This window comes from Microtus pennsylvanicus, chromosome 6 (assembly GCF_037038515.1).
Source record: "Microtus pennsylvanicus isolate mMicPen1 chromosome 6, mMicPen1.hap1, whole genome shotgun sequence".
NCBI lineage: Eukaryota > Metazoa > Chordata > Mammalia > Rodentia > Cricetidae > Microtus > Microtus pennsylvanicus.
The window spans coordinates 43,346,879-43,635,236 of NC_134584.1; the positions used below are offsets into that span (position 1 = coordinate 43,346,879).

General features: G+C 43.5%; 1 protein-coding gene across 2 annotated transcripts; it reads left to right on the forward strand.

Annotated features, from left to right (window-relative positions):
• Positions 1-38,611: 38,611 nt before the first annotated feature.
• Positions 38,612-210,009, forward strand: Zswim6 (zinc finger SWIM-type containing 6). Of its 2 annotated transcripts, none has more exons than XM_075976099.1 (14): positions 38,612-39,262; positions 141,780-142,136; positions 159,888-160,036; positions 164,121-164,271; positions 186,684-186,863; positions 191,030-191,206; positions 191,475-191,663; positions 194,396-194,542; positions 196,211-196,471; positions 200,673-200,808; positions 203,637-203,794; positions 204,423-204,586; positions 206,343-206,424; positions 207,717-210,009. In XM_075976099.1, exons 1-14 carry the CDS (start codon positions 38,626-38,628, stop codon positions 208,577-208,579), a joined length of 3,651 nt encoding a protein of 1,216 aa, XP_075832214.1. In that variant the 5' UTR covers positions 38,612-38,625; the 3' UTR covers positions 208,580-210,009. The 2 variants fall into 2 exon arrangements, with proteins under 2 accessions (XP_075832214.1, XP_075832215.1); XM_075976100.1 differs by having other exon boundaries at positions 191,475-191,621.
• The last annotated feature ends 78,349 nt before the right edge of the window (positions 210,010-288,358 follow it).

Sequence of the window (288,358 nt, forward strand, 5' to 3'; positions counted from 1 at the left end):
CGTCTTGGGTAAAGAGACGATACTCTGGGTTTCTTTGTTGATAAGGAGGGTTTGGTTGCATCCTCCCAAGAGCCTAACTACATACATGGATAGTCTTCATGTTCTCCAATCACACTCAGGGATGTGAGTTCTTCTTAAACCCTGGGACCACAAAATGAACATAGGTGGTAGAGTTAAGGAAAGCAAAGGTCTCGGTTTCTTCCTTTTCTCCGTCTTCCTTTTCTTTCCATTAGCTGGTCTGGATTCGTTTTCCAACAATAAACAAGGGAGACACACTGTCGATGGAGACCTGAGCCCAGCCTAGACTAATGCTATTCCCTCTTAGTTGGGTTTCTAGCACTGTGGTAAAACACCATGACCAAAAACAGCTGGGAAGGACAGGACAGGGGTCATTCCCACTTGCACTCCCATTTCTCAGTCAGGCCATGAACCAAAGGCAGGAACTTGGAGGCAGAAAATGAAGCAGAGACCAGGAAGGAACGCTGCATACTGGCTTGCTCTCCATGGCTTGCTCAAGTTACATTTTTAGACACCCCACGACCACAGCCCAGGGACACCACCACCCACAGTGGGTTAGACCCTGCCCATCAATCGTTAATCAAGACAATATCACCACAGACTTGCCCACTGGTCAGTCTTACCAAAACATTTTCTCACTTATGACTCCCCACTCCCAGATGTGTCTAGGTTTGTGTCAAGTTGGCAAAAAAGCCCATACATGTACATGATCTCATTTAAGAAGCAAATTATGAATATGATGTGATTTGTAAAGACCACACAAAACTTTCAAGGACGTCACAACTGTTCTTCAAACTCAAGACAGAAACTGTGATGGAGAAACCGGCTGCGTGGATCCACCCCGTTCCCGTTCTCCCATTGGACGTGTGGGTTAGGCCTCCCCATGACTTGGCTTTCAGGTGAAGAGAAGGCAGAGAAGAGAGCTTGCGAAGACAGACCCAGGGCAGGACGGTCATGATCAGGATTCAAGAAACAGCCAAAAAGCAGAGAGCAAGAGGATTAAGCCTTGTAGCTGTGGGGACCACCAGCTCGTGTGTGCACTCCGGCAAGCACCATTCTAAACACAGAGAAAGACCACTTTTGGAGATAGAAGTCTCCTCTGGGCTGGGAGCTATACTAAGTGACTGGATATTTATTAACTGCTTTCATCTCTGAGGCACCAACAGAGAGGTCTCATCTTTACTCTCTCACTTGTAAACAAAGTTATCCATGCAAAGAGGGGGCTCAGTGTTGTGGTCTAAATCAGCCACAAATGGCACATATAAGATGAACCCCAAAGGTCAAAGTTTTGGAACCTAATACAGGTCTCTTAACAATGCCAAGAAGTAAGGATTCTTCTATGTCCCTGCTTTACTTACGTGAGATTTCGATGAGGCTAGGGAACATTCTCAGGGCTCTTGAGTTGGTAAATATCAGAGCAGAGCAATTTCCCCTAGCCACCTGGCTCCCAAAGCAATGTGTTAACTCATTTCAACATGCAGGCCTTCGTGTTTTGTGGGTCTCACCTCCAGTCTGTTTGCTGATGTAAGCGTGGCAGAGAGGCTGGAGGCCTGGAGAGAGAGATCAGGACAAAGTGATTGCTGGGGAAATGGAGATCTGAGCCTGGGTTCCCAGCAGCCACGGAAAATGCCAGAAGTTGGCCCTGAACACCTGCAACCCCAGTACAGGGAGGAAAAGACAGGAGAATCCCCAGAGCTTGCTGGTCAGTCAGTTTAGCTGATATGGCAAGCTGTAGGTTCAGTGAAGAGAGCCTGCCCCCCTCAAAAATGTGGAATGCAGTTGAAGAAGTCGTCCTGATACCGACCTCTGAACCAGAATATATGCATGAGCACATATCCCTGTAAGCATGTGTATACCCACATAAACATGTTCTTGTGCGTAACACACACACACACACACACACACACACACACACACACACCGAGAGGGAGAGAAGAAATGACATGTGTGAGGCTGGGTGTGGAGCAAGAGGAGGCATTCGAAGAGATAAAGCGGGGTTCGGCTCTCAACTCTGCTTTATGGAGCCGACGGTTACAGCTTTCCGAGACACAAGAAGAGAGAACAGATCAGGAATTAGCTAAGGCAAAAAGACAGGATGTAAGCATGGTGTGTGCTAAAAGGAGAAAGAAGAGCAAGTGAGGAAGCTGTTCAAGTCAGCCCCAAGCCTCCAGCTGGAAGGCCAGTGATGGGTGGTGGGTGACACACAGCTCATGGCATGCCCGAGACTGCCTGCTGGTGCTGCAGACGATCCCGGGCCCCAGCACCAGGCAGGTCCTTTCTCCACTCGGGTGACACAACACACATGTGAGGATTGTAAGATGAGGCCCTTAGGGCTCTGTTCACAATGAAAACATTGTTCGAGCCCTTTACACATGACTCAGGGTGCATTGTACGTCTCGCTGAAAAAAAAAAAAAGATGAGCTTCACCTACAAGCACTAACGTGTTGGCCAAGTTGAAAGCGGTGCACGGTTACATAAGAACTACAAATACCTGGGGAGCAAGTACCTTGTATGGGACAGGCTGAACTCCTGGAGGCAAAGTGCCAGCATCTCCGTTGCCAACTGAGAATCATTGTGGTTGGACTGGGTGTTTCATTTTGTTTTGACCCTAGATTTTTGGCAGTAAGTACTGAATGCCAAGTGGGGCCCCTGTATCCTGCCTGACGCTGGCTGGCCTGTATTTTATATCAGTATTTCTGCTTTACTCTGTTTGAAAAAGCCTGGATGACAAAACCAGGGGTAAAGGAAAGAGTAACTGAAACGTGTTCGGTGCAAAACACTTATGTGTCAAGCCTGAATGAGGTCAAGTGCAAAAAACCTGTATCTAAATATAGTTCTAGTTGCTAGGTGGTGGTGGTGCACGCTTTTAATCCCAATACTTGGGAGGCAGAGGCAGGTGGATTTCTGTGAGTTTGAGGCCAGCCTGGTCTACAGAGTAAGTTCCAGGGCAGGCTTCAAAGCTACAGTGAAACACTGTCTTGAAAAAACAAGATATATATATATATATCTTGGCTTGGCTCCACCGTATCTTAGTTGTGAGTTCCCTGATAGTGGCTCAGTGTTCCCAAGCCTCAGTTTTTTCAGCTGTAAAATAGGCACAGCAACACTACCAACCCCCAAGAGTTCAAGTCCGAACATGTGAGATATTCACAAGAAATAGCTTGGCTTCATACCTGGTGCTCCAGAGCCTAGCAGATGTCAGCAAAGGTTATCCATATAATAAGGGGGATGGCCTCACCCAATTCCCTCCAGGGATGCTAAGACTGAAATAAAACATCAGCAAAGTAGCTCTTCTGAACAGTGCTAATTCCCTCCTGTGTGCAGTGTGGTACACAGAGAACAATGGGGGACATGGAGTTGAAAGACTTAGACTTTAGACGCCCGCCCTCTTACCAATTAATTCTCAAGGGAAGTTACATGCCATTCACTGTGCCTTCCTTCCAGCCCCAATGCTTCCCGGATTCCATGTCCTGTCTGCAACAAGACTGTTGTGGAAGCAGCTCTCCTTTTCCAACTGACTAACTTAGCTGTTGATCCAACAGACTAACTTAGCAAGTGAAAGAGAGATTGTGATACACTGCTGTCTCCTGTTAGCCCACACTTGGGAGCTGAAGCAGGTGGGTCAAGAGTTCAAAGCTAGCTTTGGCTGCATTGTAAGTCTCAGCCTCAAAAGAAAAAAAATATGAAGAAGAGAAAAGGAAGAAAAACAAAGGAAGGAGAATATGCCCAAGACATATTAGAGGAAAAAGGAGCGACTTCCTATAGTGTTTGCCCCAAATACTATGGGCATAATATTTTTTTAATATTGAAAATAATTAGAATAAAAAATAAGTGTTGAAATTGTGAACAATTTTGGGAAAAATAAATAAAAAACTCATTCATCAATCCTTACCTATAAGTATTGCTAGTAGCATTTTAATGTACATTTTTCCTGTTTTTTTTTCTGGACATGCACATCAAGTAAAAAATATGTATTCTGTATTTACAAAATACAACCAAACATGCATGCTATGTTATAACTTTCCTCACTTGACAATCTCTTGTTTATATTTTTCCACATCATTAAAGTTTCCTCCGTAATCTCCAGCTTGATATTAATGACTGCTTGTTTTCCTACACTGTACAGAGCCAACCTTCTATGGCTGCACATTTTGGCTCCTCCTGGTCCCCCTATTGTAAGTATTGACAGGCTTTTGGAGAATAACAAGGGTGAACTGTTTGGCTTGGTTTCACCAGTTGGGGAGAGTCGGCTGCTCGCTCTTTTCTTCTTCCTCTTTGTATCCTTTAGCTTTTGGGTGGAGGCCCAGAGAGCTCCACAAGGGGTAGAGTGTGTTTTAAGAAACTCAGCTAAAGAAACAAAGTGATTACAAAGAGCTCTGAACTTGGAGGGCTGGGAAACTGCTGAACACTGCAATTGGCCTAAAGCTGCTCCCGGTGAGAGATGCCATCTCCCTTGGCCTCCAAAATCCTGGCCCTGGATTGTAACTTTGTGCATCCAGCTGATGCCAGATAAGTCTTCATTACTTCAACAGTTAGGTGCAACCCCCGGGGTATTTCCTCAAACCTTTCAATCATTCTTTGGATATACTCACCAGGCCATCCTGGGAGATAAAAGGCCTAGCAGGATGACGCCAGCAAAACAGGACTGTAGGCTTTAGGTTTCACGTAAAACGACGGCCTCTTGGAAGAGGCTGCAACGTCCTCTCTGAGCCAGGCTGCGGGTCAGTGTTGACTCAGGAAGGAATGCCACTGATGAGCCACGGGCATGCCAGAGAATTGCGCAGTGCATGCCAACGAGTAACCTCATACGATAACCAAGCACGAGCCAATCTGTGGACGCTTTGCGTAACAGCATATTTGGATTTGGGGCTTAGCTTTCAGGGCTTGAGTTTCACGTTTGCCTGAGCACACTCCCAGCCTCCCGGGGGCCCCTCCTGGGTGCCCTGTCTCTGCTTGCAAACGGAGAGAGTGGCTCCTCTCAGAGCTAGGACTTGGCTCTGCCCAGCAGGTAACACGTAGCTCTGCCAGGGTTCAGCTGTCTCTCTGGCTCAGCCTCTTTCCGGCCTGTGCTCCTTCTCCACACATCCTGATTCTTGCGTGAAGGGTCAGCGATGGGGCCTGTTGCAATTCTTAATAGACGGCCTTGGCATTGCCCTGACCTTGGATGCACCTTAACAATGAGATTTGTTGACTGGCAGCTGCTACTATAACAAATTCTGTGCAGTCACGGCTTTAATAACTGGCAAAGCATCACTGAAGCAACAAGTATGTGGGCTGCCAAGAGCTTCTGAAAGGACAGAGAGGTTTATACTTATTAAGGCCCCTTACTCCTCGACTGGACCCTGCAAGCCCTGGTTCGGTGAGTCGATGGAGACGTGTTACTGCAAATCATCCCTGCAGAATGAGGGCCATGCTCTGGGTTCCCTTTGAGTGTGAAGTCAAAGACCCGGGTAGACCACTCACCTCACCGGTGGTGCTGTCTCCGAATTATGGGTATCGTGTACTCGAGATAACAATAAACAAGAGGGTTCAACAGCAATAACTTTAGTGTCAACAATGGCGGGCTAATGACGACGGAAGAGTCTTCCAGTGAAAGAACTATTTATTTGCATTCAAACCCTAAGTGAAAAGCAAGTGTTCCCTGAAGGTAGGGCCCAGCACTGCGCAGGGACTCTGCTCTTCAGCAAGAGAATGGGGTTGAAAACACAGAGAGCTCGCCTAGAGAGATCAAGAGCTAGAACATCACTCAGCGGTAGTGGTATCCATACTAGAGGGCCACTAAGTCTCAGTGCCTATAGGTGCTGGCTGCCAAGCTGACGACCTGAGCTGTGCCCTCAGGACTCACATGGTAGAAGGAGAGACTTGTCTTCTGCAAGTTGTTCTCTGACTTCTACACATGAGCCATGGTGAATACATACATGCGCGCGTGCACACACACACACACACACGCACACATACACGCATGCACACATACACGCATGCACACATACACACATGCACAAACACGTAAATATTAAAACCTCTTTAAGAACCTGGAAAACTAGTGCAGTTAACGGTAAGACCTCATAGATTTTCTGCAAGTTCTCCAGAGCAGATGCAAAGAAGAACTAGAAGTCTCTCACTCCCATCTGTTAAAGGTTATCTACCGCTAGATCAAGAAGAACTTAGGGTTGATATTTGAAAACCTTATAGAATGTGCTAACAAAAATAAAACTTCTTTCTCCAGAATTAAAAAATTTTCTTGAAGACTCTTTAAAAACAGATAATCCAGGCTGGATAGACTCCTTAACTATGGCTCTAATGCTAGCCAGGGATGAGAGAAGATGCCCAATCTAAGGGGCTATCAATACTCTCTGGCCACTGCGTGGAGGTGAAGGCCAAAGCTGTTACTGAGGTGAAAACTCTCTCATAGTAGAATATAAGCTACTCGTATCTTGTGAGAGAAAAAGTAAAGTACAATTTTTTTCTCAGCATTTTATTCATGGTTTTAGTCCTCCAAAAACCTCAGCAAGTTGCTCCTGTACCACCTGCGTAGGAAGACATAAACTGAGACCTCTGGTGATAATAAGGAAAGCAGAAGTGTGACAAGCTCTCTGCGCAGTTCATTCTAGAGATCAGTCACCCCAAAGGTCCCAAATTACAATTTGGGAGCGTCTAAGAGGTTTGCTTTTAAGAATTATTTCTGTTGGTCGGGCGGTAGTGGCACACGCCTTTAATCCCAACACTTGGGAGGCAAAGACAGGCAGATCCCTGTGAGTTCGAGGCTAGCCTGGTCTACAAAGTAAGTTCAAGGATAACCAGGGCTGTTAAACAGAGAAACCCTGCCTTAATTAAATTATTTCTTCTATGTAATAAAGAAAAAAACAGGTTTGAAGACATGCTATCTGTAAATTTGTGATCATCAGGAAGGTTGCAGAGCTTGGCACCGGAGCCAGTGTTCTCCCTGCTGCTACTTGCGCATGGCACAGAGTCAGTCCCAGAACCCAGAAGAACAGGAGAACATGGCAGCAGGGTGGGGCTGGTTGGCAGTTTGCTTCAGCTCCTGAACACTGGCTGCTCAGCTTGGTCATCCCTGCCTCCCTTACACAAGAAACTTCAGCACCAGCTGGGCTTGTGTGAAAGAGATGTGGGTGTCCAGGTCACCTCCCAGTCATGTGTCTTTGCTTTCCTTGAGGACTGCTGTGTGGGTGGGTGGGTGGGCGGGTGGGGGTTATCAAGCAATCTCATTTCCCATGTCGTCCCACTCCATTTAACCCTACACCTGTGTGCTGAACTCTTATCAAACATGGTACCGCTTTGCCTCTTGCTTCACTGTTTATCTAGTGGTTGTTTTCCCTGAATCGAATTCTGATGATTGGAACATCACCCTAGCTCTAGAGAGCCAGTCCTTATCACATTCTCCCCGTGTAAAGAGTAATAGAGTCTCTCTTCCAGAGAGCATCAGGATGACCTTTCTCGACTCAGCCTCCCCAAGGAAAAGAAGACGTTGACTTATTCACACACACGTGACTTACATGCAAGCTTGCACACACATACAGAGAGCCGCACCCCACAAACAAGAAGGCCCTGCTCCATAATGGTGTGAACAGTGACGGGGTGACTGCTTGGATCAACCTCTGGCGAGTCAGTTGTATGGGAGAAAGCACTCCAGCGTGCAAATTATAATAAACCAGTGGTTCTCAGCCTTCCTAATAATGCGATCCTTTAATATACTTCCTTACCATGTGGTGACCCCCAACTACAAAATTAGTTTCGTTGCTACTTCATAACTATAATTTTGCTACCATTGTGAGTTGTAATGGAAATATTGGATATGCAGGATATATGTTATGCAATCGGAAGGGGTCGTGACCCACAGATTGAGAACCACTGTAATAGTGGGCTTCCCAGTTACTTTAGAAGACTGGTTGGTTCACCTTGATACTTTCAGATGGTGTCCACAGCATCATGCTGCTGACCTTGCTTGTAAACTCTTCTATGTACGGGGACTCACATATGACCAGAACATTGCTTCTTCCTTCTGCAATGTCGCTTCGTTCCCAACCCCCAGGATTTCTTTACTTGTCTACATTAAGCCTTTCACAAGGGAGAATAAAATCATGGGCGAATGAAAAAAGGGGACAAAGGAAGGTGAGTTTAATGATTTAATTGTCAACAATTCTTCTCTAGAGTTGGCTGCCTTCTGTCTGAGTGACTTGGATATTCTCTGGGCTTCCACATTTTATTTATACAGTTGGAGAGAGGAACAGGGTTAAGCCCTGGAAATGGGGGGCAGTAATAAGGTTATTACTCGCTGTATGTGCAAAGCACTGTGTGGCTCTCGGTCAGTCTTCCCTTAGTGCTCTCCTCCTCCTCCTTTATTAATGGACATGGATATTTTGTGCCATATCCCGCATCCGGGCGGCAACATCAGCCAAGTTCCCACACATATTCGTCTGTGCTTGGAGGGAGCGTGAGGATTAAGAAATGCCAGGTAGGGCTGGAGAGATGGCTCAGTGTTTAAGAGCACTGGCTGCTCTTCCAGAAGTCCTGAGTTCAATTCCCAGCAACCACATGGTGGCTCACAACCATCTGTACTGAGATCTGGCACCCTCCTCTGGCATGTGGGCATACATCGAGGCAGAATGTTGTATATATAATAAATAAATAAATCTTTAAAAAAAAAGAAATGCCAGGTAGAAAAGACAGGGACACAGGATAAAGTTGGGAGGGCATCCAGTAAGCCCTGAATCTGCCTCATGTTTATTTCTCACAGGCTTTATATACCCCAGTTCCAAGAGGAGGGGCAAGGCAAGAGGCTTCTTTACCACGACACAAGGAACAAAGTTATCACCTCAAAACCCAAAGCATCAAGTATCCACACCCTAGGTCAAAACATCCTGTTAGTAGCCACACCCTGGGTCAAACCTCCTGTCATATAACCTTGAAGGAACAAGAATAGGCCTGAACTCTGACGTTTAATCAAGGTGGAACAAATCCAAATTCGTGGGCTCCCACAATTTTGCCTATATGTGTGTTGGTGCACCACATACATCCTTGGTGCCATATGAAGGCAGAAGAAGGCTAGTCTTAGCATAGAGAAGGATTCTTCATATTTATGCTGTTACCCATAAAAAAGGTTGTGTGGGCCACACAATAGAGCCAGCCCTGAAGTTGTTAGCATGGGAGAGCTGTCGCTATTATCCATTTGTCACGTGGTGGCATGGGTGGGAAAGAAGAGATGCTCCTCCCTATCCATGACCCACTGAGGCCTGTGGGAGAACTGGCCCTGATGTCTTATGAGCCACAGAGCCAGTCCTGACCCTCAGCATTGCCTGATCAGCAAAGTAGAGCTGACCCTGAAGGGGTACGTGTGAGAGATCCAACCCTAGGACTTAAAAGCAGGAGAACGCCCCCCCACCCCCCTTGTCCATTTCTGTAAGAGGTGAACTCCCAAGAACAATTCAGGAGAGCTCACACTGGTGGTGAGGACAAGGGAGAGCTGGCAGGCTGACCAACCCTGCATCTACCCAGGCCCACACCAACAACCATCTAATCTGGGGTCTGCTGGAGCCTGGGAAGGGACCAGTCCTTGAAGACCTGAAACTGTGGAAGTTCCCACAGCATTCGGCCACAGCAGGAGAGCCGAGAGGAGTTCCAGTGAGGGCCCAGCATCAATAACATAGCAAAACACAGAGGCCTCGAACCAGACCAGCGAGTCTTTGCAATGAACTGGCTCTTTGCAACATGGATGGAAGGTTTTACTGCCAGACTCACTACAGCTTCCATGACGAGGCTGATTTCTCTCTCTCTCTCTTTTAAATTTAAAAAAAAATTTTTTTTTCTTAAATTGTTTTGTTTCTTAAATTGGTAGGGAGGTTGCAAGGGCAGGGGGTGGATTCAAAGGGATGGGGGAAATGAATGGGGTGGGGATGCATATGATGTGAAAGACACAAAGAATAACTACAAAGGAGGAAAGAAGAAAGTAAGGTTGTGGTGTGAATGGGACAAACCAGAAGCCCTCTCCCTCTGCTTCCCAATGGCAGCTCCTCCCTCCCTCCAAGGCTGGCTATCTCCCTCTATCTCCCCTGAGCCACAGACAGCTTATCATCTTACTGCTCCCTGAGGCATTTGTATTTAAACAAGGATCAAAGCTGTGATCCAAAGTGTCACTTTTTTTGAAATTTCTGTAGGTGGGGGTGGAAGGCTGTTTTCTAGACCCCCCCCCCCCCCGTAAATCACGCCCTATATATGATTGTTTTCCTAACATATCAATGACACAGTCTGGCAGGGAGTCCCTTGCACTGTCACAGACTGAAATCCTGTCGTCGCGAATCTCGCAATCGGAAAGAGAACACTTTGATTTAACACGATAGCAAAACGAACAGGGAAAGTCCAGCCGTGGGAGTTGGCCAACTCCCCTGCCCCAGGTACCAGAAGGAAGGTGCTCTGCGCCTTTAAGTGGGACAGATCTTAGTCTTCAGGAACTCCACAGTTTAATGGAAGTGAGGGAACACACCAGATGGTGATAAGAAATGTGTGTGAAAGGAAGACAAAAGACGTCCTGAGGAGGCTGAAGAACAGGGACCTTGCTCAAGGACTTGAAAGTCTTGGTTTTAAAAGGGCTGATTGTCTAGTGCGTTGGGGCTTAGGTACGTGCTTGAGAAAGCTCCGCTGAATGAGGACCCCAAGACTGAAGCACAGGGAACCTCACAAGTTAGAAATAGGAACCTGAGTGTCAGGAATTTATTCACATCCCCTTGACATCATCTTTGAGTTTTCATTGAACTTTTCCCTTCCCCATTGACACCTCAGTCCTTGGGTGGTCTGTTTTGCTACTTCCTGCTCCTTTAATCTCCATGGAGGACTAGGACTCCTAGATCTGATTTCAAAAGGAAAGGATGAAATTGAAACCAGAAAGGCTTAGTGATAGACTTTCAGAGTCTATCACTGTGTGTACATCTCTGTCTGTCGGTCTACATCTGTCTATCTCTCTGTCTCTCTCTCTTATCTCTCTGCTCTCCCTGACTCTCTCTGTCTCTTTGTCTCTGTCTTTCTCTCATAGTAGTAGTTGCAGTACAGCTTCCCCCAGTTTGGGATTTCTAGCCTGGCGCTTGTTTGTTGGTAGTGGCGGTGATAATAATGCCTATGATAACAATGACGGTGTGTGTGTACATGTGGTGTGCACATATCTATTAACCACCCGAAGTGGAAGCCTTTCCATAATTCAGTGTAGTGATGCAAACACAGCCCACGGACGTTAACAAATAGAGACCAGATGCAAAAAAGCTTACTCGAATACAACATGGAATAACTTCTCACCACCCTATGACATCATAAGAATTCCTTCCATGTGGAAATAGGCAATAGGAAGGGAGCCGGGCTGGCACTGTTAAGATGTTTCAAGCAGTCATAAATGACAGCAGTAGTAGCATTGCTTGGGTTACACGAAGATTGCCTTGGAAACAGCTGAAGTGACTTCATAGTATCGTGAAATCAGATGCGAATCCCCAGCAAACGTTAGGTACCTCCAACCTCAGGAATGTGCACAACGGGTGAAAATTAATTACAGCAGAATATGATGCCACATGGAAGCCGAGGAGCCTGTGACTCATAACCTGATCCTCCCAAGAAAACTTGGTTCTTCACGACTTGTTGAATTGGGTGTCAAGGAAGATGGCGATGCTTGATGCTGTTCCCTGGGGCACTGGGTGTTAACTGTTGGGCACAGACACTCCGGCAGTTGTTGAGTGAGGTGTGGTGGTGACTCCTAGGGTGGCAGCAGAGTGGCCTCTCTCTCTGGAATAGGAAGTAACAGTGAAGTCAAAGGAAACAGACACGAATTAGCTCATAGAAGTCTCCAAACCTCATAGGCATCTTCCCTTGCTGTCCTTTCCCAGAATGCTGTTGCCTTGTGAAGGGCTAATCGAGAGGCTGAAGAAGTCTTCACTTGGGTAGTGGATCAGACTTTCTGCTGCTAGAATAATTCACAATTTTCAAAGCTCCCCTCCTCTCACACTGTACAGACTCAGGACTGTGAGTCTCATGAACCTTCATAGGAAGCTGAACTAGAAAACAGGTCACCCCTAGAAAGTGTGCTGCCAATGGTGGAGGAATGTATGCGAGGCCCCCTCTGTGAGGTTCTCCAGTGTGTCCCCATTAGTAACAGGAAGTTCTTCCTAAAGCTAACCCAAATCCCTTCTCCAGCAGCTCTGGCCTGTCCTCTGACTTCCTGTTCTGAAACTGGCAGGAATATAATATTGCTATTCTTACCTCTCTATTACATTTGGACCTATTAAGCCTACCCTCAATCTTCTATGTTGTGGACTATACAACCCCCAATTTTGTGAGGTATTTCTTTTTTTAAAAAAAGCAATTCACAAACATTTCTTTAGAATCATAGACTTTTAGGAATCACTTACATATTGCCATGTAGATGGAGCCATGCTGAGATAAATACTGTGCTTGGCTCATAAAGCCACTGCTCCATTCGGAAATTCCTGTGTCCTGAACAGCCCTTGGCAGCGTGGTAAGTTTCTCTCTTTTCTCTGGAGTCTGGAAGGAGGTGGTAGCTCAGGAGGCAGACTCATAAGATGTGCCCTTAGACTGATTAAATGTCCATTTTCTCGATGAAATGGCCGACAAGAGCAGGCTAAAGCTGCGAGGACGCATGAAGCAATTTCACAAACCTCTCTCTACCACTGAGCTCCGTTTGTGTGCTTGGAGCTATTATTAGCAAAACAATGCCTGGGAAATGTACCTGGAGAAAATTAAAAATAAATGCCAGACTATGTTTTGTTTTGTTTTTTTTAGACTGTCCTTTTGGGCTGCACAGTGATGGCGAATACCTTTAATCCCAGCACTCGGGAAGCAGAGGTAGGCAGATCTCTGTGAGTTCAAGCCCAGCATGGTCTACAAAAGCTAGTTCCAGGATAGGCTCCAAAGCTACCGAGAAACCCTGTCTTGGGCAGCAAGAAGCTCCATGCCCTGGGCACCTAAGGTAGCAAAGTCAGCAGAGAGAGGGAGCCTCAAAGACCTACTTGCCAGTCGGCTTCTGTGTCAATGATAATGGCGGCATTGGTCAGGGGTCTCTACAGAGCATAACTGACAGAATTCATTCATTCTATCACACACACACGCACATGTGTGCACACACACTCACATGATATATAATTTATTGTTTTGGTTTTTTTTTTTCTGGTTTTTCAAGACAGGACTTCTCTGTGTATCTTTGACCATCCTGGAACTAGCCCTGTAGACCAGGCTGGCCTCGAACTCACAGAGATCCAACTGCCTCTGCCTCCCGAGTGCTGGGATTAAAGGCATGTGCCATGTGGCTCGGTACCTTATTTAGCGAGGCAGTCACATCTTGCTTCTTCTGTGGCTGGGTCACCACTGCAGATTCCTCTTCCTAGAATTCTGTTCTCATAGCCCTGCCTCTACTTCTTGCCTGGTTGTCTTGCCTATACATCCTGCCTGGCTACTGGTCAATCAGCATTCTATTAAAATACAATTGACAGGGTACAAACCATTGTCCAACAGCAATTCCCCCCCTTTTTTTAAAAAAAAATAAAACCAAGAACTCTGAATCTAATATCCTTTGTTTAGCTTTTTTCCAAAGTAACATACCTTTTGACTTTGATTTTGAAGTCAAGGTATTTTCAAAATACCTATCTTAAATTAATTCAACAGCATTTATAAACAAATACCTTTTAGCTTCTACAGTCAACAAGGGCTGTCTTGGAATGGAATGGCTGAGAATTTGGTATTTGTTCAGTCCATGAGGCTAGATGTCTCAACAATCCCAGTCTGGTGCTGTAGTCCCTGAGAATTCCTGGAGTCTACTTTGGAATGTGAAGAAGCAGATTCTAATACCAGCAAAGGAATGCCTCAACAACAGAATAGGTGAATTGCCAATGAGAGTGAGGGGAAGCAGGCAGAAGGAGAAAGAGTCCTTCTCCCATGTCCTATATGTGGGCTGTCTTTCAAAGGTGTGTAGCCCAGACCATCAAATTAAGAAAATCTATTCTATAGGGCGGTGATGTCAGAAGCCTTTAATCCCAACACTCAGGAGGCAGAGGCAGGGGGATCTCTGTGAGTTCAAGGCCAGCCTGGTCTACAAAGCAAGTTCCAGGACAGCCAGGACTGTTTCACAGAGGAACTCTGTCTCAAAAAACAAGGGAAAAAAGAAAGAAAAGAAAATTTACTCAGATATGCCCAGCAACTTAGACTTTAGCTTATTCCAGATGCAGTCAAGTTGACAACCAAGATGAGTCATTACAATGATCAAGGCAGACAATAGGCTTAGAGCCCTCTGCAGGGGACAAGGGTACTTAGCAAATCATCAGAGTGGTCAGGCTTTGGATCCCTAAGTCACCCACCAATACTGGTGTAAGTTGGTGCCTAGGAAGATGGAAAGGTACCCAGGAGTATAATGGTGCTTGGGGAAAGTTGTTTTCCTGCCTCAGCTTCCATGGTTCCGTGATTAGAGGTGCAAGCATTACACCTGGCTCCTCCCTGTCATCCGTCTCCATCCAGATTTCTCTCTTCTTTCCAATTCAGTTTTCAACTGGGCCTTATGGCACAGGCCTAAAATCCCAAGTGCTTGGAAGACAGAGGGTGGAGGAGAGCAAGGTCAAGTCCCCTTAGGCTACAGAGTGGGGTCAAGTGTAGCCTCTTTAACTCAGTAATACCTTGTCTCAAAATAAAGACTTTTTATTGTTGTTGTTGTTGTTTTTAAAGGGAGCTAAAAACATAGCGGTAGAGCACTTACTTAGTGTGTGCGAGGCCTTAGGTTCAATACCTAGGGCTGGAAAAATAAAAATAAAAAGTTATCCCCCTTTGCTTACCAAAACCTAGCCTTTCAAAGGACTTAGCTCGGTAGATGCTAAGCTAGGATGAAGGACTAGCAGAAAAAAAACACTGGGTGTGACGGTATGTGTCTGTAATCCTACCACCATGGAAGCAGAGGCAGGAGGATTGCCACAAGTTTGAGGCTAATGTGGTCTACAGAGCGAGTTCCAGGCCAGCAGCGTTACACAGTCTCACAAAAACACAAGCAAGCTAAACCAAACAAAAATGTCAAGCAACGGAAACGACTCTGGCTAGGGTTATGCTAGCCAGTATAGTAGCTATGAGTCACGTGTGGTCCCTGAACTCTTGAAACATAGTTGGCTTGAAATACACTGACCTTCAAAAAACTTAATTTTAAAAAAGTGAAACATCGTTAATCATTTCTTTATTTTGACTACGTGGAACAATAATATTTTGGATAGATTGGGCTAAATAAAATAGCTTTATTGTAGTTCATGCAAGAACACGAATAAACTTTGAAAACATTGTCTTAAGTGAAGAAAACCAGACGCAGAAGGCCACACCTTTATGATTCTATTTATATGAAGCAGCCAATGGGAAAATTCAGAGACAGAAGGCAGATTAGTGGTGAGGGCGTTTTAGAAGAAAATCAGAAGTAAGCACTAATAATCAGGTTCTTTTATTTTCTCCCCTCTCTTCTTTCTTTCTTTCTTTCTTTCTTTCTTTCTTTCTTTCTTTCTTTCTTTCTTTCTCTCCCCCTTTTAATAATGGGTCATGTATCCCATACTGTCTGTCCTTCATCTCAGTATAATATATATATGTGTGTGTGTGTGTATATATATATATATCTTTATAAACTAAATTATACATTTTAATTGGTGAATTATGTAGTATGATAATTCTTTTTCCATAAACAGATAAAGGTATAAATGTAGACACAAAACACTAATTTTACTTGTTTAAAAGCGTCTCCCTTAGAAAAATTTAAATTATGTAAGTGGCTCTCATTATGAGTCTACCAGACCTGCCTGGTTAAACAGCACCAAGGATGGAGAAGGCACGGGGGAAGTCCAGCCAAGGAGCCCAAACCGAAGACGAGGGCAGATGAACTGCTGGGCTTGTTTGCCTTCTGTTCTGATCAAAAGGCATGGAGCACAGAGGATTCTGAACACAAATGACCAACTGTCAGCAAGAACACTGATGACAGACAGGAATGTACGCCCCCAAGCAAATAAGGGGGTGCTGTCTTCAATCATTCTCAGGAAGGACTCTAACCAGTTCAACTAGCGAGAGGTGGGGCAGAGAGGCCTGCCTTCCACAGATGGCTGCCTCAGGGCCCCAGGCCCTCGCAGAGGCCTCTGGAGCTGAGGGCACCCAGATCTTGATCCCCTTGTGGCATTTGCATACCTGTAACCCAGCCTTGGTGAGCTGCTCCCCGTAAACCAGGAAGCTTGCCCCTGTCCTCGGGGATGGAAACTTCCTCAAGAATTACTGGCTACTGGAGCTTGTCTGGCCTACTTATGACGTGCTGTAATCAGACTGCAGCGTTAGTCAGGGCTCCAGGCAAGAGGGAAGCCTTGGTTCCTTCTTGGCATCGTTTCTGCTTTTTTTTTTTTCCAGCTGTGGTCTTGATCTGTAGCCCAGGCTGGCCTGAAACTTACTATGTAACCAGATTGGTCTAGAACTTGAAACCTCAGGGTCCACGGTTCTGTGATTACAGGTGTGAGCCACTACACCTGGCTCCTACTTATCATCTTTCTCTTTACCCCAATTTCTTCCCAATTCAGTTTTCAGATAGGCCTTACAGCACAGGCCTGAAGTCTCAAGAGCTTGGAATTGGAAGGCTGAGGAAGGAGGATAGCAAGTTCATGTCCCACGTAAGCTACAGAGTGGAATGAGCCTATACAACTTGGCAACACCTTGTCTCAAAATAAAGTTTGTTTTAGAAAGGAACTAAGCACATAGCTCAGGGGTAGAGTGCTTACTTAGAATGTGTGAGGCCATGGGTTCAATCCCCAGGGCTGGAGAAATAGCAATTAAAAAGTTGTCCCCTTTATCCCCCAAAACCTAGTCTTTCAAGGGACTTAATTCAGTGGCTACAGAATAAGGGAAGCCTTGCTTAGGGTCCTCCAAAGAAATGGCATGTCTCTGGAGATCAGGAGGATGATTGGACTGGAGGGATGGTTGAGAGAATCAGTCACATGAACTGTGAGCCCTGGCCTAGGAAGAGGAGGGGGCAGCAGCCTACAAAGAAGAAAAGAAAATCAAACACAGTGTACTTGCCAGTTCTGGCTTAAGTTTCAGAAACACAAAGTGAGCGTTTGACATTTTACCCAAGTTGTATCCTGGGACGCTTTCCCAGTGTAGTAAAACATGGGTTTTTCTCTTGACTGACCATGTACCAGATGCCAACAGACAGGGTACATGGCAGAAGCCCAGGAAATGAGGTAGGCAGAGTTCACGAACCACAGGGTAGGGTCTGAGGCCAGTTTCTATCCCCTTCTCTCTTGCCCTAGTGCAGGCTGAGAAGAAAGCTACCTGTGATCAGGCCAGGGGTGGGGACGTGGATGAAAGCACCTTTGGTATAACCTCTGAAGGGCAGAGGTCGCAGAGACTTACCTCTTTGTCCTTACCTAGGCGATGTTTGCAACGTGAATGGAAAGAAAGGATGGATGGCTGTGGGATGCTGGTAGATTTTTTTTTTTTTTACCATTTATGTCATTCAGTGATTTAAGGTTTTAAGTGATGGTTGATGAAGAGGATCTTAACAAATTTCATTTTTGTAATAGGAAAATAATCTGGGTAGGGTGAACCCCCAAATGGGATAACAGGGCATTGTACACTTGGTCTTCACACACACACACACACACACACACACACACACACACACACACCTCTTTTAAAGCAAACAATTTTTAAATAGCTATGCTGAATAGTAGTGAAGGTGGAAAAGGAAGTAGCTTTATATGCTCATTGAGTCTCTTGATGGTGGATCTTATAAAAGGCAAACCGCTTAGGGGTAGATGGGTGACTTCATGACAATGTTGTCAGGACCCTCTGAATAAATATTGCATTTTCCAGTCCTACTCGTGGTCCCATTGGCATCTGGTCAGGAGGCTGAGCTCTCTCCATTCTGCCTTTCAGAGTCAGGTAGCTCAAGATGATGACAAGCTCACTCCAAAAACTGCTTGGCTATTATGACTTGGCTGCCCAGCCGCACCCACGCTGGTCTCTGGAAGCTGAAACCCTAATAACTCATAAGAAGGACAGAAAATGGACTGAATTCTTCTAAAGTCACTCTTCCTCTCTGCTGTAGTTTAGATCTGGAATGTCCCTCAAAGACCCATACACTAAAGGTTTTATCTTCAGTTCGGTGCTATTGGGAGGTGATGGAAATGTCAAGAGGTAGGGCCTAGTGGGAGGTCTCCCATTCATTGGAGAACATTCTTTGGAGGGGAAGTGTTGTGGCCCCAGTTTTGTTCTGCTGCTGCTGCTGTTGTTGTTGTTCTGCTCATGAACTGAGTATATTCTGCCATGTTGCACCACCACCCACGTGCTCCCTTGTCATACTCTCAGAGACAGGGAGGCCAATGGCCATGCACCGAAACGATAATCACGAGCCAAAGCAAATCTTTTTACTCTACCATCTGATTATCTCAAGCATGTGTTGCAATAACAGAAAGCTAACATAGCCATTTAAGGCAAGCCTGCAGCGTGGTTTGCAAACCAAAATGGTAGCCTCTTGACTGAGTCTCTTTTCCTTTGCCAAACACTATTGGTGGGACTCTTAATTGCGCAGAAGCAAGGAACTTTAGTATTAACTTCAGCTCTCCAGTTCGAGCTCCCGAAACAGCCTAGGAGATCAAAGAAATACTCTGTGCAGCAAGGCTTTAAAAGTGATTGAAAACCATTGATTGTGGGCAGCAGTAGGGCAGGAGTGTGGAGCAGAATAGAGAGCAAATCAGTTCTTTGCAGACAAGAACCCTGTTGAAGAATGAACTGCCCTTTTGTGTTTAGCAGTTAGCAACCCATATTTTTTTTTAAGTCATGTAAATGTCTGGACAGAGAGGGCAAAAAAGAGTTTCTATCTCCACATAATTCTAAAATAGAGTCGACAGGGCTCATTTGAAATATTAGAGGGGGGGGGAGTTCAAAGACAGCAAAGACATGCTATTTTCAGGTCTAATTGGGAGCGCTGAAATGTCTGTGTAATTCCCTTATGTGGCTGGCTGTGTGGCACACCAGCGAATGAGGTGGACATGCTGCCAGCAGCATGAAGAAGCACAGCTCTTCGCAGGAAATAACTCTTGATGACATCATGGCTTGTGGGGGTGACCAGGTGCAGCTGGGTGGAAACCCTTGGCACCAGGGTCCCTGTCTTGGGTCCACGTCCCCAGTGTCCTCACTCACCAACCCAAGTCACTCTTGCTCATGGCACCAGGATGCTGACTCAAGTCTCTGACCAGCTGAGAGGAAATGAGGACATGGTGACCACATCCAACGTCTAGTTAAATGCTGGAAACAGAAAAGAAAATCCATTAAAACATACCGTCGTTCTTATAACGACTATGCGAGATTTTAAAAGTATGTTTAGCATTCCAAGTATTTTCCCTTCTGTGTCTTCAGAGATTGGCTCCGTGAGTGATCTTTTGTTTATTTAACATTTAATCAAAAGAGATTTGGACCCTGCTCTCTTCGAAGCAACAGACTCAGTACCACCAAGCCTTTGTGTTTAGTCTGAAGAGGAAAAACTTCAACCATACGGGGAGGCTGATGTCTGTAATATGTTCTGATCAGCTGGCCTAACTTTATGGGACTCATAAAAGGGGAGAATTTTCCTGTGCCCAGGTCTTTTATGAATTATAAATAACCATTCACTTTGGAAGATAGCACATCATAAAAATGTTTTCCACAAATATGCACAGATCCATTTTAAGATCCAAGGAAAAAGATGTTCAGAAGTCTCAGACGTACTCAGTTTTGATTTCATGGGGAAACACGTTCTTCTGCCATATGGATGTTTTTAAGGGGGCTTTCAGCTGGGGCTCAATAATAACACCCCAGTGGCTAAATAAGGGATTTCTTTCCCTCTCACATTATTTCTCTGTTATTAAAGGTGGAAAAACCTTCCACAAATAGCATACTATTAGAATGCTTTAGGGGGTACCCTGGGAACCAAGGTTATGTGTCTGCTCCAGAAGTACTGTCTGTAATTATCATTCCTCAGTGGCTCTGAGGATACAGTCTTGAGGTTTTCATTAATTTCTCGATTCTGCAAAGTCTGGAGTGAGTGCCCGCTCTTGAGATGCAATATTCTATAGTAGGAGTTTTGTGTTGTTGTTTGTGAGGTCACAGGTCCTTTCTTCTATCTTCCCTCCTTTCATAGTAACCATTTCTGCCTTCTTTTGTCCACGCAGATAAAAAGACTAGGTTTGAAAGAAAAGAAGTCAGATAGGAGAGTCTCCCAATCCCAGGCTTTGTCTCCTCTATAATCTGCTAACAATATAGCATTAAGAACTGGAGCATTCAGATCTAACAAACGACTGGAGAGGGTCTACAGGTCACAAAAGGACATCGATTTTCCGCCGAAGCACTTTATTGTGAGGGTTTTCAAATATGCACCAACTTGAGAGAATTTTACAATGAACAACCGTATTCTTGTAGATGCTCCCAATAAAAGTTTACTGTTCTTGGAGCTGGAGAGATGACTCGGTGGTTAATAGCATCAGTTGCTCTTTCAGAAGACCCAAGTTCAATTCCCAGCATCCACGTTATGGCTCACAATGGCCTACAACTTTCTGGGCTCTGGGGGCACACACACACATACATGCAGGCAAAACATTCATACACATAAAAAAAAAGGTACTGTTCTTACTTTATCACACACACACACACAAACACATGTACAAACACATGCACACATACAAACACATATGCACATATGCACAGACGAGTGAGCACTCACACACACACATGCACACATTCATGATCTCACACACACGAATCCACACATGCAGACATACACAGGCTTACCTTCATTAGTTCACCTTATATTTCCATTCGATTAAAAGTAAATGTAGTTTGGTGGTATAATACTTGCCTTGTACGCGTGAGGCCCTGAGTTTGAATCACAGCATTCTTCTGAGAACCCTGGAGCTGAGTGTGCTGTGATAGGCCCTGGGTTCGGTCCTCAACACCGAGAAGAAGAAAGCGTTATACACACCTTTCTATCTCCACCTCAGACATCACTTCAACATTTATGCTTTTTTTGGATTTGGGACAATATTTGCGTAGCAAACCATCATTAAGATACAGAACGTTTCCATCACCCTAAAAAGCTCCACATGCCCCTCCTGTCGGTCCTTATCATTGTTCCCCTTCTGGAGCCCCGGGGACATGGTTCTTTTGAAAATTTTCCCCATAGATCTGTTTTATTTGTTCTAGAATTTCATATGACTAGGCCATGCTGTCCAGACTCCTTTGTGCATCGTTTAACTTAATGTTTCAGAATTTGTTTGTGCCATCGCGTGTAAGAGTGGTTCACTCATTTGCACTGCGGAGTACTTCTCCACCACAAGACTGTCTCCTCCTGACAGACACACAGGATTTCTCCAGTCCTGTTTATCGGGACTAAAGCTGCTATGTCTTCTGTCAATCTTTGGGGGGGGGACAGGGGGGACGGTACCTACCTCTAATTACTGGATCACAGCTGGTATATGCTTCATATTTGAAAGAAACTAAAATTCTTTTCAAAGTGAATATACTATTTTATATCCCAAATAATGACAAAAAAGAGCTCCAGTGTCATTGTGTGGTGTCCTTAGTGTTTTCCTTTTAAGCCATCCGGGTGGCACATAGTGACACTGGGGTTTCACTGGGGGTTTGTGTTTTTCTTATAGCTGAGGGTACTGGGCACACCCTGGTCTTAATGTGTCATTCATCGTCTTCTTAAAATAAATTTATATCTTCTTCTTTTACAATCCATATGTAACTGTTATTTTCTTTTTAACATTTATGTATTTTATGGGTGAGTCTGTCTGTGTGTGTATGTGTGCACACATGTGTGCATGCTTGCAAACTATGGTTAGAGTGTGGGGGTGAGAGCATAATACAAGGGAGTTGATTCTCTCTTTTCTATGTGACTTGATCTTTGTTTGTCAGGCTTGGTGGCCTTTACCTGCTGAGCCAGGTGGTCATTTGTCATAGATATCCTGTGTGAAACACTTGTTTAGTTCTATTCAGGACTTCTTGTCTTTATTAGGAAGTGTGAGGGATTTTTGTTTGTTTTGTTGCCTGGCCTTGAATCTGCAGTGTTCTTCCTGCCTCTGCCTCCTGAGTGCTGGGATCACACACATGTGCCGCCACCCCTGAGACTACAAGTTTTTTCCTGATCCTACACATCGTTCTTCTGTCCAGTAATTCTTTTCTTCCTGTCCATGACTTGTCTATTCATTTTTAAACGATTCCCTTCCCTGAGAGGTTTCAGTGTTTTTTTAAAACTATTTATTATATATAAAATGTTCTGTCTGTGTGTATGTCTGCAGGCCAGAAGAGGACACCAGACCTCATTACAGATGGTTGTGAGCCACCATGTGGTTGCCGGGAATTGAACTCAGGACCTTTGGAAGAGCAGGCAATGCTCTTAACCACTGAGCTATCTCTCCAGCCCCAGTTTCAGTGTTTTTAAAAGAAGTCTGACATAGCTAATTTTTCTTGGGTGCTTGTTTTCAGTGAGCCAATGGAATCACTTGGATTTTATTAAGTGTCATCTCTATGATCAATTTGTAGGCTCCAGAAAATTCAAAGCTGTACTGGGTCTGTTGGTCTGTTGTGATAACTTGTTTTGCCCAAAAAGAAGCATCCATTTTTGGAAATGGGGACTCTAGAAATCTCTCAGGAGTATCTTGGCGAATGAAGCCAACTCTAGGCCTTCCTTTTGGTCTGGTTATAAGCCTCTGTCTGATGGCTAGAAAGAGTCACCAGTGCCAAACCATGTTGTCATGGAATCAAACCAGCTTTAAGCTTAGGGAACTACTAGAATAAATTCAAAGAGAGAAGCAGGTGTGTGATGAAGTGGATGATGCAGGTGGCGATGGTGTGGGTCTGCACATAGGAACAGTCCTCCATGAGAGAAACAGGACTTGGACCGGCCGAAGCTAGCTGCTGGGATGTAGCAATCCTTTTGGCCTGTTCTTAGGTTGCATACCAAAACCTTTTCCAAGATTTTACTGCTCTGTTTGTCCACGAAGTTGATTTCTCCCTGCTTTGTTTGGACTAGAGGGACACTCAATACATGATATTTTGAAAACTAAATCGCATCTCTTTACCCGATGTCCTTGTTGCTTGACCTACTTTCCCGTCCGTGCTCTCTGAGGGTGCAAGCTGACCGTGGACTTTCATCACTCATACACAGTCATTGGAGTAGCTTTCCCTGTTGTTCTGCCTTTTCTTGGCCACCTCCCTGTGCTGCTTCCGTTATGGGTTAACCTGGGCCATTGACCCCTGCATTTCTGTACTTTTAAACCACTATCGGGTCTCCCTCGTTATTAGAAGTTGTGGTTTAGGAATGGAAACCATTATATGAATACATTTTACTGTTTGGTTGAAGGTGAAATTTGCAATTATGTTTTCATTTTTCATTGACCTCGTAGACTTATAGATCGATGGATAATTTTCACTGGGAATTATCTTGAGATACGAAACATGGAGAAAAGATCAATTCAAAAAGCTCTGGGTAGCTCTAGCTCTAAAGAATCCTACGCAGTGACTCTGGGTGCCAGGTTACGAAGGATGTAAGATAATGGCGACTTTAACAACCTGCCTTCTAAGTTTAGCCGTTTCTGATGGGGGTGAGATGTGAGTGGGACATTTTCTAGCTCTGTCTCTGGAGAGAAAAGGTAGGTCAGGGTGATTCTGTGTTACAAATATCAAATATGAGCCTGGCATGGGTGCACACATTCTTCTTCTTCTTGTTGTTCTTCTTCTTTAAAATTTTTATTTACTTATTTTTATTTTTATCTCATGTGCACCGGTGTTTTGCCTGCATGTATGTCCAAGAATGTCAGATCCCCTAAAACTAGAGTTTAAGACAGTTGTGAGCCTGCCATGTGGGGGATGGGAACTGAACCCGGGTTCTCTGGAAGAGAAGTCAGTTCTCTTAACCTCTGGGCCACCTTGCCAGCCTGTGGTACACATTCTTAATAACAGCATTTAGAAGGTAGAGGCAGGAGACTCCGAGGTTCTAAATCGTCCTTGGCTACATTAAGGCCAACCTGGACTCTATGAGTGCCTGTCTCGAAACCAACCACACCTAAGTAGAATAAAACAAAACCGATTTTCAAACGAGATGCCATGCCTTCTGAAATGAAGGTAATGGTTTAAAAAACTAATAGGCTAACACAATGGAAGCAATCACAGATGCCAGATAATGGTATTGATAGCTGCAGAACAAGTGATGTTCAAGAAGGCCATGCTACTCCCTAAGTCATGGCCTTTACCAGTGATTCTATTGTTGTGAACAAATACCACGGCCAAGGCAGCCAAGGGTGGGTTCATTTGGGCTGACAGTTCCTGAGGGATAAGAGTCCATCACCATCCCAGCAGCAGGCAGACATGTTGGCAGGAGCAGTTGAGAGCTCATGTCTCAAACAGCAAGAAACAAGTAGAGAGAGGGAACAGCATATGGCGTTTGAAACCTCAAAGCTCCCAGACTTGACATACTTCCTCCAGCAAGGCCACACTGCCTAATCTTACCCAAATGGCGCCACAACTGGGGATGGAGTATTCAAATGCCTGAGACTTTGGAAGGACATCTATCATGCAAGGCACCACGTGACTAAGGCATATCTATCTGCTTTTAACATCACACTCAACCAAAGAATAACAAAATGCTGTTTCTTCCCCCTTCAGAATAGGGATTCCTGTTATTAATAGTGCTTTCCCTAAGACCCTGAAGGCGAACAGTAAAGCCCGATCAAGATGTGTGCCACCTACAACGGAGGCCTCAAGTGGGCACCATGGCTTTGCTGTCTGTTGATCTCCTCAGGTTGGTCTGCTTCCGCCCTCCCTCCAAAGTTGTGTTCTGCCTGTGGACTCTCTTTGGAGCCGCTCCTAAACGTATCTGAAGCAACAGTGCAGAACTCTGAGAAATCCTTTCCGCCTAAAGCTAAGCTCAAACCCGCCAGCCAGTGTCAGCTGGACCATGGGGCCTGCTGGGAGAAGAAGAGACGGTGCAGGCCAGGGCAGTGGATGATAGTGTGGGACCACGACAGAAAACAAACTCTTGTGAGCTACCCCACCCCCGACTTCCTCCTTCCCGCCGCTGTCCTTCTTGAGTGGTGACTCCAACATTCTGAGGCACGGGTCTGACAGCCAAGCGAGAAGCTTGGCACAGAAGACTTAACCTTTTCTCAGGACTGAATAAAAACTGACCGCAAAAATGTTGCAGCTTGGTGATTATATTGATAACTGAACGAGAAATCTGCATGCGAAGAAGCTTGATGTACTTTGTAGTTCAGCTAGCTCTGGTTCTGACACAGCCTGAGTTCAGTGGGAACATCTGTTATGAGAGCCAGGCTTTGTGCAGGAAGGCTCAGTCATCGCTGTGGTCCAGGGCTCTCTTACTTCCTTCTTAGTTCGACCCAGTCTGTCTGAATCCTCCACTATGGAAAATCGGTCCAAATCCAGATTTCCTTTCAAGCCAGTTATCTGTCTCCCGTTAATTTCATAATTGCCAAGCGGTTTCAACACACGGCCAGAGGCACAATGGTTCCAGCTTGGTGGTGACACTTCTCACCGTCCTCAAATGAATTCCCAAGACTTGTGTGATTTCTCGGCTCGACTTTTTGTGGTGCGAGGCCTGTGAACGTTTGGTCGACAATACAAGTGTGCCTCTCTCGTTTCCTGTTTTTCAGCGCTGTGCTTAATTCATTTGAGAGGGTGGAATATTTGAAATCACAATTCAGCAGTTTTACTAAGGAAGGCTGTAAAACACAATGAGCAAGGAGTTTTGCTTCCTCCTTACAACCGCGACTCCCCTCTTTTGAAATCTTGATAGCCTCCAATCAGTAGGAATGACTTTTAACTCCTACAGTAACACTTTGAGAAGCTTCCAGCCTATGGCTGGAGCTGAGCAGAGTATAGTTTTCCTGCATGCTATAATTCCAGACACCTTATTAGTACACGGAATGCGTCTGCCTGTGCTGATATTGTTCTATCTTGTTAAACTCCCCTTCCCCCCGGGCACAGCATGCGGATTGGCTAAGGTATACAGTTGCTTGGCCAATCAACGGAAACCTTCCTCCTGCAACCCTAGCAACACCTGACAATGGTCATTGACAAATGTTAAGAGGAAATCCCTGACAAAGCTTAACAGCCCTTGGAAATGGCCCCTGCCAAGGGCAAACGAGGTTAGTACTACCTACAGAGCATTTTATGTGGCCAGAGGAGTTAGTGGTTTGTGCCTGGTCTGCTCCCACACTAACCAAATCTCCACACCCACCAGGGTATTTTCAGTGGTTGGAGAAAGAGTTCTTGTAAGATTGTAATGCTCTGGTCATGCTCTGTCCCTGATGCTAATTTGTTCCTAAGGGCAAGGCAAGAGGTTCCTTCTCTGAGGGTGCTAGAACACCTGGCTGTAACCCTGATGGCACCTTTCCCAACCTTCTAGCTCCATAGCTATTGCTTCCCAGCTTTATTCTGAACTCCGATAGTGTGCTGTTGACTGGTAGCCTCACCTGCAGGGAGATTGGGGCGGCTCCTCTCAGGGTGCTAGAGACCTGGCTGGATGACTTGGTGACTGAGGGATCAGAAGGCAGACCCAGCAGAAGTTGGGTGGAGTGTTGAAAGGCGAATAAGAAAGGGAACCTGCCAGAAACACGCACAGACAGCTAGCTCACAGGCAGGCACATGCTCCCTCAAAAGGCAGAAAGGCTGGGTCTATATGACACCTTCCCAGCGCCCCTTAAATGGTCACTCCAGTGCTCTAGGCACATTGAAAGCGTATTTCAACCCCTAGTTGAGAGTTCATTGTTCATCCATCAGTTGCTAATGAAGCTGAGAATCCTAAACCATTCAACACATAATCAAATAATTTTGATGATTGCCAGTGCTACACATTGGTATTCTAACAAAGACAGACCAGAGAATACAAATGCAGACATTTTATACACAGAGATCTAAAGCACACTCAACACAGCCCTTACAGAGACAAACCTAGACAAGAGGAACATAGCTGGAGAGAGAGAGAGAGAGGAGAGAGAGAGAGAGAGAGAGAGAAAGAGAGCACATTGGGGTGGGGAAACCTTCAAGGGGCACCAGGGAATTGAAGAGTGTGAAAGCCAAGGTGGTAGCAGCTTTTATTGTCGTCTTCCTCCCATCAGCACCACCCTCCGGTGTCTGCCCTGACGCTAGTTTTCCACGGAGGGTTGGCACTATGTCAGCTTAAGGAATCCCTTGTGAGTATAAACTGATAATGACTTCCAGCCTAAGCCCTTCAAGGGATATTGGAATTTTTCAATGGGGATTTACAAAAGTGAGAAGAATCAAATCGCTAGTGGGTGGATTGTCAATGAGGAAATGTCTTTAATCTGAGAACTTGGCTCTGCTCAAACATACTTTTTTTAAAGGTAGAGGTCTCTTGTGGGTATTCTTTTAAAAATATTCATTTATTTACTTTCTGTGTATATACATCTGGGGGTATCTGATACATCAGATTCCATGGGACTGGAATATAGGAAGTTGGGAGGTGCCTGTGAGTGCTGGGAACTGAGCATGGGCTGTCTGCAAGAGCACATAAGCGCTCTTAACCACTCAGCTATCCATCCTCTTTGAGGGTATTCTTAAGGCTAGAATTACGACAAGAGGAAGTATTTGGGGTAAAGGGTTTGCGATGAAGAACAATTAATTAGGTGGGTGCCCCAACACAGAAGGAAAAGCCAGCAGACTAAATTTTCATGCAGAAACTAAAGTTTTAGAATCTTCAAAATCTGATTTTTAGAAAACTTTTAAACTTTCTGGTGCATAAAACTAAGATTCTTTTAAGCTGGGCAGTGGTGGCACATGCCTTTAATCCCAGCACTTGGGAGGCAGGGGCAGGCAGATTTCTGTGAGTTCGAGGCCCCAAAGCAACACAGAGAAACCCTGTCTTGAAAAAAAAAAAGAAAAAGAAAAGAAAAAAATTAACTTGACAGTGTGTCTAGTGTGGTTTCTTTCTTTATAATCCAAGTTCCCAGGATGACAAGAGGGCCCATGAGCTATGTGAAGGGCCACAAATGTGTCTCGAAAGACAGGGAAAGGTTTTCACTCAGTGCTCACAGTCCACAGGCAGTATCTGGGAGAGTAAAGCCATAATTTACTTATTTGTTTGTTTGTTTTAGAGAAAGGGTTTCTCTGTTTCCAGCCCTGGCTGTCCTGGAACTAGTTCTTGTAGACCAGGCTGGCCTTAAACTCACAGAGATCCTCCTGCCTCTGCCTCCCAAGTGTTGGGGTTAAAGGCGTGCACCACCACCACCTGGCTGAGTATGACAATCTTTGTTTGTTTGTTTCTCAAGACAGGGTTTCTCTGTGTAGCCTTGGCTGTTCTGGAACTGTCTCTGTAGTCCAGACTGACCTCGAACTCACAGAGATCCACCTGCCTCCACCTCAGAAGAGCTGGGATTGAAAGTGTGCAGCCACCACCACCCAGCAAGTATGACGAACTTAATAGAGCAGTTTGGAGATGGAGGTCCCGGCCAGAACAATGCCCAGCACATAGTAGGCACAGAAATATTTGACAAAGAAGCACTGCCTCCAAGTCATTCTCTCAGAATCCAAAGTGGCAAGCTCTAGAACCCTGACAGGGTGGCTAGTTCCCCTTTCCCCAACGCAGAAACTGTTTTCTATTTCTATGGTAACAAGACTTAAAATTGCCCAAACTTGAGAGACACTTGAGACGAAAGCCAGGGGGAAATGAACAAAAGACAAATGCTACAGGCAGCACGGGGTGACAGCGTGGTGAAGTTTCCGACGTGTGTTTGGGGAGCTTGTCTTCGCTTTTCTTTGCCGGGAAAGGATGTGATGATTTCCAGAATGCAGCAGTAATGGCTTCCCACCATGCTGCTGAACGTTCACTGAGTCGGTTCGATTCTTTTCTTGAAAGGGGAGGAAAAGAACGACCCGTGAGCCTTGGCAGCAAAGGAGTGTCTGGAAGCCCTTGGAAACGGCTTTCCTGGCACACACCTTCCTGTTAACTGCGGAAAGGAGGTTAGCCTGGCCGAAGGGCCTGTGCTTCCTCCCTGCTTTAGGGTGAGCCAATATTTATTGAGCATCTACTATTTTTTCCTCCCACATAATCTGCCCTATATACGATGAAAGAAGAAATCGTAACTCAGATAGAGACTCCTGGTACATGAAACTGCTGGAGGGTGTAATGGGCAGAACTGACCTAGCCGAGTGGCCAGGCTGCGGAAGTGTGATTAAGCTGAGTCTAGCATAACAAGTCATGGCTTCAGGGCTCAGGGAAGGAGAACTTCCAGGCAGTGGGAACTCTTGGGCAAAGACCCCCCTGGAGGAAATGAGTGTTCAAGGAACCGAAAGCAGGCCTGAGCAGCCTGCCTTGGCAGAGGCCCAGAGAGGGAAAGGAATGAACTTGGGGCAAGGCCAGTTGGAGAGGTGGGCAGGGCCAGGTCAATCCTGATGCACAGCTGGGAGTTTTGCAGTGAGGGATTTGGTCTCCCGCCCTCGGCATATTCTGAGGAGCTCAGGGTGTTACAGGAATGCACTGTGTGCAGTCTAGCAAGGGCAGCTTCTGGACCACCTAAAACCCGTCAGAGCATGGCTATAGATCCCAGAAGAGAACCATTAAAATCCAGCACTATAGTCTCATGAAATACATTAAAACTAAATCAAGTTCATTGTCTATTGTTTTATGCATGACAATTTAGTAGACACCTCAGTCATCATGACTTTCACATATTAACTCCTGAGAAGTCATGGTTTGGTCATTCAATAACCTCCCTTCTATGTAGGAACAAACTGGAATCCAGAAAGTCTTTAAGAGGTCAAAACAGCTGGGCGGTGGTGGCGTTTGCCTTTAACACCAGCACTTGGGAGGTAGAGGCAGGCGGATCTCAGCGAGTTTGAGGCCAGCTTGGCCTCCAAAGCTACACAGAATGCCAGTCTCGAAAAAGAAACAAAAACAAAACGAAAAACAAACCAACAAAAAAACCAAAGAAGTCAAAATAAATGCGACCAAGGGAACTTGATTTTTATTTTATACCAAATTGTGTCATGCAGGCATTGTGTTTTGTAAGAGAAGAGCAGAGTGGGAGCAATGATTTAGGAAGAGAAGGGCTATAATGAGTAGGTGCAAGAAAATAATTAACGGTAACAGGAACAACACTACTGAAAAGATAGACAAAAATAAGCCTTAAAAAAAAGGACCTAAATTTGGGGGCTGAAGCAATGGCTCAGAGAGGTAAAAAATTAATCTTGCAAATGACCCAGACTTAGGTCCCAGCATCTATATGGTGGCTAAGAACTCTACTTCTAGGGCATCCAACAGTCTTCCAACCTCCTTGGACACTAGGCATGCAAATGATGTACAAACATACATGCAGGCAAAACACAGTTGCCTGCATGTCCTCTGAGATTGAAACATTCCATCCTGTGGGGAAACTCCTTATACCAGGAGGTAAAAAAGCCAGGGCAGCTTCAGGGAGTTCCTGAAACTGACCAGATTCACTAGGCCCCAGTTAACAATAAAAGCTGAGCTTCACAAGCTTCCAAGAAGACTCAGACAAGCCACGCTGCAGAAAAGACTCTGAGACCAGACCCCAGGCAGAAATCGGCTGAATTGCCTCGAAGAGGTTTAGAACAATGGAGTCATTTGCAAAGGACACTCTTCAACCTGTTGAGCTGCCAGTAGGCTGTGCAGAGTGCTTCAGGCTCCCAGCTTTTGTGAGCTGTCACCTGTGCTGGTGTGGGCTTTGGTGATACGGCTGTCTTTGAATCATTAATGCTCCTGTAAGTAACCCCTTACCTATGTTCCTGTAAATAACCCCAATAAAACTTATTGGTTCACCAAACTGGACTTTGGTGGTATCTGAACTTTGGTTTGTAGTAGGCTCCCTATTTGGAGTGAGTAGACATGTGTGTTGTGTCTCCACAGGAAAACTTTTGTCCCACAACACACTCATACACATAAAATAAAATCTTAAAAAAAAAGTAGGGAGAAATGCAGCAAGAATACCTTACTAGAGCTTAAATCGTTTTATTGTGCTTAGAAGTCCTTAGAATAGACTTATGAAGTCAAGGTAGTGTGTCATTGTTTAGAAAGATTTCTAGTCAGTGGAGTTGAACATCCTAAGAGTTTCAGTGCTAAACTAGATCTCACATTCTACCGCGTGTCTATCCACAATGGCTCTCTTGAAGCTTTCGTATAATCTGTGGTCTGAGTTGCCAACCAGGGTGGATTAGTATTTTTAAAAAACCTCAAATTGTGTTTTTCTGAAACTTCTTCTCTTCAGGTTACCTGATTCTGGGGTTGAACAGTTATGGGAGGGGATGCTTTTCATATCTGAATTGTCACGATGCTATTCATGCCGAGAAGTAACTTTCCAAATACTGAAAATATTGTAGGTGATAACATGCTCTTAACAAATCCATTTTAAAGTTTGGTTTAGACATTTTAAACTTTGATTTTTATGTCTTTCTTAAATAGAAATACTCTTTTATCTAATCATAAGATACCCTTAAGAAATACCCAGTTGTCTAAATTCTAAATCTTTATATCCTACAGATAGAACTGAAAACTAACAGAATTTTATTTGATCACTTTAGAAAACACTTGTGCTATGTGATTTCAATATGACTTTTGGCATATCATTATATATTTATTATTATTACTAGTCTATGTAGCCCTGGCTTAGAACTCACTATGTATACTAGGCTGGTCTCGAACTCACAGAGATCTGCCGCTGACTCCCGACTTCTGCAATTAAAGGCATGCACCAACATGTCCTACACTTTTTTTCCCTTTCTGAGACAGGATCTCACTGTATACTCCAAACTGGCTTGAAGCTTGCTATGTAGACCAGGCTGGTCTTGAACGAACACACACACACACACACACACACACACACACACACACACACACACTTCCCTGTGCTTCTGCTTCAGTGCTGGGATTAAAGGCGTGTGCCACTATTCCTGGCACAAGTTTTGGAATGACACTTTTCTTAACTGCTTTCTTCATTTGTATATGGGAGTCTTGCTTGCATACATGGCTGTGCAGCCCCTGCTTACAGTGCTCTCGGGAGTCACTGGAGTCACAGACGATTGTAAGCCACCAGGTGGGTTCTGGGAAGAAAACCCAGGTATTCTGGAATAGCAGCCAGTCAGTGACCTTAACTGCTGAGACATCCCACTAGCCACACAGAATGACAGTTTCTGCAACTATATCCTTCATACACACACGAACTTTTGGCTCCATACCATAGTACTTAAAATGTCCTAAACATATTTTCTGTGCATCATATCACATACCAGAGATGTAAAAGAGTATACAGAAATTGGAGCCTTGATCCTCCCCCCACACAGACAGGGTTTCTCTGTGTAGCTTTGGAGCCTGTGCTGGCACTAGCTCTGTAGACTCAAACTCACAGAGATAAACCCACCTCTGCCTCCCAAGTGCAGGATTAAAGGAGTGTGCCACCAACGCCTGACTAAGCCATTAATTCTTTAAACTGTGATTTTTTTTTTCTTTTCGAGACAGGGTTTCTTGCTGTCCAAGCTGTTCTGGAGCTAACTCTTGTAGACCAGGCTGGCCTCAAACTCACAGAGATCCTCCTGCTTCTGCCTCTCGTGTGCTGGGATTAAAGACGTGCGCCACCACCATCCATTTTAAACTATGATTAGTCTTTAAAAGTGGGAGCTCTGATTTCCTGGTGATACGGGTGAAAACAGAAGTACATATCTTTATCCACTGAAACAGTGTTGTAACTGATGATGATCTTAATAAAAGTCCTCACGGAAAGTAAGTTTTAAAAGGCAAAAGACCGCAGGCCGTAACTGTATATGGCATTTCCTTCTTATCTTTGGCTTTGAGCCCACTGTAAGCTCTCACAAATGGTTCAGTTTCTGTGGTGTTTCTTCACACAAGAGCTTCACCACTGCGCTCTGGATTGGAAAGAAGAGTAATGTGCTAACAGTTTGGCCCCCTTTCTCAAGACTAAGATTGTGTGCACGCACGCACACACACAAACACACACACACACACTATATTCACACTAAGTTTTCAACGTAATCGGTCTGAGTAGATTACCCACTAAAGAAAGCAAATGGAGCACCTCTGTGGAGTTGCTTGAGTTTACTGTCAGAATTTCAAGAGAGGAAGGCAACTTGGAAGCAAATTGCTGACCTGAGTCTTTGGTGTCTGTTGAACGGAGATGATCTACTTCTCAGAATTCCAGACTGTCCCCAGAGTTTCCCACTCTAACAGAACACACTTTCCTAGGATTGAAAATGGGTGATCAGCGGTTGACAGACTGAAGGAAGAGCCACCTTCAGGGATGTAATGACATAGGTGAGTGAGTGACAAGGTGATGTCTATTTCCAGATTTTTTCCTGTTCTGAAGAATTCATGGCACTGGGTAAAAGGATCAGCCCAGCTTTGCTGAATATGAAACTCTAGAGTAGGGCTGAGAGAAATCTGTATTCCTATTTTTTCTTTATTCTTTCCTTCCTCCCCCCCCCCCATTTTTTTTTGAGACAGGGTCTCTCTGTATAGCCCTGGCTGTCCTGGAACTCACTCTATAGATCACGCTGGGCCTCAAGCTCAGAGATCTGTCTGCCTTTGTCTCCTGAGTACCAGAATTAAAGGTGTGCGCCACCACTGCCTGGTCTAAGTTTGTATTTCTAAAAACTGTTTAGGGTGATTCTTATGTCAAGTTGCTGGGGTATCCACTGGGTCACCTGTAAAGATCCGAGCACTGTGTTTATAATCACTCTCAAGAACACAGCATGATATTAGTGACTTGATTCCTCAGGATTTAACAAAGAGAAGAGAATTTCCAAACTTCTCCCCTCTTCGAAGATGTAAAGATTGTGCTAAGCCGGCTGGTTCCCCGTCACTTCATGTCCACTTCTACTGCCCCAGAGTTTCTTTGGTAGTAATGAGTAGCCTGGAAGACCCTTGGGCATTTCTCCCTGTTACAGGTATTTCTTTTTAATTGATGAAGTGTCTATCATCTCGAAGACCCCAGTCTTCATCCCTTTTATTCACACACCATGGAAGTATGTCATTCCATTGGAAGGGAGAGTAATGCTTGGTTCAGAGGTCAACTATGCTATCTGCGTCTTTTATATTCCCTTATAAACAATTGAATCGTATTCCATGGAACATTACTGGCTTTGGTTAATATAAAAAACATATCCCAGTATGAAAATAGCATGGAAATGAGGATAGCTTTGTGTCTGTCTTCAAATGTCTCGAAGTTCCTCAGATCTAATCCAATTTCCATGTCTTAGAACCTTCCTACTAATGGCAAATTATTGTCTCAATCAGCGGAGATGACTAGTAACGATGAGGCAAGTGGTTTTCTTTTCCTGTAGCCCTAAGTACTGGGACCGTGTGAAGGGCTCACTACCAGAGGGTAACTTCCGAGACGCATGTGGGGAGCTTGTCACATCTTAACTTCTGATTCCCCTGTCCGTTATGTGTGCATTCTGGGCTGCAGTGAAAATTAGTGCTCTGGGAATTTGATAACCTGTTCCTGAATTCAATTTAAAAAAATTGGTTTCGTTTCTTTGAAAGAAATTCATGCTGACTAGCCCAAGCCTGGCCTTGCAGGCCTCATCCTCCTGCCTCTGCTTCCTGTGTGATACACAGGCATTTTTTTTTAAGCTTAAAGACGTAAAAGGAATGACAGATCTCAGGCCAGTCTCCGCTTCCGTAGAGACCTGTGTCTTCCTTCCTGCCTGCTCTCCATCCATGCACCCAGTGCCATGGGCCAGGTGTTGCTTGTGGTGAATGGGTGGGGTTGGTTTCTTCCTTGAGTTCATCAGTATAGGTACTGGAAGAACTACTCACAAAGTCGATGGGGATCTTAGCTCCTGACCACACTGCTGTATGACATCATGAGTCAGAGCACATGCGAAGCTGTCACCTTCCAGCACTCTGGTTTCCTGCTGCTGCTGGATGGTAAACACGGGAGATGGCTCTAACCCTGGTCGGGTCCCTGGGGTAGAAGCCTGGTAGGAAAGGGAAATTGTCAATAATTTAATAAGGATTTATACAAACAACGGAAAATAACTACCATATTGAGAAGCAGCACAAGCCCCACCGGAAGGTGGCATGCCATCTCTGGGCTTCTGGGCGGAGCTAACTATAGGCAGAAGGCTTGGTGTGGGGGAGGGGGGTGGGGGAGAGGCTCCAGAAAAGGGGACATAATCCCAACCCCTCAGAGAATGTCTAACCTGGCAAGGAAAAGACAATAGTTCAGAAGTGGGGTGCTTGGCAAGATGGTACAAATGTCACAAGACAAATTCAGAGTATTAAGGCTCTCAGAGGTCACGCACCAAGGTGGGTTTTTCCAGAGGAAGTGGCATTTAAGCAAGCCCTTGAAGGAAGGGTAGGAATGTAACGAATTCTAAGAGAAGAGAGAGGTTTCAGGCCTCAGGAATGTCTTGGGCAAATGTGTGGGGCAGGAGAGTCCTGTTGGGACAGAACAGCATTCCTGTTGGGGAAATGGGGAAAATTTCGTTTGGGTTTTATTTGGTAGAAGACAAGACTGGAAAGTTGGGTTTGGTCAAGAGAGATCAGAGTCTGGACCTGTTCCAGTAGGCAGCCCAGAGCCATTTAAAGGGAGGGTGATACCAACAGAAATGTACTTTGAGAGCTGGGCAGCTGGGTGGGGGAGGACTCGGAGGAGGAAGGGCTACACAGACATGCCAGGCCAGCAACAAGCCTCTTGCAGAGTGAAGAGGAAGAAACACTGGCTGAGCAGTGAGAAAGTCTGGGCTAGTCAGTACTGCAAGTGAAACTGGGGGAGCAGACTAGAAGACACTGTTAAGGAGGACAGCAGTTTAGGGGTGCTCTTTATAGGCTACTGCTGGGAGAAAAAAAATCCGAAGTGGACAACCTATATTCTGGGGGTTTGCAGTACTTTTGAGTTTGGAATAGGCATTCTGACAATGACTGCAGTGAGCTGGACGTAGGGAAAAGATGAGCCGAGGTTTGCATTGATGCTGACTCCAAGAGGTGTCATCAAAAGACCATCGTGATAGACAATAGGATGAGGGTACATTAAAGTCTGAGGAAGAGAAACAAAAAATGAGGGAAAAGAAGATGACCTGAAGACTTAGAAGGGACAGCAGGGGGCCAGAGAAACCCAAGAATGAGGAGAACTGTTCAAAAGGAAGAGTGGAGGGAGTAGCAGAGACCCCCTAGGGAGATCAAGTTGGGTTAGCCAGGCCCTGTGCGCTGAGCTTTTCTTTGAATTAGAAAACGAAGCTGGATTGCCCCAGGGCTAGGGGTATAGTTCAGCCCTAGAACACTCAGGCTCGAGGGCCTGGTTTCCATCCCCAGTAAAAACTAAACATAAAATGACTAGATCCCTCCAGGGAAGGTCCATGCCTCAGATTCAGTTTCTTTAGTTCATTACACTATCAAATTCTTTAAATGTTAGACCCCTTTAAAGGTGTGTTATTTTCCAGTAATGGAAATTAATCCATTCCGCTAACACCACATCTGACCCCGAATGAGTCATTTATTCTGAGGACACCCAATTTTTGTCATCGTTAACTTTCCAATTCAGCGGCCCGTGTAAACGTGTGAGAATGCTTGGCGATCTATTCTGCACAAACCCTGTCATGACTTTTGGGGGACAGACTAGAGCTCACCCTACTTTCTGCGCCAATAGTCTAAGTTTTAAAGTCTCTCAAAACTTATTTTTAAGAGATCTAGATATTAAACAACCAAAGGACAGAGACTTCCTCTTCCACTTACCCATAAAGATTTCCCAGTTTGCTGCCCAGCTTTTTCCTAGGCACCGAGGAGGTGCCTAGAAAAATACTGGATGAATATACAAAAACATGTCACCAAAATTTTCCTAACAAGCAGCTATGGAAAGTCTGCCAGCGTTCTGTCTCCAGGGACCTCTAGCCTGGGGCTCCTGATGCCCGACATGGATCACGTCCAATGTCTCGGGCGGCCTTCGCTTTGAGTGGGCAATTTTCTTTACAACGCCGACGCGCTTAGTCGTTTAAATTCAGACCAGGCAGTGGGGGAGTAGCCTAAGCGCGAAAGTGTCGGAGGAGCTAAGGCTTATCTCCAACAATAGGACAGTATCTCTAACACTGTTTACAGTAAAAACAGAAGGTGGAGCAAGAAGTCAGGGTGTCTAACGCGGTCATTAAGCCTGCGTCTTGGCTGAGATCTAACCCAGCTCTGCAGAGCGCAAAGAACAATGTCCGCAGGGTTCCCGGTTCAGACGGGGACTCTCTTCACCGCCTCCGCTGGCGCCCGGGCACCGGCGCCCAGCGCTATTCGCTCGCCCTGCTGGCCTGCTGCGGGAGAACCAGCCGATCGGGCGCCGCTAGTGCTGCAGGGGAGCGGGGCGCGCGTCCTGAGCGTCAGGACTCCGGGACTCAGCCCGGCCGCTGTCCGCCACCGGGCGGCGGTGAGCGAGCAACCGTTTCGCCACCGAGAGTTGGCGCGACCCACTGCCCGTGTGTGCGCTCTAACCGGAGCAGACCGATCCCTGGGGCTGCACCAGGTCGCCGCAGAGGGCGATTGGGGTTCCGGCTTGCACCCGGGCGGGCCGGCTTCTTGGCCCGAAGGGCTGGAGGAGTGCGAAGGTGGGGCGGGGCGCGCGGTTGGCTCGGGACGCGCGTCCAGCGGCTGCGGAGCAGCTTCGGTGCGCTCTGCGTGTCCGGGCACTCGGTCGGCTCGACTTCCTTGCCCGTGACCGGGCCGGAGCGAACCCGGGACTCAGGGCTGGGCGAGCTGCGGCTCCGCGGGGCATCGCGCCCCTTCCCCACCTGGGTCGGCGAAAAGTGAAGTGGAAAACAGTGGCTGAGCTCAGCCCTCCTCCCCCTTCCCCGGCGCCGCAGCCTTGGCCAAAGGTGGGGGGAAGTTCGCTCGGCCGGGTTGGAAGGAAAGCAGGCGGCCTGGGCCGTGCCTCCCCCGCCTTCCTCTCGGCCGCGTCCCCCGGGCTTCACGCAGCATTTCTTTGTTTTGAAAGCGCCTCCTCCGCCCAGAGGCTTTTCCCCGCGGGGCCGGCTGACGGGGGGGTGGGGCATCGAGCCGTCGGCCCGCCCTCCATTTAGTCCGGACCCCTCCTCCCCTCCCCGCCCCGCGGAGACCCACGAGGCGCGTCTTCACTTGGCGGACATCAAAAGGAGGCTGGGCGCTGGAGGGCTAAGTTGAGTAGAAGGGGGCGCAGAGACCGACCCACCCTCCCCTTGGCCGGCGGCCCGCCCCCTCCCGCGGGAACCCCGCCTGAGCCCCGCCCCCCGCGTCACAGCAGCCTGACATTCTCACAGCCCACCGGGCACCCAACCCGAGCGCCCCCGCCACCCCCGTGTCCACGGAGCGCTCTATTTATGTTTCAGCCCAGTGATTTGCATAGACTCCGCCCCCGGCCCTAGGTTCTCCCTATCGGCGCTCCTCCTCGGCGACGTCGTCACAGACTAGGCCACACCTCCCGTGCCCCTACAAGGAGCGGCGGGCCCTAGATGGCAGCGTGGCGTCGCCACGGCGTGTGCGTGTCGCGCTTCCTTGTGCCGTTTATAGGGTCCCGGCACTTCCGCTGTCGGGTTAGAAGCGGCGCGGTCATGGCGGAGCGCGGACAGCAGCCTCCTCCCGCGAAACGGCTCTGCTGCCGGCCGGGCGGCGGCGGCGGCGGCGGCGGGGGCAGCAGCGGCGGCGGCGGCGCGGGTGGCGGCTACAGCTCTGCCTGTCGGCCCGGCCCGCGGGCGGGCGGTGCGGCGGCGGCGGCGGCGTGCGGGGGCGGCGCGGCACTGGGGCTGCTGCCGCCGGGCAAGACCCAGAGCCCCGAGTCTCTGCTGGACATCGCAGCGCGCAGGGTGGCGGAGAAGTGGCCGTTCCAGCGCGTGGAGGAGCGCTTCGAGCGCATCCCGGAGCCGGTGCAGCGCCGCATCGTCTACTGGTCCTTTCCCCGCAGTGAGCGGGAGATCTGCATGTACTCGTCCTTCAACACCGGTGGCGGCTCCACGGGCGGCCCCGGCGACGACAGCGGCGGCCCCGGCGGCACGGGCGGCGGCGCGGGCGGCGGCGGCTCCTCATCCTCGCCGGCTGCCACCTCAGCTGCCGCCACCGCCGCCGCGGGCACCGGGACCCCGTCGGTGGGGGCGGCCAGCGCTGCGGACGGCGGCGACGAGACGCGGCTGCCCTTCCGCCGGGGTATCGCGCTGCTGGAGAGTGGCTGCGTAGACAACGTCCTGCAAGTCGGTGAGTCACGGGGTCGCCGCGGGCCGTCGGTCCTTCAGTCTGTCTTTCTGTCCCTTGGGGGTGTGGGAAGGGAAGGGTCCCCTGCGCTCCACTGACCGCCCCGGGCTGAGCGCACGGTGCAGCGGGCCGCTCGGACGGTCCCCGGAGCGGAGCGCCCATTTCCTCTCGCTGGTCCCCGCCCCCGTCTCCCCGGACGGGCTAGCGCGAGTGGGAAATGAATCAGCAGGACGCGCCCCTCGGCGGCGGGGCGGTGGGTGTCGGCGTCCCCGTCGTCTGTCCCGCAGGCTGCGCGCCGGTGTGCGGGACGGGCGTGGACAAAGGCGCGGGCGGCCGCGGCTCTCGGGCTGGGGCGTGCGGCGCGGGGGAGGGGGCGCGGGCCGCAGACAATGCCGGCCGGGGTGCTCGCACGGCGCTGCCCGGCTCGCGTCCTTTCTTCTGGCGCCGCTCCGCGCCCCGCGGTCCAAGGAGGGGGGCGAGTCCCCCCAACACCGCCCGGTCACCGCTCTGCTCGGGGCTCCGACGGTTGGTCGGTACCGTGGCCCCCCCGCTCCCTAAGGCACTCGAGACGAGGTCCGCGGCGCCCGGGTGCCCGGGCCACCCCCGCCGGGAGCGACGGCTGGCCGAGCCGCTGAGGGGCGCCGCTCGTGCTTCTGGGTTCCGTGAGCCCCCCCACCCCCCACCCCGCCGCCCGACTTCGGCCTGCGCCCGGGGTCGGGGCGCGGTGCGGAGGGAGCTGGGCAGCACCGCCCGACGCCCTGACCCGCGGCCGGCGTCCGCACCGAGGGGCCCTGCGGCCCCTGTGCCGCTGCCCGCCCCGCACCACCCGGCACTTTGTTCTCCTTTCAGGTTTATTTGTGCCCCTTTCAATTTTCTGTCACCCTCCGAAAAGGGGAAAGCAAACAAAAGAGCCTCTTTATTTCTTTTCAGGGCTTGTAAAGTAGAAGATATTTGACAAAGGCGAGAGAAGGACTTGTGATTTAAAGCTGCACAGCCTTCCTTTCTCTGACAGACCCGGAGAGTTTTCTCAAATCCCTCTCCCTCCACAGTGCTCTTTCTTTTTCTTCTGTTTAGATATCTTTTCCAGTCCTAGCTATGGGAATGTTGGAACTGGACTGGAGTGAACAATGCTGCAGAGAAACTCCCCTGTCCGCATTTCCCCCCTCTTGATTGCTGAGGGCACATTTTATAACCAGATCTCTGTCTGGTTGAAATGGAAGGGATGAACCCCGAACCAAATGAATGGGGATGGATAGATGTGAAAGACCGTGTGTGTGTGTCTGTCTCTCTCATTTTTAACTTGCTCTCCTCTGTAGTCCGATCCTTTTATCCTTCTCATTGGGAGTGGAATGGGGGTCTGGATAGTGGCCCCGACACAAGAGATTTGTTTTAATCCTGTTTGGTTAATTTGAATTCTAATGTAATCTGAAAACGTGATTTTCTGCATGGTCATTTATTTCCAAAGACAGCCCTCAGTGTGGCTCCGCACCCTTTCCTTCTGTCTAAAGGGGGGTTGATTTTCGAGGCTATCCGTCCTTTTTTCCCTTTCTTTCCTTTAACATCTAATTATCATTCTTTCAAGTTACATCTCTCTCTTTTCTCCCCTCTTCTGCCGGTTAGAAACCGATTGAAGCACATCTATGGTTTCCGAGTATAACTAACTAGAGTCTGCGAATTTTTATGGCTTGGCTGGCAACGTTGAGCCGTGTCCCCCCACCCACCCCGCCCCCCTTTCCCCTTGCTGTGTTTGACTCCACTTGCAAGCAATGAGGAATGACAGGAGAGCACATAGGGAGGGTTTCTTGGCTGATTGCATTTAAGCCAGGAATTCACTGTGAAAATAAAGCCAAGGGGCGATAAATAAAAGATGCAATCTTCTCTAGGAGACAGACACACAGCGTGGGCTTTGCCTGCTTTCATCAGTGGAAGAGGCCAGGGTGAACAGTTAGTTGTAAAAGAAAATAGTAACTTTTTCAATAGTCCCCAGAAGGGGAAGGTGGCCACTTGAATGGAATTGGCCCCTGGTCGATGTGAAGTGGTATGCCTCTAGTTTGAAGATTTGACCCCCTCTTTGGAAATACTTACATATGTGCCAGTTTCTTTATCATCCAAGTTGTCTTACTGTTGCCAGTCAGCGGAGGGATGGAAGGGCTGTTAAATAAATGCCTGGCCCCTGGCACTGTGAGCTAGAAAACTGAGAACCAGGTTCGTCCACCCTTGATGAGGAGTGGGAGGCCGGCTAGATTAAGTGTCTAATTTACTGGTAAGTGGTGGTTTGAATCAGTGTGTAAGGTGCTTATAATTGTGATTTTCTGTAGGAACCCCCCAATAAAAAACCCCAAAAGAAGAAAATACTGTGTTGATCTCACTATAAGCAGTTTTCTGCTATGGACTACTCAGGTTTATACAGGAAATGTTAATGAGTGCTATTCATAAGAGGGGAAATCTCGTTTTTGGACTTTATCTTACATTTGTTACTTTTGAGGCTTGTCCAGAGCTGGAAGAATAGGGAATTGGATTGGTCCCAAGTGAAGCTTGCTGGGTAGATTTTAAACAATACATTAAACCTTTGGTACTGGTGATAATTTTATTATTAGATACAAATAATTATATTTAACAATTGCTTGTGAGTGGCTATGGGAAAGTTTTATAGAATTGTGTTTACTTATTTTTGTTCAGTAAGGATACTGTCTGTTGGTATATAGTCTTGATCAATGATTTCAGAGATACTGCACAAGTAACTTCTCCCAGAGTTTTGTCTGAACCTCTTGTATATGACCTAATCTCAAAGGTTAAGTCAGATATATTTAATTGGAAAAAAAATCTAAAAAATTTCTGTTGGGCTGAAAACACCATAAGCCAAGTAACACCTCTTACTGGAGCAAATGTTTATGGTGTGCTTGACCAAAGATAGAGAGACAGATAACCCAGTAGGAAGTGTAGGCCTCACAGTCCAGAGGCAGAGAGTGCAATCAGTTACTAAGCATGACTTCTGTCTTCTTACACAAAGCACAGATGAGCTGCAGTTTTCAGCTACCACATTGCTAAAGTCCAGAAACGTGAAGTAGAGAGCATAGTGCCCAAACCTGGTTACCACGTGTGGGCAAGCATGCTGTCCAGCCCTCTGCATGGTGCAATCTTTTGTGTCATTTCTGGGAATGTATCCTATAGATGATAATGATATTAGCTCATGGAGGTATTCAGTATGGGAATACTCATTGCATGTAGTATGAAATAGTTAAAAGCTGGAGTCTTCCAAATTTCTGCCAGAATTTGGTAAGCAGTACTAAGTGGAATACTATGCAGCTATGAAAAAGTTGATTTATAGTTTAGCAAAGAAAGGTGACCTTCTAAAATACATACCTTAGGCCAAGCATGGTGGCGCCTCAACACTCAAGGCAGGGGATTAAATTGAGGAGCAGGTAAAGCAAATGCCCACTGCTGAGCCCCACCCTCATCTCTGTGAGTTCCAAGCCAGCCAGGGCTGCACACCACAAAACAAATTTCTAGCTTCACAGAGAAGGGTCACTTCCTGTTTAAACAACAGTGAAAGACTTGGGTGTAAAGAAAGGTCCCATAATTTCAGCCATGGAAGAAACTGTAGGTGTCTGTGGAGAAGGGAGTTCAGTGAACCAGCAAGATTTTAGAGAATTTATCTCTGTCTTAAAGCAACACATATGTTTTCAGAATTAAAGATGGTTAATACTTTTTGGTGTGTTTTCATGTGTGTGTGGAAATAACTGTTCTTTCTGAGGGGCTGGGATGAATGCATGTGGTTATTTTTTTAAAGCTTATTTTAATTAAAATTATTAATTTGGAAGCAAGGCACATTTAAACACAACCAGAGTCTTTTGTGTGAGAAGGAAGGAGTTAAGTTTTAGAAGCACTTGGTCATTTCTTTCTTGAGTACTTGCTTCTGAGAGAGAAAACTCTGCTCAAATGTTATTTACAAGTTGGCTCAGAAATCCCTTCCCTTTTTCTTTTTCCACTGGGGGGGGGGAGGGTCAAGCCTGTAAAGTACAAGGGGGATCTACATTACAATTAAAATGAATAAACATTTTTAATCACAGTAATTTTAATTTGTTGACCTTTTGTTGAGTATACTTATTTTCTTTATTGACCAAGGATGACTATAAAGATGAGACTAAATTCACCTTTATATTTGGGTGTATCGTAGGTTGGCTAGAATATGTTTACCGCATGCAGTTGTAAGTAGAATAATAGGGAACCGTTTTGTATAGGACCATATACTAATTTGTTTTTGCTTTGCAGGGGGATTGAATGCAGGGGCAGGTAAGGCCGCAGCTGAGCTCCACCCCCCCCCCCCCCCGCTCTGTGTATTCCTTTTGATTAATGACAAGTTAAGTGCAGAAAAGAAGAAATTTTGGAATTACATGTTTTCGTGTGGCTTGAGTTGCTTGCTTCCTGATTTTCAGCACTTGAGAGGTTAGGCATGCTTGGCGTTTAGTGATACTTCATTCCATGACAGCTGGTATTGGTCCAGTGAGGAAATCTACTGTCCAGCGAGTACAACATTGTTTTGTGGCTCAGACACTGATCCGACAAAGGGAAGGAGGCAATGGCTCAGTCCAGTGCCTGCTGAACAGGCATGAGGGCATGTGTCTAAGTACCTCTTAAGGAGTGTGCATCTATAACCCCAGCATTGAGAGGGCCAAGACAGGTGGGTCCCTGGAGCTCATGGAATCCAACCTCGCTGAATTGATGGGTCCCAGGTCCAGTAATAAACCTTATTTGAAAGAAAGAATGTAACTGAGGCACATACTCACTGTTGGCCTCTGGCCTCCTCACACAGGTGCACACACATGCACATGCATTCACACGAACAGGATATATACACCACACGGACATGCATATGCGCAAATATTCCGACGACAATGGAAGATAGACTTGCAGATTTGTGCTAAGCAGTCATTCCTAGTCTTGCTTCAGTCTTGCAGTTTTGGTCGTTGTTTTTCTTGTTAGGGGTCGAACTGAGCATCTTTGATCTAGGCAAGTACTCTACCATAGCGCCATATCTGCAGCCCGCGTCTTGTAATTCCTTGCCGAATAGTTGTGTAATGAGTACACTCTTGGAGTGAAACTGCTGTCTCTTTTTTCCCTTTTGTGTTAAATTTCATTCCTTTGGAAATGCTAGACTTTGATGCTTTTCTTTTGGAAACATCAGGATGCCTGTGAGCCATGGCCTTTAATGGAAGAGAATTACTGCAATTAATCAGACACTGGAAGTTCTCATTCTCTTAAGTATGTCCTTGCTGATTTTTAAGATGCCCATTTTGTCTTTGCTAGTCACTTGCTGTCTCCCTCCTAGCTCTGTATGTTTCATAAGGAAAAATGCAGGCCAGCGTCTCTCTTCTCCTCACACCCGTGTTTAGCATTTAGTTAAGAGTGTGTGATTTCTGGTAGTAAGATGTTCAGAGAGAAGGATGGCTTTAAAGGAAGCAATCCCTTTTAAAAGTTGCATGATTGGATATTTACTATTTCTGTTTGTGTATTAGACTGTAAATTTTCTTTTAGTCAATAAAAATGAATTTGGTACCTAAAACCTACTTACTTACACATATGTGAAGAGACAGACTCACTTAGTCTTAGGGAATATCATGGAATCATTAAACTCCAACTGCTACTGACTTAGAAGTGTTGGGTTGAAAAGGACACATAGCCTAGAAAAGGAAATAAAATTACTACTAAATGTGAATGTCTTAGAAATAAAGCAAATGACGGGCCAGCGTTTTAAAGGGCACAAAATCATTTGTGGTTTTTAAATTACCATTGTATAAATTTAAAATTTACTCAGTAAAAAGTCTAATTTATATCTACCTTGTTTTATTCAGTTTTTGACTTTATATGTGTGCAGACTGTTATATGTTTGGACACATGAGTTCCTCTATCCTTTGAAGTAAACAGAATGACTCTCCTGAGGAATTAATATCATGATAATTTGCAGAAAAATGTTATATCATCTTGTTTCATGAAAAATAAAACACATTTGTTCTTATAAAGTGACGGTTAGATTTTTTTTTTTTTGAAAAACCTGGGAGTGTCTTTAGTTTTTACTCAGTGTCCTGTTTACTGTTGAGAGTATGTGTGTACATGGCTTTCATTTCTTTAAAAACAGGTCTCTGTAGTAAATAGTAGCCTGCTAGTTGTTAAGGCTCTGGCAGCTTTCTGTTTCTGAAATGCTCTGCCTTCCCCCTCCCTTCCAGCAGCATTCCACGTGGTGGCCTTGATCTCAAGATCGCCCTGCCTAAGCCTTCCAGATGCTGGAATTACAGGTGTGCAGTCCCATGCCTGGCCTGTTTCTGTGGGTCACTGGCATGAGAGTTCTGAGATACTCACGAGTCAGCAGGAAAGGAGACAGGCCTGGACATTGCCACCTCAAGATCCTAGTGACTCTGTGCTGTGAGCGGGTGCATTCCTCCATCCAGAGAGCTATTTTTAGAAATGAAACACATTATAATCTCTGTCATTGTGGGTGCTTTTAGAGATGGGATTACACTATTAATTTCAACTCTCGATTTTTATTTAATTTATATATTTTCGAAACAGGTCTTATTCTGTAGCTCAGGCTGGACAGGTACTCAGGATGTATGCACTTGACTGCCTGGAGCTCACAGCCATACTGCCTCAGCCTCTCAGGTGATGGGGTTATCGTTGTGAGCCACCATGCCTGGTTTTTCTTCCTCACCTGATAAAAAGATGAGGCTCAGACACTTTGGGAAGTTGTCCAGAGTAAGTCATTAAGTGGCAGAGAAAAACCACTGGCCTTCTGGTGTCCACTGCCTGTGCTCCTGGCTTACTGAGATGTTTGGTAATCTCAGAAATGACAGCATGCATTTCTTGAAGGAGAACCAATGCGAATGTTGGTGAGGTTACTCGGTTGAACATCGTGCAAGTGTTTCCAGACTGCATTCTGGTTTCAGGCAAAATTCTAAGGGCTTCAGTTCAGTGGTCGTTCTAGCATGCAGAATAGGTGCTATTTATGGTTAACGTTAGTAGATTGGAATTAAGTAATGCTATGATATAAAAGTCCATGAAAAGTTGTGCCTGCTGCGGTAGAAAACTATTACAGCTGTGCATAGCTGTGTGTAGCTCATGCAGACACCCGTGTAATAAGGAATTTACTAAAAGTGTACTGCGCTTATATAAGTGCAGACATCCATGCCAGAAAGAAGTTTGGTGTGAACTTATTGCTTACAATAGTTGTGTGCATATTTGAGGAAACGTTTGTGCGTACCTCACATCTCTCGCCAGCAGGCTGCCTCCTCTTCAGTAAAGCATGTGTTCAAAGCTCTTCAGGATACGACCATATACTTTTAATTTTTCCAAATGCAGTCAAGTGCTGAACTTTGAACTTTTTTTTTTAAAAGATTTATTTATTTATTATGTATACAGTGTTCTGTCTGCATGTATACCTGCAGGCCAGAAGAGGGCACCATATCTCATTACAGATGGTTTTGAGCCACCATGTGGTTGCTGGGAATTGAACTCATGACGTCTGGAAGAGCAGTCAGTGCTCTCAACCGCTGAGCCATCTCTCCAGCCCCTGAACTTTGAACTTTTAAAAAGATTTTTTGTTTTCAGGGTTTGGGGCATTTCCTTGTTGAGTCAGCTTGATAGGATTTCTTGTGATATGCTGTTAACATTTACTGGTCATAAGAATAGTAAAAGCGAAATTTATAAAGCCATTAGCATTGTCCTCGATGTCTTCCTCCTTATGCACTTTTTGCCTCTTTGCAACAAGGCTAGGTAGGCACTATCATTGTTAGTTGCAGGTGAGCAACTGACACGAAGCGTCAGAGAAAAGGCCAAGTGCTCTCTGAGCCTAAGCGGGCTGCCTGTGGTGCATCCACTTGCCTTGTTCCTGATTCTGCATTACCTCAAGCGCATAGTCACTGCCGCTTTATAGAGTGGCCTTCTCAGTGACCTGAAGGTCAAATGGTGACTCTAACTTGGATTGTAAGGTTCGTCCTAGCTAGTCACTCCTCTTTCCCACACACTCACTGTCTCCTGCCTACCACCAAGCTACATCAGCTGTTAAATATGTGTTTTATTCTTTAGATAGAATTTTAGCTTTGGAGGACGGTTATACTGGGGGACTGATCAACTTCCACAAGAAGTAGGATTTTTGAAAGGAATAACTTGAAGATTGAGTTGGTCATATGTGCGCTGCATAGATGCTCTTGAAGAATATTTAAGGAACAACATTTCTCATTTTAAGGCCCTTTAAAAATACTGTGCTACTTCTTCGAATGCTTTGTGCAGAGCAGTCAACTTTCTTTGAATGAGACGATTTTACAGCTTTGTGCAGTTGTGCCCAGATGTTAATTGGTAGGACACAGTAAGAGCTTTCAGTACATTTAAACTCTTAAAACCCAATAAGTTGATCAGATAAATTGGAAGCTCATTAAGTGAATTAATGTGCTTAAAACTCAGGTGACTGGCAGCCTGGTCTTGCCTTATTTAACAGTCTACTTGAAGTGTTTTCATTGTTAATTAATATTGGGCCTTTACAATGAGAAGATGTATAGGAAATATCCCTAAGAAGATAATGTAAAAATGAAATGTTAGAATTGGGATTTAAACTCCTTTCTTATAAGACTTTAAGTATTTATTCTATGTGTTTTTGTCTGTATTCATGGGCACCTCATGCCCACAGAAGCCTTTGGAGGTCAGAAGAAAGCATTGGATTCCCTGGAAGTGGAGTTACAGGGGGGTGTGAACTGCCACTTGGATGCTGGGAAATGAATGAGGTCCTCTGCAAGAGCAGTAAACACTGTTTAAAAAGAACTTTTTAAAAAAGTTTATTTAATTCTATGTGTATGAGTGCTTTGCTTGCTTGTGTGTATATGTAACATCACGTGCCCACAGAGGCCAGAGAGGGCATTTCACCCCTGCACAGGCATTACAGGCTGTTGCAAGCCATAGTCCAGCTGCTGGGAATCAATCCCTGGGCCTTGGGGAGAGCAGCAAGTCCTCTCAACGACTGGCCTTTCTCTCCAGCCCTACAGCAAGCGCTCTTACCTCATGAGCCGTCTCGTTAGCCTCTTCAGGTTTGATTCTTCATCAGCACACTGTACATTTCTGTGCCTAGTTTTACCTGTTAAATATTTGCCGATGGCAGCCAGCAGCCAAGGGGCAATTTTGTATGTGAAGGACAGGTGTTTCATAATTTAGTTACAAAGGACAAGTCCTGGCCTTTCTTAGTGAAGTTGGACGGGTTGAAGGCTGCACTATTTTTAGAGACCTTTGTACTCATTTCATTAACTGGTTTCTAAAAAGAAATGCTCATGGCTTTCTTTTTTTTTTTTTTCTAAATATTTATTTATTTATTATGTATACAATATTCTGTCTGTGTGTATGCCTGCAGGCCAGAAGAGGGCACCAGACCCCATTACAGATGGTTGTGAGGCACCATGTGGTTGCTGGGAATTGAACTCAGGACCTTTGGAAGAGCAGGCAATGCTCTTAACCTCTGAGCCATCTCTCCAGCCCCATGCTCATGGCTTTCTAAATACTTGTAAAATAAATCCTAAACCTCAGATATTAAGAACTTGTAGTCTGTTACGTATAAGTAAACTTGTAAAGTTTGTTTGCCTGTTCCTGAGGATTTCTTTTTTAATAGCATCCTTCAGTCTTATTTGTGTTTCTGATAAACCTCACAGTTCTCCCCACTTTCATTCCCCCAGATGAGTTGTGTACCTTTTCCCTTAACAGATCTTCAGCCCAGAGACTCAGCTAGTCTACAGAGATGTGGCTGGGGCCAGGTAGTGGTGCAGCTATGCCCTGGTCTGACCAGTGGATGCATTGGGATAATGGAGCTGCAAGGGGGACCTGGGGCCTACAGCTTCTGAGCCCGGCTTGCCTCAGTATCCATCCTTCCTTCCTTCCTTCCTTCCTTCCTTCCTTCCTTCCTTCCTTCCTTCCTTCCTCTCTCTACCTTTCCCCTTCATCCCCTTCTGCCCTTCCCCCTCCTTTCCTCCCTTGGGGTAAGGTGTGTGAAATGATTTTTTGGGGGTATATCAAAGAAGACCAGAAGAAAGGTAAGAATACTATGGGGAGTTTCTCTTCGGTGCCTGCACTTGGCCCCCCACCGTCTCCCTTGGTTTAGAGAAATTAACTGAGGTCAGAAGGACCTATATGTTCGAGCTGCTGCTTAGCTGCTATTTTTAACCTGGCCCCACATCAGGCTGGCACTAGGCCATGATGGCACAGGGCCAGTACTTTGCGGGACTGGTGGCCAATGGTGGAGACTTAAGTTTTCATCAATCTAAGTTTGAGACATAACCCTGATCTACAACACTGTGTTAACTTGTTCTTTTAAAAAATACAATGTGAATTTTCTTAAGAAATGGCTTCTTAAAAATAGTCTTCATAAATAATAAATCTTGAAACATGTGCTGTAGAGATTATTTTAGAGAGGAGAAAGATTCAAAAACTGTCTTATCAGGTCAGACATATATTTAGCTCAGTAATTTGGGCTTTGTGGTGGCATCAAGAGGTGCAAAGTTTACGTGGTTCATTAATATGCCTCAGCATCTTTAAAATTGCCACTGCTGTTGAGGTTATGGAGTCAGAGTTGAATTATATAATTATAGGTGTCATTCGACTGAAAAGAAAAAAAAAGAAAGGAAAAGAACAAACCCAGCACTTCTTTCTGTTTCTTTTCTGATCCTTGTGTGTTTAGGTTTGGTAAACGGTCAGGTCTTCCTGTTCTTTATGGAGTGGCAAAGTTTAACCTGATGGACTGAGATATGGTTCTGGATGCTGCATACTCTTTAGCCGGTATTCAGGAGCTCACACTTGCAATCTGAGCCCTAAGCTTTAGGCTGCTTCTGTGATTTGAGAAACTTGACGGTCTGCTGCACTGAAAATGGAAATTAGGGTTTGTTTGTGAATGATTTGGGGAAGAAGTAAAAAGTGTCACAGTGTGAAATGGAAGTGACATCAGTAAGGAGGTTAGTACTTACTTAGCTGGTACATAGAAAGCTGAGCGTGTTAGGGCTGGTTTTGTGGTGCGCTTGAGATGACGCTGTGGCTGCCGGGAGAAACCGTGATGGGTAGTCCCATAATCTCTAGGAGGTAAGTGTAAGGCCAGTGTTAGTGCGCTGACCTAACTCACCTTCCTGAGGCAGCAAAGCAAGGATCTAAAGTCAGAATGAGCTCTTCTTTATTTTTCAGGGAGTCAAGGATGAATTCTAGTGCATTCACTTTTGTGGAAAGAAGAGAGTTCAAGTGGAATGACTCAGTGGGGAGTGCATTGCTGGGGGCTTGCGGAATTATAGTACATTTATTGAGTTTCAGTTTTCCTTTCCTCTTCTTGAGGCAGGCTTGCTATGTTGCTCAGGTTGGCCTCGAACTTGTGGCCTCATGTCTTTGCCTGTACACTGTGGCGTGACAGGCATGCATTGCCAGTTAGGATGGTTTCTGAAGATGGAAGGTTATCTTGAGTGTGGCTTTGCGAGTGAACAGTTATCGAATCAAGGGTTGTTTGCAGAGGGTTATTTTTTTTAAAATGAAGTTTAATATGATTTACAGAAAATTATAACCTATTGCATGGTAGTTGATAAGTGACTATTGTTTGGATTCTTAATTTAATTCAGATTTATTAGGGGCGTCATGTAGTGTCAGCCCTGCCTTCAGAAGCCTGGTGAAGTTAGAGCAGTGGCCCTCCATCCTTGGGGCAGAACGTTCAATGCTATTCCTCCTTGAAACTTGTCAGAGCAGTTTCCCTGCGGTTTCTGTGGATCGTTCTTAGCAGTGCGTTCAAGAGGCGTTCTGTTTAAGCTGCTTCATAAATAGCAGGGAATGCCAAAAGCCTGGGTAATATTACAGTTTTGTTTTCAGTAAGGGTGTTTTCAATGCAAGAAAAAAATAAACCTATTCATTTAACAATAAAAAATTTTTTCAGGTGGTTTTAAAAACTATTGTATCAGGTTTTAGTTTCATTGAAGGTTTTCATGTTCTTCATAAAGTACTTCTCCTTTTCAGTGGTAAAGATTAACCCCAAAGCCTTGCATCTGTGAGGCTAGGCTAGTTCTCTTCCATTGGCCTCTTCATTCGCTTTACTATAAACACTTTTCATAGTTCATCATTTTAGGTGCTTTAGGAAGTTGGTGACAGAGCTAGTGACGAGTGAGTGTCTTTACATTTTAGTGCTAATTAGGTCTGGGTTTGTGTTAGTAACTCATAGCTTAGCAGTGGCTTGTCTTTGATTTGGAAGTCATGAAACTGTGGGGTTTTATGCCTATCTAAAGAAATCTATTTTAAAGTTTTCGCTTTCTCTCAGATTTTTTTATTTTACATGTATGGGTGTTTTGCATGCACAGTGTCTGTACCATGTGCGTAGCTGCTGTCCATGGAGGCCAGAAGAGAGCACTGCATCCCCCTGGGACTGCAGTACTAAACAGCTGTGAGCTGCCCTTTGAGTTCTGGGAAGTGAACCCAGGTCTTTTACAGGAGCAGCCAGTGCTGTTAACTGCTGAGCTATCATTCCAGACCACTGAAGTTTATATATGTTTGGCACAAACATATGATTTGTATTTTCTAACCCACTTCCTGTGTGTGTGTGTGTACGTGTCTCTGTGTCAGCTTGGGGGGGCTAGGTGGTAGTGATGGGTAAGTTCAGATAAGCATAAAACAGTCAAACAACTCTGGTCAGTTATGGAGGGTCATCTCCTGCTTCCAGGCATTTCTGCTTTATTGGACTGGTTTTTAGTGTTTTTATATATACTTTTTTTTTTTTTGAGTTGTGAATGATGGCTCATACTTGTAACCCCAGCATTCAGGAACCCAAGGGAGGCAGATTTTGGTGAGTTCTATCCCGGCCCTCCTGGGCTTATAGAGTGAGATTCTGTCTCAAACAATGACACACAGACAGAACCCAAGAACCTGAAGGTAGTTTTCATTTTTGCAGCCCCTTCAGGTTCCTTGCCCACAGCAGGGAACACCACCTCAGTCAGACTGTGTGCATGAGAGCTCCACGTGCCGCAGTCTTAGTGGCTGTGTGACAGTCTGTCTACGGCTGCTCTAGCAGTACTTGCTGCATGTCTACAGGCTCATTGCATAAGTTGCTGTTTGCCCTTTCTTTCTTCCTTCCCCCACCCCCTTTTCTTTGTACAGAAAGAGTTTCTCTGCTTAACATCTCTGGTTGGCCTGGAACTTGTGTTGTAGACCAGGCTGGCCTTGAACTTACAGGTACCTGCCTGCCTCTTCCTCCGAGTGCTGGATTCAGGGTGTGTGCCACCACTGCCCAGCTATGGCTCGGCCTGTTTGCAATTTGCCTTTTAATCCCTTACAGTTGTGGAACAGGCCCTTGCAGCTTGCCCTTTTAACAGTTGAGATTTGAGTTTTGAACCCAACTCTTTCAAGAAGCAGTACTGAGCACCTCTATAACACTTTAAAGACTCTAAAACAGCTTTAAAGAGTTGTTGAAAATATGCTTCACTCTGTAGTCCAGGCTGGCCTCAAACTCAGTTTTCTTGCCTCGGCCTCCTGAGTGCTAGGATTACAGGTCTGTCCCCAGCTCCTCTGTCTGGCAATCATTCTGTACTCTAGTGTAAACCTTTGCTGCCTTTTAGAAATCCCAGTAGTACGTAATCTCGTAGGTTATGTAGGTACAGTAGGTTTCTACTTAGATTGAAGAATAATCTCTCTGTCTAGTGAAGGTAAGCAGACCCATAGATTATACAATTCCACAGTTATTGAAGAGATCAGCTAAACTTGAGACCTCGGTGTTGGAGTTCATTTTTAATGTGGAAGCGGCAGGAGATGAGTGACAGTTTCTTATGAGAAATCAGTGCGCCTCATCTTATCTCAGATTGCAGATTCCTCTGCATCTCTGATGAGGGGAGCACTGGTTAGCTCATCAAATGGACTGGAGGGCAGGGCACTAGCACATGTAACAGTATTCTGCCGCATGTGGTTCCGAGGCCGTTTGAGTTTGCCATTGTACAAGAGATGAAAGCTGAATTGGGAAAAAGTACTGGTGAACTTTGAATCCAGGACAGGCAGCTGTTGTTAGTGTCAGTCAGAATGTATGCAGTAGATGCTGGAATGGCGATTGAATGAGTAGCAGACCACGTGCCAGTCCTGTAGTGTGCGTGAAACCTTCCTTGTTGGGGAAAAAACCCTCCAGATTTTTTTGTCTGTTCAGTTTTCTGAGTGTGTTGCCGTGACTTAGTCATTTACTATATTTTCAGTAAGAATCTGAATATTGGATAGATGGTTATGTTTTAGTACTGGGCTGTTGTATAAAGTTTCTCTTTTGTGTGCTTGGAGAGGCCTTTTCTTTTAGCACCTGACCTAAAAGCTATTTTGAAAGCAATTCATGTATTGGATGGTTATAATGTCAAGTAGGAAACCTGGCACATTCCCATGAAGAACAGCATTTGTGGGTTGCCCAGGAAAATTCTTAGTATTATAAAAACCTTTGTGGGACTAAGATATTTCACTTTTTAAAAAAACGTGGCCACGGGGCTGGAGAGATGGCTCAGCGGTTAAGAGCATTGCCTGCTCTTCCAAAGGTCCTGAGTTCAATTCCCAGCAACCACATGGTGGCTCACAACCATCTGTAATGAGATCTGGTGCCCTCTTCTAGCCTGCAGGCATATATGCAGACAGAATATTGTATACTTAATAAATAAATATTTTTTTTTTAAAAAAAGTGGCCAGTACCCAGGAAGGATGAAGCAGAAGAGCTGAGTTTTAGGACAGCCACCTAGCACAACCAGGTTCCCCTCACCCCTCAAAGAAAACCCAAACAGAATTTGGAAAACTAAAGCTAATTTTCAACAACCCCCTCACGGATGACTTGCAAAAGTACACCTGACTTCAAAGCATCCATGAGATCTTGTCTATTTTGGAAATTAATGTTAATAGTTAATAGGAATAGCTTCTTAAACTCCTACAAAATACTAACGACTTTCCTATGAGACCTTTTTGTTTTAAAGACTTACTTTTGCAGAAAAATAGGACTCACCAAAGGAGTTTTTTGAGCAAGAATTTAACAGGATGGATGTATTCCCAGTGCTTGGCTCATAAAACGGTTGGGTATCCAGAAATGGAGTGATCACCAATTCCATTTGCCCAGTCTTGGTTGTACCCCTTTTCTGGACTGTTTTTGCTTTAACAAGTGTTTTTTTCAGTTCTATTGGGTGTTTTCATATGTCCTTGCCTTGGAAAGCTGTGGTAATAGAACTGTATAATGTTAATGCATTATCCCCTTGTATGATCTGCTAATGGCTTTTCTGAACTATTTTATACCACAAAGCTCTTTAAACCTAGAGTTACTGGGTATTTGTGTGTATACATGATTTTGTAAGTGCAGACCTCATTATATGCATGAGTGTGTCAGTCAGTTATACTCTAAACAGGTGGAGATCAGCTATTAGATTCTGGATGTATCGTAGCCAATAGGATGCTGTCTGTTCCCACCCTTTTTGGAATCTTCAGTGGCTTCCCTTTGCTCATAGGACCAAACTCATTCACAGCTATACAAGTTGCTCTCTTACCAGGCCCACTCCTGACCCTCAGCTGCCTCCTGCATAAATGTTTCCCTGTCCTTCAGCGTGCTTAAGCTGCTCCGCCACCTAGAATGCCCTTCTTTGCATAGTTTATGTCTTGTTTGAAATCTGGCAAAAACAGTTTGTTTCCTTTGTAACCTTAATCACTGTTGTTTGTGGTCCCTTCCCTCCCCATTTCCTCGGTTAAATCATAAGATCTGTGCATGCAGAAAACTGTGTATGTTATGTTTGGGAGTATGTGTGTGTTTCTATCCCTGTCTTCTAGGACAACTGCACATATTTGGATCTCAGTAAAAGTCTGTTGGTTCAATGAAAGAAAGTGTTTTGTTCTAGAACTATTTTTCTAGCTCTCCAGAAGGAGGCACTGCTCCGTCTGTCCTTAACACACACCTGTCACATAAAGAAATGACAGTGGAAAAATATTTCCTTGTTTTCTGTTTCTTGTCACTTGGAGCTACTCCGAAATTCCCCAGAAGGTATATTTGCATTCCCCGCTGTTAGACTTTTTTAGAGTATGAGATCTCCATACTCCGTGCATATAGTAAGTACCTTATCAAGGCTAGGTGCCTTGAAATGTGGGTTTGTATTATATGGGCTGAGAAGTTGGCACATTTGGAAAAAGAGGAGGTATGTTGGAAGGGCAGGGATCTTTCTTTTACCCAACCTCTGCAGGGGCCACTTTTTCTTTCCCTGACTCTCTTGATGAGTAATTACTGCTCGGTTAGAGTAGACACTGGCTTCCGGTAGTGGCAGTGCAGGCCAGTTCAAGTCTGCACGGAGCAGTGTTTCCCATTGTCCTCCGCCTTCTTGCCTAGACTTGAGTTTTCCCTTTTCAGTCCCCCAATCATTTTGATCTTTCCTCCCTCATTAATCAAACAGAGAAGTAGCAGGCTAGAGTGATAGATGTAAGAAACACTAGCCAAATATGCTTTGTATAAAGTCCTTCTGGCGTATTAGAAGTAGTCTTGGAGAAAATTAACTTTTTCCCAGAGTCATATTGAGGGTCAGGATTTGGGATTTGAGGTTCGTATTGATTTATTCACCTTTGGAGTGCCAGTGCTGTGTTATAAGCATGGTTTCTATTTTTGGCATTTTATTCTGTTTGAGATGCCCAGTTCCTTATATCCAGCAGCACCCAGCAAGTCTGCGGTGGGCATGGATTCCCAGGAGTCCTGAGTGTCAGGTGGAATTGACTCCAAGTGTTGTGAAGTTGATCATCTTCCAGGTTCTTGAATAGTGTTCTGGATTTGCTGTGATAGCTGTCTTTACACAGAGCAGTGGTTATATGACCCATCCAGGTTGTAGTACCTTCTTGCTTCTTGGAGCTAATACTGTGGTTTTTTTTTTTTTTTTTTTTGCTAGACTCACACACACAAAAAAGTAGTTTCAGTTACATTGATGACATTATGAATTTGGCTTGAAAAAAAGTCTTATTTCTGCATTCACCAGAGCCTTATTTTCAGGAGGAAACATAGCAGCAGGGTCTGGAGGAGTTGCTTCAGCCATCCTAATATAGCAGAAGCCTTGGTACTCATTGGTGTTACCAGAAAGTGGCTCTGGCACAGTAGGTTGTGAGCAGCTCTGACGATGGAGGTGTGGAGCTGCGGTCACTCTCTGGCGATCAGATTACAGCCTAAAGGTCTGCCAAACTCGCAAAACAGGCCTAGTATTTCCGTCTCCCTTGTTTTTAGCAAACATCTTTGTTGTCAGGGGAGGAAAGATTAGATGGGTCTTTCTAGGTAACATCCCAGGTCTCGGCTTCTGGGTGTCCACCATTATCTTCTCATTAGTGAATTGCTATGCCTTCAGCCTTCTGCTCCACAGGCAGGTTTATTTGTGGCATTTGCAGCTTTCAGTGTGGTCTGGTTGCAAGTCAAAAGCTTAGGAAGTCTATATAACTTGCCATAATTTTAACACTTTTTACTGTTTTGATGATCTGATTTACACAAGTACCATATAAAAATCCACCTCTGCTCTACTGCTGCTGGAACATTGACTGAGCTTTGCTTTTTATGACCAAGTTATGGGATGAGTAATTACTCTCTAGAGTGAGTGGCTCAGAATGAACTAACTGTATGCTCAAGGTGTGATGTGACACCAGATGTATTTAGGCCTCAGAGGTATGTAATTATCTCACTGTACTCACAATACACACAAGCACATTGATGCTCATGGCAAGAGTTTTATTTGCAGAAGAAAACCCGCTTTCTTATGAGTGAAAGAACAGTCCATTATTTTTGAGGGATTCAGAAATGGTTTTGTTTTACAGGCACCATCTCAATCCCCCTGCATTTCTTTAGGGCATAATTTAAAGCATCCATTACTGGATTCTGAGCAAACAGGTGTACTCTGGATTTTAGATAGTAAGGGTAGTTTAGGAATTTCCTCCAAACACCGTGCCTCCCATTTTCTCAGCTGCTTTTTACCCTAACTTTTATGTGCGCCATTCTTAGACTCTGCTTTGATGATCAGTTCTGCTTATTAAAGGTAATGCCTGTGTTTTGGCTTTCACCTGCAAGTAAAATCTTCTGTTAGACTGCTTAGATTTTAGCCTGTATGTATCCTGTCTGGTCTCATAGATTATGAAGAGTTAAAGATAGCAGTACTTGAAGCTTATTTGTTCCTCCTCCTTTTAATTCACTATTAGGGTAATACTTGAATCACATGAAAAATATCTTCCTTTTTTTTTAAAGTAAAAATTTCTGTTGGCTCCTTAGGTGAGTTCACTGTGTTGCTATTAGATGCTGTAACTTGCTCATGGGGCCAACTTCCCTGCCAGAGGACCAGATACTTGTCTTGGAGATTTAGGTTGGTGGTTAGGACCTAACTAGCTCCCTGTTCACAAGCCCAGGAGATGAGAATTCCTTATCTAGGGAGCCTAGAGACCTGTGGCGGCTGCTCACTCCTCCCCTGGGCTAGAAAAGCAAGCTGAGGTGGAGTTTGGCTTTGGGACTTGAAGAGAAGTAGCAGTGATGGTGGCTTACTTGTTTACAGTATGATCCTCCAGAGAGGGTGAGGTGACACTGATTTGGGCGTTATTTATTTATTTATTTATTTATTTATTTATTTATTTAACAGTCTGGAAACATAATCAGGTGTTCTTAAAACTGTAACTCACAAATATATGTAGGAAAAGTAGTAAGTTGTTACCACTGTATCAGAGCATTCAAGAAAGAGGCATGAATTTCTGTGCTATCTATAGCAACTAGCCATGTGCCACTGTTTGAGCATTGACATGTATAGTCACTAGCCATGTGCCACTATAGAACATTGGCATGGGGCAGGCTCCATTTCAGATAGTACATGTAAGTATTTGATTTTGGAGACTTAATACAACAAAAAGAATTAAATATATTATGACTAATGAATTGAAATAATATTTTGTATTTCACGTTTTACACTAAGATACGGATAGCTAATAGAAAGTTAGAATTACATATGTAGGTCATGTTTTATATTTATGTGGGCTTTTTTTTGTCTGATAAACATTTGTCGTGATTTACTTACGTATTTGATGTTGACTTTTTAACAACTAAATACCTTATAAGTGATTCTTTAAACTTGGGTTTAAGACACTGAGTCTTTATTTTACTTGCTTTCAAGTTGAGACAATTTTTTCAATCTTAAATTTCTAAGATAGATGAACTCTGTGAAGGGTGATCACTTTTATTGACTAAGTGTTTTCTAGTAATATAGGTTTAATTACTATCTATTTTCATAAAGCGTTCAGTGAGTTGTTATCTAAAGGTGAGATTTTTATTTCTCAGTAGAATACACAATAGATGCTAAAATTATATTTAAAACCCATTCCTTCAAAACATACTGGAATTTATGGTAATTAAAGGAAGCTGTCTTTAAGCCATCCTGCCTGCTTCCTTCCTTTGCCTCTGTCCCCTTCCTTTTTCCCCTCCCTCTTCACCTTCCCCCCTCTTTCTCTTTGTTTGGAAACAGATAGGTAGATTTTCCCTGAATTTAAAAGTGTGTCTTGGCATCCGATTAAACACAGAGGGAGACAGAGCAGCAGGTGATTTCTTCTGTAGTAGTTCTCATTGTGGTCCCGGATCAGTAGGTTCTTCATCACCTGGGATAAGCACGGACTGGGAAGGTGGGGCCTCCCGGAGGATCTAGCACCTCTGGATTTTAATGTCTTCCAGGTAATTTGAGTGCTAACACCACCATTGGCTCAGTCCACACAGAGAAAAAGAACCTGAATCTTTTATGCATATTTTAAAACCGGGAATTTAGTGAATTCAATTGATCATACAAATGTTGGAGGAACTGAGAAGGCAAAGTAGAATAGCCAACCTCCTAAAGAGTCACAGCAGGTGATGACGTGACCTAAGAGGTAGCATTGTGGGAGTTTAAGAGCTGAGGAGATCGGAGCATCCTGGTATGGACTGGTAAAGGCTGGAGACTTTTCTGGAAACCCTGCCTGAAGTAGAGAAAGAAAAAAAAAACATCCTGACGACTCTCCTTTTTCTTCAACTTTCCACCAGTGCCTCTTATAAACTGAACGGGGAAGGGCCAGGTGACCCAAGAGTCGGAGGACTGGTGTGTGTACTTCGGTAGTGATCAGCAGTCTTGAGATGCAGGGTCACAGAGACCAAGCTCTGTGGGTAAACAGGTTTAGAAGTGGCACACCTAGTTATTATACGTTAAAATGAAGCAATAGTTTAATTAAAAAATTTAGGAGGTGTTTTAATATAAAAAATCTTGGAATATAATAGCTTTGATGGAACACATGCATTTTTATGAAATCAAAATGTCTTCTTGAAATAATTGTATTGCAGTCAGGGAACTCTTTTCAGGGACTTGTGACTATCGGAGGAGTCATCTTATGTTTTTGAAGGACTTGATCCTTCCTCCAGGTGAGGGGTTACCAAACGCCCCTGACTGTTAGTACCATCCTGCAGCCAGTTCAGGAAGCACTGCAGTGGCTCGTTAACATCTTTCTGTCATCTTTTCACTTTAGGAGTTTGCAGAGTAAGACCTGTTAGTGTTTACAGCGCACTTTCCAGGTGCCAGCCAGTAATCAGAAGTACTTCTGAGGTACATTTTAGTATAATCGTCTCCAAAGATGTGTTAGTGGTGTCCAGCCTACACATAAAAGAAGAGCCTAGTGTTTTGAGCAGAAAGGGATTTAATGTAAATAATTGGTTATAGTGTATTTGCAGGGACTTGGGGGTGGAAAAAGAGATGAGAGATTAATGTCGGATCAGCAAATAGATTTAAAGTGTGTTGATGTGTATGAGCACGTTTTTTTTTTTTTTTTTTTTTTTTTTTTTTGTTTAGATAGGGCTTCTCTGTATAGTCCTGGTGTCCTGGAACTCACCCTGTAGGCCTGGCTGGTCTCTGCCTCCTTAATGCTGGGACTAGAGGAGTACCACTGCCTGGTGCATAGGTGATTCTTGAGCACAAGAGGAGGAGATGTTACCAATATCCTGCACTATGGATTTGATGGAAGTCTCAGCTCCAGCTGCTCAGAAACCATCACAGATGATGCTGGATGATGTTGGGGCCATCTTCAGTACTTTCTACAGTGGTTGTGGGTACCACTTAAAACAGGAATTTAAGGTGTGTGTCGTTCCCTCAGTTTCTTGTCACTGTAGCCATGTACAGAACCAAACTGGTAGACCCAATTGTCCGGAGAGTTTGGGATGTGCAGTTGATAGAGTTTCAGCCCAAGTACCACTTTTATCAATATACACGTGGAAACTGAGGCCTGGAGAGAAGTCATGCAGTTCTAAAGTCAGGCAGAATTGGAATGTGGGTTCAGAGTCTTCACCCTTAGCTTCTTATTGTGCATCTAGATCTGCTAATTGGATTTCTTTTTAATTGCTGAGCACGTAAATGAGTGACTGTTTCTAGTGATTTTTGCCTACTTAACACTTAATTTTTTTTTTTTTTTTGATTTCTCTGGCACAGTTCTCTTCAGGGCATCACTGATTTTGTAGCCAATACACGGTGTTTTAGCTTCTGTCTCTCCTCGCTCATTTCCTGGCTTTTAAGGCTTTCCAGCCTGACCACTGCAGCCCTGCACTTGCCCATCTTCCTCTTCTTGCGGAGACCCTTGCTTTTCCTTTTTCTTCTTTCATCACAGTACTGCTGTCTCTTGGATTGAATTGTAATTTAGATGTCATGCTTTTTAATATTTGGTTTTTATTAAACACTAAAAAAAGCACCAAGTATACATTCTTGTGCCCTTTTCCTATCATATAGATGGTATAGTCTCTGAGGAATCAATGGGTTCTCCTTGAGCAAGGAGGGAAAGAGCAAAGGAACTAAAGGGGCGGGACTTCCTTTCTAACACCTACCATCTATCTGCCAGCTCTGAACTACATGTTTTAAGTGCATCAGATACTCTAGGTGTGACATTGGTGGTTGCCCTTATTTTAATAATAAAAAACTCTGTGATGAATAAGTCATGGCATTGGGCTTGAACTCCCATCTGACTGACAGCCAGGTCTGTCTTTGGACCCCTGGGGGCAAGTGTCCATTTCACACAGTTAAAGTGAGGGAAGTTGCCAAGATCATCTTAAGAATGCTCCAGCTTGGGGGGCTGGAGAGATGGCTCAGTGGTTAAGAGCATTGCCTGCTCTTCCAAAGGTCCTGAGTTCAATTCCCAGCAACCACATGGTGGCTCACAACCATCTGTAATGAGGTCTGATGCCCTCCTCTTCTGGCCTGCAGGCATACACACAGACAGAACATTGTATACATAATAAATAAATATTAAAAAAAAGAATGTTCCAACTTTATGTTTAAAAACTCACTTATGAGTGAGTACATATGATAATTGTCTTTCTGGGTCTGGGTTACCTCACGCAATATGATGTTTTCTAGCTCCATCCATTTGCCTGCAAATTTCAAGATCACATTTTTTTTTCTGCTGTGTAGTACTCCTTTGTGTAAATGTACCACATTTTCCTTATCCATTCTTTGGTCGAGGGGCATTTAGGTTGTTTCCAAGTTCTGGCTATGACAAACAGTGCTGCTGTGAACATAGTTGAGCACATGTCCTTGTGGCACATTGGAGCATCCCTAAAAGTGGTTTTTAAACATAAAGCCAAGAAAACCAGCCTACAGATCACATCCCAGAGAACCTAGACAACATTGAGAACCCTAAGAGAGCGACATATGTAGACCTAATCTACAGAGGAACTAGAAAAAGACAAGGTCTCCTGAGTAAATTGGGAGCATGGGGACCATGGGAGAGGGTTGAAGGGGAGGGGAGAGACAGAGAGGGGAGCAGAGAAAAATGTATTGCTCAATAAAATCAATAAAAAAAGACTGTTCCAGCTTTAACTTTCTTGCTTCCCCGTTCTCAGTAACTTCCATACTGACAAAGGAAGTTGCCACCCTGCTTTAAGGAATGTTCTGCTTTATTAAGGCCAAGAATACAAAAATAATTGTAAGAAATCATGAACTAGGGCCAAAGACCTTTGAGGTAGTCATGATGATAGATCTTAGAAGTTTCAGGAACACCTTATTACCTTAACACGAGGCTGACCTTTTATTGACTAGCTCAGGATAATAACTTTGAAACAAATCCAGTCTAAACAGAGGGTGACCCATTATCCATTACAGCTTCTGCTGAGAGCATTTGCCTCCACATCATTAAGGATACTCCCTTCATCACACGAAATTCAGTGGGAGGTTTGCAAGACGGTAGTGAAGAACATAATAAAAATACAATCTCCGGTGAGATTTTGGTGCTTTTAGAAAACAAATGGCCCTGAAATACGTTGCCATCATGGGATTTTTTGGTGTAGTATCTTCACACATGCAGTTAGGTGGTGTAAGTGGCTATCAAAACCCTTTCTTGGTATACAGTATCGATCATAAAATATCAAGCAGGTACTTCTAGTTGTGTGTCAGCGGAATGAATAAATTTCCTGGCTCTGTAGGAAGCTTTTTACCCTCATTTCCTAGTAAGGGTTCTCCAGTCCTTTACTCCCTCACACCTAACCTCATAAAAATGTGAGGTTGAGTGGATACACTGACTTTTACCTTTGACAGTTTTTAGTTTTTGTTTGGCTCTGCTTTTCTTGCACTAGAGGAAGTTGGAAAAGAGAGTGTCAGCTCCTTGATTTCTGTTTCCTTTCTGTGCCTCCCCCCCCTTTTGTGGTTAATGTCAACCCTTCTGAGTTTTCTATGTCCCTCTGCCAGACTCAGCTTTGAGTTGCTGTAAAGAGGGTTCCTGGAGACAATTATGGTGAAGACAGGTTAATTTTATCCTGCAACTTTGGAGGTTTCAATATAAGGTTGGCCATATCTACTGCTTTGGCTGTTTGGTGGGCCTACTAGATGGCAATGGTGAGACTCCCATTGTTGGGTACACAGCGTATGTCATGGCCCAAAAGACTTAGTTTTAAAAGCTCCAACTTATGTTCAACTTGCCCCATGACTTTGGTCTTGTGCAGGAATGTGTGGAAGAGGTCATCAAAGGTCAGATTTTAAAAAAAGAGCAAGATGATCAAAAAAGGACAGGGTCCCACAATCCTCAAGAACATCCTGATACGACCTGAGGACTCAGCAGTGGCCTCTAGCTCGTAAAGGTTCTTCTGCTCAGGTGTGCCACCCTAGGAAGCAGACTCTAACATGCAGATCTGTGGGGCACTTACTGAAGCAATAGCAGCTTCTGAGGGATGCTCTCTTCTCATGCTGCACTTCAAGTCTGACTGCCTTCCTGATTGCTCATCTTTCTTTAAGTCTGCTTAGGTCTGGCAGTCGTTTCAGGCCATTTTTAAACAGTCTTCCTTCAAAGAAGGGATCTACATCACAACAGAGTACCCACACACATTACTATAAATAAAAAAGCTTCATAAGAAGAGGCTTAATCCGTAAAGCATGCCTTGCTTGCTGATATTCTTAATAATACTTGCTCAGTTCCATTACAGAATGCTTTCTGTGACTGGCAGCATTGAATTTTTTTTTTTGACCCACGAATGAATCATGACTGAATCACTATTTACAAACACTGCTCTTAAGGCCAGTGTGTAGTTTTATAGATACCTTAGGTAATGGGGAGCTGCCTGCCCACTTGTTCAGAGAGCATAAATATTTGAGGCAAACAAATAATTGCAATGTAAAAGAAGGAATGAAACGATCTTTGCTTCTCCCTGCATTAGGAAGTCAGACTTTCCTTGGATTGCATTCTTTGTCTAGGTCACTGTTAGTCTAGGTGCTATCTGGATGACCCTCTTGCAAGTTATGTTTTTACCTTTGTGTGTGTGTGTGTGTGTGTGTGTGTGTGTGTGAGAGAGAGAGAGAGAGAGAGAGAGAGAGAGAGATCTGTACAAATGGAATTCCTAATAATTTTAAAAGATTATTCAGTGAAATTAGTGTTCTTGGGTGCCAAGTAAATACATTTTCCGTATATATTCCCCCTCAGCAGCTCTATTCCAGTGAAGCTTCAGGAAATACTATTTATCTTGCTATAGATATTTATAACTGAACCGAATAATTTAATGGTTAATTGGCTTGTAGAAGTTTGGAAGGACACATAGATATCAAGATAGACCCAAAAATACTCTGGGCCAGGCATGATGGTTGCACACCTGTAGCCACAAGAATTGCCAGGCAATTGAGGCACGTGATCATGAGTTACAAGCCATCCTGGAATACATAGCGCCTGCCATAGAAAACCAGACAAGGGAAAGCAGAAGAAAAGAAAACAAAACAACTACACTAATAATATGACTGGTGCTAGTAATTTAAGCCATTCCTGAGGGATTCTAAAACATGTTTAAATAGTATTAAAAAGGCAAAGATTCCTTTAAGATTTTACTATTAACTGTAGTGACTAGGACTTTGGAATAGCCTGTATGGCATAGTTTCTGTTTCTGAAAATACAAAGGCAAGTGTCCCCTTTAGATTAGGAGGTAATGTAATTATCACAGTTGCAGTTGGCATCTTACGCATTTCCATTTTTTAGTTTCAGTTTGTATGAGTCAGGAATTTTAAAATTTGTAGTGTGAGGGTCAAATCTGGCCCACTGTTAGTTTTTTTGTGTAGCCTGAAAGCTAGGACTGGCTCTTACTGTGTTTTTAAAAGTGGCTGGAAAAATGATTGCAAAATACTACTATTTTGTGATGTGTGAAACGCCTAAGAAATGCAAAGTTTGAAGCCATTAGTAAGGTGTGTTAGAACATACCCTGTTCATTGGTTTACTAAAACACTGAATGGCTTTTGAACAGTAGAACTTTCTGTTTTTCCATCTGGGAGGCCAGGAAGGACTTCCTTGGAAGTTTCAGGGTCAGTATATCTGCAGGTTTGGATCCTGGTGGGGGTGGGACGTTTCTAGCAGATGGTGTTTCCTTGTGAACTCACATAGGTGCAGATGTGGTGAGGGATATTTCTTGATAAAGGGTGCTAACCCTACTTGTGTGGAACTGTACTCTGGAAGCCCTCAATCTCCTGACCCCATCACCGTGGTGACTAGGTTTAAACATGAATTTGGGGGTCACATAGAATTCAGACCACAGCAGTTTACAAATAATGTGTGACTGCTTTCTCGTCAGTGTAGCTGAGTCATTGCCTGTAAAATCTTAAATACTTACTTTTGTACCCTACACAGAAAACTTTGCCAACCCTTCGCCTATACAGTTTTTAACTATGTATAAAAGTTTTAATGTAAAATGTCATGGTTACAAAGCTAGATTGTTGGGTTTTTTTTTTAATCTTAATCTTTGGGGCTCAACACCCAGTTTCCAAGTAAATACATGGAGTCTTATTCTTACTTATAAATGCCCGGCCTTAGTTTGGCTTGCTTCTAGCCAGCTTTTCTTAATTTACATTATCTCTATTATCTTTTGCCTCGGGGATTTTACCTTTTTCTATTTCTGTTTATCTTTTCTTTACTTCTTATTCCGTGTCTGGCTGTGTGGTTTATCCCTGATGTCCTCTCCTCCTTTTCTTGCTTTTTGATCTTTTCTTCTCAGATTTCTCCTTAATAATTCTCTCTGCCTGCCAGCCCGCCTATCCTTTCTCCTGCCCAGCTATTGGCTGTTCAACTCTTTATTAGACGAAGTAGGTTCTTTAAATAGGCAAAGTAGCATAGCTTCACAGAGTGAAACAAATGCAACATAAAAGAATGCAGCACATCTTTGCATCATTTAAACAAATGTTCCACAGCATAAGCAAATGTAAGACATCATTAATTAATATCCTATATGCTAGATAATAAATATAATTTTGAAGTTAAAAACATGAAATTTGCTTCTGTTTTTTATAGTTTGTTGCCCAGCTTCTTAGATGAAGAGTGGGTAACTTACTGAATTTTGAAAAATGTTTAGGAATGGTATAGTTTCTGTAATGAGTAGACATTCTAAGAATTTTTCAGACTTGACAGTTTTTCTTATTTTTCTATGTAGTTTGTCTCCACATTGTGTGCTTTTATTTTAATCTATCTAGTGAATACTTGCTTTCATGGGAAACAGTGTGATCATGTCCTCTTCTACTTGGTGGGAAACAGTGTGATCATGTCCTCTTCTACTTGGTGGGAAACAGTGTGATCAAGTCCTCTTCTACTACTTAGGGGTTTGCAGTCCCTGCATTTGTCTGCTGGGCTCATGGCTGAAAGGCTGGAGTTGGCTCCTTTTGGTGATTTGCCGGAGTATATGCAGCTAGCGTGGGGATGGATGGCATCCAGAAGTGTTCTGTCACATCTCCACATAGTAAGCTTAGCTATTGTGTCTACCCAGTATCTTAGTTCCTCTTCCATACAGTACCCCGGCCCTCAAACCTGTCTTGTTTCATTAGTCCCTTCCTCCCACCCTCCCCTCCCTCCCATCCATCTATCCATCATCTTATCTTTGGTGTTCTTTAAATTTTATAAAGAAACCAAAATAAGCAGAGAATTTAGAAAATTAAAAATTGGACATGTGGTATGCACATGTTGAAGGTTTTCTTTTAATTACCGTGGAGGACTCAGAATCATCTCTGACAACCTACTATGTTATTTGTAGAAGTCAGAAAGTCCGGCTATGTGCTTTTCCAGTTTATAGCGCATTTTAAAGCATAGTAAAGGTAAAGGAGAAGGAACCAGTGGCTGAGTGGGGCTTGATTAAGTGACAGCCTGAGAATGGAAAACATTAAAAAATGAGGAAAAAATTAAGGCCCATTAAGAGCTATTTGAGGCCACTTGGTATGGGGCCAGAGCCCCAAATATGTCACTGTCCCCTGAGGAGTCACTGCTGCTGCTGACTGTGATCACTGAACTCTGTGGAAATCACTCAGTCGCTGCTTTCTAAGAATCCTGTTTGCTCTTCACAGCCATTCCATGACAACAGAGGAAATGTGCTGGTATTTATTTACTTAATTTATGTCCTCAGTGTTTTATGGCACTGGTGTGAGGGCTTTAGAAATGCCCTACCAAAGGGCCGAATCCCCTACCTTTGAAGCAGGGTCTTATTAGGTGGTCCAGTTTGGCCTTAGACTGCTGGGATGACAGGCATGCACATAGTGCTTGGCACGGGAATGTCTTTTGGTGTTGTTGAGAAAAATAAGACCTATATTTTCCCAAGAGCCGTGAGTTAGGTTTGAGTCCCGAGAAATTCTAGTCTGTATTATTTATTTATTTGGTATCTCAAGCCTGCTCAAAAGAACAGGTGGAGTACAGAAACCATGTAGTGTAGTTGGTGGGCTTTCTAGATTCAGGTCCCAGTGAGAGATTTTGTCCCCACACTGATAACATGTGAAGCTGTTTGTACCAACACCACAGGCCTGTTGTGAAGTCAGTGAGATACTGTATGTAAATCTCTTTGTGTCTAGCTGCTCATGAGAAGAGCTGTGCTCAGTTTTATCCGAACTATAAAGCTGAGTCACTCATAGCAGACATACCGACGATTTTCCATATTTTAAGAAAATAATCAGTTGCAGAAATTGAACTCGGGTTTGCAGAGCAAGCACCTTTACCTACCAAGACACCTAGCCAGTGTGGAGTTTTCAGTCTTAGGATCTAATGCCATTAAATAAAGAATCGTTGCTGATTTCAGTCTCAGTGTCTGCCTTACTCTCCTGACGGCGTGGTGTTTAGTTTTCATCACTTGTATTGGAAGAGGTATAGAATGGGACAGCTAAAGTCCCATCAGTGACAGTAATTGCAGACTGTCACTCGAGTAAACATGTACAGGGGTGTTCAACTTCAAAGATACCTTTGTAAGACACTTACAGTGTTCTGAGAGCCTCTCTAAGTAATAGAAAAACTCCAAACTTATACTCAAGTCATCTAAACCCAAGTCACTGAATATTCAAGTCTGGCCAATTGATACAGAATACATTTATTTATTGTAAAGTAAATCAATCTTTAGTCACAGAAAATGGTGGCTGACACATGGTGCCCACCTCCTGGAACATACAAGGGTCTATTTGACTCTGACCCAGTGTTCAAATTAGCTAATTCTGCAATAATAACTTCCACTCACCAGTGCTCAAAGATAAGTTTGGTTGAACTAAATCCTAGCAGGTAAGTTCTCCCAGAGAATGAGGTACTTAGCTCACCAGGATACACCTTTGTTATTAAAGTTACTGGTCTTCATGTCTGAGAAGGAGAGGCAGAAATACATAATATATATGCAATACCGATGAGGTGACGACATATCATTAAAAACTCCAATGAGTATGTGCTGAAATATGTCTTCAAAGGCATCACAGATACGATGCTGTTTATTGAACAACATACATGTAGACCTTTCACTGTTGTGTAAAGCCCTGCTTCTTTGCACACGTGTATCACTTCACATTCAGCCAGCCTAGTAGGTGTCATACTGCCATCACAGTAGGGACAAGCTAGGCTTAAGTTAATTAGCAAAATTCACACAGCCCCTTAGGGCCAGAGCAGAAATACACTTGAAGACATACTCGTTGGCTTCTCCCTGTTGCCGGGTCTCCAGCCGCAGCATGATCCAAAGGGGGCCATGTGATGACGTTCCGGACTGGAGGCCTTCCTTGATAGAGCAGGTCATCCATACCTTGCTACACAAGATAAACTGAGTTTCTGCAGTACTCCTGCTGAACCAAAGCCTAGTCTTTTAAAAAAGAATTTGTTTATACATGGAGGAGCAAACATAGAAGAGAACCAAAGAATAGAACTGAGTCCTGCACATTGTCCTCTGAGACGGACACCCCCTCTACTCCCCATGGCTGATGCCCGCATCCACAGCCATAATAAATACAATAAAAGTCAAATTTCTTAGTTAAGACTGACAGACACTCCTCCCCTAAGTAAGTATTGGAAAATGGAAGCTGTAGACGAGTGGTTCTCAAGCCTTCTAATGCTGGGACCCTTGAATACAGTTCCTCATGTGCTCACTCCTGTGTGCTACTGTATAACTGTAATTTGCTACTGTTATGGAAAGGGTTGCTTGATCTCTAAAGGGGTCAAGACCCACAGGTTGAGAAACCACTGGCATAGATAAACCAGATAAGGAAACCCCAACTTAAAACTGAAGTGAATTCTGGGATAACTTAAGGCCCAAGGTGAGCTCCCATCATGTGCATATATTTTCCAGGTCTCCGCTGTGGGGCCTGGGCTGTATGGAGCATCTTGTCTGAGATGGCCTTGTAGTTGCAGTGGAACTGCATTCTTGTGGAAGGTTTCAGAGGACATGCAACTTTCTGTTCTTCTCTATGGCTGAAACATGTCCAGTCCAGTACTTGTGAACTCCTCCTGTTTCTGAAAGTTTCATTAAACTATTAGAAGTAAAGAAATCATATTATAGACATACTAATACACCATTATCTAAGCGTAGATGACGGTGGTGGTTTTTCTGGTTTTATTTTCCTGTGTTTTAAAGGGTTTCATTATCTGTTCATTTTTGTCTTGTTGTTGATTTAGAACTATTCACATTTTTCATATGTCATACATGCTACAATGATTTAATGACTAATAAACTGCTGGTTTATTGGATTTTATTTGACCGTTGTCTTGCTTTGTCCCTTTAGCTGGCTTCCAAGTTTCTTCTTTCCTTGCAGTGTTCAGGACCCTCCTTCACCATCCCTGGCTTGTCATGTTTGCTCTTAGGTTTCTGGGGGGAACTGGGGCTGAAGGGCATGTTGGATGAATTTATGGCACCCTGCTGCCTGCTTCTGTACTATCACACTGGATAGTTTCATAATTTTGCCACATTAATAGCAAAATAAGTTATTTTATTGGGAGAATATAGAGGGTATTCAGAAACTAGAACATTTTCCCATCTGTTTGCATATTTTTCATGTTTTGTTTTGTGGATTTTGTTCTTATTCTCCTTCCCACTGGTGGGTAAAGGTTTGTAGTGGGTCTCGGTGGTGCCGAGGGCCACAGTGTGCTGAGGGGCACAGTGAGGGCCTCGGTGCTGTTGCAGGTCACAGTGAGTCATTGTTGATGAGGGTCACGGTGGTGGTGGTGCTGAGGGCCACGGTGCTGCTGAGCAAGAGCTCTACAGACATGGTTGGCCGGAGTCTCCACATCTGCTCCGCCCCTAGGGGTGAGTGTGAAATGTGCCCAGATGCTATCACCTTGCTGGATTTTAGGACACTGGGAAGATTTTACTTTTGATTAGTTGTTTTTTTTCTTTTTTAATTTCTAGATTTTATTATTTATAATTTCCCCTGCCTTTCCCGGATTTTATTTTTTCCCTTAGTTTTTTGAGACGGGATCTTAACAAAGATTGGCCTGATCTCCTGGGTCTTCTTGCCCTAGTCTTCCTGCCTCCTCTCAGGTGCTGAGGTCATGGGTGTGAGCACTCACACCTGGCTCCTGGAGTTCATCACTCAGTTCCGTATTTCTTCTAGTTTATAAAGTTCTCTTCTCTTTCAGTTTACTTACATGTTTTGTATTTTAAACTCTTAAAATTGATGTCCTTAGCCTTCTGTGTTTATTTTTATTTTTTTAAATATTTATTATGTATACAGTATTCTGTCTGTGTGTATGCCTGCAGGCCAGAAGAGGGCACCAGACCCCATTACAGATGGTTGTGAGCCACCATGTGGTTGCTGGGAATTGAACTCAGGACCTTTGGAAGAGCAGGCAATGCTCTTAACCTCTGAGCCATCTCTCCAGCCCCGCCTTCTGTGTTTATTATAAAGGTATAAAAATATTTCTCAGAAATAAAAATTCCACTTTTGAATGTTAAAGTTGATACCATGTGTAGCACAACCAAAAGTTTCAAAGTTTGTTACACGATGGTGTTTAAATAATTGTTAACACTTTGACCTGCGGCTTTTATTTTAGACAAAAGCATACAGTTCTGAATTATTAGGTATATTAGTCGCTACTTGGTATGATGCTTGTTAGCTTTGGGTAAGTATCAGAAATTATGTCTGTTCAGAAAAGTTGTTGAGATATTTATTTTTTTCTTCTAGGTGACTTTTCCATAGGAATCTGTACCTCAGGATCACACGGTGTTATTGAGTGTCCAGGGAACAGTTATGGGGGCAGTCTGTTAAATCTTTTCCTCAAGATAAGACCATTAGGTGTGCTGTGTATGATCCTCAAGGGGTGTAAATAACCAGGCTGTAGTCAGCATTTTTTATTTTTTATTTCGAAATTTATGTCTGAAACCTTTGCTTCGTAGACAGATCACAGGAAGCTTACCTACTGGAAGCACACGTTTGTCACCTGATTATGTTGAGAAAATATATTTCAGACTTTACAGGTTAGTGGGTGAACATTGGCCACATGAACTTTAAATTCTCATTCTCTTTTGAATAGAATAGTGTCCTAAAAATTCCCTTGTGGCTTAAATGTAAGCAGATCTTCTGTGTGAATTCCCCTGTGTCTGCTGAAGAGTTGGTCTTGTTGGTTTATGAATTCACTGAAGGAGGATAGCTCATTCTTAGTACTACCTTAAGACTGTCCTTAGAACTGAGTGGTGTTCTGTTTGCTTCTGTATTCTAGGGCATTGAAAGAATGAGTGTTTCCCCTTTCTGTTGTAGTGCATAGAGAGCACTTTGAATGTCAGTCTTTTAGACTAGGCAGTCTTCTTTTGGGTTAGGGGTACATAGCTCAAGGCTATGTTCTTAACACATGAGGTTCAAGTTTCACTATGAACTTTTTTGTTTGTTTGTCTTTTAAAAACCCTTGTTTGATTCCAAATCTTTCCATTCCATTGTTTTCCTTCAATATCCTGTTTCTTTTTTATTTTTGGATTTAAGTTACTGAATTAATATATTCAGTTTATACCTTCTTCCATTTTGCTCGTCTGTCTCTTCTGTGTTCCCCTACTCCACTGAACCTGTGGAAGTGCCGTCGTTGCTGAAGGTAGCGAGGCCTTCTCATTCATCTTGCTGTTAGAAGCTGACATCTCTCAGCAAGACTCCTGTGTAACAAGACCACTCTTGTAACAAATCTTTACTTGAATTTCATAAATCCAAGCTTTTCTGGTTTTCAACGTATTTCCTGGCAATCCCAGCCTTCTCAGTAAGGCTCTCTCCACTTGGATACACTTTCCTGGGCCCTTTTCAATTTTCATCTACTCTCAAGAAACCATGTGCCAGCTTCAAATGTTTACTTTCTTGAGCAGCAGACTCCCGGGGTCCAAAACTGTTCACTGTATATCTTTACTTATCACATTTGTGATTCTCGCTTAACTATTTTTCTTCCAAATCTGTCTTTGCCTGCTCTTCCCCCAGTTCTGTAAATGCCACCACTACCCACTGAGTTGTTCAAGCCAGAAAGTTACCGCTGTCTTACCATTTCTGATTCCTCCACCCACAATATCTTTTTGGTGAATTTTCTCCACCCGTCTTGCTACTGTCCCTGAGTCCAAGACTGGCTGGGTCTTTGCAGAGCCTTATGATTGCTCTGTCCTTGCTTCTGTGCAGTTGATTGTCCTCTGTGCTGGCCCAGTCATCTTAAAATCATTGGTTATCATTTCCTTTTTCTGTTTAGGCTCTCTTACCTATCTTTGAGGTCAAACTCTAAAATTCTTACTGCTGACTTTCATTTGCTGGCCCTGTCTACTTGGTTTATCTTACTTCATGCTGCCCTTCACCTTCTACAGGCCATGTTTCTGTTTTGAAATTAAGATTTTTTTTAGTATTAAAATTCTAGGATTAGCCAGATAATAGGGCTGTTTCTTAGAGGTAAATATCGCCCTAACGTTGTAAATTGAAAGTAGCCCTAATAAAATTTCTGGTAGGCCTTTTTGGTTTGACAAACTAATATCAAAATTCATACAGAAGTACACATATAATATTGAGCCTTATGAAAAAAAGAGAAATGAGATATAGATCCAGCCCTACAAGATGTCAGCTAGTAAGCTGCAATAATGCAGTGGTAAGGGAGGCATGAGTATGGAATAAAATAGTAAGACTGTAAGGAGCCATCTGGTTCTCCTGGTAAATAAGGCATTAGGATGACTAGGTAGACATCTAGAAGAAAATATTCATGCCTTGTTGGTGATAGATTTTATGTGAGTCAGACTTTGAATTTTAGAATGCGAAGTCACAGAAGTAGCTGCTCTAAACAGAAGAGAATGATTTTTTGTAATATAGAAGGAACTTTTTCTTTTCTTGAATGTGGCATCATGAAGCAGTAGAAAAGATTCACAAATTAGACTGTGAAAACAAACATTTCGACATATCCAAATTACCATTAAATTGAAAAAAATTTACTTACTGGAGATTATGAGCAGATTTATTTAATATGAGCAGTGAGGAGGCTCAGCAATTCAGGACTGTGGAGATGAACATTGACGCAATGTTGTTGGAAATAAAGATTGGGAACTGTATGGTGGCAGGCCAGATCTGGCTCCTGCACGTTGTCCTGTGACCTCTACATGTATAGTGTGGCGTGACCATTCATGCACACGCAAATAGATGAATGTAATTGAATAGAATGAAGAAATGACTGAAGTGGGATGATAGATTAAACAATGAAAGGAAGGTCTAGAATAATGAGCTCAGGGCCCTGTGCAGAGAGGAAAGCGGTGCTGATGTGCACATGCAGTTTCTTTGGAAAGGCTCACAAGGAAGGGTCTTCAGCTGCTTGAGAGGGTTGGGGGACAGGATCATAGTTTTTCTGTTGTAAGCCATAGTAAAAACTGAAAAGAATAAATGACAGCATAGAAATTAGCACTGTGTCTTCAGTTTATTCAGATGGGAAACTTGAACTGTGGCTTTCAGGCTAGACCTTGTGAAGGGACGTCTATCCCGAGAGTGTGTCTGTTGCTGTCTGAACAGGTGCCCAGAAGTGTTCTGTCATCTTAAAACTGTAGCTGTTACTTGTGGTCGAGCCATCCATTGCCTCGCAGTCTCTTTTTTCCAAAGGGTCTTTTGGCTAGTTTGAATTGATAACTGTAGGAAGACAGAGAATTTAAGACCACGAGAAAGTGAGGCTGTTTTTACAGCAAACAGCAGCAAATGGCTCTTCCAAGGCTGGTTTATTCCCAGTGTTCCTTGTGAGGGGGCCTTTTGGGAGGAACTTGCTCTTTATGCAGTCTCAAGTGAGAACCAGAACAAAGCAGAATGAACCTTCTGGTACAGTGCCTTCCTGAGAAGCCCCCCCTCCCCCCCGCAATGTTTTCTACTCAGGCTGTACACAGAATGTGAAAATATGCTTATCTGCACTGATATTGTTTTTTTTTTTTTTTTGGGGGTTTTGTTTTATTTTTTTATTTTTTTATTTTTTTTAATTAATTTATTTATTTATTAAGGATTTCTGCCTCCTCCCCGCAACCGCCTCCCATTTCCCTCCCCCTCCCCCGATCAAGTCACCCTCCCTAATCTGCTCGAAGAGCAATCAGGGTTCCCTGACCTGTGGGAAGCCCAAGGACCGCCCACCTCTATCCAGGTCTCCTAAGGTGAGCATCCAAACTGCCTAGGCTCCCCCAAAGCCAGTACGTGCAGTAGGATCAAAAACCCTCTGCGATTGTTCTTGAGTTCTCAGTATTCCTCATTGTCCTCTATGTTCAGCCAGTCCGGATTTATCCCATGCTTTTTCAGACCCAGGTCAGCTGGCCTTGGTGAGTTCCCGATAGAACATCCCCATTGTCTCAGTGTGTGGGTGCACCCCTCGCGGTCCTGAGTTCCTTGCTCGTGCTCCGTCTCCTTCTGCTCCTGATTTGGACCTTGAGATTTCTGTCCCGTGCTCCTCTGTCTCTGTCTCCTTTCATCGCCTGATGAAGGTTAATATTCATGAGGATGCCTATGTGTTTGTCTTTGGGTTCACCTTCTTACTTAGCTTCTCTAGGGACATGCATTATAAGCCCAATGTCCTTTATTTATGGCTAGAAACCAAATATGAGTGAGTACATCCCATGTTCCTCTTTTTGGGTCTGGCTTACCTCACTCAGGATAGTGTTTTCTATTTCCATCCATTTGTATGCAAAATTCAAGAAGTCCTTGTTTTTTACTGCTGAGTAATACTCTAATATGTATATATTCCATACTTTCTTCATCCATTCTTCCGTTGAAGGGCATCTAGGTTGTTTCCAGGTTCTGGCTATTACAAACAATGCTGCCATGAACATAGTTGAGCATATACTTTTGTTGTATGATAGGGCCTCTCTTGGGTATATTCCCAAGAGTGGTATTGCTGGATCCAGGGGTAGGTTGATTCCGAATTTCCTGAGAAACCGAAACACTGCTTTCCAGAGTGGTTGCACAAGTTTGCATTCCCACCAGCAATGGGTGAGTGTCCCCCTTTCTCTACAACCTCTCCAGCAAAGGTTATCATTGGTGTTTTTTATTTTAGCCATTCTGACAGGTGTAAGATGGTATCTTAAAGTTGTCTTGATTTGCATTTCCCTGATCGCTAGGGAAGTTGAGCATGACCTTAAGTGTCTTTTGGCCATTTGAAGTTCTTCTGTTGAGAATTCTCTGTTCAGCTCAGTGCCCCATTTTATAATTGGATTGATTAGCCTTTTACGGTCTAGTTTCTTGATTTCTTTATATATTTTGGAGATCAGACCTTTGTCAGTTGCGGGGTTGGTGAAAATCTTCTCCCAGTAAGTGGGTTGCCTTTTTGTCTTAGTGACAGTGTCTTTTGCTTTACAGAAGCTTCTCAGCCTCAGGAGGTCCCATTTATTCAATGATGCCCTTAGTGTCTGTGTGCACTGATATTGTTAACATGTCCTCATCCCCAGGGCAGGCTCATTATTGCCACTCAGAAGAAATTTAAGAGTGTGAGCACATTTGGAAAAGAACTGTTAGCAATGCAAATGCCAGGTCGCCTCTGATAGACAGTAAGTGAAATGTTGAGCCTGTTCATGCGACAAATGCAAGAGGAGAAAAAAACCTTTGCCTATTCTGCATGACTCTGAGTAGCCCTGCAATTATTTTGTTCTGTGTTTATTACTCTGTCCTCAACATTAGATTTTGTATGGTTTTAAGTTATAGGAGTGGACCCCTGATGATGTTCCTAACAGTTAGCATCTGTAATTTGGTTTTCTCACTGGGTTTTAAGCTAACTTCTGAAAATAGCTGTAGTATAACATTCACAGTTCTTACTACTGCACTATCTTGACAAAGCTACTGATAATTGTGTTATACTAGGGTGAATAGCAGTGAACAGTCAGGGCTCATCTGTGCGGCAGGTCAGTGGAGATGGAGGAAATGCTTAACCAGGTAGGATTGACACATAGTAGACTCTGTTGTTTGTTTGTTTTGTTTTTATTTTGAGACAGAGTTTCTCTTGGTAACAGTTCTGGCTGTCCTGGAACTATCTCTTGTTGACCAGTCTGGTTTTGAACTCTCAAAGATCCCAGTCTCTGCCTCCTGCATGCTGGGATCAAAGGCCTTGCACCATCACTGCCCAGCCCAAATAGTAGAGTCTAAAAAATACTTGTTTGGCCTGGAAAAGTGATTCAACAGTCAAGAACATTTGGGGCTTCTGCAGAGGACCAGAGTTCAGATTCCGCACCCACGTTTGGTTGCTCACAACTGTTTTTGACTTCCGCTCCATGGAATCTGATGCTTCTGGGCTCCGTGGGCGCCAATACTTATGTGCGTGCTTACACCCAGACAGGCAGATTTTAAGAGCTTATCTGTGTATTGGAAAATGTTGACTAGTGCTTGGGATTATGCTTTTGAACAGTGACCATTAAGTCCTCAATGATGACTCGCTCCATCTGAGTATCATGTCAGCAATTTCTAACCCCTAGTTTAGAATTGTTACTGCAAGCATAGACTCATTCATGTGTTCACAAACACTTACTGTTCCTTAAGGCATGTGATTAAGTTTATTTGTAGAATGAATCATTCCCGGACTAATTGTTTACATTCATTTGTTTGTTGTATGTATGTGGGTGGGCGTATACATGTTACAACATGCATGAAGATCAAAGGACAACTTGCAGGAATTGCTTCTCTCCTTTTGGGTCCTGGGGATTAAGCTCATGTTGTCTGTCAGTTGTGGCAGCAAGCACCGTTAGCACATTTCTGCCCTTCCTAGAGCTTATTTGTAGAGACTATTACTGCGAATTCTTCCAGTAAAGAGAAAACATTTGTATTTCTTCTCCCTTTTTATTGTAGGACTGCAGTGAACATACTTAAGGTAAGGAACATTTGTCCTGGACAGTGAGATTAAAAAAATCCCTAACAGATGCAGGCCATGGTTTTGTCTTAATGCCAAAGAGTGGCTGTCTGTACTGGAGTAGCAAGCTGTCCTCCTTTACCCTAGTCTCACCTCTTGGTTTCTGTTAGTCAAGGATGGGGCTTGCATGGAAAATTCAGAAATAGGCTGGGGATGGCACTTGCTGTGCAAGCTTGACAGCTTGGTTCACTTTCCAGAACCCACGTAAAAAGGTGGATGTGGTGGCATGCACCTCCAGGACTCCTCTAGTGTCATGGGCAGTAAGCAGGAGAGCTGGGCAGAATATGTGCACAGAGTGGCAGAAGGAACAAGTGACCCTGCCTCAAACATTCTGGGCTCCTGAAAAGTTGTCTGTGACCTTTCTATGCATGCTGTGATACACATGCACAGATGTGCATACACACAATAAATAGTCTTAGAACAAAAGTAGAACAATACCTTTTAAAAAACCGTAATTGTTTTGTTTCATTGCTGCTAATCTCTCACTGTAAGTAATAATATATGTTAAACTTTATAGAGGTGTGTGTGTGTGTTTGAGAGAGAGAGAGAGGGAGAGAGGGAGGGAGGGAGGAGAGAGAACATGCTCTATGTAAAGTACCCATATGTGCCTTTGGATGAGTCCCTTGCCCATAAGGGTGCTGCTGTAGTTTTGGTCCACTCTTCTGGCTGTGCCCTGTGGTTTTTTTGCTGGGGAGAGTATGTATGCAGAATATTGCCTCCCTCCTACCTGAGTGATACTTTTCCCTGTAAAGTTGGAAATCCAGATAGTCATCCTCTTGGAGCCACCAGAATGGCCGTTTCCCGAGTAGTAACTCAGGCATTTCTGCAGTGGCGAACAGATCCCTCCTCCACAGTGATTACCTGGTACTTGCTGTACTAGGAAAGGTCCACCTGCTGAGCTTGTGTTCTTTGTTGCTACAGACAGGTGAGAAATGCACTGCAGGGCAGGCCTGAAGTTGGTCCTCCCAGGACTGAGGACATTGGAGCCAATGCCTGGTAATAACTTGTCTCACACCTCTTCTTCCGCTCTCCGCATGTCATTTGGTGAAAGCAGAATTGACGCTTGGATAGTTTAGAGAGGAGAGTGGCAACTGTGTGCTCCACTCTGTTCTCAAAGAAGTTAGTTGGGGCGTCCCTTTCTGTTTCCTGGTGTCCCCATCATCTTGGATAGAGCCACATAGAAATCGGTTATAAAATTAACTGTACTTTAACCACGCCAACAGTTCTCTTAGGTCAGTTTCTCAAACAACAGACGTTACACCATTCGGCAGGAAAGATAGGCTGCCTTAGGTGAGAAAGGAAGACAGAATGTGTGGGAATGCGTGTAGGAAGTTACAGATGATTTACAATGGATTAGAATACAGAGGATTGACAGCCAGGAAACAGGATAAACTTATTTTTAAATAAATAGTATGTTAGTTTGACTTTTAAACAACATACTTAATATGGTTTTCTTTAACTGTGAAACATTTTTCCCCAGGTGAAGTTTCTCTGGTTACAAAACTGTATATTAGTTTTTTTTTTTTAATTTTGATTTATTTATTTATTTTTAAAACAGTGTTTCTCTGTATAGCTTTGGAGCCTGTCTCAGAACGTGCTCTGTAGACCAGGCTGGACCAGGCTGGCCTCAAGCTCACAGAGATCTGCCTGCCTCTGCCTCCTGAGAGCTGGGACTAAAGGTGTGCGCCACCACTGCCTGGCTTATTAAGGTAGTTTGACAGAGTTCAATGTCTGAACTTGGAGAATTTTGTGTTAAGTGTCTTATGAGTTATTTTGTTTTAAATAAATTTATCCTGTGTGCATTCTCAGGCACCCTGTATTGTGTTGCTTCTTATGATTTCAAGGGTCAGGCATAGTGCTAAAATAACTTTGTACAGACATCAGAGAGACCAGGTAGCTCACAGCCCACTCCCCAACCCCAACCCCAACCCCAGTCAGGCTAAGGATCCAGGCCTTTGGAGGTGGAAGGGGAATGGAAGGCGCCATAGAGAGTGGAGGGTGGAAGGTAGAATGGCTGAGCTTGCTTTTCCTGCAGCTGGAGTCCCTTTGAGCTCTTGTTTTGAGTGGATGGAGACCTGGAGAGGCTGATGGCTCCAGCATAAAACACTACTTTAACCTTTCTCATTTTAATTGAAGTTCTGGGAACTTTGTTCTGTTATGTGAAAGCTGATTTCCAGCTGCTTAAGTAATAGGGCATCTTATTCTCAATCTCCCTCCCTCCCTCCCTCCCTCCCTCCCTCCCTCCCTCCCTCCCTCCCTCCCTCCCCTCCCTCCCCACCTTCCCTCCCTTCCTCCCTTTCCTTCTCTTCCTTCCCTTCTCCTGCACCCCACAGAGGATTTTTTTAGTCAGTAGACTACTGAGGAAATCTTTGTTTCTTCTGGGTTATGGTGTTCATTTGCCAAAACAGAGTCTCTGACATTTTCTGATCAGACATCTTCCAGTCAGAGTTCACATGAGAACGAACCCAGGAGCGGCTGTGTCCATAGCAGTCTGTCCGTAGAGGAAGAAAGGCTCACAAGGTACTAACACTTCCATACAGCCTGTGGCCAGGCTTCTGGGGTGTGTAGAGGAGAGACAGACAGACAGACAGACAGATTCTGTTGTCTGGAGGCCAGAAAGGGTGTTGGATCCCTTGGAGCTGGAGTTAAAGACAGGAGCTGTCTACCATGGTACTAGAAACTGAGCTAGGACCATCTGGAAAGAGTAAGCTCTCATAAGTGTCGAGCCAGCTCTCCAGTCCCCTACAATACTGGTTGTTTTCCCTAGGATGAAAGTGAAGTGCTGGTAGAATGGCTTCGAATTTAGACTGGGTATTTGAATTTGTGTGTGCTCAAAGTGTCTCACGTACAATTTAGATCCATGGGATCATATGTAAATGGATTTTGTTTTGTATTTTTAACAGCCAGTCATTACAAATTGGAGAAATTTTTGAAGAAACTTGCAGGCTAGTCTTTGGACTGCATGGTTTGTGTAACTCTTTGACCTCTAAAGTGCGTTGCACACTTTCAAACTGGCAGATGGCACTGTTGTGGACAGCATGTTGTTACATTGGCTCAGGAAAATCATTTTTCTTATTATTTTCATCCTAGGAGGCAAGAGACATTTTTGTGACTTTAAAGGAGTCCCCCGCAAAGGAGGAAGTGCTCAGATCTCTGCGTCTTAAGCCACCTTTATAGAAGTGTGTAATTAAAGCCCAGTACCTCACAGCGCACTGATGAGAATATGAAAGACAGCAGGCTGGATTGAAAGAGCACTTGCTTTGTAGTTCCACAGACCTGGGTTTGAGTTCTCATTCTAGCCTGTTAACTCCTTTGTGACCTAGGGGAAGTTCTGTAACTCCCTTGGGTCTCAGTTACTTTAATTGAGATAATACATGCCTGGAATTTAGGTCACTGTATGGGTGCTGTCACTGTTAATGTTCTTTTCCTTCTTATTTCATGATGGGAATGCTTCTTTCCGACACACGCTGTCTCATAGGTAGGCTCTATTGAAAATCCACCTGAAGCTCAGTCCTTCTGGGAGCCTCTCTCAGCCCCAGGGCCCTGGAGGCAGAGGGGTTTTAGGGGACATTCTCTCCCTCGAGCCTCCTCATAGTCACAGAGTCACATAGCCTTAGAGGGCCCTGGCCCGAGACCATGGGAGCTGAGGCGCTGCTGCACTATTGCCCAGCCATTGGGCATAGCTGAAGATGGAAATACAAAGCCCAGTCTGCATTTGTTTCTACATTGCATACTAATTAGGAGCACACTTTCAATGTTCTGAAGCTGTGGAAACCTCGCCTGCCTGATTCCTAAGTTGTTGCCTGTCTGCCTCTGGGATGCCATTTATTTAAAGAGTCCTTGGGGAAGTACATACCTCAGACCCTCGGTTTATCTCTGGTGCGTCAGTGGACGTTTCTCTTTGCGCTCTCAGTGATTTTCCTTTGCCGTTGTTCCTTGGCAGGTTCCCTGCCCTGTTTAAACAAGGATTAAAAAAATACTTCCTTTAGCTGAGCTGTGGCCATTCTGCATGGATTGGTGGTTGTAAAGCCTTTCTGAGCAGGTGCGGAGCAATGAATAGTCTTTTTAATTTCATTTTTTTAATTTACATTTTTTTTTAACCTCTTCTGCAACAAATGGCGGAACTCCACGTCCACACTCTTTTCAGTCTCCAGTTAATGGTTTTTCCTTACTTCCCAGCTGCTTATCCTGCACACAGCTGACAGGACCAGAAGAGCCTTTCCAGTAAGGTGAACTGAGCTGGGTTTGAGGCGGATAGAGGCTTTGGTAGAATTAGGGCTTTGACAAAACGAACAAATGCAAAGGCAGCTGGAAGCTTAAGCATTGCTAATCAGCGTCTGTTTCAGGATATGGAGCTTTCCACAACGTGGTATCCTTAGGAAGAATCACCCAACAAGTGGTGAACTAATAGGCTCTCTGTGCTACCTGTGTTGGTTTACATGCCTTTGGACCACTTGCTTTCTCAAGGAGCCTTTCTGCCTCCTGATTTATTTTATTTTATTCTTTGCCCTTGCTCTCCTGCTAGATGCCTTCTCTCCGGCTCAGTCATTTAGGACAGGTTCCTTTGTCTTTATTTGTTAAGTCAATCTTTTCAAGGGAGCCTTTGGCTGGTGTTGGGTTCAAAGGGGCTTATTCCGATTCTTGGGAGTTTATTTCTGTGCAGTTGCTTGCATATGTCTGAAAGCGGCTTTCTGGAAAGGATTGGCCATCTGCTTCAGGGAAAAATCTCCTTTCCTCAAGTCGACAAATGGATAATACCAGTAACAAGATACAGTAAATACTCCTGCCCCGTCCACCTAGCTATAGGAGTTCCCTGAAATCCAATGTTGTTGGTCCAGTCCGTGATCTCATCCGAGTCTCAAGCTAGAGATATCTGTAATTATTGAGAGAAAATAATAGGATATTTTAAGTACAGGAAATAGGGGAAAAGCTTACAATAGCTTTCCTGTTTAAAGTTACTTTGTAGGAAAGTGCCGCTTGGAAGTTAATTGAGTAGTTAGTAGCAGTCTGTAGTCTAGAATTGTAAGGCTAAAGCACTTAACACAGCAAATGCTCTTACAAATGTGTTTAAAATTAGTTAGAATTAATGGCATGTCAAAGCTACCCTTTGAAAAACAACCCACAAAACCGTCTCTTCTTCCCCCTCTCCCCCCAAAGCCAGAACCATTCACACTCGGAACCTTGCTTGATACAGTTAGTCTTCGGAAAACGTCTCGGAATGAGACTACCCATTCACCCTTGTGCCTCTTAAGCTCCAGGGAGGATTCTGGATTTATACTGTCTTCTATTCTGGATCTACACTGGCCATGACAAACATGGAAGATGAAGAAGTTAATAATATAAAGAGCCAAATAATATCCTGAGAGCTTTATTTGGATTCCTCTGTTAAAAATGTCCACTAACACTGTAGGATGAGGAAACCGAGGCAGTGGACATTGATGGATTTCTGTGCTCTTACAGCTGGCACTCACCGTGGCTTTAAAAAGTCAGTGGCCTTAACCTCTCTGCTGTCTAATGGCTGTTAGGAGTATATGGGTGATTTTAGTTGGAACTTAGGGTATTTGCTACTGGGAAACCTTCAAATGGAAACACATATTCCATGTTTATGTGGAAGTAGGCATAACTGTGAAATGTGATAACTTGGCAAAATGCAGAAATTCAGAACTTTTTTTTTCAGGCATCAACAGGACTTCACTTTCAGGAATCATTTGACTCACTTGTATGCGCAGAAGCATATAAAGAATTGTTGCGTACATGATCTCATTTGAATTTGGCATAGAGTGACTCATGTTTTAAACACGTTCTAGAAGAAGAAATGAGAGAAGAGATTAAATAGTGATGATTAAAAAGATGTACGTCCCCACCTGTCACCGTAAGCGTGGTGTAGACTTCACTCTGGGCTCATTCTCAGAGGCATCTGTCTCTGGCCTAGTTGGGGCTCACTCTCCAGGAAGGCCGGTGCTCTCACATGGATGTATTTCATTTTGGAGCTTTGAGACCTTCCTGTCTTCGACAGAGCCCGGGGAAGTGATAACATCTGTAGGGCTTCCCGGAGCAAATGCTTGTGGAAACCGCATCACACGGAGGAGCTAAGTGCCATGAGGAAGTCTAGGGATGCACGTTGGACGTGCTTAACCCATGCTGTGTCTGTCTCCTCTTTGTTGTTGGTCTTCCTGTGCAGCTGTCAGCATTGTCAGTAGAGGTTACAGCAGGCCACAGATATATCTTGATGAGGATGTGATGGGCCGAGAATACTTAGAGCCTTCTGCTCTGTATGCACCAGCTCAGTGCACAGAAAGAAGGGTGCAACAGTGGTTTGTGATGCAGGAATGAAGCAAGCAAGTCCTTTAAAGGTCTGGCTTGGGGATTTTCTGTGAGAATATCCTGAGGGGCACCTGCAGCATAAGGCAGAGTGGAATTTTCCTTTCTCCCTGTCTTAGGTGCTGCAGGGCTTCCTTTCTGCTTGTCTTCATCCTGTGCCTCCTTGACTCCCAGCCTGCCTTCCTAGATCCATTCTTCTACTTAACTCTAAGACATTCCTCCTTCTCAGAAACGTCTTCCCAACTAGTCTTCTCTTAGGAAAATGCTATTTTTTAAAAACCCGTTGACCCCATTTATTTTGAACTCCTAGAGTTTTGAATAAGAATGTTTTTATACATTATATATATTATGTTTCCTTATCCTTTATGCATTTTATAAAGAGAAACGTTACTAGAATTCAGAAATTATTTTACTGATATTGTGATTTTTCACTTATTTTCTTGCATTCCTTTTTTTTCTAGCCACGAGCACGCATGCACACACCTGACCTTCTCCCACTCTCCACTTACTGTCTAAGTGAAGCATGTGCGTTCTTTTCCTTTGCCCGCACTCCCTTCCACCACAAATTTGTCCCTTGCTTTGGAGACAGCCCAGAAGTGATGCAGTTTAACTGAGCAGTAGTGGAGTAGGTAACAGTTTCAAAACTTGTCTTTTCAAACCTTGAGCCAAGGCTTCCTTTGGTTTTTATGGAGATGCCCTAGCTGTGCCAATATTTCCCTTTTAGGACTATGTTTTCCTCTATCTTGGTTCCCCACCCCCATAGCAGAATACCACATACTGGGTAAATTATAAACAATGTATGTTTATTTAGCTCATGATTCTGGTGACTGAGATATCTGGTGAGCTGAATTTGGTGATAGCCTTTTCTAACATGGCAGAAGGCATCCATGTGACCGAGAAGGATCACTGCCAGGACAGTAACACACTCACGGAAGCAGAACCCTTATGACCTAATCGCCTCACAACAGCCCCACTCTTTAGTACTGTTAAAGTAATCATTAAGTAGCAATGTGAGTTTGTGGGGCTGGGGGGTGGGGGACAGGACACAACGACCTTCAAACCTCAGCACTTTCCTTGTTAATTTTTCCTTGTGTTTTAACGTTGAACAAGATGAAATGCTTCCTTCAAATAATCACAAAGCTGTTTGAAGTTGAGGTGTTAGAGCAATATGTGAGGCCTTTCTCTATATGAACGTCCTTCCTAATCCTCACCTTTTTCTAGTGGGGTTGGTGAGCTTACTGTGCTGAGATCAGTAGCTGTCTGCTGACCTCTGTTATGCAGTTTGCGATAGCCCACGGTATCCGCCTGTCTACTTGCCCACAAAATGGTGTGTGAGACAGATGTATTCTTTAAAGTTTTGTCTGGTCATAAAAGAAATTTTTCTGTAGGAAATTAAGATGCTATAGAAAATTGTGAAGAAGTGGAAATCACAGAAATTTTGGTAGAGTAGGAATTATTGCTGTTTATAGTTTGATAATGTAAAGCTCCCAGACACATGTGACTAAGGATTTAAGGACTTAATGTAAGTGGAGTTCCACATCTTTGTCTGCTTACCAGCCTTCAGTTTTTCACTTAGCCTGTGACTGTCAGTGAATGTTATCTTACATGGCTGAGCTGGTTCCATCTTATATACCCATCACAGTCCGTTTCTCAGCACCCTTTAAGATGCTTGCCTTTCAATTCTTCACTGTTCGGAACAACTCTGTACCAAACATATTGGCACACCTGTCTTGCCCACCTATATTTTGGGTACAAATTTCCATAAGTGGAATTACTTACGTAATTTTATTTTACAGATAATTGTATTTTGACTATAGTAGTACACCAGAATATATACTTTTGTGTAGTCACCGTCCCCAGGGAACTCAGAACTGTGTCCTGTCAGGTCGGTCGCACTGAGCATCCAGATACCTAAGACACGGTGTCAGTTCGCTTCCACTAAATTGTGGACTTGAACAGTTTCTTCTTTTTGTATTTTTACCTCCTTTCTTAAATAACATGCTTTAAATCTGCAGAGGGGTTAGAAAACAACTATGTTTCTATAATGTATAAAATTTTTTAAAAAGCATCTTCCAATATAGTGGCTGTGAAATATTCCATTGCAGCTGGGGTAGGAAAGTACTGGTTGGGTTTGCTCAAGAAAGACTTTTTAGTTTGCAGATTATCAGTGAACACTCTGCTAGGCTGTTATTTCTGTTACATGGTAGCAACTTACTGGCAAGTGTGGGGTCAAGGCCATGAAGACAGACAAAAGGCAAGCTTGTATGCTAGAACTACCGGCTTCAGGCTGTGCTCTGGTAGCTCAGGAATAAGGTTGGGGCATGCAGGCTCCTTCTTTCGCTTGTCTTTCTCAGGGAACATCCCACTTGGAGTGCTCATCCTCAAGAACTTTCTTTCTTTTGTGAAAAAATAAGAATGTATCGTTTTATAATTTCATTACACAAACATGGACACATGTATATATGAGTGTGCATGTGCTTTGGCATGAGCACATGGCATTACATGTAACCAGATGTCTGTCTATCTATAATCTACATACTTATCTATTTACTTTGCACTTTGATAATTCTCCCCTTCATCCCTTTCCCCATCCCATTGAACTTCCTCTTCTTCCTATTTTCATGAATTTTTATTTGTTTGTGGCCCAGAGCACTTAATTAGGGTTGCCTGCCTGAGCATAGGGCTGCTGTGTGTATGTGTGTGTGGAGGGGTTATTCACTTTTCATTGGGTGTGCTCTTGGGTTACAAGGCCACCCTTGTCTCCTACAGGACTGGGAATGAGAGGAGTCACCTGATGGTGATTGCTAGGACCTAGCAGAAGAAGAGTTCCCTGCCTGATGAGCGTTACTGGTCCTTCATTGTGGACTATTTGACTTGTTCTTTACTCGCTGAGTCCTGGGAGCACAAATGTGATTCATACTTCTTTCTCCCATGCTTTTGGAGCTGTCTGGATTGAAATGAAATAGTAGCTTAAAAAAAAAACCAAACAGTAGAACTATTGACAACACATTGTAATGGACGAGCTGTCTGTCAGTTATTCTTGGGAACCCGTAAAGGCTTCCAAAATAAGAAAAGGTGTTGTACTAATGGCAAATAAGGGTTGGTTGGGCATGCATCTTTAAGAAGGAGAGCTTGTTCTTAATTAATTTCTGGCTGCAGGGTAGAGGACAAAGACGATTACGCGAGGAAAAGACACAGACACGCGGCGGTCCCACGTGGGTGCACTTTAATGGCGGAGGGGCAACAGGCAGGTGAGGGTGTGCCGATACAATAGGAAAACGGGAAGGGAGAAGAGGAAGAACTCGTGAAGACCTTCGCTTTTAACGGGGAATGCAAAGGCTTCTGGGAAATGTCCGTATCCAGGAGAACGTTGGGAACTGTAGTTCGGCAAAAGAACAACAGAGCTAATTGGCTAGACAAGGTGGATTGGAAGGAGATTTTCTGCAGTAAGTCCTGTGCAAGTTTGGGGATGTGAAATTACCTGTCTTTCCCACGAAAGTCCACACAGCTTCTGTAGCTGATCAGTGTGTCACGGTGCTGGCAGGGAGCTGGTAAAGGCAGGTCAGTCTGTGGTGGGTCTGGGGTGCCATGATGAGTTAGACTTGATTACCCGAGGAGTGTGGAATGCCACCAGAGGGCCTTCATTAGTTTACCTTGATTTATGGGCTTGGTCAAGGTGATCTAGTGAAATCCCTTTTCTTGTCACTTCAGGAAATGATCAAATCCCATTTTTGAGTTAAGGAGTGTGCTAAGTGTTAATACCAGAGGGCATTTGTTTCTGATGGGACTTTTCCCATCAGCAGTGCTGTGTCACACCAGAACAGTGAGTAGAGAGAAGCCTGGGTTTGGGGGAGGCACAGTTTAGGCAGACTTAACTGCTTACTGCTGGGGAGGGATAGCAGGTGGAGTGGGCAGTGTAGGCTGTGCTTTGCACAGATCGGCCCGTGATGGGACAGGCCCAGGGTATTGTGAAGGCAGTCTTTTCGTAGAGCAGGTGGCCACTTGGTGTACGTTTATCCTCACCCCCAATCCTACCTACACTTAGCTGTGAATCTGTCAGGGTGTCATCTTTGAGTACCGAGTTAAGCAGTATCTGAGTCATAATAAAACATTAATGGTTTGACTGATGAAACAAGCACAGGGCTAGACTTAGGGTGATAGCTCAGTAAATACTAAATTGATTTCTTAAAACCTGACCTCAAACAGAGTGGATTTCAAAAGTTGGAAAAATACTTGGTTAGAAATTTCATGGTTGTTTTTGTAGTGTCAGGAGTGATTGAGATTTCAGATCCCTAATTAACAAATTAAGGTATTTTAGTCATTTGACCTTTTAAGAAAGTTTTATACATAAAACAGAGTAGGCCATGGACTGTACTGGTAATCTGAAATTAAAGTGTTATAAGATAATTTATTGCTCACATTGTTCAGATGCAGTAAAGAAAATTCCTTTTCTCGGGAGAGTGGACTGTTGATATTGAAAGCCTTACATTTTGATCTTAGGAGAGAAGTTGATTTCAGACCTCTGATTTGGTATAGTTCTTGGAAACTGGAGAGTCTGGAAAGTTTCTGCTTCTTGCACATTTAACAGACTGAAATCAGAGCTACAGTGTGACCTTTGGAGGCAGAGTCATCTTGGCCAGAGGGGACCAGAGATCTAGGTTTAGCTTCTGCTTTGCCTCATCTGACTCTTCTGTTCCTGGAGTGGACAGTTGCTTCTCTGCTTACGGTTGGATGAGGTCTTCCCAAACCCCACAGCTAAATTAAAAGTGCAGTTAGGATACACTTAGCAACACAGGACCCCATGGAATGCCTGAGTTCCGTGGGACTGTGCGGCGGTGTGGGCTGTAGCTACTGCCAGAAGTACTGTGGCACATATCTCTAGCCCAAGAAAAGATAAAAGTGGGAGGTATGGTTTCTGTTGAGTGGCTTCCAGCTTCACCCCATTGTAAAGCCGATGCACAGTAAAGTTAAGGACAGTGTGTGACTTAAGTTTGTCCCTTTTATCTTCCTCATTTGAGGAATCACCCCAGCAGCACTTAACTCCCTTGACCTTACTAGGATTTTGTTTTGTTTTTTTTGTTTTTTGAGAATTGGATGTTTTCATTCAAATGTCAGCAAAACCTTTTATTTTGCTCATAAAATGTTATAGAAAAGGCAGTGATGGTACAGAAGTTTTTTTGTGATATAGTATAATGTTTTAAATTGGTGTGGCTTAAGCAAGTGTGAAAGTGGAAGAGGGAAATCTAGATTATAAGTAAACTAAATATTTTGAAATACTGCATTTGAGGGACTTCCACATGATCCTTACTAAGTTGTTGAACTAGAAAAATCTCTTAGCAGTATTGTAAATATACCAATGACTTCGTTTGTCCTCATAGAGTTTAAAAAATGTTCCCAGTGTACAAACTATGGAACTGTCTCTCAGGGAGGCTGGTGGGTACTCATGACTGTCTTACTAGTAAAGAGTAAACGAGACCTTGAATTAATACCAATGTCGTCTGACCTACTGCCTTATTGTTGAGTCTGCCTGAGGTTTTTTATTATATAAAATAAACAAGCTATTCACTCTTGGATATTGATTTGTATGAAGTCTAAAAACATTCCATTATTTCAAAATGTATCCTTTCTAAAAGAAAGCATTATCTCAGTTGTAACACAGCTTCAGCTTCATACAGAAAATGTATTTGTAGACAAATAATCAAAATAATTCTTCTTAAATACTTTGGATTTACTGCTAACAAAGTTTATCTTAATCAAGTTTGCCTTGAGTGTTCTATTAGGATGGCAGGAAATGCCCTGGGCATTGGCAATCATGACTATAAGCCTTCGTTTATGGAGGAAAAATGATACTTTCAGTTTTCTTGGTCTGTGGGTATTGTGGGCTCCTTCAGGAACCATAACACAGTCAGTGACATCGAAGCTGTTTTGAAGTGACTTCTGAAGGGGACACATAGACCACTGACCTGTTTAACTCACTAATACCTGAGGTCCACATGTGCTTTCTGTGCATTGAGGGAACGGTGTGAAGGAGTTTGAGCACAGAAAGAAAATTAACCATTGTTATCCTAAGTATACCAGGCAGCTCCTGCTGCCATTCAGGCCTCTGATTCCCAAGCAACAGCTCCATGGGAGTTCAGGTAATGACTTGCCTTGCTGTCTAGTAGCTGGTTTTTTTTTTTTGGTTTTTCGAGACAGGGTTTCTCTGTGGTTTTGGAGCCTGTCCTGGAACTAGCTCTTGTAGACCAGGCTGGTCTCGAACTCACAGAAATCCGCCTGCCTCTGCCTCCCGAGTACTGGGATTAAAGGCGTGCGCCACCACCGCCCGGCGCTGTCTAGTAGCTGTGAAACTCATAAGTGAACTTGGATTCCATTCCCTTGCTGTGGTTCCAGTTGTTGACTGGAGGCTCACTGTGTCAGGGTTCTTGGACAACCCTTCAGGCAGCATTGTGGGGCGGTCAAGATTTTGGAGCTTGCGGCTTTAAATCTGAGTTGGAATTCTGACAGTACCCTGTGACCTTGCCAGGTAAATGATTCTTTCAAAGCCTTGTTTTCTTCCTTTGGAAAATGGGTATAGTATTTTCATCAACATTGCTTCTAATGTGCTCAGCACATTGACTGCTTCAATCAAGATGGTGCTTTTCATGATGGAGAAACCATTGTATGATACCATCTGTTAGAATTTTCTCTGAGCTGGAGGGCAAACAGAATCTGTGATCTCGTGCCACTAGAGAGCATGTTAGGAGCCCAGGAAAGGTGACTAAGTTTAAGGTTGAGTTGTAGGGCAGAGGCAGGAGGGATGACCATGAGTTCAAGGCTAGCATGATCCAGTGTGAGGCCCTATCTCAACAACAACAAAAATGCATTTTGATTGACCATGTTAGTTTGTCTGGTGTACTGGATTGATAAAGTTACTATCTCATTCCAGGTTCTCTTACACATGAAAATCTGCTTTGCCAGTGAGCCCATCTCTGTTGTTTTGACAGAGGGAAACAATAAGATTCTTGCTTTTTCCAGATCTCAGCCTTTACTGAGTTGAATGAAAAGTATGTGCAAGACTTTGAAGCATCTATTTTGTGGCTTAGAGCTCACATCTCTGGTTGCAAAGCCCTTAGGGCCAACTTCTAAAAGAAACTTGGACAGTATCAGCATGTGTTAAGGGATGGTGTTCCAGGCAATTTCAGCACCTTTGGACATTACACAAAGAACTGAAAAGCTAAACCTATAGTCCTGAACAAGGTGTTTGGTTCTCCTGACTTTTTCCTAAATCTGAACGGACTCTTCGGAAGAACATGTATCCTTTATGTATGAGATTTAAAGTGACATGATGTTTGGAATGACAAAAACACAGAGGCGTGGGAGTCCAGAAGACTGGGCTGACTAAATGAACACGGCAGGTTCCTGGCATAGATTGTTCCCCCATGCCCTCGGTGTCCACAGGTGATCCCCAGGTGTATGGAACCAGTGTTGGCAGTAACTTTGTGTGACCTTGCTGAAGTGTCGTGACAAGACCCCATTTCACTGTGTTAGTCTTTTTGCTTCTGCTGGAGATGGGATATCATCTTTGGTTTGCAGAGTTTTTTGTTTTAAGTGGCCCTACCAGCTTGTCGGGTTGTGTGGGGTCCTTGCTGGCTCATGGGCCTTTGTCTGCTAGGGCTGATCTTACATGATACATCTTCAGGCTCTGTATGGGAATTCTGTCTGCTCATTTTCTGTCTGTCTTTAAAGCTTTGCTTGTGCTCCGACGATGTGATTTCACACTCCATGTAATCACACGCACTTTCCCCAGCTACTCCAGTTTCTCGCTGTCACTTTTTAAATGTGACCCTCAGAAAGCCTTAAACAAACCCACACAGGACATGATGAATGCAGGACACACTCACTAAGAATGCCTCAGAGCTGTAGTTTTCCTTACAGAGGCCGTGTTATTTTAGACAGACAGCATCTCTGTGTGTAACATTTCCAGTGGTGCCTTGTATATAAGTTGTTTATAAGCAGGGCCTCCTGTAAATGAACAGCTTATGTTTTGAACCCCTAAAGAGTATTTCATGTTATCTTTCTCTTTGTGGCTTATTTTCTGTTACTTGTTCTGTTCTGTGAATTTTTATGAACCTCTGCTTTGACCTGGGTATCATTAAGGTACTCTGGTAGTCACCTCATCATTCTTTTTTTTTTTTAAAGAATTATCTTTTGTTAATTCTTAGACAATTTCATATATGTAAGCAATGCATCTTGATCATATGCATCCCAAATTTCCTCATCTCCCTCCAGGAGCCCCAACTTCTCCCTCCCATACAGGTATTTAACATATCCCCCTTGCTCCCTTCACGTTGCCTTCTTTTGGGTTGTTACTTGCCCCCTGAATTCCATTTGTGCTGCTGCCTGTTGGAGCGTTGATTGATGGTAGGTGCAGAGAGCTCATGGGTCCAGAAGACAGCCCTTCACAGCAGTTCCCCCATCCCTGGCTCTTCCATTCTTTCAGCTCCTCTTACACAGCGTCCTCAGAGCCTTATGGATGGTTTAAATACAGTTGTCCCACTAAGGTTTGAGCATTCATTAGACTGTTGACCAGTTAGGAGTCTTTGCATTAACTGCTGACCCCTCCAGGGAGGAGGAGCTCTGGCCAAGGTTGAGGGCAGCACTAATTATCATAACATGCCACTTCCTCATTTTTGCTAGTCACGCCCGCATGTTTATCCCATGTGGTAAATGGAAATGCTTATCAGCGCACAGGCAGATAGAGGCTTTGGGTGGACTGTCACCTTTCTGTATTTGGCTTGTGGAGGACCTCACAGAGAGTCTAGGCTCTGTTAACCTGTGTACTGTTAATGAGTTTACGTGTCACTCGTCCTGGTTTAAAGCTTATAACTTAGTTTTCTGATGAACGAATTGTCTTGTATCTTGCAAGTTCTGTATTAGTTTGGATTTCTGGCTACGTTAGACTTAATGGTATGAGGTTCGCCATTGTCGTGTTCTATTTAGCGTTTGATTTGTGATTTCTACCCCTCCCTTTTCTTTTTCTTTGTATCAGTCTCCATGATTTTTAGACTTATACTGGACCAACTATGAGGAAATCTCAAAGTTAAGAAAATTTTCAGTCTTTTTCCACAGGAACCACTACCAGCACATGCACAGGTTTTTCAGGAGGCTGACTGGAGCAGTCAATCTATTCTGGGAGTCAGCTTTATAAAGTGGCCTCTAGGAAGGCCTCTCTAGGCGTTTTGAGTCTGCTCTGTGTTGAGAGAGGATCTTTGAGAAAACAGAAGTGTAGGTACTGGTGAGATGGGTTTAGCATAGGAGTGGAATTTAATGGAAAAGTAGCTGGTAAACTGTAAGGAAGAGAATATGCTGTATCAGAAACTGCTGTCCGTTTGTCTGACCTAGGGCAGGAGCCTGTCACACCCTTCTAGCTTGTACTTCCCAACAGATGATTGAGTCTCTGGCTGTTGCAAAGGAAACAGCAGTGTTAGTGTGTGATGGCTCTGCTCACCTAGTGCACTAAGCCAAGCATTTTATTAATCAGTAAGATGAGCCCGAGTTTCCCCCTGCTGCTCCTGCTGTTCTCTCCTTTCCCTTCTCCTGGGTGCTTGTGTGCTTAAGCACACACCCATCCATAGTGCTCACCTCCTCCTTACTGCAGTGGTACACTCATGGGAGTTATTTTCCATTGGACCCATAAATGTTTGAATTTTAATATACTTTAGTTGCAGTGGATTTTTAAAAACCTACAGCAGGATTTGGCTATATCACTTATTATAAATGCAGTTTTACCTGACTCAGATTTGTCTTGTATAAAATTTTCATCATTTGAAAAATAAACTTTTTAGGGATTTTGCAGCAAGGGTTATAGTGATTTTACTTTTGTTTTTTCCACTTAGAGTACAGGAAATCTTGATGAAGACGTCTTAACTGAGGTCTTCCCCTTCTCCTTCATACTCACAAGAACAAGATACTGTGTGGTTTCTGGCTTACAGTACTCTCGGGTTGTAGATAGAGATTAGAAGTCTAGTGTGATTCAGCTTTGTTAAGTACATAAAGTTTTACACCTTAAAGGGTAAGTATCCAGTTGGATCTAATGTAGAATTCAGTTATTCCTATAGTAATCATTATTGAATCTCACATGAAGATTTAGTATTTGTATTGTAGAATATAATGTGTAATTTATATTTTAATGTATGCTCAATTAAGTTTTATATCTAATTGAGAAAATAACTATTTTTACATATGCTGCAATTGTGGAGCAGCAATCAATCAGTAGTGATTTGCACATATGCTGTGAGGTAGGGCCTGCAGATAATAGAAGCCAACAAACGACAGAAAAATCTGTGTGTGTGTGTGTGTGTGTGTGTGTGTGTGTGTGTGTGAGTGATCCATATAAGCAACTGACTTCATGATAAAATTAAGGGAGTAAAGGGTGCATCGCACCAGCAACCATATCTTTCTTCGATTGGTAACTCTTTCTAGGACTTGAATAATTTTGAAACTATCAGTGGGAATTAAAAATCTAGACAGTCATTTAAGATTGGACAATAGTTCTCTGTGCACAGCTTTTATACTATTGAAATACAATAGGCAGGGGTATTCAGGATCCTTTTGGGTTGCTAAAGGCATGGTGTTTAAAAAAATAATACTAGAATGTAAAAAATGGAGTGCAGTTTCTGAACTGTTACGTGTGACCAGTTCTTTCCTGTGGGTCAGAGCAGACAGTCTTGGTAATAAACAGGACATTTCGAATCCACATGAGGCTAGCAGCCAGCCTTAGGCTTTCACAGGCCAGGGAGTGAGGGTACTCTGAGCCGCCTAGTCCTTTATGTCCCACATGCTAATGCATGTTTCGTCATGTAGAGTTCAGAGAAGAGCCAGCGAAAGGAGCTCTTGCTTGTCATGGGAATTAGGAAGTAACCCTGGGGAAAAGAATCTTGTGAATGGAGGCAGAAGTGAAAGCATTCATGCGAACAAGATTCTGGAAACTTGCACATGCTTTAGGTTCTTTGTATGGGAGTTAAAACTATTTTTCTTTTTTGCCAATATAGATTTTTTTGTTTAAAAAATAAAGTTCATTGTGGGCTTCTGGATAATTGATATTGTTAGCAAGGAAATTAAATTATGTACAAATTCAGTCTCTGAAGTACAATTTTGAGTATCTTTTCCCAGATAGCCTAACTGTAGTTTTGTCTGCTGGGGGATGAATTAGGTTGCCTATTCCTGTTCTTTTTAACATCGACTCTGCGAGGTTTAAAAAAGAGTTAGGTTTTTGTTTGTTTGCTTGGTCTTTCTCTCTGTCTCTCTCTTTGTCTGTCTCTGTCTCTCTCTGTCTGTCTGTCTCTCTCTACACCGCAGGAAAATCCTGTGTCCCTATTGAGGCAGATGAAAAAGTTGAAAGTGCTCTAGTGTCTCTAGAGCCGCTGTCCTGTGCCTGCTGTCTCACAGAAGGAATGCTCGCCCCCTTTCTCCTCATGCTTCAGACCTGTTGGTGGTCATCAAGCCTTACTGTAGAGGAGGGCAGACAGGCCTTTGCTAGTGCTGTTTTCTTCACTAGCTGGAGGGGGTGGGGATAGGAAAGAAAGAATCCAGGGCAGAGGAGGGAAGGATTCTTACTACCTCCTTTAGGTAAACTTGCTTCCTTCACAGGTGGGGTCTTTTCCAAACAGCACCGAAACATCTCAGTCTCCTTGGGAGGGTTGCCTCTTGCCGGAACAGATCCTAGGACTGTCCTCAATTGTAAGGCTGGGTCTGAAGGTTATGATTAATGCTTGAGTTATGCAGATGATTTTGAGGCTTAGATTTGAGAACTGTGGCATATGTGCCTCTTCCTAAACTTTGGAGTTTGATGTTAAGTCAGAGTCAATACCTGTAGTTAAAATGGTGAAGCTTCTGTGTCTGAAAGGGCCAGAGGTACTGGGGATCCTGGCAGTGGCATCCATTGCTTTGAGAGCAGATCTACTTTGACAGTATCCACTCTCTTGTGGTTGGTTTTTGTGATGTCGTATTTAAGATGTGCTCGCTTTTGTCCTCTTTATATTTATTGTAATTTGTAACCGGTGGGAACCTATGCTTTAAGATAGGTATATAAACTGATTAGTCCCCAAAAAGGGAGTTAATAAAAAAGATATGCTGAAGATACCAAAGTGGGTATCTAAAAATAAGTCTCTATATTCTTGTTTATATCTGTCTTCTAGTATAGCATTTCCTCAGTTTCTTGGATCTTAGCTTTAATAGAAAGAATTTAAGCACATTCATGGCATTTCTCTTGAACATTCTTTACTACCTCCACCACCACCAGCCTAGCCTCAGGCGGCGGCGGCAAGGGATGGTCAAAGAGGTGGCATCTCAGCTGAGGCTTTGTAAGATGGGAGAGGCCTATTCAGTCCAGAGGTTTCTGCTGTCCAGAGGAGCTCTCAATAGAAGAACACTGAACAGAGTGGAAAGCTTGTTCAGAAATGGCACGCCTCCATTCTATGGGGCCAAAGAGGGGAGGAAGCCCGAGAGGAGGGCAGAGTGCGCTTGATGCTCATTCTTGGTGGAATTTTATTCTGTGTTCTAGTTTCTATAGGAAACCGTGTTTAGTGTTTCGAACAGTACTTTATATTGGTAGTGCCACCTCTTCAAAGATTAAAGTCTTTTGAGTCATAGTTGAGAACTTTAAAATGTGTATGCGTAGATTATTCATATCACATAAGGAAACTGGCTTATTCTTGACATCTGGTGTGTCTATGTCATCTGGTCATTGGGACTGTGGTGAAATATAAATGGTGACTTAGTCATCCAGGGGATAGGCTGAGTGCCTTTTGGGCCTTCGGCATCTGGTGTGTTTGAGACTTCCTGCTTTAGCAGAATTCCTCTTCTCCATCCCTCCGCATTCTTACTTCAACACTCAGGCGTTGCATGCCTGCGTGTGTCACTGTAGTGCACCGTAGGAAACACCTTCCTAACTTGATTGCGTGTGTCACTGTAGTGCACTGTGGGAAACACCTTCCTAACTTGATTGCATGCCTGCGTGTGTCACTATAGTGCACTGTGGGAAACACCTTTCTAACTTGATGAGTTCATATTCAGAACAGTAGTTGGCTGCTCTCAGCAACAAATTGACGTTATTTATTACTGTCTTTTAACATACGTGTACTGAAACCATGTATATTTACAATATCTACTTGTTTGCCAGTGTTTTACATGAATGTGAAACTTAAGAGTTTCATAAGAACTTAGTGTAGGAATTCCTAAGAGATACCAAAAGGGTGAATCTTAGTTGAAAGTCCATCCTTATTCCTTGTTCATTTAAAAATGTTTTAGATTTATATATTTTATTTCAGGTATATGTGTGCTTTGCCTGAACACTTGTCTGCACCCCATCTACATGCTTGGTGCTTGTAGAGCCAGGAGAGGGTACTTGAATCCCCTCGAACTGGAATTATGCAGCTGCTATGTTAGTTCTGGGAATTGAAATGGGTCCTCTGAAAGAGTAGTTAGTACCCTGAACTGCTGAGCTATCTCTCCAACTCCTTCATTTTTATTTTCTTAAAAAATCCTCCAAGAATATATTAAAAGGCATAGTATGGCAGGGTAGCTCAGCAGGAAAAGACAGCTGCCACCAAGCCTGACAACCTGAGGTGGATCCCAAGACCCATGTGATGGAAGGAGAAAAACCAGTTCCCTCTACTTGTCTTCTGACTGCCATATGTATGTTATTGCATGTGCATGTGAGTACACACACAAATGTAAACATTTTTAAGAAGTTATGTGTTGAAGGAAGGAGTCATTTGTTCCCGGCTGCTTAGCCCTGAAGTAATCACACAGAAACTGTATTAATTAAATCACTGCTTGGCCCATTAGCTCTAGCTTCTTATTGGCTAACTCTTATGTATTAATTTAACCCATTTCTATTAAACTGTGTATCACCTCATGGCTGTGGCTTACTGGCTAAAGTTCTGGCATCTGTCTCCAGCAGGGCTACGTGACTTCTCTTGACTACCTTCTTTCTCCCAGCATTCAGTTTTCCCCGCCTAACTCTGTTCCCCTATAGCTCTGCTATAGGCCCAAAGCAGGTCCATTATTAACCAGTGATATTTACAGCATACAGAGGGAAATCCCACACCATTTATGCATTTCTTTTATGTGTATATGTGTTTGCCTACATATATGTAATTGCACCATGTGTCTAGGTGCTTGGAAAGTCAGAAGAGAGGGAATCAGATCTCCTGGAATTGGAGTTAGAGGCAGCAGTGAGTCTGTACTGGGGACCAAACCTAGATCTCCTACCAGGGCATCAACTTCTCTTAACTGCTAAACCACTTCTCTAGCCTGTAAAAAAGATAAATAAATAGAAAATTGGGCAGAGGGCAAGATAGGATAGTGTATAAAGAAATACAAACTGCTCTTAAATGTGTAATACATTATATGTTTATAATGTGAACTGTATACATTAAAGCACTGAAATCTGTTTTCCAAAAATCAAAAACTCTTGGTAACAAGCTTGTGACACGAAAGGAAAGCACATTACGAAACACTGAGCTCAGAGTTACATGAGAAAATGAACATCTTGACGTTCCACTCGTGGGAGGATGATGGACAGCCACCAGGGAAGCAGTGCAGTTGTTGGCTTGGATCCAGTGATTTTCCACTGAGGTGTTTTTAAGTTGAAGACAGGTTCGTGTAGTCCGGGCTGATGTTACCCTTGCTGTGGGCTCTGGTGCTGAGGCAGCCCTTGAACTCCATCCTCCTGTTTTCACTCCTCCGCCCGTCCATGTGCTGCCATGCTTTGTGTCCACCTGGGATTTTGTTCTGTAGAGACAGAATTAATTTCATGATAGCATTAAGCAAAATGACTGGAAATAACCTAGAAATAACCTCTCGCATAGAGGTTGGAAAATACTGGAGTTCCTTGCAGTTTAAAATAAAACCAAAAAAACCCAAAGAAGGTAAATTAGCCATCATAAGTATAGGAAAAAGAAGAAATGAACCTGTTTTTACCCCCTCACCCCAATACTGTGGGGTATTAAGAGAAACACTTTATCCAAAGTGAGAGCCAAAACCAGAGATGGGGCTGGAGGGAGATATTCTGTCAGTGTATTTCGTGTTTGGATCATTTGAAGCTACACTTAAAGTTTCTAAAACAAGAATTATGAGGGGTCTTGAAAATATTAAACTATTTAGTGCTACCGCATAACTCAGTGGTAGAGTGCCCACACACAGTCTGCTCAAGGCCTGGTTCAATTCTCAGAATCATGAAAAAAACGCTCAAAAAATTAATAAAATGTTTCTGTGCTTGAAAATGTTTTTGAGAGTGAAACTTGTGAAGTTTAGTTAGGTGGTGGGGAGCATGTGTGTTTAATTAAATTACATCTTCAGTATTATTAAAAGTCAATCAGTTGTGATTTGGTGGAGACCGAGTTGCAAGGTATGTTTGAATTTGGACCCAGAAAAGAAGGGGTTAAAGGTGTGATGCAGGTAAGAAAGGGTTAAGGGCATTATGCAAGCTGTTAGTAAAAAGGAAGTGCATTACAAAATGCTGAGCTCAGGAGTCTGGCTGCCAGCCAAGCCTTTGCTTCCCTCACTACAGCTGAGGGCTTTCGAAGCTTCCCACCACTGGGTTTGTCTGAACTGTTTAGGAATGCGGCCGCGGTCGCCAGCTGACGTCAGCTTCACCGGTTCAGCCCTGGGCCAGAGCCGTACTCTGTCTGCTTGTTGGAGTGGGCGGGACAGGGCGGGACCTTTATTATGTGACTGACAGCGAGTGGGTGGGGTCGCATTGTGTGCTGGCAAAGGGCTACAAAAGCCTGGAGCAAGCAAGTTTGGTGAATTAAGATTATCGATATAGATTCTTTCTAATAAGGCGAACAACTTTCTTTTTTGTGAGAGTGCAGTACTGTTTCTGCTTAATGATTTTAAACAAAATTAAATATAACTTACATACTAAGTTGCCAATTTCAAAGTTTTTTTTTTTCTCTTTTGAGAAAGGGAGATTTTTCAGATGAGCGAATAGAGAGGTGATGTCTTGTTGGATGTCTCGACATTTGTTACTAAAATCCATTTTCATTTGTGACCTGGCACGCAGAAGAAATCTAAGAAGCTTTGAGAGTGCAGTTTTGTAGAGCAGAGATCAAGAAGTAGGGAATTTGTGTGGACAAGAGCCAAACTTGAGTATATCTGTATGAAAACCACCCCGGGCATGGTAGCTCTGGGTTACTGAGACTGGTATTTCAGTCTTTGAAGAATGTTGGCTTTAACTTGGATGGCCTCTCAGGATGTGTAGAGCTGTTTCCTCCCACCCTGCCTGCTTCACCATGGTTAACTTGACTGTTCGCACATTTGCTTTCTCGACTTAATTAGATCATTTTGCTTAGTCGTAGCTAGGAGTTTGGTTAGTCCTCTGGTTCTTACTAATGTGAGTCAGAATCAGGAGGGTGTTTACTAGCTATTTTGTGAAAGAGGATTTGTTTAGATAGCGAGAGGTGGGGTAAAGGCCTTGGTACAGTACTGGTTTGCAGATTGTGAAAAGGGGCCACTGAACTTCCTGGGAAACTTAAATGACTTGACTAGGTGAACCAAGAAAGACTACTGTGACTGGCTACTGAGTTACCTCAGGAACTTCATTTCAGTTGACAGGCTTTGAGTAACCGCTTCAGGGACCCCAGTTTATAAAAGTGGTAGTACTTCGGTGTGGTCCTGCTCATTCCGCCAGCCGCCATGACAGTCACCCATCGTGCAGATCATTAGTTTTCCTCGTGTGAAGGAAGTTCTCAGACTAAGAAGAAACAGTGCAAAACCTTAGACCTTGCTTTTTCTGCAGAGGCAGCACACTTGGCCGTAAATTACCCAAGTACATAACTGCTCAGTACTAAAGTGATAGAATTTAAGGGAGTTCTGAGATTTTTATAATAGTATTGTAATAATTGATATATTTTTTCAAAGACTGTGTGCAGGTGTGCATGCATGTGTGTGTTTCATGGCACAGACTAGTATGTAACAGTATGAGATCAGAATTGTCAGTGGCCATATGAGTTTCTGGACCCCTTTCCCTCCTGCACAGATAAAGAGAACATCACTAGTTGCTTAAAACCCATCTTTTGATACCAGCTCTTGGATCAACCAGAGTTGTTATATGTAGTTAGGTCTTTAAAATTGTTTATTTTATTTTATTTTTTTATTTATTTATTTATTTATTTTTGGTTTTTCGAGACAGGTTTCTCTGTGGTTTTGGAGCCTGTCCTGGAACTAGCTCTTGTAGACCAGCCTGGTCTCGAACTCACAGAGATCCGCCTGTCTCTGCCTCCCGAGTGCTGGGATTAAAGGCGTGCGCCACCACCCCGCTCTAAAATTGTTTTTGTTTAAACAACAGAGAACATGAGGACAAAAGCCTTCATAAAATATTTACCAGTGAAAGGTAACGAGAGCTTAAATTCTTCAAGGCCACTTTGTCAGGGGTTGGGATACTAGCAGTACAATTTTATTGTCAAAATAAAACCACAGATTGTTATCTAAGGCTAAGTTGGTCTTACAGTTGAGTGGGCAGAGTAAGTATGGTGGTCTTGGGAATCACTCGAGACAAAAGAGGTCCAATGGAAATGGTTTCCACAAGAGACCGCAGAACAAAAGGCGTCTGTAGGTTGTTCAAGTCATCCAGATTCTGCAAAGGAACAAAGAGGAAGGATGTGGAAGTGCTAAGTTCTCATACTGCTGCTTTCCTCCTAATTCGCTGAGACCTGTTCAAGACAATGAGTCGTGTCTAGTAGTCCTTGGGATTTCCCTACTGTGTTACTAATTAGGGCTCTCTAGAGGAGCAGGGCCAGTTGACTGAATAGTATTGCAAAAGGGCTTATTAGATTGAACTATAGCATATGTATTAGGTAATCCAACAGTGATTATTTGTACACTGGAAAACAGAACTAGGTAGCTGTACAACCCATGAGGTTAGGTGCTTGAGCAGGCCCAATGTAGGATGGCCTGAAGAATTTCTGGAGAGCCACTGACCTTCAGTCAGTGTTGGAAGTCTGAAGAACTGAATTCTGATGTCACTCATTGAAGGATGACAGCAGCAGTGACAGATGCACCACCAGGGTAGCTGCACTTACTAGCAGAGGCAAAGGCAGGGAGGCACAGCAGCACTAGTTTTCCCAACAGACCTCCTTATATCTGGGCTGTGTGGGGAGGGTGCCCCCATCAGTTAATCCTTCTGGGAAGCACCCTCACAGACTCCCAGAGATGGTATGTTTCTTAGTGTGTTTCTAGATCCAACCAAGTTGACAACCAAGGTGATCACACGTACTGTTGACCCTTCCCTTCATGAGTGTCATCCCTTCTCCCTGAAAACCACGGGGCTTCTTGAATATTTGAATAAGAACTTTAGAAATTCCCGTAGTAGTTTCCACAGTCCTCGCATCAGATACACTGCCACTTTTGATCTTCCTCCTAGCTGATTATAAGCCTGTCAGTGCATATGCAACTCGGATTCCTAGGGGTGTGATAGCGTCCTTCTCATGGATTCTCTCAGAAGTGCTGAGTGACTAGCAGGTGAGTTTTTTAGGCAAGTGATTAGAAGCTCATTGCTCATGAGCTATGAATCTTACATTTGATTCTTGTAGTTCCGTCCCTTTGGGAGTGATTTAGTGAAGCTTTCTCCTCTTTTAGCTAACGACCTTGTCAGCTATTGTATGTGTATATAATGTATATGCTCAGACAGCCCTGACCTTTTATGTGGGTGCTGGGGTCTGAGCTGAGGTCCTCTTGCTTATTCAACAAACATGCTTACCTACCGAGCCATCTCAGCAGCCCCTATTTATTTACTTTTTTCTTCTTTCTGTTTTTACTTCTATTTTGAGACAGGATCTCACTGTAATATATAGCCTTGAACTGGCCTCAAACTTGCAGTCTTCATGTCTTGTTTTCCTAGTGCTGGGGTTATAGGCACGTACCGATATGCTGAGCTAAGACTTTGATTCTGAAGTACTATAAATACACAGATGTCTTTTTATACACATAAACCACCGGGCTACATTTTGGAGAATGGCTTGACTGAAGCAGAGCACACACAGTTGGATTTGCTACGTAAGTGACCATGTGCGTGTCCGTGCGTGTATATGTGTAAAGAGAGATCGATTGTTTGTAATTAGGGAGCCCTAACAGAGACGAGGAAAGTAATGGGAATACCACAAATAGTAGTTTTAGAATCGGAAAATACTTGAATAATTTAAGCCTCCTGTTAATATGCAAATGAGTAAGCTGAGGCAGTGCAAAGCTAAGTGACTTTCAGAGCTTGAACTGTCCAGTCGGTGAAGAATCCGAACCAAGACTGGATTTTGATAATGTCCAGTCATGTAACTAGCACCAGAGAGGCCCTTGAAGGAGGACTGTGTACCAAAGCAATAGGAAGTGACAACTGCTATTGTTCAGGGAGTTCAGAGAATGTCCCTGAGAGGTTTTGAAAAGCTCAATAATTTTAACACAAAGAAGAATTTTTTTGTAAAACCCCATCATTTTTATTTAAGGAAAATCTAGTTCCTGGCCAGGTGAGCGGAGGGAGAAGATGGATGTTTTCTGGGGATGAGGTATGGTCACCCTGCTGTAGGGACAGAATAGGGAAGTATCTTTGAAGACGTTCCTCAAATTCTTTAAAGCACAGATACAGCTTGCTTTTTACATGTCAGCCTGGGTGTGTAATCCATTGAAGGCACTTCCCTCATAGAGTGAATTTTCTTCCAGAAAGTCACTGTGGCTGGCTTGTGAGATCAAATTGACTTTTCCTTGTCAGCAGCAGGTCTTGGCTTCTGCAGTCACTCATTGGATTTAGCTGCCCAGAGGAGTTTACAGAGATCACAAGATAATTCTGTTGTTATCTTGCTGGCCGTGTTACTGTTGATGGTATCACATCCATTCCCGTTCCCTGAGCCTACTTAGTAAACCAGTGCAGTGTCTGGGCTCACGGTTAAGCTGATGCTGAGTTTTAGTTATGCTCACAGGTATATCACTCCATTTAGATGTTAAGATTAAACTCTTTTCCAGGCATCCAGGTATAGAATTGTTGCGTTACCCAGTAAAAATAGACACTACTGACCTGTGATGATTCCAGTTCAAACTAATTCAGTTTAACAACGAACATTAAACATTCTGTTCCTGGCTTTGCATTTCGAGTGGCTAATGTATTGAATAGCTTAGGTATGGAACATTTTATTATTGGAGAAATGTCTGCTAGGCAAGACTTGTCGAGACTCATTCCTTTTCCATCAGTGCAAGTCCTTCTGATAGACCTTTTGTCTCGACAGATATGCCTCTTAAGACAGTGATAGTGTGTAGCCCTTACCTTCTGATTGAATTAATTCTACGGAAGAGAGCACGTTGCAGCCGATAATGGAGTGATGTAGTCTAGTGTTAGATGTATGACACTGTTAGACGTACTCATGGTTTTATTAAATGAAAGAGCCTGGAAATTAAACTTAGTAGGTCTGGGTTGAGGCCTGACTCTGCCACTTACATGAAATATATACACAGATTTGAACTTTTTCTTTCCATTTTAATTTCTTCACTTGTAAAATGATAAAAGAGTGATATACCACATGAATTATAAAAGGTCCTCCCTCCCTCCCTCCCTCCCTCCCTCCCCTCCCTCCCTCCCATTTTTTGGTTTCCCTGTGTAGCCTTGGCTGTTCTGGAACTCACTATGTAGACTAGGCTGACCAAGAATTCACAGAGATCTGCCTGCCTATGCCTTTGGCATGCTGGGATTAAAGGTGTATACAACCACCACCACGTAGATGGAAAATGCTTTATAGACTGTATTCTTTGTGGGACTTGTATAAACTGCAGGTACTAGGGTTTTTAATCTGTAATGGTAACTTTAAAATTATATCGTCTTTGCGGGTCTCCTGCAAGGGGTCAAGCTGTAGGTCAGACAGCACTGTCCAGATGGCCCCGCATTCCACTGTCAGTAGATGGCTATCTGTGCATTTAGAACTGCATAGATCACATAAGCCAATGAGCCTTGTGCCAAGAATCATAAAATGAAAGCAAGAATGTTGGGAATAAAGCATTTCACATGTTTAAAAGTTAAGCATTTTGTTTTCATTAACAATTTTTGGGACTGTCAGGGTGAGTTTCTCAGGAAGACTGCTTGCCTAGGTTGTCAGGCTGTGGGTTCCGTCTGTAGAGTTGTAGACAGACAAACACATGGCTAAATAATTGACACAGTGCACTATTGGATGTGGACACAGGCAACCTACCTCCTGCAGGAGGCTTTACCTTATCTCCACAGCAGAGATTCCCCCCCCATTATTGCTGGATCCGTTTTTGGGTCCCCCCTCTCTGTTTTAATAGATTTCTTACTTCCTCCCCTCAAAGCCTCTGTCATCTATGTTAATGGCCAGAAAGGTACTGAAGTTGCCAGGGTACTTGTGGGTTGCAGTTCTTGAAAAACAAGGACTGCTAAGAAGAATGGGGATTAAACCTTGTTGTACAATCTCCACTGGCACATTTGGGGGTAGAAGATAAGATGAGATGGACGCCAGCCTTCTAAAAATGATGATTTCGTGTACAAGAGCGTGCCGTATTAGTTTTTTCTTTGAATAACTAAGTCTTTGGAAATTATCATTGCATTTATTGAGAACTTAAGATAACACCAGGAAACAATAAAACTTAAGAGCCTGTCTCCTAAGGTGAGTGGCAGAGAAGATGCCAGGCCTGAGAGCCAGCTGGGCCATGCCTGTGGAAAGCAAATCCTCATGAAGACAATCTGGGCCTTGACCTGCGTGTGTTTCAAGACTTACCTTGGTTTACTGTCCCTAAGTTTGGGCTTTCTTCTGGTGTTACCCTCCCCCACGCAGATTGAAATAACAACAGTAATGGAAGATTTTCTATCTTACTTTTTTGCACTATTATTGGATCTGTACACTGTAGTTATCAAATTAAGTGGCAAAATGTTGAGGGGTGTGTGTGGTATATGTATGTTAAGGTTTTAGATACTTTTTATTTTTTTAAAGATTCAGTTTGTGGGTACAGGTGTACCGCAGCATGTGTTGAGGTCAGAGGACAACTTGCAAGAGTTGCTGTTCTCCTTCTGGTGACCATGTCGGTTCCAGATGTTGGCAGGCTTGGTAGCAGGCACCTTTACTGAGCCGTCTCACCCTCCCTAGGTATTTTTAAAATTGTAATCACTTCAGGCTTACAGATACCATGAGGTGAAGACGTTTTACTCCTAAAAATATTGATTTTACTCCATGTCTTAATAACTTGCTTTTACCCTAGATGAGCACACATCAAACACACTTAAATACACAACCATTTAAAAAAAATCTAAGGAGCCGGGCGGTGGTGGCGCACGCCTTTAATCCCAGCACTCGGGAGGCAGAGGCAGGTGGATCTCTGGGAGTTCGAGGCCAGCCTGGTCTACAAGAGCTAGTTTCAGGATAGGAACCAAAAGCTACGGAGAAACCCTGTCTCAAAAAATTCAAAAAAATAAAAAAATAAAAAATAAAAAAATCTAAGGAAGTACATTCTCTATGAATTTTCTCTCATAAACTGGTGACAGAGTGTTGTTGTCGTCCATAAATGTTGTAGTTTGGAGCGGCGGGGCTGCGTCCCCAGCACCCCGCTGCCCGCACGGCTAGCTTTACCCAAAATAATTACACGGAAACTGTATTCTTTTAAACACCACTTGGCCCATTTCTATCTAGCCTCTTCTAGGCTAGCTCTCGCACCTGGACTAGCCCATTTCTAATAATCTGCTGTAGCCCACGAGCTGGCTTACCAGGAATGATCTTAACCTGCATCTGCCTGGAGTGGGAAAATCATGGCGACTCTCTGACTCAGCTTCTTTCTCCCAGCCTTCCGTTCTGTTTACTCCACCCACCTAAGGGTGGGCCTATCAAATGGGCCTAGCAGTTTCTTTATTGCGTAACCAATGAAATCAACAGATTGATAAATGACACTCCCACATCACTTCCCCTTTTTCTGTTTAAACAAAAAAAAACTTCAACATAGTAAAATTACATATAGCAAAACAGTTATTAAGCAAGAATTACAGTTACAATATTTATATCTACTTTATCTTTTATCATAACAATGGAAAACTATAACTACCTATCCATTCTTCAACTCCATCAAAGACTCCAGAAGGATATAATATTACCTAAGTAAACAAGAAATCCAAAGCTCTAGAAATGACAGACATCTCGCTGCCTGGACAGTCACCCAAAGTCTCGTTTGCAATGTTGAGTCAACCAACTTTGGCTAAGGCCTAACATAACTGACATACCATTATCAAATGCAAGGAACTTTCTTAGAATTATCCTACCCTGTCTTGGCAAGATAAGACAATCCTGTTTCATATTTTAGTCAGTAGTTGAGGTATGGGCTTTTCTTAACCCAAAGGCCAGTTCTGCCAAGAAGACAAGCTCCCAGTGGAGTGTCTTTGGTGCTCAACGTTCTCTCGGGAGTAGAGTGGTGTTGCCAGGAGTAATTGTGTCTCGTTGGCACAGAATTCTAGGTTAGATTAAAGGCCATTTTCTACAGCTCTTCAAAGCTGAAGATTATACTATCTATACTAAAAAGAATCTCTATGTATTTAAAAGACCTGATTATCCTAAAAATAAATATGACAAACATTTAATTCTTAATACCTATCTAATTTGAAACTAAGAGAATAAACAACTGTGCAATATATGAAGACAATGATCTTCACCTGTAAACAATGTCATTACTTATCAAATGTAAACAATGTTATTACATAAATAGTACCAGAGGTAGAAATGTACATTGTGATATGATAGATGCATCCATACAATATAAGCATACTCTTATACAAAAATAGAGGTAGGAACACTCACATTCAATATTCATTATATCAATATACAAGAAACAGTACCAATATAATTTTCTAAAAACAGTAAGTCACAAATACCAATCATCCCATCAAACCAGTTAGTCCCCCCCCTTTTTTGAATATACCCCTAATTCCATACAATATCTCCCCATCCCCTCAACCCTAAACCAACCACTAAAAGATGTCCCTAACCCTGTGGGCAAACTCTGTTGGGAGAGGGGACGTCGTCCTCTTAGATTGCTTCTAGCTGACATGGGGGCGACGTTCTTCTTAGGGGCCCCTGTGAAAGCAAATGACGGTAAAATTCCCAAATTAACCTTTGACTTAAGAAAATTATAACTAGTCTCTGAGTGTTTTGAGAAGGTCCGGCCAGAGCGTTGTCAAAAATGTGCATCATACAAAATTGTCTCTTGCAGTTGGTACCAAAAAACAGGTCTAAAATTAGCGCTTAAAAAAAAAATTCATGACGTCATAAAAACCAGATTGAGTTGGGCGCCAAATGTATCGGCGTAAAATAAATGCAATGCAGATATTAAAGAATATTTACCACTTTAATGAAAAACTTACAGAACCAAAGTTCCAGTGTATTACAGGAGGTAGGAAGGAAAAAAAGGGGCCGAGCCGCCTCCCCGTGCACCCATTTATTGGCAGGCATTCGCCCAAGGCAAACCCCGCCCCCTAAAGGGGCTGTCTTAACCCTACACATAAATTTAACACTGACAAGTTTTAAATAATTCATGGTGTATTCCAGTTTTGCCAGTTGATCCAGTGAGACTCTTTATCAGAGGTCTTTTTGCCCTTGGTTCACGGTCCATTTTATGTCAGGCATTGCGTTTGGTTCTCGTGTCTCTTTAGCTTCCTTTATTTTGGAGTGTTTCCTGCCTTTTACCTTTTGTGACACTTAACATTTTAAAGAATATCATGTTTTACCCTTTTAAAATGGAATGCTCATTATTCGGGTTTTAGTGGTATTTCCTTAAGGGTAGATTGAGGTTCTATTTTCCTTACCTAATTCTACTTGAGTAATTTATCCTTTTCTGTGCATCACAGTAAATAAAAAAGAAGTCTATCTGCCCCTTGTTGACAGTGCTAATTGTGATCATTAGTCAACATGTTTTCCAATTGCTTCACTAATTGGGTATTATTTTTTCTCTTGGAACTAATAAGCAATCTATAGGGGGATATTTGAGCCCACAGAAATCTTGCTCCTTCTCAGAATTTCCCTCCAGACTTGGCCTCTATTGGGGATGCATTCCCAGCCTCATTTTTACTAAAATGTCTGCAAAATGATTAAACTGCCTGCTTCTGGATTTTGCTTTATATGCCTTCTATTGTTTCTTTTTGACTCATCAAACACTGGGTTTTAATAAAATTCTTACAAATTCTCAATATTATAATTAATTAACACCATCCACTTATTTTATGCTGGGAATTCCTTACCCACCAGGTAGTTCCTTGTTCCTACATAACATGCACTGGCTGCTAGACACATAGGACTTTATGTCTCTATTGAGCAGCACCTAAAGGTGCTTGTCAGGGAGGCTGTTTCTTCTTTCCTGGCTGCCCAGACACAACATAATCACACAAAAACTAGTATTTGCAATACTGTTTGGGCAATAGCTTAAGTGTATTTCTGGTTAACTCATTTCTTAAATTAACCAATCGCTATTAATGTGTGCATCACCACATGGCTGTGGCATCTGTCTCCTGCATGGCTTCTCTCAGACTCCTATATCTCTCTTTCAGCCTGGCTTTACTCTGTTAAGCCATTGGCCGAAAGCAGCTTCTTTATTAACCAATGGCAATAAAACATATTCACAGCATACATCACCACCCACATCAGATGCTCCCATTTATACAGAATTTCCATTTCAGTTGTAGAGAAGACAGACTCATTTTCATTTGTGTTAAGAAATGTCACCCTCTCCCCCGCAACAAAAAAAAAAAAATGGAGACTAAGAGGTGGGAGTGGGTCCTACTGTGAGTTAAGTCACTTGGCCGTATTTTTTCTTCTAAGGGAACTTGGTGCTGTGATATTTTTTTAAAAAAGATTTTAGGTGGCTTTTTTCTTTCTTCCTGAGACAGTGTCTTGCTCTGTAGCCCTGGCTGGTCTAGCACTTTCAGTGACCCTCGCTCCTCTGCTTCCCCACTGGCGGGATAATGAGTGTGCTGGAGCTTGTGCAACCTTGGTAGGTTTTGTTTGTTTGCTACTTTATTTTTTTAAATTGCAGATGTGAGAAAAACTTGAAAGGATGGAAACCATGGTCACATTTCACTGGAGATGTTCATGGTGTATCTGTTCTCATTTTTAGTGTTTTTAATTTTTTCTGTCTTTTCTGCTATTCTGGGCAGCTCTGTGATTTAAACTATGTCACATGGATACTTAGCCATGAAGAGGAAGGAAGGAGACATTTCCATCAGTTTACTGTAGTCCATTTCAAAATTCTCTGTAATTCAGAAAATTCATGGTCTCAATACATCTTTATTATATTGTTTTGAAACAATATAATCTCAGTTAAATCTATTTAAGATGATGTCACTTGCTAGAAGTTGAGTTTCTGACTACTAGCTGAGTGCCTGCCCATTTGTGGAGACTTTCCCTAAAGGGTTTGTCACAGAGAATATGATAGGCTTCCTGCTTTTGACTAGTTTTTTTTTTTTTTTACTGGGGGTGGGTTCTGAGATGAAAATTGAAGTTTTCTAGGCTTTGTTTTGTTTTTGTTTTTGTGACAACTGTGGGTGGATGTATTCTCTTAGAAAATATAATCAGGAACCGAGAGAGAAGCTGGAGGATAGGTGGGCCAAGGGTCCCAGCCCCTTTACCCCAGAATGTAGTTTGACCTCTGGCAGAGAAGATGTTCATGCTCCTCTGTTTTATTCACAGTGCTAGAGTTACCACAGGATGCTGAGCCAGAGAACTTTATTTCCATTTATTTGAGATGAGAAGTGAGGCCTTATGTACAGAACAGCACTGGAAATGGGAAAAAGGCAGTAGGTGAGAAAGCTTTGGAGAAGTCTTGGCTAGATCTGCTACAGCCATGAGAGGGGAAATATGAAGGCTTGAATTGGTGCTTTCTTTGGCAGGAGATAAAGGCAGCCATGTGCCATTCAAGTATGGGGTATTTAGAGGAGGATGCTTGTGAGTTCAACTAGGTGTTGTCTGTGTCAGTGGTTTTCAGCTTTTCCTAATGCTGCGACCCTTCAGTGTATGCTGTGGTGGCCCTCCCCAGCCATATAATTGTTTTGTTGTTACTTCCTAAGTATAATTTTGCTGCTGTTATGAATCATAATGTAAATATGTAATATCATATACAGGATATCTGAAATGTTATCCCTCTGGGAGTCATGACCCACCCATAGGTTGAGAGCTTCTGGTCTATATGTAGGTAGTTGAAAAAGACTTGATCAGGGAGGATTGGTGGCCAAAAGAAAATAGGAATCAAGATACAGAGTTGAAGTTCTGCTGTGTGGATGGGGGTGATAATGGTGGGTCTTAGTGAAAAGTAGGGATAGAGGTTTATTGTCTAGGGAAAGGAAGCCTCAAATGTGTCAATGCTTGAGATCAGTCCAGGGATAGGACTTGGTTGCCGTGCTCCATTGGGCATTTGTTGAGTGGAGTAGATCTGCAGAAAGGGCAAGCAGGTTTCGGGCGTGGGAGTGTATGGATGTTCAGAAGGTGTCCAGGCATTGTTAGCATTTGGTGGCATTGTGGCAGTGCGGTCCTTCAGAAGCTGAGTTGCAGTTGTGTAGTGTAGCGTCAGATGCTGTAGGGATGTTAAGGAGGGTGAGACCTGAGAGGAGGCTTTACACTGTGAAGTCAGTAGTGAATCATGGAATACTTAGGATGGAAAGAAAGTGGATTGCAGGGTGGTTGAGCAGTGAGGGCGGGAAGCAACTTGAGAGAACCACGGAATTGAGGCATGATTTTAGGTACTGACTGTATGACATAGCACACTTTTAGAGAAGACACAGCACACTTTTACATGAAGTGGGCATGTAATTTAGGGTTTATATTGCTTAGTCATCAAGACTATAAATTCATGGGTACCATATGATAATGCAGTGCATGTGAACTCTGTAATGTTCAGATCAGATAAGCACATCTCTGTCCTCAAATATCATATGGTGAAAATATTCAGAATTCTTCTAGGGCTTTAAAATACACAGACCGTCACAATAAGCTTTTCAGGAAGCACTTCCGTAGTTTAAGTACATTGTACAATAGCACACCAGAGTTTCTTAGTCCTAGCTAACTATAACTTGGTAGCCATTGGTCAGCCTCTCCCTTCGCTGTCCCTTCTCCCTACTCTGGTAAGTACTATTGTACTTTTGTGGAGGTCAATATTTTGGATGCCACAGATGAATGAGATGATAAAGCACTTGACTCTCTGTGCCCAGCTTACCATGGCAGCATCCAGTTATTTTCACATGAGAGTATTCATTCTTTTTTAAAATGGAGTGTAGTGTGTGTGTGTACCATGTTTTCTTTATCTCTTCCCTATAATGGGCACTGGTGGTTTCCATTCCTGGCTCTTGTGAAGTGTTGCAGTAACACGCACTTGCGCAAGTCCCTCCACCCTGCTCATTTCATTGGAGCATATTTTGAATTGGTAGTGATGTTTTAACATTTTCCTTATTGCAAAAATTTCTCTTAGTATTTTGAGCCATTAGTAAGATTTTCATTCTGTACTGTTTTCTGTGTGTGGTATGTATGCATGTTCACATGTTTGCATATGGTTCAGAGCTCAGAGGCTTATGTCCAGTACCCTTTTTGTCCACTTTATGTATTTGCACAGTGTCTTTATTTGAACCCAGAGCTCTCCAACTGTGCTAGTCTAGCTATCTAACTTGCTCTGAGACTTTTCCTCCCACATGCTAGATATAGGTGGGCTACCACTCCTACTGGGCATTTACATAGGTGCAGGAATCTGAACTCCTGTTCTTCTGCTTATGTGGCAAGCACTTCTGCCTATGAGCCATCTCCCTAGTACCTACTCTTATTTTTAATCATATATTTATTCTTATTAAGTCTTCCATTTTCCAAAATTTTATCCATTTATTCTTGTGGGGTTCACTCTAGAGTCTAGGATGTCTTGGAACTTACTTTAGCCCAGGATGTCATGTGCAGTTGACCGAGTCAGGTCTGAACCTTTATATCATGCCTGGTGTTTTCCATAATATTAGTGCTATTTCCAGTATTTATGTGTAAAGGAAAAACAACTTTCCTAAAAGGTACAGTAATTTCTGTCATCATGATAACTGCAGTGTAACTAAAGTATTTGCTGATTTGAATTAATATTTATATAGTAGAAGGTTGCACTTAGTAATGATGGCATGCAGTCACAAAATAGAGGTGCATAGACCGGTGTTGTGAAAATAAATAGGAATTTAAGGAAAATATACCATGTTTGATAGTGTAATAATAGGATAATACTAAACACTGGGAACTTATCCTGTGTAGCTGTTACTGAGAGTAGGGCAGAGGTTATGGACTAAAGGGAAGAGCCTTACTCGGTGTTTTTGGTGATGTATGAGACACCCTCTTATTATAACTAGTGATTCTTCTCCATCTCCTCTGGCTCAGATTTGGACCATTGCAGCTGCCTTCTTCAATTCTTTTCTTCGAGAATGGAGCTGAATTAGGCCATGGCTTATGAGCCATATTGAGTTTATCTGAGGACAGTCAACAGGTTTTGTATGTTTTTGTTATTGCCTTTGGTCTTTTGGGGGCTTGGTTAAGATAGTGTGAATTTTTTTCTCTGTTGTATGAACTACATTATCCATTCACAGAACAGAAGCAAATAGCCATTTTTAAAATTCATGTCTTCAAATGTTAATTTGATACTTTGAGGCATAAATGACCTTTCTAGCCAGTCCAGACTTGTCAAACAAAGGGCTGATAGGAACAAGCTGCTGTTTGTTCTAATACAACAGGTTGTTTTTTCGCAGACGTCCCCCTGTGCTTGGCTTGAGTTTGGAAAGAACTGAAGCTGTTGAATGGAAACCCTGACTGGCCTCTACAGAGAACAATAGGGTTTAATTCATAAGCTGGGCCAGCAAGTTGGTAAGAGTGTGAGAAAAACAAAGATGGAACAATAATGAAGCCTTGCACATGGGGCTTGACTAGAACCACGAAGCCAGAATGAAGATGGGCAGGCCGAGAACTGTGTGACCTCTGACTGTTGAAGTCTCGGCCATAGTGCTGTGGGGTCACCATTGGGCTTCTTATGCACTATAACCTTACTGACCTTGACCTCTGCGTGGTTACACCTCCTCAGACTTCCTGTCAGGTGTGAACAGCACTGCTTCCCCTTATCTCAGTAAGTTTGGTATGAGAGTACCCTTAGTTTGTTCTAGATAGAATCCATCTAGAAGCAGCCCCTTCCTGCTGTACCTTCACCTTCAAGTAATTCAGTGACCTTTTTGCCAACGTCCTACATTTATGAATGTATTGTGTTCATGTTCACCCCCATTGCCCTCTCATTCCACTTTGACTCCTCCAGAGGCCTTTCTCCTTCCCGGGAACTCCCCTCCCACTGTCTCCTCCCTCCCCCCCCCTTTCTCTCTCTCTCTCTCTGTGGGTAACCACAATTATGTCTTCTTGATTATAATGGCCACGTTATACTAGGAAGACACTGTTTCACACTGCTCCTCACCCTCGCTCGCAGACTCTTTCCACGCCCTTTTCCTGGGCCATGGAGGGTAGCTGTAGGGCTGAGCACTCAGCAGCCACTTATTGTGGGCACTGAGAGTGACTACAAACAAGAAGCTTCTCCGGCCAGAGCAGAGAACAGCATTAATAATGCCCATTGAGTGCTTTGCATAGGTGCAGCATACGCTTCGTTGTGATGGGCTCTTTACCTTGTTCTCTAGTTCTTAGAAATTATGCAAAAGGAAGAGAGAAACACATTCATTTTGGTCAAAGCAAGGATGATAACTAACACAAATGCTTAAAATACTCAGATTCTGAAAATTTGTTTTTCTTAAGCCTCATTGGAGTAATTTCTAACATCAGAATATTTCTGTAAAGTTCCTCTGACTTTAGTGCCTTTTATTCCATTCTCAGGCATAGGAAGTATATATTTGCATTTGGAGATTTGATTTGTTTCTTTGTAAAGATGCCATTTGAAAGTTTGGTAGTTCTAATTAGGCAAAGGCTTTCTGTTTAGGAAAAAGCATGCAGAACGGTATTTAGTGCTCTCTCTTCACTCTGAGCTAAGAAAGTAGAGTTGATTTGAGGTAGCAGCCTAGTTGCTTGTGGGTCTGCATCCAGGCTCACTATGTGGAAATTCTTACCAACAGACCTCATGACTTAAGCTGAATCCTGAGCCTGGCTGGTGAGAGAAGAGGGCTGACTTCAGCCTGCCGACCACTGGCACCTACATTCATGTTGTGGATGTGTGTACCCACAAAGAAACGTGCTTGTACATAGATAAACAAATGCAAAATTAGTCTTCGTCTCTTGGCCACAAAGATTGGATTCATTTGCAGAGTTAGTTTTGTGGAAAGGCATTTTTGGGGGAAATGAAACAAAGGACAATGTTTATAAAATTGACAGTAAAAATTCTCAGGATGCTTTCAGCTCCTATCACAACTAGAAAAGACTAGGCTTTTTCATCTTTGGTATTCTGTTAATATTAAATGGAAATGCTAGATTCTCTTAAAATACTTGGAACACACATTTCTATATGCACTATCTTGAGAATGTTTTCAGCTCCTGTACTCCAGTCTTCATGTGATGAATTTTGTGGAAAGACTTACATTGTAAACCGGGAGACACCCTTGACCTGGGCAGAGTCCAGCTAATAGCTGTCAGATCTTGAACAAATCACTTGACTTCTGTGGACATTGTCACTTGATAAATGGTTGAACATGGGAAGACATTCCAAAGACAACTTACATTCATGTTAATTTTGTCTTTTGGGAAGGATATGAGAGCCAGTAATGGAATTTATTTTAAATATACAGTCAGAATACTATATTTATTTCTCCCTCGAAGAGTTTTCACTTAGCTAAATGAATTAATTTAAAGTTTTTGACCACAGCTGCTACAGAAATGTGTGCATAGCCACTGTTTTGGTAAACACAGACTAGTAACCAGATGGTACTAATACTTGAAAAAGTTGGGCTTTATGTGCTGGGAACCATCCAAATGGGGTTTTCAGTGTTTTGCCTAGGTACCTTGGATTTAGTACACTAAATGAGTTTGAGTGTGTTTTATTGCTGCAGTGGCTACATGGAACAAATAGCGTTATTATGTAGAATACAAATAATGCTTATTAAGCTTGCAGTTGATTTCTTCTGATAGATGTTCCAAACTGCTGTCAGTCTATACTCAGAAACAGATGTTCCTTTGCTTTAAATCAGAATAACTATTCCAGACCTAGTTATGCATATTTAAACAACCGTTAGGAATTGTTTTAGAATCAGGGTTGATTAAGTAGGAAATGGATTTATGATATATTCTAAGGTTGTTAGCTTGAGGTGGTAGTTCTAAATGGCAAGGGACTTTATTTTTAATTTTTTTTGAAAGTTAATTAAAGGTGTTATGCCATCAGTTAAAATTTACTGCTCTGTGGTTATGAGTAAATAGCCGGGGTTTGGTGATTGAGCACTTGGCTTGGTAACTGACTTTTTTCCTGGGGGAGACACTACATACATCTACTCACCTGGGGTACAGATACCACCAAAGGCCAGCTTGATGAAGCAGTAACTTTCATTGGGGTTTCTTAAAGGAGCAGAAATGACTGCATCCCTGAAGCCTTCCCCAGCACCTGTGACAGCCCACAAAAGCTGGGAAGCTGGAAGATACTGCACAACCTGCAGATAGTGCAACAGGTTGAGGAGTGTCCTTTGTAAGTGACTTAGTTGCTTCAAACTTCTTCCAGGCAACTTGGCTTTTCTGGGAGTGTCTCAGCAGTCTTTATTGCTTATTCTGGGAGGGAGGGGCCTAGTGAATCTGGTCTGTAGTAAGGACTTCCTGAAGCTGTTTTGAGTTGTTTACCTTTCTTCTTAGGGAACTTCCCTTCAGGATCTCAGAGGAGATTGTTACACAACACTTCGAAGGTCTGGGTTCTAGTCCTAGCACTCAGAAGCAAAACAAAACAAAACACAAGATAGGCAAATAGTTAATTAGCACACATGACTGCTTTAGGCAGTAATGACGGACAGTGAGGTTTTAGCCATTTGGACATCAGCTGAGCTGTGTTTTGACTAAATAATCCAGGAGTAATCCTGGTGTTAAATTTCCTTGGTGACAGTGTGTATCTGTATTATAATGTATTCATTAAGACCTCTGCAAGGCAGGGCCATGCTCCTCATTAAGTACATAAACCTTTTATGTCCCATAGATCCTCCTGCTGAGAGCTAGCGTCTTCAAGGAATCCTCACTCACTCACTACTGAATTTTCTGGTCTGTTCTACTGCAGTGGGTTTGTGTGAGTGTTCTCACCAGCTCTTAGATTCTGTTGTTCATGCTTAATGTTTTCATAACAGATATTTATTGAATTATCATTAAATACTGGACATGATGCTAGGAGACATGAGAGATCCCCAACCTTCTAGATGGAAGATAAAGACAGACGAAATTTGTAACTGTACTAAAAGTGCCAGAAGGTAGAGACTGGTCTATAGTTCCTTTTCTCTGAAATCCAGCTAGTGTGTTCTGGAAAAACAGTACAACTTCTCTATCTTTTCAGCCCATATTGAGTTGCAGTTTGAAATATTCCCATGATTTTAACTGTATCGGCCCACATGTTTCCACTGTTTATTTGACTTGTTGACCCAGGACCACCATTACATTGGCCTCTATCTGAGAGGCCAAGAAGGCCCCGTGAGTGTGGGCTTTTGAGTTAAGGTTCACTTGTTCCCAGTCGTGTCAGCTGGTGGGAAGCCCTGCTAAAATCAAGAAGATTCGAAGCACAGAGGGGGCGTCGAGGCTGTGTCCGCACCAAAGTGTTCCCAAAGAGCTCTAAAAGGTGGTGTGTGGTGGTGGGTGCGATGGACACACGTTTGTAGATTTGTTTACTTGTAGCACTGGCACCTGAGTTTCCACATTAACAGGAAAGTAGAGTAATTTGTTGTTGTTGTTTGTAGGACTGATGAATATAAGACTTGTCAGCCAAACGCAGTACCCAAGATGACTACTGGTACCCACCACACCAATAAGCACAAACTTGCATCAAACTATACACTAAACAAGATCCTAGTGACCTTAGAACTAAAGGCAGCACCCGATAATAAATGTGAATAGGGAAATGGACGGCTTAGTTGGTAAAGTACTTGCCATGCCAGCATGAAAATCCGCGTTTGCTCTCCAGCATTCATGTCAAAGTGGCATGTGTTTGTAATCCCAGCTACAGACTCACACATTGGAAGATGTGGACTTGCTGACCAGTGGAATCTAGCTGAACTGGTGAGCTTCCGGTTCATTGAGAGACCCTGTCTCAAAAAAGGAGGGGGAGCTATTGAGAAATATATCTGTTCTCTCTCTCTCTCTCTCTCTCTCTCTCTCTCTCTCTCTCTCTCTCTCTCTCTCTCTCTCACACACACACACACACACACACACACACACACACACACACCAAACATATCCAGACACATAGAGAATAAAAATTTTAAATTTAAACTATGAAGTCAGAATAGCCTAACTTACCAGCACAAGTTAATTCCTGCATCACCAGTTACGGTAAAGTCCTCCCGATTATTCTCCCAGTATGGTACTTTTATTTTTGTCCACATAGGCACTAAGTCATTGTTTTGTTTATTAGCTCTTAAATCTTAATAGTGTCACTCAGGGTGGTTTTTACTTTGTAGTTGAACCTGGCCTAGAACTTAACTGTCACTTTGCCTTAGTCTACCAGTTGTGTGCCAACACACATGGCCAACTTTGTGTGTTTGTGTGTTGTTTGGTTGAGGTATAGGGTCTTTCATTAGGTTGTGGCAAGCTGGTCTCAAACTCTTTTGCTCACGCAGTTCTGCTTCATGGTCCCCAGTTTGTAAGCTTAGCCAGGGTGCTTCTTAATTATTGAACAGTGTGTTTCCTGCTGAGTATGAAGGTTGATGAACAAAAGGAAGTAGAATTTGTACCGTGAGGACCACATAACTCTGATGCTGCCTTATCTTATTTTTGTTTTACTTATGTACTCTGTTCTGTGCCTCTTCCCCATCCCATAATTGTTTTTTTTTTTTTTTTGCAGGGACATGTATTATTACAACTTAAAGGGGGAAATAGCATCCTCTATGTGAAATGAATTGTTTTAATGGGCATTGTAGAAATAAGACTTTTAACACAAGTATTTAGATTTTCAAGAAAAAGTAGAGTTTTAATGTTCTAGATTTATCAGCAGTTGTTGAAAAGGTAACACCCATGTGTGTTTATTTCTCACACAATAGCAGCCCAATGTGAAAGTGTATTCAGAACTGAGGAATCTAGAAGGCAAAGTACACTGCACTAGTGGCTGCAAATCAGACCTGTTTCATCATGTTACTGTGAGTCATAGGGTTCCCCCCCACACACCTTTTCCAGGCATGCCATTCATTTATACCCCCTTTCAGAGACACCATCAACAAAGAGGACTAATAAAAGTCCCATGTTTCTCAAAGAGAATAGTTGGGAATTCTACCTAGGAGTATGTGGTATCAGAATAAGCAGGCAATGAGCAGCATCTGCACATTATACAGAGACCTTAAACACACGTTAGTAAGGTAGCAGATGTGTTGGTACTGAAATTGACATGTTGACTAGCATTCTTTCTCTGCAGGACTTGGTTCCAGCCAGCTACCCCTCCCTCACATATAATGAATAGCTAATTCCAGGCCCATGGTCCACAGGAGACTGACAGGGACCTGGGAGGAGTAAGGCGTCCTACCTCCTAGAGCAGCAGACTGTGTTTATTCATAGAGAAGCACTATAACTCTTGGTAAATTCATGGAAGAGGTCGCAGTTTGGGTTTTGTATTTAAATTAAAGAATCATCAATACCATTCGGCAGCTAGGGGTCAGGCATTCATATTGTAGAAGAGAAAAGCAAAATGTGGCAACTGAACCGAGCTCAGGCATATTGAGGAAATGGGTAGCAAGACTGTCCTGTGTTAATCAGAGCTTTTGTTAGGTGTGGGCCTGGGAGACCGTGTGATTAGCTAACTGAAAAGGGGCTCGCTCGCTCGCTCTCTCACTCACTCACTCACTCTTTAAAATTGTTTCTTTTTCATGTGTAGGAAAAAAAAGCGCGCGCGCGCACACACACACACACACACACACACACACACACACACACACACACACACACACACAAAGCACTTGCGAGCCTCTGTTTCCTGGAAACTCAGTTGCCATTTGGGATTTCCCTATGTCCATAGTTCTTTCATCCGTCTATCCAGTCAATATTTGCTGAATTCCTGTTAGGTATTGTGATGTTTTGGGAGTCCAGAAATGAATAAACGCAACAACCATCCTCAAGCAGTTTGTAGTCTGGTGGAAAGACTTTAAAAAATGGAAGACTTTGTGTGGAAACTAGAGACTCTAAAAGGCTGTTTCTCACTGTGAAGTACACAGCCCACACGGTTCATATAGCATCTGTCTGCATTAGAAGAGATAGGTATGGGATTGCCTTATGCTTGCTTTTTCTCCTTATGATGTGACTCAGCCATGTTGCTGACAGCTTTTTCTTTGCTGTTTAGTAATGCTTTAGTTATCTACCATATTACTTACCCAGTGAACTGTCGGGAGACATTTGAGCTGGTTCCTGTTTGGTGATCTCTTTGGGAATGGCGCTAGACCATTATGGCTATATCTTGGTGTTTGTGTAACATACTTAGAAATGTTTACCAGGAACAAGATTCAGGGCTTGTAGGTGGAATGCATAGCATTAATTTGGCTAGATATGGATAAACTGTATTCTAAGTCATTGTTCTAATTTGGAAAGCTTTATGGCAGGATATCCAATGTTTTATTTGTCTTTTATCCACACACTTTTCTAAAAGATTTTGGATTTTTCTTTAGGATGTTCTGCAGATCCTCCATGCCCAATATAGAATTTAAAAGCCCATCTGCCCCGGAGACCTCTTCACTACTCTGCTAACCCGAATGGCTGTTGACAAATTTGGAAGCATAGGAAGAAAGGAGAGGTGTTTGAGCCTAGATACTAGGCTACTGTTTTGTTTAATGGTGGGGAAAAATGAAAGTAAAAAAGCTAGTATATATTAAGGATACAAAAAGCTTAGTGATTTTTAAAACGTTGTACTCACATTTGGAAGTGTAATTCTATTTTAATCTGTTTCCTAATGGAAGAAGAAAGATGACTGATTTGGTAGGCTAATCTTGTTTGAAAATTGACAACTCTTTGGCACAAGGCCCAGATTTCTTTTCAGATTTTTGCAAAAAAGAAAAATTCAGACTCTTATATGCTGTTCACTGGTGTAAGAAAAAAAGAAATAAATAAAAAGGAAGAGAAAAAAAAAGATGCTGTTGAGCTGTGAAGAACATTATGACCAGGAGAGGGATAGGCGGTAGTTCACCCCCTTTTTCTCCCCAGGCAGGAGAAGATGGTCATGGGAATTCCAGCCATCAATAGGGCTCTTACATATCGGAGGACGTTTGGCTTCCTCTTTTTTGGCTTCCAAGTTCGTAAGAAATGAGAGGAACTTAAGCTGCTATTAAAAATATCTTTTCCACGTAGGTCTCAGCATAGAAAGGGTGCTTGAAGCTGCCTTTTCCATCTAAAATATGTCCTAGCACAAATGTTCAAGTGGTGAGGCCCAAAGCTATGTTAGGGTGGAGTGAATGGGAAGTTTTTTTATTGTATTCAGTTCAATTCAGCGAACATTTAGTGCGTGCCAGCCATGTGCCTGGTCCTGGTAGGTACTGAAGACACAAAGATGAATGAGACAGCTTACTGCCCACTGAAACAGACAGGCGTATAAACAATTCACCATAGTGTTTGTGCTAACAGTGGTAAGAATAATGTGCAAAAAGTGCTTTGGTGCACAGAAGAGAATAGATACTTTTGTGTGTGTACGAGGGGCAGTGAAGTTGTAGGTAACAGGCCTTCCACTATTCAAGGATGGGTTAGAGAGAGGTCATGGACGGGACTAGGATTTACAGAAGCTGCTTAGTTGGCAGAGGAATTAAGAGAAAGGTTAAGGCCATCGGTAGAAATTGAAATCGAGTGACACTCGCTTTGATTAGAGACATTAAAGTAATTTGAGAAAATCACAACACCAACAGGAGTGGCGAGTTTTGGATGTAGACAGGATATTTTGATATTTTTCTGTTTGAAATGCCTTTTGCAATGAAGCATACTGGTAACTCACTAAATCCTAACCTCTAAAACTGGTCCCTGTGCCCGGAGCATCTTTGTTTCATTTCTCTTCCTTAAGTGCCTGGGGGAGAGGGGTGGAATGGGGATGGATTCTAGAGATTCATATATGCTTGGTTGAAATGTTTATCATTGGTTTATTTAAAAAAAAACAAATTATTTTTACATCAAAAAGTGAGCACACAGTGGGTGTTTACCACATCTTGATGAGTTTATGGGTGCATTTCTCTGAATGATGCATATTTGAGCTTTATAACCATTTGATTGTTGTTGCTGAATATTTACAGGACTCCCAAATGGCAGGCAGACATTGCTCTGACCGCTGTGCAGGGTAAAGCCTGGGGCAGGGCTAAACTTGCATTCCTGGGAGAAATGAAGGCTGCAGGGAGGAACTCTAGGACCATTTGCTGTTGGCCATTTTGGGAAAACTTGAGTAACTGAGTGTGTTTCTTAAGGCTATCTGTAATTTTATTTATTGAACTGAAGTTTGTTTATTTAAGGACAATGTGGTTCCAAGCAGTCTGTTTCCAGGCTCTCCAGCGAAGCTCTGTTAGTCTTCCGTGCCCTGCTTCCCGAAGGCTGAGCATCTGGCTGCTGCAGTTGTTCTCACTGTGATCAATAAGAACGGCTTTGGTTTGTGAGTGACTTAGGCTGCTCACGGCTGCACAGCACAGGCGCTTTGTGTTTTGATTCCCATGTAGGGCGAACCTGAGCTTCCTTAGTCCTCTCAGAAAGGAAGTTGGCATCAGGGCAGGAATGTCTTAGAGTCAGGAAGCCAGCTACAAACATTGGAGTGACCTACATTGACAGTCTGCATTGCTTATATTTCAGGAGATCTATAGAAAGCGCTAAAACTCTTTGAAAATTGTTTCTTTGTTTTGCCTTCTCCAGGGGTCTCAATTCTTCAGTTTTATGTTGCTATTACTATGGCCATTTTTGGACAAAGATCCTAGTCCACTCAGACTTTGTTCTGAGTTCCCCACTGCATGCACGTGTGCATGTACAGGGTACATGTGGAATGAAGGTCAGGTGACCTTGGAAGGCAGCCCTTAATGTGTTTAGGGTTTCTGTTGCTGAGAACAGACACCAGGACTCCCGCAACTTTATAAGGAAAAAATTTAATTGGGGTGACTTGCTTACAGTTTCAGAGGTTCAGGCATTCATTATCATCATGGCAGGAAGCATGGTAGCATGCAGGCAGACATGGTATTGGAGAAGTAGCAGTCTTACATCTTGCTGGTAACAGGACATCAACTCAGATACTGGGCAGTATCCTGGGCATAGGAAACCTCAAAGCCCAGACCCACAGTGACACACTTCCTCCAGTAAGACCATACCCACTCCAAGAAAGCCACACCTCCTAATGGTGCCACTCCCTATGAGATTATGGGGTCAATTAAATTCAAACTATCACATGTTGCTTCCACCATTTTGTTTGAGGCAGGGTGTCTTACTGACCTAGAACTTGGCTCTAAAAGCCAGACCAGCCAGCCCTTTAGCTTCTAGGGATCTGCCTCTCTGTGCTTACTGTCTTTACCATTCCTTGGAGTGCATGCCCATGCTCCTTGCCCAGATTTTTGGGTGAGTTCTGGGAGTCCCAATTCTGTGTGGGACAAGTCCTGACCTTGACACTTATTTAGAGTATTGGTTAGGTGTTTTGAAAGTGGCTTTTCAAGTTGCGTTATCTAACCTTTTTATGTTGTGTTGAGGTACAAGCATACAATAGAAATTAGGTTTGTATACCCCTGATTATGTCAGGGGCGAAGACAATACTAACAAGACTTTCTTTTGTGTCAATTATTGATGCCAGGTTTCCCACCGCAGAGTTACTACATTTTGCCTTGCATGTTTCTTTAAAGTCTTTTTAAAAAGATAATGTGACATTATGAAGTATCTGTATATCATGGTATTAGTCTAGCTAGCTGACAGGTATTATCTCACATACTTTGTTATGTAGTGTAAACAGTGTACATATACTTGCTTAGTAGTTTTAAAGATTGTTGATGCTTCTTCAATAGAAGGGTCCAGCCACACTCAAGTAAAGGGGGAAATCAAGCTTTACCTTAATTAAAATTAAGCTTTACAGTTAAAACGTGGGAGGATTACCAAAGCCTTTATGGATGTGAGCGGAAATGGCTAGTTGGCCAGTATTTGGAGAGGAAGCCCTAGAACTAATGCACACGCTCTGCTCCTTCATGTGGTCACTCTGTCATGGTCTCCTTCCCTGTAGCCGTTCTGCTTCAGTGCTGCCCTGGTCTCCTCCCTCAGGTTGTTTTCATAAGAAAGACATGCCACTTTCCCTGTTCATTCAGTAATTCAGTTATATCTGTATAGACCCATAGGTTACTTAGTTCTTTGTTTTAGATTGTAATGTTGCTGTTTATTTTGCTTCTTAAGCACTTGTAGCTTGGTCATTGGGATCTTTGACATTTTTTTAAATTTCTAAAGTTTTTAGAAACAGCTTCACTTTTGGTATTAGAGTCTTTGTTTTCTTTGTACCAGCTCTTTCTCTAATAAGCTTTGGTCTCTTCTTGAAAAATAATTGTTTAGAAGCTGAGATGATTTTGGTGTTGTTTTGTTTTATATGTTGTCATTTGCCATGAGGGAAATACAAAGTGTAACTTTATATATATCTGCAAAGTCATTTTTTTCTGCTGTCCGAAAACAAAAGTGAGATTTACTTTGTGGCAGGTAAAGAAATTATCTTCATCTTAATACAGACAGTAGCAGTTAATTAGACTTGTTACTGCATCATCACACACCTAATAATGGGGGAGGTACATTTAGAATTTATCCTTTTGAGATCATTGCATTTTTGTAGGTAACTTTAAAAGTAGTTGTTTTCCATATTTGGGACACCACTGAAATCAGCCAAGCAAGGACAAAGGAGAGGGTCCCTGAAACCTTACAGCTAAATTTACCAATAACTCCTAGCTAGGTCTTACACCTTAACTCAGAATAAAGCACTGTTGACAGAGGTTTCTGTCCCACCCGGTCCTACAGTTGATCAGTCCCAAAGAAATCACACAGAGGTCTACATTAATTATAAATTGATTGGACTAGTATCTCAGGCTTCTTATTAACTTACAACCTCTATTAACCCATAATTCTTGTCTGTGTTAGCCATATGACTTGGTACCTTTTTCGGCGTGGCAATGACATTTTGCTTGCTCCGTGTCTGGCCTCTTTTCTATCTGGATGACAACTGCAGACTGAAACTTCCCTCTTCCCAGAATTCTCGCTGCCACACCTCTACTTCCTGCCTGGTTGCCCCACTCACACTTCCTGCCTGGCTACTGGCCAATCAGCATTTTATTAAACAAGTACAAGAAACAAGTCTTTACAGGGTAAAACCACTGTCCCACAGCAGCAGACCTTGACTCACTGTTACTCTTCATTTACACCAACTCTAGAAACGTTGGTTAGCATTAAGTCTCTAAAAGATTTAAGCCAGTGTTTTTAAAAGAATTAGAGAGGTCCCAGTAATAAGAAAGAAGGGTCTACAGTCCATGTGACTTTTGTGAGGAAGGAGAAAGAGACTAGCACTTGTCCCAGGAGTGACCCAGTACTTGAGTCCTTATAGTCTTTCTGCCCCTTCTTTCACAAAGTCCCCTGAGCCTTAGGTGCAGGAGTGAGAAGTATCCACTGGGAATGAGCTCTACAACTGCATTTTGATTGGCTGTGGTTTTCTGTCGGGCTTTTCCCGTTCGCTTATCTGTGGGTATAAGGACAAATAAGAAGCCTGTAGTTTAGAGTTTGCACAGGTTTAATAAGGTTGTGTTTGTATGCTGTCCTTCAAGACCCATGACTTCACTGGTACTGAGTCGTTGGCTGGGTTTCCCTATTGTTGAACAGGGCGTCCAGTTAGAGAGCTGTTGGTTCCACCGGGGTGCGTGACGCTGCTGCACCTTAGTGACTGTGATCTGATCTGGGAGGCTGGAAAGGGAATGTTCTTAAGGGAGGGAGCAAGGAGAGGGTAAATACAAAGGAAGAGGGAGGAGAATCAAGAGGCAGAGCAGGGCACATGTGATCAGATGAGGGGATAGGAGACGAAGCTGAATATTTAAGAACACAAATATAGAAGAGTGGAGGGTGAAAAAGCCATAACCATCGCCCCAGTAGCTGTTTATGAAAATAAAAGCCTATAAAATTTGTAATTCTCTATATACGTACATAGTTTAAATGAACTTTTACCAACTGGACTGACAATGTGCCCTTCAAGAGGTAAAGACCTCCTAATAAAACCCCAGTACCAGACACGAAAGCCCTCCTTTGCTTTGTTAGTCAGGGTTATCAAGTGACTTCCTCACATAGAGCGCTGTTGCTGTTGCCCTTGGTTGTCCCTCTGAGGTGGAAAGTAAGTCTCCTTTGCTGAAGACATCATGCACTTGAGAAGCAGGGCCCAGAGGCCTCCAAGCTGGAGCTGATCTGAATGCCTCCTTTAGACATAACTTTGAAATAGATGCCATGAGAACTTCCAAAGAAGGAAGCAGCCAACAGTCCTCCCCAGCTAAAACGCCCATGAAGCACAAGTAAACTTTAAAATACTGCTTAAGTCTCTTAAGCTGGGGCGTGTTATCCTATGGCATAAGAATTTCTTCAGTGGTATAAAGTGAAAATACTATTTAAGGAGCAAGCTTCTTTTTCAGTTATTCATGCTAAAACTTTGATTCTTTAGAATTACTGAGCGCACCGAACACTGCTTCTAAAGCCAGGATCATGAAAACTCAGATCCTCCTTTAATCTGACCATACTAGCATAGTTTCCCTTCAGGAATGACCCTTTGCTTCTAGTTTCCTAACTTAAAGTTTATGTAATTAATATACTGTCATTGTTAGATCAGAGTTCATTTTCACTGAAAAATTGTTGTTAGAGGTGTTCTCAGAACAAATGTGAATGTAATAGTCATAATTTAATTTAGGAAAGTAACAAGCAGTTTGTTTCAGGAGAATCATTGATGAGGATAAGACAGGGTTCTTATTTTCTTCCTAGAAATATTTTAATGCTAAAATTTCTTTTGTCTGGGTAGATTTTTACATTGTTATGCAAAATGCCGATTTGATTGATATAAACATATTTTTGATAGGCCTAGACTTGTCTTCCAGTCTACCACAGACAGAGGGAAGCCTAGAGAGTTGTTTTTGCCCCTGAGTCACTGATGATCTTGCTTTGGTCATGGGGGGATGCAGCTGTAGTAAGAGAGGTTACATGAGTGATATCTAATCAGTTTCCACCTGCTGTGCACGCGGGTAAGGTAACTTTGGTGCAGAAGAGGGTAAGGCAAGGAGGAAGCCTAGATATACCTAGAAGAATTGGAAGTGTTGGGAATTTAAAGACAGATATTAGGAAAGGGATTCAGGTAAAAGATGGGGTCCTGGGTGTCCCTTGACCCTATTTTTCCTATAATGCTCAGAGTGGTCTGAAGCAGGGAGTTAAGCCTGTTGGAGATGAGCTTTTCTAAGGCTGCCTCCCTTCCTGCCTTAGGAGATGCAGGTCAGTTTCTCCCTGAAGGGAAGGGTTCATGCTCTGCAATGCAGAGACATTGTGGAACTAATGTACTTGATTATAAATATATGAGCATTGGCCTGTTTTCCTTGCAAGCTGGCCTTACAGTTCAGTTTGCCAGTAAGATTTTGGTTGAATTCAGATTTTGAATGTATAGCCAGTGCATTTAAATGCTAGGCAACTAAAGATACTTTTTAAAATAGCAATTTTAATAGATGGAAGCAGTTACCAAGTACCTTTTCATTACTCTCATGTTTTTTGAAATATATTTTTGTCTGCATGTATTTGGCATTTCATATGATGACGTAGGACAGTAATTAGCCATACACATCACAGCAGTTAGTTCTGTGGCTTCTTTCTTTTCCCGTTAGAAATACTTTCTAAAATTATTCTTGTCCCATCGTCTGATGCCCTCTTGCAGATTTTCAGCAGTGGGTAATGTAATCTCTTTGAGCTGGTGTGCCTGTCAGGCTGTCTGTTCCTGACAAAATAGCCGAGGAAAACACCCCAAAGAAGGAACTGTTTATTTTGGGTTCTGGCTCCGTCCACGCTCACTTGGCCATGTTGGTGATGGCCCTGTGGTGAGGCAGGAACACCATGATGGGGAGCTAGAGGCAGAGCAAAGGTACCTACGGAGCAGAGGACACGGAGGAGAGAGAAGATGAGGGGCTGTGGTTAATTATATCATTCAAGGGCACATCCTCCTCACTGCCTCCTTAAGGTTCTGATCCCTTCCGTAGTTCATTAAGCTCTGAGTCCATAAACGAATTCATTTACTCATGAAGCTGGTCTTCCTGATTCCCTCACCTCCCACTCCACCTTGGAAGTCTGCTCCTTTTGGAACCCAGTCATCGATATGAGGTTTTAGGGGATATTAAAACCCAAAACATAAGGTAGGACAAGTATATTTACTTCTACCATGCAGGAATTCGGGTAGGTATTCAAGTTGACTTTGAGTGACTTGGAAATAAATCAGATGCTATTTGGAAATTAAAACTTCTCAAAAGCCTGTTTTTTTTTTTACCATGTCTTCTGAATATAAGTATAATTTTGATTGTTTTTATTTTTTTTAGAATCTGAAATTTTTTAGAGTTTGAGAGTCTTTAAGAAGACCCACATGGTTGTCTTAGCACCTAGTAACGGACCTCTGAAATAGTCTATAGAATTTTATACATGTTTTTGGAGAGGGACATCTATTGTTCTTTGTCACATACCCCATTACCTATGACGTCATTGCTCCATGCCCTCCGCAATGAAGAAGGTATAATCCCTTTAGTTTTCTTTTGCAGGTATGAAAAGTAAAAGATAGGAAATTCAGTAGCTAATTATAGCTGAACTAGGATTAAACTTGTCTCTTTTTAGGTCAGTGCTCCTCATTGTATTATCATTCCTTAGACACAGATTTTGATTCTGAAACGTAAGCCATCATATACATAACTGAGCTGATGCTAATTGTGTTTGTGTTTCTAATTAAAAGTGGGCAGTAGTGAAAATTGTCACCATGACTTCTTCGTAAAGTATTATCGACATAAAATCATCACTATTCATAAGTAGCTTTACCTAATAATGATTTGAACTCCCGTTACAGCATCATGCACATGTGTGACCATACTGCTTCACAGCCAGACCCATGCCCCGCCATTTGGCGACAGGCAATGTTCAGGTCTCCAAGAGATGCCTTCGTGGACAGCAGAAAGGTTTCCATGTTAATAAGTCATGGACAATATGATGGCTAAGAAATTAGACTGGAGCTAAATTCAGATATAACCTCTGTTTCCCCGTGCTGTGTTCTGTGCTTTGGGAGGAAGAAGGCATTTCCAAGATCAGATAGGTTTGAACTGAATTGTCTGTCCCATGGCCTTACTCTGCAATGTTAAGGAATCCAAGGCAGTAAAGAGATTCCTGTTCAGGCTGTTTACTAGGTCTCTAGAGATGTGTCAGAGATCTAGAGTTGTAGTTAGACCTTGGTCCAATGACTGATTTTTTTTTTGAATTATCAGCAATATTCCAGTTACTCTTCTGTGCTAAAATAGAATATATTCATTTACATAACAAATGCTTGGTTTTCAGAAGAAATAAAAGCAAATTGTTATATAAAGTAGTGTGCAATAGTGTTGACATTTTTGACATTTTGAAACAATTACAGTAAGAAATCTTTTCTATTAATAAGGGGTTAATTCTTGGTAACTATTCCATCACTTCATGCTTCCTGGATAAGGCTTGCTTTTTTCAGATCTTTTTTTTTTTCTTTTTAGTTCTCTGCAATGGAGCAGTCTGACTTACTGGTTTTCATTTAACCTGCTATTAAATTAAAATTTTGGAGTTGGACAGGAGGTTCGTCAGTTAAGGGTACTTGGTGCTCTTTCAGAGGACCTGACTTTGGTTCTCACTCAGGTGGCTCACAGCCTCCTGCAACTCCACCTTCAGGAGATCCACTGCCCTCTTCTGGCCTCTGGACATTGTTATATCCACATCCCCAAACAGGCACGTGCATAAACATAATAGCTAACTCATTTGCAAATACTGCCTGTATATAGTATGGTAAGGGCTATTTTTGATACTTCGTTTGATTGCTTTTGAGATAGGGTCTCATGCTGCTGGTGCTCGCTTCACACCATAGTGGAGAATGACCTTCAACATTTGATCCTTCTGCCTGCACCTCTCGAGGCCTGGGGTTGTAGGCATTTACTACCATGCCAGCTGTTTCAGCTACTTTAAGTGCCACCTGGATCTTAACTTTAGCTGACCATGATCAGGCCTGTGAGTCTCATTATGTAGTGTAAACTCTAATGCAACATCTTAGACTTTTTAAAAACCTCCCACCATAAAGTTATAGTTGAGCCGTAAAAAGAGTTTGCCTTCTTCATCCCAACGCACAGAACACAGCACGGGGAAACAGAGGTTATATCTGAATTTAGCTCCAGTCTAATTTCTTAGCTATCATATTGTCCAGGGATCCAGTGACTTATTAGCATGGGAACCTTTCTGCTGTCCACTAAGGCATCTCTTGGAGACCTGAACATTGCCTGTCACCAAATGGCGGGACATGGGTTTGGCTGTGAAGCAGTATGGCCATGCATGTGCATGATGCTATAATGGGAGTTCAGAGGAAAAAATGCAACTTTTTAGGTATGCAGGTAGTCAAGCGACCATGGGCTCATTCCCTCTTTAATGGGATATTAAAAGAATGCTACTGTATTATTTTAGGTATTTTGTGTAAACCTGTACTTCTGCCATGTGATTATTATTATTATTATTAATATTATTATTATTTGGTTTTGGTCACCTACCTTAGGGAAAAACAAAACAAAACTTTAATCTCAATTATTTAAAAAAAATTGAATAAAATTATTTATGTAAAAACCCAATATGCACTTCATTTTATATTTTCTTTGAAAGCTTAAAGATTGCAGTGAAACATGTGACCACTGCTTTTGCAGAATTTATCCTTTGTCCCCTTCTTTGAGGAAAAGTTGTCATTTAAGATGACCGTTAGTCCTCATTGTCCTAATGAGAACTCAAGAACAATGGCAATGGGTTTCTGATCCTACTGCATGCACTGGCTTTGTGGGAGCCTAGGCAGTTTGGATGCTCAACTTACTAGACCTGGATGGAGGTGGGGGTTCCTTGGACCTCCTACAGGACAGGGAACCCTGATTGCTTTTCGGGCTGGGGGGGGGACTTAATTGGGGAAGGGGGAGGGAAATGGGAGGCGGTGGCGGGGAAGAGACAGAAATCTTTAATAAATAAATAAATTTATAAAAAAAAAAAGATGACCGTTAGTAACCAGAGCTAATCAAAGACCTTGTGCCATTTGACTGTGTGTCACATCTTCCTGCTGTGGGTATACTGCCATTTCTGCGGTTTACCTCTGTAATGTATAGAGATCACCTTCATATGTGTTTCTCATTGTGAGGGGAGCAGGGAACAAGAAATGTGTAGCTCCTGGGGCTCAAATTAGATAGCAGTAGAAATCATGGGTTTCATCTTTTTTTTTGGCCTCCTTTGCCCATGGTCCATGTAATCCACTTCTGAACCATTGCTAAACCGTAAGGTAAGCCTCAGTCAGTATTAAGAAGAGCCACTGGGAAAGTTGGCAAACTTCGTGATGTGTATGATGTCATTACCAGACTTCCAGACATGTTCTAGAAATCATTTATATGTCAAAGTCTTCATTCAGAAATATCTTGAACATTTTTATAATTATAGTTAAAGCAAAGTTTTTTTTCCTTATAAATATGCAGAAGTTCCCCCATACCAACTAAAACAGGGTACACTGTGGGTGGGAATGCCTTTGTATTATCGACGATCTGTTTCAGCTTCTCTTTTATCACTGTGCTTAGTTTAAAACATCCCACACCCAAGGCATAACTGTAACTGTATTCACCTTGCCGGTCCTGCAGATGGTCACACAGAGTAGAGCTGGTCTTCTTCTCGGCTGGATCTCTGCAGTCAGGGACAGACACTAACTTAGGTAGTGTTCTTAGTATCTTCAGGGAGAGGTGGCATTCTGGCTTGTCAGGACACAAGTTATTGGGAATACAGTGCTGTAGTCATTGTTTGACAACCATGAATCTTTTAACTGTAGCATCCAATTTTTATTAGACTTTGACTCAATTACAGGACAAATTTGAACTGTAAAAATACATTCCTCATGAAAAGTCCCAAGGTTAGGGATAAAAGGGCACCTTATATTTTAGTAGAATTATCTTGAAAGTAACATACATACTTACTGAAGTTGAAAATTATTTGGAGTCAAAATCAAATCCTGAGTCTCCTTTTCTCCTTGTTTGAAACAGATCACATTGTAAGAATGTGCTATAAAAATGGAGAAAGGAAAAATGGGATGTTATTAATGGAGTTAGGAGTTTGCTAGGCTGTGAGTCACTATGATAGACAGTCCTTGTCTGCTTGTCTAGTAGAATTGTGTGTGTTCTCAGGAACATGGCATTTCTAGCAGCAGGTGTGCCCACTGGCATAGGCTGGGGTTTTCATGCACATGTTGAAAACGCCAAGCTTCCCGGAGCATGTGGCATTGCATGACAGCAGTGGTGGTAGCTAGTGTTCCGCAGGAGGACCGCGTGCTTTACGTACACATCAGCTCTCATTTCATCCTTACAGCAAGCACATGCTGCTCTTAGCTTGCTTTGCTATGGAAGATGTAAAGCCAGGTGACGTTCCTAAGGTCCTTGAGGTAAGGTGCCAGGGCGCTCGGGAATGCTGGTCATGCGTAGAGGCTCTGCTTCTTCTGAAATGCAAGCCCGACCTGCTGTTGCACAGCCTCCTGTTCGCCTTTTTCATGTGGTAGAGCCTTTGCCTTCGGCAAAAATGTGTTACCAGGAGTTGCTGGTATTTTCATTAATTGAATTGTTCTAGTATATAAAACCCCTTCAATTATGGGGCATCCCATGGGCATTGTACAACAATCTCTTTGTAAAAGAAAAAGACTCTGATTAATAAAGGCCTATTTTTATATTTTGATTTATATTTAATCAAAGTCTTATTTATGGTGGTGTGGCAATAAGTATTAACGATCACACTGATAATGTGTATTACTAGAAAATATTATTTTTGCCCCCTTCTTACTCTCCCACACCTGATAAAGTGGGAACATTTGATTACATAATAAGTTACAGATGCACATTTGGTGCCTTTTTGGTGCTGAGACTTCTCCAGGTGAACTTGTATGTGCTAGCCATGTGCTTTACCCTGCGGCCACATATGAAGCCCCCTTGAAATTCTTGTATAAGGAATTGTGTATTCTTCTTTTGTCCCCCTTGCTGTGTTTACTCCAGTATTTTGAAGAGAAGAGTCTTGTTTGGGCTGTAATTAGAATCCTCTAGGTCAGTGGTTCTGGTTCCCAGCCCAGCAGCAATGAGCATGTGTGGGCCTGGTCATGTTTGTTATCATTGGTTCTCCACATGATCCACATGCATTCCAGCTGAGGACCACCAGCCTGTGCATTTCACATGCCAAGAATGTTCTTGGGTTCTTTCATCTTACAGACTCTTCTAACCCGTATGTTCTCTGAGAAGGTCCTCTGTGGCATGAACATTGCAGACCCCGTCTGTGTCCGAGCTGCCAGTTTAATTCGGAGTGAAAGAGAGGGGCCATCTTAAAATAGTTCAGTTCATTTGAAGTTTCATGCACTGGAGGCCAAAGTGTTTAATTTTTTGGTAACTTAAACGATGTGAGGCAGGCATTGCTTGGAAGACCCTAGTAAGTTCCTTTAGTTGTTACTTTGTCCAGGGCCTAGGCTGTTCTAAGAGCTGTGGATCTTGGGTAGAAATGGACTCATGACACGGTTTACAAGAGTCCTAAATCTTAGTCGTGTCTACATATAAAGGATCTGTATCTGTTAGTCTCCTCATGTTTTAGAATTATTTCTGCTGGTACAGAAAGGTTGCATTTGTGAAGACTTGTCATTTGAATCCCAGGAACTCCTTGTTTCTTCCCTCCTTGAGGGGCCTGCTTCATCCAAAGTATGCTCTACCACTGCCTCACCAAAAGCATCTCACTTTCTCTTCAAAGACCCGGTCTGAAAAGGAATCTTATGCTTGCATTTTATCCTGATGATGAAACTGATAAATAGACCTGGAGCCTGGGTTAGGTTCCAACCACCAGGGCTCACGCTCAGGTTGAAGTTAGGCCAGAACTTCAGTTTTTGGGAAACAGGATTTGGCTTGCATCCTCCCCTCCCGATTTTGAGACCACACTCTCCTTACCACTTGGTTTGGTAAACAACTGTCTCTGGTATTTCCCCTCTGCCCCTACTGATGAAGGAAATAGTCAAGTATTTCTGAGGGCTGTGAGCAAAACAGGAAATGAACAGGTTCAGGTCTTCTGTGGTCTCTGTTGGCCTCTGAGCCCTGGGAGGCAAGAAAGAGGTGTGAGGTTGTACCAAGAGTTGTGGCTGGGACAACAAAGGCACTAATAAACTTCATCTGCACTTGATAGGTCAGAGACCCAGGAGAGAGGCTCTAGAGGGAGTAAGAAAGGGTTAGGGGCTGCGAGGGCGGTGCAGGTGGTGCTACCTGGAGGGGAAGGGCTGCTTGGCTGCCTCTCTTGAGAAGGGTAAAAAACCAGAACTGCTTTACTTGGATCAGAAAAGGTTGGCATCAGAGGAAAGATTACATTTACATCGCTAAGCACCTCGAAGAGGAGAAATTCTGACTTGTTTGTTCCAGCCCTCTCCTGGCTGCCCAGCTTCTCTGACTGAGCAGTGATTGCTGCCCCGCAGACACACCCCTGAGAAAGTGTCTGCTAAGGCTTTAGGCTAACACAGGCTGATGCAGTGTCTAGTTTTGTTCTGTCATCTGTGTGCTGGTTACAAAGAACCAAGTTGGTGGGTTTCTTCTCTTAGGAAGAGTTTTAACTAACTAATGCCACTCATGGCTAACACATAGGTATCTGATTATTAACTGGATCTCTGTATGACATGGTGTAAGAATTCACATTAATGAGGAAACAAAAGCAATAATGCAGAGTGCTGCTGGAGCTCTTGGTTAGGGCTGTCCAGGGCATGCTCCGTAAACTTTGATGTTGTTTAGATGGTGTGCTGTGCTTCACAGTCTGGCCGTTGCATAAATTTGCCATTATCTTTCTCAAATATTAATGAAGTGTACAAGTGAGTGAGTCTGTTTCAAACAGTTATTCTGAAGTTGGACCTAAAATAAAGCTTTTCCTTTAAAAAATAATTTTTCAAAAAGATGGAACTACTTCATCAGCAATTACCAGCAAAATCTCCCGGTGTCTTTCTATAAGCTGTTAAGCTTAGTATTAGAAAATAGGGCTAGAGGATTTAATTAGCCAGCTCACAGGATGCAATGTCTTTAATTTAGGATTTCCCTTTGAGAAAATTATGTAGTTAAAGAAGGAATATGATATTGTAGATAAGTTGGTTTTTAAATTGCATTTATTGTCTCTGTCTTGGGCCCCCTACTGTCTGTACCGCTGGTCTGGAGATTCTGCATGATTTGAATGAAACATTTGTTTGCACACTGATCATCGCAGTGCAGGTTATTGGATTGTGTGCAGTAGTTTTCAGTTAGGAAAAGTTTACTGTTAGATTGGGGTGGGGGAAGGATTGCCTCATCTCCTTTATCAGTCATAAATCCATCCTGGTTATGACATATTGAGCCGGACTAGTGTGCTAGGTAACACATACGCTGCCACGAGAGCGTTACATGCGAACACCTCTGCATTCTTAGACCTAGCTTTTCATATGTGCCATGAGAGCGTTACATGCGAACACCTCTGCATTCTTAGACCTAGCTTTTCATATGTGCCATGAGAGCGTTACATGCGAACACCTCTGCATTCTTAGACCTAGCTTTTCATATGTGCCATGAGAGCGTTACATGCAAACACCTCTGCATTCTTAGACCTAGCTTTTCATAACATGTGAGAGTGTTACATGTGAATACCTCTGCATTCTTAGACCTGGTTTTTCATATGTATGAGAGCATTACATGCTAACACCTTTGCATTCTTAGACCTGGCTTTTCAGAAGATGGGGGAAAAACCCTCCCCACGCTGGCCACCCTTTCAGCCATAACATTGCATTGCCTTGCTTCCTGCTTTTAATTTCCCCAGGGGTTCTTTTTATGTAGGAAAGGGGTGAAAGATGTATTTGCGTAAGTCCTACACCACTGCTTCTGTTAAATTCTCTAACGAAGAATATGCTACTCTAGCGCTTCATGCAGCGGCACATTTTTTTTTTTTTTTGTTCCTGAAAAGAATGTGCCATGGAAGGAATGGTTTCAGGCCTGTGTGTTTATTTCATGTCTGCCAGTTTATTCTAGCGTAGAGATTTTCTAATGCCTTGAGTTCATAACCATTTTTCAGCTAGCTGGGCACATAGACCAAGATGTGCAAAAGACCAAACTTTGGAACTTTCTGGTGTGTTCTAAAATAGCTGTGATGTCATGGGTCTCTGTCCCCTTTGAAACTTAACACTTCCCCCCTACTCAAAGATGATAAGACTCTTTCAAGATTGAAATGCTTTTTTACTGTCAGTGAAGAATTGAAGTTTTCTTTCATCTTTGCTAAGATTTTGATTGTGTTCATGTGTGAGAAATCTGCCCCTTTCCTGTTTCTCTACTGAGTATATTAACTATCGGTCTGTTGCATTAAGATCCAAGTGCTAGGGCTGGAGAGGTGGCTCAGTAATTAAGAGCACTTGCTGCTCTTCCGGAGCATTCGGGGGTGGGGGGGAGCCTCCATGTTTGGTGTCTCACAACCACCTGCAACCCTGTGAGTCCCTGCCGACACACAGGGGTACACTCACATAGATACAGACACATAAATAAATGAATATAAGTTTTGAAAAAGTAATCCAATTGTAAATACTGTTACAAAGTTCCATTGAACTGTTTCTTCAGGGCATTATATATAATGAGCCTTTGGGTCTCTTGAGAAATTCCTTAAGGCTTTTGTTTATGGGGTTAGTAACTATTGACGTTAACTTTGTGTTCCAGTAGTCGTTTTGTTTGTTTGTTTTGCCAACTAGATAGAAGCTAGGGTTGTCTGAGAAGAGAGAACTTCAATTGAGAAAAAGTCTCCATAAGATTGGCCCATAGGCAACCCTGTGGGGCATTTCCTTGATTGATGATTGATGTGGAAAGGTTCTGCCCACTCTGGGCATTGCCACTCCTGGGCAGGTAGTCATAATTGTTTAGAAGAAAAACTGAGCAAGCCATGAGGAGCAAGCCAGTAGGCAAGTGTTTGTTCCTTCCTGGGCTCTGCTTCAGTTCCTGCCTCCAGGCTCCTGCTGTGATCCCTGCCTGGACTTCCCTCAGTGATGAACTGTGACCCGATAGTTGTAAGATGAAATAAACCCTTTCCTCTTCAAGCTGTTTGTGGTCATGATGTTTTATTCCAACAATGGAAACGTTAAAATACTGTGTTTCAAATTAAAACCTGTAAATAAATTGAAATGCATGTTTATGCAATAATAGTAGTGAGTATATGTTAATAGAAATAAAATCTTTATTAAAAAAAAAACCCTGTAACTCCCAATAAGAATATTTTACTGAAATGAGTGACATTATCTGTGTTTGTGCAAATCTCTTTAATGTTTGCCCTTATTTATCTGTCTCTGTTACGGTAGCCCACATCATGTCAGCCTCTTAGAACTAAATATGCACTGAGGAGAGACGGTGTAAAAGGTCACTAGTATCAGGTGTAATTATGAGAGATTTCGTTATCATGGATGCTCTGAGAAGCTCTGGAGGATTTCGGAGGGAGTTTAGTATCACTCTTTTGAGACTCAATGCATTATAATATTTACAAACCTACAATTAATTTAAAAGTGTTCTCCCTAGTGTTTTATTTTTTTATTTTTTAATTTATTTCTATCGGGAACTCACCAAGGCCAGCTGGCCTGGGTCTGAAAAAGCCTGGGATAAAACCGGACTCGCTGAACATAGCGGACAATGAGGACTACTGAGAACTCAAGAACAATGGCAATGGGTTTTTGATCCTAGTGTTTTTTTTTTATTTTAGTTTCTCTGCATATAAAATTAACACAGTATTAAGTAGGGAAACAGGAAGAGCTGGATTGAGCAGAGATACAAGTGACTTAAGCCTTTCAGTTTTGTTCTCGAGTAAGAATGATTCCTCTAGTGTTTCCCTGGTCTCTTGCCTCAAAAAGCTTTGTGATTTCTCTTTATTTCCCAAGTCAGCCTATGAAAGCAACCTCCTCCCCCAAGATTCCAGTAGCTTAGAAAAAGAAAGTGTTATGGATGAAGGGAACATGTCCACACCCCTCTGTTTCTCCAGCTGGGAAGGGAAGGAAAGGGAAATAAAATTTAATGAGCACTTTTACTATGTGCCAGGTGCTTTACACATGTTATTTCACTTTAATCCCCCAACCAGCCTTGCAACATGTTTCTAGCCACGTACATACACAAATAAAGTGAGACTCAAGAAGGCCGAATAATGCGTTCAAGGCACACAGCATCTAAGATACAGCACCCGTGTAGGGCAAAGTCTCTATCCCAAGGCCTGCTTGGTGCTGCACGGCCTTTCAGTTTCCTTCTGTTCCTGGAGGCTGAGACGTGGAGACTAATAGGATGCTGTGATGTGGAAACAGTTCGCTCTGTGAGTCTTGTTTTTTGTGATTTATTTTCTAAAATTATATCTTGTAGAGTCAAATATTTTTTCAAGTATTTTTTTAAAATTTTCATGCATATATATCATTATACTTAGTTTCCTTTAGCCCACAGCCATCCTCCCACCCTTCTCTTGATGGCTTCCATCTGTCCCCAAAGAAGGCTCCCTTCCACTTTTATATCACATACCTTCTATTGCTGTCACTTCCCCCATTTTCCTCCCTTAATTTTGCTTAGACACACACACACACACACACACACGCACGCACACAGTGTTGATTCTGTGTATACAAGCTAAAACACTGTATATTTGCTTCTGAATCTCTCTTAACAGTGATCTCTAGTTCCATCCGTCCATTTGCCTGCAAATGCTATGATTTCATTTGTTTGCTTTTGTTTTTTATGTCCAAATAAAATTCCATTCTCTATGTATACCCGGTTTTCTTTAGCCATTCCCCCACTGATGGACTTGAGCTTGGTTCTGTTTCTTATTTCTATTGTAAATACCCCAGAAATAAGCATGGCTGTACAAGTGTCTGTTGTGCTATATTGACTTTGGGTGTGACCCCAGAAAGTAGTCCAGCTGGGTCTTGGTAGTTGGTTTTGTTGTCTTCTGTAGGGCTGTGGCAGACTACATTTCCCCAGAAGTGTACAAAGGTTGCCTTTATCCTCTGTCTTTGCCAGCATTTGTTGTTTTGTGTTTTCTCAATGACAACACTTCTGACTGGGGTGACCTGTTTCTCTGATGGTTAAGGGTGTTGAACACACGTTTTCAGTTACTACCATACATACATACAATACATATATTGAGAACTTTCATTTCAGTTCTCAATTGTATTTTTGTTGTTTAGTTTTTGTGGCTCCATAAATATTCTAGCTGTTAATTTCCTCTTGCTGGTAGTTACTGCTTATGCTGTGCAGAAGCCCTTTAGTTTTGTATAACCTCATTTGTTAGTCTTGGGGTTATTTCTTGCCATTAGAGTTCTTGTCTATGCCTATATCTTGAAGTGCTTTCCTTAAGCAATTGCAAAGTGTTAAGTCTTACAGTTAAGGTCGGCCTTGACTTGCATGACTTTGGACTTGAACCGTGGATGTATCAGAGACATGCACAGAGAAGCTGAGACAGATGGGCTGTGTGCTCCGGTGCAAACACATCAGCACTCCAGAAGCTCGGTGCCTTCGCTGATTATCTGCTGCTGCATGGGAAGTGAGTTTATTTTATGTGGCTGAAGAAGTTTATTATACATATCAAATTAGAAGGTGCCGTATAGTATTAGTGGTAGGGAAGCAGTTTCAGGTTATGTTCATTGGGAGGAGGACACTGTGGTTGGTTGTGTCTCCATCACTGGTAAAGGGCAATCTTTTGTTACATTGTACTTGGACTAGAGGAAGGTCTTGCCTTTCCTCTGAGCCTAACCCAGGGAAGGCTTTACCATTCCCTTGCTTATGAGGTCCTTGTTATTCTAGTGATCATGTCAACAATGCACATGCACTCAGGACTTGATCCACTCCCCACAGAAGCCTTTGATCCATTCTGTATTGTGTGTGTGTGTGTGTGTGTGTGTTAAAGAGGGTGTCTTTTTTTTCTGATGTGTATTTTTGACACCCCAAATCAGATGGCTGTGGCTGAATGGGCTCACTTCTAGATCTTCTATTCCATTTGTCTTTTCTAGTACCATACGGTTTCTGTTACTTGACTCAGTGGTATGACTGGAAGTGAAGTATTGTGATGCCCTCAGATGAAGTAAACATTCTATTAGAGGAAATCCAAGGGGAATCAAAGTGGGCGAAAGAGAAGGAGAAAGGGAAGAGGGAAAAAATTGTAGTGCTGAAAAACAGCATGCGAATAAAATTAGATGGACAAATGGAGGGGAATAAAAGTATGAACAGAATCTCCTAAAAAGGTCTCATGTTTAAAATATAACGAGGTGAAAATAATACTAAAAAAGCAATGAAAATGCTAGGGTGGATTCTTGTCTTGAAAAGTTGAGATGCAGGTGTGTGCAGCGTGAGGGGTCGTTTGCTAGGCGTGTGCAGCCTGAAGGGGAGTCTGGACCTGAGGGGCTCTCGTCTCTCCCTCGCTTTCTGCTGGTGCAGAGACAGTATAGGGCGCACCTGCTGTCTGCAGAGCTGCCGTCACACTGTCAGCTTGTTCTTCCTGTCACAGGTCTTTGGTGCTCCACTTGGCTTTTCAGGTGTGGACTAGGTGTGTTCCTTCCCCCACCCACTGCAGCTACACTAGTTTGGTTTTCTTTTCCTTTATTGCCGTTTGAATGTAGTATTTTATCATCCTCTTCTTCCTTCGCGATCTCCTTTTGTCAGCTTGTTTTAATCTCCTGGTGATGCTTTCTGTTGTGTTTTCTATTTAATTCAAAGGATTTTTTCCTTCCTAGCATTTCTCTCCTTATATCTACACCCTAGAATAACTAAAGTTCTGGCTAGCACAGAGTCCTGTAGGGCGAAGACCCACCTATGTATTGGTTAGATTCCCCCTCCCCACCAGGACTGATGCACGGTGGTGTCAAACAGTCGACAGAATTCGGAGTTTTGAGATTCTAAAGTACTGAGCAGATAGACACCCCCAGGCTGTCTACTTAATGCTGGCCTGCAGGCGCTCCATGGTTACTCTGAGTTGATAGGCTGGTTATCGGGGGTGTCCCTGTCTATGTGCACGTCTCTGTCTGTACCAAGCCTCTGATGCCTGCAGTTTTGGCCTGTTCAGCCCCCTTGCGCTCTACCCCCGCCCCCAGGGCTGTGCCTCACTCTGAGACTATGGCAGCTATTGAAAGATACTGCAATTTGGGGGCATATATTATATATATATGTAAATGTACATACATACATACACACACATACATATGTATATTACAGAAAAGAATATTACTTTAAGAAGTTTCTCTGGTCAAAGTTAGTGAAAGGGACCTCCCCAACGTTTGCAGTGTTGATTTGTAGCTTTGTGGCAGACTGGAATGAATGTGAAGGGAGAGGGCAGTCTGGATGAGGAAAAAACTGAATAAGGCAGGTAATAGACACTTCAAAATATATGCATACCACAAGGAAGACTCCTAGTGTCCCTCTGCTCTAGGTCTTGGTCGTGCATGTCTCGCCACGAGTACAGTAACGAAGTAGCTACTTGCTGTGCTGTGATGAGCAGTCAAGGGTGTGCTGCAGTCAGTGTTGATTTTGCTGTGCAGAGTACCTCGGTGCTGTTGATCATCCTTTGTCTCTCATCCCCGGTAGAGAAGCCAGTGTTTAATGCTGGCTTGCCTGTTTCCACCTCTTCTTTTCCCTGCTGTGCTGTCCAGAGCCACCTGTTTGAGAGAGTTGGGACTTCCCTTGAGAGTTGGGACTTCCCTTAGCGTATTTGTGCAGAAGCTGAATCTTCCCTGTCTTGTCTCCTAGGTTTCCACTTGAGTGGCACAGTCACGGAACCCGCAGTACAGTCGGAGCCAGAAACCATTTGCAACGTGGCCATCAGCTTTGATCGTTGCAAGATTACCTCAGTGACCTGCAGCTGTGGAAACAAGGACATATTTTACTGTGCCCATGTTGTGGCATTATCTTTATACCGCATCCGCAAGCCAGATCAGGTCAAACTGCACCTTCCCATCTCAGAGACTCTCTTCCAGATGAACAGAGACCAGCTGCAGAAGTTTGTTCAGTATTTGATCACAGTGCACCACACCGAAGTCTTGCCAACTGCTCAGAAGCTAGCAGATGAAATTCTTTCCCAGAATTCAGAAATCAACCAAGTTCATGGTGAGTATGACAGTGTCAATTTTCTCTGGATTATTTTTCATTTATCAGTTCAATTATGCATAAAATGAATTAAGCATGAAAAATAAGTCATCAGTAATACTCTTTGGTAGAGAGATTAGCTTGGCTTTGTATCCTACAGCAATTCTTTAACAGGATTTTTTGCTAGAAGGCTAGCCCCTTTTAGGGAGAGCTAGCTAATGGCATCTTGTTAGGTGTGGGTCGGGCTGTCCCCCCTCAGCTTTCCGCCCAGCTTCCCCTCTTCCATGTGATTACATGCATGCCACATCTGAAGTAGAAGGTCTTTGTGCTCAGAAAAATCTCCTTGGTCAAAAACTTGATTCTTACACTTCATTTAGCTTAGTAACATTTCATTTAATACTAGTGTTTAATAGAACACTTGTTATTTATTTTATAGGCTTTAGCACATGAATATGTGTGTGTTGGACTTTAAAAACTTTACTTTCCAGTGCTTTTTAAGTAGTGCCTTATAAAAGAAAATAAACTTTAGAAAACTTTTACAACTTAAGAGTTTATTATAAATGTAGCTTTAATAAAAACAGTTTTTTCTTTGAAATTAGCTCAAAAGAATATATGGAACCATTCAGAAATTTCCAGCAATATTTTTCTATGTATTATACTAATAAAATACAAGTAATACTAGATTGGGGGTGTATGGCTCGTTCATTAAAAGTACTTATTTTGCAAGCAAGAAGACCTGAGTAGTTATGTTTCGAGAGTCCATGTTTAAAAAGTCAGGCATGATAGCATGCTTGAAGTCAGCACTTGGGGGAGGCAAACACAATAAGATCCTTGGGGCTTGCTGTCCAACCTACCTAGTCTGCTTACCAAATTTCAGATCAGTGGGAGACCCTGTCTCACAAGCAAAGAAACCCGCACACAGAACAAACAAATCTGGTGCGTAGCAACTTGGGTATTGTCACCTAAGGCTTTCTGGCTTCAACACAAGTTGTTCGTGCTTCTAAAACATTTGGAAATAGTTTTGTAATTAGAAATACATTGAGGTGTGAGGTGATTTCATCTTAAACCTGTAAGAATGGCCAAGATAAAAAACACTAATGACAACTTATGCTGGAGAGGTTGTGGGGTAAAGGGAACACTCCTGCATTGCTGGTGGGATTGCAAGCTGGTACAGCCCCTTTGAATATCAGTGTGGCGATTTCTCAGATATTAGGAAATATTCCTTCCTCAAGACCCAGTAATACCACTTTTGGTATATATTCAAAGGATGCTCAATAGTGCCACAAGGACATGTGCTCAGCTATGTTCTTAGAAGCACTGTTTGTCATAGCCAGAACCAGGAAACAACCTAAATGCCCTTTGACCAAAGAATGAGTAAGGAAAATGTGGTACATTTACACAATGGAGTACTACACAGCAGAAAAAAATAATGACACTTTGAAATTTGCAAGCAGATGAATGGAGCTAAAAAACATCGTTTTGAGTGAGGTAACCCAGACACAGAAAGACAATTATCATTTGTACTCACTCATAAGTGGTTTTTAAACATAAAGCAAAGAAAAACAGTCTACAAATCACAATCCCAGAAAAGCTAGACAACAATGGAAAGTAGAAAAAGACAAGATATCCTGAGTAAATTGGGAGCATGGGAACCTTGGGAGAGGGTTGAAGGGCAAGGGAGAGGCAAAGAGGGGAGGAGAGAAAAATGGAGAGCTCAATGAAAATCAATAAAAAAATAATAAAAACAAAAAAAATACATTGAGATGTTACAATCTTGGCTAAGCAGCACAGGGCCCTGATGTTATTAAAATTTATTTAGTTACATTCTTTTGAGTTATAGGAAGTCATTCAACCTTATTCTTTCACTTTTGTGAGTTTTTTTCGATGCCACGGCACAAATAGAAATGTTTATGGAAAGCCCCAGTATGGCATTTTTAAACGGAGATGGCAGTCTGTAATGAAGTCAGAATACAGTTAGCAAATACAGCAGACCAGCTTGTAGGCCAAGCAGTAGCCAGTTCTGAGTACTTGTCCGGTCTCCATGCCCTTCCCCAACAGGCTCCCCAGATTTGTATTGTAATCATTTCCTTGTTGGTGGTGGCATTTTTACATCATAAATTCTGGCTTAGCTTGATCTGTTTTTCAACTCTATATATCATACAGTATGATTTCCATACATCTCACTTAAAGTCTTAATAGTAGAATTTACCTGTGTTGTTTGGTGTGCCTGTAATTTGTTTGTTGGTATTTTTTGATGCTTCCCTGTTTAATAGAAATACAGTGTGCCCCAATAGGAACAATTTAAAAAATAAAAAGCAAAATTAATTTTAATTCCATTTTCTGATTTGTTTTACCAAATATTCAACAAAAATATGGTTATTTTTTAGATCACTATCATACTTACTTTAGGTTTTTAATATTATTTTGTAAGTAGATTTCAGTATTTCCCTCTTAATGAATCAGTATGATTTTATACTGTTAGGATAAGTTGTCAAATGACAAACAGTACCAGTAGTTCAAAATGTTTTAGGTGCCAGCGATGGTGTGAAAGGTGTATGTGTGTGTGTGCTCGCACGTGTGTGCGTGCGTGTGTTTCTGTAGGCTGGCAAGATATTATAATCATTTGGGGAAGTTTATATTTTTATGTGAAGACTGAAATTTGGTGTCTGTTTCATACTTACAACACCCCCAATTATTGTGAAGTTTTGCTCTACTCTTTTTGAGGGGCCCAGCTCCCAAATAAATTACACACGGAGGCTTATTCTTAGTTATAAAAGCCTGGCCTTAGGTTAGCTTGTTGCTTGCCAGCTATTCTTAGCTAATTATCCCAACTACCGTTTGCCTCTGGGTTTTTTTCCTCTTCTTTATGTCTTACTTTCCTTCTTCGTAGCTGGCTGGGTGACTGGGTGGCTGGCTGCTGACATCCTCCTCCTTGTTCTCTTTCTCCTCCTCTTCCTAGGTTCTCCTATTTATCCTCTCTGCCCGCCAGCCCCACCTATCCTTGTTTCTGCTAAGCCATTGGCCATTCAGCTCTTTATTAGGACCATCAGGTGTTTTTGAGACACACTGTAACACAGCTTCACAGAATTAAACAAATGCAACAGGAACAAAAGTCACACAACTGAAAATAATATTCCCCAACACCCTGTCACCCTGCAAGTCTGTAGCCACAGTGGCTGGTGATTACCAGATGACAACACATTGCGTTGGTGTATTCTGGGTGTGAGACTGCCAGAGAATGGCACTGTTTATCTGTCCACTCCGCCGATGCTGGGCCGTGTTTACAATAGAGCTGCTTAGGAACATTCCTTCAGAAGTCTCCGGTACTGTGCCTGTGGTTTTTATGTCAGAGGCAAATTCGCAGTCACGTTTTTTTCTGGCACTCCCCATGTCAGGCTCTGCTTTGTTTAAGTGGCTGTCAGGTGGTGTGGGAAGCGTTTTACCTGGAAGAGGCCGACACTGCTAAAAGGCAGGCGTGTGCACAACTGTGCTGCAGAACCACCTGCGACCCACAGAAAACACTTGCATTCAAGAGCTTCTCAAGTAGGCTTCCAACCTATAGTGGCCTCTTTCTGTCCCTTGCTGCTGAAAATTCAGATCACCCAAGAGGCTGCCCATTTAGGGCAGTGGTTCTCAACGTGTGAGGCACCCCCTCTTTAGGCCGAACAGTCCTTTCACAGTGATTGTATATCAGATATCCTATCTATCAGATTACATTATGATCTAATTCATTACAGTAGCAAAATTATAGTTTATGAAGTAGCACTGAAATAATTTTGTATCTGGAGGTAGGTGGGTCACCACAACATGGGGAACTGTATTAAAGGTCCGCAGCGTTAGGAAGGTTGAGAACCACTGATTTAGGGCTTTTTATTAATGTTCAGTGGACATTGACACATAGGATGTAGTTCCTTTTTTCTGTTTTCTTTTTCCTTAATTCAAATAATCTATTAAAGTCACTTTGTTCTCTCAGTTTTAGTTTAACCAGAAGTCCCATCAATAACTATATATTTGATGTATTTATCTTCCTTTGAAGGTTAACAGTTCCCTAGTTTTCTTATCTAAAAAGTTCTTTTAGTTCATTACCATATTGAAATTGTGTTCCGAATGAAGTCTTGCAAACTATCATTACTTGCAGAAATGTTTTCACATGACACTTCTTTCAGAATTTCTGAGGTTGTGTTTAAGGGAACTAGGAAGAACAGTGAGGTTTGCTTGGAATCTAATTTTCAGAGAATTTTGTATGAGAAGAGCTCTTGAGAGACGAAAACCGAGTGGTTTGTACTACAGCTATTTAATTTCTCCCCAGTTTGGGCCTGGAAGTGGGCCATTTACCCAAGCTGTCTACCGCCTTTCTCTCTAACGTGACAATGTTCAAGAAGGTAAGAACAGGCCACATCCTTATATGATGAAGTGGGAAATGTATTCTCTGGAGGCCCTAATGACTTGGTAGAGGGTGGAATTAAAAATTATTTGACCACGTGGTCTCACCTGCCTTCAAACATTTGTACATAAAACACTCTCTTTTCAAATTAAATCTTTTTTTCAAAACAGTACTTTTTGTATGGTTTTGTGCTTATATTTTTTCATTTGAGAAAAATTCCTTAAATATTGGGGTGATTTAATTTTTCTTTAAGGGGAAGTATCACTTTTAACCAAGAGAGAAATAGGGTCAATATAGAATTTAGATTAAATTATTTTGACCAGTTTTATGATAACATGCTTAGCTTATCTGTGTCCTTTTTGAAAGAAAGTATGATTCAACTTAAATTAATCTTTTGTTTTATTTTTTGAGACAGGGTTTCTTTGTAGCTTTGGAGCCTGTCCTGGAACTTGCTCTGTAGACCAGGCTGGCCTTGAACTCACGGAGATCCCCCTGAGTCTGCCTCCCTAGTGTTAGAACTAAAGGCATGTGCCACCACAACCCAGCTAAAGTAACAGAATTTTTTAATTTTTTTCTGTTTCTTGTGAATTTACTTGATGCTTCTTAAAATCTGTTTCTTTGGAAGAAGACTCCAGAAAATGGAAAGATCTCCCATGCCCTTGGGTAGGTATAATTAGCAGTGCAAAAATGGCAATCTTACCAAAAGCAATCTACAGATTCAATACAATGCCCATCAAAATCTCAGCAGAATTCTTCACAGACCTCTAAAGAATAGTACTCAATTTCATATGGAAAAGCAAAAAACCCAGAATAGCCAAGACAATCTTTTACAATAAAGGAACTTCTGGAAGCATCACAATCCCAGACTTCAAACTCTACTATAGAGCTACAGAACTGAAAATAGCCTGGTATTGACATAAAAACAGGAGGACCAATGGAGCTGAATCAGAGACTCAGATACAATCCACACACCTACGAACACCTGGTTTTTGACAAAGAAGCAAAAATTCTAAATTGGAAAAAAAACATATTCAACAAATGGTGCTGGCATAACTGGATATCAACACGTTGAATAATGAAAATAGATGCATATCTATTGCCATGCACAAAACTCAAGTCCAGATGGATAAAAGACTTCAACATAAAGCCAACCACACTGAACCTCATAGAAGAGAAAGTGGGAAGAAGTATGCTTGAACGCATTGGCACAGGAGATCACTTCCTAAATATAACCCCAGTAGCACAACACTGAGAGAAACAGTGAATAAATGGGACCTCCTGAAACTGAGAAGCTTCTGTAAAGTAAAGGACATGGTCAGCAAGAAAACAGTGGCAGCTTACAGAATGGGAAAAGATCCTCACCAACCCCACATGGAACAGAGAGCTGATCTCTAAAATATATAAAAAAATTCAAGAAATCAGTCATCAAAAGAACAAATAATCCATTAAAAAATGGGATACAGACCTAAATAGAGAACTCTGAACAGAGGAATCTAAAATGGCTGAAATACACTTAAGGAAAATGTTTGATATCCTTAGTCATCAGAGAAATGCAAATCAAAACAACTCTGAGATTCCATCTTACACCTGTAAGATTGGTCAAGATGAAAAACACTGATGACAACTTATGCTGGAGAGGTTGAGGGGTAAAGAGAGCACTTCTCCATTGCTGGTGGGAATGCAAGCTGGTACAGCCCCTTTGGATATCAGTATGACAATTTCTCAGAAAATTAGGAAACACCTTCCTTAAGACCCAACAATACCACTTTCGGGTACATACCCAAAGGATACCACAGGGACATGTGCTCAACTATGTTCATAGCAGCTTTGTTTGTTATAGCAAGAACCTGGAAACAACCTAAATGCCCCTCGACCAAAGAATGGATAAGGAAAATGTGGTACATTCACACAATGGAGTACAACACAGCCGGAAAAAAACCCAACATCTTTAAATTTACGAGTAAATGGATGGAGCTAGAAAACATCATTTTGGGTGAAGTAACCCAGACCCGGAAATTTCTGACAATTATCGTGTGTACTCACTCATATGTGGCGTTGAGGCATAAAACAAAGAAAAACCAGCGTACAGTTCACAATCTCAGAGAACCTAGACAACAATGAAGACACTAAGGGGGACATACATGCGTCTAATCTACATGGAAAGTAGAAAAAGACAAGCTCTCTTGAGTAAGTTGGTAGCATGGGGACCATGGTAGAGGAAAGAAGGGGTGTGTCGGAGGTTTCTCATTCATTCCCAGCTGCTCAGACCCACAGTAATCGCATAGAAACTTTAAAACACTGCTTGGCCAATACCTTAAGCTTCTTTCTAGCTAGCTTACATCTTAAATTAACCCATTTCTATTAATCTGTGTATCACCACGGCAAAGTTCCAGGGCACATCTCTCTCTTCTGGTGGCTACATGGCATCTCACTGACTCCGCCTTCTTTCTCCCATCATTCAGTTTAGTTTTACCGCCCAGCTCTCTTCTGTCTTATCACACCAATAAATGAATGAAAGAAGCCAAAACAGCTTCTTTATTCATTAACCAATAAAAACAACATATACGGAAGGACTTTCCACACCATTTCCCCTTTTTTGTTTAAATAAAAAGGAAGGTTTTAACTTGAGCACAGTAAAATTACATATAACAAAACAGGTATCAAGAAAGAATTAGTTACAATATTTATATTTACTTTATCTTTGATCTTAACAAAGGAAAACTATAATTATAACTTTCTATTCTTTAACTCCATCAAAGACTCCAGAAGGATATAATATTACCTAAGTAAACAGGATATAATATTACCTAAGTGCATTGTAAGCAACTTCCAAAACTCTAGAGTTGACAGAGACATCTCACTGCCTGAACAGTCACCCAAAATTCTTCTGTAACATGGGGGTCATCCAATCTTCAACCTACTGGCCCATAGTATCCAGCAGACTTTTCCATGAAGCAGGAAATTCAAAGATCTGTTCTGCCTCATAATGGTAAAGTTCATCAGTTGCTTTCTTCTGTGTCCTGCATAATGTCTGGCTGTTCTTTGATGAAACAGGAACCCTGTTTCACCTTCTTTAGGCAACTTCAGTAGTCATTTTTCTGTGGGTCCTACATGTTTAGTTCATACAGCAAATCATCAGACAGTCCAGGCAAGAGCAATTTCTTTTCCAAATGACTTAACATACTCCATGAAGAGCCTCTTTGATGCCCATCTTCCTCTTGAAGTAGATTGGTGCTGCCAGGAGCAAATGTTTCTCATAGTCATAAAAAGTTTTAAGATCTTAAGACACTTTAAATGCTATATTCTGAAGGTTTCTGAAAGATATGAAGGTTATCTAACTGAAACATATCTCTGTATATCTAAAAAGATAACTAACATGGCTAGAAGCTTGACTGTTATAAGATGATTATCTAGTAACCTATATTTCTTAATTATACATTGCATTTTAAATGAGTTACACAAACACAATACCTTAATCAAGTGCAGAGATATACATGAACAAAATGGGCCTTAAATTTCTGTCATTAAAACAAAATTCATACCAGTGCAAATCTTTATAGCACATCCCCCTTTAAATGTAAACAAAAATTTATAAACAATATTTTGGAATTTGGGCATAGTTTTCTCCAAACTGCTTTCTTCTTTTTGTTGGGGGAAGTAATTTTTAGGAATGTTCATGGCGACCTTTCAGGGGGCTCTTGGTCCATCAAACTACATTAGTCTGGAAGGATTCCACAGGTTCTCAAAAGAAGTCAAAAGAAGACCTCTTTTCCAAAGCAACAAATCCTTAAATCCAAATTCTCTAGTTCTGATACCTTTAAAAGAAGCATGTTGGTTTAATTTAGCAGCCCATACAATGAAATGTCTCTCTGTACCTAAAAAATTCAAAGGAAATACAATAATATACATAATCCAGATTCTCTGTGTATATTTCATTTATTCATGTTTTATTTTTGTTACTCTGTTACTTTTTCTATAAGTTTAATATTCATTTTATTATTTTTACTCCTTTAACCTATGACTCCCTTGCTCTATTTCTTTAAAGACTTTGTTTTACTTTTTTCTATATTTTTTTCTCTCTCATTACCATGTACATTTATCCAATACTGTGTCCCATTTAGAGGTCTTTTCCATCTGAATTTGTTTTTATTGTGTATCTCTAATTTTAATTATTTTTCTGACTAGAAGTGCCTCTCTGCCCTGTTTTAAAAAAAATGCTAAGCGGGCATAGCTAGGGCCAACACGGCTCTGCCTGTTTGCTCTGCCTCGTCCTACATTGCAGAAGCATGTTCGCTGCCTCTGAGAGCCATGTACATTGCCCCATTTTTAGGCACACAGTGGGTCTGTGTTGCCACAAGTAAGTTGTAGCACTCGGCTTACAGACCCCATTTAAATGTTCTGTAGCTGGACCTCCTGAAAGAGTTAGAGTTTGTGCTGGCAGCACAACTCAGGAAGCTGCCATTTCAAAACTGTGCAATTTTTTCCTGCTTCCGCTGAATCAGGAAAACCTCTCTTAAATGAGCTATGTTGTTAATCCGTGCTTAATTCTGTTATTTTGTGTCTAGAATTCCTTTCCAATCTGTCTCGTGTTTTATATGGATTTAGCTGGCACAAGGCATGGCAATTGTTGGGAGAGGTTGCTCATTCACTCAGACCCAAAATAATCACACAGAAACTATATTATTTAAAACACTCTTTTACCAATAGCTTAAGCTTCTTTCTAGCTATCTTACATCTGAAATTAACCCATTTCTATTAATCTGTGTATCACCACGTGGCTGTAGCTTACTGGCCAAGTTCTGGGACATGTCCATCTTCTCTGGTGGCTACATGGTGTCTCACTGACTCTGCCGCCTTTCTCCCAGAATTCAGTTTAGTTTTTCCTGCCTAGTTCTATTCTGCCCTATCACAGGCCAAAACAGCTTTTTTTTTCTTCATTAACCGATAAAACAACACATATACAGAAGGACTTCCCACACCAGAGGGGAATGCAGAAAAATATATAGCTTGATAAAAAACAATTAGAACATGAGTCTGGCAGGAGATGGATTGAGGTAGTGGGGAGTGGATATGATCAAAAGTCATTGTACACAAGTATGAAAACTTGAATAAATAAAACATATCATTTAAAAAATTCTGGTTCTTGTTTTTCTTACTATTTTGAAATATTTTTGAAAACACTTTTATCTGAGTCATTAAACAGTGATTTCATTCATATTTCTTACAAAGTAATCTCTGTATTACAGTACAGTTGCAGTAACTTGTACATGGTGATTCATCCATTCACAGGCAATGGTGTGGGCATTGGTCATGGTAGTACTTGTCAGGTCTTATTTCATTGTATTTCCTGTATGACTTTATGATGCTACTATCTTACCAAGGAGATTATATTTTTAAGTAAACTTTGATTTTATCTTTATATCCTAATAAATTTCTACCTTCAATACTGTTCTTTAAAAAAAAAAGCATCTTTGCTAAGTTCTTAGCTATGGATTTATTGACTTTTGAGCACTAACTCCCCCCTAGTCATGTGACTTGTTTCTTATTAAAGGAGGTGTTCTAGCTAGGTGTGATGGTGTGTGCTATAATTTCAGTTCCCTAAAGAGGCAGAAGCAGAATTGCAACTTTGAGGCCAGCCTGGTCTATATACATAGCAAGACTCAGTCCCAGAGCACACTCTGAAGGAGGTAGCGTTCTACATTGGCAAATTGTGGCCAAAGGACAGAATATTGAACTTGAGAACTAGAGGCCTAGAGTTTAGTATTGACTTTGGCATGTATTGCCCCATTGAGTGGGTGGAACATGTTTTCTCTAATTCTTAAAATGTTTGTCATCTTTTATGACAGCTTAAGAAAAGAAATTATATCAATATACATGATAATAGTAAAAAGATATTCATCCTGATCTCATTGGAACACTCATACCATAGTTTGGGAAGAGAGCAAAGGGCTGGCAAGATGATTCAGTGGGCAAAGGCTACCAAGCCTGACTAGTTGGGTTTTATCCCTGGAACCTGTATGAGTGGAAAATCAATACCCACAGGCTGCCTTCTGACCTCTGGCACCCATGCCGTGGCACTTGATGGGGAAAGTCAAGAGAGCAAACACTGCTAGATCCTGTTATCTCCATCACTGTCACGTGGCAGTTGAGCTACATCTGTAGAGCTGTAGGGTCAGTAGTAAATGATGAAGGAAAAGATTTGCAGATTCTTTTTTTGTTTGTCCATTGGTTTTTTTGTTTGTTTTGTTTTTAAAGTCTTGCTTCCTGTATTGCTGGAACTATAGGTGTGTGCCACACGGCCCAGGTCACAAACCAGCATTTTAAAGCTGGTTTGAAATAAACAGAGCAGACTGTTGCTAGAACTTGCAAGATGTTAGGGCCCTTTCTAAAACAAAACTTGCTGAGAACTTTGCATAAATACTTGTTTTTGTGTACCAAGTGATTGTTAGTACATTTTATCAGATAAATCATGGACAATGACTTAACCCGCTACTGTGTAGTGTTGTTGAGCTGTTTATATGCTGCATGTTTCATGGGCATGAGAAAGTGGTCACATGCTTTATTGCCTTTTACCCATAAAAGATACAATATACTCCTGAAGACTGAGGTAAATTAAACGATAATGAAAGATGAGTACTGCTCAGCGAGGGGGAAATGGTGGAGGAGAGACTAGAAACGGTGTTCTATTTGAGGACCTGAGATACTTCCATTGGCAAGTGCTGCTTGCTTCCTTGGCTAAAGGAAGCTGATTGGTCTGAGCACAAGCTCCTCTGCCATCAGCCCCCACAGCTAAGGAAACAGGCTGTCACCCCAGAGCTTCTGGAGAAGGCACTGCTTGAGATGAGTGTAGGGGAGCTGAGGTCAGGCCTTGCTGTTTGAACTGTATACTGTAAACTGAAATCTAAGCATTGGTCTACACTATCTTAAAATGAAAACCAAGTGTGAGCTTTAAGTCTTCCTAAAGAACATGTCTGTTCAGTTCACATTATCATTTTTTGACATGTTGTAGTTTTCTCTCTGCTCTAAGACATGTTTATGAGTCTTGAGTCACCAGACTCTGCTGTTTTGCTTCTTTCTACTCAGAGCCAATAGTTGATGACATGATTTTGCCTTCAGTTTGTAAGAAAGGTGTACCCATCAATTTAATGTTTTCTAGCTGAAACAGCAGGCATTAAAATTATGATAGTATTTTTCCATAGGTCCCTCTGAAAGAGATTAAATTAATTACCACTGCAGTATATCTGCTGCCTGTATTCTGCCTAAATAGAGGAAATTGGATAATTTCAATAAAAAGAAACATTACTTCTAAGTTTAAATCACTAAAAGCATTATTTGGAGGTTAGAGAGATGGCTCAGTGAATAAAGCACTTGCCACCAAGTCTGATGACGTGAGTTTGAGCCCAGAATTGACATGTTGGAGAGAATTGACTTGCACATGCCCAAATACACTAAAAAAAATGTAAAAATATAAATGCTTGAAATGATAGTTTTATGGAATCAGGTCACAATAGAGTAGGAGAAGAGAAAGAATGTATATATGTATGTATCTGTGTTTTTTAAAGGAAGGGTTTCTCTGTGTAGCCCTGGCTGTCTTGGAACTTACTCTGTATACCAGGATGGTCTTGAACTCAGGGATCCTCCTGTCTCTGCCTTCCAAATGCTGGAATTAAAGGCATGTGCCATGTAGTAATATGGGCAGCGGCAGGGCTGCGTCCCCAAACACCCCAGCTGCCTGCCCTGCCCGGCTAGCTTTACCCGAAATAATTACACAGAAACTGTATTCTTTTAAACACTGCTTTGGCCCATTCCTATCTAGCCTCTTCTAGGCTAATTCTCACATATTAATTTAGCCCATTTCTAATCATCTGTGTAGCGCCCCTAGGTGCGCTTACCGGGAAGATTCTAGCCTAAGTCCATCCTGGGTCGGAGCTTCATAGCGTGCGTCTTCCCTGGAGCAGGTAGCATGGCGTCTCTCTTGCGTCTGCTCCGGAGAGGAGAGCTGTGGAGTCTGACCTCACTTCCTCTTCCTCCCGGCATTCTGGTCTGTTTACTCCACCTACCTAAGGGTGGGCCTATCCAATGGGCCTAGCAGTTTCTTTATTGCTTAGCCAATGAAATCAACAGATTGATATATGACACTCCCACATCAGTGCCACCACTGCCCAGCTAGAAAAGAAAGAATTACCTTCTCATCCTGCGTGAGCCAAACACAGTAGGAGCCCACTGTCATCATGTCTTCCTGGGTCGGTTTCCATGGTGTGAGATAGTTATTTTAATAACTGTCTTAAAATATGCTTCATTCAGAACAGGAGAGGTGCCCATGTGGTACCCCAGGACCCTTAGTACTTTCCTTTATTATTAAGGTCCACAACCTGCCAACACACTTAACATTCTCTCCAACCACAGAATCCGTGTTCTTCCCCCTTTCTTAGTTCAAAGAGAAAAGTCCGATTGAGTAGGTCTGAAGTGGTGCCAAGGTATCCAGTATGCCCTAGGAATTTTGATAGGTTTTAATTTAGGGAAGTGTTGTGATAGGGGTTTGATGTTTGGATGAAACAGAACTAAGCCGAGTAGTAGGCTCAGACTAGACAGCGGTTCTTCATGTCCATGGTTTCTCCCTTGCTTCTTCCTCTGGTGTCACATTGCCTAGGTGGAAGGTGAATCAGACTCACACATAGCTGTCTGAGAACAATAGGCAATTAGCTGTGGCACTATCCTCCACCCAGTAGCTTCTCTCCTTCCCCCTCCTCAAAGGCTTGCAACTGAAGAATTGAACTTTGACAATAAAATACCGTCAGAGATTGATTATACATTGGAAATATTATAGCAGTTATAATTATAAGAGTAAAAGAACACGATAGCTTTTAAAGCATTTAATTTATAGACATAGTGATTCTGGTTCCTGCCCAACTCAAGATAATTAATAGTAAACAAATAACTGTATGAATTATGTTTCTCTGTGCATTTCCTTCTCAAAGTTAAATGCTTAGAAGCTTGTCTTTGATTATAAATGACCACTAATAAGTAAGAAATAAATTTTATAGCTCTTGCATTTTCATAGGATTCCAAGTGAAGCACAGAACAGTCAAGTGTACAAACAATTGGAATTTACATAAACTCCAGTTCTAAAGTTTACTTTTAAATATTTATCTGTTATTGAACTAGCTAGCTAGTAAACAATGCTGAAGATCGAATCTACAGTCTTATTTATTTATTTATTTATTTAGAGATAGTCTTACTCTGTACTAGCTCTGTAGATCAGACTGACCTCAATCTCTGCTACCCGAGTGGTGGGTACTAAAGACATCCGCCACTGCCACCTGGCTGAACCCATGGTCTTAACGTGTGGTGGGCAGACAGTTTCCTGTAGAATTATCCCCTTCTCAGCATGAAAGCTTAATATATACTTTGGAGATAATTACCATTGTTGTAATCCTTTGGCCTATAATGTATGTGATGCATACTTTGATATGTAAAGAATACCAGGTAAAAATCTTACACCCACTAGTTATCTTTGCTTATATTTTTATAGCCAAGTAACCAAAATTTTCTACAATAAATCAGCAGACTTATAATTTTTATTGCCTGGTTAATGTTTTTATTCCTATATGTAGAGTTTTGGAGTTAAGATGGAAGCCCAAGAAGCATAAGTAGTTTGCCTGCAGGTGCATACTCTTTCTAAACTGTTCATTGAATTGAATTCCCTGGAGTTCAAATGCAGGCTTAGAACCATGCTTAACCTTTGAATTCATGTGTAGACTTTGTAGATTTTATCCACAGGTCATTTTCTTCTCCAGTGCCTTCCTTTTTCCCCATAATACTCTTAGGAAGTAGGGTAATTCTGATACTAGCATACCAAAACACTCAAAAAGACTCAAAGCCAAATCAGGTTTTGTGAAAATTGGGATATATTCATACATTTATTAGTTATTTCTCCATTTGGGCAAGAACGTGTGTATGCGTGTGTGTGTGTGTGTGTGTGTTTAAATATCAATGATAACTTAAAGCAGTTTTAAAATATATTTTAAAACTTACTTTTAATTAATTCAAGTCAAGAGTGACTCGGATTCTAATAAAATTTGTTGCTCTTTGCTTGGAATAATTACGAATTGAGTATAGTCTGAAGTGCTTAGAGGGTTTCTCAGTGTTGGTCAGTTTGCCTAGGCATTCAGGCCATCGAAGATGATTTTGTTTCCTCTCATTCAAATTCTTGTCTACTGAAAATACTTGGATTTCTGTGGCAAGACCCTATGTTTCTCCCGTAGAGTTTTGGCCCCTGTAGCTGACAGCCCTTTGCTGTGACGGAGCACAGCCAGCCTCTCCCCAAGCAGGCCCAGGTGTGACTGAGAACTCTTCCTGGGGAGGGGTTTCTAGCAAAACACACTACAAGAAAATCGACACAGAGGAACAGCAGCTCTCAGAGTCCAGATCGTCAGGAACAGGAGAAATGAATGACAAGTAGCCAGTTAGCTCTGTGCCAGAAATTTCCTGGAGGAGTTGTAATAATATAATGGGAGAGCTTAAAAGTTGAGACCCTGTAGGTTAGTTGTTTGTAAAGTGTCTTCTGATGCATCCCCGTAAGGAATCTAGCTGTCTTTCCACAGAGAGTATGTGTAAAGAGGTCCCAGTAACCGAAATGGACGGTTGGGGAATTAGGGACTCTGACTCCCTCTGAGATACCATTTGTAGACCTACTGGTTACAGTAGCATTATGTATGTGTCCTTACAGCTTCCTGTGAAATGAGAGTCCATGTATGTAAGGATACTTTACAATGGTTTTTAGCGTTTCAAAAAGAATCGTTAGGGAGGAAATAATTGCTTTGCCCCCTTCTCTTTTTGATGCTTCCCTCTGAGTGTTTGGTTCCCAGACTGTTGCGACAATAGGGACAGATAAAATCCTCACTTGTACACAGCTTGGACATCAGCCTAATTGCCCAGTACCTAATTAGAGCAACTTTTCACTTTGTGGGAAAGTCTTTTCAGCTCTTCTAAGAGGACACTCATTCCCACTGCCCTCACTCCTTTTCCTCTAGCATTTAAATGTAAACCTGCACCAGGGCACTCGCTCTCCTGACTGCCTTCTTAAACATGCCCTGCCTCCCTCAGCGTGCCTCCTTCCTGATTAATATCCTTTGCCCTCTTTTGTCCTGTCTCCAAGGTATTCCACATTCACTATATTTAAAGCTGAACTCCCAGATTTGATCTTCTCTATGTCAGGGAATTGTCCCATATTCTGTATAGCAGTTTGATCTAGAAACCAGTGCCTCTCCACACTCCATGATCCCTTCCATGTTTACATCTTCACCAAGTCTTCGTGCATCTGTGTTGTCTTTCTCAGATTGTTTGTGTAAGGAGATAATAATGCATAACTTCTTTTAAAAAGCCTCATTGTCAACATGAAATTAGTGCATTTATGTATAATTTTCTCCTCTTGTTTTTTCATCCAGTGATAATTTTAGATTACTTGTACTCCAGTGTAGTACAGGGAGACTACCCCCATTCATTTCTGAGGCTGCATGATTAACATTTTATGGTAAGAATGCTCAGGTGATGGACATCAGGATAAAGAGGAGTTCATTCTCCTACTTCAGGTACCATCCTCGTAAGTTCCTATTCATTGCCCCAAGGAAAGAGGCCCTGAGCTCCTCAGCTATCAAGCTGAGAATCCTCGTCCCTCCAGGATTGTCTTGGGCTGCTCTGCCGTAGGCCCTCTACTCTCAGGTTGATTGGACTTTTATTTCTATCTACTAGGCTTTTTTCTGCCTAAGGCCTCTGCCCACATTCTATTTTTAGTCCCACATGTGACCCATCCCTCTTTCCCCGTCTCTAGTCAGATCTCAGCTCATTGCCGTATCCTGAAGGTAAGTCTCTCAAACCTGCCTTTGAGGAGCTATCACCATCCAGCACTCTGCATCCACATCTGCAGGTCACACATTCGTGTCGTCACTACTGCACTGCTTTCCAAATAGTTGTTGCAGTTCAACTATGGTATAGAATTAATGTAAAGGGTTATAACAAGTTATTTTTTTTAAAGAAATAGAATAGCAAATATTAGGTCACTTCATTTATGCTAAGGGTTTTTCTTTCTAGTCAGACTTTTCAGCTTAATTTACAGCTGTGATCATGTAAGTACATAAACTCATATGCATAGTAGGCATAGTATAAGTGGTATTATTGTAGGAACTAGATAAAAAATAGGTTTTAAATTAGTTCGGAACAGGAATTCTGTGTGTTTTAAATACCATTATATCTCCATGTTCTTGCAAAGAGGCAAGCTAGCAGAGTTGCCACTGTGGCTATATTGACTGTCTGAAAGAATAAATTCCACTTTGTAGGATTTGTTCCACCGTGGCCCTCTACTAGGGTCAAGCAGACCCAGTTTCTAAGGAGACATTAGTGATTATTTCCTTGAACAGTTAATTTTGCACTTCATCATTGAGTGAAAGTGATGTAGAATCATCTCTATGTCTAAAGGCTGTTGAAAGGTTTATGAGACGACGTGACATGTTCTTATATTTAAAATCTTATTTCTTATAGGTCTTACATGCCATTGTTTTATTTTCTTAACAAATAATGAAGCTTAAAGCTTTTCCCTGAGTAGCTGGGTAACTTGTAAATTTGTAAGGTAGCCTTCGCTCACTGGATTTATTACATAGCTGTTGTCTTTCCTGTGTACTTCAGCAATAAAATATTAATGCAGTTTGGCAAGGTAATACTACAACCTGAGTTAGAGCAACAGCTGCACTGCCTGCTCCCATGTGTCTTAGTTTCCCTTTTTAATCTTTACTTTTCTGCAAGGAAAGACTTAGGTCAGCATCTTGTTGTTATGGTAGCAGAGGATGGTCAACAGGAAAGAGTGAAGTCCGATGCTGAATGACTTGTTCTGTATTTTCTGGGTGTCAGTGAGAAATATTTTTCTAGTATGTCCTACACATATTTTCCTATGCCATGCATTTACAGTAAGGTATCTTTAATTGTTTTTGTCTTGTTTTTGAGACTGGGCTTCTCTCTGTAGCCCTGACTGTCCTGGAACTAGCTCTGTCGACCAGGCCTGTCTCTGCCTCCCAAGTGCTGGGATTAAAGGCACGTGTCACTACCACACTGCGACCCTTTAATTTTCTAGGAAATGTGTAAGCAAGAGGCTCTGTGTCTATACTCCGTAGAACTTGAGTTCTGCAGTAATCTGCCTTTGACTAAGTGCAGATAAGGAAGGTCTTGGAATTCAAAGGTGAATTGCATTTATTTCCGTCAGAAATTGGTATATATAATTGAGACTGAGATGGATTTTAAAAGTGTTTATGTAAAACTTGAGTCAGAATTATTTCCAGATTTGTTGTTGGAACCTCTGAGCACAGCTTTAATCCAGCCCGTGTCCCTTTTCTTTGTAGGTGCTCCTGATCCCACGGCAGGTGCTAGCATCGACGATGAGAACTGCTGGCACTTGGATGAAGAGCAGGTGCAGGAGCAGGTTAAACTGTTCCTTTCCCAGGGAGGGTACCATGGATCGGGGAAGCAACTTAACTTGCTCTTTGCAAAGGTATGGCTTTCTGTTTCAAAGAAGGATTCCAAGTATAGGAGCATATATGGTAACTGTGTTACAGTCCTGTATGGAATAGGGTGGAGATTTTAAGCAAATAAATCAGTGGGAAAAAAAACCTGTATTATAATACAAGCTTTAACTTGTTTACGTGACCTTCCACAGCAAGTGGGTCATTTTGTCTCTTAGTTACTATAAAATGATGATAATTGTTAGTTTTAACAAACTTTTCCGAGGTGGTGGTGTGCACCTATAATCCCAGCACTCAAGGGACAGAGGCAGGTGGATCTCTGAGTTGAAGGCCAGCCTGGTCTACAGAGTGAGTTCTAGGACAGCCAGGGCTGTTAACACATGAGAAACTCTGTCTCCAAAAACCAACCAAGTAAACAAGGAAACAAACCCCATAACTTCTTTCAACAGTAAAAACAAAGTAAGGCTTTAATGTTACTTGACGTCCTTCCAGGTGTTACTTTTTCTAGGTAATTTCCCCAAGTGAAGCATAATTTTAAACTAAACACTTCTTTTATACATATACTATCTATATCTTAATTTCAGTGATACTTAGTTTCAAAACTGTGAGTTAGTTTCATAGACTTCAACGTTCTACCCTATCTAAGTGAGTACTAAAAACTTTGGGAAATTATTTGTCAGTTTTCTCATCTATAAAACTAATAGTAACATATGTCTTCCCATTAAATAATGGTGTTTATTTCAACTACTAAAAATCAATGGCCTAAGAAATACTTGCTATTGTTAATCCAAGTTCTTTGTGATCAGAAGTTTTACCACACATTGCCATAATTTCTGAATACTGGGTAAAGTGCTTTTTGAAAATAATATTTGGACTAGTGAAATGGCTTGGTGGGTAAAGTGCCCCCTGTACAAGCATGCGAACATGAGTTTAGATTCCCCAGAGGCCGCATAAAAGCTGGGTGTGGTGGTGGCATGCTTGTAATCTGAGCCTTGGGGAGTGGAGTCTAGCCAGCCCAGCCAATTACTGTTTCAGGTTTGGTTACAGACTCTGTCTTGAGAGATGACTGGATGGATGGATGGATGGATGGATGGATGGATGGATGGATGGATGGATGGATGGATGGTTGGATAAGAGGTGGAGAGGTGAGGAGAGAAAGATGTGTAAAGTGATAGAGGAGGACATGCTACATGAGCACGTCACCCTCTAGCCTCTGTAAGCTCACATGTGCTTGATAACCTACACATGAACACATACGTACCCCCACACATACATGCACACAAACCCCAATACCAAACCATCGTATTTCTCTTGAAGGTATAGTCATTATTGTAGATAATGTATTAAAATTACTTTTAAGGGAACAGTTAACTTTATTAATTGATTTCATTAAACAGCTTCTCTGGTATTCACAAAAATTTAAGGTTTTATATTCTGTGTTCATTTATTTTTAATTCAGAAAGTTTAGCATGAATTCTGTTACTGAATATGGACAGAGACTAGTGTGTTCTGTTAAAAAGATTTATCTTGCAGGCATATGTAGATGATCAGGTTTGCAAGTTTGTTTATAATGCAGGGCATTTGAATCTAGAAAGACACCACACGTGATTTAATTAGTTCTTGGTACACAGGTACTTTAAATTTGCCATTCTTTACAGCTAATATTCTTGAAATGTATTAACTGTAGACAACAAATGTACTTGAGTTTGATTACTAGACATATTTTGGGTTTATATGTTCAATAATAGTTAAACAATGATTTTATTGTTGCTGAGTACCAGCTTAGAAATGTATCCATAAAACAAATCAAATCCAGTAGGTTTTCAGACCCAGAGGAAGCATTCACATGTTCGTGTCCACAGAGTGCATTGTAACCAAGTGGAAGCAATGTAAAATGTGTACTTTTAGCTAGTCTGCAGTTGTTACATATGCATATGAAGTAATAGCAGCAACTAATTTTGGAAATATATAAATGTATAGCATTTTTAGCCTTAAGGCAGATGCAGTTTCTGATTCCAGCTGTTATTTTTGTTCACTGAGCAGTTGCCTAATTTTTTTGAGGCTTGGCTTTAGAATTCATGAAATGAGGGTTATAATCTGGTCTAGTCTGCATGCTGTTTGAAAATTCAGTGTTGAGCATAGATATATATCTAATTCTTGAGCACAGTGTCCACAAATGGCAACCCCCTGTCCTCCTGACATCGCCTGTTGGTGACTTTGTGGTGTTCCATATTTGGGTTCAGGGAGAAAGTGCTTGCCGGTCTTTACAAGACTCGAATGCTCAAGGGCCTGGGGAGTTTGGTGCATATCTCGGCCCAAGCCTGAGGTGGAGAATCTGTGGTCTTTGGAGTGCTGTATTGCAGTTGAGCCTTTGGTTTTCATGCCTTGTCTTTCAAACCGCATCCTGAAGAGAATCCCCCTCCCCACCTACAGGACCCTGTACCAGGAATTTATCACAGGGACAACTGTCATTGAGTTAGGATTCTCATTTGTTAAATATGTAGTGAGCACCATACACTTTAAAGTTTTATTCATTTATGATTTCCTGTAGACAGATTAACCCTGGTGTTTATCTTTTCTAAGTTGGGTAGTGCAGCACAGGAAAACGGACAGTTCATGACTTCAGCTTGAAAGACCAAGTTCAATTATTAAGTCAGATATTGTTTGTTTGTTTGTATTGGTGCTCTGTGGAGCCTTCGTACAGACTGAGCATTCTTAAACCTCCAGGCTCTGTCCAATTCCTCTTAGCACTGCAAAGCCTTCTCGTTTGCATGAATGTGCACAGCCCTTTGTATCCTCAGGTTCTGCACCGACAGAGAAACCATTCATGGACTGAAAACGTAGTTTAGTCTATGAAGATGTTTCCATTTGTATTGAAGATGTACAGATTTTTTCTTCTTGTCACCCTTGGATGGTAACATCACAGCTAGTATGAACACAGCATATTGTGTATTGACAACATTGTATTAGTTACAATGTGTCACAGGTTAATGTAGAGTTGCTTTGACGTGTTTGTGTAGGGTACATAGAACTATTAGAAATTTGGGCAGGTGAAGATTTCAGTGTTGCCATGAGGTTCTGGAACCCATGCATCTTTGGAGATGACTATGCTACTGCTCGCATGTAAATAATTCAGCAAGAAAGAACATGCCCAAATTATTAATATATCTTAAAAAAGTAAAGTTCTTGCACAATTTTGTGAATATTGTAAGAAATATTGAATTACAGAGTTGAAACTGATGACTTGTATGGAATGTGAGTTATATCTCAAGGAAACTTACACAGTCAGATCAGTTTACACGATCCCCAAACCATGTTCAGTGGCGTGCCTTGGGTTCTGCGACTCTGCTGGTAAATATGATCAGTAGGGGAGTCTGGAATATACTAAACTGTGTGTGTGTGTGTGTGTGTGTGTGTGTGTTTATGCAGCTCCTGTATTCCAGCAAAGGTGTGCCATCACTCGGGTGTGCTAAACCAGTTCTCATGAATGTATCAGGTTCGGATACCACTTTCTGGCACTTCTGTGGTTTGTTGAAGCAGGAATTAGCTAGTCATTTATTTTGTTGAGTATAGTCTGACCACAAAGTAGATCTGGTTCAGATAAAAGGCATTCTTTGAGGGAAATCTTCAAAACTTATGCCAGATGTGATATCACATGCCTATAATCTCAGCAGTCAAAAAGCTGAGGCAGGAGAATCATGAGTTAGATGTCAGATTGAGCTATAGTAAGACCTTATCTCATAGAGCCATATGCACATGCATGCGCACACACACATTTGCACACACACCCTATGCATTTTTACCCTACATGTGAAACATGGTATAATTGCCTTATTCAAATGAATAAAACTCACCAAAACATTTAAAATTGAAAAGTTGGGAAAGCTTCATTATTGCATGTAGCTTCTAAAGCATAATTTATAATAATTGAGAGTGCCTTTTCTTATTATATTGCAGTTTAGGATGCAGGATGGTTTTTCCTACTTTTGTATGCTTTAGAGGACTGGTGTGAAGGCTTCTCTCTCATATATACATATAAGCACATTCCTAGTCTCTTGTGTGGCTGTTTATTTACTTGTAAATTTTAACATTTTTGTTTCGTTTCCCCACTAGGTGCGGGAGATGTTGAAGATGAGAGACTCCAATGGGGCCCGTATGTTGACCTTGATCACAGAGCAGTTCATGGCTGACCCTCGCCTGTCACTTTGGAGGCAGCAAGGCACTGCAATGACTGACAAATACAGGCAGCTCTGGGATGAGCTTGGTAAATGAGTTTCCTGTCCATCTACATTGAGCTTTGTTGTAGATAAGACCACAGGTGGCTATTTAGGAACATGGTCCTATGGATGCGGGAGAGAGCTGCTCCCTGCAAACCCGCATCAGTTTGCTTTGTGCAGATGGGGAGGTAGAAAAGGACTCAGACTAGTGTTTGGAGAATGCAGCTGTGGCAGAGCCTGGGGAGTGTCTGCTCCTGAGAGAAGCCAGCACAGGAATGTCCCTTTAGATACTTGGTAAAAGGTTCTGTATTTTTAGAACAAATGGTTTACATTGTGGGATCAGTTCCTGGCTATTTCATCTCATTTTTTGAGTCTGCCTTGCTTTTTCCTCTCGTTGGAATTCTCAGAAGTGATTTGAATACTCACTATATTTTTAGCAGATACCGACCTAGGTCAACCATTGTTCTTGAGAATAGAGAATATATGGCAAAAACTAAAATTTTATTGTCCAAAATCTCTGGTGATTAAAGATGTAAATACAGCAGGTGGCTGTAAAAAAGAGAGAGAGAGAGAGAGAGAGAGAGAGAGAGAGAGAGTCATTTTCTTGTCATGTTCAACCTAAAAATACTGGGAATGAGGCTCCTTACCTAGTGTTCATTTGCTACAGAAATGAAAAATAGTAATACATTTGTTAGCTTGTCTTTCTATTAAGAGATCCATAGGGTAGCAGACATTGTATTTCTGTCTACTAGTTTCAAAAGAGGAAAATGCTTGCTGCATCTGCAGTTTCAGTAAATTCCTGATAGCTGGCAGTCAACTGCTGCTTGGTGCGTTTGGATCCCAAGCCTAAACTAGCTGAAGACGGACATTTGTCTAGGAAGGGCCCTGCATCATTGTAATGAAAGGCACTTTTAAGATGAAGGATTTGAAGCTGAGGAATTTGGACCCAGGAAGATTTCTATAAGTTGGTGAACTGGAATCATTGGGATCATACAATAAGCTACTTAAAAATTGACGTCAGTGTTTCTTCTTGTTCAGGGAGACTTGACTGTAGGCATAAGAACTCCGGTTGGTTTGTTTCTATAGAAGTACGTCTGCTACTTGCCAAGTGTCAAGGTGTTTCCTTTAAATTTTTTTCTAGCATATTTTGAAAAATACTATCTTGTGTCTCATACTTTCCTTGGGTCTCCTGAAATATTGATAGTAGCTTTTCTCCCTGTCAAATTTAAGTCAATCTGTAAAAACAGTAAATAGCTACCATGTATTGCAATGAGATCTGAGGGCATGGTGTGGTATTGAAGAACTCAGGGGACTAGATGGTTTAAGTAAATATTTCTATAGAAAACTGAGTGAGTTAGTTTTTCAAATAAAGCCTTTTTCGCTTGTGACTCCATAATACATGAATTCACTAGTCAGACCATAAAGGTTAAAAAGCATGAGCAATAATAATCAATAATGGGACATTGGCTCAGTGGTTAAGAGCACTACTGCTCTTCCAGAGGTCCTTGGTTCAATTCCCAGCACCCACATGGCAACTAATGACTGCAATTCCAAGATTTGACATCCTCACACAGGTATGACATGTAGGCCAAATAGCTGCATAAAATAAAAAAGTTAAAAAATAACAATAATGGAGGGGCTCGTGTAGGGAAAATACACGTTACTATTAAGTGTATAAGATCCTAGACTGTGATACTGAGAAATGTGACGGTACTGTTCATATTGCTTAGAAAGAAAATGTCACTTGAATATTTTAGTTACCAAAAAAAGAAGAAATACAAAGGATACTGTTGAACAAAATTTACAGTGTTTACATTTAATATAGTCAGGTCTCACCTTTCCAAGTTGGCTTTGAAAAATGTGTGTCAAGACCTTCAGTCTGAAATAGGAGTTCTCATTGGGTGGGAGATTTTGGCAGCTGACTCCAGTTATAATGTCTACGGACTGCTTTATTAAGACCCAGATTTTAGTCAAGTTGTTTGATTTCAGACAAGGATCAAGAACGCATGCACACAAACATGTGCATGCATACATATATCTGCAGGTACACACACTCCCCCTCGCGCCCTTCGTCTTTCTCCCGCTTCCCCATCTTGAAATCATGACTAGACCAGTGAAGTTTGCCTGTGGACTCCGCTGCCACTTTAGTGGGATCTAAGTTTTGTGAGAAATCCCCTAGAGAAGTTATAGTAGCTATCACATCTTAATACTTGTTCACCAAAAAATTAACTTCAAGTTCCTTCTAGACTACAAAAGGAAAGGCTTTTGCTTCTTAATAAAATGGGGGAATTTGACTTTGTGCCCCTACACGGGTCTCACATTGCTTCAAGGCTGTGCTCTGGAATTAAATGCTGAGCACTGCCAGATGCCAGACATTGAGAAGAGGCTGAGTTTTGTGGGCAAATGGGATCTGCAAGTTAATTGGTGTTTTCTGCAGGCTTCTGGCTGTGAAATGAAATTGGAAGCCCTTTAGCCACATGGATAATACAGGACCTGAATACAAATGTCACATGTCACCATCAGGACCCACTGTGAGACAATAGTGTTCCCACTCCAACATTGCACCATTACAGATCATTTAAATATGGGGATTACATTTAAACTAAAAGCCCCATTTGCCTTTTACTGCAATTTAAATGTCCTCTTAGCAAAAGCTAAGTGACAAATTAAATGAAAAAAGTGCCCACATTTTTAAAGCTGTAATGCAAAACAACCTTTTATTGCTTCTCATGTGCCACGAGTGAATCATTATACTTGTCAACCCTAAACCAAGCCATAATTGGAGCAGCTACTGTTATCAAAGTGGGGCCGCTCCATGACAGCTTAATAAAGCCGAAACTGTTAAATTAAATCCCAGATGCTTAACTCCTTAGCACCAGTGGAGTCGATGGGTCCATCTCTGGCAGTGGCCAGTACACCAGGAAAGGAAAAAAGATTTCCTGGCATGAGCGCTTCCGTGTGATAAGTGTACACGCATCGTAGCCAAGTAACTCTGCTTCTTGGCAAAGGATCCAGAGCCATCAGATTGTCAGCCAGAAGATGACAGAATCGTTTTCATAGGGCCAGATAGCCCCCTTCCCAAGATTTGTAACTTTCTGGTTATATGTGATTTATGAAATTTCACACTGTTGATGCTTCAGAAATAGTTTAAAATAGCAGCTTCATTTTCTAAACTCTTCCTTTTCACATAAATATGTGCAAAGTTGTTTTGGGCAGCCTGTTTCTTCCCCTATTCTCCAGCTAACAAAGAGGCTAGTTTTTCCCAGGACCCAATGTAAGTGCCTGTGCTACTCGTGTGGCCTGAATTCATTTTTGTGATTTACTCCCTAGTTTTCATAACGTAGGATGAACTAGATGCAGATGCATGCTATTAAGACCCCGCTTATTGCTCCTCATTTGCAGATGCATTTATCTTGTGCATGAAACAGTTTTCTTCAGATAATAATTTTACTCTCTGTGTGTGATACTCATTTTCCCAAACACATGGCAGTGTTCTGAAGATGAGTAATTTTGAATCATAATCAACAATGGGGAAAAGTCCGTATTACAATCTCAAGACAGAAAAGCAAGCCCCGTGGCAATGGTGGAAAGACCGCATGTTTGATCAAGGCCATACATTTAGTAGTCAGGCAAACATTTCTGCTCTTGCAGTCTTTATTAGTGACACACATATTTTCTGGGAATTAGATCCTAGAAAGACGCGTGACCTGAAAGAACAGCCTACTGCTAACTTGTGGCAAGCACAGCTACTGTTAGCCCTAATGGCTGCCTGTTCACCACACTTAATTACCAGGCAAGTCTTTAGGGATGAGGGGTATAGTGTAACCTCTCTGAGGCTTTGGTGAGTCCCCTTCCTTAAATGTTTTATAAGACTGTAATTTTTACTTTGCATCATAAAGTTATAGGTTGTGGCTGCCAGTCTATTAACACCTAATTAAAATGGATGTCATTAGAGGAAACAGTAAAATGCAATTTAATTACCGTTTTTGTCACATGGAAAATTCCTGACTTTTCAAGTGTCGTACACCGTGTCCCCCGCATTTGAAACACTGAGTTTTCTTTTGGAGGAAAATCATGCACTCTGCTGTCTAGTACGTGAGCCCTTCTCATAGGAAGAAGATGAGCTGCAAGGGCAGAAAAAATCCATAGTGAGTTTGTGCACATAGTTCTTGAGAACAAGGTGGCAGCGCTTGTAATTCTTTTCACATCTTCTCATCTGGGGACTGACTTCTTTGTGGGCAGAAGCTGGTGGATTTAAGCATTCTTCCTAATTCTAATTTCACTTAAAGAACAATGATCCAGGGTCGGGTGTGAGACTAAGTGGTCGTATATAGATCCAGGGCACCTGGGATCAGGGTAAGTTTAGTCACCAGTAGAGAACTCGCCCACCAGTTGGGGCCACATTTAGAGAAAAATATTAAAAATGACCAGCTCCCTGGACCTGGAATGCCTTCTCCTCTGCATCCCAGATGTGGATAAGCATCCTTTTGCATTTTCCTTGCTATTCTTGAAGTCACACATTCAGAATAAGCCTCGTAATTTAGGACACTCTTTGTTCACAGCCAGAAATAAAAACTTAAGCGTTCTATTCTGGAGAATGACATCTAACATCTCTGGACGCAGCAGACTTAATAACTGCCACTGTTAGTTTCTATGGTAAATTCAGATTTTGGCTTGGCTTATATTTAAGTCAGTTATGGTTAAAACCTAATCAAGGAGTCACTGCTTCACACAAAACTAGAAAGCCTTACAAAATGACTTGCTGTATACAGGGTTACTTCGTTAGGGATGAAAGCAAACAGCAATCCCCAGAATGCCCTTGCAGGAGAAACTTGTCAGCACAGACTGGGAAACCTCCATACAGCTGTCAGGGTAGAATTCAGGTCTAATGAACTGCTCATCAGGACTTCCTTGTCATCTGACAGTCTGTCTTCCCCTGGGCACTAGATGAATACAGCTTTACCACTGTGTGTGCTGCTGGTACCCTCCCCCCCCTTCCAGAAGTTTTATTCCAGTTGGCACTATACCCAGAAGAACAGACTCTGGATCTAGATTTTAATGTTACTGGTACTGATAGTAAAGAGGGAGCGGAAACTTGCAAGTATCAGGAGACATGTAAATTAAAACAGTTGTAATGAACCAGGAAGTCGGGGATGGTAGAAGCCGACCTGAATGTGGTTTATAAGGTGTCAGTGGGAAGAAGTGACAGGAAGTAGGATTAGTGTCCCAGACGGAGAAAGCAGTGTGGACCAAGACAGGGAAGGCACAGTGAGAAAGGTGTTTACTGTCAAAATAATAGCCATAAACTCCCCAGTCCAGCCTTGTTCATTGGCCCTTAACCTAAGAGAGGAGGAGAGTGAGCCCAAGAGACAGCAGAGGTCCTGGACTTGTTTTTTTTTAATTTCCTATTTTAGTTCAAGTACTACGAATAACACAGTTGTCTACACTTAATTTTCAAGTACTGTACACAGCAGTTTCTTGCATGTGTTATATTACTTAATCCTTAAAACAGCATTGTGATATAGGTATAATTTTTAGTGCTAATTTTTAACCAATACAGCATTAGCAGTTTACCCTAAAATACGGTTAGATATCTCTGTCAGGCATCTATACTTCGCAGAGGTAAAGTGGAGGGCAAGTGGACATAAGTCTTGGCAAACGGGTTCTTGCTGTTTGTCTTCTTCACTAAGCCACCATCCTGACTGAACTTATCCCAGGCAGTCTAGCTGCCTGTGAGCAGCCATGTTTTCAGGGAGTCTAACTTCAGACCTTTTGGGAAAAGCAAACATACTGCTAAATAGCAGCTTACTTCTGCTTTTGAGAGCAGAGGCCATAACTCAGTAAGCTGATCACAAACACAGATAGGACAAGCTTACAGTTGGAATCCAGTGAAATTTCAGTCACACTCCCCAGTCCCCTTTGGTAATGGTCGGTGGAAACCATTTGCTCAGTGTCTCTGCCCTGGTGGCAGTCCTGGAGTTGGTGACACGCCTTCATCTCATGGAGTCAAAGAAGGTCCTGTGAGCCTTCTTGCCTGGGATGGAGTGTGCTCCTGTCTTGGTTTCCTTTGCTTCCTGTGTTATAATTCGGATCTCCTTCTGCATGCAGGACCATGTGTGTATGCAATATCCTTGTTCTCAGAATGCCCAGTTGCTGCTGCTCCTACCAGACCCTGGGTTTTGTAGTCACGTCACTGTGTGCCTCTTAAATGGAACTGCTCTGTGTTCTCTGGTCACAGGCCTGCGGATTCTCCTGCTGTGGAGTTCAGAAGAGGGGGATTTTCTCTGCTTCAGAGTAATTTGTAGTTTAAATCAGAAGTTAGAAAGGAAAGAATGTATTCTTTACAATGAGCAAACCTATGATAACTACATCCCATGTAATTATCTGAACTGTCTTTCTTTTGACTAGAGTTTCTAGGGTTTAATTATCCATTTAATACCCCGTGTAGGAAAGAAAAAAACTGTAAATATGTATTAATAAGAAGTAATAGGCTCTCGGGATTAAATGAGATCATTATAGGTCACTTGGTTTCATTACAGAACAAATTGTGGATTCTTAAAGATACTGTAGTGTAAATTATCTGCATGTACAGTTAAATCATTTATAACAAACTTAGATGGTTTAGAATAATTTCACTGTTGTGTTTTTATAAACTGCCAGGGGCTTGGGGGATGCTTCCACCCAGACACTCTATTTTAAATATTCTAGCAATTTGGCTAGAAGTTAAGATATGGTTTGTTGTAATGAAACCATATATGCATACTATATGGCATTCAAAGATGGATTCGCTTTACTTTTTTTAATGTTGTTTATCTAAAATAGTTCAATTATAATGCATATTCTTACGTTAGCGGCTAATAGGAATTAATCAGAGTTGGTATAAAATGTCCTTTTCCTCTTAAAAATAATTTCTAGGAAAGGTCTACCTCCACTTCCTACGAGCTATTACTGTTCTTTTCCCCAAGAAACAGCCACCAAGGGGAAATGCGGCTGAAATGGCTCCGCTGGGCTGTGGTCTAGAAGACTTGTTATGGTGTTGGATGTAGAGTAGTACCTCTCAACCTTCCTGATGCTGTGACCTTTTGGTACAGGTTCTTATGGTATGCTGACTCCCAATCAGACAGCTATTTTATTGTTAATTCACAACTAATTTTGCTACTATTATGAATTATAATGTAAATATCTGATATGTAGGATATCTGATCTGTAACCCCTGTGGAGGGGTCAAGACCCACAGGTTGAGAACCACTGATCTAGCAGGAGAGTCAATGTGAAGAAAGGCTATGGAACATTCTTCCCTTGATGTAGCAGCTTACAAAGATCGTTGAGGACTGAGAAACTCTCCATCTTAAGCTGTTTGGAATTCGCAAGGGATTTGAAGCGAATCAGGCAGGCCAGGAGCTAGACTGAAAGAAGGGGCATCTAAAGGTGGGCCTGAAGCAGCTACCAGGGCTGCTCTTGGTGTGTGCTGGCACTGGGAAAGGCGCTTCACAGATACCATCGTTGCATTACGTCGTAGTTCTACGGGGATGGAGAGTGGAGGATATAAGCCATGCTTGTCCTCCTTAAAAGGTGTTCAGCCGCTGCCCAACAAAGCCCTAGGAGTAGAAGAGGACTCGGGAGGAGGCAGGTCCCACTCAGGCACAGCATTGTGACTTACTGAGTTAGATCCTAGGCTTCTTGGGAACAGTTTCAAGGATTAGAGAGTTCTAAGATTAGAAATGTTTGTTTCACAATCTCTGTCTGCAGTAGTGAGTCCTTAAAATCCTCAGGTTTCTTGAGATACAGAACAGAATGACTTCAATTCATGCGGGCAACTTTCTCATATACTTTGTGGCAGAAAGATGCTAAATAATTTGCAGCAAGTGAAGTTTTATGAGGTCACCATAGGCTTATCTGATCATTTTGTAACATTTTAATGACTTCCTTTAGAATTTCAAACTTAAAATTAAGGAAAGTGCCACCTGATTAAGAGACTGCTGCTTCTCTCATTGGCATTCTAGAGTGAGTTTGGCAGCCCCATTGGGGCCCGTGTCTTTTGCTTTGCCCCGGTGACTAAGCAGTCCTGACCAGAGGTAGTGTCTGGAATGTGGGCAACACTCTGAGCTCTGTGGCTTTATCTTGCAAAGAAAACATTTGAGATGTCAAGGAAAACCTGATTTTGACCCATCATCAGTTATACCTTGTTGACTCCTTTAATTCTGGAATATATTAGTAAATATCAAATTTTTGCATCAGCAGACCCGGAGAAGAATGTAAAAAACATTGATAAAATGAGAATTGGAACAGGTACCTTGCAATAGTTTGGATTGGGAGTAGCAGCTTGGATAAGCCAAGATAGCATTGGCAGAGTTCCAGTCAGGGCCCGGTTGGAACTGAGAGAAAATTGTGCAAGGAGAAACGCCTTGACAGTACTGCTAAGAGCACAAAAATCCCTCTGCCTATCACACGTCACCAGCATGCTTAGCATATACATATACAGTCCCCTGGTGAGCAGGTCTGTCATTCACATAACATACACTTTCCTAGACAAACAGACCAAATCTATATAAAGAATATTTTAAAGTATTAAACTACTTAGTGTATTTAATATTATTAATCTTCTTGTCATTGCTGTCATTATTAAGAGATGAAACTAATTTTCTGGCCATCTTCTAAAAAATGTTTTTAGTCCCTGTCTTTTTTTAATTATACCGTCTTTTCCCCTTCTGTTCTACTAACTAGAACATTAAAAGTAACACATGTTTTTAGTTATTCCTCCTGAAAGGTGAAAGATGTGTCGGGCATATAGTTGGTGCTCAGTAAACATCTGTGAAGATGAAAGTGAATGAATACTTGATGTACAAAGCCATCTACCTTCTTGGAAGCTTTAAGAAGTATATTTTTATAGTAAACACTGGGAAAATATCTTCAATGTGTCATCAGTTTTATATTCTCCCACTTTAGGTTTATCTGGCTGCCTCTGCCCAGGATATTCATGGGTGCCCATGTGTGCATGCACACACACGCGTGCCCTGAAATGCAAACACTTTAGCGTATAGAGGGGCACTGCTTCCCTCTTGCCATCCATGCTGCAGGTAATCTATTGCATTAATCACGCAGCCCGTGGGAAATACATGGAGAGTGATTATACTATCATACACAATACAGTCAGCATGAAGCACTTGTCAAGACCAATACATCAAAGTTTAATTCAGTAATAAGAGTGAATTAGAGCAAAATGAAACATTCTGCTCTCTAGGAAACCCAACACCCATCATAAGTTCTTTGCACTTCATAGAAAGTCAATGTGTTCAGAAATTGTTTTTATGAACAAATCAGTGTTCTAGTCAGACAGACTATTGCAAGAACCCTCTCCCCTTCTTCTGGTATCTCACAGAAGTAGCTGGTGTTTACTTCACTATTGATATCCCAGAACAATCAGCACCAGTCAATTTGATCACTTTTTAGTATGCCTTTTGATGGATTTCTGTCTGAATTAGTTCTCGGTGCCCAGCAAGAGGAAGACGACTTTCCAAGGCTCAATGATGTACTTAAGTATAAATACCGGAAGTGCTTTTCTGGAAGAATATCAGACAGATTAACAAGAACCTACTTGTTTGTCTTGTGGTACCCTGTGCTGTAGTTGGGGAACTCACAGCCTCACAGTCTAGTCAGGACACAGAATAATAAATGAGAAATAAAAGGCAGCCGAAGACAGCCACGATATAATATGAAGTATGCTGCACAAACCATTTGAGGGTTGCTCTCCTACATTCCTACATGAAAATGAAGTAAATCGCTATTGTAAGAAGTCACTTGCCAACTGAGTGATTTCAGAAATAGGTTTATATGGAGTTGGAGTCATTACCATTGAATGAATGAACCGTGGAACTGTTTATGAAGATGTCCCAGAAATGAAGCCAGCGCAGAACACACGAAAGTGTTCATGCAGGCTCCCGAGCCATTCCTTTACCTCACCTATTACTGTGTTTCCTCAGAGTGCAAAAACCACCCTCCTGCCGCTCCTCCCTTCTCTCTCCTTGTCTCTGATTTTTTTTTTTTTTGTCTTCCCTTTGCTCCCTTGAAAAGGAGAGGGATGTTGAGGATGTCTAAAGGCTGGCTGTGTGATCTCCCACAGAGTGAGACTCCTAATGAGGCCAAGCTCACAGCACTGACAGATCAAATGCAATGGGAAAGCTTGTTTATTAGATAATGAACACAATCCAGGATGTCAGTTAACTCCCTTTAACTGTTTTCCTTCTTGACAAAAAGAAACTATTTCAGATTTATCTGGGATTTGGTTGGATGATAACTAAGCTTGTGCCATTTAGCAGGGCGTTTAGCCCCGCTTAACCCAGGCACTCTTAAAACTTGCTGCCCTATATATCCCTTGGGTCTGATTTTGAAAAATTTCCAGAAATGTTTTAATAAATTAAAAGCTAGCGTATCAAATTCTAAGAAGAATGTTTTTCCAGTTAAACTTACTTTTCCAAACACGGAGTGATTGATGTATTAAAACTTCATTATGCTGATAATAACACTGTCATAATTAGGGTCACGGTTTTCGTGTGGTCTGACCCAAGAAGTTTTGTGACTGTAGTTTTGCTAGCACAACTAATTATACCAGTGATCTCCTATTTGTGACTGCAATTAGGTATTTCATGGCCTCTACATAAGTATGATTAGATAATTGGATCATGCATGAAATTTATACTATTATAATAGCCTCTGAGAACAAAAATAAATATTGTGATTTATTTTATAACCATTGAACCCTTGGAAGTACTGAAAGTGATTGCCTTACTTTGCCTGCTACTACTTCATAAGACTTTACATGACACTGGTCTCTAGACACTTAACTGTTCATCTAACAGTGCTCATTTTGTTATGAATGTGGAACAAGACAAAATGAGCCTTTGGTTTTTAGTCTGTTGGAGCTGATGATGTCGTCTGTCTCCTCTGCCCTGCACCAGCCTTTCTCATATTGTCACCACCTCTGCTTTCCCAGCACCATACACATGAGTTCTCTTCCTAGAAGTTAGGGAGAAGAGCAGCATTTATAAATGGTTCCAGAGGTGTCCATTACAGAAGATGAACAGATTTATTTTAATGAGTCTGCCTCCTTCCCCCTCTAAAAAAACACCCCACAAAAATCTGTGACTTAATCACTGAAATTATTTAATAGTAATAACCACAAAAAAATAACTTGTGGAGTTAGGCATAGCAAGAGTCTGCAGCTGATTCATTTGCTCAATTCATAATGCCATGTCCAGGAATATACAGAACTATACAGGAATAGGCAGGAAGGGTTCTCACTTGCATGCATTTCCCCAGAGACGCTGATACAGACTTGACTTGAACAGAGCTGATCATAGTGTTTCCAGACAAAACAGGCTTCATCTAACTTGAGTAATCAGTCTCGAATCCTATGTTTAACTTTTGTTTGCCCATTTACTGTTTGAATCTGCACTGAAATTACTTATTTTCTGTGCCTGTCAGTTCTGAAAACTGCAGTTTTATTTTGTTTATTTGGGCTTTATTCAGATGGTTCTTGTTTGAATGTTCTTTCTTCTATCTGACCTGAGTGTCTATAAGCACAAGTAAAACCAGGAGAGTGTTGGATGACTTATTGGATTCGAGCACTGGCTGTTCTTGCAGAGGACCCAGGTTTGATTCCCAGCACCCCCACAGTGGTTCACAGCCACCTATAACGCCTGTTCCAGAGGATCTGATGCCCTCTTCTGACCTCCACAGGGACTAGGCACACACATAGTAAACAGACATACATATTAAACATACACACAGTAAATAGGCAAAACATTCATGCAGTAAAAATAAAGACACAATTTTAAAAAGAACCCAGTTTAGAAGTAAAGTACAAGGTATTAGTTGTAAGGATTTCAGGATACTCATAATTTTTAGTTAATAAAGTATACTTTAAAATGCAAAGGATGAAGTGATCCTGTCAAAAAACTAAAATCATTAGTCTTGGAAATTTCATAAATCCAAGCTTAAAATAAGAAGACCAAAACCCTCACCTTTTGGCTATATAGCTAGATTAAAGGCTAAGTTGCTGTAGAATTTACAGAACCCTTGGAGAGGGTTTTTGCTCCCTCTTCTAATAGCTCCACCTCCCTAAACTCCAGCTGCTTCCCTACAGAGTAGTGCTTTCTGTTTGTTTGTTTTGAAAGGTAATGTGATAATTATGTAAATATTTAAAACAGGGTTAATGTGTTACTGAAAGCAGGGTTAATGTGAGGTAAAGATTCAGTAAAATGACGGCAATTATTGTCAGGTAAATAAGTATAGATACCATTCACTTTTAGAAATGTTGGTTATATTAGGTGGAACAATCTTTGTACCCTACAGATAGACATTTAGAGACGTTAAATGTAGAATCTAATTAGAAACCCAACATGTGTAACTTGATATTGTTAGGATTTTCCTTGAAGGGAGAAAGATTTGCATACAAAGCAGCATGCAATAATAATGCAGTGTGTTTGGATACCTTCTATTTTGTTAGGTTTTTAGAATGACTTCTTGTTTGGCTTACAGCTCTTTCATCTGTTGAGTGATTTATTTGAATCTAATTGTTTGAGCTAATAATATTCACATATGCACAAGTTCTTTGTTGTGGAGGCTCATCCTGTGTACTGTAGGATGTTTAAGCAGTGCCTCTGGGACCTACTTTACATGACCAAAACAACACCGCATATGGCCAGATATCTCTAGAAGGGCACAGAGTCGTCAGTGGTTGAGAACCATTATTCTCACTGTTGAGTTTTATTTTTGAGAAAAAAAATAGATTCAGGAATAGGTGTTTGTTATCCTTAAAATTTCACTATAATTAATGTACTTCTTACAATTTTTCATAGATATATTGGTTAAGTTTAAAATTATCTATAAATATTACTGGTAGTGGGTCGTAGTCATGAATGCACTGAGTAAAAAACGGGCACGTTTATCTTTCTACAATGTCAAAACTTACTGGGCAGGATTACTGCACAAGTGAGGTGATTCTAAGGGCAGAGAGGGTTCAAAATAACATATGGGTGAACAGAAGTCTTGGGCAGCAGGTCAGGGAGGCTGAACAAACACTGAGGAGTTATCTGCATCTTAGTGCACACACCAAGTCATCACCCGATAGACTGATCATCTGTGTTGACCACTTTTTATAGGGTCCAAGTGTGGTTACCCTTTCCTTACTGATGGATATTTGATGAGGTCTTGATCTTTGTTTTCTTGATAAGATTTCAACACATCTACGTGCCTCTACAGTAGCAATTCACTCTGATAAACTTAGAGTGCACCCTTTCTACTCCCAGGAAGAAGTCATTGTCATCCATCAGTAGTTGCCAGTGGGTGGCGCCAGACAAAGGGGGTCATTCATTGTCTATTCAAATGGAGAGCTATCTACCATCCTCAAAATGGAGTCAAAAGTCGCTTGTAAAATGGAGTCTCTCAGTGTAAGGCACAAGCTGAAAAAAACAAAACAAAACAAGTTTTCTACAATTTGGATTAACTCAGAGCCAGGAACAGCCTGATTTCAACAAGAATAGAGAATAAAATTTTACATATTCAATATAATAGTTGGTTAGCTCTGACTAATATTTTTTTTAATTTCAGGCAAAATTATAGCTAGTATTTACCGAAAATAAAAGCACTAAAATCACCATATTTAAAAACAAGTACTCATCGGTGATAAATAAAAGGCTAAAAAATTACTTTTTCATTTCATAATCTAGCACGTTTTTAAGTGCTTAGCGATTGTGATAGACTAAAGGGGCCACATACTCCCTGCTTTTCCTCTTGTGGTATGGCACTGTGTTTCCTCTCTTTAGTCAAGGCAGATTTTACCAGTTGGGACAGGTTGTGAGTAAAAACCAGCAGTGTCAATTTCTTAGCTCTTGAAAGTTTGTTCATGGGGTTTGTGTGTGTGAAGCCTGCCTTTATGAGGTAATGTGAAGTCTAGAGTTGGCAGAGACATAAGCGCAAAACAGCCTTACAAATTACGTAGACATTCTTGTCCCTCTTGTTGCAGTTAGGGAGCTGGCAGCGCAGAGTCGTATGACGGGGCATCCATAGCTTGTCCAGAGTCATGTGACAGGACGTCCATAGCTTGTCCAGGGTCATGTGACGTGGCATCCATAGCTTGTCCAGAGTCATGTGACAGGACGTCCATAGCTTGTCCAGAGTCATGTGACAGGACGTCCATAGCTTGTCCAGAGTCGTATGACGGGGCATCCATAGCTTGTCCAGAGTCATGTGACAGGACGTCCATAGCTTGTCCAGAGTCATGTGACAGGGCATCCATAGCTTGTCCAGAGTCATGTGACGGGGCATCCATAGCTTGTCCAGAGTCATGTGACGGGGCGTCCATAGCTTGTCCAGAGTCATGTGACGGGGCATCTATAGCTTGTCCAGAATCATGTGACGGGGCGTCCATAGCTTGTCCAGAGTCATGTGACAGGGCGTCCATAGCTTGTCCAGAGTCATGTGACAGGGCGTCCATAGCTTGTCCAGAGTCATGTGACAGGGCGTCCATAGCTTGTCCAGAGTCATGTGACAGGGCGTCCATAGCTTGTCCAGAGTCATGTGACAGGGCGTCCATAGCTTGTCCAGAGTCATGTGACAGGGCGTCCATAGCTTGTCCAGAGTCATGTGACAGGGCGTCCATAGCTTGTCCAGGGTCATGTGACAGGGCGTCCATAGCTTGTCCAGGGTCATGTGACAGGGCATCCATAGCTTGTCCAGAATCATGTGACAGGGCATCCATAGCTTGTCCAGAGTCATGTGACAGGGCGTCCATAGCTTGTCCAGAGTCATGTGACAGGGCGTCCATAGCTTGTCCAGAGTCATGTGACAGGACGTCCATAGCTTGTCCAGGGTCATGTGACAGGACGTCCATAGCTTGTCCAGAGTCATGTGACAGGGCATCCATAGCTTGTCCAGAGTCATGTGACAGGCCGTCCATAGCTTGTCCAGAGTCGTATGACGGGGCATCCATAGCTTGTCCAGAGTCATGTGACGGGGCGTCCATAGCTTGTCCAGAGTCGTATGACGGGGCATCCATAGCTTGTCCAGAGTCAAGTGACAGGGCATCCATAGCTTGTCCAGAGTCAAGTGACAGGACGTCCATAGCTTGTCCAGAGTCGTATGATGGGGCATCCATAGCTTGTCCAGAGTCATGTGACAGGGCGTCCATAGCTTGTCCAGAGTCATGTGACAGGGCGTCCATAGCTTGTCCAGAGTCATGTGACAGGGCGTCCATAGCTTGTCCAGAGTCATGTGACAGGACGTCCATAGCTTGTCCAGGGTCATGTGACAGGACGTCCATAGCTTGTCCAGAGTCATGTGACAGGGCATCCATAGCTTGTCCAGAGTCATGTGACAGGCCGTCCATAGCTTGTCCAGAGTCGTATGACGGGGCATCCATAGCTTGTCCAGAGTCATGTGACGGGGCGTCCATAGCTTGTCCAGAGTCGTATGACGGGGCATCCATAGCTTGTCCAGAGTCAAGTGACAGGGCATCCATAGCTTGTCCAGAGTCAAGTGACAGGACGTCCATAGCTTGTCCAGAGTCGTATGATGGGGCATCCATAGCTTGTCCAGAGTCATGTGACAGGGCGTCCATAGCTTGTCCAGAGTCATGTGACAGGGCGTCCATAGCTTGTCCAGAGTCATGTGACAGGGCGTCCATAGCTTGTCCAGAGTCAAGTGACAGGGCATCCATAGCTTGTCCAGAGTCAAGTGACAGGACGTCCATAGCTTGTCCAGAGTCGTATGATGGGGCATCCATAGCTTGTCCAGAGTCATGTGACAGGGCATCCATAGCTTGTCCAGAGTCGTATGATGGGGCATCCATAGCTTGTCCAGAGTCATGTGACAGGGCATCCATAGCTTGTCCAGAGTCGTGTGATGGGGCATCCATAGCTTGTCCAGAGTCATGTGACAGGGCATCCATAGCTGGCCCCTTGAGACCAGAGCTTGTTGATGGAAAGAACAGTTTTTGTTGGAAATGTAAACAGTGAGTATGTTAGGTGGGCTAAATGGTGTTGATAATCACATATCTAAGTGTTTACTACAAAGACCTGGTGGGTACAATTAATCCTTGTCAGCCGCTTTTACTGAGAGTAGCTCCTGATGCATTGGTATTTTGTTACTGGCAGAATACAGAAGTAATCCAAAAGACTTTCAGAACAATCTTATGTTCCATTTCTGTACCTTTCTGCCCATGTTCTCTAACGATTGTAGTCAGATACAGAATGTGAACAGGTCTAAGACTGCTAAGTAGACAACTACTTCCCTTAGGTGAAAAGTATTTGTATTTTTCCTTGGGTGAAGGAATTTGCTTCCTTAGCTTGGGGTTCTTTTCCTTGATATCATATGGCTGAAGTCACTCACTGGGTGAAGACTAGTCAGGGCAAAGAGGAAGAAAGAGCATGCTGGGTGGTTTTATTAGCTCCTTTCGGCTGCTATGATAAAACACTGACAACAGTAACTTCCAGAAGAACGTTTTCATCGGCTTTCATACAGTTTCAGAGGCATAAGAGGCAGTGATGGGGCAGGTCCAGAGAGCTCTAGAGTGTACATCTTCAAACCCAAACACAGGCAGACTATGCAAGCCAGAAGTAGGGTCAGGCTATGTAATCTCAAAGCCTGCCCCTAATGATGCATTTTCTGAGCTGCACTACCCAAATCTCCCAAACATCACCACCAACTGAGAACCAGGTTCTCAGCTGCCTGAGCCTGGGGGGGGGGGCAGGGGGAGATATCTCACTTGATCCACCACATGGCGCTCCCTGGCCCCCATAGGCTCACGCCCTTATCAGAATCAAAAATGCATATATAGTCCAACTTCAGACAGCTCTGTAGTCTGTCACAGTTTCAACACAGTTTAAATATCCAAAGTCTCTTCTGAGACTCAAGGTAACTCTAGACTATAACTCCCTGGGAAGGAAAAAAAAGCAAATTCCATACCTCAGACATTTAATAATCACAGAAAATACAGTGTCATTCCAAAAGAGAGGAATTGGGGGCATAGTTAGGCATATATTTGACCAAAGCAAGGTCAAGCTCAGCAAGGCAAACACCATATCCTGTAACTCCATGTCCAGTGTTTGGGACTTGAATTTCAAAGGACTTAGATGGTTCTTCCCCTTGAGCTTTGCTGTCCTCTGAGGCTTTCGTTCAGGGACTCCTCTGTCACATGCCACCCAGGCTGCCTGGCTCTCTGAAACTATGGTAGAAGAACCCGCAATCTTCCATGCCTCTACACCGAGCACCAAGTGGATCACACTGTGAATTTCAGCTGCCAGTGATCCCTCTCTCCTGTTTCTCACATCAGCTGCCAGAGGTCCCTGTCTCCCTTTCTCACATCAGTCACAGATTTTTTCTTTGTCAGTTGCTTTCTATGTGCAGTACCATGGGCTCTATTGCAGAAGTCGGAAGATTGGTAAATATGAGCTTGCCCAAGGAACGCCTTTGTTGCAGTGCAGAGCTAAGAGTTTTCTTTGTGGGCCTAATTTCCTTAGAAACTGAGAGCTGTCAGCACATGCTTTGGCTTTAACATTGAACTTTCTAGTGCGCCTTCTCTCTCCACACTATACGCTCTCCACACCATACACTCTCCACACTATACGCTCTCCACACTGTACACTCTCCACACTATACGCTCTCCACACTATACACTCTCCACACCATACACTCTCCACACTATACACTCTCCGTTTCTTCCATGCTGCTCGTTCTGCTCACTGTAGGCCTGCATAAGGGGAATCAGTAACAGTTGTGCAACAGACTCACCATTATGGTGTCTTAAAATCTCCTCCACCAAAGAAATTGATCCAGTACTTTTTAAAATTTTGTCAAGCAAGTTCTCAGGACATGGGCAGAAGGCAGCCAGATTTTTCATCAAAAATTTCCCATGAATGGTCTCTGAAGCACCTGCTAATATTACTCCCCATTTGAAACCTTGATCTGGGGCCTGCCTAGTTTATCTTTCTCTCAGCATGATTATTTCAGGACTCTTACTAGAATTTCCTTCTTTTAAGTTCTAGTTTCAATCAATTTTCTGGCCCAAAGTTCTAGTCTTCTACATTTTTCCAAAAGAAAAAAAACCCAACATGGTCAGGTTCTTTATAGCAATAGCCCCACTCTCTGGTGCCAACTTCTATGTTGGTCACTCCTCTGTTGCTGTAATAAACATGGCCAAAGGCAACTTATGAAAGAAAAGAGTCAGCTTACAGCTCCATAGGGACAGGAGATCATACAACAGCAAGAGGCAGGCATGGCTGCAGGAACCTGAAAGCTCACACCTTCCACCACGCACAAAGCAGAGAAGGGAAGGCAGGATAAGGCTGCATAGTCCCAAAGCCTGCCCCTGTGATGCACTTCCTGCAGCAAGGCTGTACCACCTAAACCTTCCAAGCTGTGTGACCAGCTGGGAATCATGTTCAAATGCCGGAACCTATGAGGAATGTTTCTAATTCAAATCAGCACAGTGGGAGAAAAAGCTAGAGCTCATATGTGGAGTGGATAATTCTCAAACTGGGTGATGTGCACACCATAGATTTGATACTGACAGGGCCCTGGCAATGCTGACTAATAGCCACATCTTCCCACCTTCTCTCGGAGTCCTTGAAAGGGTTACCATTTCAGAGAAATCATAGAGTGGGATGTTATCATTAAATAACTTTTATTTTATTTTTATTGATTTTTATTGAGCTCTACATTTTTCTCTGTTTCCCTTCCTGCCTCTCCCCTCCCCTTCAACCCTCTCCCAAGGTCCCCAGGCTCCCAATTTACTCAGGAGATATTGTTAAAGAACGTTCCTGAAAGTAACAAATACTTTAGGTACACTGGAGGGAAAAGAGATAAATGCCCAAAGTAGGACCCTGAATTAATAAAATTTGGAGAATGACTTACTCAATTTGGTTAATTTGGTTATTAAGGCTAATTACAGCCTTTGTAGTAATGACTGTTAAGATAAAAGACCATATCTATTATGGCACTAAACTTGAATCTAGTAAGAACACCCATTCAGGATGAAACCTCTCTTTAGGGAGGTGAGCAGTAAAAGGGTATTACAAGCAAATTAGTAAAGACTTAAGCTTTTTGAAAAGAAAAAAGAAAAGAAATTCTCCTGAAAAAATGGAAATTTTCTAATTAGGGAAAAGCAAGCATGAAAATCCAAGGCACATTTTATGAATCTCTCTTCTCCTCGGTCATACAGAAGTCACTGAAATAAGCCAAGAATACTTAGGATCTTGTATTAAAGGCTCCCAGCCTCTCTGAGTTTGATTTTTCTCAAGGCTACAGTCAGAATATTTGTAACCACCCCAGATTCACATGATATCTGATACAATCTCAAAGTGATAGTACCAAGAGGCTGAGCCTTTGGGAGGCGACTAGAACATGCACTCTCATGATGGAATTAATGCCTTTTGAAAGAGGCCTGTGGAGTCATTATGCCATGTGGGGATGCCTCGGGAAGATGCTGTCCATCAAGAAGGGGCAGTCCATTTCTATACTATGAAATACATACTGTGAAACATCATTAAAATAGGTTCTTCACCGACCAAAGTACATTCACATCTGTGTAGTATATCCATGATTCAGTTGGCTCTTTTATATGGATATGTCATAGTGTTGACCCATTTACTAGTTAGGGTGTTCAGATTGTTTTTAGTCTTTCTTTGTTCTCAAACTACTATAAGTACATTTTCTCATGTTCCTGCGTGAATATGTGTGTAGGAACGAGGTCTGGATCCTGTGGTAAGCGTGTTTTGTGGGTGACAGTCCACTACTTTACACTTCTGTACTTTGCCTCCTTGCAGTTGCGAACCAGTGGTTTTGGTGTAATTTGGTTTTTTTCAAGACAGGGTTTCTTTCTGCAGCCTTGGCTATCCTAGAACTAGCTCTGTAGAGCAGGCTGGCCTCGAACTCAGAGAGATCCACTTGCCTCTGCCTCCCAAGTGCTGGGATTAGATGGTTCAGCCATCAAAGGCTAGGCTTACAAACAAACCTTTTTGGTCCCATTCAATGAATTTATTTAACATACTGTTTTCACTTCTCCAATTTCTCTTTAATTCTTTTTTATATAGTTTTTATTTCATTACTGGGAATGGTGTTAGGGTTTTTTGTCCCTCCTGATTGCTTTTATCTTCATCTCATAGACCACAGTTCCTACGACTATCTAGTCTCTAATTCTAACATCTCGCTCATCTTACTTGACATCCATTGATTTTTCTCTTGAGGGTTAACACATTTTCTTATTTCTTTGTAAGCCAAGATTTTAGATTCTGGACATTTTGAATATTGTAAGAGTCGAGATTCTATTAAAATTCCCTAGAGGGTGAAAAAATTGAAACAACCAACTAAGATGATGGGACCATACTTGTCACAGCACTTGCGGGAGGGCTCCCGTGTCAGTGTGTCGGAGCCTGAGCTGTTCCTCTGAAGTTCTGTCTCGTGTACATGCTGTGATGAGGACTGGGATAGCCCTCCTTAACTGCCCTGGGCTGGGTGTTCTTTCCCAGTATACATGGCGGGGAGGGGGGAGTCAAGCTTCTGTTTTTTCTTGCATGTGCCCCTGCAGTGTTCCTTGTGTGAAGTTACTAATCTTATGTCAAATTCAGAAGAAAAAACTGGGAGAGGAGGTGATGAAAATAATAGCCACATGGGTCACTTGCTGTCCTCCTCCCTCTCTTTGGCCAGCTTGCTGATGGCCAAATAACTTTCTTAGAGACCTTGGGTTACTGTTTTTGACTTTGTCCAGAGTTTTTCATTGTAATCATCGAGAGAAAGAGAGCTTCTGGAGAGCTCACTCCATCTTGTGTTGTCTGCGGCTGCTTGTTTGTTTCCCAGCCACCCAGACCCGAAATAACCACACAGAAACCGTATTAATTAAAACGCTGCTTAGCCTATTAGCTTATGCATATTTCTAGCTAACTCTTACATCTTAAACTAACCCATTTCTATCAATCTGTGTATCACCATGTGGTTGTGGCTTGCTGGTAAGGTTCCATCCGGTATCTGTCTCCTGCTGCGGCAACATGGCTTCTCTTTGACTCTGCCTTCTTTCTCCCAGCATTTAGTTCAGTTTTCCTGTCTAGTTCTATTCTTCCCTGTTATAGGCCCAAGCAGCTTCTTTATTCATTATACAATAAAAGCAGCACATATACAGAAGGACTTTCCATATCAATCTTGGCTGACCACGTTTTGCTTTTAACTGGCATATGAAAAATTTAAAATGTAGATTATAAATGTCTGTGGTTTAGACAAGCTGAGGCTGTTTTTTTAGAAACTTTGTGTATTTTGTTTTAAATTATTTTAAGCTGTTTTATATTTACAATATTAGGTGCACTAAAAATGAAAGACTGGTAAGCATCACTTTTGGCCAAATAAAACAGTGTTAATTTTGTTTATTTCTGCCTTTTTTACCCAACTGACAGTTAACCATCAAAACAGAGACATTCATGCATGCTTTCCTAGAGAAAACATATTGTGAATGCTATGGGGGTGTTACTAATATTTTAAAATTTGTAAAATATTTGTGTTAACTACTCTTTTGAACTATACAGAAATCATAATAAATTCATCATTATCTTATTATCTAAATTATGAGCTATTCCTTTCCATTGATTTACTTTTGAGAAACTAGGAAAATGTTTATTAATATGTATTTTAGCATTTAGTGATTATATGAAGATTGGTACCCATTCAATTTGCTTAGGAAAGTGTGCTTAATGGAGCTGACTTTAATTTTGTTTGGTCTGATTGTCTCTGATACGGTATTTGACCACTCTGGAACTCACTGTTTACCACAAGCTCCCTCAGACTTGTGACTCTCCTGCCTTAGCTTCCCAAATGATAGCTCTGTGTCCTCATGCCTGGCTTTAAGTCTTATTTGTGAAAGATTTATTTTACTGACTTCTAAGCCTGAATGATACTACTCTGTTTATGTATGTGTTTGTGTGTATGTATAAGAATGTGTGTATGTATGCACATAATTATAGATACTAATTAATAAACATAATGTTTGAAATTCTTGTAAGGATACTAGGAACTTGTGTCCATAGTATAATTTTATTCTTATATAGTCTTTGTATAATTTTATTATACAAAGATAATCTGAAAGTAAATTTAATTTGGGGAAAGAATGATATGGAATATTATATTGAAGGGCCAATGTATACACTTTATGTTTTGGACCTAGGATTGTTTATGTTATTGACTTTTGTATATAAAGTATAATACAAATAAGAAGTTGCTTACAGGTAGATCTTGTGAACTACATCTCATCTTTATGTGTAACAGCACTTTGATCTTTTATTTAAAATTCAGCTGTATGTTGTCTTGTATTAGAGAACTGACAAACTTGTGTCTGTCTTGAAGTGATTCAAAATTTTCCTTAAGCTGTTAACCTTGAACCTTTTTTGTAGTTTTTTGAAATTTATTTCTTTGTCCTTTTTAGGTGCTCTCTGGATGTGTATAGTATTAAACCCTCACTGTAAGTTGGAGCAGAAGACAAGCTGGCTAAAACAGCTGAAAAAATGGAACAGTGTTGATGTCTGTCCCTGGGAAGATGGAAATCATGGTGGTGAATTACCCAACCTAACCAATGCCCTGCCTCAGGGTGCAAATGCCAGCCAAGGTGAGTTCATGGTGGCATCCTGTCCATTCTCACCTGCTCTTTTGTGTACGTGTTTTGCTAACAGATAATGTAATAATGTTAACAGATAATGTGGGGACGTATTCAAGGACAATACATGTTTACTTTGAATGTATGCCTATATCTTAATTTTAAGTGAGAACACTATTTTTATACACATTTAGATAGATATGATATTCCTATGTAGTGGTGTATATTAAAATGATCTAATAATAGTTTAGTTTGAATTTTATTTTTTAATTAAAAATATAGAGTAGGGCAGTAATATTTTATTATGTAAACCAGTGTTGAGACGTGACGATTTCTGGCTTTGTTGGTCAATTCATATTTGGGCTATTGTGCATTTAATTAGAAGTTCTTAGACTTATAGCAAGGAAGACTGAAACTGAGGGGCCTGTGATATTGTTGGCATTTTTATCAGGGAAATTGCGTATTGTAAAAGATTGTGTAGTATATTTGGCCTCACCCACAGTAGGTAAATAGTGCCTCTCAGTCTCTGAGACAACCAAGAAATGCTCCCAGATGTTTCCAGAATAATCTATTATTTTATCCTGTTATTTCAGTTTCTCTTCCACTCTTTAAAAACAAACTACCCCTTTGCTTGACTTTCTTCTTTTGAGATGCTCCTGAAATTTCTGGTCTTTTTCAGAATCACACTCTTAACTTAAGTCTTGGCCAAATCTACTGTCATTCAGTAACTCATACTAGTATTCATGCATGATGCTTGCTTGGTGGGGTTCTTGAAAGTGACTTAAATCACGTGATAGAGGAGCTGATATTCCTAAAGGAGATGCTCTGTGGTGTGCTGAGCTCAAGTGTGTTGTTAACAGTGTTTTTGTCTTTACAAAGAAAGTCTACAGCACTAGTCCAATCAAAAGAGGTTTCAGGGCCTAGGAAGATTATTGGCAGGCTTTGGGTTTGTTTTTGTTTTTTTTTTTTTCTTTCTCTCTTGCTTCCCCCCTCCCCCCGAGGCAGGGTTTCTCTGTAGCTTTGGTGCCTGTCCTGGGACTAGCTCTGTAGACCAGGCTGGCCTTGAACTCACAGAGATCTGCCTGCTTCTGCCTCCCGAGTGCTGGGATTAAAGGCATGCACTACCATTGCCCGGCTGGCAGGCTCTTTTAACTGGAGATACTCACCTTAGGAATTCAAGTGTTATTCAAGTTGTATTTGAAGTCCACCCTGTCTATATCATGCCCATGGTCATTTTATTTAATACTTAGATGTACCACCTCAAATCTCCATTTTTTTCTCAAGTTGTCGGGTTTAATTGGTTAACATTCTTTTTGTTTTTTTATTGATAGGGAAAGGTTCTTTAATGTCTCCATAGCTGATCTTTAATCTTTTGTTTTTGTAATTGGAGATTTTCTTATTTTTGAGTTTTGGTTGCTGCTGTTTTGGAGGGATGCTAATTTGATATCCCTACTCTTTGCATTTTACTTTCTATTTATAATGTTACTTTGGGTTTAATATGAAAATTCTGTAGGTTTTAGAAACTGGGATGGCTGTGGAGACATTGCTCAGCAGTTAGGAACACTAACTGCCCTTGCAGAGGACCTGGGCTCAGTTCCCAGTGCTTGCATAGTCGCTTACAACCTGTTATTCCAGTTCCGGGGATCTGATGCACTCTCTGCCTCTGTGGGCATGGACTCACAAGGAGGCAAAACACCAAGACATTTAAAGAAGTGATGTGGCCTCCAGGACACCAGAGTTCATTTACAGTTTGGTCTAGGCAGTGTAAACCCAGGTCTGTATTTCAGAGGCAGTATTTGCGGCTATTGTGCCAAAGGCACCAGCGTGTTTGCTTTTAGCAGAACGTTGACAGCCCTTTCTGAGAGGCTGTGAGAAGAGCCATTCCTGCAGAGCATGCTGGCTACCATCCTACAGAGGGCATGTTTACTCATACCTAGAGCACCTCTCCAGAGCAGAGCCTGGGGACTTAGAGGCCAAAGCCATAGCATGGCACTGAGGTCACTGTGCCTGTGGGACAGATGTGTTAGAGGACAGGCAGGGCTTCTGATGCCCACTGTGACTAGGGTGACTTAGTAGACGAGTGAACGGCATCGGGATCATACTCTCTCAGGAGAAAGCCAGTTTGTTTTTTGTAGGTGTTAAAAAAAAAAAAAGAATTACTCCCTTTACACTTTACCAAATTTCCTATTTATTGTTATAGATAATTTTTAATGCTTATGAATGCGTATATATTAATTTTTATGCTTCTTGTGTGATATGCCCTCTGTGGTCACTTAAAAATACCAGTTTTGTGAGAGTTTAGTCTTTTTGTGGCTGTCGGTTCTGTTGGTATCTTGGAGCAAACTGGTTTTAAAAGCTGTGTACGTTCCCCATTTTTCTCTGTGCTGCCGTGAAACAGGAACAGCGTGATTTGTTCTTCTAATGAGAGCACACTACCTGCTCGTATTGGCACCCCAGATAGAGAACCAAGTCAGTACTTGGAGTCCTTAACTCCCTCTTTCACAGTGTATTATCAAGTTGCTATTTTGAAGTTTCTTTAAAGAGTTTTAAGTTTTACCTCTGCAATTTGAAATAAACTAAGTGCTAAGGTCATTTAAAAGTACCTTCAGGATACTTGAATTTTAGGACATTTGATTATGGGAGGTCCCCAAACTGGTTTTTTTTATTTATTTATTTTGCTTGACAAAAGGCTGTTACAGGTTGGGCCTGTCTTCCAATTTGCAGGGTGGTCATCCGTCTACTGCCAGCAGGGATCCTAGTCAGGAGTCACAGAAGATGATCACTTATGTCTCTTTATCTGTCATCTGTGCACTTCGATACGCCTTCCTCTAGATATGGATAACTAATGAGATCAGCCTGCAGTAATGTCTCTGATAGACTGCCAACAGCTATTGTAGGTGGCTGCATTCGTTAAACTCGTAGTAAGGGGTGTATTGAATTCTTAGCAGTGCCTGGCTGTGGGATCCTGACAAGCCGTGGTGTTTTCTGCTCAATTCCCCGAGCAACCTAGATAGATGAATTCTCTAGGCTCTTCTTCACCACACACTTGTGTTTGCTGTTCGTGGTTTGCCTGCTCTGTGCTCACACAGAGGTCCAGGGGCAGGAAGATAATCCTTGCCATAAGGAAGCTCCACAGTTTGCTCCTTATTCGTAGTATCTCAGAGAGTAGTGCAGGGGGCCTGTACTTGATCAAAATTAAGTATACATAAATGAAACTGTTCACTGCCCCATGATTTAGTGGATCCTTGTGCCACAGTTGAAGGTGAGTTTAGAATTGGGGCCCAAGGGGCGGGAGTGCCTGTAGTCTCTTTAGGGACGGAGTAATCCAAGGAGCTGAGGTGAGAATGGTCTTTATTCCCCAAACATTTCTTTTCTTCGTCAGGTCCTGAACCTTGAACCCCATTCGGACTGTATGCTTCCGCTCTCTTGTGATGCCCCGGCATGCATTATGCCGGGGACATCACACCAGTCATGGAACCTGCCCAGGAGTCAGGAGACAGCCTGTAGGGGCAAGGTAAGTGCGCTGGTTTGTTTTGTAGCTATGTTGTGTGGCTTTGTGAAATGTTAAACATATGCATTTATGCCCTTTGGGATATAAAGTGGCATTTAATCATTATATCCCAAGAAGCATAATAGTTTTAATTGTGCAAAACCGCACAATATAGTTAAAAAATACAACCAAAAGCACAACCCTTATGCATATTTTTAAGGCTGACTGCATCTTCCTGAAAGGTTCCATGGCTGGTGTCGCATCTCTTGCACAGTGTTTGTGAGAGCTGTTGATCCCATCAGGGGCAGCCCAACACAGCACCTCAGAAGTGGGGAGCAGTGAGTTTTCACTTTTTTTTTCTTTTTTTAAAGCTGAGTGCCTCTTTTGAGTATATTTGGCATGGAGACTAGACTTGACAATTCGTTTTGCAGGATGCCTTGAACTTAGCTTTTAGTGGCTGCAGAATGTTTGGTTTGATGAAGCCAGTGAGTGACTGGATGCTCTTTAGGCTGACTGCCTTCTAGAATTAGGATGTGAGAATATTCACTCACCCTTCCCCCTTCTGCTTAGGGGGTGCAGGACAGTGTGTGTGGGTGTGTTCATGAACATCTGGCCACAGAATGGTGTGACTGATTTATTCACATGTGAATAATAGCTGACACGGCTTTCTGAATTGCGGAAAAAACAGATTCATCGAACAGGCCCCATCGAACAGTGTTCACCAGAGCCATCGAGGCATGTGATCTCCACTGGCAGGATAGTCACTTGCAGCACATTATCAGCAGTGACCTGTACACCAACTACTGTTACCATGACGACACTGAAAACTCCCTCTTTGACTCCCGAGGGTGGCCCCTCTGGCATGGTAAGTGGCCAAACCGGAAAGGCATTTCCATGACTTACTTCTTTGTTTAGTTTCTATAGCATTATTGGAGTGGGAGGCTGAGGCATTCAGTGGGAGATGGATGAATGCTTGGCAAAGGGGGCTGAAATTTTCATTCAGATCCCAGTTCAGAAATGGTTTCCCATATCATCTTATATGGTATTTGGGGAGAAACATCTTACCACAGTAGCCTGCTTTTCTGGATGTATCAGACAGTGTCAACTTTACCCCCTTTGGGTTTTTGTTGTAGAGCATGTTCCGACAGCCTGTGCAAGAGTGGATGCATTGCGCTCTCATGGGTACCCCAGAGAAGCCCTGAGATTAGCAATAGCTATTGTGAATACATTACGGCGACAGCAACAGAAACAGTTGGAAATGTTCCGGACTCAAAAAAAAGGTGATTGTGGACGAGGTTGTCTCTATTGGAATGGGATTCCTGGTGAGGATGCAGCTTGGTTTTATGTTCTGCTGGAAGAGAGATGTGTAAAAGCGAAACCGTAGAAATGACCTGACTTAAAATTGCTTGGCTTTACACATGTGACACACAGACATCCATGCAGTCAGGACACCCATACACATAGGGTAAAGACAAAGGAAAAAGGGTAAATTTGATAGCATCTCTAAAAATAAAGACTAAGTTGTTTTGATTGAATGTTGAAAGAAATAAAAACTCATATAACTCTTTAAGGAAATTTTTATTTTTGGAATAGTTAATGATATTTCTGGATCATTATAAAATATGAAGGTGTATGAAAGCCAAATACCTTCTCTTGTGCCCGAGTGTTTTAATTCTAACACTGAGAACTCTAGAATGGCTGCCCATCCTTGAATCCCAGCAATAGATTGTGGGTGGGCACCCCTTGGTCAATGACTCCTTTCTTAGCAGGTCTCAGCAGATGGTCTGTCTCGGAGAGCCACTGAGAGCAAACCAACTAACTTCTAGAAAGTATTCATTTATTTATTTATTCATTCATTTATTCGAGGCAGGGTTTTACTGTAGTTGTGGAGCCTGTCCTGGAACTAGTTGCTCTTATAGACCAGGCTGGCCTCAAACTCAAAGAGATCTTCCTGCCTCTGCCTCCCGAGTGCTGGGATTAAAGGTGTGCACCATCACCACCCTACTCTCTAGAAAGTCTTAAAGCCTGGCATTCTTTAGCTTTATAGCCATAATAATTTGTGTTTGAGGACATGCTTTTACTAAACGTGAAATCCGGCTTTGTTATTTCAAGTTCTACAAATGACATTGGATGGGCTGTCAGCTGACAGGACACATTTAACTTGTCTGTATCTCAGTTTAGAAGTCTTCTGGTTTTGAATAAATACCATTATAGTAATGCAAAGGGTTCTCAGCTGCTGCCCAGATAGTGAAATGCATCTGCTTTTCCTGACAGCATACTCTTCGTTCCTTCTGTAGGCAAACACTTCTTGGGGTGACTTGGTTTTGCCTCCCCCCCCTTTTAAGTTAAGAATAGCTCTAGTTACTGTTGGCTTTTGTTCTTAGTTGTATTTTTAATCCTTTGGTACTTGCATTACCCACTGTGAGTACAAATAAATGTTGTTGGAATGGGCTGGAAGTTGGAGCAAGTGCTGCCTCTAACTTGTAATTCCCTCTATGGCGTAAGTGCTGTGAGTTGCTGGCACTGTCGGTCACAGGGTCACAGTGGAAGTAATACCAGAGCTACAGTGTGGACCACAGAAAGGGACATGTGGATGTCATTGGCCTTGATATGTGATGGTGTTGCTCATGCTTCCGAGATACATTGCTAGGCCCTGTAGAAGGCTTTTCTGAAATCACTTCCTCTAAACACAGATCGTCTCTGGCCCAGGGTGTCTGCTTCTGAATGGTGTAAAGGAGCGCTTTACAGGCTGAGCGAATGCACAGTACCGTTTCACGTAGGAAATTGGCTCATGATGGTTATGTCTGATTTGTTCTTTAGAAATCATGTTAATTTTTCTGAGGAATGTTAGTTTTTTAGTCCTGTTTTGTAAGAGGGTTCTACTTAAGAAACACCAAATATAAGACTGTTGAAGTAACGTACAGTTCACATTAGATTAGACTGTTGTGATTATCTAGGAACCAGTTACGCTATAGCCAGTGCTGGGCCATCTGTGACACATTTCTGTGTCATCCTCCAAGTGACAACACTTGTTTCGGGCAGCTCTTAAGTTTTGCTAGGACTGTATCTGTACTTGTATCTGTCTCTGAGTTGCTGTTATTGTTTGTCCTAATATTAAAGACAGAGGGATTAGTAGCTGCTGTCAAGGTCGAGGTGTGCATTGCTTAGCAACTGTAGTGTCTGTCTTCAGTGCCCTCGGGCGTGATGTGTTAGCTGATTCTGAGGGAGTGTGTTTCTTACCCACCTGTAGGGGCGTGATGTGTTAGCTGATTCTGAGGGAGTGTGTTTCTTACCCGCCTGTAGGGGCGTGATGTGTTAGCTGATTCTGAGGGAGTGTGTTTCTTACCCGCCTGTAGGGGCGTGATGTGTTAGCTGATTCTGAGGGAGTGTGTTTCTTACCTGCCTGTAGATGTGTTTGTCTACACACAGTTCCCTTAACCATGTACAGTTCTTTTAGTCAAGCATAGAGTTGACTGTTGCGCTGTCATGTTGGCTCTCATGCATGCTGTGCGTATGGAAGTCAGTGACAGAAACCAAGGAAATGACGACCTTTCTGAGAACTCAAACCCAGAAAATCACTGCTCTCGTTCCTCATTGGGATGACCCAGTGAGTGCCGGCACACTGACAATGTGGACCCAGCTGATGAGTCCAGGCCTCTTACCGTCTCTAATGACATTTCCACGGGAGCAAGGATGGCAGGATGCTTAGCTACTTAGGGAAAAACTCAGGATTCTCTGTCTCTCTATAGTATGACAGTCCTGTGACTATTAGTGCATGATGTTGAACACATGAATTACACAGATGTGGGGAGCCATTCTTGGACTTGAGTATCATTTATATTGATTGGTTGGTAGATGAACTTTTGCAACTCAAAACAGCTCACAAGGTGGAGATTATATATAGTACCATTCCACTGTGGTGGTGGTGTTGTTTTAAAAGGGGCTTTCCATGTGAATTAATTATTAATTTTTCAGAATGCTGCTATTAAATCAGTCTGTATTATCCTTCTCTCCATCTCCTTTCTCCCCATTTTTTGATTCCTTTTTTAAACAGAGCTACCCCATAAAAGTATAACCTCAATAACCAATCTGGAAGGCTGGGTTGGACACCCCTTAGACCCCGTGGGCACTCTCTTCAGCAGCCTCATGGAGGCTTGCCTCACTGAGGATGAAACCTTCTCTGGACTCCCAGATTTTACAGGTAAAGCTATTGGCACTTGTTCGTTCTTGTATTTTCCTAAACCCAGAGTGATGTTCAGCTTTGTTTTTATTTTTATGTGGGTGCGTATGTGTGTGTGTATATGTATGTATGTACATAGACATATTTTAATGATTTATTGATTTCTTATTTTATGTGCTTTGATGTTTTGTCTGCCTGTATGTATGTCTGTGTGATGGTGTGAGATCTCCTGAAACCCGAGTTAGAGACAATTGTGAGCTGCCATGAGGGTGCTGGCAATTGAACTAGGGTCCTCCAGAAGGACAGCCAGTGCTGTTAACTGCTGAACCATCTCTCCTTCCCCTGCAGCATATAACATGGTTATAAAACCATGTAGTTGATAGTATCAGTGGGTTAGTGAGAGCTAAGAAGTGGGTGCTCGTGCCTTGTGTAGTCTTCCCCAATAGGAAAATCTTCAGAATTGATGTAACCAAAAAAATACTCTTTTTTGGCACATGATACTACACTAAGAATTTAGTAGCATTTATGACTTGTCCAACCTTGATTAAAACATACATACATATATACATACGTACATACATACATACATACACACACGCATACATAGACTGGGTACCATAGCATTCAGAACTAGAATATTTGTTTTTCAAGTTTGTCTTTATATGAAAAGTGACTTAAAGTCTAATTTAAGAGAACTGTTAAATATCTTTTAAATTTGTTTGGCATCATATATTCCTTTAAAGTGGTGTTTTGAGATTTTTCTTTGGTTTCATGGGAATTCAGAATCATCCCTCAAAACAATACCCAAGGCAGGGGTAGAGAAGAGTGAAATTATCCTTTGTTAGTCCTACAATGAGATGAAGCAGGTTTGATTATCTTGTCCACCTCGGTTTTGCCCTTGATTGCTGCCTTCTGTGGGGAGGGTGGCAGATGTGAGTTGGATGACTGGAGTTAGGATCTCGAGTGGAGGCTCCTGGACAGAGACGAGAGCAGCTCTCTTTTCATTGAGTGACTCTGAGTAACAGAAGGACTCTGAAGCTGACCTACAGATGCTCCGTTCTTCACTGACTTCACTGGGGTTTAGCATGCAGTATAAGTGTGAAAACATTTTTCACACCAATCTTAAAAATGTGCCATTATCATCATGTAATTTTTTTAAAGTTAACTTTTTATTATTAGTTTATATTGGATATGCAGTATAATGAGTTATTTGTAACTCTGGAAGCATGTAATATTATTTTTGTTTAATTAAAATCTCTTTACTCCTTAATATCCTTAGTATCATATTTTCTTACATCTATAGTTTTATTTGATAGCTCATTTTCAATGAGATAAAACTATTGACTATTTCCACAGAACATGCATATTTTTGTCATCCATAGTAACTGTTTAAAATATGCTAGCTAGATGGTGGTGGCATGCGACTTTAATCCCAGTATTTGGGAGGCAGAGACAGACAGATCTCTGTGAGTTCAAGGCCAACCTGGTCTACAGACATAGTTCCAGGACAGCCAGGGCAGTTACACAGAGAAACCCTGTCTCTAAAAACAGTGGCTAGAAAGCTATGCATCTTAACATAAAAATTGGATGTCCTGGCTTTCTCAGAATTCTCAGATCATTTGCTAGTACTGATTGGAACATATAATTGTATCAGATGTAACCTAAGTCCATTTTCGTGTCCTTTTATAGAAAACGTGGGGCAGTGCAAGTCCCTGGAATACCATCATCTGCCTGCACACAAGTTCTTAGAAGAAGGGGAATCCTATGTGACGCTGGCTGTGGAAGTGGCCCTGATAGGACTGGGGCAGCAGCGGATCATGCCTGATGGGCTGTACACTCAAGAGAAAGTTTGCCGGAATGAAGAGCAGCTCATTTCTAAGCTTCAGGAAATTGAATTGGATGACACACTGGTGAAAATTTTTCGCAAGCAAGCAGTCTTCCTGTTAGAAGGTAGCGTGATAAAGGGGACTGGTCAATGTACTAACAATCTTTGTTTTGTTAAGAGCACTGTGTAGATGCATTGAGTATGATGGGTGTCCTCTTGAATACAATCATAGCATCTGAGACTTGCTCAACTAAGAAACCTGTCAACCAACTGAAGATACAAATGTTTAGGTTTTTATCATTTGATTTAGGTTTCTGCATAGGATAGCTTGTTAGAAATCAGCCCATTTAATGTCACTTGCTTGGTAAAGGACTGCTTTGTTCATGCTGTGTTTCCTGAGATAATGCAGTGTTGACATCTAGTAAGATATTGGTACCCATGTTCCTCTTTGCTTGATCAAGTAAATAATAAAGTGGAAGCTGAGTGGCATTCCTGTAGATTTATTAGCTGTTAGACAACATCTGGCCTCTTGGTGTCCTGTGTATCTGCCAACAAAGAATTGGAGAGACTATAGGAGTGGTTTTTCTACTTCTCTTTAATAATGTCCCAGGATTCATTAGGTGTAGGTTTCCTAAGGAGAAGCCTTCGTAGACTATCTGAAGTAAAGGCAATTTTTTTTTTTTATTTTATCAGGTCTAGGTAATTTAAAGGTTCTAAACTTATGTTTTGGCTTGGCTGACACTGTTGTTGAGATAATGTTTTCTCAGAAAGGCAAGCGTAATTGGTATTACTTAGTGTGTGCAAATTTAGCTGGCTTGTTGGTAGAAACTGCTTCTCTTTGAGATGTGTGCTATGATGCTGGGATTTGTCTGAGACAGCCTGGTAAAGTGTGCTGACATTCTATGTCATGGACAGCTGCATACTGTAGAGAAAATACTATCTTAAAACCTCTGCATTTGTCCAAAGCTACAGATCTATTTGAAAGAAAATATTTTCAAATATATATATATATTTTAAATGAAAAATGTTCTTAAACTAAACCTTAATATGATTCTTCATGGGGAATGGGGAGTTCTGATTTTAAATTTTGAAGTACTCTCCTGTAGTTTGTCATTGTTTACCTTTGTTTGTTTGTTTCTATCTAAAGTTGAAGGCGTGTCCTGCCTATTGTCAAGACTAGTCCAGGTCGTTTAACTACTTTTTAAATAAGAACTCTGTCTATGGGGTCGGGGGAGTGGGCTCTGATTGGAGCCTCTGCCTCCTCCCCTTTCTTGGCCTTCTAGGTCCAAGGGTTAGCAGGGACAGGACTGGGGCATTTACAGGAAGGCTGTGGGCCATTTTTGTACATACCAAAGATAACCAGCTCCATTAGTGAGTTGACTACATGAGCTCATGGCGTCCCCCCCTTGCATTTATAGTCTTTATGAGGATCAGGAGTTTTTTAGCAGATTGGATGCCTGAGAAGAGGGCAGTGTGGTTGAAGTGTGACTCTTGACAGATGTCAGGGTTTTGTTGTTTTAGTACACTTGAATTCAGGGCGTACAGCCATTATTAATCTAAGAGTAATTCTATAACCTAACCTAGTGGTTCACTTGTCGAGTATGCATTCTGGCTTTCTCTGAATAATAAAGAGGTAACTTCATGGTTAAAGGGACCCCTGAAAGGCAGTGATGGAGAGTGATGGGTACGGGTAGTCTGTCCCGTAGATTGCTGTCGTTTGTCCTGCGGTGAAATGGACCTCGGGGGTTCAGTCACCCGGTGCTGTGTCTGTCTGTGGCATATGGGTAGTGTAGGCAGTGTCTTTATTTCTAACAGTGATCTGGAAACTCAGAGACTCGAATCCAAGACCAGGGTGTTGGCCAGTTCTGCTTAAGAGGGCTGTGTGTCTGTCATGAAGACCTCTGTCTGTCCTCACTTGACAGAGACAGAACGAGCTATTTGACCTTCTCCCCCCTCCCCCTTCTTACAAAAATTAGTCCTTTGGGAATTTTGAATCCTCTTTACTTTCCTCTTCCAACCTTTCCCAGGTCCCTGCCCTCCTTCCCTACACACCCATTTTGTGTGCTCTTTTTTAAAGAAAGCAGGTCTAGTTTATGCTGCTCACATGTACTCTCAGATGGGAGGTCTTCCAGTGCAGCAGGGGAGCCTACCAGGAGCTGTGAGCTGAGGGAAACTGATGCTCTCCTCGCAGCTACAGTTGTTAATGGCTTCTCAGCCAAGGGTAGGACTTGATGCTACTCTTCTCCCTGTCTACTGGTACTGTATCTGACTAGAGCCACAGCTGCTTAGGTTCTTAGGGGCCACTGCTCTGCTGTGTCTAGAAAGTGGTATCTTTGTAGTCATCACTGCCTCTGGCTCTCAGTCTCTCTGTGCCCCCCCCCCATACCCACAGTGGTCCCTAATCCTAGGGAGGAAGGTCTGTGTCATATCTGTCCCACTTAGGGCTGGTCATTTCAGTCCGTTGGACTCTGCATTTTGAGCAGTTGTGACTCTGTCAGTTGCCAGCTACGTCAAAAGGAAGTTTCTGTGATGGGGACTGAAAGATACACTAATCTGTGGTTGTAATGATAAGCCCTTAGAAATAATTGCAGACTCTCTTCAGGGCCACGAGGACCTCCCCGAGGCCTATGAGGACCTCCCACCCAGGCCTGTGAGGACTTCCTCTGAGGTCTAGGCACAGGTTCTCAGTCCACGTTTGGGTTTTGACTTTTGGAGCAGGCCTTAAATACAGAAAGTGGTGTGTACTCCCATGACACTTCTACCACTGTTGGACCAGTGAGTGGGCGTATTTTGCCAAGCCAGTCATTATTGTATCTCAAAGAGTTTGTAGCTGGGCAAAAAGGCCTGTTATTTCAGTGTCCTGCTTCTAGGACCTCATTTAAATGTTCACAGAGTCTGCATCTCAAAATATGTTCACATTGGGGTGAGTTTTACTATAAGAGTTTGGAGATTCATACACACTTAGTTCATCACAGTAACTTCAATAATGTAACTCTGCTTTGTGAACAAAGGGTACACATACAACACTATCTGCTTTTCACAAATAGTGTGTAGCTAAACATTTTTAAATGTCTTACAAAGATTTGTAGATTTGGCAACATTAGAAATGTGTCATGGATTATAGTTGGTTAAGGTTAATATGAGTGGTCTGTGATTTTCAAAATATTTAAATAGTGAATAACTTAAAAAATACTAACTGAGAATTGAATTACTAAATGACTTCTAGATCACTCTAGAATATGTCTCTCTCCTACCTGAAACTGAGTCCAGTAAACTTGCGTCACCATTTTTGTGAACTGCATTTCTTGCATTCTGAGTTCTTTCTGTCTGTTTCTCAGAGAAAACAAATGTATTGTGTCCTCTGAGCCACAGTGACATGGTTCATAATTCTTGAAATCATGAAACAAATGTTACCCAGAGGTGACGTGGAAACTTAATTTATTAAACACTTTACAGTAACTAACCCTCAGAACACCTAAGTGTTGAGTGTTAGAACTAACCACTGTGGTTTCCTTTCAAAGCCAAAGTCTGTATTTCCCCCCGAGAGAAGCATTTGGGGAGCACACGGGGGCCTGGTGCTGCCACCGCACCTGTCAGAATTTACTAAGAAATGAGTTTTGACAGCTTAAATGTGATTTTGCTTTCAAAATTGGCCTGCTGGAGCCAGAAGAGTACATTTCCATTATTTTAATGTTTTTCTTTTGCTTATGGTGAATACCAAATGGCTGACTTCTTCCTAACTACTTTATGGAATTGCTGTTTCTACTTATTAGGAGCAGTAGTATACTGACTTTGTGCTGAGGACCAGCATCCTCCCACACGTGAGACGGAGCCCTTTTCTGCACCTAGCATGTCGTGCGGCCCTAAAACCGTGTGGGTCAAGATGCAGGTTCCTTAGCCAAGCAGCCTTCTGTGCATTTCTGTATCTGGATACCCAGTTAGCATGTACTGAGAAAGAACTTTCTCAAGTTTTGCAAGACTTTGTGCTTCAGAGGCCCCTTAATCAGGTGTCCTTGTGCTGTGTGTGGGCTCTGCCTTGTCAGTTCCCTGGTTCCTATTTTAGCATCGGGACACTTGGGGAACCGTTGATGACGTGACGCCTATATTGGGTGCTGTGCCCTCAAGAGCCTTAAACTAAGAACTGCTTTTCTTTCTACTGTTACTTAGTTCAAATACTTAGCTCAATTAGCTGTACATTTATTTACATAAGGAATTTGAAATACTGTTCAAAGTAGCTATAAATTTTCATGAGGTTTTTAGATGCAGTTAGTAAGAAGTGTTCGTTTGTTCTTTAGGAATGTAAACTTTGTGTGTTCTCTTCCACAGCTGGCCCATACAGTGGTTTAGGTGAAATAATCCACCGGGAGAGTGTTCCAATGCACACATTTGCCAAGTATCTCTTCACCTGTCTGCTACCTCATGATGCTGAACTGGCATACAAAATTGCACTGAGAGCGATGCGGTATGTACCCACAGCCCAGCCCAGCAGAGGCCGTCCGTGTCCCCAGTGGGAGAGACTGACTGCCAGCTGACCTCACACTCAGTCCTGTGTTTTAGAGGCAGCAGAGAAGCTAAAGATCCCCTTTTCTTGCTTCCTGAACTGTGAGGCGAGCTGTGCGTTGTGTTGTGGTTTTGCTTTAATGTAAAGGTGGGGCCGGGGTAGGGGGGGCGACTCTTTTTCTTAGCTGCTGTTAGACTATGGCCACCATAGCCTTTTCTCTTAATGGTAGAATTTGGGAATAAAGTACAACTTCAGAACAATTTAATCACAGGATATTAGTTTAACTCTTCCTAAATGATGAATTTTTTTTTTAAGATTTTTTTTTAACAAATCTCCTAAAGTGAGTATGGTAATCGAGGGGAACTTGTGACCCCACATTGCAGCACTAGTTCAGGAAGGCCCCTGCATTACCAGGACACACCAGTGCACACTGGAGGGCAGCTGGGGTGTGTCAGGACACACCAGTGCACACTGGAGGCCAGCTGGGGTGTGTCAGGACACGTGAGTGCACACTGGAGGCCAGCTGGGTGTGTCAGGTTAGGCATCTCTCAGGATCTGTTCACCATCTCCACTACCTCCATCTCTTCAGTATTTTGGTCATGGCAATGAAAATGGTCTCTGCCTACTCACTTGCTTATTCTTATTTTCCTTTGAAAAATTAATTCACCAAATAATTATTTTTTACCAAGACTTTGCTCAATGTACATGCTTTTTGATGTGCTCTTAAGAGCTCATTTTTAAATCTTGTGTAAGCTGTTCAGCTTGAAGGGCCTGAAGGGAGATCTGCTGTTCTTAAAGCTTTAGCCTTTCCCTTTTGCTGTTGTAAATGAATAAATCACTCACATTTTTAATAGAAAGTTCAGGTTATATATTATAATAATAGACTAAAAACAAGCCTTGTATAGATCTAAAAGCTTGAGTAGGTTTGATCCCATAAGAAGTAACTTTCCATCCTTGTCTGTAATCGATATAAGATTGACACATGAATCCTTGCCTAAGAATTACCAGTATCTTCAAAGTTGCTCTAGCATCCATCTGTCTTAGACTTGTGTGAGTACCATGTGCTAATCAATTGTGCCATTATATTCATGCAGGCTTAGGGTAGAGAGTGTGCACATGCATGTGTGTGTGCATGCGTGTGTGTGTGTATACCTGTGTGGCAGTGTTTCAGGACTGACATGTAATATCACATGCATTTCTAGATCACTGGAGAAATCAGTAATTTATTAGAGGAACCTTCTAATAATCTGTTTATCTCTAAATTGTCAAAAAGTAAGCCAGTGGCTAACATGAGTGCATTTCCCACATGAAACTGTTTGATTCCACTTGGTTTATGTTTTAGTGCACACTTTCATAAGTGAGTGTAAACTCCCACTTTTAGAAATTGGAATAGAAGTCTTCTGGGGGACAGATTCACCTATATACTTATTCTAATCCTAAGAATTCCACTCTTGTTTTAAGGGGAAGACAGTCAGTGTTATACCGTGAGGTACTGTTGCCACTACCCCTGTAAAGTAAAGGGCGAGGCAGCATCATATCATGTTCCTGTGGTTTTGGCTTATGTAACAGAATCTACTGTCCTGATGGATGTCCGGAGCTCTAGCAAGAGGGCACTAGCAGGGCACAGGGACTGCCTTCTCCTCCTTGCTCTCTCCTCCTTGCTCCTGGCACCTTCTTTGGATGGGACATAGGGAACAAAAGTGCCTGAGTATTTCAGGGTAGCCAGGGTGTGGGGAAGGAAGAGGGAGACGGAGCATGCATGCTTTCCTCTTAGTCCTGAAGAGAGAGGGCAAGGAAGGGCAGCTTCCGTCCTCACTGTCTCATCACAGGGCTGTTGCCTGCTCTCCTCTATAGCAAGTCTGGCAAGACTCTGCTAGGGAGACTGGCATTCTTGAATTCTATAGAGTAGCCTAGCAACTCCACCAGAATTCTTCCTTCCTCATCCTCCACCTTGTCATACTGCCTAATGCTCTTTGACCCACAGTAAAAATGGGACCTGCGGCCAGCAGTATTCTCCAACCCTCACTCTTGGGGTTCCTAGCTCCTGTTTCACAGTCTGTAATACTAGTTGGCTGACAAAGCCAATGTGTTGATGATTCTTATGGCATTATTCCAGCTAGAGGAGAAATCACTAATGTGATTTGTTTTCAAGAATTGTTTATTGTCAACATAGATTGAAGCCAGAGATCATAAATTTATGCTCACTTCTGTTCAGCCTCTGGCTGTTAGAACATAGTCTAACCCCAGATTCCTGAAGTCATAGAAACTAATTACGTTAGCAATGGCAAATGTATAGAAAGGAGGTCATTTTATTATCCTTACCTTTATATTTTCACAAGTTAAGATATTTATCTAGTGCTCTCTCTTGTAAATCCATTTTATTCTTTTTTTTATTTTCAATAAAAAAGAGTAAAAGAGAGAGAAAGGGTTTCTCAGTGTATCTCTAGCTGTCCTGGAACTCACTCTGTAGAACAGACTGGGCTTGAACTCACAGAGATCTGCCTGCCTCTGCCTCTCTGAGTGCTGGAACTAAAGGCATAAAGTCTCATGTTTCATAATTCTTGTGTGTCTGTATTTCCCTGAATGTTGTACAGTTTTCTTGGTGCTGCTACGAGATGAAAGGAAATCACTAGGTTTAAGTGGTGAGCGGCACAGCTCCCCGAACTGAGCCCAGCCAGCACCCATCTCCATAAGTGTGTCTACCCATGAGCCCGGCTTCTTCTGGCTAGTCATGTGGCCAGGGGAGGATGGGTAAGGACTGAAGGACCCTGCCTTCCTTCTCATTGCAGGTTACTAGTATTGGAATCTACTGCTCCAACAGGAGACCTCACCCGCCCCCACCACATGGCATCAGTTGTCCCCAACCGATACCCTCGCTGGTTCACTTTAAGTCACATTGAATCCCAGCAATGTGAGCTGGCATCCACCATGCTAACTGCAGCCAAAGGTAGTGTAATGTCCGGAAACCTCATTGTTTCGTTGGTTTACACTGTCTCTTCTTTTTCCCCAGAAATTGTTGTTCTTTCTCCACAGTGGTTACTAGCAGATAAGTTTCAAAGAGTCTTTTTAGAGACAATGACTTCATACTTTACTCTTGAGGCAAATGGGTGCTACTTATTTGAGCCTGGCTTTATCTCATTTACCTGTCATGTTACCTACTATGCAACACCGTCCCCTCAACAAAAACCATTAAATCATTGAGATTTAGAAATAGAATAAAAGATTTGGTTAGTTTTGTTGTCTTTAAAGTACTAACTACAGAACATAAGCAGAAGCTAGGAGAGCTGTTGGATCGTGTCCCACCCCTACCCCCACTCCCGTGTTGGTTGGTTCTGGCTTATGCATGCTTTTAGTCACTGAGGGTGTGTCTCGGCTGATAGTTCTGTGAGGCTAAGATGGTTTATAGTCTTTGCAGTGACTTAGTTCTAACATGTGCACCAGCTGCACGCACCCCAGGTAAATGAGCGTGTGCCTTTTGTTCTGTGTCCTTTTCTCCTGTGTATGGCTTTTCTTTCTTTACGTTGCCTCACCTTCATTTGACTCAGTTTGATTTGCTTTTCCCTTGTTCGTTGCAGGCGATGTTCGGAGGCTGGAAACAGTATTAGAATCCATCCAGAAAAACATTCACTCCTCATCACACATCTTTAAGCTTGCCCAGGATGCATTTAAAATAGCAACCCTCATGGACAGTTTGCCAGACATCACTCTTTTGAAAGTATCTCTGGAGCTGGGCCTGCAGGTACTGGGCCTTCTTGGGGCACCAAAGACTGCTGCTAACAGCCTCGTAGGCTTGTGTTCATTTTCGTTTTTAGTGACTCTTTAGAGCCCGAGCGTGATGGACTTTTAGACAGCACTGTCTTCCAGAGCTCTGCTGGCTTCCAGCTCAGCCAATTTTAGTCTGGGCTACAGCAACCACACAGCTAGAATCCTTATTTGTGTTCCTCGACTTTAAAAACATTTTTTTTTCCTGAATTACAGCTTTGACATTCCTGTTGCTCTTGTGAATGAATGGAGAAATACTGCTGACCAGAGAGTTGAGTAAAGCCAGCATGTGCCATAAAGATTCAGTTGTAAGGGCTGGCTTTTTAGAGGCAGTAGAAGTTTTTATTGATGTTTGCATTGGACAGTTTTGTCTCCTTTTTATAACACTGAGAAAACTGGGTAAAGGCAGGGCAGTCAGCCTGTTTCCAGTTTCAGAGTGGGCAGAACAGAAGGCAACCTCAGGGACATGTGGAGCCCTTTGCACCGGTGACCCTTGCTCCCTTAGAGTCCCAGCACGGGTTACTGTCCACACCAGGAACCAAAGCCTGCTGCTTCTACTTTCTTCAGAGACCCATGCTGACTTTTGTGTTCTCGCTCATTAAAATGTAGTTACACCCTACCTAACACATGAGAATTAGAGGCCCTGATTAGATTATTGATTTGTTTTCTAAGTTACCGATTTTTCCTTTCCTGGCGTACTAGCAGTGTTTAATGCAGTGGGAAATGCCAGTGCCCCTGTAACATGAGGTACTGTACAGGCGAAGATGCAGAGGCGGCTTTTAAATGTGGTTTAGAGTTTTCTTTCTGAAACACATTTTCTTATTTTTTGGCTTACTTTTATTACAAATTGCCTTATCTTTCAGAGTGGTACAGAAAGACACACTATGTGGTTTCTCTTTGTGTTTGGAATTCTGGGTAAATGGCAGATTAGTGACCACTCACCCCTCGTTCGATTCTTTCTAGAATCTAAGAAGAATCCTGCAGAGCCCTTTCTAAGGTGTTAGGGTGTTAGGAGACTAGATACTTTTGTAAACATGAAGAGCTACATAAGTTGATCTTGGAAATTCTTAATAGAATGTAGGAGGGGGAGGAAATCGGCAACGATGCCGAAAATGTTTTCCTTCCGTAGATCTGAGTTGCCATCCTGATCCTAGATTGAAGGAATAACCAGGAAGAATAACCAGAGTTACTGTTCTAAAGAATATCATACCCATACATTACCCCCACACATGAGAAACTTCAGAACTAAGTCCTACAATACTTGTACTGGGAAGAAGAGGGCCCAGAGTCCGATGATTTTTTGTTTTGTTTTGTTTTGAGACAGGGTTTCTCTGTGTAGCAGCCCTATCTGTCTTGGAACTTGCTCTGTAGACCAGACTGGCCTTGAACTCACAGAAATCGCCCTGCCATTGCCTTCTGAGTACTGGGATTAAAGGCATGTACCACCACCACCCAGCTCTGCTGGATTTATAACCCCATTTTTTGAATCAGAAAGACATTGAATAACTTTCTCAGGATGTCACATCTGGCTAGTACCAGAAGTGTTCCTTCTAGGGGAAGGCCTTCTAGGGGAAGCCAAGGATAGCTCCAAAGAGACGTGTAGATCCTCACTCTAATAAAAACGCTTGCTGGCTCTGGGAGTAGAGCCCCATTTATACTGTGGGATGAATTGGATTTTCCCCCATTGACATAAAAATTATCTTCAAGACATTTTTTTTACCCTGCTTTGACAGGTAATGCGAATGACACTGTCAACCCTCAATTGGCGACGGCGAGAAATGGTGCGGTGGCTGGTGACATGTGCTACTGAAGTTGGTAGGTAGCTTTCGGAGAAGCTTGGTGGGTACTCACGTAGGATTTCATCTCATGATAGGGGAAACTGTTTGTGGCTGAGGTGACTTCTCCAGGGTCCTGCCCCCTCTAGCACACACCAGGGGTCCCTTCTCTGCTCCAGACTCCGTCCTTCACTTACTCACCGCTTGTAAACTATCAGAGCTCTGGTCTCTGCTTTGAATGGAGCGAAGCAGTGGAGCATCACGGTTTACTCAGTTCCCCAAGCCACCTCTGAGGCTTCTCTTCGTCTGAGTAGCGGGGAGAGGCTGATCACTTCATGGGATCTGAATGAACTTTGAAGTGCATGAGAAATTAGAGCTGGCTATGAGACTCTTGGGCTGTCAGTCAGCTGTGATTTATAGGGCCCAAGCCTATGGTTTCCCTTTTTGCGGGACTTAGAAAACTGCTCTGTCCCAGAAAGAACACACATAAGCAATGGTGGCTCGTGAAACCATGGCTGGTTAAACTGTCTTTCTTCCTGTTTGCGTCACAAAAGGAAGCACAGCTGTTGTTGGGGATACACTGCCCTGAGTGTCTGTCTACTGACAGCAGATACTGTAAAAATATTCTTCCCGTTCTTTCACTCACATGTAACATATTGTTATTTTGGCAGTCGTGAATTTGACCTCACACTAGTCTTAGATGTGATAGTGCTGTGCTGAAACAGTGTAAAGGTAATGGCTGTCCACACCTCTGCCTCTGCGGCAGGATAGACATCTGCTTCGAGTAGGTGCGGTCTGTGTCCAGATGGGTGAAGACACCCACATCATCTGCAGGTCCACTTCTGCCTACCCCTTTTTTCTTGATTGTGGGTGATGTTTTCTTGATTGTAGAGCTTAAAGTTTTGTGTTATATGGGTTTTATTTTAACTTGAACACATCACACCACATATATTAAGTCCCTATTTGGGTTAAGGTTGCCTATTTTTCCCCTCCAAATTCTATAGTTCATAACTGACAAGAGGCCCCAGTGAACAAGTGCTCATTAGTAAAAAACCATTGTCTGAAATGGCAAGCAGTGCAGTGCAAATACCAGCCACCAAGAGGATTGCTTCTTTATTACAGGAAGTTCATGTTCCTTTCGGGCATTTCACGGAATAACAATGCATGTAACCTTCTTCTTAAAGGCTGCTCCCAGCGCATTACCTTCAGGGTTTCTGGGCTAGATCATGTTCTTGATGGTTAGCAATGTGAGCATCAGTTCGGAAAGTGCAAACAGAACCTAATCCAGCCTTCCTGTCCATAGTAATGAGGGCTCGTGTATGTTCCTTGCAGGTGTTTATGCCCTGGACAGCATCATGCAGAGCTGGTTTACACTGTTCACCCCCACCGAGGCCACAAGTATTGTTGCAACTACCGTGATGTCCAACAGCACCATAGTCCGCCTCCATCTGGACTGCCACCAGCAGGAAAAGCTGGCCAGCAGTGCCCGGACACTGGCGTTGCAGTGCGCCATGAAGGACCCTCAGAATTGTGCCCTCTCTGCACTGACCCTCTGTGAAAAGGATCACATAGCTTTTGAGACGGCGTACCAAATTGTCCTCGATGCTGCTACCACCGGCATGAGCTACACACAGCTCTTTACAATAGCACGGTACATGGAGCACCGCGGGTACCCCATGAGGGCCTACAAGCTGGCGACCCTGGCCATGACCCATCTCAACCTGAGCTACAATCAGGACACACACCCTGCCATTAATGACGTTCTGTGGGCCTGTGCACTTAGTCACTCCCTTGGTAAAAATGAGCTCGCAGCTATCATACCTCTGGTGGTGAAGAGTGTCAAGTGCGCAACGGTACTGTCAGACATTTTGCGCAGATGCACTCTGACCACTCCTGGCATGGTGGGACTTCACGGAAGGAGGAACTCTGGTAAGCTCATGTCACTGGACAAAGCCCCTTTGAGGCAACTCTTGGATGCCACGATCGGGGCCTATATCAACACGACGCACTCACGGCTCACCCACATCAGCCCTCGGCACTATAGTGAGTTCATCGAGTTCCTCAGCAAGGCCCGAGAGACCTTCCTAATGGCACACGACGGACACATTCAGTTTACACAGTTCATTGACAACCTGAAGCAAATCTACAAAGGCAAAAAGAAACTGATGATGCTGGTTCGGGAGAGGTTTGGTTGATAGACCTTGTATGAGTGGGTGGGGGTGGGGCGGGAGGGATGGTTTGTTTTTACTTGAGCCTGCCTTTGTACCCTTTTTAACTTAAAGAACAGAGCCACACCGGTATTATATGTGTATAGTTCTATTGCGTTTGCAGACTAAATTGTCATGTTGTGAAAGTTTGTGTGTTTTTCAGTTTTTCCCTTTCTCTTTCCTTTTGTTTTTAATTCTTTTTTATCGGTTTGTGTGAGAGAGGTTGAAAAGGTTTGGTTTACACTGAGTATATGTTGTCAAGTGGCAAAAGTCCACATAGCTCTCCTGTTTTCTGTATACGTTCACAGCCTCAAAAAAAAATAATTGAAATGGCTTTAAAAACCAAACAAAACACCTCCATCCTGTGATAAGTACCTCGAATGGATTCAGCTTTACTCCTTTGTAACCCATCTTCACATTTTCAGCATATTTAACAAACCAACAAGACGAAATACCAGTAGTGAAAAGGCTGACCCACGTGGCTTTGCAGTGCTGCCCATCCGGAAGCATGGCACACGATGCTTGTGCATGTGGAAACTTAGCGACTGTCAACATACATTCTCAGGGATTTATCCAAAAAATTAAAAAAAAAGAATGAGAGCATTTATTGTACTGTATATATATTATAGTATATGTCTGAATATTGAAAATATAACATTAACTAATTTATAAAAAATATTCTATGTAATGCAAAATACTTGAAGCTGCAGTAGCTTGGTTTTAAACAAAAACAAAAAAATGGAGAGAAAACCTATCAGAAGGACTAAAAAGTAGGCCTCGCTTCGGGGTTGGCTCAGGCAGTGACCTTCAAGCGGGGCATCTGCAGAGCCACCTCCGGACTGCGCAGTTGGACTGAGCTCTATCGGGAAGATTCCATACATATATATATCTATACAGCTTCTGTATGCATATGTATATGTATACACAGACACCAACGACCACTACACCACACATGCTTGTAACAGGCACTTGAATAGAGGGACAATACACAGCCAGAGCAGCAAGCCTTAGCATTAAGAATACACAGTATGCCAGAACTGGGGTTCGTGCCTCCTAGCCTAGGAAACTTAAAATATCCTTTTGACACAAAACGCAAAATGTTTTCCAAAACAATTGACATGATCCATTACGCCTTTGCAGTGCGCTAATAAGCTAACGTTTGTGCACAGATAACATTATATATATTATATATCTATTCTGCATAGGTATTCTGACTTTGTGCAGGACAGAAAGTTGTGTAGGTATGACTGTTCTACTTTTCAGTTCTCTCTTTTTTTAATATATTTTATTTTCTCTAGAATTACTCAAACAAAAAGCAGCCTTCTATCTTGCCTTGTCTTAATGCTTTAAAATAACCAAACTGGAGATGTAACTACCAAACTGTTCATTCTATTATTAAAATACCAACCTTGGTTACAGTGTAGTGTCTTTACTTTAGCTGATGGTTCTGTAACCTTGTGCTTCTTAAAGCGACTTTTATGTTTTGGTGCAAAAGTTGTCCCGTGTCTCTTGTTCCCTTCATTAGAGAACATGCTAGAGGTATGTTTGTAGGTCTTTTTGTTTAGAAGAACTATCTCATGCGCTCCATTTTATTTATTATAATAGATAAAAAAGAAAAAAAAGGTTGTACTTCATCACTCATGTAAACATGCTCATGAAGTTGAAAGTAATTAAGATTTGATACACTGATATCAATTTATTTATGTAACTAAATCACTGTTTTATAAACTTGTTAATGATCAACAATTTTTGTTTTGATTAAAATTAGTTTTTTGAAAGTTGATTCTGCCTCCTTTATGGTATATCTCTTGTTACACGTGAGTTGGGTGACGATCAGCCTGGATGTTGCCACATCTCCAAGTATTTAATGGCAATTACTTCTATCTGCTCCATACTTCTGTGCTGTGGTCCAGGCCCTTTTCTGGGCCCTAGAGATAGGTACAGTGGCGAACAAAACTAGAGCCTGGGCCTTGCTTTCTAACTTGGTATAGAAGACAGATAAAAACCAGATGTCCTCAGAGATAAAAATAAGATGGTAGCCGGATTGTTTTCAGTCTCTACAGTTCTTCATTGCTCCCTGCGTACTTTATATGTTTAATAAATGCTAAGGTTACTGTAAGGCTTTTCAGTGTATGTGGTTTTAAAAGTAATTCCATTATAAAGGATGAATTTCTTTTTTTCTTTTGTGTGCTCTTTTTTATTAACATTTTTTATTGATTTTTATTGAGCTCAACATTTTTCTCTGCTCCCCTCCCTGCCTCTCCCCTCCCCCTTCTCCCCTCCCCCAAGGTCCCATGCTCCCAACTTACTCAGGAGATCTTGTCTTTTTCTACTTTCTACTTCGCATGTAGATTAGATCTATGTAAGTCTCTCTTAGTGTCCGCATTGTGGTCTAAGTTCTCTGGGATTGTGATTTGTAGGCTGGTTTTCTTTGCTTTATGTTTAAAAACCACCTATGAGTGAGTACATGTGATAATTGTCTTTCTGTGTCTGGGTTACCTCACTCAATGTTTTCTAACTCCATCCACTTTCCTGCAAAATTCAAGCTGTCGTTATTTTTTTCTGCTGTGTAGTGCTCCATTGTGTACCACATTTTCCTTATTCATTCTTCAGTCAAGGGGCATTTAGGTTGTTTCCGGGTTCTGGATGAGACAAACAAAGATGATCCATCTACTCTTTGTTGCCATGAACATAGTTGAGCACATGTCCTTGTGGCACGATTGAGCATCCTTTGGATATATACCCAAAAGTGGTATTACTGGGTCTTGAAGAAGGTTGTTTCCTAATTTTCTGAGAAATCGCCACACTGACATCCAAAGGGGTTGTACCAGCTTGCAGTCCCACCAGCAATGCATGAGTGTTCCTTTTTCCTCACAATCTCTCCAGCATAAGTTGTCATCAGTGTTTTTGATCTTGGCTATTCTTACTGGTGTAAAATGAAATCTCAGAGTTGTTTTGATTTGCATTTCTCTGATGACTAAGGATGTTTCCTTAAGTGTCTTTCAGTCATTTTAGATTCCTCTGTTGAGAGTTCTCTGTTTAGGTCTGTACTCCATCTTTTTTTTTTATTGGATTATGTGTTCTTTTGGGGTCCAATTTCTTGAGAATTTTGGAGATCAGACTGCTGTCTGATGTGGGGTTAGTGCAGATATTTTCTTAAGGGATAAATTCTATACATTCAGCATAGATATCTTTACTGCATAATCAAAGATCAGTGTACAGAAAGGTGAAAATATAGTGTGTATATGCGTGCATCTTAAAATACCACAAAATGCACCGCCGAGTATACAGTTTTATATTATTGCATACAGATCACCAGAAATTTCTCCATTTGCAGAATGAAGCAACTGCCTCCCCCAGTGCCTGGTTGGTTCCTGTTGCCATGAATTAGCTGCTTTTGATGAAGGCTTCCGCTGAGTGAATCCATTCGCTAATCTGTTTTCTTGCAACTGGCCTATTTCTCTTCGTGTGGTGACCTCCAGGTTCATCCATGTTGAAGCGTGTGCCAGAGTTTCCGCTTGTTAAGGCTTCTCTCCATTCCATCGTATAGACCTGCCACATTGTTTACTCATCCATCAGTAGACATTTGGGCTGCTTCTACTTGCTAGCTGATGAGAGCAATGCTGCTTATAATTGGGGAGGTATTTCTTGCAAAGATTCTCAATTTTGTGGATATGGATACATACCCAGAAATAGAATTGACAAAATAGGGATGGTTTTGTTTTTTTATGGTTTTCGTTGTGAGGTTCTCCAGTGTTTAGAATGTTCCCTTTTAAAATATTTTTAATTTCTTAACATCTGTTCTTAAAGGCAGATGACAAAGTTAAGAAGTTAAGCCAGTAGGTAGGAGGTGACCTTAAAAGTCCAGTTACTGTCTAGTAGAAATAAAAGCACTCACGTGGTACAGAATTGCCTTCTTTTTGTAAGTTTATTCATAGTTTTATAAGTTAATATTGCTAAGGGCAAATAAAGTTTATGTAAGTATGTAAGTACTGGAACATTCCACCACGAAGTAGACTACCAAAAGGGAACTCTGGCATCAAAGGAAGAAGATCTGTGCCTTGCAGTTGGCCAAGAAGTGAGCCTATCCCTTGGTGAAAACTAGTCTTGTTTTTATGGATAGCATCTTTACAGGGGGTGATAAGACTGTGCAGCTTTTCTCTGAGTGATGGAGAGCTAAGTGCTGGACCTCCAGCCGCGTGGTTCTTTGGTACCAAGCATCCAGCAGACAAACCGATTTCATCATCTCTGGTGGTCTGGTGCTAGAGAACATCCTGAGATTTTAAATTTGAATAGCAGAGAGGAGAAAGAGAAGCAACAATTTAAAATCATCCAGAGGCAAAAGAGTTGACTCCTAATTGGGGCCTTTATTTAGTATCTTACTTGAGGATAAGAGCTATAGTTTGGGGTGTTTCATGACCTTCAAATATCAGTTGTGAACTGAATAAAAAACAGATCACTAGTCACAGTGCTCTAATGGTACAATAAAATAATAAAGGAGAATTGAAATTTTTTATATTGCTGAAAAACTTGAAATAAATGGTCAGAAGATGGAAAAATCATTTAAGAAACTTGATATGCTTTAGTAAAAGACATGTGAACTAGGTAAGAGCATTCACCAATATAAACAAATTCAGTCTAGTTGGGATGAAAAAAGGAAATGTTTTGGAAAAGTTCTGAATGGTTCATTCAGGAAACTTTCTACAGTATGATAGGGATGCTTCAGATACAGAATGAAAGCAATGCCCCTGTAGAGTTTGGATCCTATGGAGAGGGGGATGAGTAAACAGTTGTATGTCACAAAGGAAGGAGAAAGGTTTAATTTAGGGAGACCAGTCCAGGAAGACCTGTTGTAAGATGCGAGCAGATTCCTGGGGAAATGCAGGAGTTGGCGTGCAGATGTCAGAGGCACAGTGTTCCATGTGGTACATGTGTAGAAGGTGCTAGAATGCCAGCAGAGGTACCGATGGGGCAGATTGGGATGGATGATGTTGATGCAAATGTGGGTGGGGGTAGAAGACAGAGCAGAAGTGATAGAGACAGGTTCATTGCTAGAGGGGTTTCTAAATCATGGCAAAGAGACTTTCCCCTTGAAGATTCCAAAGTGAAGAGGTTGTGATCTGGCAAGGATGCTCAGAAGCCGTTGCTGGCTACTGTGTGGTCAGGAGCACGAGAAATAAGCAGGGAGATGAATTAGGAAGCTGTTGGGGACAAACCCATTGAGTTCAGACCTACCAGGCTCAGCGGAGATGGTGACCAGTGGTTCTAGTCTTTGTGTTGCAGGACGCTGAGCCATGTCCTGGTTTTAGATGCTAAGTGTTAGAAAAATACCAGAAATGACTCCCAAGTTTCAATCTTGAGCTGCTAGCAGATGTCCCATGGATGGAAATGGAGAAGATGCTAGGGAAGACGTTTCTCAGGAGAGGAAGAGTTCAGTGCCACATGTTTTAAATCTGATGTCTATAAGACCCACATGCAGCTGTCCGCAGGTAGTTCAGAAGAAAGACCAGGGCTAGAAAGATGTGAGAGTCACATTTCTAAGTGTTTGGTAGAGTAAGGAGTGCGTGAAGGTAATTCGATACAAAATAAAATCCTGGACACGTTATTTGCCTAATGGAATTGTTACTATGACAGACAGTACCCTACCCCCTTCTGGTCTCATGGTCCCTACCTCTCAATGGTAGTTCGCTTCTTGCACTGGGGCCTCTGAGTTTGTACTTATTGTCCACATTTGACTTCAGTCTCTTAAAATGGTTTTTCCAGATGTGGTAAACATGCTTCTGACCATCTTCACATCTGGAGAGCTCTCACTGGAATAAGGCAGGGGGCCCTGTTCAGGCTGGATCGTAGCAGGTAAGGGGTGCTCTTCACTGGGAGGTATGACTCCCAGAAACTGCCTGCAGCTGAGAAACCTGCTGTGCCTTGTGTACCTACAACCATTGGAGCCTTGAGAACAGCTGCCTTAGCAATGGTTTGATTTTCCTGTGCTGTTATGTGGCGTGGATTGCATAATTTCTACATTTTGAAGAATATTAGTTGCTTACAATTCAACTAAGAAACTATAAGCCCTACTCCTCCGTTCTTTCCCCCCTCTAGCAACTCCCCCCCCCCCCCAGCTTTCTATTGTGAATTTTCAAACCTACAGCAAGGTTGAAAGAGTTAGTGAAATGAGAGCCGCAGTTTCGTGATGGTTGGTGTGACCTATATTCATCGCTCGGGCTTGGGCTCCAGGCCCTGTTTGTGTGGAAGGCTAGGCTCTGCTGAGAAGCCTGACTGTTACATGTGGTACCTCGATCCAAGGAGAGAAAGGAGAAAACTTCTAAGAGCAAGACTCGGGACGCCTTCCTATTGGAGGTAGGAAGAACTATGAAGAATGGAAGAAAACAAATTGCCCACTGGGCCAGGTGGCGGTGGTGGCACATGCCCTTAATCCCAGCCCTCAGGAGCCAGAGGGAGGTGAATCTCTGTGAGTTGGAGGCCAGCCTGGTCTACAGGGTGAGTTCCGGGACAGCCAGGGCTACACAGAGAAACTCTGTCTTGAAAAACAAAACCAAAAACGTAAATAAATTGCCCTATATAGACGTGCACTAATGTTCAGTGAAGAGAGTAAAAGGAAAACTCTCAGTTCCACTGATCAACCCAACCTTGAAGAATGGAGACCTTCAAACACAGGCCCGTTTGAAGGAATTTGCTTTTCTTCTGTGTAAGGCTTTTGCAGTGGGCCACTGCCTTGTGAATATGTTCCATTGGGAAATACACAATGCCCAGCAAATGCAATATCCTCTAGAACGGGTGGATCATTTGCTTCCGCTTAAGAATCAACAAAGCACTGTCTGGGTCCACAGACACCAAAGGAGTGTTCAGGGCTAGTATAGTGCATCCGGGTCCTGTCACAGAGTTTTCATTATCATCACTGTCAAGTGCAACAGATTTTTCGTGCTTGCCAGATATATAGACACTTCATGCATTTCACGTTGGGGATGCATTTGTTCAGTCTTGTGCTATTGCCGTCCCAAGTTTACCCATAAAGAAAAAAAAAAACACGGGTTACCCGGAGCCACACAGTACCAGACAGCAAACAGCTACCAGCCCTGGCAACTGTCTCCAAAGTCACACTCCTAAGTGACTCATGCTCTGTTGGGTCTCATGGAATTCTGGTTATTGATCATGTGCTGTGCCTTGGCACTGTAGAGCCCAAAGCAATATATTGCATAGTTTCAACCCCCAAGAACTTGCTAAGATACACTTAAAAATGGGCGAGCAACATGACGGGGAGAAGCTATCCTGAGTTTTCAATTTTTTGCTCAGTGGAGCTAGGTGACATTAACTTTTACCATTTTCCAAGCCGTGCCTTCCTTCCGTTCTCCCCCCTCCCTGTCCTCTGTGTGGTGTGTGTATATTTGTGTCTGAAGTTGTATCAGCTCACCCAACATTCCAGGGAGAACCCTGCGCACAACCATGGTTTCCATTGCTGGGTCCCTGGTTAACTAGTCTGGATTCAGCCATCATGTCTGCATCCCTACCAGTGGTTAGCAAAAAAAAGGGGGGGGAGGGGTGGAAAGAGCAAACCAATTAATTTTCACATTAGCAAAATTTATCTTCGTATTTTCATTGCCTCGTCCACCAGAGTTTGTTTATCAGAGTGTGGTCTATGAACCATCTGCGTTAGAGTGACCGGAAGGACAGTCAGATAATACTCACGCCTAGCGCCCAACCCAGACTGAATTAGTAAGGGGACACGGGATTGTATATAATGAAGTTTAGTTTTTTTTAAAAAACAAAAAAAAAAAAAACAAAAAAAAAACCGTGCATTTTGCTCTTACATCCAACATTCACATGTATTACATAAGGTTGCTTGAACAAGAAGACTGTCTGGAAAAGCAGGTGTGGGGGTTGACCTCTGGGCAAAACCAGATCCCAGCCCTATTCCCAGGGCCCAGCCACCTGCTTGGTACGTGTATCTGCTGGGAATCCCTGCTGCTACCCAGAGAAACAGCATCTGCCACAGGGCAGGGAGCAGGCTTCTGCGGAGACCACATGTACTCAGAAGAGTTGCAGGGTGGACCCCAGGCCGGCTTTCTCCTGACGAAAAATAGGAGTGGAAGCCAAAGCTTTCAGCAAAAGTTCTCTTGGAGCACTGTGGGCAGCGTGGCTTCAGAAAACCCATCCAGCGGCCTGAGCACCCGGCACCTGGAAGAACCCAGGAGCACGCAGAAAGTCTGCAAACTTGCGAGGCAGGAGCCTCTTCTAGAAATAGCACGGCCAAAGCCCAGAGCAGGCCCCACCTTGTCTGGCTCACAGCTGAAGGGCATCTGCAGCTCCTGCCTTAAGTTGTTTTATCATGTCTGATGATTAAATAAATGCCTCTTTGTTTTGTCTTTTCTGTGTCGTGCCTCAAACCCTCCCACCTCCTCATCTGTACTGGGGACCAGTAAATTTAATTTGTGGGTGAAATTCCCCAAATCAATTATGATTGCTGTCACTCCAAGAGTTCTGGGGGACTCGGAACCAGAGATGATTTGTGAGGACCATTTCTTGAAACGGCCTAGCAGAGAATTCACACTCAAAGTCTACTTGCCCTTCAGAGCCACGGGAGATTTTCTCCTGCCTTGGTGGCTTAGGGGAGACCAAAGTGGAGGAGATGGGTTTCTGTCTTCCGGGCATTCTCAAGTGCCTCTATTTGCAGTTTATAAAGAAGTAGCTTTGAGCCAGAGGCTTGCTTCCCCTGAAGCCCTTCTGGGACACATCTAGAACTTTGGGGGGAGGAAGATCCCCGCATTTGCAAGTCAGATCCTCACTGTGGGTGCAAATGATTCTGTATACCCTGTGGGTGACTCAAGTGTTTGACTGACCTGTTTGGGTACAGTAAAGACAGCCCAGGCAGGAGCAAATGACACTGTCTTTCAGTATGTGCTTGTAAGTGTGGGGCTACCCATGGGTGGGAGGAGCTAAACATGTCGTTCCTTGGTATTGTACATGCCGACTTGTCTCTGGAGACACAGCCTCTCAGTGGTCTAGAGCTCAAAGACCAACCAGTGAGTCAGCCCTGGGAATCCATCTGTGTCTTCCCCAGTGCTGGAATTAGAAGCAAACAACACCTTGCTTGAATTTTTTTCTTTTGCCTGAGTCCCAGGGATCCAAGCCAGATCCTCCCGCGTGCCCAGGAAGTCCTTTATCAATTGAGCTATCTCCCTAATCACCTGCCTTTTTGGTTTGCTTTCATTAAGGAGACATTTATAAATTTCTAATCTGATTGTTAGCCAGCCCACTGGTGCTTCTGGTTCCGGCAACACCGAGGGTAGCCAGCTCAGGATCTACTGGTCAGGGAGCGAATGTTTTCAACACTCATAGTGCCTGACTCGTCTGTACTCTTCCATTAAAGCTGGGATTGTTTTACATATGTGAAGACCACAAGTCCATTAAGGAGGTCGTAAGAATGCTTTACTTCAACTTGAGCGGGAGAGGAGTCTCAGAATGCGTAGGTAGAACCAGGGCACCAGGGGCTCTGCTCTGCCAGAACGGTGGCTTTTACCAGTGATGGGTGTCTCTCAGCCCAGCTTAGGTTCGTTTCTGGCTAGCTCTTTTAACTTAGACATTTTACTTTTTTCTTTTTTCTTATATATCTTACTTTCACTGCTTTTTGTGTCTGGCTGGCTGGTGGCTGCCTGGCTTCTTACCTCAAGCACATCCTTCTTTCTTCCTCAGTCTCTCCTCTCGTTCCTTTTCTCTCAAGCCTAGATTTCTCCTATTTATTCTCTCTGCCCACCAGCCTTACCTATCCTTTCTCTGCCTCCCTATTGGCCATCCCGCTTCTTAGTAGACCAATCAGGTGTGTTAGGCAGGCAAGGTGAAACAGATGCAGAGCATCTTTACATAGTTAAACAAATGCAGCACACACACACACACACACACACAAAAACCAGTGGACGGCCTCTTTTACACAGTTACAGTAATATTCCCCAGCATAACATGTAACACATCTTTGTGCAGTTAAAACAATATTCCACAACAGCCAGACCGTCACCAAAAGCAAAGAAGGAAACCCAGAAGCAGTTGCTAGAGTGCTCACCTCATGGGCTTACGGCGCTGGGTTTGCTTCCCGGTTACACCTCCACCCATGCAAAAATAAACCAGCTTAGCTGGGCGTGGTGGTATGTTTGCAATCCTAGCACTTGGAAAGCTAAAGCAGAAGAGTTCAAGAGCATTCTGGGAGATACAGCAAGACGTTGGGGCAGGAGATGGGGTAGAAAGGGAAAGAATAGGCAGCGGGGAGGAGAAGAGGAAGGGAGGAAGGAATGGCAGAGGTGGCCATCTACCATTGGTATCAGCAGTTGACAGATTTATAAGAACAAATGAGGATTTCAGACTTTGAATGGGGTGACTGACATGCTGAGAGGATGAGGAAGAGAGACGCCATACAGTACCTCATCTACAACTGCTGAGTTCTGAAATAACATCTTGCTAAGATCACCCCCCCCCCTTTTTTTTTCTTGTCTGGCCCAGGGTTATCGCTTGTAAAAGGCTGGTCCAGGGAAGCTAGTCTCATTTAAAGGGAACAATCAAGCAAGGAGTGGTAATCACAGAAAGGAATCAGCCCAGGGTCTATTCAAATACGTTACAAGAAACATATGAAAGAAATGCTAAGAAAAAGAAATGGTTAAAAAGAAAAAACGCAGGCATCAGAAAAATGTGGTCAAGTAGATAAAAGCCTTGATCCTATTTAAAAAAATAAATGAATTCAAACAATGCGGCACCTCAATCTAAAAGCTCAAAGCGGAGAATTTAAAGCTGGAGGAAAAGCAGCTATTATCAGCGCTCGCTCCTTTTGTCGATTCACAAACAGACCTTCACGTTGCCCAACATGGCTCAGAGCGATTTTCTGTCTTCACTCGCCCATCCTTACAACAGCCTGGTAGGTGAGTGCGTTCTGTCCCTTCACTCAATCTAAAGATAAAGAATGCAAAGTCAGTAACTTAGCCAGAGTGGATTCTGGCAACCACGTCTCAGGAGTCCTTACCTCTGACGCCTCAGTGGCATTTGGCAGGGTGCTGTGAGAGACCATAGAAAAGACACAAGCTCCCAAGGGAGTGAACTCGGAAGGGAACACTGCTGCAGGAAATGCAGGCAAGGCAGAAAGGGAAGGGTGCAAAGCAATGGAATGAATGGAAATGAGGAGGAATTTGGCAATAAATACTAGCCAGGGATGTCAGCCCAATGGGATCTCCAAACACTATTCCTATAGAAAAGAGCCTACAAATAGAAAAAAATGCTCAGATTACTCAGGAGCGTTTAACGGAACAGAATCACATGATGAAAGGGTTTACCATGCCCGGGAATGGACGTCCTCGGGTCACAGCACAGCACCTAATCTGCAGAGAGGAGACTCCCAAGGGCATCTGTGTGAAGAGAAAATGAAGTCCACATTAAGCTTCATGGCAATAATGCGTTGGAACCGCGAAAAGACAAGGTAGGGGATCTAAGAACGTCATACCCAGCAAACAAGTGAACTGTAAAAGCAGCTGAGGGGCTGAGATGGTTTAGTGGTTAAGAGCATGTACTATTGCAGAAGACCCAAGTTCAACTCCCAAAACCCACAGTTGCAAGTACCAATTTCAGTTCCCAGAACCCACAGTTGTGAGTATCAATCTCACAACTGACCATAACTCCAGCTCCCAGAGACCCAGTGCCCTCCTCTGGCTTTCACTGGCATGACCTTCATGTGAACTTACACATAGGCAGGTAGGTACACATACACATGGACACGTATCTATACACATGGACAAACACAAATACATGTGATCAAATATACATACACGTGGCCAAATATGTATACACATAATAAAAATAAACCAAAAAAGCAGGTATTGAGTCTTTTCAAATACTCCAGGGTAAGCATTGCTGATCACTTTGCAAAGGAGGTATAAGGTCAGATTTTGGTCCATCGAGAGAAATTTCGGCTAGAGAAATGGTGGTGAACATTGAATCATTCAGCTGTAACCAAAGTGTGAAGACAATCTGTAAAAACTGTCATAGGTAAGTGTGGTGTGACTTCTCAGTGTAGAAATATTGTCATTTCATAAGACAAGATCCTGGGAAAGTAGGGGAAAAGCAAGCCGCATGTGGGGGGGGGGGGAGATTGAATGAGAATAATCCCCATAGGCTCATAGATTTGGAAGCTTGGTCACCAGGGAGTGGCACTATTTGAAAGGATTAGGAGGTGTGGCCTTGTTGGAAGAGGTGAAGTCTTATTGGATGAAGTGATTCACCAGGAATGGGCTTTGACATTTCAAAAGTTCAATCAGACACACTGGCTCTCTCTCTTCCTGCTGCCCATAGATCCAGAGTTGGAACTCTCAGCTTCTCCAACACCATACATACCACCAAGCTCCCCACCGTGACAACGGTGGACTAAACCTCTGAAACTGTAAGCCAGCTTCCATTAAATGTTTTCTTTTACAGGAGTTACAGTGGTCATGGCATCTCTCACAGCAATGGGACAGTGACTAAGACACAGCAATTTTCAAATATTTCAGAACTGGAAGTCAAAGAATGAATTTTTAAAGCAGATGAATGACAATAATATAAGTGCATTTAATTGAAAGCAATTAAGTAGTTGTTGAATATGGTGCTAAGTGGAGAAAAAGTAAATCATATATATACATTAGCATTTAATGGGTGAAAGGATTATATGTATAATATGCTTATAGATCACAGAGATTATCTACTGAAAGCTGTATGAGCATTTTCAAACACACTTTCCCTCAGGAGAAGGGGTCTGCTTGGTTAGGGTGCAAGACCAGGAAGGAGACAATTTTTCACTTTGATATTTGGAATCTTCTACCATTACACCCTTCTTCCACAAACTAATCAATGGTTGGTTGTCTGTTTGTGTTTGAGACAGGGTTTCTCTGTGTGTACTTGTGGATGTCCTGGAACTCATTCTGTAGACCAGGCTGGCTTTGAACTCAGAGAGATCCACCTGCCGCTGGCTCTTGAATGCTGGGAGTAAAGGCATGCGCCACCACCAGGCGTTAATGGTTATTTTTAACCCAGCTTTGGCTCTACACCATTTTTGTTGTTTTGTTTTGCCCTTTTAACCCCTTTTCCGAGTCACTGTTTCATGAATATTTGATTCAGCTCTGGGTTCATTTTGCTTGACTCCAGGTGATCGAGGTGAGCCCCCCCTGAAGAAGTGTGTGTCACCACCTTGCCATGAGCTTCTTGCCAGGGGCCCTTCCGTCACATGGAGACCTCTTCTCTCTGGCCTCTCAGATAAATGTGCGCAACTTGAGGGACAGACACTTGTCCCAGGGAGGCTTGGGAAATCGATGAGGACCACAGAGGGATTTAATAAAAGTGCCTGTCAGAAGCATGCTTAAATGAAAACACAGGGTCAGAAATTGGGGTTCAGCCTGAAGATCCGAAAAGCAAAACAGCCAGCCACTGACTCTTACCTTGACCTCAGTCTGAAATGGCATTCCTGCCTCCAGGAATCTCAGGAGAAGACTGTGTGTTGAGAGCTGTCTCCTCCTACTTTATGATCCTCTCTAGGGCTGGGATTAAAGATGTGCACCACCATCATTAAAGGCATGCACCACCTGATTTCTATGGCAACTAGGGTGGCTACTGGGATTAAAGGTGTGTGTTGCCACATTTGGTCTGTAAGGCTGACCAGTGGGACTGTTTTATTCTCAGATCTTCGGGCAGTCTTTATTTATTAAAATACAATTGAAATGCCACTACACTTCCCCTAAAAAAAGTAAAAAAGAAGGCTATAACTAATATAAGAAAATTATATATAATAGGTACAATGACTATATACAATATATACAGGCAATAAATACATCAGCAATGTAGTCCACTTGCATTTGACAAATTCAGAGAAAATATTTCATATCTATCCTAAATTGGTGAGTCCAAATTCTTATACCTAATTTACTTTCTATCATAACTTGCTTTCTGTGTCTGGTAAACTATATCTATAGCTATCTAATCTTCAACTCCCTCAGAGACCCAAGAAGGAAATAATATTAACTGGGTAAGCAGGAAGTGCAAGCAAGTGACTTCCAAAAATGTGAATAATGACAGAAAACAGCTGGCTGCCTGGACAGTCACCCAAAGTTCCTCTGCAATGTTGGGGCATCCATATTCGGCCTACAGACCTAGCATATTCAACAGACATTTCTGTGAAGCAGGATATTTTGTGTCCTGTTTGTCTAATTAGGACAGCATAATGTCAGCAGTCAGGGCAGGAGCATTTTCTTGTCCAGTGACTTACTTTTGCCACAAAGAAAGTAAACTCCATATGGAGTTTCTTTAATGCCCATTATCTTCTCTGAAGTAGATTGGTGCTGCCAGGAGCAGACATGTCTCATTGTCATAAAAAGAAGAAGCTAGGTTATTAAAACATCTTAAATGCCATATTCTGCAGATCTCTGAAGTGTTTGAAAATGACCTACCTATCCAAATTATATCTTTGTTTGACCTTGAAAACATACCTACTGTGATTACAAGTTCAATTATACTAGGTAATTAACTACTAACCTTTATTTCTTTAGTTATCTTAAACAGTTGGTAATAATAATTTTCAAGGACTAGAAATTTGCATTATATTGTTAAATAAGCTGTAGAGGTACAATACCCTGAACAAGATTAGAAATGTGTATATAATATATTTGAACAAAATTAATCTCAAATTTGTATCAATATACAAAATTTGTATATAATATACAAAAATAAAACCAATGTAAAACATTTAAAACTATAGTTGTTTTAAAAAGTAGATTCAATAAAATAATATTATTTTATCTTATATCTATATCCTCCCTTTTACTTTTCAGAGTAGATTTAATGATCTTATTATATCTATATTCCCCTTTTTCTTTCATTTCCTTTCTTTCTTTCTCTCTTTCTTCCCCCCCTCTCTCTGACTCTCTCTTTCTTTTCCTCTCTTTTTCTTTCTTTCTTTGGTTTTTTGAGACAGGCTTTCTCAGTAGCTATGGAACCTGTCCTGCAACTTTGTAGACAGGCTGACCTTGAACATCTGCCTGCATCTGCCTCCCGAGTGTTGGGATTGACTGCTTGATTTTATGCTGTATTAACTGGACATGCAGGACCCACCAAAAAAATGACTGCTGAACTTGCCTAAAGGTGAGATGATACTTTGGTGTTCCTGCTTTATGAAAAAGTCTGCCAGACATTTTGCAGGACACAGAAGAAAGTGATTGACAAACTGCCAATAAAGACAAAACTGTCTTTGAAATTTCCTGCTTCACGGAAAAGTCTGCCTGTTACTGTGGGCCTGTAGACTCAAGATGGGTACCCCAATGTTACAAAAGAATTTTGGGTGACTGTCCAGGCAGCAAGATATCTCTGTCATTTCTAAAGTTTTGGAAGTTGATTACAATGCACTTCCTGTTTACTTAGGTAATATTATATTTTTCCGGGGTCTTTGATGGAGTTGAAGAATAGATAGTTATAATTATAGTTTTCCTTAGTTATGATAAAAGATAAAGCAGATATAAATATTGTAACTGTAATTCTTGCTTGGTACCTGTTTTGATATATGTAATTTTACTCTGTTAAAGTTAATACCTTTCTTTTTATTTGAACAGAAAAGGGAAAGAGGTATGGGAAGTCCTTCTGTATATGTGTTACTTTTATCGGTCATAGAGTTAGGTGGGAAAGCTAAACTAAATGCTGGGAGAAAGTAGGTGGAGTCAGTGAGCACAATGTAGCCACCAGAGGAGAAATATGCAAGCTGTCAGCCTGAACCTTGCTGGCAGGCCACAAGCCTCGTGGTAAAATATAAAATAATGGAAATAGGTTAATTTAAGATATGAGTGAGCTAGAAAGATGCTTAAACTATTGGCCAAATGGTATTGCAAATAATATAGTTCCTCTGGGTAGCAGGTAACGAAGAAGCGGCCTCCACCAACACCTGTCTCTTTTATTTTCTACAGAAAACCTGGAACCCACTGAGGCAGGACCGCTATGCACAAAAGAGCTGAGCTATAGGCAATGGCCTCTTTCTTTACTGTTGAATCCAATGACTCAACGGAGGTCTCAGACTGAGACAGGGGAAGAGTTGGTGATGATGCATTGTTCCAAACCAGTGCGTTTCTATGCATCTCCCAGAGTTCTGGGCTTCCTGCACAGGCCAACGGAGCACCTGCTGCTCAGTGAGGCCAGAGATGGCTGCTTACTGCTGAGTGATTAGTTGTCCCTCAAATCCGTAGGTGCACATGTCAAGATGAACCCCTGCATTTGACTTCAACTCCCTCTTCCTCTGAGGGAGCAGAGATCCTGGCTTCTTCCTGAAGGAACTCGGGGAGTGGTGTTTTATCTGGCTCCCAGCCAGGCCAGACAACTGCCTCCTAGTACGCTTGGCATGAGGAGTGCCAATGGGTGTGGAATGGCAGTCTTATGGCTCCTCCCACCTGAGCTCTTCAGGTCTGCAAAGGGCCCCAATTTTCCCACCCTTTCCTGTGGCTTATTAGGGCAAGTGCTGGACTTAAATCTTATGGCAGATCTAACAGCTTTTGAGGCTGGCTTTGGAGGGGAAGTGAGATTTTTGTGCCTGTCTCTTCCTGAGTCCCAGTACAATTAGCTCAACTGGGTCACCATCTCATTCTCCCTGCGCTGCAAGCCTTTGGAGACTTGTTATCTACCACCCCGCTAGGACCAGCACCATGAAACTTACCATTCTTGGCTCTTAAGTGGGCTGACTAAATGGAAAAGCAGGAGCTGAGGTTTGAACCATGCAACTCTACACTTTCAGTCTTCTTTCCCTGTTTCCCTTTCAAAATCAAAACAGGCGTGAAAAGACAGCACCGAAGGAAAGACTCTGGTGTTGTGGACAGAATGTAGATATGAACCAAATGCCCTTTGCCCTCTAAGGCACGGGAAGACACTGCTCAGAAGGTGTCTTCTCAGGGTTCCTGTTGTTGCAACGAAACACCACGACCAAAAAGCAATTTGGGAGAAGGGGTTCGTGTGCCTTACACTTCCACATTGCTGTTCGTTATGGAAGGAAGTCAGGACAGGAACTCAAATGGGGCATTACAGGCATGGAGAAAGGAAATCTTTGGAAATACTTGGGATAGATGAAATATTGGAAGCTGTGGATGATGTAAGCAAGACCACCTCTTTTCTCCCAGTCTGTGGCTGAGATTCGTTCCCCACTTGGGGATTTGAAAGTACCCCACCCTCAGCCTTGTCTCTGACAGTCCCTGCCCTCTGCACCTGAGGCCTCCACACCTCCTTGTTGGCCATGAGTTGCTGTGCAAGGTTTGGTTGTGGCACACATATAACTGGGTGTCACCTGGACTGGAGGCAGGAGGTCACGGTGACTACTCGCTGTAGCTGCTGGTTTACTTTTCTCTAAGATGGTGCCTGGGTACTCAGTTTTCTCCTTCACTGGGGACCTTTGCGCTGACCTATGAACCGTGCGGATTATTGAGTTCAAGAGAACATCTGGTCAGTATTATTTATCAGGAATGGATTATTGGTGTATCATAAGGCTCCTGAGCCTCCAGGAGTGCAGTCTGTCACCACTTGGAGAAACACACCTGCTTTAGTCTTTACTCAGAAACCCTCGCACTGAAATGTATTCCAGGTGGAGGTGGGGACACCCAAGATCAAGGCATCAGCATGTTTAGTTGTGTGGTGAGGGCTGCAATTCTTGGCTTCTGGGACGATCCTCAAGTAGACTCTGCTTTAGGAGAAAGATTGTTACATCCTCACATGACAGATGGCAGAGTGGCTGAAAAGCTGCCCTGGACAAATCCTTTTTATAAAGGTTTATAAGGGAGGAGCCCTGGTGTCCTGGTCAGCTTTTGAAGGCCCCACATCTGACTAGTATGACAGTGGGAACTCCTGGATTTTGGAAGACGTTGAGCATCTGTGGTGTGTTGCTATGTGGTGCAGCTACGTACTGTGGCACCCGGGGATGTGCTGCGCTGGCTCAGCTCCTGAGCGTATGTCTCTACCAGAGGAAGCACACTGATAGAGCGGTCTGAGAGCTGGGAAGTGCAAGATTTTATACTGCATCCATGAAAATGCCTGTGAAAGGGAATTTGCCTGTCACTGCAGTGTGCTAAGGGGCATGTCTCATTACCACCAACAGAGATCAGGCTGATGACGCAGCACCAAGGTGAACCTCTATCTACTCTGACCTAAATTCTCATCTTTATGATCTTGAAATTCCTCTCTGGCCATGCCTCCCTGGTTTACGGGTAGAGAAAACCCAGAGGACATTTATTTAAACACAGTCATGGTGCCCAAACCGTGTGTGACTCAGAGGCTTTGCTAGCAGGTGGAGTCAGACCTTCGCATGAAATCTTTCTAAGAGGCAACCGTTAGAGGCCTCAGGAGACTGGGACATGAAATGAATTGCTGGGTCCTCAGATAGTTCTTAGAGGCGATGAAGGCTAAACTAATTAAATCAATAAATAACCAGAGGATGCCGGGGTCTTCCAGGCCCTGGAAACAGCTCCTTCACAATGGCACAGTCAGCAAGAGTAGCAACACATTTGAGAAAGGTATGGAGAAGGGGGTATGTGTTCTAATCCCCAGAGCAACTCAGAGAGATAGTTCCCCTGAGAAAGAAATGGCCATGTGGCCTCCCTACCCAGAGGGGAGAATGTCTGGGAATTGGGGACATCAGAATCCACGACCTTGAAAGGGGACTTTCAAAGTCTTGCACTTCCTCCCTGGCCCCTTGACATCAGCACAGTGGCAGCATGGCTTATCCAGGAGCCGTGGGTATGTGATGACGTCTCCGTTGTGGAGAAAGGTCATGGAGGAGAGAAAAGAAGGTTGGCGGTGTACGTGGGAGGTCTAATTTTGACTGTGGACCTTTGGGAGGCTGGGCTGCCAGCCGTGTGTGCCCCGACACTTTACACCTGGCCACTGGTGTAAAGTGACTCCCACATAGGCCTTTGGAGAGGAGCCGTACGCAGAACGAGCTGATGGGCAAGTGGGCACAGAGTGGGCTCACAGCACTTGGTGAAACCCTTTGCTGTGCCTGCACTGTTCTTAACCATTTCCAGACTGTTTCTTATTCAGCCAGCCCAGAGACACTCTTCTTGAGAGTCTGCGCATGGAAACATTGAGAGGAAGGACCCAGATCCGGTCAGGTGAGGTCAGCTCTCCACAGCTACACCGTGGGTGTCAGAACTTTCGGCTTTTGGCAGAGCGAGAGGGTGCTGACTCAGGTCCTGGCCTGTCAGAGCTGTAGTCTGAGCTCCTCCTCTGTCCTTGGCATCCTAGACCAAGTCCTCTGCATCACAGGGCTGTGGCCTACAGACTTTCTACCCTGCTGGACCATCCCTTGAGCTTTCAGCTGGCCCATTCCTGCTGTGGGAACAGAGTGGCCCTAGGCACTGTTCTCAAAACACCCAGAAGGGACAGGCTCAGGGAGGAGAGGTGGCAGCATCTTCTCTGCCCCAAGGCAAGCAATTCATTTGTGAAGGCTCAGCTTCCTTGGAAAGAAATGTGGCCTACAAGGCTCATGCCTACCAGCCTCCTAGCAAGGGGAAAGCAGGGGCTTTGTACATCCATTGCCACGACAGGAGGGAGGGGAGCAGGGAAGCGACCTGGGTGAGGGGATCCTGCTGGGCTGAGGCTTGATTCTGAGACTGGAAAGTTATTTTCTTTCTTTCTTTCTCTCTTTCTTCCTTCTCCTTTTTCCTTCCTTTTTTTTCAACATAACGCTTTTATTGATTCTCTGGGGAGTTCACATCATGCACCCCCAATCACACTTACTTCCCAGCCCTTCCATGTCTGTCCCTCCCTGCCCTTGTGACCTTCCCCCCCAAAAAGTAGAAATAATAATAATAATAATAATAATAATAATAATAAAGACCAATTTGTGTTATCTGTATACTCACCAGAGGATGGTCAAACTCTCAGTGGCCTATCCCTTAAATAGAGCTGGCTCCGCCCCTCCCGCATCCCTGCCAGGATATAACAATCACTGAGAGCTACTCCAGCATCCCCATTGCATTTTGTAAGCATTCTCTTTGATGGCCTTCCTATTAGTCTGTTACGTTTTGGGGGGCAGAGAGCTCTTTGTGAAGAGTGAGGCCCTGGTTGTCCTCAGTACCCAGAGAGGCTACTGTGTGTCCCAGAACGCAGGCCTGGTTGGTGTCAATGGTTCTTCCTTGTCACTGCCATTGCGGCCAAGCAGGGTACAGCTTCTGAATCACACTATGGCCTGGCGCCTCACTCAATACAGGTGATAGGTCGATTGACTAACATGGACTTGATAACTTGATATGGTAGGTATAAAAGTGTTGTCTTCTGAAATCTACAGGGTTGCCTGCCTGCTCTTTGCTTCCACGAGTCTGAATAGTCATGTGATAGTTATGTGACTTGCCACTCCAGCTCAGCTTCATCGTTCAAAGTGATTTAGGAATCCACAAGTATTAAAAACCAGCACATCTAAATGGAGGTGCTACTTACCCCCAAGTTGAAATCTGCATTCCTGCTTGATTCTCACAAGCACAGACCTGCATGTACACACACACACACACACACACTTGCATGTACACACCCACTCAGGAGGATGCACACTCATGTATATGCACATATGCACACACACCTGCACGTACACACCCACTCTGGAGGATGCACACTCACACATATGCACACACGCATGCACACACACACACCCCTGCAACACGCTTCCACTCACACATAAGTTTGCACATCCATGCACATGTGCACATCGGCACACAGACATATCCATGCCTATGCACAGAACTGGGGCCTGATCTCAGAGTTCTGAAGTGAGAAGTTCTCACCTCCTCATCCTGTCACCTTTCTGCTACCCTCTGGCCTTTCGCAATCTAAAGGGAAGGAGCTCTTCAAGCAAAACTACCTAGACTGCAGTCTATGAGACTATGAGGAGAGGTCGGGGCTCGCAGGGATGCTTGCACGGGGCATGCTTCTGTGGGTTCGTTAACGACTGACCTCACCCTTCCTGGGGTTCCCACTTTCAGCAACTCTCTGTGGGCAATGCTTCTCCAGTGGGTTTCATCACGGGCTTCCAGAAGCTCGTCCCTTGGTTGTCTCCACCATTCACATTCTGTCTCTATTCTGGATGCTTTGGTGCTCCAGTACCATTTCCTCCGGCAAAAGCGTGCCTCCCAGCTCAGTCACCTCATGTTTCTGAGTCAGGAACCCATCTCTACAACCTCTCTAATTCCAGGGAATACAGACCATGATCCCCCAGGGCACTCTCTTGGAGGACCCACTCATTTCTCCTCACATCCAGCAACACACAGCCTCTAGAGGGACCCTCTCCGGACAAAGCCTTCCATTCAGATGATGTTCAACTCTAGCTACCTCTAGCTCCCCACCATACCTCCAGGCTGTGGACAAGGAAAGCTGCTGCCTGGAGGACCCTGAAGCTCACAGTGGAGGTGGGGATTTGAACATTCTCTTGCTCAGTTCAGAGGATCCCAGGCTATGCTGAGACACAAAGAGTCCTGCTTGGCAGATGGCTAGACAAGCTAAATGTCCAGGAAGACAGTGCTGCTTGGGACATCACTGGTCCACGTGGCTGTCTTGGGATCTCGGTCTCTTGAGCCTGTGTCCTCTTATCTGTGGAATTCCCAAGCCTGACTCCCAGCATCTGCCTCCTGAGTGGCTTCATCCTCTCTTAGAAGTCTCGTTTTCCTGTTATGATCTCAGTGCTGGGAAAGAGGCAAAGGGGAACGGAACTGCTTCCAAATTCATTGCGCCCAGGCTGCATTGTTCAGAGAACTGGTTTGGGTTGCCCCAGTTTAGGCACTGAAGTGGAGAACTGGAAGATGGGGCTCTGTCTTTGTGCTCTTACCTCTGAGAGCTGGGATTTTGGAACTAGCTCTGTTTATACCGCTAGCCAGCTATCCCAGCGAAGGTCACTCACTTCCTGTGTGACCAAAGGACCTTCTCTTATAAAATGGAGTCAGTCTTTACCCCTTCGGGTTTGTCTAGCTAGAAATGACAGGTCGAACGTGGTTAAGCCTCCGTGGATAAAGGCTGCTCCCTCACATAGCTGTCACTGTATTACTATGGGGTGTGGGGACCACACTGGGCATGCAGTCATCTTTCACAGGTCTGATGATACAGTTCTAAGGCTCCGGTGTCTCTTTCATCAATCCTTCTCCATCTTGCTTTGACCCCTATTACCAGTGCATTGCCTTGACCCAGGAGGCAATCTCTAAAAAGACTATGACGTTCTGTATTTCCTGCCCTTCCCCAGTTTATCTTTAAATGGCTCATAGTCTCTATGCTTTGCTCTATGAAGACTCACTAGGTCTCTTGCCTGGACTGTTCATCTTAAACCCCTCTTCTTGAAACCTTCCTTGATCAGCTCTTCCTATTATTGTTGCCATCATCACCACTGATTGGCAGCTCCTGCTGTTGCCTCATGGTACCCGCCAGAGTGAGGATATATGCTTGAGGGATTATTCAGGAGCTTGTTTTCTCTCTTCTGTACTCAGTCTGTAAAACCCCTAATGGCGGGGACTATGTCTATCTTATCCACCATTATACCCCAGTGACCCACACAGGTAACAGAGCACTCACTAAATGATGAACCAAGCCCCCACATGACAGATAATCCCTGTTGTTTCCTAAAGAATCTCCCTGACCCCAGACTCAGCCCATTCTAAATCATTCTTCTGTTTTCTTACCATATCTAGGTCCTGAAATCCATGGGGAAATAGCAAAGTTCCTAGTCTGGCCTTTCAGAATTTAACCTCAATTTACGTGTTTACCATTTCTGTCAGTCCAACCCTTACCAGGATCTCTCAACCGTGGCAACACTGAGAACTTAAACCAGATAAAATTGTATCGTATGGACTGCCCAGTGAATTACAGGATGGTGACCTGTATTACTGACTGTGTTCGATGCCATCAGCACGGCTCCCATGTGTGACAAAAATGCCTCTAGATGTTGGCAAATGTCTCCTGGGAGCCCCAGTCTCCCACTTAGGTGGCATCACTCTAGCCACGCCCAAAGCCTTCGTCAGTTATTACAGCTTCAACTCCAGGATGCTCCAGGTCTCCCTAAGTCTGATCTCCCCACCCAGGATGCTGTCTGCTCTGTGACAGAAGACTCCTGGCTCATTCTTCCAGTCTTAACCCAGTATCCTCCCTTCTTCTGAAACCTTCCCTGATTTCTAAGGGAAAACTTTGGAAAACTGAGTGCTTTGATGCCCAAGTAAAAATTTGGGCAGCAAACTATAAAGGTGACATTTGTCTAATGAATGTTAATGGTTGGTGCCCAACAAAAGGAACAGAATGTCTTCAAATAGTAGAAAGTCATTTTTCTTCTAGAAAATCCATAGTGAGTTACCATTAGATAGGTCTGTTTCAGCTGTGAATGCTACTAACCAAGCCCCAACCTTGTGAGCAAGATCTACCTACCTGTGCAATAGTGGCATACCTGTTTCGAGAATAACCAACTAGTCTCTGATTGGATTTGCAGCCAATTCATTGGGAAGAACCCATGTTTGGTATTGCTGTTTATAATTGTAGTTAACAACTCACATCTCGAGAGGCTTAAGGCTCAGGTAGGCTAACTAAATCAACATAAACTGACTTCTAAGTACGTATTTTATATCCGTAAGCAAAAACTATTCTCAGTCTTAGCCAGAGAAGTTTCTCTTCACAGTGAATGGCAGCGAATGCAGAAATTTATGAATGTCCAAGATGCTGAGAATAAGTTACTATTGAAGGGCTTATTCCTAAATAAGACTTTTGTACCACCTCTTGGAAAGCTTAGTGAACACTGGAGGAAAAGTAGCAAAAGGTGTGTAAGAGCCAGAAGATAGGATGACAGGCTGAGACAAGCCATCCGTATTAGTTTTGTTTTGTTACTGTGATGAAACAATGATCAAAATCAACTTACGGAAGAAAATTTTTTATATGGATTTATGGTTTGAGGGAGAGTCTATAATGGTGGGAAGGCATGGCAACAACTAATCAGAGCAGGAAACAGAGAGACTCCACCTCCTAAAGGGTCCATAACCATTCAAACAGTATCTCCAATCAGGGGCCAAGTGTTCAAACAGGTGAGCCTATGGTATGTATTTCTCATTCAATCAATCACACCATCCTCTAGGCTCCATGCAACTATTGTGATAATGAGCCCACAGCAACCTTGATTCCTTTCTCTGTACAGGAACAAGACTGGCTCTGTCAGCAATCAGTCATGGAGGGCTCAGGGGCTCAGGAAGCCATATCCATTACTGCTAATCCATTGACTATAGGTGGTGGTTAGGAGCAGGGTGAGGGTGAGTAAGTCCTTATTTCTAGGTTCTATGGTTAGCTCCAGACCCACGGTCCCTCACACAGCCCTGGTTAAACCCCATGGATCACAAAACAAATGGACATGGGAAAGACCTGTAGGACTAAATAGATAGGGATGGGAGGGGGACGAGAGAGGGTAGGGATGTAAGAGTTGTCGCTGTGTATTATAAACATGCGTGACACCATCAAATAATTAGTAAAACATTTTTAAGAAAAAAAAAGAGATAACAACAACCTCATAGTAGGCAAGTAAGGGAGCCAACCCAAGAGCAAAGTGAGAACATTGGCTGAGGACCTCGGATCAGATGCCCTTGAGGGTCTTGTCCTAGGCGAGATCCTCATTGTTCTGTCCTGATTAGTGGATTCAGCGATTTGAAATCTCTCCACCATTTGCCAACGCCTTTGGTGAATGGTGCATGCTCCTAGACACAGTGTTGGACTCATGCAGGGTCAGCCTTAGAAGTACCCTGGCCAAAGCAGAACTCCTTTTTTCTTCTTTACTAAACTACATGCTAAAGATATGACTTCAGGTACTGATCGTGTAACTATGTCCCAGTGAGCACACAGTTCTCTTATCTTTGTTCGTTGAGAATGCAGCTCCAGAAAAAAACCCCATCTTGTCTGCCAGCTGTTCTGCCTCCTCAGCCTTTCACGAAAGCTGCTTCAAGTGGATCAGAGCCCTGAGAACAATGACCCTTAAAATGCTATACAAATTCTCAGTGGCTCATAGTGAGCTATGGAAATAAAGGGATTTTAGGCTGTAACTCAGATGTCATAAAGCTCATGGTCCCTCTGACAGTTCCTTGTTGACCCTGCTAGGGGAATTGGAAGGTTGCTGGGAACTTTCTGATAGACTCTTTTATCCAAGAGATCCCCATGATCTGGGCAGTAGAGTAACACGGCATGAGCTCACATGTTTGAGAGCTCATAACACTAGGATGCTTCCAGAAATGCAGAGACGGGTATATTGGTGCAGGGGGTGGGGGTGGCGGGGGGTGCAGGGAGCGGCAAACCATGGCAGTTTTCCTAGACAATATAAGCAGGACCTGAGAAAACCTGGATTTACAGATAGGTTAGCTGATTCAGCAACCCCTAAGCGAGACTGGAGCTTGGAAACAAGGAGGCCTATCTTCAAATTAGATAAGAATCTAGGTAGAGGCACCCCCATTCAAAAAATATGCAAAGGGTAGAGAGGGGTGGGGAGAAAGTAAATGATGTAGAGTCCAGAGTGAAGACAGGGAGGGGAAGGTCTTGGGCCACAGATACACTGCAAGTTCTCTCTGGCTTCCCCCATTTTATAAGCCTTGACGTCTGGCAAGGATGCAGAGAAACCCTGATAAAACTCTGACGTTCAGCGCCCTCCCACCGGCTCTCCATCTTGCCTTTCCAGAGGCTTCCTCGCCTCTGCCAGCTCTGCCTTCACTAAATTGCATTTATTCAAATGATGGGTCTCAGAAGGATGCCAGGCCTGGCAGAAATCCCTCAGGGATTTGAACCTGCAGTTTCCCTGGAGCGGAAGTATTTCAAACCTGGGGCTCTGGTCACTGAGCCAAGCCCCGAGGGGACAGAATGCAAATTTCGTACTTTTAAAAGTCTGGAATAGGAGCAAAGGAGTCACAGTCTCACTCTTCCCAGTGAGAGTGCCAGCATCCTCTCTGCTCATCATCTCACCTCTAGCTGCAGCACGCTCAGGATGCAGAAGACGAACCAGCTTCCAGCGCACAAGACGTTTGCATGGTTCTCTGTACCCGATCTTCTGCCAACATCCACTTTGTACTTTATGGGTGCCTACTGTGTGCAAGAAACGTAACTATCCTCACAGCCGGTGATGAAGAAAAGATGTAAGCTATTCTAGGTGATACTAGCAAATCAGGCCTTATTTACATCACACATTTGGGCTTAAATCATTGGGTTTCAATATATCTATTTTAGTTCTGGTACAGGTCACCGTGCACTAGAAGAACAACGGGCACATATTTATTAGTGCCCTTTTTGGAAGCACATGTACGCAGTTCATGGAGTCCAGAGGTTGTAGAAGGGTCCAGCCCCACCTGCTTGCTACTGGATCTGGGAGCTGGGAGCCTGGTGACAGACACTGGGTACTGAGACTAGTGGGCATTTGTGCAATAAATCCCACTGAGGTTTCCAAAGGCCCGAGTGCATTTTTTGAGAGGTTGTAGCTGATGCTTCTTGAGGTGAATCTTGTCATTTTTACTTCCCAAAGTGTTGGCACCAGGAACTGCATGTAAGCCCCCTACTTACCAGAAGCATTACCTTCTTAGGCTCATCGGGGGCTCCTGCCTGTTCCCAGGATGGTCGTGGCATGTGCTATTTGAGAGGCCTTTCTTAAGCCCCACTGACTACACAGTTCCTTTGAGCTTATTCTCAAGTCTGAGATTTCAGGCTCACCGAGGAATACCATAGGAGCATTGCTGTTCCCACCAATGAGGGACCAAAGCTGGATGTAAAAGACCAGCAATTGACTTTCCTGGTAAATCCATTTTGGATATAACAGAGGAGATTTCAACAACCCAAGAGGCCCAGAATGCTCAAATATGTGTCATCTTAAGAGAATGCCTAGAAAAGATGGTCATGGGCTTCTAGCTTTGTCCATGCCCACTCCCCGCCCACCATGTCTTTGTTTCTCCCTTGAGATACAGGGAAGCGTGGTGGGAAGGTGTTGCCAGAGGTAGTCTTCCAGTGGTTCTACCAGGCAGGGTGTGATGGATTGAGTTAGGGACATGCTCCCACCCTGTCCAGGCTAAAATTCTCAAGTCTCCAGAATGTGACCTTATTTGAAGTAGGACCATTGCAGATGATCTCCTTAGGGGGGATTCTAATCCAAGATGACTGGAGTCCTTATGAAAAGGGGAAAGTTTGTGGGGAAGACACCATGTGAAGTTGGAAGCAAGGGTTCATGATACTCTCATGAATAAGGGGACTGCAAACATCCCCCAGGAAGCTGCAGGGCATGGAGCAAAGTCTCCCTGTCCTTAGAAGCCTTGCCAACACTGGGATTTGGGATTAAAAAGCAATTAGAAGAGGAAAACAGGCTTGAGAGTTTGGGTCAACTTCTTGTGTTTTTTTCAGGGTAGAAGGATCTGGTCTATGGACTTCACTGTCCCGGTCTGAGGAAGATTAAGGAGAGGATGGAGGAGAGGATGAAGGCGCAGGGCAACTCCATCTGATCTTGTAGCTCAGTTTCCTCATGGGTCATGTAGCCCAGCATTTGTCAGAACGCCTGCTGGACCCTACTTGGCTGTTTCTTTTCTTTTCTGTTCTTTTCTTTTCTTTTCTTTTCTTTTCTTTTCTTTTCTTTCCTTTCCTTTTTCCAGCACTGGCTTTGTCTACTGCATGAGCCTATTTTGACTTTTTGCCTCTTAACGGTCTGTAAAAACTCCCAGACTGTTTGACGCACAGTCATGCATAAAACGTGTGCTTTGGTCTGTGCTTGTGTGCATACACACACACACACACACAAACACACAGAAACCACTCTGACTTTTCAATGCTTTGTGCTAAGGGAAAAAGAAACAAAGTTAACTTGCCAGCCTTCCACCCTGGTAACTGTCCCTAGAATGGGTGGACACAGCCTTCCTTTGTGCCGTTTTCCAAGGGCTCAGAGTGCCATCTGTGGCTGCTGCTGTTCCGACCCCTCTGGTTAAGAAGGAGCCTGTCCTCCCTCAAACCCAGGAATCTGGCTCATTTCCTGTATCTTCTTTTTCACTGGGCATGTGGTGCCCAGTTCCTGTAAGCAGCATGATGCAAGCCTAGTGGTTGAGGATGTGGCCGTTCAGGGAGGCCTCGGTGCCTTCTGCTGGGCTACAGAGCCCATTCCCTTTCGTGGTCCCTCATGTCTAGTCCAGACTGGGGTGGGGGTGGGGCATCACATCTGTGAGAGGCTCCAAGGAGGGGGAGAAGGAGAGCCGTGAATTCCACAAACAAGAGCGGGACTCTTTAGCCGTGAGATGCGCGAATTCCTTGGGGACCCCTGACTTTAGAAAAATCCGAATAAGTGCAGAAGAAAGTCAAAGGACATTTGAGGTCACAGGAGTCTTTGAAGAATGCTTGCCTGGGCCTTGATCGTCAACATGGCGAGGCCTCCCAGGCAAGGGGAGCCATACTCTGCAAGGCCTGCTAGCTAAGAGGATGTGAGGCACACCGGAGGTACATTTGATCTCAGATAAGCACGTTTAATCAATAAAGCACAGGGTCAATTCAGTCTCCCTGGGGTCCTGTGTTTGACAAGGACATGATGAGGTGATACCACAAGGCGAGGCTGCCTAAAACTCAAGTCGAAAACTTGCGAAGGAAAAGCCTCTTAACATCTTTATTTCCCGTATAAAACCAAAATCTACTGTCCGTGAATGTGGTTCAGTGACCATCTACGAAGCACCTTGTATTAGCTGAAATGTAATTGCAGCTGTCCTAAGGCTGATCTGAAATAAGGCCGGCAGGGCTCATTTCTCTGGATGTGTTGACAGCCCTGCTGGGGAGGAAACTGACCTCCATGCCACCTGATGTGAGCCCCTTTTCTCCTCTTACTTCCATGCCCTACTCATGGGCAGACCTGGCTGGCTAGCACATCTGCATTCCAGGTGGAGAAAGGCGGGTGGAGAAGGAGCGTGCACTCCTTCTAAGGAGAGAATGTGAGCTACATGTGCCCTTTGGACCACTTTCCACTGGCCCAAACTCCAGGCTTAAGACCAGAGCTAGCACTGGCAAGGCTAGAAAATGCAGCCTTTGCCAGACAGCCCTGTACTTGGCTTGAAAGTCGGCCCTGAAAGAGGGCCACAGAGTGGATATGAGGGGACAGGCCACAGGTTTGGTCTCATGCTCGGCCTATAGGATGATAAGCAGGTGCTGTGTCTGGAGATACCAGCTGGGGCCCACTCACAACGGATCCATTCAGCTCAAGAAGGCTCCAATCTTGCATACCTAATATCAAATACACGGGACCGACTTTGAAAAGGGTGCTTGAAGGACGAAGGAAAGGAAGTCCCAGCTGAAATGAAAGTGTTGGAATCTGACCTGGATCTGGAAGTGATGGAGGAGGGGCAGTCCCTGGCAGAAAGACCAAACAACGCCCTGGTGTGTAGCGTGGAGGCAGAGACAAGCGGACTGAGATGGGCAGAGAGTGGGCTTTAAAAGTGTTACCTAGGCTCTGGAAGCATCCTCTGAACACAGCTTCATCAGCACTTCCATGCTTGGGGCTCCCTGTGGACGGGGTGCAATCTCTACACCAGCTATGAGTGAGTGAGAGCATGTCTGTCGTCTGTATCCACATACGTGGAGAGGGTATAGTGGAGATGGATGTGTGCCAAGGCAAGACACAGTAAAGAAATCACTGGAAGGTCATTCTCATCGACACGAGGGAGAGTGAATTCAGTTTGGGCTGGAGAAGACCTTATTCAGACGAAACCAAAATGAACTACTGCAGGACTGTGCAGATGAAGACTTAAAGGAGATGGCGTATGTTTGAGTAAAGAGACTGCTACTTCTCAGGGAAGGAAGCCAAAGAGCCCTCCCTCGTAGGCCCTACTTCCCTTTCTCTGGATGGCTCAAGCAGCTTTGTTTATAGATGCAAAGCACAGGCACCCTTGCCCACCCAGCCCTGAGTCTGACCTGACGTGGTACAGTCACTGATGCCTGTTCCCAGTTGGTCTGACTTCAAAGGAAACCACCCACCCAAAAGTGTTTCGTAGACACATCTCGAGGAACCATATGTTCACTCTCTATACATTCACTCAAGAAAACTCTAACCATGAAATACATTCATGTTGTTCGAAGTTTCAGACTATGAAAAGCAGCACACGGTAGATACACAGTCCTGGGTCCCACATCTGCCCAGTTCCTTCTTGTCCCCACAGGTATAATCACTTTATTACCGATGTGTGTCTAGTTCTGTGTCCCTTTCTGTGTTTTTTTAAAATGTGTATGAATGGTTTGCTTATATGCATGTATGTGTATCACATGCATGTCCAGTACCCATGGATGTCAGAGAGGCATCAGAGTTCCTGGAAATGGGATTACAGGCAGTCGTGAGCTGCCGTGTGGGTGCTGGGAACCAGACCCAGGTCTTCTGTCAGAGCAGCCAGTGCTCTTAACCACTGAGCATCTTTCCAGACATTCTGTCTGCTTCTGATTTACAGGATTAAAGCTGCTTCATTTGCCTGAAGTCTCTCATGTTCATTTTGCTCCTTCCATTTGCTTTGCGACCTTGATCAAGTTTGTGATCTTTTTATTTGGGTGAACTGAGACTCCTTCCAGCATAGATAATTCATAGTCAGGAAGTTTGGATCAGCCCCATGGAGTGTTGGACCCAGGGTTAATTTTTCCAGAGTGTCAAGCTGAGTGTCTCTTCCTGGTTTCTCACTTGATAAGCCCAGGTTGTGTGTTTGAGGTTGATCATGGAAGGAACATTCATATCACAGAAATTGGTATCATTTTTTCTCTTTCCTATTGCACAAGGCCAGTTATCAAACACTGCCAGCACACTGCTGTGGACATTGATGCAGACTGGTTCTTTCTGTTTGTTGAGACCTGCGTGGTGGTGGAGGGTCCTTTGTTCAGCTAATGGCCCTGAACCTTTTTGTGGAGCATGACTTTAGTTCACCTGTTTTTCTTTCTTTCCCTCCCGGCTATTTTATCAGTTTGTATTTAACTAAGAGGTAAATCCCACTGCCATTTCTTGACTTTGAAAGATTACTCACTGTTTTTGTCTTGCATTGGCTTATAGTCTTTTTTATATAAAAAATAAATGTCAATTTACTAGTAATAAGTAATTACTTCTGTATTTGTCTTGATCCATCCCAAGATAGGTTAATCAATCTTACTGTCTTACTGAGGGTTTTATTGCTGTGAAGAGACACCATGACCATGGGAACTCTTATAAAGGAAAACATTTAATAGGAACTGGTTTACAGTGTAGAGGTTCAGTCCACTATCATCATGATGGGAAACATGGCGATATGCAGACACGGTGCTGGAGGAGGAACCGAGAGTTCTACAACCCAATTCATAGGCAGCAGGCAGAGAGGACCGGCCACTAGGCCTGGCTTGAGCATCTGAAACCTCAAGGCCCACCCCCAGTGACTCATCAAGGCCATACTTTCTAATGGTGCCACTTCCTGTGAGCCTAGGGGAGCCATTTTCATTCAAATTACCAACTTTACTCTTGGGCTGTGTGAGCAAAACTGAGCCTGTTGCTGTGGCCCTTTGGTCTACAGGTGATGATGTTCCCTGCTGCATGGAAACCCTCAGATGGGCTTTTGAGATGAAGAAGGATTGCTCTCTCTTCAAATACCATGAGGGCAATATATTAGGTGGAGTGCAAAAGAAAGGAAGAGACACAAGGATGTTTACTTTGAAATATTAAATGGGGAGGGGGAGTAAGCTGATGTTGTGAACTGAAATCAAGAATTTAAAGAGAATTGCTTTAGTGTGCCTTGATTTGGGGATGCGGTTAATCTGAGTTAGTGAGTGAGGGATAAAAAACACCTACACTGGATACCAGAGGTGGAAAGCATGCTAGGCAAATGCTCTGCCACTGAGTTATTTCTCCAGCTCTCCATATATTTTCTGTTTTGAGATAAGTTCTTACTAGACTGTCCAGCCTGGCCTTGAACTTACTGTGTAGTTAATTTAGAAAGCCTAGGACTTGTGATTCTTCTGTCTCACCCTCCTCAGTAGCTGAAATTACAGGCCTATATTACCAGATCTGGCTAGTGTAGCTTTTTCTGAGACTCACCTGTAGTTCCTACCCCTGTATGCCTCGCTCACACCCAAGCTGCCTTGTGATGAATCCACCTTTACTTGTTTCCAAGTCACCGAACTCCTTCAGCCCTGGTCCTGGCTCTGAGTGACTGTCCGCTGTATCAGGATCGGAGACCACACCACAGATAGCGTCTTTGCATCTGTAAACTGAGGGAATCACATTTACTTTTAGGGTTATCTGAAGATCAGGAAGCATCTAAAAACCTAAATCTTAATAACCATTAAGTAGAATGGAGGTGATGTGTTGTGAAAACACCAAGCAATGGGCCTATGTTTGGTGCAAACCATCAAGTTCAGTTGGCCAATGTATCATTCCTGCATCCTCACACCCTTGATCTCTCTACCTCGGATATCTTTTGTTATCACATGTGCTGGGCAATACCCCACTTAGCCTTCCCCTAGAGTCTCCACAGAGTTTGCCTCTGTGGCGGCAATGGTGATCCTGTATTACTGTAATTTTGTATCAATGTACTTTTGAGTTCTCCTCTAAACTTCTATATACCTAAAAGAAGCCACATTTTCTTCCTGGCTATATTCAATTTTCAGTGCCAGACTTCACACATAACAAACCATAAGCATTTGATTAATAAGTGGGTAAATGGAGATGTCTAACTGAGACTCGGGGGTCAAAGACCCAAGGAGATAATTTACAGAAGATAGGTACCTGAAGTCAGGTCTGTGAAGGGTGTTACCTGGGGAGGGGGAGTTGTAGCAGGCGATGAAAGGGGAGGCTGAGAGGATGCGGCAGATGGGAAGAAAGAGACAAAGCAAGGACAAGATGTGTGAAGATGCAAACACCTGTAGAGAAGTCATACAAAATGAGAGGGAATCTAGGGAGTGGCTGTAAATGTTAAAACTCACCCAGTCAAGGAACAAGATGATGTAGACAGACTAGACATTGAATTTTGGAATCTATTAATGAGATATTTGGTGACAGACTCAGAAGGCTGACCAAGGAGATGCGGGGTCATCACGTTTAATGGCAAGTATGCATTGTTTGTTTGAGAACTCACCAAGGGGAGATAAGGAAGAAAGGAGGGAACTGGAAGTGTTTGCTATGATAGGGGACCTGTCCTACCTTCAAGTGAGTGGGCCTCCTAGGCTTCCTTTGTGCTATGTAATGCTAATCTCTTCTCTTCTGCATTTGCCATTTTCATGAAGCTTCTCCTGACTCACAATTTTGTAAGCAAATTTTTATTCACTACTGCTTCTACTCTTTGTGGTTTTATATCACAGCAACCCTATTTTTGTATTTTTTTTTACTCTGTAGAAGCTCATCCATCCATCCATCCATCCATCCATCCATCCATCCATCCATCCACCCATCATCCTTACATTGTCCCATCAGTCTTCCCATACAAGAAATGTTTATTTTGTCACAATTAAGGTCTAGACACACTACTTTAGGACTTGCTTATAGAGTACCAAGATGTCCTTTAGGAGTTTTTTTGTCTCATTACAATGATTAGAACATACTGGATGCCTTCTGTGGGATTTTCTAGTTTCATTTTTGGAAGTTGCAGGCACCTGTTAGTATTTGAGATTTGCTGGTGTTGGTCTTCACTCTAAGGATGAATAAGAAACGACCAGCCTCAAGCTTTTTCAACTCATCAGAAGCCAGGCTCCACTGAGCAATTGTCCCCAAACAGACCAGAGTCCAAAGGAAACAGGCTGTGTGGTTTAGAAGCCTCCACAAGAGACTTGTCTGCATTATTCATGCCTTGTCATTTGCAGTCAAAGACACAGCCTGCCCTCTAACATCTCTGAGGAAGTTCATGATTTATTGAAGGTACCAGAAGAAATATAAAGCTAAATAGTAATCTAAGCCCCCTGGGGGGAGTCTTGCTTCCGTATTTTACATAATATTAGAACCTCAGCAAATAGTTTCCTGAGATAAAAACTTGGGCAAACACTCAGCTGGAATGTTTGAAAAGTGAAACCATTCATGTTTTTATGTCAGGAGGCTTGAGTCTCGTCCAGACTTCTTTTTAGATGTCAAATTTGAAAAAAAAAAAAACCCTCATTGCAAAGGGATAGAAGTCTGTGGTGTGAGAGATCCAATGCAGGCCACACTAACCTCGGTCTTAGAGACTGGAGATGGGTTCAAACTCTTTCTCTGTGACCCTGTGGCTCATCAGAACAAAGCTTAACACTTTATTTTGTGATTCATCAGGGATGAAGGAAGGAAATATATCAAATGCCCAGTTTCTCCAAGGGGTCATACTTGTGTAATTTAAGAACAAGTTTTGTTACAGAGAACAGAAAATTCAACGGTAAAAGACTTCAACTACTGAGTTAGACTTCATTTTCCTCTGATCATGAGAAGTATGGAAGTCAGCATCCCAGGGCTGGCACATCCAATCCATGGTGCTGTCAATTCCTCTCTGTCTTTCTGTCCCATCATTCTCTGTGTGCAGCCCTTGGCTGAGCTTCCTGTCTGCAAGTCACCTTTCCCTGGAGAGGTTTTATCCTTGCATTGAGAAAGGGTGATGCTTCCCATGGCTTCTCCTGGCACCTTCTTGACCACAACATGGCTGCTCCTACCTGGAAGATGACTAAAGAGCCCAAGGATGGTAGTGGTTTTTCAGGCCCTGTATTAAAGGTAAAGAAAGTTGGTCTGGGATTAGGTGTCTAGTAAGTCACTCTGCATTATCTGCTGCGACACTCTAAAAACCATCTTGGAATTTCTGAAAGACAGAAACACATAGTACACGTACTGTTAAGTCAGTGAATTAAAGGCACAAATTAATAGCCAAACCCCAACAGTTGTGTTCTGCATATAATGGTATGTCAATAGGACTTTTCATGCTTGATTAAGAGGCATGGTGTTAGCTGGGTGGTGGTGCTGCATGTCTTTAATCCTAGCATTTGGAAGGCAGAAGCAGGTGGATGTCTGTGAATTCAAGGCTAGCCTGGTCTACTGGGCAAGTTCCAGGAAAGTAAGAGCTTTGTCTCAAAAAACAAGAAAAAGAAAGAAGAAGAGGAGGAGGAAGAGGAGGAGGAGGAGGAAGAGGAGGAGGAGGAGGAGGAAGAGGAGGACGAGGAGGAGGAGGAAGAGGAGGAGGAGGAGGAGGAAGAGGAGGACGAGGAGGAGGAGGAAGAGGAGGAGGAGGAGGAAGAGGAGGAGGAGGAGGAGGAAGAGGAGGAGGAGGAAGAGGAGGAGGAGGAGGAGGAAGAGGAGGAGGAGGAAGAGGAGGAGGAGGAGGAAACATTGTGCTGAGGTGGGAGTATCTATAACTCAATGGCAGAACGCTTGCCTAGAATGTGTGCAGTCCCGTGCCTGACTCCCAGCCCCAAAGGAATATAAAAAAAGCATAATATGTCTTCATGATCTATCTGTCCAGCTGAAATGTGAAGGAGCGAAGAGGGTGGTGGGAAGGGGAAAGAGTGGAAACTCTTGTTTTCCTGAGAATGTGAAATAGCTTCAGTGCCTCCAAGTGCTAGACCCTGTCACGGAAGTGCCACTCCCTTTGGGAGCTATAAACTAACGGAGAGTTGTCCTCAAAGTTGGCTGGAAGCTGTCTGGATGTTCGTGATGACACATGTCATAAAACTATAATGCCCAGCGTGGTTGCCAAGACAACACGCTGCCCCGACTCCAAACAGTTCTGTACCCCCTTGCCTCCTAGTCTGCTTCGCTGCTCTGGCGATGGCTGTGCAGGAGCCTGTGGAAACTACAGTTTCACACTCTCCCCTTTCTTCCTTTGGGCATATGTGGTGGTGAGCATGCTGTGTGTACACATGCGTGTGCAAGCTACGGCAGGACATTGGCTGGCTTCTTCCATTTCCTTCCACCTCGCTGCCTTGAGACAGGGTCTCTCACTGATGCAGATGCTCGCGATTGCTGCTAATCAGCAAATTGAGCCCCCGCCTGTCTCTGAATTCAGATTTAGATCCTTATAGTTTCAGGGGAAGTTCTCTCATTGAACCACCTCCCCGGCCCTTCACACCCTCCACTTTTGATTAGGGAGTTAATTTACCACATTTCAGGAATCTGATGATTAAAGTACAAGTTTTCTCTGCCACCGATGGCCAGATCCATCCTCCTGCCTCTCCTCTCCTCCAACTGTGAGTCTGGGGGCAGAAGGAGCTCCGAGCATCCCTTGAAAATGGGCTTTCAAAGTTGCACAATTGTCTTACATTTGCCTTATTAAAAAAGAACTTCCAGGGATAGTTCACACACACACACACACACACACACACACACACACACACACACACACGGGGAGGAGGGGCGTGACAGATGCAGTCATTGGTCAGGGCCAGGAGACAGACTCACAAGGTCCAAGAGAACAAAACATCAGGATTGGTGTCATGCTGGGGTGAGCTAGGGAGAAGGGAGAGATCTCGTTAAGACAACCGGCATCCTTGTTTGTCTGTTTTCCAAAGTCCTGAGACTAATGGATCCAAGAAGATAAACAAATAAACCGAAAAAAGTTCTAGTTGGGTGAGCAGCTTAAAGTTTAGCGCAGCCGTGTCCTGGGGCAGCCTCTCTCTGAGGAAGCAAAGGAAATCAATGTTGTGCAGAAGACATAGGATTTAATGTTCCTTATAGTGCTAGGAGGTGAGAAGGGCCTGCTGAAGATGAGGTGCAGAGAGGTCGCCCTCTTTACTAGTGCTGCTCAACTGCTGAAGGGTAGGACAGGTGGGAACCCTGGCGTGTTAAAGAGACAATAACTCCTTAAGCTCTCCTTCAAGATTAACTTTTAGCATCCTACTCTCTGGCCATATCTCAAGTGCCCTGACTTGTACCGGAAAGCAGTCTCTCAGTTACCCTTTGGAGAGAGATAGAAAGGGGGGGTACCCTTTGTTCCCCCAGCAAAGGCCCATGTTGGCTGCTCCTTCAGGAGGAAGCACTGAATGCTGACCAAAATGGCTGCAGAGTTCAGTAAAGTCGCTTCCCCATTCCATCTGGAAGCTCTTCAGAGGCATAATTTCATCCCAGCCAAATGTAATTAGGAATTTGATTTGATTAAAAAACAAATCGAAGGAGAGAAATGAGGTTTCTCCCCGTTCCCTCCCTTTCTTCACAAATAGGGCTCTCATTAACAGGGCTTGTGCATGTGACCTTAAGGGTCAGCCTCCCTCTGGCCCTGGTCAGGCATCCTAAAGAACCGAGGTCCCAGGAGGTGAATGGGGGAGAGGCACGCGATTCCTGCAAGAGAATGCTAAGGATTTTTTTAAAATTCTGATTTGGCTTCAAGATACTAGACAAGCACAGCAGCTGTCTGCCTCTGTGGGAATGGGATGTCCACTTAATTAAAACAAGGGAAGGCCGTGGGTAGGCGACTCCCGGGGAAGAAGGCTGGCAAGGCTAGGTGGGGTATCGGTCTCACAGTCTCCCCAGCGCTTTTGTCAAGAGAAACAGCAGTGGCGGCTGCGGTGGCCTCCAGAGAGCATGGGTGCCACAGCCAACTTTGGTGGAAAAGAAGGTAGGAGGAGGGGGAGAGGATCCGTGACACACTGTGTTATTGGCCATGACCCGAATAATCTGCCTCTGACCTACTCCATCTTCTCTCCCTGGCTCTAATAAGAGCTGTGCGGTGAGCTTTGGATAAAGGACAATTCAAAATGAGAACAGGGAGGCCGAACACCGCGGGCTGCGGCTGTCAGTTTCTGCCCAGAAGCACCTCTTGTGACTCCCGTGTGTGGGAATGTCCTTCTATCCATTTTTTAAAATTCTGTTCCTTCCCTTCTCAGAAGAAGCCTTGAGTGTACATATCTACTGGGAGCTGGAGAGCAGTACCCAGTGTTCCTGTGTGGTCAAAATGATGCAAAAGTTACTAAAAAGAAGTGGCTACAAGGAAAGCTCTGGAACACTTGGCTGTCACAGGGGTGGTACTGAATATGGCTGTAGGAGGACTAGACTGGTCCTGGGAAGTGACCCTCATGTCCATGCTCAACAGCACCTCACGGACCAATGCTGTCCCCACTGTGTCTTCTCTAGAGGATTCACCTTAGCTTCTCACATTTGTTGCCTCATGGATGCAAAGAGGCTGCTGCAGGTCCGAGCATCACATATTTATTCCAAATAGGGGAGAACAGAAATGGTGGCTCCTCCATTCATATCTGTTTCATCTTCTCAGGAAAGCAAACATTGCCCTTCAAATCCCAGAAAACTCTTCATTTCCCTGACCAACATTGTCATGTAGTTATCCGGGAAGTGCCAAGAGACTAAGAGTGTAAGGGCTGTGAAATTTGCTATTTTAATGCACACAGGAAAGACAGTTGAGAGAGCTATCAGGTAGGGCCTCCTGTAGGTGCGCTGGAGTACACGGACTGCTAGCAGACTAGCACAGAAAACTAACGCCATGCTAGGTGAGTCAAACAGAAGAAATTGGATTTGGCAGTTATCAGGCTGTGAGGTGTCAAAAAGGCCAAAGGAGGAGTAAGGAAGGAAGGAAAGAAGGCAGAAGGGAGAGGAAGAGAGGGAGGGGGGATAGGGAAGAAAAGGGGAGGGAGGGAAGGGAGGGGAGGAGAGGAGAGAAGAGGGAAAGGAAGAAAAGAGGGAAGAAGGAAGGGAGGAAAGGAAGGGGGAAAGGGAAAAGGAGGAGAGAGAAGGGAAGGAGAGAAAAAAGGGGGGAGGAGAGAGGAAGAGAAGGAAAGCAGGGAATGAGGGGAGAAGGGAGAGAAGGAAGGGAAGGGAGAGGAAGGGAGGGGAGAGTAGGAAAGACGGAAGAGGAAGGGAGGGAGGGGAGGGGAGAGGAGGGAAGAAAGATGAATTTATTCAGATATTAGAGATTGTAGGAGATCTACTCCTGAGCTACAATTATAGAGGGAAAACATAGCAACTCCCAATCCAGGATTGCTGTATTCCTGGTCAGTTAATATATATGCTGCCAAGATTCGAGGCAGAAGCCTGCTCTGTCAGTGATGAAGACTTATACTCTGATGTGACTGCTATAAAAACTAATATTGTGAGAACCAAGCTGCCCAGGTTACCCACAAGCCCAGAACTGCTCTTTGTAGCTACCATGATGCCAGAAGAAGGAACTGAAGATTGGACCCCTCTTCTTCTGGCCCCCACCACTACTGGAATCTAACTCTCAGCTTGCTGGGCTAGTATGGGGATGGATCTGGGAACTGTTTGCTGACTTGCCGCCTCTGAAAGAGCCATCCTCCAGACAGCACAGAAGTGCCAGAGTGGTACAAGACAAATGATGGCCCAAGCTTGGTCCCCTGAGAAGGTCGGAAGAGGTAGGGCTTGATTCCACTGGGCTCGTAAGATGGCCCCCGGTGATGCTTTTGCCTCTTTCTGCACTCACTGGTCAAGGAGATGGGAAGGTAAGTGACAAGGGAAAGCCAACCTCACACACTAATCCTGTGGGGAGTCTAGAAATACTTATAATTGTATGTCCAGATAACTAGATTTTAGAGCAGTTTCTTTCAAGTTATCTGTGTTTTAGAAGATGAAGAAATTTGAAGAATTGGATAAATATTTTTAAAAGCACGTGATATCAAGTTGCAGGTTTGATATTATATTGAGAGTATTGAAAAAAAAAAAGACTTCTACTGAAGATGGTTCAGAACAGAGGCTCCCTGTCTGTGATTTAACTCTGGTAGAGAGTTAGTCTTCCAAGTCTTTTTTTTTTTTTTGGTGTATGTGTATATACGTGTCCATGCGTGTTCATATGTGTGCAGATACACACATGTAGGGAGGTTTGTAAGCACAAATGTATGGAGGACATGAACATCCTCTGGTACTGATACATCCCTAAGGCTCCGTCTACCATCTATTTAAGACAAGGTCTCTCATCGTGGTGTTTGCTAGTTAGGATAGGCTGGACAGCCCGCAAATCCCAGGATCTAGCTGTCTCTGCCTCCCTACTGCTGGGATTACAAACACATGCCACTGTGCTTGGCTTTTAAATATGGGATCTGAGGACTGACTCAGATCCTTGTGTTTGCAAGGCAAGCACTTTACCAGCTGAGCCAGCTGCGCAGCCGAAACATCACAGTTTTTTAACAGTGGATTTATTTAGGTCATTAAAAAGAAGCCACAGCAAGCTTGCTCTGGTCATATTTTGCTCTCTGTGGTCACGGTGACCTGCCAGTTTTAGAGCAAGACCCTGCACACTGTGGTAGTGGGCAATTGTCCACAAGAGGCATTTGCAAACATTTTGGCTGCGGAACCTTAGCTCCTGGGACCATTTAGAACATCTGGCATGGAGGGCACATCTGGATGCCTTTTCTGTATAGGAGTGTAGAAAGAAAGCCGGGGTTTGAGATTTCACCTACATGCAGATTTAAAATGGAGAAACAGTATGCAGACGAAGAATCTCAGGTAGGCAAACCCAGAGGCTCCTGGGAGATATCTCTGCCTCTTGGCCTCACTTAAAACCTCACCTGGAAAATCTAAAAGCTCATGCTCAGAGACAAAGCAGAAAGCTGCCTGAGACAAGAGCCCAAATTTGGCTGAAACAAGGGTCAGGAGTTGTTTGGGGGACAGAACAGGAAGGGCAGAGCAGTAACTTGTGACATTAACAATGAGCCTTTTTATTTGTGGAGCAGCTCGGGGCCTATGAGATACTTTTGTATGTTCTCTTCAGTCTCCTGCACTCCAGCTACTGTGTAGCAAGCTTGCCCAAGGTCAAGGCTTGACCATGTAGACTGGCATGTTTCCACAGCTGGCAGAGGATTCTGGCTGGGGGTGCGAACTCTGCTGGGATGCTCCTCCTGATGTGTGCAGGTGGACTTCCCATGTGGCTTGGGATTCTCAGAACATGGTAGCTAGGGGGGAGGGGGAGAGAGAGAGAAAGAGAGGGAAAGAGAGAGAGAGAGAGATGGAAAGTTTATATAATTTGTGTATGTCAGAAAAGAAGGTGGGCCATTTCTTGTCTATGACCACAAAATGGGGCAGAGGGGAGAGAAGAGTAGACCCCCCTCCCTCAAATCCTGAAATGTGCTTGAAGGCATGAAGAGTCTGTCACCTTAAATATCAGCCCCAAGGGAACCTTAGATCCCTATCACAGTGAGCAGGACATGGGGACATGCGGTTGCCTCAGGATCCACAGCTAAGTCAGAGATGGAGATAGATCTGGATCTGACTTCCTCGAGCCACACACAACCAACTGCCCCTTTGAAGAAAGTCCTGTCCGCTCCATGTTTTCTGCTCTCCCTCGCTAGCCACTGCCCACTTGCTCGAAGCAGTAGAGTGTGGCAGAAGACGGTTTAAAAACAAACCGACATATGAATAAAGCAAGCAAACACTAATGATCCCACCCAACCCTGGAAACCCCTCTGTTGTCAGGAGCCTTCTCTTCGGGAAGGGCAAGGCGTGCAGTGGATGAACATCTCCAAGTGCTATCAATATCAATGAAATCAGTCTGGGTACTATCTTTTAATGCCCCTAATCAACAGCCCAGGCTTCTCTCTATCAGTGGCCTGATTACAGCTCATTAAAGGAGTAAGACGGCACTGCCATTTAGATCCGGAGGCGGGGCTTTGTTCAGCTGGAGGGACACCACAGCCACCCACGTGTTGGGTTCTGGAGCCTGTAAGCAGCCTGGAGGTGAGGGGAAGATAGAGACTTCTGGCTGTTGGGCTGTCTCTCTGCCCTCAGCAATTTCACCTCTCTCCCCTTCTTTCCCCTGGAGTTCCTTAAGTTGATTCTCCCTCCCCTTCTTCCCCTCTCACCCCAATGTCAAGATCTGGTTGTGTCAGCCAGGGAAAGACAGGTTGTATTTTTGAAGAGACAGAGCCTGTGGTTTCTTCATAAAGATAGAAGAGGTTTATATAGAGGGATAACCTTATGCCATGGTGGAGGCTTGCGAGTCCGGAGATCTGCCAGGTCCGGAGATCTGCCGAGTCCGAAGATCTGCCGAGTGAGGCAGCACGCTGGAGACCCAGGACAGCCGTTGTTCCAGCTACAGTCGGATGGCAGGAAAGATTCACCCGAACTCACAAAAAGTCAGCCCTTGTGCTCTTTTCCCTAGACCCTCCATTAGCTTGTCCACCACACTGGGGAGCAATCAGCTTTATTCAATGTTACTCTTATACAGAAACATCTACACAGACACAGCCAAAAGAATACATGACCAAGTACAGGGTACACTACAGGCTAGTCATAGTTTACAGTTAAATATCACAACAGACACTGCACACTGCTGGGGGTGGCCACTGGGTGTAGACAAATTACCAGGAGGCACAGCGAGATAACTGCTCTGAACTGGTTGATGAGACATGAGACGTGAGGCGACGTGGACCCTTCTCTTCAGTCTTTTATCTTCACTCCCAATCTCTCATTGCCTTATTTTATATTTTCCTCTCCAGCTTGTTTGTAAACACATCTCCTGGTCCTGGTCTTCACTCCTCGTCTGCGGTGAACGGCTGATTTTGTCCTATGGGTTCATAGCTCGGGGCTTTTGTGTATGCTGTTCTCTCTGCCTGGGATACCCCTACCTCCATTCCTATGCCTGGAAATATCTACTTGTCTTTCAAGACTCGGCTGAAATGTTCTTAAATGAGTTAATAACTCAGAAACATGGAGAACTACGCCTGTTGCTATTCTTACCGGAATGTTTGACATGACCAGTGGCGGCATTCAGATTTGTATCAACTCACCTATTCTGTCAGCTGACGAACATCTTAAGGACATCAAGCACTGGAGCAGGGGCTGAGGGACAGGAAACAGGATGTGAGATGTCTGTGTTTTATACAAACTGGATCTGTGGAATATGTATGGAGACACACAGAAACCCGAGTAAAAGATAAATACACAAAAGATAAAACTGGGACAACCTCAGAAAGAGCAGATAGCACCCAACACAGAACACAGCAGAGTGGGCCTCCTGTGGTTGAGAATCCAGAATGATCAGATGAACACGCTTAGCTGAGGCTAGACTGATGACAGGAATTCGGGATGATCAGATGAACACATTTAGTTGAGGCTAAACCAATGACAAGAAAAGAACAGGTCCATGAAGATCAGGGGCAGGTCTTCCAGGGAGAGTGAATGGCCAGCAAAGGCCTCGAGTCTAGAAAGAGCTTGGAGGCATGTGAGGAGCAGAAGGAAGAAGGCAGGAGGGCTGGAGACAGCTGCGTGGAGCAAGGCAGGCACCAGGCAGAGGGGAAAGCCAGGCTTGGAGCTGCTACCCCAACACCCCCGGGTGCACATAATTCTGGCCCTCCTGTGGTGCTAGCCTAGCTTGCCTGGAGGCTTCCTGAGGAAGGCTGGAATTTCTACCTCAGAAGTAGAGTACACTTGGTGCCTGAATGGCATCCTGGAAAGTTTGCTAAAGACTTACTCAGCCTGTGACTCGTGAGACTACTGTCCCCTTGGGGGTGGGAACCCCATCCATCTCTTGATTTCCACATCACCAGCTCCCATCCCAGACTGAGACATAATGGGTATTCCTTAGCATGAGGAAATTTTGTTTTGTTTGGCTCCTTCATGGCATTAGGAAGAGAGAAGGGGCCAGAGCTATTGACCAGTAAACACTGAACACGGAGTGGATGGTGATTAGCCCATAGCAAACTGGGCTTAAGCGTCACTTCTTGAGGAAAACATGGCAGATCTGAACAGAAGTGAAGAAGGCTGGGGACACAGGGGATTGCAAGGTCCCCAGTAGTTACTGCTATACTGCTGCTCTGACTACAGAGAATATTTGTGTGTCTGTTTTTACGGCTGTCAAGTTATTCTAAGATTAACCCTTTGCACACTTGCGCCTGCTTAGTTTTGGCCCGTTTTAATCATGTGTGCATGAGGCTGGCTTCACTCAAGGCAAATGCAGTCTTAGGTTCCTTTGGTGATTTTTTTCCTTTCTTTTCAAAATCTGTACTTATATGATTGTATTGTCTCTGCTTCCGTATCAAACTACTTCACTGAACTGTTTCCGGAAAAAACAAAACCGCAACTTTGGTTTGTTTCACAGTTCATTGAAACAACAACAAAAAAGGGGGAAATTTTTAGTCTCTTTTTTAGCCCGAAGGTCCAACAAATTACAGAAGAATGGTTTGCTGTGGTTTGGGGTTTGTTCTTTGGGTCTTTGGTAGAGGCACAGCTGCTGGAAAATGGCAGGGAGTGAGGAGGTCCCCAGGAAGAGGGGAGGAAGGAGAATTCTGACTGAGAGCAGGCAGGTGGCTTAGCTAGAAGGGGGAGCTAGAAGAAGCCACAGAGAGAGGCAGGCCAGAGAAGCAGCCGCCTATAGCTGCTCTTCACCCCAGGACCACAGGGCCAGGAAAACATAAATAACAAACAAATAAAACAATGCCCCATGGTTGCCAAGGCTGTAAGCAAGCAGAAGTCTGGTGCGGTTTAGGGTTGTATTTTATTTATTGCCTTACATATTTTCCAGGATGGCTTCTGGGACCTGTTCGGGGACCCATCAACTGTGGGAGCACTAAGGCGATGCTTGGTCCCCATTGAAGTAAGGCCATGACATCACCACTGGTCAGGTAAGTGTCCTGAGCATCTGTACTTTCCCCAAGATTCCCAGGTGGTTCTGAAAGGCAGACAAGTTTCCAGACCACTAGGTTTAACGATGTATAAAAATAGAGCACAAAAAGGCAAAATAGAATTAGCAATAAATGAGGAGGATATTAAGACAATAAGGAAATGCAGGCAAGCCACGGAGCATCAGTTGGGAATGAGGTGGTCCCATCGGGCTTTGTGTTCATGTTTCGAATGCGAGTGAGTTTATCAGAAGGGTTCCTTATGCCAGGTCCTAAGGTGACAAGAAATTCCTCTGTGTATTCCATGCCAGGAGCTTGTAGGCTGCCAGCTCACCATCTTCAACTCTAAACGTGGGGCACTTCCTTGGGTTATTAATTGGCGTTCAGTTTTTAAATCAATTGTGCATATAGGATTCATTCAGGAGGCATTTTGACACATGCGCAGATTGAGAAAAGTAAAGTTCCAGATCTCACTCCGCAGTGGAGATGCTGCCTGGTCCTTCACCCAGCTCTTGCCTTGAGTAATCCAAAGCTAGAGAGGGCATGGTGACAGAGACTGTTGCTTTCCTGTTTGGAGTTCCAAATCCATCACTTCTAATGTGACGCCGCCCACAATACTTTACCGAATCTCAGTTCTCTCTTCTCTGAATCATGCATGCTGATGATAACTTCGATTGTAATGCTTCTGCGATATTGAAAGAGCTAGCATAGTCAGTGTGAAGAATTTGATGTCATACTAGCAAACGCGGCAAATATTTTTAGCTACTATTAATAGGCTTCTCTCCTAAGGAGGCCAAACTCCATTTAGAAAAATATAAAATTTTCTAAAGGGCACAAACTAACTAAAATGAAATTTAAATTTTGTACAGTCCTGGGTGGTTGATCGTTCCATGGTTATTCAGTTAGCCTGAGGTTCGGGAAGGTGGCCGACATCTTTACTTAAATAACAACAAGAACAACCCCCTTCCCAGATTCTGGTGGGTTTGGTGTCTGGTTTGATTTTAGCTGCTCCCACAGTAAATTCCCAAGAATCTCTTAAGCAATCTAGTATCCAAGGCCTTCAAGGCATCTCCCAGAGCTGCTTTATAGTTGCCCTGATCATGATGATCCCCCACTCGCCCAGTTTAAGAGCTCCTGTTAGGGGACTGGAGTGATGTCTCAGCAGTTCAGAGCACTTTCTGTTCTTCAGAGGATAAGAGTTCAGGTCCCAGCACCCACATCAGGTGGCTCACAATTCCTGTGGTTCCAACTTTAGGGATCCTACGTCCTCTTCAGGTCCCTATTTTCTCCCCCCCTCCCTCTCTTTCTCTCTCCCTCTCCCCCCCACACCAGAGGTTAAAAAAAAAGAAGTTCCCCCAAACCGGTTAATTTTAATATCCACCCAGAGATAGATAATGACAAAGAGTATATTCTATCCAACCTTTATGTTTACAATGTGTGTAAAAAATTTAAAGCCCTCCTGTTAGTCTAAAATTTGTTTCCTTTTGCTTACCTTTGTGTCCAGAGCACTGTGTCAAGTGTCATTTTGCTGCTTCTTATAATTCTCTGTTGTGTTAGTGTGCTCAAGTGATCAGGACGCTACCACTGACTGGGTGGTTTAAAGCGACACAGTGTTTGCTCCGGAAGCCCTGGTGGTAGCTGTAGACGTATGGCTGTTGGTGGAAGCTCCGAGGGAGAGCTGGCCCCATGCTATTCCACCTGCTTGGTAGTTACTGGTCCCTCACCATCTACCTGTCTTCATATGATGTTTTCTTTGTGGTCCCGTGTCTCTGTGTCCAGATTCCCTCTTCTTACAAGGACATTGGTCCTTAGTGAGGAACCACCCTAATTCAGCAAGACCCTTCTCTTGATTATGTCTGCAACAGCCCTGTTTTCAATACGGTCACTCACAGGTGCAGGGAGTTAGGAACTGAACCCATTGCTTTGGGCAACACAATTCAACCCAACAACCTTAGCTATTTCTTATGTCTACCCACCGTTTTAGCAGCACTGGTTTTAAGCTTCTAGTTTCTTCTTTGCTTCAACTCACTGCAGTCTATCTATCTAGCCACAAGCTCGGACAGGTGTTGGAAGAACCCAGTCGCAGGGATAAGCTGGGATGAGGGGAGGTCTGTCTAAATCCTTTCAGCTCTCCATAGGAGTCAGGGAGCAGGCTGGCAGGATGATGCTGGCACCAGGGAGGTCCAGGAGGGGCCAGATGAGGAAGGGACAGAAGCCACAGGTGGCAGCGGAACAGAGCTGAGGGCTTCCCGCAGCTGTTCCGCCACCTGGCTGGACAGCTGTTTTCCCTCTCAGGGAGCTGTGTAAAGCAAGAACTGCCTGACTTGCCACAGCTTTGAGAAAGTTACAGGATGCCAAAATGCCTGCTCAAATCTGTCAATTCCAGGGAGCAACTGCTTGGGGTGGGGGTCGGGGACATAGTGTTGGAGGGGTGGAGTCACCAGCCTGGTTGGTTACAAAGACTGCTTAATGTAGACAAGAATGGACCCAAATGTACCCAGTGTCCATCCCAGTGGTCTCACCTAGGACTGGCTTATTGCAGACCCGTTAGCTCTGAGCTGCTGTGCACTTAGTACTAAGTGTTTAAAAAGGTGTGATTTTTTTTAAACAAATATGCATCTGTAGTTGATTTAATACTCGATAATCCTAACTCTGACCTCCAGTTAAGCCAAACATTTCAAATGATCTTCCCTGGTAAGTTTAAACCTTTTCATCATTAAATCTGTGCAGCTAATCATACTCATAATTATTGTCATATTATGAAGTTCATCGATGAAATTTGTGAGAATTTTTTTTCTGTCTTGTATGCAATTGCCTACATTAGAGCCCAGTTTTCTCTCTTGAGCAACAAAGTCCAAGATTTTCACTATCTTATCCCTTAGTCCATTTTCTTTTTCTATAGCTGGATGCAAGATCCTGGGGGATCTAGAGAAAAGAGATTTGGGAGATGGAGAAATGACTCAGTGGTTAAAAGCTCTTGCAGGGGCCCCAACATCCACAAGGCAGCTTAACTCATCCTTAACTCAGGGGAGCCAGTGACTTCTTCTGGCCTCAGTGGGCATGAGAGACACATATGATACACATATTACATGCAGGCAAAACATGCATACACATACAAAAATAAATCTTTTTATAAAAACCAAAGATGAGGGGTTTATTTAGATCAACAGTTCTGGATACTGAAAAGTTGAAGGTTGATTGGCTTTATCTATTTGACTTCCGGGAAGGGCAGTACTGCAGGGACAGTTTGATGGTTGACGTCTGAGCATAACAGGGTGTATAAGAGAAGGCGAGTGTGAGGAGGAGGATGGAGCCCATACAAGGGGAGAAAGGAAAATAACCATTTGCAGAAGAGGCAAACACTTTGGGTGAGCTCAGTTTCCTAACAGCCCATTCTCTTGAAAATTGTCTCCTTCTATGAGACCAATATTGATCTCTCCCAACGCTGGTCACCTAAATCCCTTGCCCTATGCTCTAACTGTTGAGGGTTATATGTCTTCAGCTCCCATCCCTCACAAGTGGGCAGGAAGCTCTTGGCATGTCAGTCAATGTGGATGCAGCCAAACTTCATCTAAACCATAGCAAGCCTGTTAGGAAAGGGTTTGCCAGTTCCTGTTCTAGTCAAGGGAGTCTAGAGCATTCAACAAACAGAAGAAAAACCTGCAGGGTCTCTAAGACGTGCATGGAAGACAGAGTAGGGGCTGGGGGAGATGGGTCAGTGGATAGAGTGCTCACCTCTGAGGCATGAGGATCTGAGTTCAGACCCCATGCAAAACCCAGGCACAGGCTCATGTGCCTGTAATCCTAACAGTGGGGAGGTGTGGTGTAGGAGGTCCTTCTGTCTATATGTTGCTTTCATTGGTTGATGAATAAAGAAACTGCCTTGGCTTGATAGGGCAAAACTTAGAGAGGTGGGGAAAGCTAGGTGGAATGCTGGGAGAAGGAAGGCTGAGAGAGAGATGCCATGGATCTGCTGGAGACGGACCCAGCTAGAATCTCCAGTAAGCCACTGCCACGTGGTGATACATAGATTAATGGAGATGGGTTAAACTAATATGTAATACTACCCAAGTCTGCTACAGGCCTCACCTCTACCCTATGATCTTGAGCATGTCATATACATTTCTGACCCCAAATTTCCTTATTTGCAAAGTGGGGGTAATGAAAGTGCCTACCTTAACATGGGTTGTGATGATTTAAATAAATCCAAGCCAGTAAACATCTCACATAAGCTTTGAATCCCTGCTGCTAACAAGTTATAATGTAGGGCTGTAGACAGGAGACTGGCTGTAGTGAACAGTACGACAGGGTGAAGGGCTGTGAGCAGGAAGCTCAAAGTCACCATTCAGGGGATTTCCAGCAGGAAGTGGGGTGTGAGCCAGCCGGGCATGAAAGGGATGGGAAGGCAGGCGAATGGGACAACACAGAGCCTTGGAGATGGAGCAGCACCAGCATGCCGACTGGGCAGAGAAGAAGGCAGACTTCCTGTTCCGTTGGAAGCTCTGCCAAGCTGCAAAGGAATTTTGCGTCAGCTCCTGAAGACCCTGTGTGGGGGCCATGGAGACCTCAAACCTGCTCTTGAGATTCCTTTAAAGCCTGAGAGGTGGGGGAAATTGCGACACCAGGGTTCCCAAGCCCCCCCTCCGCCCCCTGGGGGAGGGGTTCACTCCTCTTGGTTTTGTTTACCCCACACATTCTTGCTGCTTGGTAAGAGCTGCTGCCCTCCCTTGGGAAGCTTGCTGTGTCTTCTAAGAAACAGGAAGTGATTATTTGCCCAAAGCAAACAAACTCACAAACTACAGGGTTCACGGTCAGTCCAAAGCTGTAGTCCCAGGAGGCACTAGTGTGGGCTAGGGATCCAGCCGAGTCTCTTCCCCTCCCACTTCCCTGCCTAATCAGCAGAAGCCACCATTTCATAGTGGTGAGCAGCTGCAGGAAGCCTGAGCTAAGCAACCCCCACACTGTCTGTAGGACTGAGTTCCTGCTCCGGGCAGCATCCATTCCCAGTGAGGACAGCCTTCCTATGACATCAGCAAAACTGCTTCTGTTACTCCTGGAAGTGGAAGATCATTAACCTTCTGCGTGCTCTACTTTCCTCTGGGAAGACAAAGGGAGGGAGCATTTATTGGAAGCCCTGCCCTTCAGAGGCCGTGACTTGCACTTGGCATCCTCCTCCTGTAGGGCTGTTTTGCTTTATTCTTCCAGCAAACCCAGTGAAAAAGGCACTCCATTTGCAGGTGAAGAAGGCCAAGGGTCTGAGCTAAAGGGGCCTTTCTTCAGCAGAGTCCCCGCAAATGCCTCTCTCCACCCTAATTTCTTTACACCAGTTTGCCTTTATCTCTTGGACACTGGGTTTTGTGTGTGTGTGTGTGTGTGTGTGCAGTATATGCAATTCCCAGCCTGATGACACCCATAACTCAGATCCAGAGGGGGCTTATGGAAGAGAACTATAGGGGATGATCCTTGAAGAATGTCCCAGGCATGAATGGTGGCAGAGAGACCATAAACAGTAAGCCAATGGGATCTATCATGTTCCTTTCTTATTTCAGGCAAAACGTGGGGACCAGCAGGCAGGGTGGGACAGGTTAGAAGAGAAACGAGCAATCTCCTGACTGGGTGGAGAGGACCGGACAGTGATGCTGATGCCATGTTGGAAAACACTGGGCCACAGTGCTCAGCTTTACCCTTCGCTAGCGTCTGCACTTTGGGCGCTCTGTTTCTTCATCTACTCAACGGGGCCAACAGTTGTTACTATGTCGCTGTTTAGGGAAGTGTTCACAAAGACACGCAGGATGCAGGACGCATACCCTGGAGTCAGGCATGGCACTATGCAGACAGTAAGCAGCTGTCTTGACAGACTGTCAGGAACAGCCCAGGTCAAAGCCATACACCTCCCCCGACCCAACTCCTGATCCGTGGCAAGACTCCAACAGGTCAATGGCACGTGATCTCAGAGCATCCTTCTTGACATGGGTTTGTGCTACCAGAGTGAGGCTCTCAGGTCAAACCCTTGAAGTAATTTAAGTGTAACATATTCTAATCAGTTGATTATTAATATTCTGCCACTTTCTTCACCCAAGCTTTACGAAACTAAGATTGAAAACGGAAAGAAAAAGACAAAAAAGGTTTGTTTCTGCTTTGTCCCTTAGTGTCTTGACCTCCATAACCAGTCCGAAGCCTGCTTCACCGCATTCTTCTCTGTCTTTGCTGAGGGAGTCTGGTGACAGACAGGTGACTCTAGAAGGGACCTCAGCTTCAGGGAAGGCCTAGTAGATGTGTGGAGTTCTCTGAGCTGTAATTGGTACCACTGCTAAGGTAGCAGACCCAAAACCATGGGAGCCTGCCAGCAGGGCAGGAATTAGGCTGTCTAGATACTCCTTCACCTCCATGTAAAGAGGCCTCAGGCTAAAAGAAGCAGCACGGGTCATTGAGAACCTACTGTGCCTCCGTGTGGACCACCGCTGGTCGGCAGTAATGGTGAGTGTGTGGTTGATAGAGACGTCAGGGTTTTAGGAATCATCATTTGCAGATTCTGGACTCTGTACTTAGGGTAGAGCCAGTGAAGCCTTGTGCCGCGACAGATGGTGACCCAAGTACACATGTTTTGGATACAGCGGTTCCCACCCTGCCTGCTTGCTCCCCTGATTTTGTGTCTGCCATCTCAGTCTCCAGCTTCAACTTTTTCAGGACCCTTCTGCCTGTGCTGGGGTCAGGCCACATTTGCCAAGAAGGAAATGTCTTTTGTCTCTACACAAACACAGCCTTCATCCAGTGATAGGTGGGAGCCAGTGGCTAAAACCCCATGCCTTTTGTCCTAGCTCGGACAGTGTGGGGTCTTTTGCAGTTTCCAGAACTCTTTCACAGGTCTTTGACGCTCATAAGAGAATGTCTCTTTACTTCCCCAGATCACGCCTTCCTGGGCTCAGCTCTCAAATCACTCCATGCTTTTGTCCTCAAGAGGCTGCTTTAAAAAGGAGCTGGTTATCCCTTGTGGTAGAAAAGTCTGGTTTCAGGATTGGCTTGATCCAGGATTCAAATGATATCCTTCATGCCCTGCACCCAAGGCCCACTCTTGACGTCCTTCCCCTGTTTGTTCCTGCCTCTGTTTTTTCGAGCTGCCTGTGCAAGGGGAAGAAGAAGTAATTCCCTGGAGACTGATGGTCCTGGGGTGTGAGGTCTCAGGACCCCTGGTGCCCATATTTGGACCTAGTAATGCTGTTGAAACAGTGCTGAGACCCAACAGGTGGTATGAAGGGATGCCCATGCCGAGGTCTCTGTTCAAAACTGGGAAAGCCCCAGGCTGATGTTGTCAAGAAGTGGAGAAATTACCGGAAGAAGCTGGTAAGTACTGCCTGCTAACAGCAGGTAACCCCACCCCTGCGCCATATTCCACTGCAAGTTTGGCACCTGCAGTTTTCTCCCCTAAGATGAGGAGCCTCCAGGTTGCTCATCTGGAAAGGGGCCAAGTAACTTGGGTACCCCAACTTAGCCTTGACCCACTTGCTTTCTCTGCTGCATTCATTGACTGAAGTACAGTTCTAATTATCATCCCAGTTTTTAGATACAAGTTTGGCTGCGTCTGGGTACAGACCGCTCCCATAGTGTCTTTTCTCCCGTTTCTATCCTCAGCATCTCTCAAGGGAGAATGCCCGACGGTGGAGAGCCCTATGAGTCGGGATGGTTTCCCACATTCCTTCTTGGTCTTTCTCACACATCTCTTCCCTGCTTAATCCAATAGGGGTCTTTTACTGTAAGCCTCCACCAAACTTCTTGAAGCAATCAACCCAACTTATACAGAGATAAGAACTTGCCTTTTGTTTTCTGTTTAACCGGTTACAAGATAGTTAATTAAATGGTTAGGTTCCCGTGATGGGCACAGCTGGGGGCGGGAGGTTCTGGAGCCTGCATAGCTGACGCTTGGTCCCCACCTGCTTCAGGATGCCTATGTCTGCCTCCCAGTGACAAGTGTTTAGCTGGCAGAAGGCAGAATAGGCATCCTAGAGGGATCATCTGCCAGCCCTGAGGGTCATCCTGCTGCGGACAGCAGACGGAAGGTTTTGGAGAGAAGGGAAGCATTTGCTGGTCAGGCTACTGGCTAACGGGAAGTGGCCCGAGAGTACTTGTTTTTGTGTGCCAGTGCGCAAGGCATTTCCGAGAGTGTGGCTGGCAGCTGGCACACAAATGAGCTGCGAATTGTTCTTTCTGTACTACAGTTTCTTGCCTGGTGACCTGAAATTATACAGGGAGCAACAGGAGCCTTCCTGATTGTTCCTAGGGCCCCGTCTTTAGTTCAGAGCCACCGTGTGGGCCAGGGTCTTGGGATATCAACCTTTCCTCCTCCCTACTGAAGACCCCAAACTCCTGGGACCCTGTGGCTTTCTAGGCTTTGAGAATAGATGTACATTTGATGTCTTTCTGTTTGGAGTGGTGGGCACAGGAACAATGATTTAAAGCCACCACTGCCTACATATGCTTTAGTCTGATAAGACAAAGTCCTTCCTTGGAGTCCATTGCTTTCTAAGGGAGTCTTCTCAAGTCCCACAGGTCCCCTGTTCTGGTAGAGCACACAACCTGGCTTGTTTAGTGTGAACTTTATGGCAGGCCCTCTCTCTCTCTCTCTCTCTCTCTCTCTCTCTCTCTTTTCTTTCTTTCTTTCTTTCTTTCTTTCTTTCTTTCTTTCTTTCTTTCTTTCTTTTTCTTAATATGGGGTCTTCACTTTGTATCTCTGGCTATCATGGAACTCACTGTGTAGACCAGGCTGGTCTCCCGCTCACAGAGATCTGCCTTATGCAATGTTTTAACTCCCTATTAGTTCCTGGAATTCCACGATGAAGGGCTGAGGGACACAGTAGAGCAGTTTCTGAAGGTCTCAACAATGTTCCCTGGCAGCAGCAGCTCTGGGGACTCACTACAAGGGCAAATCTTAGGCCGCTCTACCCCGGGCCTGATGGATCAAAGCCTCTAGGGGTGGGATCAAGCAACTGGATTTAACCAGCTTTTCCAGTCTGTGTTGCTTGCTAAAGTAGAGAAATCCTGTGCTAGGCAACTGTTCCAGCTCTTCTGTACTTGCTGCCCCGAATGTGGGGGCCTTCCATTTCCTCCCCAGTGGCCGGTGGAGTTCACAGAGTTAGGCCTCTGGGAGCTCCCATCGAGGCTAGCCCTGGGCTTGCCTGGAGCAGCACACCATGCAATTCCCAGTATTTTCACTCTGCAGAAAGAGAGGTACTGACTGTCTCCTTCCTGAAGCATAGGAGCCCCTGTTAATCCAGTGACAGGACAAGAAGATCTTGTTGGCTAAGTGCCCCTTCCAAGTGGGGTTGAGAGGATATGGGAGCCCGAGAGTCTCTGGGATATGGGAGGCAAGTCCCACACAGGGAACTTGATCCCACTGTGGTTAACCTTGAGCCAAGGTGAGGTCTGGGGGATGCTCAGCTTTTCCACGGCCCCAAGAACAAGCAGATTCCTAGCTTTTTCTGCTGGTATCCTGCACAACCATGCTTCCCACCTTCCTGACCAGCATAGGTAAAGGATTTGCTGTCTGTCCACAGGTTCTTGGCCTTGCTTACTTTCAATTGCCTTTGTCTGTGCATCTCCCTTGCTGAGAGGGCTCCATCTTGGTGCCTCCTTCTTTCTGACTGGTGCCTGCAGTGGGGGACACTGTGGTCTTCCATCAGTCTGGGGTTCTGACAAGGATGACTTAGGCCTTCTGCAGGGAGCTGATGCCTCCTGAAGCAGAGGGTCCCCTGGTTGAGTATAGAATGCAATAATTCTGTGTTCAAATTCAGTGAGGTCTAGAGTGAGTTTTGGTATTTAAAACAATTAAAGTTAGAGGCACAAAATGCAAAACCCAAGCAATACAGACAGAAAAAAATGAATAAAAATAATTGAGCCACTTTTCTCCTCCATTTAACTACTGTGAGAGAAACTTTGAAAGGAGCTGATCGTGTAGCCAAAAGTGAGAGATTATTGTATGGTCCTAAAGTATTGGGCTAATCTACACCTCCAACTGCCGGGGAGCACTGACTTCTTTGCTGGAAAGGGGCCTTTGTTATTAGAGAGCTCCAGATTGGATCAGGACCAGCATTTATTTGCTGGGTGACATTAGGTGACCATCTTCATTTCTCTGATGCTATCATGCTAATTAGTCAACTCTCTGTATAGTCATATAAGCAGCTCTACGGGACAGGAGTGTGAAAATTAAATAGGAGAATCAGACTTTCCTTTCTGTCAGCAGTGAGCACTGGGGTGAGTTGCATAGCTTCGTCGTTTGTGGGAGTGGAAGAGATGCCCGAGTGCCCACCTTGAGTGACTGAGAGGGAGAGCCATGCTCACATGTTCAGAACTCTACTTGGAACAATGCATAGTATATAGCTTGCACAGCACTGCCAATACCATGGTCCTTTTTAAAATATGTGACACTGTGGTCTGTGTGCAGCCAGCAGCTGCCCTTTGGGTGGCGTTTGTGTCGGATGCAGTCTCAAGAAGACCAAGGCATGGCAGTTTGGGGCTGCAGGGATTTTACCATTTAGTAACAGAATGTGACGGTTGGTAACATAACATAAGGTTACTTAGAAGGCAAACTTCTGGGCACGTCTATGAGGAAATTTCCATTACTTTAACTGAGGTAGGAAAACCCATCCTGAAAGTGGGTGGCAGTCTCCAAAGGGCTGAGGTTTGGACTGAATTAAGAGGATCAAGTGAACACAGTTCTCTGTTCATCTTTCCGCTTCCTGATTGCAGATGCAGTGCGGCCAGCTGTCTCATGCCTCCATGTCTTCCCCACCTTGAGGAGTGCCCTTGATTATGAGCCAGAGTCGACCATTCCTTCTTTAAGCTGCTTTTATTAGGTGTTTTGTTACAGCAGTAGCAGCAACAATAACAAAAAGAACCCATTTAGGGAGCTCTGCAGGGCTGTCCCATAGGGGGACAGGTCAGAACTCACAACAGAGTCATAGTGAGAGGGATGTGCCTGAGGGATGTGCTGTGGAATATTTAGGGTGTGCTACATTCATTTATGCTGTGGAACATTGGTTTAATGGTGCAAAGATGTGTTGCATTCTTTTATGTTGCGTTTGTTTAACTCTGTGAAGCTGTGTTACTTTGCCTGTCTGAAACACCTGATTGATCTAAAAAAAAAAAAAACTGAATAGCCAATAGTGAGGCTGGGGAGGGAAAGGTGGAGCTAACAGGCAGAGAGTATAAATAGGAGGAGATGAGAAGAGGGAGGAGCAAGAAAAGAAGTGGGAAGGAGGATACTAAGTGCCAGTCACCCAGCCACACAGCCAGCCACGGAATAAGAAGGACAGAAAAGATATACAGACATAGGAAAAGGTAAAAGCCCAGATGGTGGGCCCCCAAAGAGCAAAGAGAAAACAAACAACAAAACAAACAAACGAACAAAGAAAACCAACTACAGGGGTAGAACGGGAAGAAAGGGCTAGGATGACGGGGAGAGGAAAGTAAAGTCTGGAAGCTGTAGTGAGTAGGTGGGCTGGGGGCTTTGGAGGCTGCGGGCATATGTAGCTGGGGAGACTGGAGGTTGTTCAGTGCTGAGGAATTGGGGTGGAAGGACGAGGAGCTACCAGCCCCCTCAGGAAAGCATTTCTGTGCTTTGCTGATTTTTTCCTGTATCCTGAGCCTCTCGCATGTGGGCTCGTGACTAGCAATATCATTGATAACAAATTACTGACTGACTAAAGACAATTGAAGCAAGAGGTTGAGAATGGAGCAAGGTGAGAGGTCATACTCACCTCTGAGGGAGCCAGGGGAGGCAAGGCATGGCTCAGTCTTTCCTCAGGCTCGGCTGGTAAAGTGGCCTGTGGGTGGGTAGTCTGGAGGAAGAAGACAGGAGGTGCTGCTTTTGCCTGGGTGAGCTGGGGGTTGTTGCCAGGCCTTTGCTGGGGAAGGAGGAGGAAGTCTCCTGAGGGGAAAGCTGCAGTGGTAAAGGCTGGGGAGAGAGCTCCTAGGGCTGAGGTGCTAGGGACAGGTCTGGGACAGGCAAAGGGCAGACTTTGGAGTGGGGACACCTTCAGCATCACTGTGGCCTCACCTGAGAGGTGTGGGTGCAGAGGAAAGGCAGGAAGCTCATGAATTCACAGAGTGCTTCTGGGTGGGGCAAATCAGTGGGTGGGCTTCTTGGACCTCGGCTGAGGTGTGGAGGGAAGTGGAGGGAGGGTAAATGACTCCAAGAGCAATGGAGGCAGAAGGCTGAGGCCAGGATTGGATAAGGGAGGCCCTTTGTGCTCTAAGGGTGGGGCTTCTTGGCCTGAACCTGAATTTTCTTCCCCAATAGTTACTGAGTTTTCTCATCTTCCAAGGCAGCTCTCAAGTACTATTTGAACATCTCTGAGCTGACATGCCTTCCGTTGAGCTCCTGCCTACTTTAGAGCTGTAATTATTTTGCCTAGACAACTTGTCTTGCTCATGAGAGGGTGAGACCTGCAGACCAGGGTAGGTTTCAGCTTCACGGCCTCTGCAGACCCCACTCAAGTCTTTCTTGTGAGGTACACGGGAGCCGGTATTTGTGAAATGAATGATCTGTTGTCTTAGAGAAATAAACAGATAGGCAAATGGATCAAGCATTTGTTAACTAGAATAATCAATTCTGCTAGAATCGTCCTACTTCTGATTGCTGTAGCCTTCGAATTAAACTAATAACAATATTTCTGTGTGTAGTCTCTTTGTGGAGAGGCAGTATGGCCCGAAAGAAGGTGGAGCAGGTGTCAAGCCAGAGAAACTTGGGTTCTCTTTATTGGTGAGAAGCACTGCTAGCTACCCTGAGGATCAGAAATAAGTGTCAATAATCAGCATAGCCACTAGCTCATCCAAGAAGTCATCACACAAAAGCGCCCTTTGCTCTGAGTGAGCATAGTCTCCACAAGGACAAAGAACTTGGCAAGTGGATTTGAGTCGTCCCCCCCCCCTGCCTGCATACTTACCTAAATACTTTTATGTAGGGTACAGCTGTAAATTGTGGCCTTGGTCAAATGCCTGGAGCACGGTAGGCATGAGATGGAAGTAGCAATTATAGTTATGATTATTATTAACACATCATCGTTATTATTATGCACGGTGCCCACCTGGCACCACAGGCAGACAGATCCTTTGATTAATATTCTTCTACAGTTGAAAACTTTCTATTTTAAAGATTCAAGTCATAGGCACACAGCAGCACCGTCTGTCTTGAAGAAGAAAAATGAAAGGGTGCCGTGAACAACGCTCTGAGAATTAGACTTTCCTCATTACAGGGGTACTGTGACCCTGCTCTGGCTCCCACACTCCCACTGCAGCTGAACTGTAAAAGATGGGGACTGGGCCAGAGCCCCAGAGCCCCGGGAGCGATTGCGGGAAGCCGTATAAATGGATATGATCTCTTGTTAGTGGTCCTTATTGTCTTGGTGGGGCTCGAGGAGCCAACTTATTATCAATAAAAAAGAATAAACACAAAATGGGAAGCCATTTTCTCTGTCACCAAACATTTTATATACCTGTCAATAATTGTAGCTGTTAAATATGACATATTGACGGATATAGTGGGACAAAAGGATGTTTTGTTCCTGATTAGGGTGAAAGGATTTTATAGCCTGTATTTTATGGATGGAAGTAATTTAACTCACAAACTTCAGCTGTCTATAATCCTCTGTGGGAAAACAATAAAAGAAGAAGAAAACCCTAAATGGAGAGCTTTTGGCCAAGAGCCCAGAGCTGCGGACCTTGCCCTTCTTGTGCTTGGCTCAGAAGGCTGCCTGATGAAGTTCAGAATTATAGCAAGGTCCTTGCAGAAGGGAGACCCCGGTGTTGTAGGGAAGGCTCTTCTTCCCAAGGATGTCTCTCATGGTCATGAGCTTTGCTCTCCAAATGTCTATGAGTGAAGAGAAAAGATTAGAGACTCCTGACTTTCATTTCTTGAGGGACAGAGGGAAACACATCTGGAGATGAGTTTGTGTGAACATCTGTTTAGAGGTACCAGCTTTCTCTCGACTCCTCCATATCTCTGTCTTCCACTTGCATTGTGAGATTCTGTCCGTGTGCCTCTGTGGTTACCTGAATCTCTTGCTATCTAAACAGTGGGGTCACATCTAAGGTCTTGTGGTTCCTAGGTAAGAGATGAGCTTCATCCCCAGCTTTTCTCCCCACGGTTTTTGTCGCCCAGATCCCAGCCCCTTCTTTCCTCATCCTTTAGTGCTGAAATGGCTAGAACATTGGAGCAGAAGGAGCCAGTATCTCACTGGCCATCCCCGATTGGTCTGCTGGTGACATCAGGCCCCTGTAGAGTCTACTATGCTCCTCTGTCCTGGATGTTTGTAACCTGAATCCACTCACCTCTTCTTCACCAGAATTCTTCCCCTCACCTCTGACCTTTAGCATAAACCTCTCCATTTGGGGCTCTGCTGGCCTCTCTTGTCCTCCTCAAGGAGGATCCTGGGAGCGAACATCAGTAGCTTGTTACACACCAGCATGGGAATGAGGCCTTAAAGAACTATCGCCTTAGCAATGGTACTGTTCATCTTCAAGTTGATGATTATTTACTAACATATGTAAGAAGTGAAAGAAACCCTGTGAATTGACGTGGGTGGAGCCTGCAGCCCAACCGTAAACAAAGTGACAAGAGTACAACCTGTGCTTGGACAGTCCTTGCTTGGCAGTCTGCAGGGCCTGGGATGTCAGCCCGCCTTCAGCCTTGGAGGCAGAGTGGACAGGACATAGGTAGCCAGAACCTCTGCCCCTACTTCCAGGTCTGGATATCCTATATGAAGAGTAGTTTAGTCTTGAATGTGGTAGTGGTCAATTTTGTGTCAGTTTGGCCATAGTACCCAGGTATTTTACTAAACTCTATTCGAGGTGGTTCTTGGGTAGTTTTTACAAGAACAACATTTGAGTCAGTGGGACTGCGAGTAGATTGGTCACTCTCCATGATGCAGAAGATTCTCATCTAACAAGTTGAAAGCTCGGAGAAAAGGATTGACTTCCCCTCAAAGGAGGGAGCTCTGGCAACAGGGGGCCTTCAGGTTAGGACATAAACATGGCTCTTCCCTAGGTGTCTAGCCTGGGTCTCTAATTGCAGGACCTCTAGCCTACAGAAACACACAAGTCAATTCCTTAAAACAAATCTCCCAATAAATAGATGATAGACAAACAGGCAGACAGACAGACATACCAGATGGACTTTCCGACATGGAGAAGTTTAACAGTACAGGTAGAGTGGTTTAGTCTTAGCTTTATGGACCATATGTTTTTAGATTAGTTTATAGGTAGGGGAATAACAGATCACTAACATTACTGGAAACAAAAATCTTACTTTAAAAAATGTACCAGATACTTCCTTGGACATGAGATAAGGGATCTCTCTAAGATTTTTTTTTTCCATTCAAGAAAAACAACTAGTAAGGTGAACATCCAAACAGCCTAGGTTCCCACAAAGCCAGTATGTGCAGTAGGATCAAAACCCAGTGCCATTGTCCTTGACTTCTCAGCAGTCCTCATTGTCCGCTATGTTCAGTGAGTCCGGTTTTATCCCATGCTTTTTCAGACCCAGTCCAGCTGGCCTTGGTGAGTTCCCGATAGAACATCCCCATTGTCTCAGTGTGTGGGTGCACCGGGCTGATGAGAGGGGGGGAGTTGATTGGGGGAGGGGGAGGGATATGGGAGGCGGTGGCGGGGAAGAGACAGAAATCTTAAATAAATAAATAAATAAAGAAGAAATTAAAAAAAAAGAAAAACAACTAAAAGGGAAATCAGGCTGGGCATGATTTAATCCCATCAATTAAGAAGGCAGAGGCAGGTGGATTTCTGTGGGTTTGAAGACAGCTTGGTCTACAAAGTGAGTTCCAGAACAGCCAAGGATACACAGAGAAACCTTTCTTGAAAACTGGCCCCCACTGAAAAAAAGGAATCAGTATTTTAGTGTGTGTGTATGTACACTTACACATGTATGCAAGTGCTATGTGTGTATAGTAGTTACACATATATGCATGTGCTGTGCATGTGTGTGCACTTATACATATGCTGTGTGTGCATGTATATGCACTTATACATGTGTGCATGTGCTGTGTGTGTATAGTAGTTACACATATATGCATTGCTGTGCATGTGTGTGCACTTATACATATGCTGTGTGTGCATGTATATGCACTTATACATGTGTGCATGTGCTGTGTGTGTGTGCACTTACACGTGCATACATATTCTCTCTGTGTGCACTTACACATGGATACGTATTCTGTGTGTGCACATTTATACATGTATGCGTGGTTGAGTGTGTGCACTTACAGATGGATACATGTGCATATGGTGGTCAGAAGTTGACATTTAGTGATGTCTTCTTCTTTTGTGCTCCCCTAATTTTTTGAGACAGCATCTCTCACTGAACCTGGAACTCACCCATTTGGCAGTACTGACTAGACTAGTTCCTTGAGGCCCTGTGTTTAACAATGAGTATCTCTAGAGGGTCATAATGTGTATGACTTGCTGAGCGGCTGAGGCACTGGGCACTGGGCACTAGTCTAAATGTCTTAGTATTTTTCATGTATTCTCTCAGTTCCTCCTGGGCCATTCCTAAGAGATGTGGATCAGTGTCACCCTCTTCTTACAGATGAGGAAGCTGAGGAATCAGCAGCTCCTGTCCCCAGATGACCTACTGGTAAGGGGTAGATTTAGGATTTGAACCCCGGCCCTCTGGCCCTAATGTCTAGGCTTGCCTTGATGTTTGATAACTTTAATATTAGAGAACTGTGGCTAAAAGGAGGGTGGAAGATAGGACAAAGAAAAAGCCCTGGGGATGAGGAAATTCAAACATGGCTTCTTAACCATATGCATAAAAGTTGGGTGTTTCCTGCTTAAGAGCAGTGCCACTAACGGTGGCTGATACTGTTTCATGCCCACATTATGGTGAGGAGTTCATGAATATTATGGTCAGCTTATTCCCAGGAGACCCGTGAGAGTGAGTACAGTCGGAGCCCCTCGTGACGTAGAGGAAAAGTGTGTCACCATAAGGACATGCCAGCGAGCTCTAGCAGGGAGGCTGGATAGCACCACAGGGACTCGGGCTCAGTTTCAGCTTCCCAGAACAGGGTGTGCTAGGAAGGAGGCTTGCTTAGTGTTGGGAAGCTGGCAACTTCCTAGCCTGGTGCTGACTTTGACAGGGGTGGACCTAATCTGGACTTAGAGGCACAACCAGGACCCTAATTCTCTCTCTCTCTCTCTCTCTCTCTCTCTCCTGCTTGCCCCCTCCCTCCTTCCCTCTCTCCCTCCATCCCTGCCTCCCTTCTTTCCTTCCTTCTCCCTCTTTCCCTTCCTCCATCTCTCTCTGCCTGCCTGCCCCCTTCCTCCCTCCCTCTCTCTCCCCCTCCATCCCTGCCTCCTTCCCTTCCTCTCCTTCTCTTTCTCCCTCCATTGCTGCCTCACTCCTTCCCTCCCTTCCTCCCTTTCTCTCTCCTTCCATCCATGCCTTCCTGCTGTCCTCCCTCTCCCCCTCCCTGATCCCTCCTCTCTGTCCATCACTTGAGCAAAGACTGTATCCTCAGAAGCCTCCGCTATAATATGTTCAAAGAGGAGCAGCCATCAGCCCCGTGGCCCTTACTGAACACGTGTGATCAGATTAGAAAATCAATGCCAGCGCCTGAGGGGAAGGGGCCATGGCTTATTTGAATGACATGAGAAAGATCTGCAAAATCCTGTCAAGGGTCTGCTCTGAAAGACTAGAGAGTCTGTCATCCCTGTGCCTCCCACACTCAGTACTATCTCCACAAGAAAAACCAAACACAGTCAGTCATGACAAGACCACACCACCCAGGGGTAGTAACCTTTAGTGACCTTTCCCTGGCTCTGCCAGGGACCCCTGTAAGAGCACGTGGGCCTCATTCCTGCTCGTCTGTCACCTACCAAGGAAGGGTACTCACACCTCTGGCAACATATTCACATGGCTTCCTACTCCCCGCCCCACAATGGGTATGTAGAAGACTTTAGTCCTCAGAAGGAAGCTCAGGAAGCCAGTTTGTCCTGTTCCTAGGTCAATTTGCTCATATGGCTTCAGTGGACCTGCCAGATTTCTTCACTACAAAGTGCTTGCTTGCCCTCTGTGATGATTCAATAATTTGCAGCGAGAGAAAGCAGAGTTGAATCTAAAATACATTTCTGAGCAAACAGTGTGGAGCACTCTTTGGAAACCGTACCCCGTCATTGCTGTCAGCAAGGAAGTAAAGAAAGAGAAGCTTGTGTTTTTTTCACACTAGAAAAAAAAAAGAGTACCTTCTGGAGAAATGAAACCCTTTGCCCTTTTTATGGTTTGGAGGCGGACATGCAGAGAGGGCCCTGAGAAGGGACAGGTGGCAGTGTGAAAACTGGCTTCGGATGCTCCTGAGTGGCCGTGTTCAGCTGCAGGGGCTTTGGGCAGAGAGCACTGCCACTGGCTACGTGTTTATACTTGGTGGGCTGGCTGCAGCAGCTGCTCCCAGCCAGGTCATTTCAATAACAACAGGAGACCACGGTTCCAGATGAATGGCAGCTCTCAGGCTGAAGAGCTTCCCTCGTCTCCCCACTTTTATCCTGATTAGAAGTGCTTGAGACACATCATAACAGTGTCAGTACAGTATTTATAGGGGGAAATTGTCGCTGTCTCCTGCCTTGGAAGGTGACATAATGGGATTCCTTCCCTTTGTCCTGATGACAGGATGATGAGCACTGTCTGGGCTCCAGTTCTGCGCTCTTTGCCACTCATGAATCCCTGACAAGCCCGACGATGGTTTAGAAGGTGTGTCCTTTCCCTGGGGTGTGGGTTTCAACTGCCCGGTGGGGAATGAGTGGGCTGGGCCCAAACCTTCTACAAGAAAGAGCACTTAGAAATAAAAGGAGAGAGAAAGAAGGGAAGGGGTGGGCATTGAGGTAGGGGCAGGGAGAGGCTGCCACAGGATGCTTCCTTCCTGTGAGGTTGCTCAGATGGGAGTGGTACCCAAGGTACCTTTATGGGGGTGGATGCAGACTCAGAGCATCTTGACCTTGCCACTTCCTCCCTGCACCCTCATATGACTGTCATAATGTATCTGTGTGTAATATGTCTTATTCAGAAAGGCTGTGCAAAATCTTGGCATGACGTGTTGGTAGAAGCACATATAGTGGGATGCATGTTTAAAGTTAAACAGTCTGCACTCGAGTTTGGATTGAAAGCTGTGGGAGGATCGATGGATGATCGCTTTTCCCAAGTTAAGCGTTGACCCTGGAGCTCAAGGGCAGAGATGATGGAGCAGAGAAACACGGAAATAAGTCCCGTGCAGGCTCTTAGGAGTTCTAATAATGGCGTGGGGATTGCCATGTTCCGTCTTGTTCATTCTGATAGCTGCAGAGAGTCTGCTTTCCCAGCTTGCCTTTCAACTCGCTGCCAGTGGGAGAATCCCATTGTGCAGACGTGACCAGATAGTGGCTCTATCGAATACAGCCTGACATCCCATCGCTTGTATCTTTAAGGCCAAACTCTGTATGGAAGGTTATGATGATGACGACGATGGTGCCTTTGTAACTTGCAATCATCCAAGAGTTGAATGCATACTACATGACATGTACTGTTTCATTTACTTATTTTTTAAAAAAATAATTTATTTAACTTTCTTTTTATGTGCATCAGTGTGAAGGTATCAGATTCCCTGGAACTGCAGTTACAGTTATGAGCTGTATGTCATGTGGACTGGATATTGAATCTAGGTCCTTTGGAGCAGCCATGTTTTAAACCGCTGAGTCATCTCTCCAGCCCCCCAGGTACTGTTTTTGATGCATAATATTTAATTAATTTCTCAGAGCAACGCTATGCAGCAGTTACTCTTAGGCATTCCCATTTAACAAGTGAAGAGACAGAGGCCCAATGAAGTGACTCGGCCAAGGTCACCAAGCTACTTTATCTCTCAGTCATGCCTAGAGTGCTCAAATTTCAGAACAAACACTGTTGTCAACAAATTGAAACCTGATTTGGAGTTTATGCTCGCACTTGCGTAGAGACATACTGAGAGCAGCAAGTACTGACCTGGCATCGGCTCTCTGTGTATGCTTTCTGCTGATGCATACAATCCAACCTCACAGCAGCTTTGCATATGAGATAAATGAGGTTATTACTATCTTTCCATTTTACAAGCAGACAAAATGAGCCACACTGTCCCATAGCTGGTATATGACACATTAAACTTCAGACCTGGGCCCCTGGATTTATAAACGCCTGTGCTCTCCCCACCCACCATGCCAGCTCTAGTGCTTGCTTCAAGTGCTCATAAACACACACACACCACACACACACATGTGCGCACACACACACGCATACGTGCACACATACACGCGCATAGCGCACCACACATGTGCACACACATACATGCACGCACACACATGTGCACACATGCACACGTGCCTGCACCTCACACACGCATGCACACACACACACGCATACACGCACACATACACACACTCCTGACAAGGGACATCATATTAACATAAGTAAAACGATAGTTGAAAAGCCCTCAAATGACAGAGCCTTGAGTTGTCATCTGCTTCAGTCCCCTAATTTGGGCCAAGTTCACTCTGCATTCTAGAAAATGGAAGCTGTCTCTGAGGGTGTTAAGGGTCCCCTGGGGATGGGAACTCAGCACCTCTTCTGGTGGCTTATGCCAGTGTTTTTACCACCTCAGGATGCGCTGACCAGATGCCTTTAAGGTCTCTCAGCTGGAAAAATGACTATGAATAAAAGAAACGAAGCTCTCAGCGCTGGGAACTCCTGATGGTGCCTGCAGTGGGGTGCTTCCCAGCATCTGTCTCCGGCCACTTGGAGCTCACCCTTTGCTGCCCAAAGACGTCGCTCCTATTTTATCACTGGCCACTACCCGGCAGCTCAGGTACTGGGCGTCTAAGACTGCCTCATTATTTAAGGCAGTCAGCGTTACACCCCACACTGCAATCCATTATCATTCAAATGAGCCAGCCACAATGGGAGGAAAAATATGCAGGCTGATTCCTCTCCAACAACCTCTTCTCAGTACTAATTACAGCCGGCAGTTGATTGGGACAATTGCGCATGGAGGGCTGGTATGGGCAGCCACGGTGCTGACAGCTAAGCAAAGCGCAAGCATACATAAACTTGCTAGCGTGGTCTAGGTAAAGCAGAATCTCATTCGCAGCTCAGTGATAGTCAGTGCTCTGAATTTACCAGTCCGTGGTGTCTTATAGAATTTCCTGGTTCCACTGTTTTGCTCCCGACCCACTTTTCCTTAATGGGATTCATTCCTGACTTGATTTCTCCTGACTCCTGTTTCTCTGTCCTTGTCTCTCACAGGCATTCATGATGGTACTGCCTATTCAATGCTCAAGGTTGTTCCAATGATGAATGAATGGGCTTAGTCAGTCAACAAGTATTTACTAGATGCCTACTAAGTGCTAGGACTGGACTGGGCATAGAAAGTCAGCACGATCCTTCCTTTTCCTATGACGTTAAAGGCTCTTGCCAGCGTTAGATATTCAACCACTGTTTTGCACTCTAAACCATGATGCATGGCATCTAAGTATGTGTAGAGGGACCTCATTCTCAACACCAGTGAAGATTCCACATCTCTCACATTCTTCTCCAAATGACATTTGTCCTAGGAGACCCTTCTTGGATGCTTTCTTTTATTTTTAATTACGTGTGGGAGGGCATATGTATGTGTGTGGGGGTGGGTAGAGGTGCCCACCGAGCAGATTGTCGGGAGCTAGAGTTACAGGTGGTTGTGAGTCATCCACGCTCAAGACAGGAAATGGGACCTGGGATATACTAACCACTAAGCGATCTCTCCAGCCCCTGGACGATTTTATATCTTGAATTTTTTTTTGATTTTTTAAAAATTTTTTGAAATTTTTTCCTCAGAAGAACTTAAGTATCAGTGACGTCTGTTGCCTGGTGTCAGGATCTCATCTCTCTCCTCTTTCCTGTGCTCTGACTTACTGTTGAATGGTGAAGCACTGTGTCCCCAAATCTGGTTAGATTCTGATGTAATTTAATGTATGTCAGAAAGAAGAGAGCAATTTGGGGGTCATTTGGCTTTCCCCCTTTCAGTTTCCCCTTCTTTCCAGATGCCCTGCCATTCATCTTTCTAGTCTAAGCACCTGCCATATAGTTTCCTTACTGCTGATGAGTGTAGAGAATATATTAGTCAGCTTTCTATCACAAAATACCTGAGATAATTCAGTTAAAGTGAGGGAAGGTTGCAGGTTTATGTCCACATAATGTAGGCACATTGTTTTGGGGCCTGTCATGAGGCAACGTATCATGGCAGGATTACATGGCAGAGGAAATTGTTTAGTGCCTGGTAGTTGGGAGGAGACCAGAAGACACCAGAGGTACATTATCTCTTTCTAGAGCATGAGCCCTGTGGCCCAGCTTCCTTCCTCTAGAGCCTTCCCCTAAAGGCTCTACTCTACCATTGGCTAAGAAATAAACCCTTCAACACCTAAGTTTCAGAGGGACCTTCTAGGTTCAAAGTATAATAGATTTATATGCAGAATTGCGGTGAGTACTAACATTTATTCACTAGACAATATGTATTCAACATCTGCCCCTTGGTAGTGCTGGGCCCTGGAGAGTCAAGCGGGTTGAGTCCCTCCACTGCCATGATGCTATGTTCTTGGAAGAGCGGCCTCTTCTCCAACTTTGCATCAGCAGGCTCCAGCATATCCCACAGAGAGTGCTGCCCCCCCCCCCTGTAATGCTCCTGCTCCTCTCAGCAATCAGGGAGTAGAGAGAGGGGACAGCAGGGAGGGATGACTCTCCTGTCCTTTCTCCTGTAGGATTCTATGGTTCCACACTGGGTGACAGACATTCCATTGTCAAAATCACCCTGTCCGGCGAGTCAGGACTTAAGTGTGCTATTGCTTGATGGGCTGACGCCTTCTTTGTGCTACTCTCCCCCATATCATTAAGGTTGTTTGTTCATGCCTGGGCCAATTCTTACCTGCCATTATCAGCAGACCTACTGTGTGCCATATGAAGCTCACATCAATGTTTTTCCCCTTTCTCCTTCTTTCCTATCCTATAATCCTTCTCCTCCCTCCTTTCCCTGCTCCTCCCTTCTTTTGACTCTTTTGAGACAGGGCCTTATACTGTATCCCAATCTGATCCAGAATTCTACATTGTCTAGATCAGCATCTGTCAATCAGCTGCCCCTGAGATGCTGCATGATATCTTGGTGCTGGTTAGTTTTTAGCCAACCTAACACAAGCTAGAGTCATCTGGGAATAGAGGATCTCAATGGGGGAAATGGCTCTATTAGATTGGCCTATGAACACGTCTCTAGGGTATTTTCTTGATTTCTGGATGCAGGAAGGTCCAGTCCACTGTGGACAATACCATTCGTAGGCAGATGACCCAGAGGTGCCTAAGAAATCAGATTCAGCAAGTCATGGAGAGCGAACAGTGTTCCTCCATGGTCTCTGCATCAGTTCCCGAGTCTGGGTTCCTGCTTTGAGTTCCTTTTCTGACTTCCCTTAGTGATGGACTGTGATGTGGAAGTGTAAGCCAAATAAGCCCTTGGTTTATAATAAGTTGGTGGTTTGGTCATGGTGTTTATCACAACAACAGAGAAACGTAACTAGGGCAATCCTGATGTCCAGACTGCTACCGTGAGATTCTGATGGAAGTGTATGGTGATGCTTGCCCTGCAGTGAGTCTAGCCTGCAGCCTGCTGGAAAGTGCTATGTTCGTGCTTGGTTTGTGGCCTCTCAATTGGGGTGAGATGGTTACAACTTCCAGGTGCATGTAAGTTCCAGGTGTATACATTTCCAAAACACCAAGGATGTGGTCTTGGTTCCCAGGAATCTAGACATCAGAACCTGTCCTTGGAAGAGGTGTGACTGCTGAGACCAGGACGCCCCTTGGCTTGTTCTGTGCCCACATCATCTGTGTTTCGGGATTACATACAGCCTTGGTTCTATATCCACAGGCAATTACCCTTCTTCCTCTTTATGAAATCAGGACATCCCATGACTTGTATCAGTTCCTGCTGGCCATTGAGAAGCATGCTGCAGAAGCACTGGCTCATGACTTGTAGTTTAAAAAGTTAGGCAAAAAGGGAGCTGCATCTCCAGGAGATGGCTGTGAAACAGCACTATTCATTGCTAAGCATTAGCCTCTTGTTCCCAGCGCTCCCGTGTTGACCTTGTGATCCAGCCAAGGAAAGAAACCACACTGGCCATGACTGGGAGGACCTGAGCTGCAGCCTGATTCAGTTGCCAGTGATGGGCACAAAAGCACCCCTCACCTGCTTATACCCCCATTTATCCAAGAATTGTATCTGGTGAGCTGTCCCACTCCTGGTATCCTGTGTAACTGTGAAGGGTAAGGAATTCAACCACGATGTCCTTTGAACTGCCAATGTCACTGGAAGATATAAAGCCACAAATAGTCTAAGAACCCAGAAGGCCTTGAAATTGCAGGTCAGAAAGCCCGCTGACCTCTGCTAGAACCCTTGGCATGGCAAGCAGGGATTCTGAGTTGCAGTGCCTGGAAATGTGCCTTCCTACTGTTTTGGAATGAGTTTCCCCCAGGGGACTAGGGCCTCAGAACCCCAGCTGTTCAGGGGCTATAGCATTTGAGAGGGAGCTCCATAGAGCACTCCTCTGCATTTGGAGTCAGGCTCTATGCCTGGCAGCTGTGGAGTTTGGCTAATGAGGCCAGGGGAGGGTCCCCAGAGGGAATGGGAAGTGTCCAACTGGCCTAGACACTTGTGTTCTCGGAAGCTCTTGAACGGATTCTTGTAATGGACTTTCTGGCTCTGCAGTTCCTCAACTCTGACAGCTGTAGCTGGGAAGAGCACACCTGTAGGCTCAGCTGGCTGGAGGCTGCCGGGGGCTGCTCCAGGGCTTGCATGAGTGAGTTGAAAATAGCCCTTAGTAGATAAATATTGAGTTTGGCTATAGGTTCATGCTGGCTTTAATGTTCCGGTTCCCTTTGGCTTGTGTTTTGTCAACTAAGGCACTTTATGCTGCAATTAACAGAAAACCTGATGGAGAGGGACTTAAATAAAGGATATACCACTATCTCATATGCTTGGAAGATTTTAGCTGGAGAGATGCCATGCTTCGGTGTTTCTTAGATTAACGACCTCACGAGGGACCCCTCCATCCTCTTTGATAGTGGCTTCATCAGCTGGCTGCTAGCAAGGTGTTTGCTGCTGTCCCGGGTATCACATACGGATGTGATGACATCCAGAGAAAGAGGGGCGTCTCTGTCTGTGACTTCCCCTTAAGATGGAGAAGTTTCCTCCCAAGCATCTCTGGGTTTACTGAATTTGTCTAGAGTAATCTTCTATGCTAGAATAGATTTGGGTGACCAAAGCCCTGAATGGTTTCTAATAGTAACTGAGTTGACAGAGCTTTTTTTAAAACATTGTTTTTATTGATTTTTATTGAGCTCAACATTTTTCTCTGCTCCCCTCCCTGCCTCTCCCCTCCCCTTCAACCCTCTCCCAAGGTTCCCATGCTCCCAATTTACTCAAGAGATCTTGTCTTTTTCTACTTCTCCCATAGATTAGATCCATGTATGTTTCTCTTAGGGTCATCATTATTATCTAGGTTCTCAGAGATTGTGATTTGTATGTTGGTTGTCTTTGTTTTATGTTTAAAAACCATTTATGAGTGAGGACACATGATAATTGTCTTTCTGGGTTTGAGTTACCTCACTCAAAATGATGTTTTCTAGCTCCTTCCATCTGCCTGCAAAATTCAAGATGTTGGTTTTTTTCTGCTGCATAGTATTCCATTGTATAAATGTATCACAGTTTCCTTATCCATTCTTCAGTCAAGGGTCATTTAGGTTGTTTCCAGGTTCTGGTTATGACAAACAATGCTGATATGAGCATAGATGAGTACATGTCTTTGTGGCACAGTTGAGCATCCTTTGGCTATATACCCAAAAGTGGTATTGCTGGGTCTTGAAGAAGGTTGTTTCCTAATTTTCTGAGGAATGGCCATACTGATAAGGGGCTGTACCAGCTTGCACTCCCACCAGCAATGCAGGAGTAGTTTGAACTTTCTGAGTTCTTGATGACTCCCCACCTTTTCTTTAGCAATTCATCACGGTCCTTCCTTTCTCCTTCCAGCTTCATTGGAAACCTCACCAAAATTGTCGTTGCTGGATACTCCACATCTAGATCCTACTGAAGCCAGGCAGGAGTAGCAGGAATCGTCTGCTGTTCAGCATTTCTCTTGGCCTGACCCTCCTATCTTCTGGGCTTTGCTCCCATTCCACTGAGGCAAATGTTCAATAGTTTCGTACCTCTGAGTGGGACATGCCATAGAAGGAGGCATAGAACCAGGTTGGAACTCAAGAAGTGGGTGATGTCACAGGTTATGATCATCTCCTCCATGTGGATAGCTTGTGGTAATAGCTGCAGGTAACTTCATCTCTAAGTCCCAGTGGAAATGGCCCACACTGACTTTGTGCTCTGGGAGTGAGCAGCTGTAGGGCTTAGAAGGGAAGGTATGAACTCCCTGCTCATGAAATGCTGCTCTATTTCAGCATGCGCTGCAGTGGTGGGGAACATAGCAAGTTGTCTCTTTTATCCGTGAAAGAATCTAACAGCTAGAAAGCCAAGATCTGCCAGGCGGTGGGGGCACATGCCTTTAATCTCAGCACTTGGGAGGCAGAGGCCAGCCTGGTCTACAAAGTGAATGTTAGGACAGGCTTCAAAGCTACAGAGAAGCCTGGTCTTGAAAATCCAAAAAGAGGAGGAGAAGGAGGAGAAGGAGGTGGCGGCGGAGGAGAAAGAAAAAGGAGGAGGAAGAAGAAGAGGAGGAGGAGGAGGAGGAGGAGGAGGAGGAGGAGGAGGAAGAAGAAGAAGAAGAAGAAGAAGAAGAAGAAGAAGAAGAAGAAGAAGAAGAAGAAGACAAACCAAGATCTCATCATGTGTAGAGGAGTCACTACTCTTCAACAAAAAATGCCTAAAATTAGTCCTATTACTTTTTCACAGCTACTCTTCACTTCTGCCCTCCCTCTCCCCCTCCCTTCCTTGTTAGTGAAATGTACACTGTAGAGGCAGTGTCTAAAGAGGGTTGAAGTCACAGACATCTGCCACCCTACAACACAGGTTGTATTTCCCAAACCACTAAGAGCAGGGCATTCGCCATGAGCACCACCCCAGGGAAGGCAGAATGTCGTTGAACCTCCATCGGGCCAATGCACAGTGATATCTGGTCTCTGTAAATACTGTTTTATTTTTTTGGAAACACACAGATAAAAGTTCATTTGGTTCACAGATACCTGCTGATAGATAAACTAGGATGATATTATCATCCCTGTTTGACGATGGTGAAATCTAAGATTCAGAAAAATCTAGCCATTAGCGATACAGGAGGTTAGTCACGAGTTCTTTGCCCTGCTATGTACCAAATTGATTCCCTTAAATTGACCACTCAAGGTCAAGCTGGTCATTGGTGATGGATTTGAACTCATGGGCGCCCAGCAGTTTCTACTGGCTGTGTTATATAGTTCTGAGAAGATGTCCCATGGACTCTGACCCAAATGTCACCTGTTTTCTTTGCAGACAAAACCCTACTGACCCCAGGGCCAATAGTCTTGATCTGTTTTCCCAAGAATAACTTGTGGATAACATTTAGTAGGGACCTTCAGCACCTAACCTTAGAGGCTGTCAACATGTAACCTTGTGGTTAAAGGAACTGTTCCCCCTCAGTGTGTGCATGCATGCAGGCATGCACATGGATATGTTTGTGTGCATGGGCACACATGGGCTGTGCTATGCACCCAATTGGACCTGTATGTACACCCCTATATATGTAGAGCCTGTTTGTGTGTATCATGCCTGGCTCTCTTGGTTTCCCAGATTCCCAGGCAACACTTGCTGTGTTCTGCAGTTCTCTGGGGCCAGCCTCTGTTGCTCTTTTAAGAAATGAAATTGCCTTCCAGATGCTTCTTGTACTTGTTCCCCTCTCTCCCACTTGACAGAACTTCCCACACCACCCATTCTGGAGCTGTAAAGAGGAGTGTATCATTCATGAGCTCTTGTTTAGCTTTTCCAACTCGAAAGCCAAAGCTGGCACAGTGACTGATTAGCAGAAATCAAAAGCAGAGGCTGAGCTTTTGATGGGAAAACTGCTACATTAGAGAGGGCTGGTTGTTTTGCAATTGCAGGGTAAGATCCATAATATTACCACCACTGAATGGCCATTAGATTGCAAATTACTGGTCACTTTGCCGGACGAATCAGTCATCCTGTAATCACGGCCATAATATCACCTAGAGTGGTCAAGCCCAGGCACCTAACAGGAGTCTGTTACTGAGAAGCCAAATTGCTGGGCTACATATAGTAATGGTTATCACAGCAGGAAGGAAAGAAAGCACCCCCAAAATCCTGTGCGTGTGGCACTCTGCCCTCATTTCCCGTGGAGAAGTAGAAGCAATGACCAGAATGACTTTCGTGTGCACATGCTCTCTCTCTTTCTCTCCTCCACTGAGTGCTCCACCCACTGTGACTGTGTGGCTGTCAGCCTCCACACCATCCCTGGGAGGAGGTCTCTTGGGCCAGCTGGTATGTAAGGTCTCAGCTCTTAGCTGATGAGCAGGGAAGGCAGGCCATCATTCTCCTGGAGGCTTCTGCTCTGGTGAATTGTATATGTATGCGCAGCAATGAGTGGGTGCCTCTGGTGATGGGGAGTGGGCCGTAAAACAGAGAACCTTGCAGAGGGAGGCATACATTTCAATGAAGTCAAGAACGGTGGCTTCCTAGGTTATATAATGCTGCATGTAGGCTTCTGTGGTACAGAGATGAAAACAGGAAAAGGTGAGGCAATGCCAGGGGAGTGATGAGCCCTTAGGCAACCTTTGGCCTCTCTCAAGAAACAGATGGCGTGGTTTTCTCCAGGAGGTTGATGAGGAGAACTGGAAGCTGCTAATGGAGACATGGGCAGAGCCAAGGGGGAAATCGTAGGGTCAGTGGCAAGAAGAGGCCCACTCACTTCTGGGCCCCCAAGAAAAAAGTTTTCTGACAAGAGCTTTGCTTTCAGCTTTGGCTTTGGGGGAAAGGACAGAGCAGGGTATAGGGGCTGGGGACCAAGGAGACCGTACCCAGACACTTCACTTCACTGTGACCATCATCCATCTTCCTGTTCCTACCTCTTGTGGGTTTAAACCAATGAGAAACCAGAGGACACTAGAGCCTGTAAGCACATTCTACAAAGGGTGGGGTTAGATGGGGAGGTGAGGAGGTTGTGAGGAAGAAAAGGGACATCGTTAATAATTGGCTCCTAGGAGTTTGCTAATGGGATATTGTGACCTTTATAGACAGTTGATAGGGACTCTTAGATCTACTTCATGGACACTTTAAGACCACTGCCCCTTTCTTGCCCTATGCTGCCTATTAGGGAGTGAACAAGCCCGGTGGATTTCAGATGTGCTCTGCCTTCTGTGGTTGTTTTTCTGGTTGACAGAATGGAGATTCCTCACCTTCTACTTGGCTTCTGTTGCTACTCAGCACGTGGGTGGCTGTAACTGTGACTTCTGGATGACCAGAAATGGTCCCAGATGACTCCTTGGCAGTGACAACACTTGAGCACAGACCTGGGGCTTGGGAGGGGGTGCAGGAATAGATGGTTTAAGTTCTTGATGGAAAATGTGGTGGGTGGTGAGGTGCCTGAGACGGCTCTGGGTCTAGACAGGAGCTTGTCCACGGCTTGTGTGGAGCCTCTCCATCACTCCAACCTCCAGTTGGGGAGAAGTGGTACCTTGCTCGATTCTGCATGACTCCTATCCCCATCTCTGCTGTACGGCCTAGGAGAATGTTAGCCAAGAAGGAAAGGGCTGGGTATTTCAATCGCTCCAGGAAAGTACCACCTTCTGCCCCTTGAGAACCAATTTGCCAACCTCCTTTCATGAGGACCAAATGGGTGATGGGGAGGACTCACTGGAATGACCTTCTGGGAAGGTAAATAAGGATACTAGAGACTGTAAGTGCTGGTGGTGCTCCTACTTAGGACACTGTGTGCTCTAAGTGCCCACCCCCCACACCCCATGGGCCTGTATTTGACCTGCATGAGAATGCTCCGAAATGGAAACCAAGCTACACCCATTTCTCAGATGAAGAAATGGAGGCACAGAGATGAAACTGCTTTCCCACTGTTGTACAGCAGGTGAGTAGTGGAGCAGGCAATCAAACCTGCAGCCTGACTCCAGACTTGGATTCCCATCTCTTCTTTTCCCAGCTAACTGCTCCAGCATAAGTGCCAAGAGGCAGGGGATTCTTAATGTCACAGAAAGCAGAGCTGGCAAAAGCTTAGGCTCAGCTTGAACTAGAGTCAATCACCATCTTTTCTCAGCAGGACAACTACAGGCCCAGTGGCCAGGTCTCGGGATTCCTAACAGTGTTAAAGACGTGGCTGGCCGGTCGGGAAGCACTAGGCAACATTAGGCGGCTTGCCCTCTGCCTGGTGATGTCCTGGCCATTTCCCTAGTTTTGTTTACTATGTAAATTTCTTTGAAGTAAAATTCCTTTTATCCAAGGAGCAATGTGACCTCCAATCTTGTTTTTATAAAACATCTCTGACGTTAGCCGCATGAGGCAAAACCCTGAAGGAGTTTTCTGAGTCCCCTGTGCCCTGAATTGGATAGAGTCTTTGTTTCTATTGTGAATGACAGTCAAGCCTGGGGTCATGGGGTGAGTGTGGGGCCAGGGGAGGTACAAGTGCTGAGTGCACAGATGAGAACCAGTATTTCATCACTTTCTCCAGATCCAGGCCACCTGAAGGACCTTTGTTGCCCACCTGGCCAAGTGCCTGTCACAAAGAACGGAGTGTCTTGGACCATGTGACCACAGGAGAGGCTGTCCAGGCCTCTGAGGAAGCTGCCAGTTTGGAGCAGTTGATTCTCCGATGCTGGGCTCCGGAGCTGCAGAGAAAGAACAGCATTCTTCATTCAGAGGCTCGGTCCAGGAGGCCTCCTGGCTTTCTTTTCTCTGGGAGCAGCATAGTCACTGTGAGGAGGGACAATCGAGGCTGTTGTCCTGACCCAGAACAGAGGCGCTGCTGCCAGATGACAAGCTGGCTGTCTGAGCTCCCTGATGCACCTGCCTTCTAATTCCTCTGTTCTGGATGCTAGGCCTGGGTCAGTAGGTCTTGCCTTGCCTAATCCAGACAACCCAGGGACTGAGAGATGGGTTCCCCTGCCTCTCACGTGCCACATGCTTTAACCCTTCATCCTGAATATGCCAGCATGAAGATGGAAGCATTTTCATCCCTAAAAATAATTTCGGTGCTGACTTGGAAAACACGTTCCCCTTGTTTTTCAGGTAGTACATTTCCCAAGGACAAGGTGCCACTCATTCTTGTGGCCCAAGTGATAAAGGGGACACAGCTTGGTCTCCTAGGCTCTCCTTTCTCTCTTGTGGCTCTTCAGTCCCTGACCGTGACTCTGTTTGAGAGGAGAAGACATGACTAGGACAACCGCCTCCTCTCTTGGTCTGGGAGCATGTGCTTTTGCCTGCTACAAGTAACCAATGTGGGCGAACACAGCCTAGACTTGGTTCCTAAGAGAGAAGTTCCGAGCAAAGTCCCGTTCTGGTTCAGGGCACATCAACCTGCTTAGCGTTTGGTCAAAGGCCCCAAGAATCCCCAAATCCTCCTGTAGACTTTCCTTTCCTCTAAATGCTTTCTCATATCGTCTGTATCAGACTCCAAAGGGAAATAGAGGGCAACCTTGAAGAGAAACTAGAGAAACTTTCAACAAGGGATGAAGTATGAAAGTGTGGACAGAGCATGACATGTGATTACTCAAGCTTAAACCACAGCTCTCAAGAGTCAGAAGTAGGAGAGTCACGAGTTCAAGGCCAGCCTGGTCTATATTGCAAGAGACCCTGTCTTAAAAAACCAAGTGCTAGGAATATAGCTCAGTGGTAGAGCACTTGCCCAGCATGCAAAGATTCTAGGACAAGAGGAAGGGATGGAATATGGATGGAGCAGGGATATTAGTGAGGGACAGTACAGTATCTTACAACAACAGCATCAGAGAACGATTAATATGTAGGTTTGAAGTGTCGAACTTTCATGTTGAAGAGAGCCTAGCAGTGCATCCCACAGCAACAGTGGAGGAGGGACGCAGTCAGCCAGCTTGCCACGATAAGAACAAGTGGCCAAGGGGAGTGCAGAGTACTCAATTATGTTCTTTTCCTGTAACCCCATGTCCAGTTCTCCTACTGGCTGGATGGGAAGGTCTGAACACACGTGTTGCCGCCACCTAAAGATGCTGCAGCCCTTGAGACAAGAGTAGGGAAGAGCAGGTTTGGGTTGATATGTAGAGCAAAGAACACACCTGGAACGACATCTTTGTGTCATCTCAACCTAACCATCTCTCAGACTTGTGGCATTACTGTGTCTTGTGCCATCTCTTCTCTCTCCGTGGGTTCTGGTTGTCTGTCTCTCTTTGAGGCAGGGTCTCACTATGTAGTTCTGCCTGTCCTAGAACTCGTTGTCAGGGATCTGGGATTAGAGATGTGTACCAGCTGGTGATAGTGGTCCTTTTTTTTAATCCTAGCACTTGGGAGGCAGAGGCAGGCAGATCTCTGACTTTGAGACCAGCCTGGTCTACAGAGCAAGTTCCAGGATAGTCGGGGCTACACAGAGAAACCCTGTCTCGAAATACTCCCCATATATATATTATATAATAAATTATATATATAATTTATTTATTTATTTTTTTTTGGTTTTTCAAGACAGGGTTTCTCTGTAACTTTGGAGCCTATCCTGGAACTAGCTCTTGTAGGCCAGGCTTGCCTCGAACTTTCAGAGATCCATCTGCCTCTGCCTCCCAAGTGCTGGGATTAAAGGTGTGCGCCACCACCACCCGGCCCAATTTAGAAATTTTTAACATACTATTTATATATTACCACTTTTCAAACCACAGAAAGAAAAGTTACCATATCTCTCCTAAGTTTTGGATTTTAGCCCTAAATCAAATATTCTTAGCTGGGAATGATCTGGTCACTTCCCGGGGAGCTTCTAGCCTGGTCCTGAGACACTGTTGGGTTGGCACCGCTCTGAAGGGATGCTGCCGGTGCACAGAGGCCAGGCCACGAGTGCTGATGTCGTGAAGAAAATTGCTGTACGTGGTGAGGTTTGGTTTTGCTAACAGCAGTGGCAGAGTAGGGAAAGGAGAAGGTTTGTTGCTCTGTTTGGTTTGTGCAGAAGGAACCTGTTATGGAGATGTCTATATTCTGTCTTTAGGCAGCATGGTTCCCTGCTGGACATTTTAGGCTCCTTCTCTGGGCATTCTGGATATCAGCAGGACTGCAGGATTCTGGGCTCTTTGGGGTTACTGTCTGGGCGCCCTGGGCACAGGCAGGATTGGACGACTGAGCTCTGGAGCGGCAGGAAGGAGGGCTCTCTGATGGAGCATCTCAGAGAATTCAGCTAACACTGGCTGCTGGGACTGCCACAGCAAGCTCTGCAGAACTGCTTTGGATGGTTCAGCCAGACTCAAAAGCTCTGGTGGATTTTCGCCATTCCCTGTCTTCAGGGTCCTCTGCTTCCGAGCTCAAAGCGCTGAGAATATTAATAAGTAGAGACTTAACAAGTCCCGAAGTGATCCTCCAACACAAAGGAACTGTCCCGACTCAGAAGGTAAATGAGTGTAGTCAGGTGTCCTTTGTTAAAGACTGATTAAACCCAGTCTTTGTTTCTTTTCCTGTTCCTCCCTGTATCACATATCCGAGTCATTTCCCTCACTGTCGATGCCCCTGTTAGAGCAGCGTGCAGGCAGAAGCAAAAGCTCCCTAGCAGCTGTCTTTAGGAAGCATTTAACAGTCACGATGAAAAAGGTGAAGTCATGGCCCCAAGTCCCTATAACAACAACAACTACAAACCCAAAGGGCAGCAACAGCTACCACATGACTGCTCGCAGCAGCACCAAGTCTTCATCTGGCGGGAGGACAGGGACGGCTGTAATATTTATCACTCCATCTCATTCGTTTTTTTTTTAAACCAACAATTAATTCATTTATATTGTTTAAAGACAAAATGAGATTAGAGTTTTGTTAAAGCAAAACTCTATGCATTCATAATCCTCCCTCCCAAAAGCCAGTACCCATGCAGAGATGGCCCCATGGTCAGATAATCATAGACACTGAATCCAAGTATTTATTTACTATAAGTTTAAATATAGTAAAATAAATACAAACATACAATAAAGTATCAAATATAACACATAACAAAGTATAGATAATTTTCTCACACTAGGTAAGGTGCACACGTATACTGTCTATACATACATAATACATGCATACATTTCTTTACTAATGTATATTGGAAATCCCTCCACATTAGTACATTTTTCTTTTACGATAAATAGATCTGTCACAGCATATAGCCTGAACCTTAATCTTGGTAGCTAAAAGTGACTCACTTTAAAAAGGACTGTATCAATCCAGCAAGGAGTCTAAAGCAAAACAGCAAAAGCCAAAACAAACAAAAGCTTGCTGCAAAGTTCTGCTTTGAGGCCCCTTTGCTTTTATTACTTGCAAATCCTCCATTTTCTCGTCTTACTGACATTTTCATAGCCCCGGCCCCACCCCCAGCATTTGCCCCTGAAAACTTCTGTCACGGAGCCATCCAGTGAGTAGCCAAAGGCTGGGATACTGCTGTGACTCAAGCTCTCTCTGCTATATTAAATTACTGCTGGTTTGTTATCCTTTTATTATTATTATTTTAATAGAAAGCCCGCTTAAGCACAGTAGAATGATTTTGACAGCAGAAAAGTCGGCCTGGGCTTGGGATGGCAATGTTTTCGTTTAGAATTGTAGGGATAGTCAGCTAGCAGGAAGCTTTAGGCAGGGCAGAACCAGTTCGGATTCTAGAACCGCGCGCCCTCCTGTCTTGGCCGCATTTTTGTGGTACAGCCAGGATAGGCGAAAAGGAAGAACCCATTCTAAGTAAAGAAAGAGCCTGCCGCGTTTGGAAAGCAGAGAGGGGGCAGGCAGAAGAGCCGTTGGGGCGTACAGCGTGCTGGGGCTCCGGGGCTTTGAAATCCTTTTCTGTGTTGTCACTTGAATGTCGAACACGTTATTCTCAGTGGACACTAAAAAGAAGTACAGGTACCGGGGGCTCCAGGGGGATTCATTATTCAAGGCACAAAATTTTCTACTCTGGCCTGCAACACATTATAATTCAAATGAGCCGAGCACAATAGAGGAAAATATGCAAGCAGATTTCTGTGTCGTGTTTTTTCCCCTCCTCTCTGAAGCCCTGTAATTACAGCAGGCAGGTGGAGCATCTGGGGTGTGGGGGAGTCAGTCCACT

Coding starts and splice junctions, on each gene's coding strand:
- Zswim6 (XM_075976099.1), top strand. CDS start 38,626: ATGGCGGAGCGCGGACAGCAGCCTCCTCCCGCGAAACGGCTCTGCTGC. Junction 191,207..191,474: donor AGGGTGGCCCCTCTGGCATG/GTAAGTGGCCAA, acceptor TTTTTGTTGTAG/AGCATGTTCCGACAGCCTGT. Junction 203,795..204,422: donor CATGCTAACTGCAGCCAAAG/GTAGTGTAATGT, acceptor TGTTCGTTGCAG/GCGATGTTCGGAGGCTGGAA.